The sequence below is a fragment of the Sus scrofa genome, chromosome 6, assembly GCF_054392235.1.
Source record: "Sus scrofa isolate SSC_HxYL_T2T_F1_AM1 chromosome 6, Sscrofa_HxYL_maternal_Yorkshire_Landrace_v2.0, whole genome shotgun sequence".
In the NCBI taxonomy this organism is placed as follows: domain Eukaryota; kingdom Metazoa; phylum Chordata; class Mammalia; order Artiodactyla; family Suidae; genus Sus; species Sus scrofa.
Window position 1 is genome coordinate 93,072,498 of NC_139388.1, and position 249,700 is coordinate 93,322,197.

General features: G+C 48.8%; 16 protein-coding genes across 52 annotated transcripts; 10 read left to right on the plus strand and 6 right to left on the minus strand.

The window, feature by feature from the left end:
• Positions 1–4,237: 4,237 nt before the first annotated feature.
• On the plus strand, positions 4,238–49,516 carry KPNA6 (karyopherin subunit alpha 6). 2 transcript variants are annotated; one of them, XM_021095806.2, is made up of 14 exons: positions 4,238–4,309; positions 29,304–29,437; positions 30,570–30,662; positions 31,336–31,435; positions 32,478–32,572; positions 33,589–33,720; positions 34,955–35,043; positions 35,913–36,012; positions 36,579–36,742; positions 36,923–37,001; positions 38,740–38,865; positions 39,202–39,329; positions 41,251–41,429; positions 44,313–49,516. In XM_021095806.2, the coding sequence occupies exons 1-14, from the start codon at positions 4,306–4,308 to the stop codon at positions 44,498–44,500; spliced, it is 1,611 nt and encodes a 536-aa protein (XP_020951465.1). In that variant the 5' UTR covers positions 4,238–4,305; the 3' UTR covers positions 44,501–49,516. The 2 variants fall into 2 exon arrangements, with proteins under 2 accessions (XP_020951465.1, XP_013854562.2); XM_013999108.3 differs by lacking the exon at positions 4,238–4,309 and adding an exon at positions 15,003–15,163.
• Positions 49,517–53,326: 3,810 nt separating this feature from the next.
• Positions 53,327–68,592, plus strand: TXLNA (taxilin alpha). Of its 2 annotated transcripts, none has more exons than XM_003127774.7 (11): positions 53,327–53,437; positions 53,974–54,183; positions 55,011–55,340; positions 57,716–57,807; positions 58,462–58,632; positions 60,285–60,479; positions 62,401–62,520; positions 62,733–62,807; positions 63,562–63,654; positions 64,227–64,322; positions 65,241–68,592. In XM_003127774.7, exons 2-11 carry the CDS (start codon positions 54,006–54,008, stop codon positions 65,565–65,567), a joined length of 1,677 nt encoding a protein of 558 aa, XP_003127822.4. In that variant the 5' UTR covers positions 53,327–53,437; positions 53,974–54,005; the 3' UTR covers positions 65,568–68,592. The 2 variants fall into 2 exon arrangements, with proteins under 2 accessions (XP_003127822.4, XP_005665236.3); XM_005665179.4 differs by having other exon boundaries at positions 53,385–53,735.
• A 2,546-nt stretch (positions 68,593–71,138) lies between these two features.
• Positions 71,139–89,131, minus strand: TMEM234 (transmembrane protein 234). 8 transcript variants are annotated; one of them, XR_014807430.1, is made up of 6 exons: positions 89,099–89,131; positions 88,666–88,817; positions 87,525–87,591; positions 86,665–86,757; positions 86,242–86,390; positions 71,139–75,221 (listed from the first exon to the last, which is right to left on the minus strand). XR_014807430.1 is itself a non-coding variant. In XM_084963737.1 (5 exons), exons 1-5 carry the CDS (start codon positions 89,112–89,114, stop codon positions 80,212–80,214), a joined length of 372 nt encoding a protein of 123 aa, XP_084819863.1. In that variant the 5' UTR covers positions 89,115–89,131; the 3' UTR covers positions 79,841–80,211. The 8 variants fall into 8 exon arrangements, 3 of the variants coding, with proteins under 3 accessions (XP_084819863.1, XP_003482061.3, XP_084819862.1); XR_014807429.1 differs by lacking the exon at positions 71,139–75,221 and adding an exon at positions 76,073–77,489; XR_014807426.1 differs by lacking the exon at positions 71,139–75,221 and adding an exon at positions 76,073–80,255 and having other exon boundaries at positions 88,963–89,131.
• CCDC28B (coiled-coil domain containing 28B) lies at positions 71,437–76,061 on the plus strand. Of its 4 annotated transcripts, XM_021095807.2 has the most exons (6): positions 71,437–71,502; positions 72,758–72,945; positions 74,117–74,283; positions 74,401–74,594; positions 74,801–74,823; positions 75,866–76,061. In XM_021095807.2, exons 2-6 carry the CDS (start codon positions 72,782–72,784, stop codon positions 75,918–75,920), a joined length of 603 nt encoding a protein of 200 aa, XP_020951466.1. In that variant the 5' UTR covers positions 71,437–71,502; positions 72,758–72,781; the 3' UTR covers positions 75,921–76,061. The 4 variants fall into 4 exon arrangements, with proteins under 4 accessions (XP_020951466.1, XP_020951467.1, XP_084819858.1 ...); XM_021095808.2 differs by lacking the exon at positions 74,801–74,823 and having other exon boundaries at positions 74,837–76,061; XM_084963732.1 differs by lacking the exon at positions 72,758–72,945.
• On the plus strand, positions 76,357–79,036 carry IQCC (IQ motif containing C). 3 transcript variants are annotated; one of them, XM_003127756.5, is made up of 5 exons: positions 76,357–76,411; positions 76,795–76,938; positions 77,165–77,429; positions 77,661–77,779; positions 77,899–79,036. In XM_003127756.5, exons 1-5 carry the CDS (start codon positions 76,370–76,372, stop codon positions 78,736–78,738), a joined length of 1,410 nt encoding a protein of 469 aa, XP_003127804.2. In that variant the 5' UTR covers positions 76,357–76,369; the 3' UTR covers positions 78,739–79,036. The 3 variants fall into 3 exon arrangements, with proteins under 3 accessions (XP_003127804.2, XP_084819822.1, XP_005665235.2); XM_084963696.1 differs by having other exon boundaries at positions 77,335–77,429; XM_005665178.4 differs by having other exon boundaries at positions 76,357–76,396.
• On the plus strand, positions 79,534–85,107 carry DCDC2B (doublecortin domain containing 2B). 7 transcript variants are annotated; one of them, XR_014807416.1, is made up of 10 exons: positions 79,534–79,799; positions 81,409–81,460; positions 81,887–81,963; positions 82,206–82,308; positions 82,649–82,795; positions 82,898–82,937; positions 83,729–83,918; positions 84,101–84,159; positions 84,342–84,445; positions 84,714–85,107. XR_014807416.1 is itself a non-coding variant. In XM_084963698.1 (10 exons), the coding sequence occupies exons 1-10, from the start codon at positions 79,534–79,536 to the stop codon at positions 84,985–84,987; spliced, it is 1,341 nt and encodes a 446-aa protein (XP_084819824.1). In that variant the 3' UTR covers positions 84,988–85,107. The 7 variants fall into 7 exon arrangements, 5 of the variants coding, with proteins under 5 accessions (XP_084819824.1, XP_013854567.2, XP_084819825.1 ...); XM_084963698.1 differs by having other exon boundaries at positions 82,206–82,337; XR_014807415.1 differs by lacking the exon at positions 84,101–84,159.
• A 46-nt stretch (positions 89,132–89,177) lies between the features above and the next one.
• Positions 89,178–98,373, plus strand: EIF3I (eukaryotic translation initiation factor 3 subunit I). Of its 3 annotated transcripts, NM_001244624.1 has the most exons (11): positions 89,178–89,236; positions 89,330–89,422; positions 90,697–90,784; positions 91,076–91,141; positions 92,300–92,449; positions 92,537–92,664; positions 95,997–96,107; positions 96,222–96,311; positions 96,640–96,713; positions 97,986–98,078; positions 98,218–98,373. In NM_001244624.1, the coding sequence occupies exons 1-11, from the start codon at positions 89,234–89,236 to the stop codon at positions 98,297–98,299; spliced, it is 978 nt and encodes a 325-aa protein (NP_001231553.1). In that variant the 5' UTR covers positions 89,178–89,233; the 3' UTR covers positions 98,300–98,373. The 3 variants fall into 3 exon arrangements, with proteins under 3 accessions (NP_001231553.1, XP_084814428.1, XP_084814429.1); XM_084958302.1 differs by lacking the exons at positions 90,697–90,784; positions 91,076–91,141 and having other exon boundaries at positions 89,188–89,236; XM_084958303.1 differs by lacking the exons at positions 90,697–90,784; positions 91,076–91,141 and having other exon boundaries at positions 89,188–89,231.
• Positions 98,374–98,445: 72 nt separating this feature from the next.
• LOC106510645 (myotubularin-related protein 9-like) lies at positions 98,446–105,769 on the minus strand. 2 transcript variants are annotated; one of them, XM_021095803.2, is made up of 10 exons: positions 105,496–105,769; positions 105,207–105,315; positions 104,862–104,987; positions 104,573–104,746; positions 103,855–104,081; positions 102,323–102,484; positions 102,009–102,150; positions 101,707–101,927; positions 98,836–98,987; positions 98,446–98,759 (listed from the first exon to the last, which is right to left on the minus strand). In XM_021095803.2, exons 1-10 carry the CDS (start codon positions 105,678–105,680, stop codon positions 98,626–98,628), a joined length of 1,632 nt encoding a protein of 543 aa, XP_020951462.2. In that variant the 5' UTR covers positions 105,681–105,769; the 3' UTR covers positions 98,446–98,625. The 2 variants fall into 2 exon arrangements, 1 of the variants encoding a protein (XP_020951462.2); XR_014807396.1 differs by lacking the exon at positions 101,707–101,927.
• A 3,406-nt stretch (positions 105,770–109,175) lies between these two features.
• FAM167B (family with sequence similarity 167 member B) lies at positions 109,176–110,652 on the plus strand. 4 transcript variants are annotated; one of them, XM_005665176.4, is made up of 3 exons: positions 109,176–109,561; positions 109,742–109,862; positions 110,165–110,652. In XM_005665176.4, the coding sequence occupies exons 1-3, from the start codon at positions 109,301–109,303 to the stop codon at positions 110,209–110,211; spliced, it is 429 nt and encodes a 142-aa protein (XP_005665233.3). In that variant the 5' UTR covers positions 109,176–109,300; the 3' UTR covers positions 110,212–110,652. The 4 variants fall into 4 exon arrangements, with proteins under 4 accessions (XP_005665233.3, XP_003127810.3, XP_084819860.1 ...); XM_003127762.5 differs by lacking the exon at positions 109,742–109,862; XM_084963734.1 differs by lacking the exon at positions 109,742–109,862 and having other exon boundaries at positions 110,121–110,257.
• Positions 110,653–113,580: 2,928 nt separating this feature from the next.
• Positions 113,581–139,529, plus strand: LCK (LCK proto-oncogene, Src family tyrosine kinase). 3 transcript variants are annotated; one of them, XM_021093253.2, is made up of 14 exons: positions 113,581–113,690; positions 115,591–115,704; positions 130,642–130,751; positions 131,050–131,131; positions 131,321–131,411; positions 131,652–131,750; positions 131,906–132,009; positions 132,166–132,315; positions 132,610–132,762; positions 132,907–133,086; positions 135,471–135,547; positions 135,639–135,792; positions 135,876–136,007; positions 138,879–139,529. In XM_021093253.2, exons 3-14 carry the CDS (start codon positions 130,647–130,649, stop codon positions 139,079–139,081), a joined length of 1,530 nt encoding a protein of 509 aa, XP_020948912.1. In that variant the 5' UTR covers positions 113,581–113,690; positions 115,591–115,704; positions 130,642–130,646; the 3' UTR covers positions 139,082–139,529.
• Positions 139,530–143,232: 3,703 nt separating this feature from the next.
• On the plus strand, positions 143,233–178,840 carry HDAC1 (histone deacetylase 1). 4 transcript variants are annotated; one of them, XM_084963695.1, is made up of 14 exons: positions 143,233–143,380; positions 153,308–153,420; positions 161,855–161,972; positions 168,594–168,668; positions 171,882–172,400; positions 172,480–172,621; positions 173,677–174,038; positions 175,366–175,474; positions 175,556–175,696; positions 176,738–176,846; positions 176,945–177,075; positions 177,319–177,471; positions 177,938–177,986; positions 178,246–178,840. In XM_084963695.1, exons 7-14 carry the CDS (start codon positions 173,886–173,888, stop codon positions 178,271–178,273), a joined length of 873 nt encoding a protein of 290 aa, XP_084819821.1. In that variant the 5' UTR covers positions 143,233–143,380; positions 153,308–153,420; positions 161,855–161,972; positions 168,594–168,668; positions 171,882–172,400; positions 172,480–172,621; positions 173,677–173,885; the 3' UTR covers positions 178,274–178,840. The 4 variants fall into 4 exon arrangements, with proteins under 4 accessions (XP_084819821.1, XP_084819819.1, XP_084819820.1 ...); XM_084963693.1 differs by having other exon boundaries at positions 173,677–173,769; XM_084963694.1 differs by having other exon boundaries at positions 171,882–172,020.
• Positions 178,841–179,031: 191 nt separating this feature from the next.
• MARCKSL1 (MARCKS like 1) lies at positions 179,032–181,390 on the minus strand. 2 transcript variants are annotated; one of them, XM_003356281.5, is made up of 3 exons: positions 181,103–181,390; positions 180,675–180,704; positions 179,032–180,307 (listed from the first exon to the last, which is right to left on the minus strand). In XM_003356281.5, the coding sequence occupies exons 1-3, from the start codon at positions 181,187–181,189 to the stop codon at positions 179,795–179,797; spliced, it is 630 nt and encodes a 209-aa protein (XP_003356329.3). In that variant the 5' UTR covers positions 181,190–181,390; the 3' UTR covers positions 179,032–179,794. The 2 variants fall into 2 exon arrangements, with proteins under 2 accessions (XP_003356329.3, XP_084819857.1); XM_084963731.1 differs by lacking the exon at positions 180,675–180,704.
• An 11,673-nt stretch (positions 181,391–193,063) lies between these two features.
• On the minus strand, positions 193,064–194,549 carry LOC146402656 (uncharacterized). The gene is made up of 3 exons (XM_084963741.1): positions 194,192–194,549; positions 193,710–193,964; positions 193,064–193,430 (listed from the first exon to the last, which is right to left on the minus strand). The coding sequence occupies exons 1-3, from the start codon at positions 194,239–194,241 to the stop codon at positions 193,352–193,354; spliced, it is 384 nt and encodes a 127-aa protein (XP_084819867.1). The 5' UTR covers positions 194,242–194,549; the 3' UTR covers positions 193,064–193,351.
• A 7,704-nt stretch (positions 194,550–202,253) lies between these two features.
• Positions 202,254–207,042, minus strand: FAM229A (family with sequence similarity 229 member A). The gene is made up of 4 exons (XM_084963740.1): positions 204,998–207,042; positions 202,927–204,564; positions 202,699–202,845; positions 202,254–202,519 (listed from the first exon to the last, which is right to left on the minus strand). Exons 2-4 carry the CDS (start codon positions 203,061–203,063, stop codon positions 202,417–202,419), a joined length of 387 nt encoding a protein of 128 aa, XP_084819866.1. The 5' UTR covers positions 203,064–204,564; positions 204,998–207,042; the 3' UTR covers positions 202,254–202,416.
• Positions 203,643–205,179, plus strand: TSSK3 (testis specific serine kinase 3). Its single transcript, NM_001287419.1, is given in 2 exon segments — positions 203,643–203,787; positions 204,518–205,179. Coding segments are annotated over 2 exon segments (807 nt in total).
• BSDC1 (BSD domain containing 1) lies at positions 205,771–232,710 on the minus strand. 5 transcript variants are annotated; one of them, XR_014807405.1, is made up of 11 exons: positions 232,492–232,710; positions 232,125–232,185; positions 227,223–227,339; positions 223,881–224,048; positions 221,096–221,150; positions 219,080–219,195; positions 218,602–218,670; positions 218,355–218,433; positions 216,566–217,045; positions 208,228–209,399; positions 205,771–208,095 (listed from the first exon to the last, which is right to left on the minus strand). XR_014807405.1 is itself a non-coding variant. In XM_005665183.4 (11 exons), exons 3-11 carry the CDS (start codon positions 227,316–227,318, stop codon positions 207,283–207,285), a joined length of 1,200 nt encoding a protein of 399 aa, XP_005665240.1. In that variant the 5' UTR covers positions 227,319–227,339; positions 232,125–232,185; positions 232,492–232,710; the 3' UTR covers positions 205,771–207,282. The 5 variants fall into 5 exon arrangements, 2 of the variants coding, with proteins under 2 accessions (XP_005665240.1, XP_003356332.1); XR_014807404.1 differs by lacking the exon at positions 232,492–232,710 and adding an exon at positions 232,448–232,485; XM_005665183.4 differs by having other exon boundaries at positions 205,771–207,315; positions 209,296–209,399.
• Positions 232,711–249,700: the final 16,990 nt, after the last annotated feature.

Consider the following 249,700-nt stretch of genomic DNA (forward strand, 5'->3'; position numbering starts at 1 on the left):
CAACGCTGGATCCTTAACCCACTGAGCAAGGCCACAAATTGAACCTGTGTCCTCATGGATACTAGTCAGATTCATTTCTGCTGAACCACTGCCAGAACTCCTACAGGCCTTGTCTTAATCCAGTTTTTTTAAATGTACAATGATAATCCCCATTTTTAATTTTATTTAAAAAATTTTTATTTTGGAGTATAGCTGATTTACAATATTGTGCTAGTTTCAGATGTGTAGCAAAGTGACTCAGTTATACATACACATATATCCATTCTTTTTCAGATTCTTTTCCCATATAGGTTGTTACAGAATACTGAGTTCTCTGTGCTATATAGTAGGCCCTTGTTGATTATGTTTTATATATAGTAGTATGTATGTATGTTAATCCCTAACTCTTTTTTTTTTTTTTTGTCTTTTTTGTCTTTTTTGCTATTTCTTGGGCCGCTCCCGCGGCATGTGGAGGTTCCCAGGCTAGGGGTCGAATCGGAGCTGTAGCCACCGGCCTACTCCAGAGCCACAGCAACTCGGGATCCGAGCCATGTCTGCGACCTACACCACAGCTCACGGCAATGCCGGATCGTTAACCCACTGAGCAAGGTCAGGGACCGAACCCGCAACCTCATGGTTCCTAGTCGGATTCATTAACCACTGAGCCACGATGGGAACTCCTATTTTTAGTTTTTTAAGGAAACCACATACTATTCTCCATAGTGGTTGCACCAACCTACATTCCCACCAACAGTGTAGGAGGTTCCCTTTTCTCCACACCCTCTCCAGCATTTATTATTTGTAGACTTTTGATGGCCTTGATCCAGTTTTTATTACAACTCTAGGAGGTAGGTACTGCTACTCCTATTAAGTGAAAAAAATGAGGCCAGGGAGCTATAGTGACTTGCCTAAGGTAACACAGCTGAGAAGTGGTAGAGCAAAAAACTCTTGGAAAGGGTTACAATCCTAGCAGAATATTTTTTGTTTTTTAGATTTTTTTTTTTTTTTTTTTTTTTTTTTTTTTGTCTTTTTAGGGCTGCACCCGCTGCATATGGAAGTTCCCAGGCTAGGGACTGAATCGGAGCTGTAGCTGCTGGCCTACACCACAGTCACAGCAACTTGGGATCCAAGCCGCATCTGTGACCTACACCACAGCTCATGGCAATTCAGGATCCTTAACCCACTGAGCAAGGCCAGGAATCAAATCCGAGTCCGTTTCCTTACCATCGAGCCACGATGGGAACTCTTTCTTTCTTTTTTTTAATCCTAGCAGAATGTGGCATTCCCGTCGAGGCTTAGCAGTTAATGAACCCGACTAGCAGCCATGAGGATGCAGGTTTGATCCCTGGCCTCGCTCAGTGGGTTAAGGATCCGGCGTTGCCATGAGCTGTGGTGTAGGTGGGCAGCTACAGATCCAATTGGACCCCTAGCCTGGGAACCTCTATATGCAGTGGGTGCAGCCCTAAAAAGACAAAAAGACAACAACAACAAAAATCCTATCAGAATGTGATGTCCGGATTCCCAGCATGCAGTCACTGAGACTCTACTCTGTGCCAGATGCCATGGTAGACAGTGAAGATGCCAAGACAGAAACAAGTCACTACACTGGGATGGGTGTAACAGTTCGAAGGTAATGCTCTCTGGACTTCTTGGAGGAGGGGATAGTCTGAGGTGTGGACAATAGGTAAAGCCTCTTCAAGTAGAGAAAAGGGCAAGTGCAATAGCACAGAGATTTGGAAGATTCTGGTGTGTTGAGGAGGGGTGAGCAGATTATGATTCCTAGAACAGGACAGATAAGGGAAATGGGGTGGAGGTGGGTTGGAGCTGGAAAGGTCTGTAGGGGATGGATTAGGGAGGACAAATGGCTCTAGGCTAGGGAGAGTGTGTGGGCAAGGCCAAGGGCTAGAATGGAAACAAAGGTGCTTAGAAAACCACCTGGCTCCCCTGGAGCATGGGATGGAGGGCTCTGGGGCAGGCAGGGGAGGAGACAGACAGTCATAGCTACTCATCCCTTCTGCCCATGTTCCCTGAGCCTTTGTTTGGCCCAAGTTATTCAGATGTTCCCATGGAGGTGTATAGGAGACACTGCTGTACATACTTTTAGTGCCTGTGTTGAGGCAGGCATTGTGCCTGGCACTGGGACAGAGACAAAGATAAGGAGGATATTGTTCCTTCCACAGACAAGCAAGAGAGAGAAACCTGGGAGCAACTTAGGGGTTGTTGCCAAGTGCTGAGAACAACGTGTGTTCTCACGTTGGACAGATACTCCTACTCTGGAAAGACAGGATTTTTCAAGGAGGTAAGAGTTGTGTTGGGTCTTGAAAGTGCATAGTTCACCTCGTGGTCATTGCATTTCAAGCAGAGGGAAGAACTTATGCAAAGGCACAAAACAAGACAGGAGCATATTTGGGGGAAAGTGATGTGATAAGGTCTCTACTTTTTTTTGTTGTTTTGTTTTGTTTTTTGGTCTTTTTAGAGCCACACCCATGGCACATGGAGGTTCGCTGGCTAGGGGTCGAATCAGAGCTACAGCCATAGATCCAAGCCGCATCTGTGACCTACATCACAGCTCATGGTAACACCAGATCCTTAACCCACTGAGCAAGGCCAGGGGTCGAACCTGTATCCTCATGGATACTAGTCAGATCGTTTCCACTGAGCCACAAGGGGAACTTGTAAGGTCTCTACTTTTAAAAAGATAGTAGGTGCAAGTGGGAGAACCTGGAGGCAGGAGACCAGTGAGGAGGCAGGTAAAATAGGCCAGCAGAGAATTAAGAATTCTGACCTTGAGCAGTGGCAGTAGGAAGAGAAAGATAACCCTTCCGTTCCAGATTGAGTCCTAGAGTCGGCTTTTTTTTTTTTTTTTTTGGCCGCACCTGCAGCATATGTAAGTTCCCAATCCAGGGATCGAACCCCAGCCGCAGCTGCAACCTATGCCACAGCTGTGACAACACCAAGTCCTTAACCCACTGTGCCAGGCTGGGATCAAACCCATGCTGCCACAGAGACAATGCCAGATCCATAACCCATTGCACCACAGCAGGAAATCCTAGATTTGCCTTTTTGAGTTGTCTCCCTCAATGTGCCAGGTATATAACTAGAGATGGCAATTTGTTGGGACAGGACCTAGGCTTCCAAAAGATAGCTCCCTCTGGGGACAGGTGACTGGGAGACATAGCTTTCCTGTGTGGAAAGGAGAGGACTGTCATGCTATTATGCAAAAAGGCAGACCTAATGTATACCAGCCATAAATTCCATAATTCAAAAGACACATGAACACTCAGAGCCTCAATTTCCTCACCTCTTAAGAGGGAGGGGAATTCCCATTGTGGCTCAGCTGATTAAGAACCTGACTAGTATACATGAGGACAAGGGTTTGATCCCTGGCCCCACTCAGTGGGTTAAGCATCCAGTGTTGCCATGAGCTGTGGTGTAGGTTGCAGACACTGCTCAAATCTGACATTGCTGTGGTTGTGGCGGAGGCCGACAGCTGCAGCTCCGATTCAACCCCTAGCCTGAGAACTTCCATGTGCCGCAGGTGCAGGTGCAGCCCCAAAAACAAACAACAACAAATAAAGAGGGAGATCATACTCCTTGTTTTGTGTAACTCACAGGTCTGTTCACTCCTTTGTTTATTCACTCAACAATTACTTATGGTGCACTACCATGTACCACATACTATGCTAGGTGCTGAATCGCAATGATGAACAATGCAGGATCGACCTCTGCTCTCAGAGAACTTGCATTGAAGATAAATTAAACAGCTATGTCAACTATAAAGCATGGCATGGGTCTCATTATTTTTCTACTTCTTATCTCCCAATAAGATTGTAACTGGGTTTGCTCTAGACTTCTTTAATTCCTTATCTCTATATCCTTGAGCAAGTCACTTCCCCTTTCCAGATGATTCTTTTTTCATACCCAGCTCAGAATCTAGGCGTGGTTTTTTAACTAGGAAAGGTAGGAATATCTTTCTGGAAGAAAAAGTTTCTAGGGGAGGTAAACCTCACTACAAAGAGGAAACAGAACCAGAAAAAAACTGAGAAACCCTAAGCACGCTTAACTCGCTTTAGTAGATATCCCTCCCAGCTTCCCTCCACCCACCCCTTTCATCATAGTCCATCCCTATTCTCCGCCTTTAGTAGCTGCTGTCTCTTTAAATGCGCTCCACTGCGTAAACTAGGCGGTGGAGCTGAAAGCGCGATTCTTCCCGGGATCGAGTGTTAAGTTGTTTGTCCGTTTCGGGCTGCCGTCCTGCAGATCCGCCATATTGTCTACTGAAGCTGCTGCCGCTGCCGCCGCCAAGTAGGAGCGAGCGGAGCCGCGATGGGTGAGTAAGGAAACCAAGCAACTGGGGACTCGGGCTGAGGCGGTCTCGGGGCTTGGGGTCTGGCGAGAGCCTGTCTCTAGTCTGCAGAGGATGTCTTAGTCTTTCCAAATAGGTTTGAGGGAGAGAAGCCAGGCCGGGAGCGCTGCTCAGGCCAGTTTGGGGCCGGGTTAGGGCCCATGCGGGGATCAGTCTTTGGGGGGCTGGTTCCAGGAACACCTTGCTACTCCTGGAGCCCCCACGTGGTGGCTCTGGGCTGGATTCCCCTTGTTCCCGGGGGCTGGAAGGGGGCCGACCCTCCGGCCTGCTCTGAGCCAGGGGCTGGGGGCCGGGCTCCTGGTGGCAGGCCCGGGCGGCGTTAAGGGGGCCCTCTCCAGGCGTGTGTCTGACCGACGCGCCTCCTAATTAGATTCACTGGTTCCCCTGAACTCAGGCAAATCCTGCCTACGTCGCAGAGGGAGTCCTAGGGCTAAGGGACGCCTGCCGAGCCGGCTGCAGGCCCTTAACCAGGGGCAGCCTTGCCGAATGCAGCCTGGGCCGCCGAAGGCCGGGAAAACTTCCAGAGCCGAGGCGGAAATGGGGTGGTTCGGTTGGGTTCAGAGTGACAGCCTTCATAGTGGTAGAATACCACTGCCAACACCTCGTAGCCATATATAGGTCGGAGACCTTAGGTCTCTGGGCCCGGCACTGCTTAGGAGAAAAGGAGCGACCTGTTGCTCTTCCTAAGGGGACTCCAGCTAGCAAGGCCTGTGCCCAGAATGCGGTGGCGAAGTCTTTGGACGTAGGAACAGAACCATCAGGGGTACTTCCTCTCCAGCAATAAAAACTATTAAATTTGCTAAGCTCTTCCTGTGTGCAGGCATTGTTCTGATTGCTTTACATGTCACGTTTTATATAATATGTACAACCTATTGAGATAGATATTGCTGTTATCCTCGTTTTACAGATAAGGAAACTGAGGCTTAGAGAGGTAAAGTAACTCAACCAAGGTCACACAGTCAGCGGCTTAAACCGGGGTGATCACTAGCCCTAGCTAGTTTATAGCTGCTGTTCTTTATGGCCTGGCCCCCTAGTGGTTGGGCTAGAAAAGGGAGAAAGAAAGCTTTTAATCCTAGGCAAAGTTGTAAAGGTGTTTTGTTTTTCTGCTAGTGGACTCACTTTTTAATCAGAAAGAAACTGAAAAACTCCAAAGTGAAATTGCTAACCCTAACTATCGTGTGTGTTGAGAGTGGGGGAGCTAAATGAGATTCTGGGATTGAGTTTTGTAAGATCTGCCATCCTGAGGAAACATGAATTATTCCCTTGAACTGCAAAGCAATAACTTTAGAATCAGATCTGGTGTTATAATCCTACCTGCTATGCCCTCCCTAGCTCTCATCCAGTCACTTAAATGTCAAATACATATGGAAAACATCTAGCACAATCCACAGTAAATGTTATTTTCCTTCCTTTCTGAGACTTCCTTTCCTTGTCTCTAGGAAGAGGGAAGGGAATCCAGGTGTTTGAAAACTAAATAAGATACGTCAGTATTTGGAGACTAGGAAGGGCTCTATAAATATCAGTAGTTCTTTTGTGGCAGTGAGTTAAGTATGTGGGTTGTCACTGCAGCAACTTGGGTCACTGCTGTGGCACAGGTTCAATCCCTGGCCTGGGAACTTCTGCATGCCACGCGCATGGCCAAAAAAAGATTGATAGGCTTGTCTTTGTAACTGTAACTTTATGTATCAATGAAAAATTTCAGGGGATTTTATGTCATAGATTTTGTATTGGCCTTCAATTTTAGGAACACTGCTGCATCAAAGGTGAGGAACTAATATATAGTTTAATAAGCCCCTTAATTTTTACAGATTGGGAAACTACCTCAGAGAATATAACACAGGCAGTAAAACAGCAATGCCAGAACTGAGATTCTTAGCCATTTTGCTATTCATAAACCTCTAAGACTTAAGGTGTGATTAAAGCTAGTCTTTTTCCTGGTAGACTTTTTTTTTTTTTTTTTTTTTTTTGCCTTTTCTAGGGTCTCTCCCACGGCATATGGAGGTTCGCAAGCTAGGGGTCCAATCAGAGCTGTAGCTGCCAACCTACGCCACAGCCACAGCAACGCCAGATCCAAGCCGAATCTGCAACCTACACCATAGCTCTCAACAACCCCGATCCCTAACCCGCTGAGCGAGGCCAGGGATCGAACCTGCAACCTCATGGTTCCTACTTGGATTCGTTAACCACTGCGCCATGACGAGAACTCCTTCCGATAGACTTTGAGAGTTCTTTAGTAGAGCAACAAAACCCGACCAAGGTCCTGAAGGGGACTTTTAGGCAGCCCTTTTCTCTGCAACTACATTTCAGGCACCTCCCCCGACCCCACCTTGCTCCTTGTCTTTCTGAACACCAGGTTATTGGTATTTTTGTTTCATGGGGGTTTTTTGTGTTGCGTGGGTTGGTGTGGGTTTTTTTGGTGGGGGGTGTGGAGGTGCATCTATGGCATATGGAAGTTCCTGGGGCAGGGATTGAACCCGAACCACAGTAGTGACCCGAGCCACTGCGGGGACAACTCCAGATCCTTAACCCCCTGTGCCACAAGGAAAATCAGTGGGTTGGTTTTTTTGCTTTTTACTCTGGCCCCTGTACTGCAGGGGAGAAATGTATCCTTACATTTAATCCTAACATCAAATCCGAGGTAGTTTGGTTATCCCCATTTCCAAATGAGTAAATAGGCTTTGAGAAGATTAGGTGATTAGTCCAAGGCTGGTGATCTAGGCCCTAGTGCCAGGGACACTGACATGGCCTGTGCCACACCTCCATTAGTCTAGAACCTGCTGTATTTCACTGCTTCTCAGGTGTGCTCTCCTTGATATGTGACTTATATCCTATACTATTTCTCCTGTGCCAAAAATTCGCTAGCCTTAACAGACCTTTGTGGTGATTTCACTGCTATTGGGAGCCCTGTGGGGGTGACGCTTGCAGCCCTGGAAAGTTACTTTTTCTAACCCTCCCTAGCAGAGACACAGCCTCTCAAGACTTAAGTCTTCTTTACTGACACTGGTTGTTTTATCACTGGTTGTTTTATCATTATTCCTGCCGTCCTACTAACCAGGAATCTGGCAGCACCTTCCCATCCCCAGGGGGTATGTCTTTGATATATATAAACTCTAAACCAATCATTGTAATTCTCTCTCCCTAGGCAGTGATTGATTTAGGCATGGGCATGTGATGCAAATTTGGCTAATTAGATGTGAAGGAAAGCCTGGAGGACTTTTAGAAAAGCCTTCCTTATTTAAAAGAGATTTGCTAGATTTTATTTTTTTGCCAGTTTATATTTTAACCCAGATATCACCAAAGTGTGAGAGATTCAGAAAAAGGGAGGGGGGGATGGAAAAGCTAGAATAATAACCATCATGTAATAGAACTTACTATGTGCTAGGCACTGAGTACTGTAATACTAATTCATTGAATTCTCAGATTCTTACGTTCTAATTGAGAAAACTGAAGCAAAGAGAGGTTCAGTAACTTGGGCAAGGTCAGAGCTAGTAGTAAATAGAGGAATCACTTAATTCTAGAGGAAGAATTTATGAATAAGCAGGCAAGTCTAAGAGGGAGGGTAAAGAAGATGAAAAGAATCTGATCTCTTCATGATGTTTTCGAAACTGTCTTATCACTGGGTTCAGCTAGGATACTGAAGGCTGCTTCTAGTTTGCTTTGGGCTGCAAGTAACAAAACCTTTCTGATAACCCTTGCAGTTTAGGAAGTAACTTAGCCCATCTCTTGTTTTAGTTTCCCTCCAGCCTTGCCCACCCTCCCCACAATCATAATAGCAACTTACAGAGAAGGTACTAAACTAAGTATCCCATGAGCAACAAACTCTCTCTTCCTGACATGCCTTTCCTGCATTTTTGATAATGGTAGGACCTACTAGGGCATAAAGTAGAAATCTTACCCATCCTTGATTCCTTACTCTTTTCTTCCCTTCTGTATTGGCTGCTGTCGGATACTGTGTATTTCAGTTACTGATGCCTTCCCTAAGTTGTTTTGTGTAGTTTTTCTCACAGCATCGTCCCACAAAGACTATTAATTCTGTGGTCTTTACCCTTGTTGAGTCTCAGGCTCCTCAGTGTGAAAGTATGATGATGTTGTTAGTAAAAGCGTCAGTGCAAATGTCAAAAATATTGTAAATTTTAAAGGTGTTATTTCAGGAGCCCTCTGAATCTCTTCTCTAGCCTCCTGTCTTATGACCAATTCTGCTGCAGCAGTGTTGCCAAAACACCCATCTGACTTTGTCAATCTACTCCTTAGTTTAGGAACCTTCATAGACTCCTTGTTGTCTACAGGATAAAAATCTTAATCTAAGGAGGTGGTAGTCAAGGCCTTCCTCTTGACTTTACCAGTCTTATTCCATTTAATATTTATCCACATATCCTGCATCCTGCTCAGACTACCTCCTTCGTATGTACTTCAGCTTTCTTGGTAGAGAAAGACACAAGCAGTCCCTTCTCTGAGACCTAACTTTCCTATGGAAATCTTGCCTCTTTTACAAGATTTAGTTTAAGTGCTACTTCCTTAAGGAACCTTCCCCAAATATGTACTTTATGCCTTCAGAACTATCCTTCTGAATTCTGTAGCACTTTGTTCTTGCCTTTTGTATTGCCTTTTTCATATTTTATCCTGTGTTATAGTTATTTCATTCTATAATGTAATTTTGACCAGTTGCTTAGTCTCCAGAGCCTTAGTTTCCTCATCTCTTAAAACAGGGATAATGGGAGTTCCCAGTGTGGTGCAGTGGGTTAAGAATCTGACTGCAGTGGTTTGGGTCACTGCAGAGGTGTGGGTTCGATCCCTGGCCCAGTGGTTGAGTTAAAGGATCTGGTGTTGCTGCAGCTGCAGTTCAGATTCAATCCCTGGCCCAGCAACTTCTGTATGGTTTGGGTGTGGCCATAAAAAACAAAAACAGGGATAGTAGTGTCTGCCTCATAGGAGTGTTAACGGTGATTAAACGAGCTAATGCTTATAAAGCATGGTGTTTGGCACACAGTGAGTGCTCAATAAGTGATAACTAATTGCTGTTTGTCACCTAGTATGCAAAGTACTGAGTAGAGTGTCAGGCCCTGTGCTAAATATAAAAAGTTAATCAATTCGTCTTTTAGGGGAAGGCAGAAACATACTTTTAGGGCATAGGCAGGCAAGTTATTTGTTAATTTCAGAAAAATGTTTATTGAATGCCTACTGTGTGCTAGCTACTGTTCTAGGCCCAGGAAATACAGTGCTGAACAAAACAGACAAAAATATATCTTTCGCTATCTTTCAAATGAAATCCCAGAGCTTAAATTCTAATTGGTGGTTGAGTAAAGTCAACCAAATGGAGACTGGTAGGCCAACTAGAGAGTCCCATGCAATCTGAGGAGCTCCAGCCTGTTGTAGCCATGGGGGAATGTGGGTCTAGTGTTGACTTATTGCATAATTTCCCATCTCTTTCCACAATCCTGCTCTCCTTTGAGGTTGGAAATCTGGGTTTCCATATGATTTCTTAGGGATTTTTTTTTTTTTTTTTTTTAGGACCACATGTGTGGCATATGGAAGTTCCCAGCCTAGGAGTCAGTCAGAGCTGCAACTGCCCGCCTATGCCACAGCCACAGCAACCGGGGATCTGAGCCATGTCTGTGACCTGCACCATGGCTCATGGCAATGCCAGATCCTAACCCACTGAACAAGGCCAGGGATTGAACCCACACACAAACTCATGTATAATTTAAAATCTGGCTGATTTAGACGTGAGTAGCTGGTCATTATGTTATTTTGCTTTTCTTCTTTGGCTACACCCACAGCGTATGGAAGTTCCTAGGCCAGGGATCAGATCCGAGCCAGAGCTGCAACCTGAGCCACAGCTGCAGCAACACTGGATCCTTAGCCCACTGCACCAGCGCAGGGATTGAACCAGCACCTCCACAGAGATAAGCTGGATCATTAACCTTTGTGTAGTTTGCCATAGTGGGCACTCCTATTTTGTTTTATTGTGGTGTGGCAGGTGATATTCTGATTCTTAGAAGCTTTTACTTTCAGAGATCTCAGCACTTTAGCTTCTTTGTTCCTCTTGTTTGCATTAATTATCTTCCATTCAGTGTCTTGATAGGAGTTTAAGGTATTTATTTTGTGAATGTTAATTTAATTAAAAGTAGATAACTTGTAAATCCACTTAACTAGGCACACAAACTACAGAATGATGCAGTATGGGTTTTTAATTTTATTTTTTATCGGAATATAGTTAATTTACAGTGTCCGTGATGCAGTTTGTTAGCTGTAAATGAACTAATATCTTCACACCTGCTTGGTATAACTCCCAGTCTTCCTTCAGGAAAGCTTGGCCATCTGACCAACAGATAAAAGTTGCCAGTATCAGTAGGCTAACATGGAGTTCCATTTGTGGCACAGCAGAAACAAGTCCGGCTGTATCTGTGAGGATGTGGGTTTGACTCCTGGCCTCACTCAGGGATCCGGCATTGCTGTGAACTGTGGTGTAGGTTGCAGATGCGTTGCAGACACGGCTCAGATTCTGAGTTGCTGTGGCTGTGGTGTAGGCCGGCAGCTGTAACTGCAATTTGACCCATAGCCTGGGAACTTCCATATGCTGCTGGTGTGGCCCTAAAAAGAAAAAAAAAAAAAAAAAAAAAGGGCCAATATATAACAAAGCCTTACAAATATATATATTAGTAAAAAAAATATATGTATGTTTTTCTTCCTACGTCCCAGTTGATTTTCAGTATCATACTTTGGAGACCATTATACAATGATAAATATTTTGAGTGGAGCAGGCACAGTGCTATAGATGCATATAGTAAGAGGGCCCACCCCAGCCTAGGGGAATCAGGGAAATCCTTTAAGCTCCCTTTAATGAGACCTGATCTGTGGGTAAGAGTTGTCAGTGGCAGGGTGGGAATGATTGGATATTTCACAAGCTAAAAATTAGTAGGCTAGATGGATTGATAGCATGGAGGGAATGATATTTGGACCTTATCCTGATGACAGTGAGGTGCCACTGAAAGGTTTTAATCTCAGAAGTGATGTGATCACATTTATTTATTTATGTTACTTGACTGCTTTGCGGAGAATGAATTAGACTGCAATAAGATTCCAACCAGGAGTTTCTTGAAGTAGTTGGTTCTTAAGTAGGGTGGTAGTCCTAGCAAGTGTTGATGGCAATCGAGGTGGCAACAGTTGAGAATAAGTTAGGAATTTGAATTAGGGCTTGGTTATTGATTTTCATCTGGAGGCTGAAAGAGGGGGATTAAGCATGATTCTTAGGCCTCTTCCTTTGAGCAGCAGGCTGGATAGTGCTGCTGCTGAGTTGAGTTTCAATTTGAATTATTTTGTGGTATCTCTGTGACCTCCAAGGGAAGGTGTCCAAAAATGGATTGGATATAGAAGTCTGGAGCTCAGGCATGGGATCTGGGAATGGAGATAGAGGATTGATCATCTAGTTATCTCTGTAGATGGTAACTTAAAACCATGGAATGACCAATAGAGAGTACCTGTGAAAAATGTGTATCATGGGAAGTGGGCTGAAAAGAGAGCCTCAAGGTACATCAGCTTTAATGTGCAGAAAGAAGGGAATCAGCAGCCATAATTAAAAGAACATGGGGCAATTGATATCTCAGACCACTGGCAGAGAAGGACATGGCTGTCAGGATTGAGTGCTGTCAAGAGGACCAGCAAAATAAGGACTGAAAAGGTCCTGTAAATTTAGCATCATGCACTTGATCAATATCTTTTACCAAAACAGTTTTGAATGGAAGGAATTGTAGTGTGCTACAACATAAAAGAGGAGGGGGTTCCCATTATGGCTCAGTGGGTCACAAACCTGACTAGTATCCATGAGGATGCGGGTTTGATCCCTGGCCTCGCTCAGTGGGTTAAGGATCTGGTGTTGCTGTGAGTTATGATGTAGGTTGAAGATGCAGCTTAGGTCTGGCGGGTTGCAGATGTGGTGTAGGCAGGCAGCTACATCTCTGATTGGACCCCTTGCTTGGGAACTAACATATACTGCAGGTGTGGCCCTTAAAAAAAAGGCAAAAAAAAAACTTAAAAAAAAAAAAAGAAATGAGAGAGGAGAGGCAATCTGTTTCAAGAAGTTTGGAATAAAGAGAAAGAACAGGTTAATGAGGCCCTTAGAAAGTCTACACAAGAAGTTCCTGTTGTGGTTCAGCAGGTTAAGAATCCAACCAGTATCCATGAGGATGCAGGTTCAATCCCTGGCCTTACTCAGTCAGTTAAGAGGTCTGGTGTTGCCATGAGCTGCAGTGTCACAGACGTGGCTGGGGTCTAGTATTGCTAAGGCTGTGGTGTATGCCAGCAGCTGCAGCTCCGATTCGACCTCTAGCCCAGGAACTTCCATATGCTGCAAGTGCAGCCATTTAAAAACAAAAAAATTAAAGCAAGAGATGATGAAGATCTGATTTAGGGTAATGGCAGTAGGAATGGAGAAAAAGAGCCCAGAAATAATTAGGAAATAAAGCCAGCCATTCTTAGTGATTGGATGTGGGCATGAGGGGAAAGGACTTGTCAAGGGTGACTCTTAGGCTTCTGACTTGAAAAGCTGAGAAGATAATATTACAGTTCCCTGATCCCTTATATCAGTTTAACCTCAGCCTTTCCATTCATTGTCACCATCCTAAGAAGCCCCCCCCCCCTTTTTTTTCCGTCAGCGCCTGTAGCATGTGAAAGTTCCTGGGCCAGGGATCAAACCTGCACCATAGCAGCAACCCAAGCTGCTACAGTGACAAGGTCGGATCCTTACAAAGAACTCCTAATTTAACGTTTAACCAAAAAATCTTTTTAGTCATTCTTAACCTTGCATCGAATAAAAAGCAAGCTTTATGCTTACTCTTTCTATGTATGAAGTACGGATATACCTATATAAATAGAGAGTATGTCTGCATATTAAAATCTCATGGGAGGGATGCATTAGGGAAAAAAATGTCTAAAAAGTCTTTGGAGTTCTCTTGTGGTGCAGTGGCTTAAGGCTCTGGCATTGTCATTGTAGCAGCTTGGTTTGCCACTGTGACTTGGGTTTGATCCCTGGCCCAGGAACTTCAACATATTTCAGGTGTGGCTAAAAAAAATAAAAAAGCTTCTTAAGAGTTCCCAAGTGCAGCCAAAAAAAAAGAAAGAAAAATTAAAAAGTTATTTATATTTAATTAAGGATTTTTTGTTTTGTTTTGTTTTTGCTTTTTAGGGCTGCACCTGTGGCATATGGAGGTTCCCAGGCTAGGGGTCTAATCAGAGCTATAGCTGCTGGCCTGCACCACAGCCATACCAATGCCAGATCCGAGCTGCTTCTGAGACCTACACCATAGCTCACGGCAACGCTGGATCCTTAACCCAGTGAGCAAGGCCAGGGATCGAACCTGCAACCTCATGGTTTCTAGTCAGATTTGTTTTCACTGTGCCATGATGGGAACTCCTTAACTAAGTTTTTTTTCTTTTATTTTTTTCGCGTTTTTTTCTTTTTGGCCAAGGCATGCAGAAATTCCTGGGCCAGGGATGGGACCCACGCTACAGCAACAGCCAGAGTTGCAGCAGTGACAATTCCGGATCCTTAACCCACAGTACCACAAGGGAACTCCACATTTACCTAAGTTGTTTTTTTTTTTGTTTTTTGTCTTTTTAGCCATGAAGGGAACTCCAGGTTGAATTTTTTTTTTTTTTTTTTGTCTTTTTTTGTCTTTTTTTGTCTTTTTACCATTTCTTGGGCCGCTCCCGCGGCATATGGAGACTCCCAGGCTAGAGGTCTAATCAGAGGTGTAGCCGCCGGCCTACACTACAGCCACAGCAACTCAGGATCTGAGCCGCGCGTCTGCAACCTACACCACAGCTCACAGCAATGCCAGATCCTTAACCCACTGAGCAAGGCCAGGGATCGCACCCAAAACCTCATGGTTCCTAGTCAGATTCGTTAACCGCTGTGCCACAACAGGAACTCCAAGTTGAACTTTTGAAAAAGATTTCCAAACCTTACACCTGACTTAAATGGTGTTTATTTTAGCTCACCCTATTCCCCTCAACTTTGTTGTTTCTTTTGGTCTCTTTTAGGGCTGCACCTGCAATATATGGAAGTTCCCATGCCAGGGGTCGAATTGGAGCTGTAGCTGCTGGCCTGTGCCACAGCCACAACTCAGAATCCGAGCTGCATCTGTGACCTACGCCACAGCTCATAGCAACACCGGATACTTAACCCACTGAGTGAGGCCAGGAATTGAACCTGCATCCTTCCTCATGGATACTAGTTGGATTTGTTACTGCTGAACAACAACAGGAATTCTTGGAAAGCATTCTGAACTGAACTTGAGAAGACTGCTTTACATCTAGCAGTGAGGGCACAGATGTGTGATTTTCTTAGCAGAGGCATTATCTATGCCTGCCTTGTGGAAATAAGTAACTTGGAGTTCCTGTCCTGGCTCAGCAGAAACAAATCTATTATCTATGAGGACGCAGGTTAGATCTCTGGCCTCACTCAGTGGGTTAAGGATCCAGCGTTGCTGTGAGCTGTGGTGTAGGTCACAGGCGGGGCTTGGATCTGGCATTGCTGTGGTGTAGGCCAGCTGCTACAGTTCCAGTTCGACCCCTAGCCTGGGAACCTCCATATGCCATGGGTGCGGCCCTAAAAAGCATTTAAAAAAAAAAAAATTTTTTTTAAACGTTGTGCTTAACAGGACACTATCATGGGAGTTCCCTGGTGGCTGAGCAGGTTAAGGATCCTGTGTTGTTACTGCTGTGATGCAGGGTCAGTCCCTAACCCTGGAACTTTTGCATACCTTGGTGCAGCCAAAAAAAAAACAAAAACAAAACACCTTCATGGATGGTGAGCATTATGTAAGTACTCACTTATATTGCTTTATTTTGGATGACAGGTGACGTATCAAAATGCAACTCAGTTTTTTCGGTGTATTTGTTTTTGCTTTTTAGGACCACACCCGAGGTATAGGGAAGTTCCCAGGCCAGGGGTCTAATTGGAGCTGCATCTGCCAGCCTACACCCAGCCACAGCAACTCAGGATCCAAGCCAGGTCTGTGACCTACACCACAGGTCACAGCAATGCTGGATCCTTGATCCACTGAGCAGGGGATTCTTTGGGTCCTGCTTATCCATATTTATCTTTCTATACAAATTGGTATATTCTTTTTCTAGATTTTTAGTTTTTATATTTTGTTGAATTTATTGTAAACCACTTCAGATCTTTTGGAAAATGACATTTAAAATGATGGATAGAACATCTGAGAGTATGTATATGGGAGTTCATTTCCATTGTGGCTCAGCGGTAATGAATCCAACTAGGATCCATGAGAATGCAGGTTTGATCCCTGGCCTTGCTCATTGGATTAAGGATCTGGCATTGCTGTGGCTGTGGTATAGGCCGGCAGCTGTAGCTCTGATTTGACGCCTAGCCTGGGAACTTCCATATCCTTTGGGTGCCCTGAAAGCCAAAAAAAAAAGGAGGATGAGAGAATGGCGGTGATGGTGGTCAGAGGAGGTCAGTCGAGTCAGAGAAATGGGCAATTACAAAATGCAAGGGAGGGATTAGTCCACATGAAACCCACCTGGGTTTGCTATGGTGCTTATTGAATATAGTCTCCTACCCCTCCCACAGAGCCTGGGAGACAGGGACCCTATTTTCATGTGTTGGCCAAACAATAAATTTATTTGGCGGCCTTGAAATTTTCTCCAGCAGGAACTTTAAAGGGCACAAGGGTCATCTAGCGATGTGACCTTGAGCTATTAGAAACTATGTTAAGGATTTTATTCAAATCTTTACAGGCCAAGGTTGAAGCCTAGTTGAAAAAGGGCTCAGAAGAGCCTGGATAGAGTTTAAGGAGGGAATTTGAGGGAGTTCCTCATGGCTCAGTGGGTTAAGGAGCCGGCATTGTCACTCCTGTGGCTCTGCTTACAGCTGTGGTACAGGTTCAGTCCCTGGCCCAGGAGCTTCAGCATGCCATTAGCAAGGCCAAAAAAAAGAAGGGAATCTTTGGCACAGGTAAAAATAAGTTTACCAACCTGTTTTTGGGGAAGAGATTGACTCTAAGACTAGTTGAATGGTAATGGTATTAACTATGAACTGGGGAAGTTAGGAGAAGAAACTGGTTTGAGGAGAGAAAGTGAGGTGGAGGTTGCCAGTAGGCATTTGGAAGTACACTTAACAGGCAGAGGTTGTGACAATAGATATTTGGTGCTTGGTGTAAAGGTGATGGTTGAAGCTAAGGAGATCACATGGGAATGAGACAGCTTCTGCTGAGAGGAGGACCAAAGGTAAATTTTTTTTTTTTTTTTTTTTTTTTGCTTTTTAGGGCCGTACCCACAGCATATGGAAGTTCCCAGGCTAGGGGTCCAGCCAGAGCTATAAGCTGACAGCCTATGCCACAGCAACAGCAACTCGGGATATGAGCTGTGTCTTCGAACTAAAACACAGCTCACGGCAACGAGGGATCCTTAACCCACTGAATGAGGCCAGGGATTGAACCTGCATCCCCATGGATCCTAGTTGGGTTTGTTAACCGCTGAGCCACAATGGGAACTCCCTAAAGGTAGATTTTTGCTACACATTGACATTGAGAGATTGGCATTAGAAGAGGAACACAGTATGAAATGGAGAAGGAGTGGTTGGAAAGTTAAGAAAACTGGGAGGGTGGTGCTGTCAGAATCATAGGTTTCAAGAAGGCAAAGGTGATCATCAGTGACAAATTAGATAGTCAGATAGAATGAATACTGACAAGGTCACTGGGTTTAGCTGTCTAAAATGTTTTTTTCTGAGCTGTCTGTGCCCTGCAGCCTTTTTCTTTTTCTTTTTTTTTTTTAATTTGCTTTTATTAATGTCTGTGTGTCCTGCAGTCTTAGAGCAGGGCTTTTGGCCGCACCCGCAGCATATGGAAATTCCCAGGCCAGGGATCAAACCCACGCTGCAGCAGCAACCCAGGGTGATAGAGTGATGACGCTGAATCCTTAACCTGCTGTGCCATAAGAGAACCTCTCAGCAGAGCATTTTTATTCACTTTTCATACCAATACTGGAGGAAACCTGTGGTTTCTGGGTTTCTAGGAAGAAATCTTTCTAAAATTTGCTTTTGGAAATTCTACTCCACTCCAGGCACAAGAAAGATTCCTTTGCTGTACACTTCTCCCCTTACACTTACTAGCAAATACTTGTTACGCAACTGTTATAGCTAGGTCTTGTGTCTGGGACAATGTAGAGGTTCAGTAAGCATTGAATAGATACAGATTGAATTGAACAGATACAGATTGTAAGCAATGTAATGAAGGAACTAAAACAGGTGTTCTGATGGAAATAGAGCCACTTACTTTGGGTTAGGATGACAGGGGATGGACCTAGCAGTTCTAAGAGCTAGGAAGGAGCATTGTGGGCATAAAGAAAACAGGAAATGTTAAGACTGTATCCAAAAACAGCTTGATAGTTTCCAAATACTGAGAGAGCCATTGTGACTGGTGCATATGATGACTGAGGGGGAAAAGTCAGATGACATGAGATGAAGATATAGGCAGCACCTTAAATTGTGAAGAAGATTTTACTTCTACATGGCATCACTGGTGTGCTCTGGTCTTATTGTGTGGTGATACATTTGGGGTGAGGAAGAGGTTGCGTTTGTAGTCAGGCAAGAGATGACAGTGACTTGGATTGGGTAAGAGAGATGTAAATTCATTCAGGATACATTCAGGATTTGTCAGTAGATTAGATCAAAGAGGCGAGAGACGGGATAGCTTTTTTTAACCTAGGATTGGGATTAAGTAACTTGTAAATGCTGTTGCTGAATGGGGTTAGAAATCAAGTTAGTTTTGGATAGCAAAGTGAAGATTTCTATAGGAGGTTGAATATATGAGTCTGTGGTTTCCGGAAAAGGACTGGGCTGGAGACATAAACTTGGGAGGTATGGGAATGGATGAAATGACTTAAAAGAGTGAAGATAGGAACCAGTATGTAGATGTATGAAGGGAGGAGACATCAAGAAAGACAGAAGATCAGGTGAGGTTGATTGAGAGTGGTGCCAAGAAAACTGAGAGGAGGGATTAGTAATTACTATTGCGGAGTTAAGAAGGGGACAGAAATTTCTATCTTAGATATGGCAATGTGGAGGTTGTCAGTGATCTTGATAAAAGCAGTTTCTCTGGGGTAGAAGGAAAGGAAGTCAGGTTTGAAGAGTTAGAAGGGCGAACAGAGCACACAGATTGAACAGTATTGGCAATGCCTATTTTTTAAAGTTGGTTATTTCATTGTGTTATTATATCTTATACATAAAATATGTAATATTCAGGAAAAATGTCACATAAAATTTAAGTGAAGGGTATGTAGGTGACTTTCAAGAAAAGAGATGATTACCATCAAATTTAGTATCATCTGGGCAACCTGCCATTAGATGCCTCCTGATGTGATGTAGTATGAAGCACCAAACATCACCTATATGTATCCTTGCCAAAAATTTTTTAAAAAATTATTATAGTTGATTTACTGTGTTCTGTCAATTTCTGCTGTATAGCAAAGTGACCTGGTCATACATAGATAAATATGTGAGATACATATATACACACACACATAGATAGATAGATAGATAGATAGATAGATAGATAGATAGATAGACACACACATATATATCTTAACTTGAGTCTGTTCTAGCCTCTAGACTTAACATCTATTTTACAGGAAACACAGGACATAGGGGTATAAACTTAATGACGCAAACCAAAATGTGGAGCATTCATTAAGACTACTCTCTTCACTGGGAATTCCCTTGTGGCACAGTGGGTTAAGGATCTGGCATTGGCAGTGCAGAAGCTTAGGTCGCTGCTGTGGCATGGGTTCAATCCCTGGCCAAAACTAGTCTCTTCAGAAAGTCAGTATCACAAGTGAATAAAAGGGGGTTGGTGGAGGAGGAGGACAGGGACTTGGTAGATAAAAAGTGAAGAAATGTTGGAAATTTTAAATTTTTTAATATTGCAATTTAATTTTTTTTTTTTTTTTTGTCTTTCGTCTTTTATCTTTTGTCTTTTTAGGGCCACACCCTTGACGTATGGAGGTTCCCAGGCGAGGGGTCCAATCGGAGCTGTTGCTGTTGGCCTACTCCAGAGCCACAGCTGCACAGGATCTGAGCTGCATCTGCGACCTACACCACAGCTTATGGCAACGCCAGATCCTTAACCCACTGAGCAAGGGCAGGGATCGAACCCGCAACCTCATGGTTCTTAGATTCGTTTCCACTGTGCCACGACAGGAACTCCAAATTTTTTTTTTTAAGGGCCACACCCACAGCGTATGGAAGTTCCCAGGCTAGGGGTCCGATCAGAGCTGTAGTTGCTGGCCACAGCCACAGCAACACCAGATCCGAGATGCATCTGTGACTTACACCATAGCTGATGGCAACACCAAATCCTTAACCCACTGAGTGAGGCTAGGGATTAAACCTGCATCCTCATGGACACTAGTCGGGTTCGTTCTTGCTGAACCACAATGGGAACTCCAACAAAATTTTATTCTCTCAAAGTTCTGGAGGCTGGAAGTACAAGATCAAGATGTTTGTTCTGGCTCATTGGGTTACAAACCCGACTAGACTCCATGAAGATACGGGTTCAATCCTTGGCCTCACTCAGTGGGTTGAGGATCCGACGTTGCCATGAGCTGTGGTATAGGTCGAAGATGTGACTCAGATCCTGCATTGCTGTGGCTGTGGCGTAGGCCATCTCTGGTTGGACCTCTCCTGGGAACTTCCATATGCTGTGGGTGCGGCCCTAAAAAGCAGGAAAAAAGAGATTTGCAGTGTTGGCTTCTTCTAAGACCTCTCCTTAACATCCACATGGTGTTTTCCCTCTGTGTACATCTGTATCTTAATCTTCTCTTATGAGGGCCCTTGTCATATAGTAGTCATGTTGGATTAGGGCCTTACCTCAGTATCCTCATTTAATCATTTTTTTAAAGACTCTTATCTCCAAACACAATCACATTATGATGTACTGGGGTTTAAGACTTCAACATATGAATTGGTGGGGAAAAAGAACAATTTAGGCCATAACAGGATCTATACTTATTTCATGTTATTATTGCTAGTCCTTGGTTCTAAGAGCTTAGAAAATATATGGGAACATTCAGAGTTCCCGTTGTGGCGCAGTGGTTAATGAATCCAACTAAGAACCATGAGGTTGCAGGTTCGGTCTCTGACCTTGCTCAGCAGGTTAAGGATCTGGCGTTGCTGTGAGCTGTGGTGTAGGTTGCAGATGCTACTCGGATCCTGCGTTGCTGTATCTCTGGTGTAGGCTGGCGGCTACAGCTCCGATTCAACTCCTGGCCCGGGAACCTCCATATGCCTCGGGAGCAGCCCAAGAAATGGCAAAAAGACAAAAAAAAAAAAAAAAATGGGAACATTAATACTTATTTTCTAGAAATCAGGCACAGGAGCTCCCTAGTGACTCAGGAGTTAAGAGTCTGGCTTTGTTACTGCTGTGGCTCTGGTTACAGCTGTGGCATGGGTTTGATCTCTGGCCCCAAAACTTCCACATGCCAAGGGTGCAGCCAAAAAAAAGAAAAAGAAATGAGAGATACAACTTCAGGGACCTATTACTCACTTTGAGAGAGTTCCTTGATGAAGAAAACTCAAGAGTCTACCTGAGACAGTCAGTTGCTAGAAAAGGTATATTTATATTGTGGATTTCTTCATCCAGTCTCAGCAAGTAAGGGAGTGCTTGATGAAAGAGCCCCTATGCCTGCTGGTCCCCAAATGAGAGTCCAGCATTTCCTTTGGTTGCTGATTCCAGATAGGCTTCTGCAGATATTCCTCCTTCCAATCTAACCTCCCCTTCTTGGCTTCTCCAGTGATGTCATAAGCAAATATTTGTGATAGTTTCTTGTCACCATGGTGACGAAAGAAGCACAGTCTGATTCTCCTTCCAGCTTCACTGTCAGCTCTGCTGGAAGGAAGGGACAGCCCTCTGGGGGAGCCCAGGTTCAGAGTCATGAAAAACCATGTGTCAGGTAGAGGGGCTCAGCAGTCCGCAGGGCTGCCTTTTGGAGTTTGTCATGTGCCTCTTACATCTCCAGGCACAGGGATAATCAGGGACGCTAAGGGGAGGCCACTGCAGTCCCTAGAACTTTTTTTAACAGTGAATCGACTTGGGCTTTGCCAAGTGCATGTGGCCTGGAAGCTTGCACATTCTTTGCCCCTGCCACTGCTGTTGGTTTGCCTGCCTGCTTCCCAGAAAGGACAGAGGCGCCTTCTCTAAAGTTTCCTTTCCTTAGTACCTCTAGCTCCAGAATTCAACTCGTTCTTCAACTTCCGTTTTTATTTCTCTTTCAGAATCTCTTAATAGACTACTTCCCCCACCTCACATTTATATACTTTATTGTTCCATTTGTACTCCCAGGGTGATCTCCTGCTTGAACCAGCCTTACCTTTGGGAAATTTCTTTTTAAACTCATCACAGTCACCCCAAACCATTCCAGAAAAGGAGCAGTGATAGTGTTGTCCCTTTCTGTGTGCCTATAAAACTTATTTTTCCTCCTTTTGGTAATACTTTTGGTAACTCGGATTAGAAATTTAGAAGGTGGGAAATGCCTATAAAGGGAGAAACAAGTTGGTAAATCATCCTCTACTCAAACTTCGACATAATCAACTTCACTTTTATCAGTCTTTTAAATACTGAGATTGTCTTAAAAATGTAAATATTGGATAAGGTATGATCAAGTCACCACAGCCACAGGAGAAAACAACAGTGAGGTTTGGAAGGAAGAAGTTTATTATACTCACAGGTCTGGGGGTGGGGTGAGTCACAGGTCACCACATCCCACACAGGGTCACAGAGGAAAATGCCAGGGTGGTCAGGAGGCAGAAGGGGCAGGAGCAAGCAAGAGGTTTAGGCCAGAGCCTTTTTGGGGTTTCAGAGGGAAAGAGAAGGCAAGGCAGAATATACAGTTTAGGATTGGCTAATTTGAATATTTCTGGAAGGCTTGGGGTTATGGGAATACCTTCTGGTTGTCTGCTACCTTGGGGACCTTGGGATGATGTAGCAGAGGAATATTGCCTCCTGGGTATACAGGCAAGATAAAGGAGATAAGCCTCTGGATTGGATTGGTTCCTTTGCAAAGGCATGCTCTTAGGCAAATTGTTAGCTTTAGGAATTAGCTAGCTGTGGGAGTGGCAGTCTCTCCCTGAGTCTGTAAGGCCCTCAAGTGCCAGAACACAGAAAATAAAGTATGGTTAATATAATTGGTCCTATGATGAATGAATGCAGATAGACTAATACGAAATCTTTTTTTAAAAGATATAGTTAGGGAGTTCCCGTCGTGGCGCAGTGGTTAACGAATCCGACTAGGAACCATGAGGTTGCGGGTTCGATCCCTGCCCTTGCTCAGTGAGTTAATGATCCGGCGTTGCCGTGAGCTGTGGTGTAGGTTGCAGACACGGCTCTGATCCCGCGTTGCTGTGGCTCTGGTTGCTGTGGCTCTGGCGCAGGCTGGCAGCTACAGCTCTGATTAGAGCTGGGAACCTCCCATATACCGCAGGAGCGGCCCAAGAAATGGCAAAAAAAAAAAAAAAATATATATATATATATATATATATATATATATATATATATAGTGGAGTTCCCACTGTGGCACAGTGGGTTAAGAATCCGACTGCAGAGGCTCAGGTCACCCTGAAGGTGTAGGTTTGATCCCTGGCCTGAAGAGTTCCCAATTGTGGCTCAGCAGGTTAAGAACCTGACACATTGTCCTTGAGAATGCAGGTTTAATCCCTGGCCTTGCTCAGTGGGTTAAGGATCCAGCATTGCCATAAGCTGCTGCATAGGTCACAGATGCAGCTCAGATCCATTGTGGCTGTGGTATAGGCTTGCAACTCCAGCTCCAGTTCGACCCCTAGCCCAGGAACTTCCATATGCCCCAGGCACAGCCCTAAAAAAAAAAAAAAAAAAAAAAAAAAAAGGAAAAAATAAACTGACTTTAAAAAAAGGCTAATTTTATATAGCATCTTTTCATGTGCCTGTTGGCCATTTGTGTATTATCCTAGAGAAATGTCTATTCAAGTCCTTTGCCCTTTTTTTTTTTTTTTTTTTTCTTTTCTGTCTTTTAGGGCCACACCTGAGGCATTTGAAGGTTCCCAGGCTAGGGGTCTGGTTGGAACTGAAGCCACCAGCCTACGCCAGAGCCATAGCAACTCGGGATCCGAGCCACGTCTGTAACCTACACCACAGCTCACGGCAACACTGGATCCTTAACCCACTGAGTGAGGCCAGGGATTGAATCCTAATCCTCATGGATGCTAGTCGGGTTTGCTAATTGCTGAGCCATGACAGGATTTCCTCCTTTGCCTTTTTTTTTTGTTTGTTTGTTTTTTTGGTTTTTTTTTTGTCTTTTTGCCATTTCTTGGGCCGCTCCCGTGACATATGGACCCCGTTCCCAGGCTAGGGGTCGAATTGGAGCTGTAGCTGCCTGCCTACACCAGAGCCACAGCAACGCGGGATCAGAGCCAGGTCTGTAACCTACACCACAGCTCACGGCAACGCTGGATCGTTAACCCACTGAACAAGGGCAGGGATCGAACCCGCAACCTCAAGGTTCTTAGTCGGATTCGTTAACCACTGTGCCACGACGGGAACTCCTCCTTTGACCTTTTTTTTTTTTTTTTTTTTTGGTCTTTTTGCCATTTCTTGGGCCACTCCCGTGGCATATGGAGGTTCCCAGGCGAGGGGTCCAATTGGAGCTGTAGCCACCGGCCTACGCCAGAGCCACAGCAACTCCTTTGCCTATTTTTAAATTTGATTGTTTGTCTTTTTGTTGTTAACTTATAGAAATTCTATATATATTTTGGATATTAAACCTTTCTCAGGTGATTTGGAAATAATTTCTCCTGAAAGTTGTCTTTTTACTTTCTTATGTCTCTCTTTTTTTTTTTTTCTTGCTTCTGCTTTTGATGTTAAAGCCAAGAATCCACTGCAAAATCCAAGATGATAAAAATTTACCCCTATGTTTTATTCTTAGAGTTTTATGGTCTTAGCTTGTGTATTTAGGTCGCTGATGCATTTTCATTTTTTTAATTTATTTATTTTTCTTATTTTGCTGGTGCATTTTTAATTTTTTTTTCCTTTTTGCAGCTGCACCAACAGCATATAGAAATTCCTGGACCAGGGGTCAAATTGGAGCCACATCTGCAACCTACACCACAGCTTTCGGCAACACCAGATTCTTAACCCACTGAGCGAGGCCAGGGGTTGAACCTGCATTCTCAGGGAGACAGCTCCAAGTTCTTAACCTGCTGAGTTTTTTTTGTTTTGTTTTTGTTTTTGTTGTCTTTTTAGGGCTGAAACTGTGACAAATGGAAGTTCTCAGGCTAGGGGTCATATCAGAACTTTGGCCTCCAGCCTATCACAGCCACAGCAATGCGAGATCTGAGCCACATTAAGGTGTTTTTTGTTTATGTTGTTGTTTTGGTTTTTTTGTTTTTGCTTTTTAGGCCTGTGCCCTGTTCCCAGGCTGGGGGTCGAATTGGAGCTGCAGCTGCCGGCATACACCACAGCCACAGCAACTCAGTATCCAAGCCTCGTCTGTGACCTACACCACAGCTCATTGAATCCTTAACCCACTGAGCAAGGCCAGGGATCGAACACATATCCTCGTGGATCCTAGTCGGGTTTGTTAATCGCTGAGCCATGAAGAGAACTCCTAAGTTTTTTATATGATAGCAGCTTGGGGTCTGACTTCATTTTTTGGATGTGAAAATTTAGTTGTCTTAGCACCTTTTGTTGAAGAGACCATTCTTATTACATTGAATGGACTTGACACCCTTGTCGAAAATCAATTGGCTGACTGCCATGAATGTGTGAGTTTTTCTGGACTCTCGATTCTGTTCCATTGAGCAATGTATTTATCCTTATGCCAATACCACACTTTTTCTTTCTTTCTTTTTTTTTTGTTTCTGCTTTTTTAGGGCCACACCTGTGGCATATGGAGGTTCCCAGGCCAGGGTTTGTATTGGAGCTGTAGCTGCTGACCTACACCTGAGCCACAGCAATGCCAGATTCGAGCCGAGTCTGCAATCTGTACCACAGCTTACAGCGACATCATCCTTAACCCCCTGAGTGAGGCTAGGGATCGAACCGGAAACCTCATGGTTCCTAGTCAGATTCATTTCCACTGAGCCACAATGGGAACTCTGCCAATACCACACTTTTGATTATTGTATCTTTGCAGTAAGTTATGGAATCAGGAGGTGTGAGTTCTCCAACTTTATTATTTTAAGTGACATGTAGATTCCCAGGTTAGGGGTCAAATCAGAGCTACAGCTCCTGGCCTACACCACAACCACAGCAACATAATCCATTAACTTTTAACTTATTTGTGGTTTGGGGTAGACAGTAAGTCTTAACAGACATCATATAGTTGAATCTTTTTTTTTTTTTTTTCATCCTCTGCCAGTCCCTGCCTTTTGACTGGAGAGTTTAGTCCATTTAAGTGTAATGTAATTGCTGATAAGAAAGGACTTCTGCCATTTTGCTCCTTTTTCCTTTTTTTTCTTAATAATAGCTTTATTGACATAGAATTCACACTCTACACAATTCAGCCACTTAAAGGGTACATATATTTTCAGTTGATATTCTCATTTTGTTCAACATTTTCCTGATTTCCTTAGTTGTTTGTCCATATTTTTCATTGGCTCATTGAATGTATTAAGGATAGTTGTTTGAAAGTCTTTTTCTTAGTTTGTCTAGTGTCTAGGCTTCCTAAGGGAAAGTTTCTGTCCATTTATTTTGTGCCGTTGAATGGGCTGTATTTTCCTATTTCTTTGTATACCTTGTAATTCTTTTTTTTAAACTAAAAACTGTAGGGGTTCCCACTGTTAGTGCAACAGTATTGGTGGTGTCCCTGCAGTGCCGGGACACAGGTTCAACCCCTAGCCTGGCACAGTGGATTAAAAGATCTGGATTAACACAACTGCAGTGTATGTTGCACCTGTGGCTCAGATATGATCCCTGGCTCAGGAACTCCATATGCCATGGGGTGGCCAAAAAAGGGAACAACAACAACAAAAAAGAATCCAACTGCAGCAGTTTGGGTTGTTGCAGAGGTGTGGGTTCAATCCCCAGTCCAGTAGAGTGGGTTGGTTAAAGGATCCAAGGTTGCCACTCTTTAGCACAGGTCGCAACTATGGCTTGGATTCAATCCCTGGCCTAGGAATTCCATATGTCATGGGCTCAGCCAAACAAAACAAAACAACTGGACTTTTTTTTTTTTTTTTGGTCTTTTTAAGGCCACACATGTGGCATATGGAGTTTCCCAGGCTGGGGGTCAAATCAGAGCTGTAACCACTGGCCTACACTACAGCCACAGCAACCCCAGTTCGTGCCACTTCTGCAACCTACACTGCATCTCACGGCAATGCCAGATCCTTAACGCACTGAGCGAGGCCAGGGATCAAACCCTGCATCCTCATGGATACTAGTCAGGTTCGTTTTCCCCTGAGCCATGACAGGAACTCCCCAACTGGACTTTTGACTGTAATGTTTTAACACTGGAAATCAGTTTGTTTACATTTGCCTTTTGAAGGGGTGCTGTGCCTATGACGTGCAGAAGTTCCCTGGGCCAGGGACTAAACCCACACCACAGCAGTGACGATGCTCGATCCTTAACCAGTTCAGCCACCAGGGAACTCCTATTATATATTCTTGGGTCTTTTTTCTCTCTTTGCTTGCTTTCTTTTGAACTGTTTTTTATAATTCCCCTATTATCTTTGTGGGATTTAAGGGAGTTTTACCTACTTTTTACCATCTCTAATATTCTTCCTTTTGTGAATTTCTGAACTTCCATCAGGTATAATTTTCCTCCTACTTGAAGAACTTTAGAAGTCTATTTCACTTTCATTTTTGAAAGTATTTTCAGGAGTTCCCGTCATGGCTCAGTGGTTAATGAATCTGACTAGGAACCATGAGGTTTCGGGTTCCATCCCTGGCCTCGTTCAGTGGGTTGGGGATCCAGCATTGCCGTGAGCTGTGGTGTGGGTTTCATACGCGGCTCAGATCCCATGTTGCTGTGGTTTTGGCGTAGGCGGGCAGCTACAGCTCTGATTCGACCCCTAGCCTGGGAACCTCCATATGCCTCAGGAGAGGCCCTAGAAAAGGCAGAAAGACCAAAAAAAAAAAAAGAAGAAGAATGGGCTTCATTAGCCCATTAAAAAAAAAAAAAGAAAGTATTTTCAGAGTTCCTCTCGTGGCTTAGTGTGGGTTTGATATCTGGCCTCACTCAGTGTGTTAATGATCCATTGTTGCCACAAACTGTGGCATAGGTCACAGCTGTGGCTCAGATCTGGCTTGGCTGTGGCTGTGGTGTAGGCCAGCAGCTGCAGCTCTGATTCGACCCCTAGACTGGGACTTCCATGTTTCATGGGTGCAATGTAAAAAGAAAAGGAAAAAAAAAAGCAGTGGAGGAAAAAAAGTATTTTCACTGGGTATAGAATTCTAGTTTGAGGAGTTCTCATTGTGGCTCAGCAGAAACTTGTGGCTCAGCAGAAACGAATCCAGCTGGTAACCATGAGGTTGTGGATTTGATCCCTGGCCTTGTTCAGTGTGTTAAGGATCCAGCAGCATTGCTGTAAGCTATGGTGTAGGTTGCAGACTCAGTTCAAACCTAGCGTTGATGTGGCTGTGGTGTAGGCCAACTGCTGTAGCTGTGATTTGACCCCTAGCCTAGGAACCTCTGTATGCTGAGGGTGCGGCCTTAAAAAGCAAAAAAAAAAAAAAAAATTCTAGTTCGATAGCTTTTTTTTCTTTCAGTTGCTTCATTATCTTCTGACCTGTATAGATAGGTTCAAGAAGTCATGTCATATCTTTATAATGAATCTTTCTGGCTGATTATCACTAATTTTCATGAATTTGACTCATGCGCTTTAGTGTGATTTTCTTTGTTTTTAAACATGTTTAAGGTTTATTTTGGTTTCTTGGGTTTATAAGGTCAAATTTGGGAAATTTTTCAGTCTTCGATTCTTTTTTTTTTTTTTGGTATTTCTTTGGACCGCTCCCGCGGCATATGGAGGTTTCCAGGCTAGAGGTCAAATCGGAGCTGTAGGGCCAGCCTACGCCAGAGCCACAGCAACGTGGGATCCGAGCCACGTCTGCAACCTACACCACAGCTCACGGCAACGCCGGATCATTAACCCACTGAGCAAGGGCAGGGACCGAACCCACAACCTCACGGTTCCTAGTCGGATTTGTTAACCACTGCGACACGACGGGAACTCCCAGTCTTCGATTCTTAATGTTTTCTGTCCCTCTCCCTAATTTTTCCCCTGAAGTCTTACTTATGTTTTTAAGCTTTTAGTAGCTTTTTCCTGTTCTAAGTAGTACTTCACAGGTATATTAAGCTGTTTAATCCTTCTAACAACTCTAGGAAGTAGAAACTATTATATTCCTGTTTTAAAGATGAGATCCTGAGGCATAGAGGGTAAAGCAACTTGTTGAAATTTGCACAGCTAACAAGTAGAAGAGCCAGAATTTGAAACCAACCTCAAGGGCTGTATCTTTTAATACTTTACGTATATCAATTGCTGTACTAGCACTTATTTAATAAGCTTATTATGATTAAAGGAGACAGTGTGTATTGGTGTGGGGATGGTACTAGAGAAGTCAGGTGCACTTACTGTGATTATTAGGCCTCCTTGGAAAGCTATGTGTCCTCTGAGTAGGGGAGGGTGGGTAGGAGAGAAGGAAATGTTAGCCTCCTAAAAAGGCTTTGCCGGGAGTTCCCATTGTGGCTGAGCAGATTAAGGACCTGACATTGTTTTTGTGAGGGTGTGGGTTTGATCCCTGGCCTCACTCCGTGGGTTAAAGGTCTGGCATTGCTGTGGCTGTGGTATAGGCCGGCCTCTGCAGCTCCAGTTTGACCCCCAACCCTGGGAACTTCCATTTGTTGCAAGTGCAGCCGTTTAAAAAAAAAAAAAAAAGCCTTTGCCACTGTGTTTGTATCTTCCCTTCTTTAGAGACCATGGCGAGCCCAGGAAAAGACAATTATCGAATGAAGAGCTATAAGAACAATGCCCTAAACCCTGAGGAAATGAGGCGAAGAAGAGAGGAAGAGGGCATTCAACTCCGGAAGCAGAAACGGGAGCAACAAGTGGGTTAACCTGAGTATTTTCCAATATGCCTTCAGGGAAGCGGTCCAGCAGCCCTGGTTGGCCTCCACTTTGCACTCTATCTCCTTGGGAAAGTGGCTTAGCTTTGTGGGCCTCCCATCCAGTTTCATGTTGAAAGTTTTGAGAAAGAACTGCCCCTTATTCCTTTTCCATAATTTAGAACAACTTGGACATCATTTATGTCTTCAAAATAACACTCTAGTGCTAACCCCTTGTTGCCTTCTTTTTTTTAATTAAAGTATAGTTGATTTGCAAAATTATGCTAATTTCTGCCGTACAGCAAAGTGGCTTGATTATTCTTTTTTTAAAAAATACTCCTTGTTTTTTAAAAAATAATTCCTTTCCGTTATGGTTTATCCCAGGAAACTGGATATAGTTCCCTGTGCTACACATTAGGACCCCATTGCTTATCCAATCTAAATGTAATAGTTTACATCTACTGCAATCCATCCCTCTCCCTCTCACCTCCCCCTTGGCAACCACAAGTCTGTTCTCTCTGTCCGTGAGTCTGGTTCTTTTTTGTAGATAGGTTCATTTGTGCCATATTTTAGATTCCACATATAAGTGATATCATATGGTGTTTATCTTTCTCTTCCTGACTTATTTCACTTAGTATGAGAATCTCTAGTTGCAGACTTCTCTTTTTTTACCCAATAGTCAATATTAAGTCTGGCCTTCGAGGCACAGCCCCAAGCCTGGCCCTTTAAGAAGTTTGTCAGCCATTCTGGACTGTGCTGTTGCTATCTCTAGAGTCCATTCTTTTAAGTCTCCCTAGAACTGAGACTGTATTAATGCCTCATCATCTATGTTCTGCCACACCAAATTGGTTCCTTCTCAGGTCTAGATGCTAACCTTCAAAGCCTTTATACTCATCGCCTTTTATACAAAAGTCACAGAAATTGTAAAAGATTTTTTTGCTGATAGAAATGTCCTCCAAAAATGTGAACAATTAGATACAACATAGAAAGTAAAGCCCTTGAATAGCTTTCCATATCAGTATATTAAGCTTGGCATTTTCTCATAAATAGCATTTCCTTGACAGTTACGGCATAATTTAACATTGTCTTAGTTTCGGTGAGTAGGCTTACCACCATCTCTTCTCTCTGCTTTTAGCTTTTTAAACGGAGAAATGTGGAGCTGATTAATGAAGAAGCTGCCATGTTCGATAGTCTCCTCATGGACTCCTATGTGAGCTCTACCACGGGGGTAAGACCCTTGCATGTGCTTCAGGCAGACTTGGAAAATACTTGCTTCTACAGAACAGAAATTGGGCAGTTCTCATCATCTCGTAGCTTTACCAACAACCATGCACGTTTGTCTTTATTCCATGCATCCATTTGTAGCTGGTCAGCTTAAGGAGTCAACGAGCATTCATCTCTGATGGAAGCACCAGAGGAAACATTTAAGGGAAGCCATCGCTTGCCTCAGAGGTTGAGAATCGCTTCCAGATGTCCCAGTTTGGAACAGCTGTGGCTTACACAGACACCTTCTGAGCCTGCTGTTAGGCCTTCCTTTTGCCCTCAAGTCTTTGGAAAGCAGGATGCCAAGCAGAATTGTGGCTCACATCTGGCTCTAGTGTTGGTTTGCAAAGTCTTGAACCTGGGAGTTCCCATCGTGGTGCAGTGGAAACAAATCTGACTAGGAACCGTGAAGTTGTGGGTTCGATCCCTGACCTCACTCAGTGGGTTAAGCATCCAGTGTTGCCGTGAGCTGTGGTGTAGGTCGCAGATGCAGCTCGGATCTGGCTTTTCTGTGGCTAGGGCCAGCAGCCACAGCTCCAATTAGACCCCTAGTCTGGGAACCTCTATATGCCATGAGTGTGGCCCTGAAAAAGCCAAAAAAAAAAAAAAAAGTCTCGAACCTGTTTTTTATGTTCTAGGAGAGTGTGATCACAAGAGAGATGGTGGAGATGTTGTTTTCTGATGATTCTGACCTGCAGTTAGCAACCACACAGAAATTCCGGAAACTGCTCTCCAAAGGTACAGAGCCTAGGCCTCCCTAAAGAGGCCCTACATGAGTTAGCCTCTTGTTTCTTCTCATTTACCTCAGCTTTTCCACTTCATTCATTCTGCTTTAGCCCTACTGGTTTTGGGGTCCTTGGGTCCTTGGACAAGCCAGGCACATTCTTAACCTTTGCATTGGCTATTCCCTCCACCTCATAGCCTTTATGTTCAGATATCTATGTGACAGCTGCTTCTTTTCTGTAATCAGATCCTATCTCATGGCAAAGCCTACCCCTGTCACCCTTCTAAAATTGTAACTCCCTACCCCTGCAGCCATTTTTTGTTTGTTTGTTTGTTTGTTTGTTTGTGTTTTTTTTGGCCATGGCATGCAGAATTTCCTGGGCCAGGAATCCAACCTGTGCCACAGCAACAGCCTAAGCCATACCAGTAACAATACTGGATCCTTAACTGCTGTAGGGATTCCTCTCCTACAGCATTTTTTAATTTCCTTACCCTGCCCTATCTATTCCTTTTTTTTTTTTTTTTTTTCTTTACTTTCTCTAATATAACAGAATGTCTCTCCTCACTAGGATACAGGTTCTATGAGAGTGGAGACTTGGTTTTGTTCACTATTGTATCCTTAGTACCTAGAACTGTGTCTGGCACATAGTTCTTAGTGAGAATTTGACATATGATGGGAAAAATACTCCTTGACTTTTCTTCCTCCCAAAAAAGGACTGCCGGTCTAAGAAGGGACGTGTTTAGACTAGAGTTGCTCCTTCCCTTGTCTTCTCTTCCTTAATTCCTTATTTGCTTAGGTTAGTAAGATTACTTACTCGCTTAGGTTTAGGAAGCCAAAGTTGAGCATACCTAGATTAGGATTGACTTTAGCATCCTAGATGTTTTATACAGTTCAAAAATGACCAGCTGTTGTTAACACTGCCTCACCAAAAGGGAACCTGGGAATGTTTATAATAATGGTAGTCAGAGAATCTAGGAAGGATGGGGGACCGACCCCAGTGAATGCATCAGCCAAAGCCTATCCTGACTTTCTCTCCTTCCTTTGTCCCTTTTCCAGAGCCTAGTCCTCCAATAGATGAAGTTATCAATACTCCAGGAGTGGTGGATCGGTTTGTGGAGTTTCTGAAGAGGAATGAGAATTGTACATTACAGGTGAGGCCTGAGGTGGAGAGGTACTGGATGAAAGCCCTTTTGCCAAGAAATTGCAGCGAGATGTTTCTATAGACATGTCTCCTGGGATATAGTCAAGCTATTGAGGAAATATTTATGAGATGCTGTTACCTCAGAGGCCTTGGCCTCAAATAAGAGAGCCACAGGCTGTTCCCTAAGACAATCTCAAAGCAAAGATACCAGACTATGAGACTGATTATTCAGAGGTTATATTATAAATTATAAATATATAATGCAAATTAGAGGTTCTGAGAGTTCCATTTGTGGCTCAGGGGGTTAAGAACCCAACATGGCATCCTGAAGGATGTGGGTTCATTTCCTGGCCTTGATCAGTTGGTTAAGGATCTGGCGTTGCTGCAAGCCATGGCATAGATTGCAGATGCGGCTTGGATCCACTGTGCCTGTGGCATAATCTGGCAGGTGCGGCTTGGATTCAACCCCAGGGAACTTCCATATGCCACAGGTGTGGCAGTAAAAAGAAAAAAAAAGGGATTAGTCCACTTCTAATCCTGAGATGAACTATTTAGCTTCTCTGGGTCTCTCTTCTCAGAAATGGGTAATGTGTCAGTCAATTGAAACTTGTTAGAAACTTCGCTGAAAGGGACTTTGAGAGACCCCTCTCACTCTTATCCTGGTCTCAGAAATAAAAAAAACAAAGCTCAGAAAATAAAGGTGACTTACCACATGGGTTACTGCTGTGGCACGGGTTCAGTCCCTCGCCCTGGGAATGGCCAAAAAAAGTGACTTGCCAAAGGACTCATGGGTGCTGTGGTAGTGCAGGACTGGACCTGGGACCATGGCAGCCCAATTCCATCTTCCCGCTGTGTTGCATCACTGCCAGTACCTCTTCCTGTTATTTAAAGGGGGTTTGGGAAGGGATGGTGTTTTGATCCTTTTTTTTAAGTCAGGGGCAGAAGGCTTACTATTCTGAGCCAGCTGGTAGGCATGGCTGCTCTGTCTGGAATGACAATCAATCATAGCTTTTATCTCGATTTCAGTTTGAAGCTGCCTGGGCTTTAACGAACATTGCCTCTGGAACCTCTCAGCAGACCAAAATTGTCATTGAAGCAGGGGCTGTGCCCATTTTTATAGAGCTGCTTAACTCAGACTTTGAGGATGTACAGGAACAGGTAATGCCCAAATTCTCGATGGTACTTGTCATTTAATTAAAAAAATCCATTTTGTTTTTATCCCCATTTCCTGGCTAAGAGCTCCCCCAAACCTTGGGATTTTCTCAGTGATAGAAGTTAACCCTAAGGAGCCCCTTTGGAACACACCTGTGACCATGCTAATGTAGTGACTTGGGGTGGGGTGGGGAGGGGGGGATTGCTCAACCCCACCCCACCTCCACTCTTTCCCACCCTTCCAGCTCAGCCTCCCCAGAGAGGTTAGAAGGGGTGGAGAGTGGGCTATTAAAAGTTTTGAATAGACTAGAAGTCTTCATAGGCTTCTGAGCTGGTGAACATATCAATGTGCTGTGAAGGTGACATGTGTGGAGAGGGCATGGAGATTTTGTACAGCCCCTACTCCTCACTCCATACCCGTAGGCATCTCTTCCATTTAGCTCGTCCTGAGTTGTAGCCATTATAATAAACGGTAGACTTAAATAAAGTCTTTTCCTGAGTTCTGTGAATCCTTCTGGTGGATTATTGAACCTAAGGAGGAGATTGTGGAACTCCTGAATTTGTAGCCAGTTGCTAAGAAGTGCAGGTGGCGCCTGGAAATTGCAACTAGGATCTAAAGTGAGGGCAGTCTTGTGAGCCCTTAACCTGTGGGTTCTGCACTATCTCCGAGTTAGTGTCAGAATTTAACCATTGACACAGTTGGTATCAGAATTGGTTGTTAGTATGGAAAAAACTTTGCACATTTGGCATCAGAGGTGGTGTTGGGGAAGAAAAGATACCACAGTACCCCTTTCTCAGCACCTACAGATCATAAAAACCCAACTTCCAGTTCTTCTGCTGGGATTTTACGGGTTGGATAGAACTGGAACGTGGTACTGGGGTATTTTACTCTATTACTACATAGATGATCAGTCCTGTGAGGCTGCAAGAATGCAATTTTCCCATCATTTTATCCTTTTCTGGGAGGTGGGCATAAAGGGGGTCTTGGTTTGGCTTTCCTGGCAGCAGTACACTGTGAGTTTCTCTGCCACACTGAATGGCAACTCTTGGAGGAAAAGTCCCCAAGAGCTCAGTAAGGATATCAACAAGGAGGGTGCCTGTGCTTATTTACAGTGTTTTTCAGGCCTTGAGAGGGTATTTGCCCTGGTTACTGGTGGGTGTTACTCTGTAGTTCTGAGTATAAAGTACTCACAGAAGCCGCTAGGCTCGGCAGGTGACAGTTCTATCATCCCTTTTTTAGGCAGTCTGGGCACTGGGAAACATAGCTGGAGATAGCTCCGTTTGCCGAGATTACGTCCTGGGCTGTTCCATCCTTAATCCTTTGTTAACGTGAGTACTTGTTATCTTTTGCACCTGGGACATCTATCAGGCAGCCATGTGGCGCAGCTTACCGAAAGATGATGAGTAAATACAAAAATGCAAAAAGTGCATTCTTATTGCCAGAGTAAAAGATAAGTATGTTTTGAGAGTAAGAAGATTGTGCCACTGGTCTGTGCCAGAGAGGATCTTGTGTGTCCTCACTTCTTAGCACTTATAGGATCTCATGACAGTCATACCTGTCTCATTGTTGAGCCAGAGGAAAGAGGCAGGACTAGCCTATCTGGAAAAATCTAACCTCTACAGGATGCATTGACTTGCTATGGGTTTCTGTGTAGGTACATTGGAGAGCTCTGTTGTAACCACAGGTCTAAGACCCCATGTAAGGTCACCTGGATGCTCCCGCCCCTTTCTCCCATACTCTTAACCTAGAGCCTACATCCGGAACAAAACAGGGGTGAGCTGTTCTTCGGGAATCCCAGTCTCATAGGCTACTACTTATGGGCCTGTCGCAGAAAATCACTCCATACCGTGTGGCTAGAATCCTCACTAAACCTTCAACTTTGATTTCAAAAGAAAGCAATACTCTTGTTTAGAGCTAGCTTGTGGCCGCAGTTAGGGGCACAGTATGTCCTCTTAAACGCTTAGGATGCTTACTCAGGGTCCTGCTCTAACCAGCCATAGCTGGTCCTGATCCTCTGTGAAGATGCAGCTCGGCCTCTTGGGCCAGGCAGACTCACTTAACTTAACTCTATGGGTAGGAAGAAACAGTGAGGCTGCCAGTCTTAAGGGTCTGATTGGATTTGCTCCTGGGGTTCATGGGCAACAGCTCTATGCCAAGGGCATCATTGCTCAGGATCTGGCTTTACTGTTTCCTTCAGACTCCTTACCAAGTCCACACGACTGACAATGACACGGAATGCAGTCTGGGCCCTGTCAAATCTTTGCCGCGGGAAGAACCCACCCCCAGAATTTGCAAAGGTAAGAGAGCGTCTTACCAGTTCCTGAGTAATAGCAGATTCCTTTATGGGGAGGAATTTTGATATGAGGGTTTTCAGGTTTCGGAGGAACCCCTTAGAGTCTTATTCCGTGGGAAACTGAAAGAGGCAATAGTCAGGGAAGAAGGTGATCTCATGTGCCTGGATGGTGAAGTGAAAACTTGGGCCTGAAATTCCCTCTGTGGCACAGTGGAAACAAATCCAACTAGGAACCATGAGGTTGCGGCTTTGATCCCTGGCCTTGCTCAGTGGGTTAAGGATCCAGCATTGCCTTGAGCTGTGGTAGGTTGCAGACGCAGCTCAGATCTGGCGTGGCTGTGGCGTAGGCCAGCACCTGTAGATCCGATCGGACCCCGAGTCTGGGAATCTTCATATGCCGCAGGTGTGGCCAAAAAAAAAAGAAAGAAAGAAAATGTGGGCCTGATGGTTAATGTAATAATCTCTAGGTCTTAGAATTGCTTAGTAGTGGAGGGCTTGGCAACGTTAGGCTTAGGGGCAGAGCTCATATAACCCTGTCCGCCTAAGGCCCTCTCACTGTGCTTCCAACAGGTTTCCCCCTGTTTGCCTGTGCTGTCTCGCCTACTCTTCAGCAGCGACTCGGACTTGCTAGCAGATGCTTGCTGGGCCCTTTCTTATCTGTCTGATGGCCCCAACGAGAAGATCCAGGCAGTCATAGACTCTGGAGTCTGCCGAAGATTGGTAGAACTTCTGATGTGAGTGAGCTCAGTTAGAAAGGGTTCAGATTCCCTAAGCCTCTCCAAGCTCAGAACTGCAGTCAGTAGTCTGCTGCCCTGTCCAAAGGTCCGGAGCCATCACTGCTGCCGGCCTTGGTGGTCAGCAGAGCTGAATGCCACGTCCTGGCCTGCTGCTGATCAGATCGCCCTTCTCTGTAGGCACAACGATAACAAAGTGGCTTCTCCTGCCCTGAGAGCTGTGGGTAACATCGTCACCGGGGATGACATCCAGACCCAGGTAAGGAGGAGAGCTGTCTATGAACAAAATCCTTCTCTGCCACAAACTTTGGTCCTCATGGGAGGGAACATGAGCTAGGAAAGAAAGCATGGGCCTGAGTGAAAATTCCAACTCTGCCACTTTCTCTGTGGTTGTGCCTTCTTCTGTGAATTGGAAGCAAGTCATCATTCACTGAGGGCTTGAATGAAAGAACCTGACTTCCCTGGGACATTGTAAAGTAATTAACAGATTTTGAGGTATGGTACCTTTAAGATACTAAAAGCTATGGAACCTGCCCCTGCGTCCTAGACCTGTAGGATCCCCTGGATACTACCTCATGCTAGTCTTGTGTTACACACACCTCCATTGAGGGCATAGCATACAGCTTGTGTTCAAAGGCTAGAGATCTGAGGATTCTTTGGGTTTTGAGTAGTTTGCATGATTCTGTGGGATTCATTTTCTGGGTCATTGTTATATGTGTGTATGCACCTGTATGTGCAAACATTCATAACATAAAATACACTGTTTTTACCATTTTTATTATTTTATTTATTTATTTATTTATTTTTGCCTTTTTTCCATTTCTAGGCTGCTCCCTCGGCATTTGGAGGGTCCCAGGCTAGGGGTCGAATCGGAGCTGTAGCCACCGGCCGACACCAGAGCCACAGCAACGCCAGATCTGAGCCTCGTCTGCAACCTACACCACAGCTCATGGCAACGCCGGATCCTTAACCCACTGAGCAAGGGCAGGGATCGAACCTGCAACCACATGGTTCCTAGTCGGATTCGTTAACCACTGCACCACGATGGGAACTCCTGTTTTTACCATTTTTAAATATATAGTTCAGTGGCATTAAAATACATTCACATTGTTATTCAACTATCACCACCATCCATTTCTACAACTTTTGCATCATTCCAGGCTGAAATTCTGTGCCTTTTTTTTTTTTTTTAAAGGGCCACACCCACAGCATATGGAAGTTTCCAGGCTAGGGTTTGAATCAGAGTTGCAGCTGCCAGCCTACACCACAGCCACAGCAACATCAGATCCAAGCTGCATTTGTGACCTACACCACAGCTCATGGCAATGCCAAATCGTTAACCCACTGAGTGAGGCCAGGGATCAAACCGGCATCCTCATGGATCCTAGTGTGAATAATGCTGCATTGACTATTGGCATACAGGTGTCTGTTTGAATCCCTGCTTTCAGTTCTTTTGGGTTCACACCAGAAATGGAATTACTGGATCATATGGTATTTTATGTTTTAAGATTTTGAGGAACCACCATACTGTTTTGCACAATGGCTACACCATTTTACATTCCCATTAGTGATGTACCGTGTTCCAGTTTCTCCACATCCTTACCAACACTTCTATTACCTGGGATTTTTCGAGAATAACCATCCTCATAAGCATGAAGTTACAGCTCACAGGGGTTTTGAGTTACATTTCCCCTAACAATTTGATGCTTGGCATCTTTCTTTGTGCCTGTTGGTCATTGGTATTTTCTCTGGAGAAATGTCTGTTCCAGTCTTTTGCTCATTTTAAATTGAATTCAGTGTTTTGTTTTGTTTTTTACCTACATATTCTGGATATTAATCCTTTTCAGATAATATGATTTGCATATATTTTCTTCCATTCTGTGTTTTGTATATTCACCCTGTTAATGGTATCTTCTGGTGCACAAAGGTTTTTACTTTTAATTAAGTCCATTTTATCTAATTTTTTTTGTTGTTGCCTGTGCTTTTGGGTGTTCTAGGTCATTCTTAACTGTTCAGCCCTCCCTTGCCTCCTCCATTTGCTGAGCAGCTCCAAGGAGTCAATCCGAAAGGAAGCTTGCTGGACCATTTCAAATATCACTGCTGGCAACAGGGCTCAGATACAGGTAGAACATGCAGGAGGGAAGTTGGGGGGCTGCTGGTAGAAAGGCCTGGGAACATGAAATATTGTGGGATATTTCCCTCCAGAAGAACGAATTTGTTTCTTTTTAGAAATTGGGATTTGTTTCTTTTTAGAAATTGGGGTCAGTGCATGCCATTGGTCAAAGAGTCTGTTCACATTCCTCTGTAGTCTCTTACCCGTATGAGAAGAACAAAGGAGAACTTTGAGGAAGGTTAAGATTTCTAAATCTTAGCTAATGTGTGATCTGGGTTTGCTTTATTCTTCTTGAAGTGACTTTCTCCCACTGTGCCCCACCCTCCACCCCCCAATTCTCTCTCAGGCTGTCATAGATGCAAATATCTTTCCCGTGTTGATTGAAATCCTTCAAAAAGCAGAGTTCCGTACAAGGAAAGAGGCAGCCTGGGCCATCACCAATGCCACATCAGGAGGAACCCCTGAGCAAATCAGGTATCCTATTCCTTTGCCATTGTCTTTTTTTTTTTTTTTTTTTTTTTTTGTCTTTTGTCTTTTTGTTGTTGTTGTTGTTGCTATTTCTTGGGCCGCTCCCGCGGCATATGGAGGTTCCCAGGCTAGGGGTTGAATCAGAGCTGTAGCCACCGGCCTACGCCAGAGCCACAGCAACGCGGGATCCGAGCCTTGTCTGCAACCTACACCACAGCTCAGGGCAACGCCGGATCGTTAACCCACTGAGCAAGGGCAGGGACCGAACCCGCAACCTCATGGTTCCTAGTCGGATTCGTTAACCACTGCGCCACGACGGGAACTCCATGCCATTGTCTTGATATGCATACTCTGCCTCTTGGCTCATGGTTTACATATAACCTCTAAACTGCCTTTTCTGGGACAGGTCTGCCCCCACTCAGTAGGGTTTAACTGGTAAGCTCCTAGAGTGCGGCACTGGAATCTGAAATAGATTCCTGTAAACCATGTACCTCTTTTCCATCCTGGAAAATAGAAACTTATGATGCAGAGTTCCCACTGTGGCTCAGCAGGCTAATGATCCAGTGTTGCTGCAGCCGTGGCTCAGATTATATGCCACAGCTGTGGCTATAAAAAAAAATAGAAGAGTTCCGGTCGTGGCACAGCAGAAACGAATCCAACTAGGAACCGTGAGGTCGCAGAATCGATTCCTGGCCTCGCTCAGTGGGTTCAGGGACCAGCGTTGCTGTGAGCTGTGGCGTAGGCTGGCAGCTGTAGCTCCGATTGGACCCCTAGCCTAGGAACATCCATATGCCATGGGTGTGGCCCTAAAAGGACAAAAGACACACACACACACATAAATAGAAACTTATGACACAGACATCCATCTCTTCTCTGCCTCTATCCTCCAGATAATTTAAATATATGTAATTCTCAATTATCCATATAAATGAGGGAGGTCCATGTTACAGTTCATTCAGAGCATCTTCTTTGAAAAATCATCTTTTGGGAGTGATACTTGGGAGAACAAATACAAAGCCATTTTGTGTGCGAATGCTCTGATTTTGACTTCCATTATCCGCTTGAGGAGCAATGGTGGGAATGGGAAATGCATTGCCTTCAGCTTGTAGTTCTGGAAGAGGAGTATATTCAGTATACGTAAAATCTCAGAAGTAAAGGGATAGCCATTGAGTTAAGTTTTGGAGGGGTTGTAGATGGCCTTTTGGTCAGGAAAAAGCATGAGTAAAGGTACAAAAATCAGAAACCTGGAAACCTTTACATGTTTGACTGGAATGTCGTACTTTTGGAAGTGAATAAAGGGAGGCAGAGTTAGAAAAGGCCATTAGGAGCCAAATTGTTCTGTCATAAAAATTTATTTTTTATTTTATTTTATTTTTTTTTGTCTTTTGTCTTTTGTCTTTTTAGGGCCGTACCTGTGGCATATGGAGGATCCCAGGCTAGGGATCAAATGGGAGCTGTGCTGCTGGCCTATGCCAGAGCCACAATAACGTGGGATCTGAGCCACGTCTGTGACCTATACCACAGCTCATGGTAATGCCAGATCCTTAATACACTGAGCGGGGCTGGGGATCAAACCCACGTCCTCATGGAAACTAGTCAGGTTCGTTAACCACTGAGCCACAACAGGAACTCCTGACTGAAAATTTTGAGGCAAGTGATGTGTTCAGAGTAGGTAATGTTGCAACAAGGAGACTAGGAGGCAGAATTAATGGCAGGTTTCTTTCTACATGGAAATAAACTAGGCCAGTAGCATTGGGAGAGTGAAGAGATTGAGATAAAGAGTGGATGGTTCTGAAGGCTCAGTTGGAATGGGTTGCGGAAAGTATTGATGTGCATGAGGAGACCCAGAGGCCCCATAGCATAGCACCTGCCTGGCACCTCCCTGGCCCTGTATTAATTTAGAATTTGCCTGGTCCCTGCCCCCCAGGTACCTGGTCTCCCTGGGCTGCATCAAACCCCTGTGTGACTTGCTGACTGTAATGGACTCAAAAATTGTACAAGTAGCCCTCAATGGCCTGGAGAACATCCTTCGGCTTGGAGAGCAAGAGGGCAAGCGCAGTGGCTCAGGGGTCAATCCCTACTGCGGCCTCATCGAGGAAGCCTATGGTATGTGCCCTCTCCCCAACCTCACCTCTGCCTCTAGCTCAGAACCTGGGGACTCTAAGCCTCTGACATATACATTCACGAGGGAGGGTGTGTGGGGTGGGAGGGCGTCAGCACTGAATGCGAGGTTTTAGCCCACCAGTTCTGTTTTCCTCTGAGGAGTAGGAGACCGGTTCTCTTGCTGATAGGCTCTGCCCCGTAAGTAGATTATGGTACAGATGGAAAAATAAAGCTCCAGAATTGATAATAGTATCAGGAGCTGGATAGAAGACATGTTTTCAACTGAGTTTCTAGCAAGTTCTTTTTTTTCCTTTTTTTTTTCCATTATGGTTTATTATATAATGGTTCCCTATGCTATACAGTGGGACTTCTTTGTTTAGCTATTTTGTATACAGTAGTTTGTATCTGATAATCCCAAACTCCTCTAATTATCCCTCCCTCACTTTCTCCTTTAATAACCATAAATTTGTTCTCATGTCTGTGACTCTGTTTCTATTTTGTGAATGACTTCATTTGTATCTATCTTTTAGATCCCACATATGATCTTTTGTCTTTTTCTGTCTTCACTTAGTGTAATAATCTCTAGGTTCATCCATGTTGCTGCAAATGGCATTATTTCATTCTTTTTTATGGCTGAGTATATTCTATTTTATGTATGTACCACATCTTCTTTATCCATTCATCTATTGATGAACGTTTAGGTTGCTTCCATGTCTTGGCTATTGTAAATAATGCTGCTGTGAACATTGGGGTGCATATTTCTTTTGGGTTGTTTTTTTTTTTCAGATATATGCCCAGGAGCAGGATTGCTGGATTGTATGCTAGCTCTGTTTTTTTGTTTTGTTTTGTTTTGTTTTTTTTTAGAGCCGCACCTGCAGCATATGGAAGTTCACAGGCTAGGAGTCAAATCAGCCACAAGCCTATGTGCCACAGCAACGTGGGATCCAAGCCACGGCTGCAACCTACTCCACAGCTCATGGATACAGTGGATCCTTAACCCACTGACCAAGGTCAGGGATTGAACCTGCATCCTCAAGGATACTAGTTAAGTTTGTTACCACTGAGCTACAATGGGAACTCCCATGCTAGTTTTATATTTAGTTGTGTTTTTGTTTTTCTCTTTCTTAGCCACACCTTCAGCACATGGAAGTTCCCAGGCCAGAGATTGAATCTGAGCCACAGCTGCGACCTACACCACAGTTGCACCAATGCCAGATCCTTAACCCACTGTGTCATTGCAGGAACTCCTATTTTTAGTTTTTTGTTGTTTTGTTTTGTTTTGGTGTTTTTGCCTTTTTTAGGGCTGCTCCCACGGCATATGGAGGTTCCCAGGCTAGGGGTCTAATCGGAGCTGTAGCCACTGGCCTACACCAGAGCCACAGCAACACGGGATCCGAGCCCCATCTGCAACCTACACCACAGCTCATGGAAACGCCAGATCCTTAACCCACTGAGCAAGGCCAGGGATCGAACCTGCAACCTCATGGTTCCTAGTCAGATTCATTAACCACTGTGCCAGGATGGGAACTCCCTCCCATTTTTAGTTTTTTTAGGGAACCTCCATGCAGTTCTCCATAGTGGCTGCACCAGCTTACATTCCCAGCAGCAGTGATGGAGCATTCCCTTTTTGCCACATGTTCTCCAGCATTTATTTGTAGACTTTTTGATGATGGCCATCTTCACTGGTGTGAGGTGATACCTCATTGTGGTTTTGATTTACATTTCTGTAGTACTTAGCTATTTTGAGTGTCTTTTCATGTGGCTGTTGGCCATCTATATGTCTTAGAGAAATGTCTAGGTCTTTTGCCCATTTTTTTTTTTTTTCTTTTATGGCAGCACCTGCGGGATATGGAAGTTTCCGGGCCAGGAGTTAAATCCGAGCCACAGCTGCATGCCTGTGCTACAGCCACAGTAACACTGGATCCAAGCTGCATCTGCAACCTGTGCTGCAGCTTGCAGCAACACCAGATCCTTAACCCCCTAAACAAGGTCAGGGATCAAACCCATACCCTCATAGAGACTACACTGGGTTCTTAACCCACTGGCCCACAATGGGAATTCCTTCTGCCCATTATTTGAGTTGTTTGGTTTTTTGCTATTGAGCTATATGAGCTGTTTGTATATTTTGGAAACTAAATATTTGTTGGTCACATTGTCTGGGAATATTTTCTCCTGTTCTGCAGGTTGTCTTTTTGTTTTATGGTTTCCTTAGTAAGTTCTGTTAAGAGTACTGGACTGACTCATCACTCCATCTCCAAGAAATTCTGAATGATTAAGGATTTGCCCAGGTTAAAAGCAGAATTAGGACTAAAATCTCTGATAATATGACTGACATTTTTTGGGGAGTTCCCATTGTGATGCAGCAGAAACGAATCTGACTAGGAACCATGAGGTTGCAGGTTCGATCCCTGGCCTTGCTCAGTGGGTTAAGGATCCGGCGTTGCCGTGAGCTGTGGAATGGGTCACAGACTCGGCTCAGATCCCGTGTTGCTGTGGCTCTGGTGTAGGCCAGCGGCTACAGCTCTGATTAGACCCCTGGCCTGGGAATCTCCATATGCCGTGGGAGCGGCCCTAGAAAAGGCAAAAAGACAAAAAAAAAAAAAAAAATATATATATATATATATATATATATGTATGTATGTATGTATGTATGTATGTATGTATGTATGTATAACTGACATTTTGGTCTTTTTCCTTTGGGGTTATGTAGTTTTGGGAAAAGATGTTGGCTGTCCTCTTCCTGGTCAAAGAGAGGTCTGATCATATTACATGTGTTTATAAACACTAACACTAAACCTCAGGGAAGGGAAAATAGATTCAGTGTTTTCATGGACCCATAGAAAAGCGCTCAAAGTGTACTCTTGTGCCTCCTTCTTGTCACCATAGGCTTGGATAAAATTGAGTTTCTCCAGAGCCATGAGAACCAGGAGATCTATCAGAAGGCCTTCGACCTCATTGAGCACTACTTTGGTGTAGAAGATGATGATAGCAGCCTGGCTCCCCAAGTGGATGAAACGCAACAGCAGTTCATCTTCCAGCAGCCTGAGGCCCCCATGGAGGGCTTCCAGCTATAATGTCTGCCTCCGGGGAGGGGAGGGCGTGGGAAGCACCACCAACCAGCGGAAAAGCAGCCCTCTGGTGGGCGGGAGACCAGCCCCCCCACCATCAGCCACCACACACCTCTGCTGCCCTGGAAACTGTGCTCTTGACCCGCTCCGCCCCCTTCCCTGGAGGGAGCACCCTCTGGACAGACAGAACCATCTGAGGCTCACATTTGGGTTTTGTGACAAGAAGGGGACGTGTTGGGTTTTTCTTCCTTACACTATATTTTGACTGCACATACTTCTTTAACCCAGGAGCCCAAGGGTAGACAAAGGAGGACTGAGGTAATCAATTTTGCACCTTTTTTTATTTTTATTTTTTGTCTTTAGTGGTAACTTCCTTCCCTTTTATCTTTCTTCATCCTTCCCAGTCCTCTGCCCTGATCTGTATAACTCTTATCTTGGGTACTTGAGCAGATGGAATATTCCAGAGGTGGGGGGTGGGGGGGAAGGGGAGAAATCCAAAACAAAGTGTTCTTGCTCTGACAGAATATTAATCTTGTATGCTTGGATTGAGTTATTTAATTTTTTTCTTTTGCACATTTTTCTTGTATTAAGATTGCTCTTTCCAAGAGCCATGAGCTCCTGGTTTTAGGAATCCCAGCTGCCGGCATTGTCTGGGACTAGAGGCTGAGGAGAGGGTAACCATGAGACAAAGGTCCCTCCCTCCATCTAACTAACCCCTTGCCCAGACCTCTTTAGTTTGGGAGCTCCCCTTCACCCTCCTGGGGCCTATACACCAGGGAGTGAGGGGGGAGGAGCACAGGCCTTCAGACGGGGCTTCCCATGTGTCGCTACTGATCCCATATTTCCTACCCACCTTCCACTGGTGCGACCCAACTTCATTTGTTTACTTGAAAATTCCCCTCAGAGTTGAAATGAACCTCTGAGGTAGCTGTATCTTTTTCTTGTAAGCACGCGACAGGGGGCTGTGGTCCTTCTTTCTCCTGAGGAGAAAGTCCTTGCTCTGGTGACCCTTAAGTTGCAGCGGAGATTGGAGTGAGAGTGTCATGTATGGGGATAGCCAGGGGATCCCTGCCTTTGGCCTTTCTTCTTCTTCTTCCTCTTCCATAGCTGGATCATGTATATTTTACTTCCAAAGGAGAGAATGTCAAAAAGTTCTGTATTTTTTTATATTCTGTATATTAGGTAGGTCGGTCTTCATTGGTCTTAAGAGGAAGAACTGTCTCTGTAATTTCTGTGAGTAGGATACTGTGAGGAAGACCAGAAAGAGTTGCGGAAGCTCTTTCGTTCAGGAAGCCTGACCTGGGTCCTTCTATCTGCTTAGTTTCTAGGCCACCACCTGGGACCAACCCTTAGCTCTGGAACCTTCATATAGCAGGTCAGCCTGGTCTGGTTGTGCCGGCACCTGCAGGGAGCAGGGGTGGCCCTGGGGCCTGGTGAAGTCTACCACCACCCTGACCCTCACTGCTGAGCATCCTGTGTACGTCAGGAAACCAGAAAGCAGTCTGCCTCTTAGGCTCAGCCTCACAGGCCCTTGTCCACATAAATTATTGCAGATGGCTGCCTGTCATATTATCGGAGAATTGTAGGGACTTTTGTGAGAGTGACTGATAGCTTCCCTGATTGGGATCCTCATACACAGTTTGGGTTTTGCCCTTCCTGTGACAGTTAAAATCCTGACGCCTTTTCTTTTCCCTTCAAGTAGAGCTGCTGCAGTGCCTCAGTGGCTTCAGTGGATCACACGGGATAGTAAAGCCCAGTTCTTAGGAGTCGGGTGGAGGTAGTTGCTGGCTGAGGGTAGAGAAATGGTGGAGCTGAAGACACAATCTGCTCTGCCCCTGCTTCACCCCTAGGTTGGTCAGAGGTGCCCCGTTCCAAGCTCTGTTTTCCCTTCCCTAGAAACAGTGCCATTCTGGCTGCCATTCCTACCTACCTGCCGTGCTCAGGTGAAATCCATGCCACTCTGCTTACAGATAAAAAGTTCAGATGCTTTTGGTCTGGAATCTGCCCTCTCCTTCTTGTGTGAAAATCCAACTCCAGAAGCATTTTCTGAGAAAGGTGGTTGGGGCTAGTGGTTACCACTGAAAAATCATACCAGTGCTGTGCCACCTAAGTGAGTCAGATGTTACTCTTCATCTTGGGCACGATGAATACCAAATTCTACTCTCCCCAGGTAGGCAAGGGGCAGGACCCTTTTCACTTGGCCTGCTGACTCCATTGCAGAACTATTTCCTACAGTGCAAAAGAAACCACCCCCCCCCCATCACCACCACATACACCTGCCCCTCACCCTTGTCCATATGGCATTGCGTTTTATAAGATGTACGGTGTACATTTCTTGCATTGGTTAAGTCCCTGCTGTTGGAGCCAAATTCTTATTGCGAGACATACACATCCTGCCTTCCCTAACAGTTCTTCCAAAATCTGCTTTTGCTTCAGATGTGTACGAATTTTTGTGTTTTTAGACAGCTCTTTCTGATCTGGCTACTGCTTGAAGCCTGTTTTCTACAAGGACTCCAAAGGCTGAAGTGTCCCAGGGCACAGCATGAGGACAAATTTCTCATCAGATAAACGGCCTTTAGGATCTTTCCTTTGTTAGTGTCTTCCTCAAACCATGTTTCCCATTATCTTCCTCTGGTCCCCTTTCGGTCAATAAGTGAAGTTCTTCCAGGCCACAGAGGCAATAACATCACCTTCTATGTCTCCTCTCCTCCTCTGGCCATCTTGGGAAACAAAATATTATTTCTTCCTAGCCCAGGCTTGACAGCCACTCTTCATGGGCAGCTCCCATCTGGACTCCAGACTCTGGCCACAGTGAGGTCAGAGGCTTTAAGAGAGATTTCTGAATGGATATTATAGGGAGTGTGGGTTTCCCTCACCTGCTATAGAGTATAGCCTGAGAAGACATGTGTTTGGAATCTTAATATTTTGTAGCATGGCTATGTCCATTTTAAGATCTCTGGTGGGTTGGAGATATTTAGGTGTGGATTAAGAGGACGAGGAGCATTTTTCTTAGTAAAGTGTTCAAATACTGTTTTGAACATTTCCAGCTATTGCTTATTGCCAGTCCTTCTGAGCGTTCCACTCCCAAACCATCTTCTCTAGTATTAACAGGATCTTTAGTCTTAGAAGCCTGCTGTCAGTTCTGAGCTTTCCCCAGTGACTGACTGGCCTTGGTGTTGGCTGCAACCTTCTGACAGAACCACATAGGCTCTACCCTCCACTGGCCAGTCTGGTTACTTAGGGTAATGGGTACAAATGACCCTTCCAAGGAACTGGTTTGATGACTTCAGGTTTCAGATACCTGTTGTGTTCCCCCTTACCTAGAACCCAAAAATCCACTCCTGTTCACTTTCCCTGGAAGCCTCTTTCCAAGAGCCCATTTTTTGGAGCTAAACTGCACAGATTATAGCTGCTACCATACTTAGTCAAGGAAGAGTGAAAGAAGGCTCTCAGGCACCAACTTTCAATTTTTCTCAAACCAAACCAGTTTAAAATGAAAACTGGCAGAATGAACTGGATTTCCATTTTCTCATGTCTGCCTGCCTTCCCCTTACACACTCTACAGTCACCCGTTTCTAGCAAAAGTAGAAGGGAAGGAGATGGAACACCTAGCCATACTTCCCTCCTCCTCCCACATGCCCATCTTCAAAGGCCTCAGCTCATTGTTCAGGCCACGTCCCTTCTCCCCAAGACTCACTCAGCTTGGTATCTACCATCCTGGATATTCCTCAGATCATCCTGTGGGCTCGGGTTCTGGATTCTTAAATGAAGGCAGGGAGCAAGATTCTCCAGGTCTCTGCAGCCACTATAAGGACCCATAAGGAGAAGAGGCTGGCTGGGGGCCTCCCTGGCAGGCTGGCGAAGGATGGTGCAAGGCTTAGTGCACTGAACCATAGGAAAGACTCACAAGCATAGCAACATCGTCCAGGTAGGACTATCCTACAAACAAGTGCGTGTGAGACTAAGAAATTGCTAAGAGTAGGTTTCTTCACAGCTGTTTTAGCATTGTGTATTTTAGACCAATCTTGTCCAGTATTTTTTGTGTCTTTTGTATTTTTTTGTTAAGCCAACAAGCTGAGAACTTGGCCCTCTGGGAATCCATGTAGGTAGGCAATAGCTAGCTGCTCTTTGGCCAAGGCCTTCATAAATGATTCAGTCATCCCATTGTCTGTTCCCTAGCCCCTCCCCTGGATGAAGACCATGGTAAGGGAAGAATTTGAGGTTGATACCACCCAACCAATTAAGTCTAAAGTAAATCTGTTAAGTTTTTCCCTGAGAGAGCATTCTTGCATCAGACTTGGCTGTTTGCAGAATCAAATCTGGTTATGAGTTAGAAGAGGTGCCATTAAATTGAGGGCCCAGAACACCCCTGAAGAGAAAGGTTTGTGTAGTGTGTCATAAAGATCTTCAGGGGGTTTGGGCCCACCTCTCTACTTCGGGCCAGCCTAGCTGTTTTTGTCCACATTAGCACATACCTGGGTCCCTCTGCTAAACTCCAACCCTTTCCCTTATGTAGGCCAGATGTTCAGCTTCTGGGTTTGTGAAGAGTAAAGTCTGCCATGCCAAGAACCCTCAGGCCCTGAGTTGAGTCTTGGCTCTTTTAGCCAGCTTTTGTGGGCATTGCCTTTGATTGAACCACTAAAGACGAAAGGGGGTATGAGGACCCAGCTACTCAAGACAGATGCCCCTGAAAAACAGCTTGGTTTCCCAGCTCCAGATCCAAGGAAAGTGAATCAAACCTTTTTCCTCACTGGTTTTTCTTTTCAAATTGATTTGCTTTTAAGAACTACAAACTCTGGCTATTATTTTCCATATTCTCAGGGCCCCTGGGTAGACAAGACAGAGCTTGATGATTTCAGAGCAGACATAAGCCAAGAAACCATGGCGCTGAGTGTGCTGAGTCCAGACAGACAAATGATATTTATATACACATCCAAATTTGAAGAGAAAATGTATTTCTTTAGGTTTCAAACACTGTAATAGATACAAAGCAAAAATAAAAACCTGTTGCAAAGTTCTAAATTGTGTTCTTTGGAATGATCCTAGACTGGATTTTTTGGAAATGAGCGAAAAGAGGGTGTTTAAACTTGTGGCCCAACAGTGGAATTGAGAATTGCAACAGCCTGATTCTGCTATAAAGAAATTTTTAAAATCAACTCTATTGAAATATGGACATACAGTAGATGGCAACATATTTAAAAAAATTTGTTAAGTGTTGACACGCATCCACAAGACCACCACAATCAAGATAGTGAAGAAACCTATCTATCACCTCTAGAAGTTTCCACATGCCCCTTAGGAATCCCCTCTTCCTGCCTAACTCCCAACAACCACCAATCGGGAGTTCTGTCACTATGGTTCAGTTTGCATTTTCTAGAGTTTCTCTAAAGGATTTTCACATTTCTTCGCCACTCCCTTTGAGCCCAAAGTAGTTCACAAACTGCTCACGTTGGTTTAGATCAATTCCTAAAGCAGCAGCTGCAAGCCAGCAGCCAAAAAGTGTATACAATCCGAAAGGAAGGTTTTGGTTGGCTTATAGAGTATGTTTTAAATTTTAATTTGTGGCCAATATTGAAAAATAACAGTAATAAAGATGTATCTTTAAAAATATCTGGAACTCCTGAGCCTGAGTTTCTGCTTGAAAACAATGGGCAAGAGCTCTATTTAACCAGTCACCACCACTCCCAGTGGGCTCCCTGACTCACTGGCAGGTGCTAATACTGTTGCCATTTTCTTTTATGGCAAAGGAGAAAGTAACTTTCTAAATCTTCTTTCCTTGCCTGCCTGCTGTGCTCATTACTCAGCTGTAGGCCACTGTTGACCCTTCTTGGTACACATGCCACCCACTGCTCACCCCGTGCATACCTTGTCCTGGTATGTTCTTTATCTCTGCCTAGAACACCCTCTTCCTATAGAAATCCATCAAGGCCTGATTCATAGTTAATCTCCTTAAGCCATTAACCATATGCTTTTCTGAAAGTAATCAGGGCCTCAGTTTTGAGAGACTTGGATCTCAAACCTTTCAGAGCTTGAGTTCCATTATATGATTATACCAACATTACCTTTCACCGTAACCTGGTAAATGCTGCCTATGGGATAGGGAAGAGTACTGCCCAGAAGTCTCCTCAACCAGGGGAAACATTTACCATCTTAAGAGCCCTAAAACAATGCCCAGTTTGCACAATTTAAAACATTCTTGGAGGTCCTGCTGTGGTGCAGTGGGGGTTGGCAGCATTCCAGGAGTTCTGGGACATGGGTTCAGTCCCCGCCCAGCACAGCGGGTTAAGGATCCAGTGTTGCGACAGCTGTGGCTCAGATTTGATTCCTGGCCTGGGAGCTCCCTATGCTGCCGGGCAGCCAAAAAAAATTTTTTTTAAATAAAATATTCTCTGCCTTCTCTACCCCCAGACTGATGCTGGGCTTTAGGACTAGAGAATTTAGCCAAGAGTTATTGCAATTTTCAGGGACTTGTAAGCAATAATTTCAACACCTCATCGCTAGTGATGTAACAGAACTCTCTCCACACCTAGGGAGCTAGGATGAACTGCAGAGCACTGCAAAGGCTCTTTGAAGTGGGTGGGCCCCAAAAGGTTTTGTTTTACTCAGAAGGGCATTTTGGAAGGTGGTGCTGACTGGGAAAAAAAAAAAAAAAAAGCACAACCTAAACGTTGAGAGTTGTTTTATTTGGCAGACAAAACTGAGTACTTAAGTCCAGGATGCAGCTTCTGAGAGACTGTTCTGAAGACGTAAGGGAGAAGCCAGGATCTATAATAGTTTTTTTCAACAAACAGCAGGTAAATTACTGTTAATTAAAGAAAACCTGAGGAGTTCCCATTATGGCTCAGAGGAAATGAATCTGACTAGCATCCATGAGGATGCAGGTTCGATCCCTGGCCCCAGTCAGTGGGTTAAGGATCCGGTGTTGCCGTGAGCTGTGGTGTAGGTTACAGACATGGCTCAGACCTGGCATTGCTGTAGCTGTGGTGTAGGCCAGCCAGCTACAGCTCCAATTCAGCCTCTAGCCTGGGAACCTCCGTTTGCCGAGGGTGTGGCACTAAAAGACAAAAAGAAAAAGAAAAGAAACGAAAACCTGATACTTCAAGTTAAGGAATTTAGCAGTTTTCTGTGTATGGGAAGATGCAAGAGTCTGGGCTTATTTCCTTTGATATGCAACTCAGCTAACTGGGGCCACTATCAGGTGCTTTTCCATCCTGAGTCTCCTCAGGGTGCTCTATGGGCTTGGGCGGGAGGGTGACTGCAGCACAGACTGCTAGATGGCAGGCAATTTGTTTCTACCCTGAGTTCCCCCAGGGCTCACCTTTGGGCAGCTGTAATGTGATGGCTTGATGGCTGCAACATCCTTTGTTTACTGATATGGCAGGTAACATTTTTTTCATCGACAATGGTATGGCACCTGCAAAAACCTGGGAAATCCTGGAAACAGTAAAAGTATAGCTGGAACAAAAAAGGCAGAGGGGGACGAAACATTGTAAATCAACTACGCTTTAATAATTTTTTTTAAAAGGCCAAGGGGATGAGGAGGATTGACAGGAAATAAAAGCAAAACCATTTAGGCATTAAATTTCAAGCACAGGAGTTCCTGTTGTGGCTCAGAGGTAAAGAATCCAACTAGCATCCATGAGGACACAGGTTCGATCCCTGGCCTCACTCAGTGGGTTAAGAATCTGGCATTGCCATGAGTTGCAGCGTAGGTCACAGATGTGGCTCGGGTCTGGCGTTGCTATGGCTGTGGTGCAGGCTGGCAGCCACTGCTCTGATTAGACCCCTAGCCTGGGAACTTCCATATGCCGCAGGTGCAGCCCTTAAAAAAAAAAAAAAAAAAAAAAATCCAAGCACATAGGTTGCTGTGTTTTATTCTGTTGTCTACAGACAAATGGAAAAAGAATTGTGATTTCACATTTTGAGAAAAGCTTGGCTATTTTTCCCCTTTAGCACCAGTGCAACTGGGACTTGGTAGGAGTGGGCCAAAGAAAAGGCTCAGGAATCTGCTGAAACCAAACTTCCCCTTACAGGGCCTCAGCACCTTCCAAAGAGGGACTCAAGGTGGAAATGGGGATGGGAAATTAAGTATTTACTTTTCCAAGTTACCTTGACTCACCCTCAAGGAAAGCGCATCATGGTGATTATTTCTTCCTGAGTAAGAAGCAGGGTAGTCCAGTAGTTGAGATGGGTGCCAGACTTCCTGGCTTTGAAACTGCTCTAATCAGTCAATAGCTATGTGACCTTGGACAATCACCTAACAGGTGTAAATTGAGAGTAACAAATACTACAGTATTTATCTGGAGTAGTTACTGGGAAAGCTAGCATTCAAAGAACTACTGTTATTAAAATTTTCTATAGGAATACGGAAATCGAGGCTCTGGGAATGAAAAGAATGTCCGGTCACATAACAAATTAGTGATGAAATTAGGACTGGAAGGAATACAGATCTGATGTCCAGCACCGTATTTTATCCCTCGTCCTCAGAGTTCCTAGATAGTCACAGATATCCTCAGCAGGAGGGAAGGACGGGGTTGAGGTGTGCGGGGAAAAAGCAGCCAGGCGCAAGGCTCTGGGAGCTGAATCATAACTTCTGCGTGATGGAAAGGAGGTTGACGTGAGTACCAGTGCAGAATGACTGGCTGCTTTCGGACCTCCTGGGTCTGGGCTCCAAGAACGAAAGCCCTGTTGCAGCTTGGGAGTCGGGATCAGCCCGGTGCATGGAGGGACATGTAGTCCTTTCTGTCCCTCCACCCCCCCACTCCGCCTTCCCAACTCACCCGCCTCAGAGGCCGCCTTCGCTTCAACTTTCCCAGCAAGCCCCGCGAGAGCGCGGGCTATTGATTGGCCGCGGCGCGAGCAGGCGGCTCTGCCGGCAGCAGTTACCCAGGGTTTCCGGTGAGAGGCCAGAGCAGGAGAAGCCGTCGGGACGTCGGCGGTGGGGTGCGTATTGCGTCGGTTAGGGGTACAAGGCAAGCAGAGGGCCCGGGGCCCGACGCCTTCGGACGGTTCAGGGAATTACGCCGATTCCGCACGAGGACTCGGGCTGGAGTGCAGGGGCCGAGGCCTGTGCGCATGCGCGGGCGGAGCGCGCGGCTGGAGGGCGCGCGGGGCGTGGGTGGCTGCGCGCGCGCGCGGGGGGGTGGGCACACGTGGGGCCTGGGGGGCGGGGAGGAACCGGGAATCCAGCGTCCCGCCACGTCAGTCCCTGGGCCTGAGCCTGTCCGGCGCACGGGCTGTGGTGAGAGGGCTGGGTTGTGCCGGGGAAGTAGCTTCGGGGAAAAAGGAGGCCTCCTCTCCCCTGCTGTTGGGCACACCAGACTTCCCTGACCGACCAGAGATAGGGAGCCCCACTGGCTCCCATCCGAGGAAGGCCGGTCGGTTTAAGAAGCTTTGCGGGTCCGGTGTGGAGATATCAGATCCAGGCTGCGAAGAATTGTTTAAAGTCTGGAAAATAGCAAGTGTATTTGTTTCTATAGGTTCTGCTCATAACCTAACGTTGCAAACAACAATGAAGAACCAAGACAAAAAGAATGGGGCTGCCAAGCAATCTGGCCACACTTCCAACCCCAAAAACACCCCGGGGCAACCGGAAGCAGGACCAGAGGGAGGCCAGGGGCGGCCCAGCCAGTCTGCTCCCACGACAGAAGCTGAAGGTTCCACCAGCCAGGCTCCAGGGAAGGCTGAGGGTGTGTGCCAGCTCTGCTTTTCCAATGGGCAGGGGGAGGAGTTTATGGTGCGTCAGTCTAGCTTCTGGGGTTAGAAGCCAAGGCCACTGTTTATCCAGAAGGGAGGAAATGTAGAATGAGGGGAGGACACCACTGAGTCCTTGAGTGCCCACTCTGCGCTGGGGAGTTGATAGAGCCTCCCACCCTAAGCACAGGGACAGAACTCTCCTGAGAGAAGCTTCTGACAGGATTAAGTCAGGTTGGCAGTCAAATGAGGCACCCAACCAGCAAATCAAAAACACCACTTTCAGCAGTGGGTAACTGCTATTCCTATTTGAGGCATTTCTGGAACTTTTTTTTTTTTTTCTTTTTTTTCTGTTTCTTAGGGCCCCACCCTAGGCATATGGAGGTGCCCAGGCTCAAGTCGAATTGGAGCTACAGCTGCCAGCCTGCACCACAGTCACAGCAACACAGGATCCCTCACCTACTAAGTGAGGCCAAGGGTCGAACCTGAGTCTTCATGAATACTAGTCAGATTCGTTTCTGCTGCACCACAACGGGAACTCTTGGAACTTTTTTAATAGCAAGAAGTGACATTTGCAGGTGGACTAGACCTTGAGTTCCTGCTACATGATGCCACCTCTGTGTTGGGTGGTCTCCTTACTTGATTTCTCTTATAACAAGCATGGTTGGGCAGAGGTGAGAAATAGTTTTATCAGTAATAAAACTGAGGTTTAAAGAAGTTAGGTAACATTTAACCCAAACTAGTAAGTTTGGGCCTGAAAAAATCCCAGCCAGTGGCATAATGGTCTTATTTCTGACTCTGCCCCTCATCCCTCCTGCTGCAGGAGCACAAGCCAAAACTGGGGCCCTCCGTGATGTCTCAGAGGAGTTGAGCCGCCAATTGGAAGACATCCTCAGTACATACTGTATAGACAACAATCAGGGGGGCCCAGGCGAAGATGGGGCACAGGGTGAGCCTGGTGAACCTGAAGATGCAGAGAAGTCCCGGACCTATGCCTCAAGGAATGGGGAGCCTGAGCCAGAGACCCCAGTAGTCAATGGTGAGAAGGAGCCCTCCAAGGGGGAGCCGGGCGCAGACGAGATCCGGGCAAGTGACGAGGTCGTAGACCGAGACCACCGAAGGCCCCAGGAAAAGAAGAAAGCCAAAGGTCTAGGTGAGCAGAGGGCAGCTGCTTATGAGGCTGGTGAGGGGAGGGAGTTTGAATCTGACATTCCTGGGTTAGCCTGCTGTGCCAGGATTTGGAGGAAACACTACTTCCAGAGCAGCTACTTACTTTTTGTTTTTGTTTTTTCTAATGTTTTTTTCATTCAGCGGGTTTATTACATTTATACCTGTACAACCATCATCACAACCTGATTTGAGAACATTTTCAACCTACATAGTTTAATGAGAGCAGGGGCTGCAGGACCATAGCATAGAGACGTGCAGGTTCACTGCACAAGGGCTTCTAGCCTGGGAGCAAGCGGGAACCGAAGTCTAACCTGCTCTCTTTGAGAAGATGGAAAGAAGGAGGCCTGAGTGGTCAGTCCTCTGTCAGCCAGCACCACTTCTAACTTGCTGTGTGACCTTGGGCGAGACCTTTCTCCTCTCTGGTCCTTGGTTTTCACTTCTCTACACAATAAGAGAATTGGATTAGATGAGGTTGAAAACTCAAATAAAGCCAAGCTAGCCAGAGGCACCCATGAGGACCAAGAGAATGCCTGCTTTATTCAAAGGCTTGACTGCCACCTGGCCCCAGGTGAGACGATAGCATGGAAAACTACAGGCTAACTGTAGCTGGCATTTGTTTTTTGTTTTCTGTTTGGTTTTTTTTTTTTTTTTTTTTTTGTCTTTTGTCTTTTTGTTGTTGTTGTTGCTGCTATTTCTTGGGCCGCTCCCACGGCATATGGAGATTCCCAGGCTAGGGGTCGAATCGGAGCTGTAGCCACCGGCCTACGCCAGAGCCACAGCAACGGGGGATCCGAGCCGCGTCTGCAACCTACACCACAGCTCACGGCAACGCCGGATCGTTAACCCACTGAGCAAGGGCAGGGACCGAACCCGCAACCTCATGGTTCCTAGTCGGATTCGTTAACCACTGCGCCACGACGGTAACTCCTGGCATTTGTTTTTTAAGCCAGAAATCTAGGGTTATTATGTGACATCTCTAGATTTTTTACAGTTGGCAACTAATACACTAGAAGCCAAACATAACCCATCTGTGGGTTGTATTTGGCCTGTGTGCTAGTGATTTTCAGTCTGTGCATTGATTTCAGAGCCTCCCAAGGTTGACACTTCAGGAGCCTAGTGCTGTGCTATCTACGCTGATCCTCTTTTTTTTTTTTTTTGGCTTTTTTGCTATTTCTTGGGCCGCTCCCACGGCATATGGAGGTTCCCATGCTAGGGGTTGAATCGGAGCTGTAGCCACCGGCCTACGCCAGAGCCACAGCAACGCGGGATCCGAGCCGCGTCTGCAACCTACACCACAGCTCACGGCAACGCCGGATCATTAACCCACTGAGCAAGGGCAGGGACCGAACCCGCAACCTCATGGTTCCTACTCGGATTTGTTAACCACTGCGCCACCACAGGAACTCCTGATCCTCTCTTTGACTCAGGCACAGCCTAAAGGGGAGTGACTTGGGTGCAGGTAGAGGGTTAGTGTGTGTTAAAGAATCAAAGCTAGGGAATTCCCATCTTGGCTCAGTGGTAACAAACCCAACTAGTAACCATGAGGACTTGGGTTCAATCCCTGTCCTCCCTCAGTGGGTTAAAGGATCCCGCATTGCCGTGAGCTGTGGTGTAGATTGCACATTCAGGCTCAGGACCTGTTGTTGCTGTGGCTGTGGTATAGGCCGGCGGCTACAAGTCCGATTCAGCCACTAGCCTGGGAACTTCCATGTGCTACAGGTATGGCCCTAAAAAAGCCAAGGAAAGAATCAAAGTTAGGAGACATTATACCCACATCTTGGTCCCTACTACCACAAGTCCCGACCCCCTACTTGTCATCCTAATTTAAAGAATATTTTTTTGGTTATTTTCATCATGGAATCAAGTATTGGAAGGTGTAGTCATTTTATTTTACTTATTTATTGGGGGAAGCTCACTATTGGCTACCCCTGTGGACGAGAGTTCAGTGTTCTCAAGGAGAACTATTCCTTTTTGCGTCCTTTTTCAGAAGGGTCTTTCTTGCATTGAAGCAGTGGTGCTGAATTCACAGGTGGGACGTCTTTCTTTCACCTGTAGGTAGAGCAGTTTTCCTGCTTCCACTCCTGGTTCTCTCCACAGAGGTTTCACAGGCAGTCATTCATGTACCAAGTATTAGTTGAGCGCGTCCTCTGGGTTGGGCACTAGGGGCAGTACTGAGGCAGAACTGAGTTGATCCCGGCCCTCACAGAACACACAGACCAGCAGGGAAGGCAGCCAGGTCAGCCAAGAGAAACATAAAGCATGATAGGGAAGAGCTACCCCGAGGCCGAAGAGTGGGCCCAGGCCCGAAGGGGACCCCCAGAAAAGGGGGTACATGCCTTTGCTTGCTGCGCTTTGCAGGAAAGGAGATCACGTTACTGATGCAGACCTTGAACACGCTGAGTACCCCAGAGGAGAAGCTCGCGGCTCTGTGCAAGAAGTATGCTGAACTGGTCAGTTCTCCCCCTAGTCTGCACACCCTCCCTGCCTCGGGAGGCCAGCAGACAATGAGAACAGGGTTAATGACTGAGTCATGCTGTTTTTCCTATACAGTGCTGAATGGGCTGGTGGGAGCAGGGCTGAGCTGGGAGAGGACAGGGTCTGAGGAGGAGTTGAAGGACTGCGAGGCCAGGGAGCCAGAAGGATTATTTGTCAGTAATGAAAAGGCCAGCTTAATACTAGGAATCATATTGAGGAGAGAAATGGTGAACCAGCAGTGAAGTCTTGGAGCAATGAGACAGCCAGAGGGGTCTGTTAAGGGCACAAGGAGGGGTGGCAGGGCTCATCTGAGGGCACAGATGTCCTGAGAGTTGGGGGGACTGTTATTGTCTGAGTCTTGCAAATTCTGTTTCTGAGGTCAGAGCTGGGAGAGAAACTGGTACCTGCTGGCTGTGCGCTTCTGCTCATCCTGAGTGTCCGTTTCCAGATTCTTGAGCTGGGGCCCTTGGGGTTACTGGGGGAGTGTGTGAAGCACCCGCATGGTGTCATCTGAGCTGTGGTGACAGGAGTCAGGTCAGCTCAGGAGACCTTGGGTCCCCACGGGGAGAGCCCCAAAGGGCTCTTACCTGCCTGCCCTGCCCCCACCCCATCCCCATCCCTGTCCCCAGCTGGAGGAGCACCGGAACTCCCAGAAGCAGATGAAGCTCCTGCAGAAGAAGCAGAGCCAGCTGGTGCAGGAGAAGGACCACCTGCGTGGCGAGCACAGCAAGGCTGTCCTGGCCCGCAGCAAGCTGGAGAGCCTGTGCCGCGAGCTGCAGCGCCACAACCGCTCCCTCAAGGTGGGTGGCCACTCCCTCGACCTCACTTGTCTTTGGTGGGCTGTCCACTTAAAAGGCAGCCCAGGCTTGGAGTTCCCATTGTGGCTCAGTGGTTTAAGAACCCGACTAGTATCTATGAGGATGCAGGTTCGATCCCTGGCCTCACGAAGTGGGTCAAGGATCCAGCATTGCTGCAAGCTGTGAAGTAGATTGCAGATGCGGCTGCAATCCCACATGGCTGTGGCTGTGGCGTAGGCTGGCAACTGCAGCTCTGATGCGACCCCTATGCTGCAGGTGTGGCCCTAAAAAGAAGAAACGCTGAGGAAAAAAAAAAAAAGAAGGTAGCCCAGCCTTTCAGCATAGACAGATTTCCCTGAAAATGCTGTACGTTAGTTAGAGCTACTTGTAATCACTTGACACGCACTGGTATTAGGTGAGGTAAAGGCCAGGTGCTTAGGAGACCCAGGTGCAGGCTTCAGATTTTCCCCATCCCATAGCAGTCCCCAGGGGAGCAGCTCTTCTCCCAGAGGGTGGTCAGTCAGGAGTGCCTGGGCCTTTCTCCTTGTTCTGCTTCCCCTAGGGTGGGGTCTGTCTGCTTAAGGCCTGGTCACTGACCTCCAGATCATTTGTATATGCATATCTTTCATATTTCTCTACATGTGTTGTTTCAAAGCCTATTCCATTTTCTCACTTTATGCAATGCCTTACCTTGCCCAATCAGTTTATATAAGGCTGTCATTCTTTTTAACACTGTCATTGAATGGATGTACTGGATTTCATCAGTGCCCTAGTTAAGGTATTTTGGGTTGTTCCCAGTTCTTCACTATTACATATATAGAGCTACCCTGAAAATTCTTGCTGTATGTGTCCTTGGCTAATTTTATAGAGTTTATCCATAGGATAAATCTCAGAAGTGAAATGTCTGAGTCAAAGAGTATGCAAATTTTATTAGATTTTACCAGATTGCCTTCCTACCAGCGGTCGGAGCGCCTAATTCTGCACAACCCTGACAACGCTGGGTATTACTGGATTTTAACTACTGGGATGGGGTGATCAGAGATGAAAGAACTTTAAACTGAGAGTAATAAGCCTTCCAAACCTATTCTGAGGCCTGGAAGAGTTATCTTCAGGAGATTCCAGTCCTGTAGAAAGGCACTTACAGGAGTTCCCGTCGTGGCGCAGTGGTGAACGAACCCGACTAGGAACCATGAGGTTGTGGGTTTGATCCCTGCCCTTGCTCAGTGGGTTAACGATCCGGCGTTGCCCTGAGCTGTGGTGTAGGTTGCAGACGCGGTTCGGATCCAGCGTTGCTGTGGCTCTGGCGTAGGCTGGTGGCTACAGCTCCGGTTCAACCCCTAGCCTGGGAACCTCCATATGCTGAGAAAGCGGCCCAAGAAAATGGCAAAAAGACCAAAAAAAAAAAAAAAAAGAAAGAAAGAAAGGCACTTACACATAAGCCTGCACTTCTCTAGGAAGTCCCTCGCTCGATGTCACCTGATCTACAGCGAGGTCCTTTAGGAGTCCCCTTTGCATGACATCTTGGAGCCTGGCTACTCCTCACTTGGACAGCAGGGGGGGCGCTGGGAGAGACCATCCCTGGACTGGCGGGGGAGCCTCCTGAGGCCGGCTGGGGAGCAGTGGATGATGGAGCTGTGGCTGACTTCTCCGCCCAGGAAGAAGGTGTGCAGCGGGCCCGAGAGGAGGAGGAGAAACGCAAGGAGGTGACCTCGCACTTCCAGGTGACACTGAATGACATCCAGCTGCAGATGGAACAGCACAATGAGCGCAACTCCAAGCTGCGCCAGGAGAATGTGGAGCTGGCAGAGAGGCTCAAGAAGCTGATTGAGCAGTATGAGCTGCGGGAGGAGGTGAGGGGTCCCCAGGGAACTGGGATCTGGGCGGGTGCTGGACGCCGGGCAGCACCTTCCAGGTTTCATCCCATTCACAGTCCACCCTCCTCTGTCCTCGGAGGGGGTGATGTTGTACATTTTCATGGGGATGGGGATCCAAGGCAAGGAGAAGAGACTTCCCTGGAGCCACAACCACCGGTCTTGACCCAAATGGCGGGGCCAGTATCTTTAGGCATTAGAACTGCTCACATTTTAGACTGGAGTTAAACGTTCACAGACTGTATGTTACATAGCGCCCCCAGCAGGCCCTTGTGGCAGCACCCCCGAGTCAGACACATGGAGATTTATGCAGTTAAACCTCTGAGGCAGCTCCCCTTGGATTATTGGTTAGCCTGACAATGACTGGGGTCAGCCGTATCTGCCTGCTTTTGATGATTTCAATTTTCAGACTTTTTTAGAATTTGGAATCACAAGGTGAGAGCTGGAACTATCATGAGTGATGGACCCTCGGGGCTGTGTGCTCTTTATTATTTGGTGTTCTGCTGCCCTTGCTACGTGAAAGGGCAGGATATACAGTGCCTTGGCTGGTGTTGGGTGCTGCCCCAGGCTCTCAGATCCTTCCCTCTGAGTCCCCAGACACCATTCACTTGGCTGTCCTGGGCTTCTGTTTCTTTGTCATGAAAAGAGAGACTGGCAGCTACCTTATGGGGCTGGACCAGACCCCTTCCTAGGCCCTGGAATGTGGTGGTGGGTGGGTGGGCAAGCCCCTACCCTCTTGGGTTCACAGTCCACACATGCAGTGACCATGTGTGTGCAGGGCCTGGAGGGGCCTCCCCAACCCACCTCTTCTTTTCCTGTGCTTCATCCTTTGGGAACAAGACTGGTTTGAGGCGTTGATCTGAGAAACATGGAAGCTTCCTGAGTTAGGCACCTAACTTGGAAAAGTTGAGGGCCCTCTCCCTCTCCTCTCTCACTGGTACTACCTGTGGAGCTGGTGGTGCATCCCATCCCCAGTCAGATTCAGGCATTCCCACCCTACCCCCCTGAGCCTCCGGACTTTCAGGTGACTCAAATCCATCCTGTCCCAAGCTAGACCTCGAAGCCACTTCCTCTTCCCACATCCAGAAAATACAGCCAATGCTCCACCTCCCTCTTTTCAGTTGCTTTGACCTTTGAAGTAGCACTTGAGTCCACACCTTCTCTGCATCACTGCTCCCCCCGCCCTAGTCCCAGTTCCCAAGGCTCCTCCAGCTGTCAGGACAGCCATTCTCTGGGATGCACACATCTAGTCTACAGATACAGCAAATTTCTGCCAGCTGAGCTGGTAGAGGTGTCATTTGTGCCCTTTCCATTTACAAAAGTGAGGGTTGTCGGGAGTTCCCATTGTGGCTCAGCGGTTTAAGAACCCAACTAGTATCCATGAGGAATGCAGATTCAATCCCTGGCCTCATTCAGCGGGTCAAGGATCCGGCATTGCACAAGTCGCAGATGTGGCTTTGATCCCAGCATTGCTATGGCTGTGGCGTAGGCTGGCACCTGCAGCTCCAATTCGACCCCTAGCCTGAGAACTTCATATGCTGCAGGTGTGGCCCTAAAAAGCAAAAACGGGAAAAAAAAAAAAAAAAATGAGGGTTGTCAGTCCAGTAAAGTAATCTTTCTTAGGGCTAGAGGTTTGGGTGTATTAGTTACTTGACTTTCTGGAGTTGATCTCATGCTTAAACCCCTGTGCTTACCCGAGACTGACTGAGGCAGAGAAATAAGGTGAGATTGGGAAGAACTTCCAGAGACTTGTGTCCCGTGTTCCTATGGGACACATGGGAGTCCAGCATGTCAGACTCAGGTGGGGGGCTGGGCATTGTGCCCTGGTCTCTGCAGATGGGGCCTCCCTGAAAAAGGGAGCTCCCAACAGGCAGACCCCTCCCACCATGCTTTCCTGCAGCATATCGACAAAGTCTTCAAACACAAGGACCTACAGCAACAACTGGTGGACGCCAAGCTCCAGCAGGCCCAGGAGATGCTGAAGGAGGCAGAGGAGAGGCACCAGCGGGAGAAGGATTTTGTGAGGCTTGGACCCCGGGGGTGGGGGGCCTGGGTTCTAGCTTATCTCATAGTTAGGTTTGTACAGGAGAAGTTGCTGCCTGGTGAGACCAAGGCACTGCTCCCTCAGACCAGTCTGTGAGCAGGAAGCCTCAGTGGGTTATGGCATGTGTGGCTGAAAAAACAAGCCCTTAGGAGCTTCTGATGGGATCTGGGGTCCTTTCTCGGAAATAGCTCCTCAAAGAGGCTGTGGAGTCCCAGAGGATGTGCGAACTGATGAAACAACAGGAGACCCACCTGAAGCAGCAGGTGAGCCTGTGTAGCCCACCCCTACATGGTGTGCCTCTGTGATCCCCACGCTGAGCCCCACCTGGGGGGAGGGAAATGGAACCCTCATTCTAGGACCACCTTGACTCCTGTGTGCCCTTGCTGAGCTTTGTTCTCTCTGGACCTGCCCAGCACCTGTGTGGTGGTGACCAGGTGGCTAGGTGAGCTTGCAGGACTCTGTCCTAGTCAGAAATGTTATGCTGCATTTGAGGAGGCAGGCTCAGAATGGGTGATTTTATTTATATAAATTAGGAGTTCCCTTCGTGGCTCAGTGATTAATGAATCCGACTCAGAACCATGAGTTTGCGGGTTCGATCCCTGGCCTCACTCAGTGGATTAAGGATCCAGCATTTCTCAGACGTGGCTCAGATCCCGCGTTGCTGTGGCTCTGGTGAAGGCCGGCAGCTACAGCTCCGATTAGACCCTTAGCCTGGGAACCTCCTTATGCCATGGGTGCAGCCCTAGAAAATACCCAAAAAAAAAATTATATAAATTAGACTTCTTTCCCAAAGAAAAGTTGGAAAACGTAAAGGCATAAAACAAGTCACCCCAAATCCTACTTTTTAGGCTTAGCATTTTAGATTATATCTTTCCAAATATATAGTTTTTGTTTTAAAGGAAACCGGTATCTCATTAGAATTGTTGGGGCGTGAGGTCAAGGATGGGTCTGAGTGTGTTGACCAGAAGTGCCCTCCAGAGAAGCCCTGTCTTACTTGTGCGTTTCTTTCTCACCCAGCTTGCCCTATACACCGAGAAGTTTGAAGAGTTCCAGAACACTCTTTCCAAAAGCAGTGAGGTGTTCACCACATTCAAACAGGAGATGGAAAAGGTAACTGTATTCCAGATTGGGTGTGGCTGCAGGAGCACAAGTGGCTTCATTCAGAATTAAACATTGGGCGGGGGTTCCTTGTGGCACAGGGGGTTAAGGATCCGTTGTTGTCACTCCAGCAGCTCCAGTGCCTGCTGTGGTGCAGATGATTCCCCAGCCTGGGATCTTCCACATGCCCCAAGTTTGCCCCCCACCCCCCGCAAAAAAAAAAAACACTGCGCCTGCCTTCAGAAAGCCCCCATCCCCGCGGTGCTTCACGGCAAACTGTTTACAGTGGGGGTGTGGTTGCTACCATGAGGAGGGTGTAAGTGGGCTGTGAGGAGGCTCACAGCCTTTCCACCCTGTTAGGGACAGACACATGGCTGGTACGTGTGCCCTTTAGGTTGTCCTGGAGAGGAGGCGGTCTTGTCATTGCCTGTATTGGTGGTGGGCACTTGAGACCTCCTAGGGTGGCACAGAAGGCACTGACCACGCCCTGTAGGACCTCATGCCCTTGGGTCTGTTCCCCACCTTGGAGATGCACAGACAGCCGAGTCCCCTGACCATTTCATTCTGTATGTTCCATAACCCAGATGACTAAGAAGATCAAGAAGCTGGAGAAAGAAACCACCATGTACCGGTCCCGGTGGGAGAGCAGCAACAAGGCCCTGCTTGAGATGGCAGAGGAGGTGGGCTGAGTGCGACCTGCCTCTGGGGCTGGGGTGTATGTCCTGTACATTCTACCGAGAAGTGAGGCAGCTGGCACCACGTGGAGCTAGGACCCATGTGCACGTCTGTCCAAGTCCAAAAGCACCATTGGCTGTCTCTCCAGGGGAGGTGGTGAGCTTAGCAGTAGGTCTGTAGTGGGAGGGGATGGAAGAAAGGAGCAGAAAACAAGGGGCAGTGATTGTGGAGCCTGTGTGCAGAGCCACCCAGATCATTTAATTGTGTGGCTTGAGATGTAGGAAAAGAAAGTAACTGATTGCTGGGCCCTGCTGAGTGTTTAGATGTGCTGGTTCATAGAGCTCTCTTGAGAACTGTTAGTGGTCCATTTTAACAGATACAGAGATAGGCTCAAAAGCCAAGTACTTTGTCAAGGCCATCAGGTGGATAAATGCAGGACTCCGTCACCTCCAAGCTTTGCCCGTTCTCAACACCACACTGCGCCTGACCGACAGTCAGAGTCTCAGCGTAAACCTGGAAAGGGGCCGGTTTTTGACTCTGTTCTGTCCCCAGCATTGTTTTTTGTTTGTTTGTTTTCGTCTTTTGTCCTTATAGGGCCGCACTCGCGGCATATGGAGGTTCCCAGGCTAGAGGTCTAATTGGAGCTATTGCTGCCAGCCTATGCCAGAGCCACAGCAACGCAGGATCCGAGCCATGTCTACAACCTATACCACAGCTCACAGCAATGCCGGATCCTTAACCCACTGAGCGAGGCCAGGGATCGAACCCGCAACCTCATCGTTCCTAGTCGGATTTGTTTCCACTGAGCCACAACGGGAACTCCTGTCCCCAGCATTGTTAGTGTGTGAATGTTTTCTGCCACATGGCAGTGTTGTGTGGGAGGTTGATGGCATGGCACTGAAGGCTCCCCTTTCTCTCCCTAGAAAACACTGCGGGACAAAGAGCTGGAGGGGCTGCAGGTAAAAATCCAGCGGCTGGAGAAGCTGTGCCGGGCGCTGCAGTCAGAGCGCAATGACCTGAACAAGAGGGTGCAGGACCTGAGTGCTGGAGGCCAGGGCCCCCTCACTGATGGGGGCTCTGAGCAAAGGCAAGAGGCTGCCAATGCCTCCAAGGAACAGGGTGGTGAGGGGCCCAGGGTCCTAGCACCTAGCTCCCCAAGGGCCACCGAAGCACCTTGCTGCCCTGGAGCATCAAGCATGGAAGCATCAGGCCAAATGGGGCCCCAGGAGCCCGCCCCCGCCACCGCCTAGGGAGCCTGCACAGGGAAGGGAGCGAGCAGCCCAGCCAGGCCTGGCCCATGCAAGGCTCCCACCGCTGAGACCCAGGGTGCTCTGACCTGGCTGGCATCAGACTCTGCAGTTTGGGATTTTATGGGTCAGTTTTGCATACGTATGGCATATGTGCAAGGCCTCATACATTTATATCTGTAAGTGTAAACTGGGCTTGCACTGGAGGTGGGGATGTGTACAGATGAAGTCAGTGGCTCTTCCGTGAGCTGAAGAGTCTTAGAGCTGTCATCTGTGGCTGCTGTCACAGTGAGCTGGCAGGACAAGTGACTTGAGCATTTCCCTGCCCTATTTGAGACTCAGCCCCTTCCTCCCTGCCTTTCAGGACTCGTGACAGATGAAATGCCCAGGCCCTGACTGTCTTTCTCCTGTTAGCGGGACTTGGGCAGCTCGGGCTCTCCTAGCCCCCCTGGGAGGAGCTCCCTTGCTTCTCTTGACCCGGAAGAGGGGTCACCGGGCAGAGCGTTGACAGGGTACTCAGCTGGCAATGGAACTGCTTTCCTGCCTAGGACAAGGGACCTGGAGAATGTTCTGTGCAGGATGATGTGCTGGTAGGGAGCTCCTCAGGCACCGCTTCCCCTGCCCCCTGGTCTTTCTAGGACCAGGCCAATGATGCTTCGCAGTAGCCTTATCATTCACAGGTGCCTCTCTAGCCTGCACAAATGATTGATGAGAGATCACCCAAAGGATTCTGAAGGTTTTGGGGTTTGGTTTTGTTTCCTTGTTTTTGTTTTTTGTTTTCTTTGTTTTTTGTTTTGCACATGACAGTGTTTGTAACGGAATTTTCTGAGGAAGAAGGGGTGCTGTAGCAGTGGTGCCGGGGTTCCTGGCCTCCAGCACCCTACCACCTCACCACCCCACCTGGCACTTTGCTGTGTTTTGGTGCTGAGGTTTCCTGCTTAATGAAGTCAGGTTGTTTATAGTAACAGAAAGGAAAAGGCTTCTGATGGCTTCACCACAAGCTTACCTATGGTTTCCGTCCTGGGAGGGTCACTGCTGATGCTATCACACTATCTCCATGTAGCAGTGGCTGGGCCCCAGGTCCATCTGTCCCCTTGGCTTTTTGAGTCTGTTTCTGCTTCCTTTACCCCCACCCGCAGAGTGCAGTCTTTGAGATTTGCCCTGAGTCCGTTGCCCAAGTAATAAGCGCTGGCATCCCACTTCTTCCTGTGTGGGAGCCCCCAGCTCTCTTCTACAGGTAATGATGAGAATGAGACTCAATCATTGCCTAAGCCTCAGAAATCCACCAAGTGGCTGCAGGTATTTGGGTCTTCTTCTCTCCCCCTCCCCTACCCCTCATACTTGCTAGTCTATCCTCTGAGAGTTCTGCTGGTTGCAAACTTGCTAGTCTTTGTACAGAACACATTTCAGAACAGCAGAATGAGTCTCCGGTCAGGAAGCAGGGCTCTGCTGGGTTTGGGCTACTGTAAGCTCATCTCCACTGGGCCTCAGTTTCCATGTAGCTGAGGGAGCCACAGACCCAGATGGATCAGATGGTTGAGTTTTTGCTTCTCGCTATGTTTCCTTGAAGTTAATTCTTTCTTACAGGTCCTTTCATCTTCCACAAACAGCCCACTCTTTCTGCCCTTAATTTAAATCCCTCAGATAATTAGGTTCATGAAGAGTGTGACATACTCCTGAATTATGTTAGGACTTAGACCAGAGATGGCAAATGAATGGCACATCATTTCCTCTCTTCCCCCATGGTAGGTACCACTGATTTGCTTCAGAGTATTTCTTGCTCAATCCCTGGTATATCCTCATTTCTCAAGATCCCCCCAGCAGCCCGTGTCAGTGTTGACATCCCTATTTGCCAGCCCTGGCTGAGATCCTACTCTGCTGAGGAACAGAAGAACTGCCCGCCCCATTCAGGGTTTGCTGGGCCAAGGAAGCACAGGGAAGAGGCAGAAGTTCCTGCCTGCGCCCTTCAGGGAGAGCAGGAAGGCCTGCAGTGGCCCACATGATTGCCCGCCTCACTTCAGCTACCTCGTAAAGCCCATGGTTTTGGCGGGGAGGGGCTGTTGGAGCCCAGCGTGAGGGTGGGGAATCAGCCGCACGGCGCAGCAGCCCTCTGAAAGCAAGCCTAGCTGCTGTGGAGCTGCAGTGAGCGAGGTAGAAGCTCTGCTCTCAGCTCCAGCCTTATGCCTGTAGGCATCCAAGCCAGACTGTAGGTGGGGGTCCCATCCTTCCTCTCCATTGACCAAATCTTATCAATCACTACAGCTGCTCTGCTTGCTCTGCTTTCCAAAGTCAGCCCAGGTTCCTGGGTGCTGCCCACACCAGCCAGGATCCTGGGCCAGATGAAAGGGAGGTGGCCTGTCCATGAATGAAGGCCAGTTCCTTCCTCACTGGGCAGGTCTTAGGCACGTGACCTCAGTTTTAGGACCAAGAGCTGTGTTGGTTTCTTAGGTTGCTAGCTTTTCCTCCAGGGGACCACTGCAGGTGAGGCTCTGCTGACAGCAGTTTGTATTCAGGGTCTTGTCCAGCTGAGCATAGCGCTTCATGCACACCAGATTCTGAGAGGTGTCAGCAGCACTTTTTAATATTTGTTTTCCATGAGGTTTTTGGACCATGGGCTGAGCTCAGGCACTTTCTGTAAGAGAATGTTACGTCTGTAAAGATGGTTATTTTTCCTCCTCCACCCCCATCGTGGTGGCCCTGCAGAGGGCTGACCAAAAGGCCAGTGGAGCTGCCCTGGTGTCCATGGGGGAGGGCCGAGGCCTGCTGAGTTGGTTCTCCAGCCGCTGCTCTAGCCCTCCCACCTTGCACAGCGCAGAGGAGCTCACCCCGGGGACAGCCAGGCACCTGCCTGGGGGAGGGGTGCTGCCTTCTGTCCCTGTAACTGCTTCCCTTATGGCCCAGCCTGGCCGTCCAGATTTGTTTGAAGCTGTGCTGACAGCATTTTTGTCTCCTTTTGGTATTCACAACAGCCAGGGACTTGATTTTGATGTATTTTAAAACCACATTAAATAAAGAGTCTGTTGCCTTACTTTCTTTTTTGAACTTCGTGGTCATTTGGTGTTTCTGAATCCATCCTGCCATCTCCAGTTTGTCCAGAGCTACAGAGTTTGGCTCTTCTCTGAAACCTTGTACCTTCCAGAGTGTCCTGCCTTCTATCCGTCACTGGAGTCTCGGGACACTAGCAAATTCACGGGCTACCCGAGCAGAGCCCTTGACAGAGTTGGCATGATGCCCACTATATATAGAGAGAGAGAGAGAGAGAGTCTATTGCCTTACATTTTGTATATATGGTATCTTTCAATCAGAAACTGTCCCTGCTGGAGTTCTCTTGTGGTGTAACGGGTTAAGGATCTGGCTTTGTCACTATAGCCACTCAGGTCGCTGCTGTGGCTCAGGGAAAAGGTAAGGTTGGTGTGCTGTGGGAGCATAGAGGAAGTCCTGTTCCTTTCAGCAGGGGGAGAGAGTTGGATCCTGGAAGGGCCTTAGGACCCAAAAGGCAAGTGGATTTTGGCATCTCTTAGTAAGGAAGTGGTTCACCTAGCAATGCAGGTGCACAGGAGGGTGGCAGGAGGAGAAGAGGCAGGGGCCAGATCCCCTCCAGCCTGTGTGCCAGGTTAAGGAATTTGGGCCAGATCTGGGGGCAGGGGAAACCACTGAAGGTGGTTAAATAGGTCCATGAGGAAAGCAAAAGGCAAGACCGGAGACGGGAGTTCCACCTGGCACAGCAGGTTAAGGATCCAGCATTGCCATAGCTGCAGCTTGGATTCCAGTGGAGGCCCAAATTAAGATGAGCAGACATGGAGTTCCCATTGTGGCGCAGTGGAAATGAATCTGACTAGAACCATGAGGTGGTGGCTTTGATCCCTAGCCTTGCTCAGTGCGTTAAGGATCTGGTGTTGCCGTCAGCTGGGTGTAGGTCGCAGATGCGGTTGGGATTCTGCATTGCTGTGGCTGTGGTGTAGGCTGGCAGCTGTAGCTCTGATTGGATCCCTAGCCTGGGAACCTCCATATGCCACTGGTGTGGCCCTGAAAAGCAAAAAAAAAAAAAGTTGAGTAGCCACTGTCATTACTGCTATTGGGGGCTGTCTGCCACGGGCAGCATCCCTTTGGTACTGGCCCACCCAAGGGAAGGAAGCTCCAGGTTCCTCTGATCTGCATTCCGTGATAAGACCACAAGCTGCATGCAGTTCTTAAGAGGTCTGGTTTCTCACTCCTAGCAAGGCTAGGTGTAGAAGTTGGGACTCATAAGAGTTACATCCTACTGGGCGCCTCAACCAGCACCCTGTTCACCACTCCCTGCCTGGGCTGGTCCCACACAAAAGATCATACAATGAACCAATGAACACCCAAAAAATAGCAGAAACAACTGATGTGCCCTTCCTTCCAAGCCTCCACAGATGGGTCCACACTGGCTGTGACAGTCCCCACAAAGCCTCTGCCCCTTCCAGCCAGGGTCCTAATGTGCTGATGTTTTGCCGTGCTGGCCACATTGGTTCCAGTTAAAGATTCTTTGGAGGAGGTCTGGCAAGACTGCCGTAATTCTTGGAGCTCCAGAGTAAAGCAGCTCTGAGAATAACCGCCCTAGAGGTGCTCTTGGCTCCGGGCTACTTTCCTGGAGGAGCCTTTTTGCCACTCCCTAGCAGCTCTGTGCAGACCCCTCCCTCTGACCCCTGTTGTTGAAGAAGTCTCCCCTTCTGGAGCAGTCCAGGTGTTGGAAGCACCTGGGAAATCGCCCTGCTCAGGTGCCTTTGGAAATAGTGCCTACCCCTCCGGAACTCTGAGACCCAGGCCCAGAGAAGCTGCTCCTGCCCAGTGGGAGGGGAAGGTAGGACAGTGACTGTGTGCTGGCCCTGGTGCAGTTAATTCAAGACTGCAGGGCAGCCTGGCCAAGGATAAGCCTGTCTCCTGTTGCATCAGAGGCTTCTCTAGGGACCCGAGCTGGCAGCCTTTGCCAGGTCTTTTCATAGCTGCCCCATTGATCTGCCCCCTGGGGCAGCACCAGCAGCGCTGGGTCAGCCTCCATCAGGCACTCAGGTTTCCCTCCTGGGGGCGGGAGTCAAGCGCAAGGTAAGTGCAATGGTCTCTCTCTGACCTGATGTTCCCCACATGTCCCCTAGGCCTGGGGGTGCAGGTTTGGAATGGTTGAATACAGCCCCCACTGGCCACCAGTGAAGAGTGTCCGAATGTTGTCAGAGGAGTGGTACTGGAGTTCCCGTCATGGTGCAGTAGAAAAGAATCCAACTAGGAACCATGAGGTTGTGGGTTCGATCCCTGGCCTCACTCAGTGGGTTAAGGACCGAGAGCTGTGGTGTAGGTCGCAGACGAGGCTCGGATCCGGAGTGGCTGTGGCTGTGGCTATGGCTGTGGTGTAGGCCAGCAGCTGTAGCTCTGATTCAACCCCTAGCCTTGGAACCTCCATATGCCCATATGCCTCCTGTGCGGCCCTAAAAAGCCGGAAAAAAAAGGAGTGGTACTGCCCTCAAAAGACTTTTCTTTTTTCACTAAAATGGGACGATGGTATCTTCCTTCAGGGCTGTTATGAGGATTAAATGTATATAAAAATGCCTTAGGTGCTTTCTTCTTTTTTTTTTTTTGGTCCACTTCTGCTAAAGCTGTCACCATTTTTTAAGGGACTTCTAGCTTCTCTCCAAAACTGACAGTTTAATAAATGTCTCTCCAGAGCTAACAGGAAGATAGCCATCACACAACCAACCCAGTCACCTTAGTTCAGATGGGGAGGTAAAGTGAGGACAGCTTCAGAAATGTGGGGATGTTCCTCCCATCTTGCTCCAGCCCACTCTAAAAAAAGGCCACTTTCTCTTTAAATGCAAATTACCTCCTGCAAGCTCAGCTTCCACCCTTTCCGTTCCCTAGTTGGAGAGTGCTGAGGGCGGAGGGAACCCACACTGAAGCATCACTCCAGACCCCAAACCTCCAGGTCAGTTGCCCCCTTCGAGGGTGGGTGTGGAGGCAGAATGACGTTCGGATCCTGGCTCCTTAGCTGAGCGATCTATTTGCCACTCGGCTTTGGAGACTGATGATGGGGAATACATCCCAGGTCGCCCCTAGCCGTTCCTGGGAAGCGGGAGCTCGCGCTGCAGTTCTTGCGCAGAGTCCCTAAATGGACTAAGCTGCTACTGGGCCAGGCATTTGCCGCTCTCCAGTCTCCCCTCCACCACACCCCCTCAGTGCCAGCCAGCCTCGTACCATAATTTAAATGCTTATTCCTCCAGCGCCACTGCCATCCCAGAGTGCGGACGGAATGGGGCTTGGTGGTGCAAGCTAGGAGCGAGCAGCTTGGGGAAACCTGTAAAGCGCCCCCAGACCTGCGTGCAGGGGGACTTCTGCGGACCTGATGCTGAGGGGCGGGGCAGGACCGGAGGCCAAGTGGTGCCAGCCTCGGGCGCAATCTTTGTCAGAGGCCTAGGCTTGCCTGCTGCTCTTCCTGACCACCCAGCCCACTCTGGCTGCAGCTGAAGCCAAGCAGGAACTTCCTGACTGGGGAGGGCTAAGCGGCTGGAAGTCTGTCCCGTGGAACTTCTGGGAGTCTCTGGTGTTTGCGGTTGGGGGTAGGGTGGAAGAGGAGGGAGGCCAGTATCTAAGTGGGGGAACCCACACTGACCCCTGCCTGCATGCCAGGCTTCTGCCATTGCTGCCCATCCTCTCGGGGATACTTCTTGATGCCAAGGTCGTCCCAGGCTATCCCATCCACATCTTGGTCACCTCCCATGCTGACAGGGTTTGTCAGAGTCTGTCTAGGCAGTTGATAAGTTCTACTTACCTATTTAGTGGAATTAAGACACCCCTAATACTAAACTGGGCTCCTTCCAGCTCATATCCACCCAGTGTCCCCTGAATTTCCTCTGCCAGCCCCACCCCCTCAACTACAAGGACTGGAAATCCAGGAGCAGCTGCAGCAGGAGAACAGTGCCTGGTCCAGCCCAGTCCAACCTAGGCAGGGCCTAGGTTTTCAGGCTAAGGCTATAACGTAGGGAAGGACCTGGAGTGGGCCACAGAAGGTCCTTCAGATACCTATTTGTGACCCCAGCAGTAGGTGCTGCACCCAGACTTGCCCATACTGGACAGATGAGGGAACAGAAAGCCCCAGGGGAGTCCTCTGCAGCTCTCAGGGATTTCTGGGTGGAGGAACGGCTTTGCCATTCACTGTCTCCGTGGGACTGCCTCCCTACCAGGGCCTGAGGCCTAGCCAGCATCCAATGGAGGACAAAAAGAAGAAAAGGAGCCCCAAGCCCTGCCTGACCCAGCCAGCCCAGGCCCCAGGCACCCTACGCAGGGTCCCAGTGCCCACCAGCCACAGCGGCTCCTTGGCCCTGGGGCTCCCTCATCTGCCATCCCCCAAGCAGCGGGCCAAGTTCAAGAGGTGGGTACGGAAGGGAAGCAGGGCAAGGAGGGAGGCACCCGAACTCAGGGTTGAGTCCTGTAGGGAGGAAGGTAAAGGAGGCTTTAGCCTATCATTCTAAGCAATAATCCATAGTTCTAGGCAATAATCCATGCCTTCCCTGGGGCTCCCCCCACACACACACACACCACTCACCCCCAGCCCCTGAGAACTTAGACCCAGTCCCTACTCTCAAGTGTGTTGGGAAAAGGCCAAGGGGTCCCTGAGACCACAGGGTGATGATGCATCTTGGAGCAGGGAATGAGCTTCCATGCCAGGAAGTGAGTCAGAGAAGGGACTGAAAAGGGAGAATGTTGAGAGCCTTGCCTGGCAGAAGTCTGGGAGAAAAATATTGCTTGGAAGGTTCTGGGAACTACAGGTGGTTTGGTGGTCTTGGAGTGTCATGGGACAGGAAGTGGTGAGAGGAGGCTTGAGTGTACAATTTGAATTCTCTACTTAATTTTTTTAAATGATTGAAATGTGCCTCCTACCCTATAAAGTGTCCGTGTTTGTTTCCTACTAAACACGTGTTCTTTCTCCAATTACTGTTTCCCTTGGCTTTGTACTCCACTTGCCTGAGAGGCACCACCTGCCTGAGAGTCATGTTTGAAGGCAGCCACAGTGGGGTATAGCTGAAGCTCAGGGCTAGGACAGGACTAGTAGGAAATGCAGTTGGAGGGGGTGGGGCAGGCTGGAAAGGGCGTTCCATGTTATCCTGTGGGCAATGGAAAATTCAAAAAAATGGTTTTTACATAGAAGAAGGGCAGAAAGATATTTTGGGAGCTCTGATGGAAGTAAGGGAGTCACTGCCCCGAGTTCACTGAGGACCAATGAGGACAAGTGATTCCCCCAGGGTCACAGGATGAATGAGTGAGGGGCTCAGACAGGAACCCCGAAGCCCCGTTGCAGACGTAGCTCTGGCTGTATCATTGGCAGAAAAAGACTTCTTTTGACCTCTTACCCTCCCCCCCTTCACCTACTCCCTTCCCTTTGCCATTCCTGGTGCCCAGGACAGGGCCAGAAGAACGAACATCCATTTATGTTGGTGAGTGGATAGCAGGATGGATTAGTGCATAGACAGATGGCACAAAAAAAGACCTGGGGATTCCTGGCTGCCCTCACCCTGTGACCATGGCCATGCCCACTTACCCAGGGTAGGCAAGGAGAAATGCCGCCCGGTGCTGGCCGGAGGTGGGGGCGGCTCTGCAGGCACCCCCCTGCAGCATTCATTCCTGACGGAGGTGACCGACGTCTATGAGATGGAGGGAGGGCTGCTGAACTTGCTCAATGACTTCCATTCAGGCCGGTTGCAGGCCTTCGGTGAGTCCTGGGGGCGGGGCTTAGAGGGCACGTGGGTGGGGCTGGAGGGCCGGACTCGGGGGCGGGGCTGGGGCCCGGGTCCCTAGCTTGCTCCCAGAGCTGACAGGTGCTGTCTAGGAAAGGAATGCTCCTTTGAGCAGTTGGAGCACGTGCGGGAGATGCAGGAGAAGCTGGCCCGGCTGCACTTCAGCCTGGACGTGTGTGGGGAGGAAGAGGAAGAGGAGGAAGAAGAGGACGGGGTCGCTGAGGGGCTGCCAGAGGAGCAGAAGAAGACCATGGCTGACCGCAACTTGGACCAGCTGCTCAGCAATGTGGGTCAGGGCTGGGTGCTTCCGTTCCTGGGGACACTAGGCGTTGTGGGGGCGCGCGGGGCGGGGGACATGCTTCTAAGACCATTCCTGGTCCCTGGGTGAAAAGCTGGAGGTGCATGGAACCGAAAGCTCTGGGCCTCTAAACCCATACCAGAAACCCCAGACCAGAAAGCTCCTGACAGAAACCTTTCTCTCTCTGTTTTCAGCTGGAAGATCTTAGTAATTCTATGTATCCTTTCTAGGGGACTTGACTGTGTATATGCAGTGCATGCCTCAGAGAGAAAATCAGCTTCTGCCTCCCCACCACCCTCCAGGAATATTCACATGTAATCAACATCCTTATCCCTTTAGTCATAATGAGTCAGAATTAGCCACAAACTGCCCCTACCCAGGTAGAGAAATGCATCAAGAATTCCCTAAATATTAGAGAAAGACAGTTGTGGGGTTTGCCTGCTTGTCAGTGTTTGCAAGTAACTTAGCTGATACCATTCCATGGCGAATCTTGTCTGATATCTTCCTACTCTTCAGCATTTTTACTTACATTATTTCTGCATCTCATCCTACTCAGAAGTAGTGGCAGTCCATGCACCCGCATGATCTAAACCAAAAGCGAAGGGGGAAAGCCACCTAGGAAGAAGGGCAGATGAGGAGTCAAGCCCAGACCACGAACCACCCCAGAGTCCCTGGCCCCTACCCCTTTGCACAGTTGGGGGAAACTAAGCCTGCGAAGGTTGGGAAAATAGGGTTGGAAGGACTGGGGTTCAAAGCATCACAATCCTGGACTTCCCACTGTAGCACAGTGGGTTAAGAATCTGTCTTGGGAGTTACCGTGGTGGCTCAGCAGAAACGAACCCGACTAGTATCCATGAAGAAACAGGTTCTATCCCTGGCCCGGTTCAGTGGGTTAAGGATCTGGTGTTGCCATGAGCTGTGATGCAGGTCACAGACTCGGTTTGGATCCCGCGTTGCTGTGGTTGTGGCATAGGCCAGCAGCTGTATCTCCTATTTGACCCCTTTACTGGGAACTTCCATATGCTGCACCTGTGGCTCTGGAAAAAAAAAAAAAAAAAAAAAAAAAGGAAAACCTGCCGCCTTGGCAGAGGCCCTGATTCAACCTCTGCGCCTGCGCAGTGGGTTAAGGATCCCAGGGTAGCAGCTGGGGCTTGGATTCGATCCCTGGCCCAGGAGCTTCCATATGCTCTGGGTATCAAAACAAAAAACACAAAACAAAAATAAACAAAAAAAGGCATCACCATCCTTGACTGGCACAGACAGAAGCTGCACCTGGCCGAGAACACCGAGCCTGAGGAGCCATCAGCTGTGTAGTCGTCGGACCCAGGCCCAGACTGCCCCTTCTCATTCCTTTAAAACTGTGACTTTTTATGAGCTCGACTGGATGTTCCGCGGGCCCCCTCCAGGTGCTATGGGGGAGGGGGAACTGGATGGAATTAAACCGGAAAGAAGCAAGCGGCTCCTTGTTCTCCTTCCTCTCATTGCGCCTTTACTCGGCAGGGGCGGCTAGGCCTCACCTCCCGCGGGGAGGCCCCTACGCAACACCCTTCCGATCTAGAAGATCCTGCTGGGGGATTGGGCGGGATTACACTTCCCTGTGCAGTTCTGGAAGTGGGAGTTTGGGACCGCAGCAGGACCACTCCCAACCCAAGGGAGCGCAGGAAGGTTGCCGTGGAGACGGCGGGGCGGGGTCTGCGGGCCCAGCCCGCGGCGCGGACGGGTGACGCACTGCGCAGGCGCCGGGCGGGTCAGTTGGCGCCCGGATGGAGCGAGAGCGGTTGGTTCGGAAGGTGACAACGCTGCAGGTGCTGGGCGGGTCGGGGTACTTAGGATTATCTCCCCCATGGGCTCTCAGACGAGATGAACCTGTCACGTTTAGTAACCTACCCGCATGCCCACCTCTGAAACTATTAACCCACCCCGATGGCCTGAAGGAATGCTGGGACCCAAGGACCCTCACGCGCCCCCCACTCCCCCCACACGCTTCTGCGGGAATCGGGGGAAGGGCCATCAGTGGAAGAGTTTGTTCGAGTCTAGCGCACTCCTTCGAACCCCCGGAGCTGCAGAGCACAGCGTCACCTCTCCTTACTTTCCCCGAGGGCCTGGATGATCCCTCGGGAAATATCCCCCAAGACGCCCCCATGTTGCAGTGATAAGGGTTTTTCTTTCCCCACGTTCTCCACACCAGGCCTGCGTCCGGGGCTTCTTGGTCCGACGCCAGTTCCAGAGTCTTCGAGCTGAGTATGAGGCTGTTGTACAAGAGATCGAGGGTGATCTGGGCACACTTCAGTGGACCAGGGGCTGGATTCCCAGACCTCAATTTCTCCCAAAGGTAATACATACCCTGGAGGCAGAAGGAAGGGGAAGGAGGGACCTGGGCAGAGGATTCAAGGGAATGGCAGAATCTACCCTTCCGGCTAAGCTTTTCTCAATGGGGAAGGCAGCAGACACACCTCACAGCCCAGTCCTCAGTCCTCACCAATTTGCATGTTAAATCATGGTATCCTGGTACTTGGAGGATTTGGCCTTGGGACTCTCATACTTCTCTGATTTCTCAGAAGGCAAAATCCCATCAGACCTGGAAAGCTGGAGAAAGAGTACCAGATCCAGAGCAGGAACTGTGGAGCCGCTTCCCCTGTAAAGAGCCTGAGAAAGAGGCCATCTGGGAGGGGATGATACTGAAGAAGTCTGGAGAGAGCTCAGCAAACTCAGGCAGTTTTCCCTGCAGAGATGAAAGCCCATGGCCTCAGAATGAGCAGAGCACGAAGACCAGGAAACTGAGTCAAGGGGAGACCAGAGACATGTCAAAGATGGAGAATCCAGGTACCGCTCTGCCTAGATCAGGGCAACCCCCTGACCCTCTCTGGACTTCAGCGTTGCCATCTGAAAAGTGAAAAGCTTGTGTAGATAAGCTGCGTTCCTTTCTGTCTTCCCTCTGCCCTGTTGGGAGCAACTCATGGGTAGGCAAGGGGAGGATGCCAGGGTCTAATGCTAGGCCAGTGCCCAGTGTCTGCTTCTCAAACCTTTCTCCCTTCATTCTTTCCTCCTTCACAGAAGCTGCAGGTCCAGGACTGTCCCACAGCCAGACTGAGCTCCAGGAGCTCCAGTATCAGCGCAGCCACTTGGCCATGGAGCTGCTGTGGTTACAGCAGGCCATCAATAGCCGTAAGGAGGTAGGCACTAACTTGAAGGCCTTTCTGCACATTTAGGGCCAAGGGTGGGGTTGGGGAAAAGCCTCTTGCCAGACCCAAGCAGGCCTGCCTGATACAGTGTCTGTTCTCCTCCTCAACAGTACCTGATTCTCAAACAAACACTGAACTCTTCAGAGGTGAACCAGACCAGAGACAAGCCCTGCATGTGCCCAGACCATGGGGGTCAGGGCTGTGAGAAAGGAGAGTCACAACCAGTCCCACCACTGGAAGATCAGTCCTCTAGAGCCAGGCCCACTGGAGAGCCAGACCATGTGGATGACTCCTGCTGGAGACTCAAATCACAGCCCCACAGATCCCCAGAAAGACTGGCCACTACAGACAGAACCACTGCTGGGGCCAAGTACAGGGACTCAGGCTATAGGCGGACGGGACCACAGCTGCCCATACTATCAGATAACCAGGCCGTAGGGAAGAGGTTCAACAAAGAGCCAGACGCTGGGGAACAGATCTTTGGAGGGACCTGCCTGCAACTAACAGAACTTCTAGAGAACCAGACCCCCAAAGGCCTCAAACCTAGGGGCTACTGTTCTGGAAAAGCCAGGACACAGCTGCCCACACTCTGCGAGGACCCATACATTGAAGGCAAGTCTCCCAGAGGGCCAGACCAAAAAAAGCCTGATGGCCAAAAAACTAGACCACGAGAGTTGGGCCTCTCAGAGGACCACGTCATCTGGGATGGGTCTTTGGCAGAGCATGGTGGCCTGGATCTCTGGAAGAATAAACCACCCAAGAGCCAGACCTCCAGTGATAAAAGCTCCAGAGATAGGACCTCCAATGAATCTAGTCATGAAGGGTGGAAAACCCAGAAGACTGTACCGTGGAAATCAAGGCCACCTGAGAAACTGTCTTCCACAGGGTCAGACCACACAGCAGAGGACCACTGGAGGGGCAGGCCGTGGAAAACAGGACCACCAGGATAGACCCTACAGAACCAGGGAGGACCAGGTTCCAAAGGGGGATGCTGTAAAAGGGCAACGAGGGAGACAGGACCTCATCCTAACTCCCTGGTACCAGCTCTGCCTCCTGCCCCTGGCCATTGGGAGGTAATGAGGCAAAGAGAAGCTAGAGCACAGGGCTGGCACCCGCGGGGGGAATGGAAGGAGGAGGATGCTCTTATCCTCAGCCTGTGGCTCAATCCAAATTTGGGGACAGGGAGGTACCTGGGGTGAGTGAAGTTGGCAGGCCTGATGGAGAATAAAGGTTTTCCTTAGCTTCTGAGCCTGGTTGCATTCATTTCTGCCTCTGGTTAAGAGACTCTGGGCCCTCTTGTTTGCTTCCTGCTGACATGAGGCATCTTCCCCAGAGCTGGCTGGGAGCCACAGCCCAGGAGTAGACTAGCTATCTTTGGGGAACAGCCTCCAAAGCTAATCTTCCTTTAAGCTTAGCCCTCCGGGCTACAGAGTGGCAGGGAGGCTCTGAGAATCCTTCCCACCTCCCAGTATGGGACATGGGTGTTTCAGTGTGATCTCTGCCACTGCCTCTCTCACTGCGCCCCTGGCTCTTCCTTCGTATACAGTCATCACATCTGTCCAACTCTTGTGAGGCCCTGCCAAGAGCTGAATGCATGAGACCCTGACTGCAGACACACGCTCCTGTGGAGGCTCTCCCTGCCTTTCTGGGTGAGAGGGCAGGACTCCACCTCTGATGAGCGCTGCTCCCAGCCCTGCCTTAGTTGCCTGGCAACAGCTCGGCGTCTCTAGCCAAGGAGACACACTATGGCTGGTGGCAGGTCAGCAGCCAAGAGGGTAGTGGTGTACCGGAACAGGGACCCCTTCTCCCCAGGCCACCAGCTAGTGGTGACTCAACGCCGCTTCCCCACCCTGGAGAGCCTCTTCTGTGAGGTGACAACAGCTGTGCAGGCCCCACTAGCTGTGCGGGCTCTCTACACGCCTTTTCATGGCCACCCTGTCACCAACCTGGCAGACCTGCAGAACGGAGGGCATTATGTGGCTGCTGGTTTTGAACAATTCCGCAAACTCTCGTGAGTGGGCTGGGAGTGGTCAAAGAGGCTGGGGAGGGAGGTAACAGCAATAGCAACAGCGTGTATTCAGTACGTAATTGTGTGCCTTGGGAGTTCCCGTCGTGGCGCAATGGTTAACGAATCCGACTAGGAACCATGAGATTGAGGGTTCGATCCCTGGCCTTGCTCAGTGGGTTGAGGATCTGGCGTTGCAGTGAGCTGTGGTGTAGGTTGCAGACACAACTCGGATCCCTCGTTGCTGTGGCAATGGTTAACGAATCCGACTAGGAACCATGAGGTTGAGGGTTCGATCCCTGGCCTTGCTCAGTGGGTTGAGGATCTGGCGTTGCAGTGAGCTGTGGTGTAGGTTGCAGACACAACTCGGATCCCTCGTTGCTGTGGCTGTGGTGTAGGCTGGCGGCTACAGCTCCAATTAGACCCCTAACCTGGGAATCTCCCTATGCTGCGGGAGTAGCCCTAGAAAAGGCAAAAAGACGAAATTAATTAATTAATTAAAAAGAAAACAAAAAACAACTGTCTTGTGGAGTATGGCAACCCCATGAAGGGGTGGTCTTATCCCCGTTCTTTGCAAGGGGAAATCAAGATAGTGAAATAACCTGCCTGAGAGTATACAAGTAACAAAAGTGGACCCATGGTTCAAGTCAGAGTGACACTGATGTTCATGCCGGTGGGAAGAGGAACACTCCCACTGGTTGAGCCCCTTTTTCCAAAGGCTCTTCTTAACTGGATCCTCTGCCCCCATCACCAGCACCACCAAATACTCTAATCCATCCAGCACTTCCTCCTTGCTGCATTTAGACACCAACTACTCTCCATTTAGGCTGGGATCACCCTTTACAGGGTGGGTCTGTGCTTTCCAAGATGGGAGAACAATCTGAACAACTGAGCTTCCAACTCAGATCTGGCTTCCAGGGTCTTCCTCGGCTTTCAGCTGACATTGCTCACTGTAATGGAAGGAGCATGGAGTTGGGAGCTAGACAGACTTAGAATCTGGGCTCTGTCATTTCTGTGTCACTTAGGTGAGTCACTGAAGTTACTCTCAGTCTCACATAAAATGAGATAAAACCACCTACACCTCATGAATGTGGAAATTTGAGACAGTAGGATCTCAGCCTTTAATGTTGTGGTTTGTTGTCTAAGATCCCAGTCTGGATGTTCAGCCTGATACAGGGCCTAAGGCAGGTTCAAATGTCAGCATCTGGAGTTCCCGTCTGACTCAGCGGAAACAAATCCAACTAGGAACCATGAGGTTGCGGGTTTAATCCCTGGCCTTGCCCAGTGAGTTAAGGATCTGGCATTGCCATGAGATGTGGCATAGATCGCAGACACGGCTCGGATCTGGGCTGTGGCTGTGGCGTAGGCCCATTGCTGTAGCTCCGATTTGACCCCTAGCCTGGAAACCTCCATATGCCACAGGTGCAGCCCTAAAAAGACAAATAAATAAATAAATAAAACAAGTGTCAGCATCTGTTTCTGGATTGCTGACTGAGACTATTCTACTTGGAAGGGAGACCTGGTAAGCTGGACCCCAGCCCTGCACTCTGGTAGCTGCTTGGTTGTTGCGATCCCAGGCTCTCCGAGATGACCTGTGATCTGTCTGTCCTTTCAGCTATTTATCCCCCGGGAGGAAGGATCCAGGTGGGACGAGCAGCAGACTACCAGTGAGTCCTGGGGCAGGCTGTCCCCTGCCCAGTCCTCCCGCCCCTCCAGGGATTGCCCCCAGTTTGGTCTGGGAAGTCAGGGGGCCTGGAAGCCGCAGGATCTGCCACTCTGCACACCTCCTCTGGAGCCAGCTGCTGCCTTCTCGGGATGCAGCACTGCAAGACACTATGCCGTGCTCCTTTCCCAACATTTTACTTTATCTCCAGGCTGTGGTCCTCAAAGGAGAGAGGAAGCTTAAAACAGAGGAGCGGGAGAGGGTTAAGACTAAGACTTAGGGGAAGTAGAAGCACCCTGTGGTGAAAGGTGTGACCACACCTTCTTGCCCCCTCTTCTACCCCAGGCAGGTTCCTTTCTTTCACCCCACCCACCTTGGAAGGACCTATCCCTACCCCAAGACCTCAGCTCTCTCCTGACTTGGATTTCAGGGTCCTCCCGTGACTCACGAGCCGTGTGATGGGGCCCTTGGCCGGCAGCTACCTGCAGGTTCCCCCTGCTATATTCAGTGAGTGCCCTGCTGGGGAGCAGAGCATAGATTTTTGTTTCAGCGAGACCAAGCAAATGTGGGTGGATTTGTCCCAGGAGCCTCTGGTGACTGGTGGGGCTATAACAAGTCCAACACGCTTGCTGGGTGAAAATGGACCAGGGCACTGATTCTTGGGTCATCTTCTGGCCCCAGTGCCACCCTGTGCTCACACCGAAGGAGTTCTAGGGGCCCTTCCCCTTACCAGGCTGCTTTTATCTCAGTGTGTTCAGGAATGGAGACCTGTTAAGTCCCCCGTGTAGCCTGAAGCTGTCCCAGATGGCCAGCGAGGACTGGGAAGCAGTGTTGAAGCTCCTGACCGAGAAGGTGAAATTACAGAGCGGGGCTGTGTGCAAGTGAGTCTGGGGAGCAGGGAGACCCTCAAGTCCCCAAAGGGAACCTCCCTATTGGTTTTGACTGTCCTTGAGGATGAAAAGGCCCAAGGAAGGCATGTTTCCCCAAATGAGACTTCTTTCTCTGCCACAGGGAAGCCCCCCACCCCCCCAGCTGTCGGAGCCAGGGCAGAGCCCGGGTGAGCAGCCCAGGTGCCCAGAGGGCCAGTGGCCAAAGGGTACCTTGGAATAGCTGTACCCACCCCTCACAGTCTGCTGACTATGAAAGATGCATCTTGTTCACTGGCCCTTGTCTGCTTACCTCTCTCTCCCAGACTCTGCACCCTGGAGGGGCTCCCACTGTCAGCACCGGAGGCTCTGGTGAGTGGCCATTACTACGTGGCGGTCGGAGAGGATGAATTCAAGGCCCTCCCGTATCTGGAGCTGCTGGTACCTAGCCCCTCACTGCCCAGGGACCGCTGGTATGTATATTGAGGTGGAGGGGGAGCAGGTTAGAGCAGAGGAAGCCCCCCGATTCCATGTCCTGCTCTGCCTACCATAAGCCTTCTCGTTTGTCATTGCAGGCATCCCCCAGACCCAAAGTCCAGGGCCCACAAGCAGAGGGTAGGTGACACAGGGGGCTATGGGGGTGGGAAAGAAAGGGGAGACTAGCTGAGACTTCCTCCAGCTTAGGCTCTGACCTTATGTATCCTCTCAATAATCTCCTGAAACAGATTATTATTCCCATTTTCCAGAGGAGAGGCTGAAGTTCAGAGAACTGAAGTGGTTTGTTCAGGGTAACACAGTTATTGACAGGGGCCAGACCAGAACCTGGCCTGAAGCCAGCTCATCTGGGCTCTATGAAGATCTTTAAGACTCTGACTTGCTGGACCTAATGCCTTCTATTTTTTTTTTTTGGGAGGGGGGCCATATAGAAGTTCCCAGGCTAGGGGTCAAATCAGTGCTGCAGCTGCTGGCCTACACCACAGCCACAGCAATGCCAGATCCAAGCCATGTCTGTGACCTACACTGCTGCTCGTGGCAACGCTGGATCCTTAACCCACTGACGAGAGCCAGGGATCGAACCTGCTGCCTCATGGATACTAGTCGGGTTCATTACTGCTGAGCCATAACGGGAACTCTTGGACCTAACGCCTTCTCTCCAGGTTGGATGCCAGGACAGAGAACCAGGATATCTGGCATAGCAGGGTCCAAGGATGCTTATCAGCTTCCCATCTTAACCCAGGCCTGAGCCCTGGGTAGATAGGGGGACATGGCCTGATTTCACTGGGCATCTAGAATACCAGGCACCATCTGCTATGTCCCTGGATAAGGCAGCCTGGTGGCAGAGCGAGCACGGAGGGAGGACACAGGCTATGCAAATGGACAGCATCTCCTCTCCCATGCTCCCACAGGCACCAGCAGCGTTCAAACCCAGCCCAGGAACAGAGAAGGGAAGAACAACCAGCACCGCTGGCCACACAACACAGGTGACCCAGTCCTCTCCAAAGGCAGCCAGACAAGTTAAGCCATGTGCTTTCCATGCCAGACCCCAGCAGGCTATTCAGCCAAGAAGCAGGCTCCCTACTCTCTCATTTCCATCAGGTGAGGAGACTCCAGAATCTAAGAGCTTCTCAGCCAACCCCTGACAATGACACAGGATGGTCCGTGCAATTGTGGGGGGAGGTCCTTAGGGACAGAATGCCCAGGTTCAAAGCTGGTCCCAACCTCAGCACAATTGTTCCCTGCTCCCCCATGTGCATAGCCAATCCCTTGTCTCTTCACAGGGACTAGCCTTAGGAAGAGCAAGCAGCACATGGAAACTCAAAGCAATGACATTTCAGGGGTAGGATTTGGAACAGATGGGGATGGGGGCCAAAGGCCTGCCTGTGAACTAACCTGCCACCCTCCGAGGCCACGAGGAATGTGGAGCTAGGCTGGGGGAGGGGAGGGGGCTGGCAGAGAAGGTCAAGGGAAAGAATGCTGAGGGCTCCTCAGCCTGAGCTCGACTTGTTGCCTCCTGCATAGGAGTCAAGGGAGTGTACAGGGCTCCCCACCCGAGGAAGGAGACAGCAGGGGCCCAGGAAGTGGCAGATGATGAAAACACCCAGACAGAGGAGCCCCTGGATCAGGTGGGCTGGGGCTGGAGGCCGCGTGTTGGGACAGGGGTTCCGAGCTGGAAACCCGCAGCCCTGGGTCCCAGAAACAGTTCTCCCTCGTGACTGTGAGCAGATCTCCTCCCTGAGCTGGACTTCCCACCTTGTTAAGTGAGAGGGCAGGTCTTAATTTCTAGTCTCTTCCTTTCCTGGGGTCGGGAAACTCCAGGCTGAGGCTGAGGGCTGGAGAGGGGACACAGGGTGGCTAATGGCTCCATTCTGTATGGCCTCCTGCCTCCTCCAGAGGGCAGCACAGACAGTGGAAGAGGCCCTGTTCCCAGCAAACCAGCCTGGGGTGGGGGCAGCTATCCCAGCCTCAGCTCCTGCTCTGCCATCCTGAGAGCCAGCAGCTCCAGCCAGGAACTAGGGACCTCCACGCTGCAGCCAACTTTCATCCTCCATCGCCAGCAGCCTGTTCTCGAGGAACCAGCGCCTCCCTGGGCTCACAGGGTACGCTGCAGCCTCTCGGTCCCGCTCCTGCTCCTAAACCCATAGCCCAGTCTTCCTTTCCTCTCTGAGCAGAGCAGCCCCAGCCACAGAGGCCATTTCCTTATGAGGGTCTTTGGCCAACTGAGCTTGGGGGAGAGACCACAACCTTGGAGCAGGTCTGTCACAATAAAAGAATACTTACTATCCTCCACCTGTTTCCTGCAGATTTATTACAGACAACTGCTGGCCAGCATTGCGCCACATGCTGGAGTCAGGCAGTGTGGGGACTCACAGTTGTTTATCTGTTTGAGGGGGACAGCAGTTGAGGATTTCCACCTGCCTCATGGGAGGGACAGGCAAGACTAAGAGCCAGCTCCCCTTGCCCTACATCTGCTGTCCTTTTTGTTGTTGTTTTAGGCACACAGAAGTGCCAGGCTAAGGGTCGAGTCGGAGCTGCAGCTGCTGACCAATGTCACAGCCAAAGCAATGTGGGATCGGAGCCAAGTCTGTGACCTACACCACAGCTCATGGCAACACCGATCCTTAACCCACTGAGTGAGGCCAGGGATTAAACCTGAACCCTCATGGATGCTAGTCAGGTTTGTTTCCCCTGAGCCGCAAAGGGAAGTCCTACATCTGCCTCCTACATTCTGCCGTTCTTGTGCACCTCCCCCTCAGTTCCTCCTTAGCCAGCCAAGGCTGAGCCTGGAGGCCTCCTGTTGGCATTTCTGGCTCAAAGAGTATAGCTGGCGCTCTCCTTGCAGCTGGGATTCTGCAGTCCACCAAGCATGCTGCTGGGACACTCCAGATCAGGCCATAGTAACAGTGTCAGATCTGGGGACCTGACATGACAGCAAGAGTGCTGCTGGGGCAAAAAGGTTGCTGAAGGTGATTGTGAAGTTTCTTGCGCTGAATCCCAGCAGTTGAACGGCACTTGAAAGTTACAAAACCCTCTCACTCTTGTTCTCTCTCTTTTTTTTCTTTTTTCTTTTTAGGGCCACACCTGCAGCATATGGAGGTTCCCAGGCTAGGGGTCAGTCGACTCGAAGCTACAGCTGCCAGCCTACACCAGAGCAACAGCAAGGCCAGATCCAAGCCACATCTGCAACCTACACCACAGCTCGCGGCAACGCTGGACCCTTAACCCACTGAGCGAGGCCAGGGATCAAACCCGCAACCTCATGGTTCCTAGTCAGATTCGTTTCTGCTGCACCAAGACAGAAACTCGTCTTGTTCTCTTATTATGATCCATGAGGTAGCTATTATCCCAAGAGATGAAGTTGAGGCTGGGATGGGGTGGGGGGAGGGGAGGGGAGGGCTAAGTCCGCATGCTCATGCTCTACCTCCTGGCCCAGGGGCTCCCTGGACAGCAGAGCTGGAGGATGGCCTTGGCCCACTCAAAGCGTAGACGGTTGCCCCTGAGTCTTGTTCACTGAGCTTGTGATGCAGAGAGTAATTCCTGCCACGGTGAGCACCATGCCTGTGAATGCTCCTGGGATAATGGGCAGAAATTGAGGGGTTCTGAGAATAGCCACGCCAGCAGGAGTTGGTTCAGGTCTGAGGGAAGGGCTCAGAAAGGGTCTGTCCCCAGACTATCCAGGGGAAGGAAACTCTGATGGCCAAAGGAAACAAGAGAGCTGCAGAGGAAAGGGGTACAATGGGGGATGATCCTCTCCTTACCCGAACATGGGAGATGGAAAAAAATTACCCAGGGGTGTCAAAGCCCTTGTAGTGGCTTCCTGAACTTGCAGTGGCCTCTGACTTACGTTTTCCACCAATATCTTCTCCAAGGGCCTTCCCAACAATCAGTGTAAAGACGATGGCCAGAGAGTTACTGATGGGTACCGCGAGGGTCAGATCTGGGTGATGAGAATGAAAAGAATCTCTGAGATGCAAAAAAAAAAAAAAGTCTTTCTAGGTACAAAACACTTTTATTACATCATCAAGATAGTCTTTTCAAAAGGGTATCTTGGAGTTCCCTGCTGGCTGACTGAGTTAAGGACCCAGCATTGTCACTGCTGTGACTCAAGTCACTACTGTAGTGTGGGTTCATTCCCTGCCCCAGGAACTTCTCTATGCTATGGGCGTATCAAAATAAAATTAAAATAAAGATTCCCCAACCCACTGAGAGAGGCCAGGAATAGAACCCACATCCTCATGCATACTACTCGGATTCCTTTCTGCTGTGCAACAACAGGAAACTAAATAAAATAAAATAAAATAAAATAGGTATCTCATGACTCCATTTTCCAGATGAAGTCACAGCAAAACTCAGGATTCAAACTCAGGTCTTCTGACTCCATGCTCCCTCAGAAGCCACAAGTACAGCATATGGGAATTCACAGGCTAGGAGTCGAATCAGAGCTACAGCTGCCGGCCACAGCCACAGCCACTTGGGATCCGAGCCACATCTGTGACCTACACCACAGCTCACAGAAATGCCAGATCCTTAACCCACTGAGCGAGGCCAGGGATCGAACCCACGTCCTCATGGATGCTAGTCGGGTTTGTTAACTGCTGAGCCATGATGGAGGCTCCAACAAGGTATTTTAGATATTCTCCCCACAGTGATTCTCCTGAGTAGCCTCCACCACTACCGCATAGCAGTTTTAAGCCAAAGACCCACCTGTTGATGCCAAGGTGAGGTAGTAGAGAAGGGAGCCACACTGGTTGAGGAAAAAGGGCATCAGGTACTGGAAACAAAAGAAAACTGCAGTCAGTGTGATTAACTTAGCTGCTTTCTTTGAACTTGGAGATACAGTTTTCCTTGGATGGAGAGGTGGCTATAAGAGCCTGGGGACTAAACCCTCTGAAAAGGACCCTTCCAGGGTGGAGGGAAAGTCACTGAGTTCCACGCCTTTGCCCTGAATGCCCTCCCTCTCAGCCCTGCTGGTTCCTATCCTCCCCATTCTGCAAGTCTCTGGGTGCCAATGTCCCTACCTCCACAAAGCCTTCCCCCAGTCTCCTACCTCCAGCCTCCGTCCTCTGAACTAATGCACTTTATCTGTACCTCACCTAAAGCCCTTAGCCTAAGAGGCAGTTGTGTCTATGTCTTGTCTTTCCCATTAGCTTAGACAGGGAGCTTTGGGGTCAGAAATAGTTCTCTATATCCTTCCTTATCCTCCTTCCACAAGGCCAATTTGAACCCTAAGCCCTCCCCCAAGAAAGGTCTGTTGGAGGGATCACCATAATAAAATACTAAAAATATTTAGGAGTTCCTGTTGTGGTGCAGTGGAAACAAATCTGACTAGTAACCATGAGGCTGTGGGTTAAATCTCTGGTCTTGCTCAGTGGGTTAAGGATCCAGCGTTGCCATGAGCTGTGGTGTAGGTCTCAGACATGGCTTGGATCTGGCATTGCTGTGGCTGTGGTGTAGGCCAGCAGCTGCAGCTCTGATTAGACCCCTAGCCTGGGAACCTCCATATGCCATGGGTGCAGCACCCCCCCCCCAAAAAAAGCAAAAAATAAAATACTAATAATACAGCTCAAAGAATCACAGATTTGAGCCCTAATTAGTTACTAGGCCCAATGCTCAGAGCTTTAATGTGCCTGACCTCACTCAGTCCTCACAACTGCCCAGTAAGATTGTTACCATTATTACTCCCATTTTACAGATGATGAAACTGAGGCTCAAGGCCCACAAAGGACTCATCCAAGAGCTTCTAGCAAATAAGTGGTGGGATGCAGATTCTGACCCAGACGTGTCTGACTCCAGAGAACAAATTTTTATGGGCTACCCCCAAGAGAGGGGTCATTCACAGACGCACCTCAGTATTCAAGAAGAGGGTCTTCATTTCCTGCAGCAACTGCTGGACCCAGGTCCTCTCATGAACCTGCTGCAGGCGGGAGGAGGCCCGCTTCAGCAGCGGCTGTGTGCCACCCCACAGAGCGGCCACCAGCACCAGCGCCAGCACTTGCCCTGGATGGAGATGCGAGTGACACCCTCTCCCCCCGCAGGCCCACCACACAGGTCCAACCCTCCTTCAGCCACCCAGCCCCAGCTCCCGCCCTCAAATCCCTTCTTCCTCTTGGAGGCTCCGGGGCGTCTGGCCACTAGGACAGACCCCGGGAAGCCGGGGAGATGGATCCAGGATCCCAGGTTCGGGGTTGCATCAGGGGTCGGGTTAGATGGTGGAAATGGAGAAGGAGATGAGCTCCGGATGAGGGTCTGAAAGCCGAGTGAAGGGCGGGGCCGCCTACCCAGGGTCGCCGCCATGGCAACGCCGCCCCTCTGCACTTCCGGGAAAGAAAGGGCGGAGACCCGTAATCCGGAAGTGGCGTCAAACCCTCTTCCGCTTCTACTCACGTTGCCGCCTTCCCAGCGTTTTCGCCGGTATGGTGAGTTCTCTTTAGTTGGAGGTGTTTCCGTGGGGGTCCTGGCTGGGGCATGGGCCTCTTTTGGGCACTGACACTCTCGTCCTGTCCCCACAGAAGCCGATCCTGCTGCAGGGCCATGAGCGGTCCATTACGCAGATTAAGTACAACCGCGAGGGAGACCTCCTCTTCACGGTGGCCAAGGACCCTGTGAGCGTCCGCCGGAGGGCGGGCCGGCGGGACATACATACAGAGGGAGCCTGGGAGGGGGCGAGTTGCTTCTGCTGGGTCGAAGGGTAGACTAGCCAGTTTTGCCGCGAGGTAGAAATCAAAGAGCGCCCCGTTCTGAGAAGTAGAGAGAGACCATCCCGTGGTTAGGTGAGAGAGAAGTGAGGAAAAACTCAGTTGTTGGTAGGAGGAAGGAGTAGCCGGGGAGAAGAAAAGCAAATACCATTGTGGAAGGGGGACGGGGAAGAAGGTCAGCTCTCGGGGGGGTGGGGGTGAGGGGAAACCATTCTGGGAAAGAAAGCTATTCTACAAAAATAGGGGAACAGACCACCTGTAGAAAGGGAAAGTTGATCCTTGGGCAGCTAGAGACACAGTGGCCTTAGTGAAGATGTCCCTGGTGTCATTTCAGTCAGCTCTTTTGGGCCCTACCCTGTCAGTGACTGCAAACAGCCCCTCACATTACTGCCTGTTGAGGCACCTCCACATGGAGGAGGTTAACTCTAGTGACTAAACTGGAGGCTCTGAAATCAAAAAGACCTGGTTTGAATCCTGCATTCAGTAGCAGTGTGACTGAGCAGCGTGACTGCATTCACCATGCAGTGTGTCCTTTTTCACAAAATGTAGGTGGCAATAGTACCTCTCTCATGGGGTTATCTTTAGGATTAAAGGGGATTATTCAGGTAAGGAGTTTAGCACAGTACCTGGTGTGTGTGAGTACCTAATTAATGTTACTCATGTTATAAATTGCTTAGACATTATTTTGTTAGAGCTGCAGAGCTATGCTTTGAAGAAGGCATTATTGTCATGGCCACTTTACAGATGGGAAAACCGAAGATCATAGGGGAGAGGCACTCATTTTGAGATAATACTGTGAGAGAATAGCAGAGCAGGGACTGGAACCCAGGCTTTCTTACTACCACCTGCTCCCATTGGGACAGAGCACCAAAGTTGCTGCTTTTTAGGCTGGCACTCAACTTGACCTTTTATTCTTCTGAGGGTTTAGGAATCTGGGGAAGGACTGGCTGGGATAGTGGCAAATGGAGACTTTTTGCAAGCCTTCAGACTCCCCAGCGGGAAGGAGGAGAATCTAGGAGTTGGTCTTTTTTTAACAGCCACCTGCTCTTTCCCAAGAGACGAGCAGGAGAGGGCAGAATCTGGCTGGGCTGGAGCCTGCTGGGGGCCCCTGGAGGAAAATAGGAGGCCATTGCTCTGCTGGGACACCTGTCAGGCTGTCACATTGTCATTGATTCCTCCAGATTGTCAATGTATGGTACTCTGTGAATGGTGAGAGGCTGGGCACCTACATGGGCCACACCGGTGCTGTGTGGTGTGTGGACGCTGACTGTATCCTTGTCTGTGCTCTGAGTCCATGCTCCCAGCGTCAGCCAGCAGCAGAGAGGCAGCTGACTTGGAGTTGGGAGTTTGAGATGCTCTTGTGGGTTTAGAGAATGATACCTACCTCCTACTTTTTGGTCCGTTCATCGGTTGGGAGAACATTTAGGACAAGTTTCCATTTTGGATGAGGAGGTTATGATGTTCTGAGATCAGAGAAGAAGGGGGCTGTCTGGGAGGTTGGCCTTCCAGGAGGACAAGGGTTCAGGTGAGCTCCGTCGTGCTTCTTAACACCCTCTTCAGGGGACACCAAGCATGTCCTCACCGGCTCAGCTGACAACAGCTGTCGTCTCTGGGACTGTGAAACAGGTAAGCCTGGATCCTTTTTCAGCAGTGAGGACCTACGATACACTGGTTTAGGTGACCAGGTTCTGGAGAAGTAGAGGTAAATCCAGAGATGGTTCCTAGTCTGGGGAAAAAGAGACAGATAAGAAAAGAGGCCCTGCAGTAAGACACAGACCATGTGAGAGAAAGCAAGGAGCACTGCAGAAGGCCAGAGGGGGTCAACTGACGGCCTGGAATGGGGATGGGAGCCGCCTGGGACTGTTTCCCATGGTAAATGTCATATGAGCCAGGGCTTGAAGGATGAGAAAGAGGTCATTGCTTTGGCCCATGCAGGACTGAACGCACGGCAAGGGTCATGTCCAAGTCATCTCATCAGGCAAGAATTTCTGCTACTTGGGAGATGTAAATGACAGCAGTGGAGATGAGGCAGGCTTGGGCCAGACCAGGCCTTGAATGCCAACTCAGGAGCAGGGCTTTGTTCTGTAGGACTCCGCATGCTGTGAGGTCCCTGAGCAGGGAAGAGCATGTTTGACAAACCCAGGTGGCAATGGGGAGCATTGGAGGAACAGACAGGAGACAGGGGAGCCTATTAAGCCGCTCGGTTTAGTAACTCTTTTCTGTGGACACGGAGAGAGCTAGAGCAGGTCTTTGCTGGGGAGGAGCACGTCCAGAGGCAGAGACATATAATGCAGTCCACTCTGAGTGCCACCGTGGCAGGGTGTCTGAGGGGGGACTATGGAGAAACTTAAAAGACTTGAGCCAGGAGTTCCCTTCGTGGCTTAGTGGTTAATGAATCTGACTAGCATCCATGAGGACCCAGGTTTGATCCCTGGCCTTGCTCAGTGGGTTAAGGATCTGGCGTTGCCGTGAGCTGTGGTGTAGGTCACAGACACAGCTCAGATCCCATGTTGCTGTGGCTGTGGTATAGGCCGGCAGCTGTAGCTCCAATTCAACCCCTAGCCTGGGAACCTCCATGTGCTGCGGGTGAGGCTCTAAGATAGCAAAAAAAAAAAAAAAAAAAAAAAAAAGACTTGAGCCAAAGCACAGCAGTGAGGAAGCAGGTAGGGTGGGGACAGGAGTCACCAGCACAGGAGAAACAGCTCGATGTGACGATAGGCAAGTGTAAGGTCCTCCCCTCAGTGGCAGAGGGCAAGGGGTAGCCCAGGCTCTGCTTATCCACAGGGAAACAGTTGGCCCTCCTCAAGACCAACTCAGCAGTCCGGACCTGTGGCTTTGACTTTGGGGGCAACATCATCATGTTCTCCACGGACAAGCAGATGGGCTACCAGTGCTTCGTGAGCTTCTTTGATCTCCGGGACCCGAGCCAGATTGGTGAGCCGGCGCTGGGGCTAAGGACTAGGGTTGGGGTGAAGGATGTGGCTCCAGAGCCCAGGGCCTGACAGCTGCTGCCCCACACAGACAGCAACGAGCCTTACATGAAGATCCCCTGCAATGACTCCAAGATCACCAGTGCTGTTTGGGGACCCTTGGGAGAGTGCATCATTGCGGGCCATGAGGGTGGAGAGCTCAACCAGTATAGCGCCAAGGTAAGAGACTGGGTGGGACCTAAGCCCATCGGAATGATTCTCTCTCTCTCTCTTTGTTTTTTTTTAATGGTTGCACTTGCAGCATAAGGAAGTTCCCAGGCTAGAGGTCACATCAGAGCTGCAGCTGTAGGCCTCCTCCACAGCCACAGCCACAGCAACGCCAGATCCTTAACCCACTGAGTGAGGCCTGGGATTGAACCTGCATCCTCATGGACACTATATTTGGTTTTTAACCTGCTGAGCCACAGCAGAAACTCCCAGAATGATTATCTATGGGAGTCCTCTTGCAGCATGGCAGGTTGGGGAGCTGGCTTTGTCACTGCAGTAGCTTATAAGCCCAGTGGGTAGATTGAGGGCTGGATTCATACACAGATGTCACCACTTTCCAAGTATGTAATCTTGGGCAAATTACATAACTTGCCTGTTCATCTGTAAGATGTTTCAAGATTGAATGATAGCAGGTGTTCAAAAAAACCTGTCACCAAGTACTCAGGATATATTCATAATGATCACAGCTAAGTATTTTCCTGCCACTATTGAGTGCTAGGCCCTATGCTAGGCTCTGAGGACAAAGAAGTAAATCAGGGGAGTTGCCATTGTGGTGCAGTGGAAATGAATCTGACTACTATCCACAAGGGTACAGGTTCAATCCCATGCCTCACTCAGTGGTTGGGGATCCGATGTTGCCGTGAGCTGTGGTGTAGGAAGCAGATGCAGCTCAGCTCTGTGGCTGTGGTGTAGGCCAGTAGCTACAGCTCTGATTTGACCCCTAGCCTGGGAACCTCCATATGCCACAGGTACAGCCCTAAAAAGCAAAAAAAAAAAAAAAAAAAAAAAAAAGAAGAAGAAGAAGCACAAATAGCTCACACAAGTCAGATTGTGAGTTGTGCCACCATAGAGGTCTCAGCCAAGTACAGAAAGTGTCCTCTGTCACAGAAGAGGTGGCATGTACATTAGACCATGAAGATAAATAAATAGAGCTTCAAGCTGGAAGCGAGGGACGTGTCAGGAGATAAGGAGTTGTGATTTTTCCCTTCAGCAGTTGAGAATCTTCAAATTGTTGTGAATGATCAGGTTTTCTCTTTAGAAAGTTCTTACAGGCTATAGTTTGGAGAATAGACATGAACTAGGCAGTCGCCACAGGAATGTGGAGTACCTGACAGTCACGAGACATTCTAGGCGACTGATGAGATGGGGAGTTAGGGAAAGGGTAAAGGCCAGGCTGGCTCACATTTCTGATATGAGTGCCTGGGATTCTGGGGAATGCTGCAATATAAGAATGTAAAGATTAGTCAGTCACTCAATAAGCTCTGACTCTGGTCCACTAAGGTACCAGGCCTACCTGCAGGAAGGGAAAAGGAACCAAGATCAGACATAATACTTGTCTTTTTTTTCTTTTTTTCTTTCTTTCTTTTTTTCTTTTTAGGGCTGCACCCACGGCATACGGAGGTTCCCAGGCTAGGGGTCAAATTGGAGCTGTAGCCGCTGGCCTACACCACAGCCACAGCAATGCGGGATTCGAGCTGCATCTGCTTCCTACACCACAGCTCACAGCAACCCTGGATCCCCAACCCACTGAGCAAGGCCAAGGATTGAACCCGAATCCTTATGGATCCTAGTCAGGTTCGTTACTGCTGAGCCACAATGGGAACTCCAACCCTGGGGGGGGGGGGGGTTAATAATCTTGTTTTCTAGATAGAGAAATTGAGGCACAGATCATTACTTTTTTTTTTTTTTTTTTCCTTTTTATGGCTGTACCTGTGGCATGTGGAAGTTCCCTGGCTAGGGATCAAAGTGGAGCTGCAGCTGTAGGCCTGTGCCACAGCCATAGCAATGCTGGATCTGAGCCACATCTGTGACCTATACCATAGCTTGTGGCAACGTCAGATCCTTAACCCACTGAGTGAGGCCAGGGATCAAACCCACATCTTCACAGACACTATGTCAGGTTCCTAACCTGCTAAGCCACTGTGGGAGCTCTGAGAAGTACTTTTAAAGGCAAACTCCAAAACTCTTTGTACTATACAGTCTATCGGGTGGTTTAGTGGGAAGGAAAATCGGGAGATGAAATGGCCCTTTGAGAAGACCTAAAAAAAAAAAAAAAAAAAACCTGCTGGCCCAGTGCATGGATTTGTCTCTGAGGTGGCATGGATTTGATCCCTGGCCCAGGTTTAGGCATTGCAGGTCCAGTGCAGTGGGTTAAGGATCTGGCATGGGTGGTAGCTGCAGCTCAGATTGGATTCCTGGCCCGGGAGCTTCCATATGCTGCAGGCGAGGCTGAAAAAGAAGAAAAGAATGCCGTGGTTCTCGTGAACTGTGACCAAGACCCTGTAGTAAGGCCGCCTCTGCCTCTTACTGGTTCCGTGATCTCCAGCATGTCAAACCACCTCTCTAAACTGTAATTTTTTCCTTTAAAATTTCCATTAAATGGAGTTCCTGTCGTGGCACAGTGGTTAACGAATCCAACTAGGAACCATGAGGTTGCGGGTTTGATCCTTGCCCTTGCTCAGTGGGTTAATGATCCCGTGTTGCCGTGAGCTGTGGTGTAGGTCGCAGACATGGCTTGGATCCTGCATTGCTGTGGCGCTGGCGTAGGCTGGCGGCTACAGCTCCGATTAGACCCCTAGCCTGGGAACTTCCCATATGCTGTAGAAGTGGCCCAAGAAATAGCAAAAAGACCAAAAAAAAAAAAAAAAAATCTGACTAGGAACCATGAGGTTGAGGGTTCGATCCCTGCCCTTGCTCAGTGGGTTAATGATCCGGCGTTGCCGTGAGCTGTGGTGTGGGATGCAGACGCGGCTTGGATCCCATGTTGCTGTGGCTGTGGGGTAGGCTGGTGGCTATAGTTCCGATTAGATCCCTAGTCTGGGAACCTCCACATACTGCGGGAGTGGCCCTAGAAAAGGCAAAAAGACCAAAAAAAAAATTCTGTTAAAATAACCCCTTCATAGGATTGTTGAGAGGCTTAGCAGAAATAGAAATAGGTGGTGTTAAGGGCTTAACACAGTACTTGGCAAATAGTAGCCATTCAATACATACTTGTTGGAAGAAGAATTAAGTGAAAACCCGCTGTGCTGGTCCATGACGGTTAATTAATAGGTCCACAGATTGGGCACTAAGTGTGTGTTTTCCTAGATGGACTAGCCGTGTTCATGAAACCTGTACACTTGGGTCAGGTTAGGATGTAGGCTTGGACTTGGGAGTAAATGTTGATTCGGGGAAACTGAGGTCCAACCCAGACCTCCCCGCCCCCAGCACGGAGCCCTGGCTGAGGCTTGGTGGCGGCGCCGGGGCTTTGGCTGGTCAGAGCCTCACTGTTCCTGCTTCCGCAGTCTGGAGAGGTGTTGGTGAATGTTAAGGAGCACTCGCGGCAGATCAATGACATCCAGTTATCCCGGGACATGACCATGTTTGTCACTGCATCCAAGGACAACACAGCCAAGGTAAGCCTGGGCAAGGGGTCCGGTGGGGCTGCCCCCTCCTGCATGGCTCTCCACTTGCCCGACGTCCCCCAGGAAGGCTCCGCTCACAGATTTCTCCCCGCCTTCTCTCTCTAGCTCTTTGACTCCACAACCCTGGAACACCAGAAGACTTTCCGCACAGAACGTCCCGTCAACTCGGCTGCCCTCTCTCCCAACTATGACCACGTAAGGGGACCCCACGCCCACCCCTGCGTGCTGCTGCCTCAGGATGTTTCCAGGATCTAGGTGTTTGTCTACCAATTAGGAAAGGAACTCTGGAGTGAAATAGTGTCAGGCAGAGAAGAGATTCCCCGAGCAACAACAAGGCTGAATGATTGGGAAGGCCCAGGAGACAGGGCAGGAGATGGCTGAAGGCTCTTTTTGTTCCTTATCCTAAATATCTATCTTCCCAGTCTGATGTGAGAGACATTAAAGGCTTATGAGATGAGAGGGGAAAACAGAAAATGGACTTGCCTGCCCTTCGGGCCTCTCTAGAGTGTCTCCTTCCCTTCAGGTGGTGCTGGGCGGTGGTCAGGAAGCCATGGATGTAACCACTACCTCCACCAGGATTGGCAAGTTCGAGGCCAGGTAAAGGGGGAAGGAGCTCTGCCAAACTGAAATGTCCTGAGGTGTCTTTCATGATAGACACAAACCATATAACTGAGAAGATGTCCCTCAATTCATTGGCTGCCAGGAAGAGAAGCCCCCCTGTGACAAGTGTGTAGCATAGCAGTTAAGCCCATGCACTCTCAGGCTTGCTCTTAAGCCCTGCACATCGTTGTCATTCTCTGTGCCCAGTTACCCTTGACTGTATAAAGGGGACAATGATAATATACTTACCTCATAAAACTGTGCAGACACAGCTCGGATCCTGCATTGCTGTAGCTCTGTCGTAGGCCAGCGGCTACAGCTTCAATTAGACCCCTAGCCTGGGAACCTCCATATGCTGAGGGAGCAGCCCTAGAAAAAAGGTCAAAAAAGCCCACCGTGCACATTAAATAAATGACTCGATAGTTGTTAAGCGCTTAGAGCACTGCCTAGCACATAGCAAGGAAGACGTCTGGGTCCAGTCTTCCTCCAACTTTGTCTTATTTTGTTCACATTCGTGTTTCCCTTTTTTGGCTGCAACCATTGCATGTGGAAGTTCTGGGCCAGGGATCAAATCCGTGCCACAGCAGCGACAACACTGGATCCTTAACCTGCTGAGCTACAGGGGCTCATCATTTCTCTGTATCCTAGTTTCCCACTTTATAGTTTGTGTTTGGGGAGTGGTACATCCAACATGGGTTTTGTTTTATTTGTTACGTTTTTTCTTTTTTGGCACTCCATAGGGAGTTCCCAGGCTAGGGATCAGATCTGAGCCATAGCTGTAACCTATGCCTCAGCTGTGGCAATGCTGGATCCTTTAACCCACTATGTGGTGCGGGGACAGGGATGGAACCTGTGTCCTGGTGCTGCAGAGATGCCACCAGTCCCACTGTGCCACAGCAGGGACTCCCCTCTGACATGCTTTTTTTTTTTTTTTTCTTTTTTTATCTTTTTAGGGCTGTACCTGAGGCATATGGAGGTTCCCAAGCCAGGGGTCCAGTCATAGCTACAGCTGCAGGCCTACGCCCCAGCCACAGCAACTCAGGATCTGAGCCTCGTCTGCGACCTACACCACAGCTCATGGCAATGCCGGATCCTTAACCCACTGAGCAAGGCCAGGAATTGAACCCACAACCTCATGGTTCCTAGTTGGATTTGTTTCCACTGTGCCATGATGGGAACCCCCTCCCCACCCCCCATCCCCTGCCGCCCTGATGTGTTTTGAAAGGACATGAAGAATGATTGTCTCTTCCCAACACCGCCCCCCTCCAGGTTCTTCCACTTGGCCTTTGAAGAAGAATTCGGAAGAGTCAAGGGTCACTTCGGACCTATCAACAGCGTTGCCTTCCATCCTGATGGCAAAAGGTAGAACCCGGTGCAGTGAAGGGCGCTGGGCTCAGCTCTGGTCTGCCCACCTCTGCCCCTTTCCCATGCCCCAGCCACCACTCCCAGGCCAGCCTCCCGCAGGGCAGGCATCTGACTGGGTCCCGGCTGTCTCTTTCAGCTACAGCAGCGGTGGGGAAGACGGTTATGTCCGCATCCACTACTTCGACCCGCAGTACTTTGAATTTGAGTTTGAGGCTTAAGAAGCTGGATCTCCGTCTGGGGTAGGGTCACAGAAGGTTTTGGACTCTGAGAAATAAATTAGTTTGGAAATAAATGGTTTCTTGTTGGATATTTTACAGGGCCTATTTCATCACTTTCCTTTCTCAGTGACACCCCCGCAAGCTGATACCAGTCACGGATGCCTTTATTATTTTGATCTCCTCCCTACACTTGGGACAGTTCAAACCTGGCACTTCAGTATTATGGGCCAGGCTGGGTTGCAGGGACCCTCTTCCAAGGTCCAAAGGTGCTGAGGGGCCTGGAGAAGGTTCAGGAACATCTCAACCATTATCCAAGGAATGAGCGCTTAGGGTTGGGGCTCAGAGGCTGAAACTGTTGGCTGAGAGCCTTCTGCCTTCTCCTGATCTGTCACTATTTGCCACACCTTCTCCCATGCTACCTCTGAAGGCTCAGGCGGACGGGTCCAGCGAAGAAACAGGCCTGAGGAGGAGGAGGACAGGTAAGGAAGCTGAGCAGAGGGGAGAACTCCCCAGGGGAGGAGGAGGGGTGGGGTCACCTTGCCACAGTCGCAGGCTCTGGGGCTCCACAGATGGCCAGATGGCGGAGGGGTTGGGGACGTATAGCGGGTTCCGGAGTTTCCGTTGCTCTTTTGGCTGATTGAGCCCAGACCACAAGGAGTGCGTTCGAGTTCTCACTTCACACAGGCATCTGGAGGGAGGGAGAGAGAGTGCTTCCAGCCTCAGCTATGTCCTCTGGGATTCTGGGGCCCTGGTTAGCAGGGTGACAGCTCCCCCAGGGCAGTGAAAACCTCTCCTGCAGATGTTACTGCCAGTCAGATCCTCAACTGGGCACTACGATCAAATAGGAATGAGACAAAAATTCTAGTTCTTAAGGAATTCTGCTTAGCTTTGCCTGAAAGATCAGGGAAGCCTCATTAAGAATGTGCCATGTGGCAAATGAACCTTCTCACAGAAAAGAAAATCATGGACTTGGAGAATAGTCTCATGGTTGCCAAGGGGGGGTGAGAGGAAGCAGGATGGATCGGGAACTCGGGGTTAATAGATGCAGACTATTGCCTTTGAAATGGAGAAGCAATGAGATGCTGCTGCGTAGCCCAGAGAACTATGTCTAGTCACTTATGATGGAGTATGATAATGTGAGAAAAAAGAATATACATGTATGTGTAATGGTCACCTTGCTGCACAGTAAAAAATTGACAGAACACTGTAAACCAGCTATAATGAAAAAAATTAAAATCATTATATAAAGAAAAAAAAAAAAAAGGAGTTCCCGTCGTAGCGCAGTGGTTGATGAATCCGACAAGGAACCATGAGGTTGCGAGTTCGATCCCTGGCCTTGCTCAGTGGGTTAATGATCCAGCGTTGCCGTGAGCTGTGGTGTAGGTCGCAGACGCGGCTCGGATCCTGCATTTCTATGGCTCTGGCATAGGCCGGTAGCTGCGGCTCCAATTGGACCCCTAGCCTGGGAACCTCCATATGTCGCAGGAAGCGGCCCTAGGAAAGGCAAAAAGACCAAAAAAAAAAAAAAAAAAAAAAAAAAAAGAATGTGCCATTTGGAGTTCCTATTGTGGCTCAGCGGTAACGAATCCAACTGCTATCCATGAGGATACGGGTTCGATCCCTGGCCTTGCTCAGTGGGTTAAGGATCTGGCATTGTTGTGAGCTGTGGAGTAGGTTGCAGACGTGGCTCAGATCCCACATTGCTGTGGCTGTGGTGTAGGCTGGAGCTGTAGCTCCCATTGGACCCCTAGCCTGGGAACTTCTATATGCTGCAAGTGCGTCCCTAAAAGCAATAAGAAGAATGGGCCATTTGAGCTGGGTCTATCAGCAGAAGTTCACCAGCTGTGCAAAAACATGGGAGGACCTGGGAGGGAGTGAACTGCATGAACAAAAACAAGAAAGGGGGAGAAGAGTTCCTGTTGTGGCTCAGTAGTAATGAACCCAGCTAGTATCCATGAGGATACAGGTTCGATCCCTGGCCTCGCTCAGTGGGGATTAGGATCTGATGTGGCGATGAGCTGCAGTGTAGGTCGAAGATGCGGCTTGGCTCTGGCGTGGCTGTGGCTGTGCCCAGCTGCTGTAGCTCTGATTTGACCCCTAGCCTGGGAACTTCCACATGCTGCGTGTATGGCCCCAACAAGCAAAAAAAGTGAGAAAGGGTTTAATGTAACCATTAATAGGACCACATTCAGTCCAATGTGATCACTGAACTGATGAATTTTATTTAATTTATTTATTTATTTATTTTAAGGATAAAGGTAAGAACGGTGAGGAAGCTGTCCCAATGGTCCACATGGAAAGGAAACTAGATTAGGTAGTAGGAGGGGCTTTTTTTTTTTTTTTCTTTTTCTTTTTAGGGCCACGCTTGCAGCATATGAAAGTTCCCAGGCTAGGGGTTGAATTGGAGCTGTAGCTGCTGTCTTAAGCCACAGCCACAGCAACACCAAATCCGAGCCTTGCCTGTGACCTACACCACGGCTCACAGCAACACCGGATCCTTAACCCACTGAACAAGGACAGGAATCGAACCTGCATCCTCATGGATGCTAGTCAGATTTGTTTCCACTGAGCCATGACAGAAACTCCCTAAGCTAAAAAATTCTTAAGGGAAAAAAGCTCATGAGGAAGAATGGGGGAGAGGGAGGTAAAAAAACAACAGCTTCTAACCTGAATGATAAGCGGAGTTAGTGAAAACAACATGGCGGGGAGGAACCCTGGGGGCAACCAAAGATAATTAAGCATGATTTCCACCTTCTTAAGAGTGAACCCTCCTCTCATCCCAGTCTGATGAGTCAAAGATGGCTAATGGGAGCTCATTGGGAGCACATAAAAGTCAACCAAATAATAAAAACAACTACCACTTGTGTGCCCACTGTGTGGCGGGCACTGTGCTAAACACTTTCACTTGACAAATCTTCACATACACACATAGCTCACCCCTCAATAATGGTGACTATTATCACCCTTTCCTTGCTCTTGGTGAAACAGGCTCCAGGGTTGTTTTTGATCACCTAGCAGGTGAGTGGTGGAGCCAGAATTTGAGCCCAAACAAGTAGACTCAGCTTTCAACCTCTAAGCTATTGCTTCACTAGAATCAAGTCTGCAGTGTGGGAGAGAGCCCCAGAAATGGTTTCCACAGCAACTTTCCCCTTGAGTCCGTGTTTCTGAGCTAGGAGTGGGCTGCTTCGTGGCTATAGACAGAGTGGTTAGGTCTGAAGGACTGGCCTTGGACCCATCCATTTCTAGCTTTGCAGAAGTGAAGGGGAAGTATGAGGTCTGGAGGTAGGAGAGAAGGGGACATTCAGTTTTTCTAAAAGAGGAAGGAAAGGGAATGGTGTCCTTCTAAGGAAGTAGGATGCCGAAGCGGCAGGTGCCCGCCCCATCCTGTGTCTGCCCCCTTAGCTCACCTCTCCTTTTCGCTGTTGCAGAGGAAGGTGCCGAAAGGCGAGGCATAGGCGTGATCAAACAGCGCCAACAGCATCCCCTCCCCAAACTCCAGCGACAGCGGGAACTGGCGGCCCAGCTGCCACACGCAATCCAGGAAGAGGAGAAAAGTGGGTGCCTCGTGCTTGGGGCGGGCGTGGGAGAAGGCCGAGTGGGCACAGCGCAGCTGGAAGGGGTGGCCGGCCTGGGGAGGGGGCAGAGCGATGGGCACAAGAAAGCAGGGATTCTGGAGGGAGGGATAGGGCTGGGCTGGGCCACTACTTACCTGGATCCACTCCCGCTCTATCAGTTCCTGGAATCCAGCCATGGTCCGGCTCAAGGGGTCTAGGATGATTTGGGCGAGTGAAGTCACGAGCAGGGTGCTGTCTGTGCCTTCAGCCCCGTGCACCAGGATGCAGGCCCCTTCCCTGTGGGCCCAGGGCTTGTCAAAAGTTGGCCAGTCCTTCCCTGCCTGGGGTGGCCAGGCCAGGAATAGAATGAGCCCATTTGAAGGGTGCATTTGCATAATGAGACATGGTTTTTGTGCCTTGGTGTTATGCCCACCCTGCCCTGTTCTGTTTTGTAGGGTAGGGGCCTTACCGTTCCATGCTGTGGGCTGCTAGGCAGGCGGTGCTCAGTGTCTCCTTCACATGTGACAGCCACCGGCAACCCTCTAGTCGACTAAGCCAGCGATCCATGCTCTGCTCCAGGTCCCCACAGGCCTCCACCAAGCGCACGAAGCTCTCCTGTAGGGGCCGCCCCCTGTACGAGTGGGAGTCTACTTATCCCTCCTCCAGCCCTAGCTCCAGTGAGCACAGCCTGGGAACAAGTGCTCCAGACCCAGGATGGACAGATAGAGCCCTCCGAGGAGCCCATATGACAAGAGCGACACAGGGCCCTTTGGGGAGCCCATCTAATTGGATCGAAATGATTCCCCAATCTTGAGGCTTCCCCAGTCTGGTGGAGGAGACCCTTTGGGGAGACCTAGTCTACTGGGGGGGCAAGAACAATACCTGGGGAGGGGTCACCTAGCCCTCTGAAGAAACAGAGGATGCCCTGGGAAACCCCCAATTTGATGAAGGTGTCACAGTACCCTTGAAGTACCCCAGTCTGACACAGTCCCCCCGGACAAGACAACACGATGCTCTTGGGATTCTGGTATCTGCTCCTACTTCCCAGGAACCGTTCTGCTCTAGATCACCAGTAACCTCCTGCCAGAAAATCTAATTGAGACTTTGTCAGCCTTGTTTGAAAGCCTTCAGTGGCTCCCCTCTGCCTTTAGGGTAAAATCTAAGCTCAAAATCATGGTGTACAAGACCTTTGCTCTGGGCCCTGTCACCCCTTCAGCCTCTCCACCTCCATCTGTCCCTCTCTGCTTCCTCCTCACACTCCACACTCCTATCACACTGAGGTGCACACAGTTCCAAAACCAGGACAGATGACTGGGCTCCCTGCCCCACACACCTGCAGCACCTTCCACCTGGAGTGTCCCCCCCACCCCCACCCGGGGCTCACCCCTCCTCCCTGGTCTCAGCTAAAGCATCCTGTTCTCAGGGAAACTTTCTCTGGATGACCTAAGAGACAGGTGCCTTCTCTGTGCTGCTACATATCACACTGAATTCCAGCTGCCTGTTTACTGCTGATCTTCCAGCCACATCTGGGCTGGCCACCATCTCAGCCTCTGTGCCGGGTCAATGTGGGTTGAATAAATGAATAAACAGAGTTTTGTATTCTGGATAAGGAAGCAGTCCACTCTCCTCAAAGCACAAAAACTGCCTCAGGATCTCCTCGTGGTGCTACCAGCACCTGGAGACAGAGGGAACAGATGACAGCTGTGTGGGCAGAGCCTTCAGGGCAGGGCTGGGACCAGTGCAGAGGGGTGTGTGTTTGTGTGGTGAGGTTGTTCCTGGAAAAACCAGGGAAAGAGTTTTAAAGAGGTACTTTTTTCTAGGCAGAGTTGCTGTGCCTACAGAGGCATGGGCTCCGTCAGTGGGATGCCCACTTGGCAGGATGGTTTCCAGGAGAGACCTAACAGTCAGACCTCAAGGTTTCTGGAATACACCCGTCCCCCAACCACATCCATGAAAAGTCCTGCAGGAGAGAGCTTAGGAGAGGGTGGGAAGGCTCCTTACCTCTCCAGGGGCCGGTGCAGCCGTTTCCAGCCGGGGTAGGCAGCCTTGGACTCCGTGCCGCCACCAGTCATGCGCGCCTGTTTGGCAGCCTGGGTCAAGCGAGTGTCCACGATGAAACCCTGGGCCCCAGGGCGAGCCCCCGCCAGCACAGCTCGCAGCAGCTCCTCATCCTCAGCACAACGCCGCTTCTGAGGCCCAGTCAGGGGCTGGCTGGAACGTAGCACCGCCTGCGAACAAGGAACAAGGACTCGGCTCCGGAAGCCTTACCCACCTAGCCCTGGTTCAGGGACTTTGCTCATAGGGTCCCTAGGCCAGGGCTACATACACACTGGAGCAGGGCTAGAGCCGGAAGGGGCGCAGAAGGCCCATGGGCGTCGGACCCAGGTCTGGGTGGCTTGTGGCGGGAGTGGGTAGGGACCTGATGGGTAGACCGTGGGTGGGTCATGGGTTGACAAAGGAGGGACGAGGCTCCAGGGGGCCCAAACCAGCCGAAGTCTGGGCGGGACATAGGCGAGGCTCCGAAAACCGGAGAGAGGGGCGGGGTCCGCGTCGGTGAAAGCAGGATTGAGCCGAGGGGGGCAGAGCCAGAATAGAGCCGGAGCCCCGCAACAGCCGCCAGGCAACAGCCGGGCAACGAACTGGCCAGACCAGTGCAGAGAAGACCCAAGGAGGAAGAAGAGGCTCCTAGCGGCGGGGTCTGGGGAGGGGCGGGGCTCACAGTTCCGCTGGGAGCGTGGTAGTAGCTGAGAACCGGGAAGCGGCCTCCCTGGCGGAAGCGGGCGCTGCGCGCCAGGGCATCGTTGTTCACCGCTCGAGGCACGATCACAGCGCGGGGGTAACTGGGGCACAAACTGAAGTCCTCGTTCGCCTCGCTCAGCCGCCAAGCGTTGGTCTGTGGCACAAGAAGGAGCAAAGATCAGGTCTAGGGCTCCCAGTGAGTGCCCCGTCCCTGCTCCCCTTCCAGGGCCGGCTCTTCCACATTCCCAGGCCCCCACGACCGCGCCCACCTCGCGAGCTACTCTCTTGTAGTAGCTTTCGGGCGGGTGGAAGTGCCAGGCGTCGCCCAATCTCAAGCTCTTGGGACGGTAGAAGAATGGAAAGGAGGTGATGACTGATTCCAGGGAGGACAGCGCCTGGGAAGGAAGTCAAGGCATCTGGGAAAGGTTGGAATCCAGCCCTCCGCTCCGCAGCTCTCGCCTCTCCATCTACTCCAGAACCCTCTGCATCTCTTTGCCATTAGCTTTGCTCCAGAATAACACTGGATGCTGGGTCCCCTTGAGCGATAACCCCCGCTGACTCCCCTCGTTAAGGGATAGGATAGCTTAAGGGCCTCTGGTGCACCCTTGGCGGACCTCGATGGAGCGGGCGATGTCCAGCGTCGCCTCCACGCCCTCTATTTCTAGCTGCAACACTCGCAGGTCCTTACAGCGCAGCGTGATGGTGCCGGAGTCACCCTCGACCCTAGAGATGTACGGGTTTAGGCTTAATGTCCCCCGCCCCCGACCAGGGGAGGAGAAGGGAGTTTCGTAGGGTCGCACGTTATGCAGGGGCGCACCAGCTCCAACCGCGCTTGCCCTTCCCCCTCTCCCTGCGGAGCCGCGCGCTCCCCAACTACCCGGACGTCGCCGCCACGTCTCTCACCGCTTCTCGATGGAGTCGACACTACGCAACAGCAGCAGCCACAGATCTGGAGTCGCCTGGGCCCCTGGCGACAGCAGCAGGTGGTGGCCGGTGACGCAGAGCGTGCCGCGCAGCGGGGGCGCCTCCGAGCCCCGCAGGAGCTCGGCTTGGGCTTGGCCCGTACGTATCAGCTCCGAGAACTCCATTCCTCCAGCGGTGGGCCTGGGGCCCGACAGGAGGACAGACTCTAGGAGCGTCAGGCGGGTGAGCGCGGACTCCGAAAGGGACAGGAACTGGCTGGGCAGCTGGCGACGCCGGCAGGACAGCTGTTAAGGAGGCCCCTTGGAGGAAAAGATCACACAGCGTCACAGGACCCCCCCCCCCCATTGCCAACACTTCTTAGTGAGACCCTGGGGCTAGTAGAAACTGTTAAGGAAACCTCAATTTCATCATCTGTGAAATGGGGAGAATAACCTTGGTAAAGCCCTTTACCTCCTGCCTGAGTTGCCGGAGGACCTCATTTTTGTGTGTTGCTGTTGTTTTTAATTCTGGGGAGCTGGCACTCCCACTGATTTCAAAAAATAAAGGAAAAGACCGTCTTTCTCCTGTACCCTGGTGGAAGGGGTAGAAAGGGTAGATGTGAAACGGGGAACTGTCTGCATCCTCCCCTACGGCGGAGGCAGGGTGGGGGGAAAATCCCCTGGTCCACCTTAAACACAAGCAGCTGTGTCGCTGGCGCCCCTCCCCCACCACAGCTGGAAGTCCCTGCCTGAGGGCGCCCTCTATGGGGGCCACTTCTGGTACAGAAGCCCCATCCCGCGTCTCTCCATCCTTCCACCAAACATGAATGGACTCTGCACCGAGCTGGGCCTTACATTGGGTGTTGAGACGCAAGGATGGCCGAGGGAAGTTCCGTTCACAGAGTTTTCAGCCTGGGAAAAGACGCACTTAAGCTGGAAGACCCATCCATCCAAGTGTTCTTATATTTCTTTAACACTGATGCCTACACCGTGTTAAAGGCTGATTACCAAGAAGAATGTCTCCCTGCCTTTAACGAGCCTTCTGGTCCACCAGGTTTCAGGCTTTTGTGTGTGTGCAAGACCCTTCTTTCAAATAATGAAGTCATCGGTGGACCCTCCCCCCATCATATAAACATAAAGTTGGAACCACTCTGTGAAAGGAATCAGACATAAAAGAGTACGAATTGTAAAATTCCAGACCAGCTGAAATCAGCTGGGATGGGAATTCCTCAGAAATGCAAATTATCAGGCCCTACCTGACATACACTGAATCTGAAGCTCTGGGAATGGGGCCCAGCAATCTGCTTAAACAAGCTTTCCAGGCAATTCTGATCCATGCTAAAGTGTGAGAACACTGGAAAGTATACAAAAAGGCAAAGCGAATCTATGCTGTCAGAAATTAGGGTAGTATCACTGAAACCAAGTCCCCCTAAAAGTAAGTTCTCTCTCTCTCTTTTTTTTTTTTGCATTTCTTTTTTTTTTTTAAGATTTTTATTTTTTCGGAGTTCCCGTTGTGGCTCAGTGGTTAACAACGACTAGGAACCATGAGGTTGTGGGTTCGATCCCTGGCCGCGCTCAGTGGGTTAAGGATCCAGTATTGCCATGAGCTGTGGTGTAGATCACAGACCCGGCTTGGATCTGGCGTTGCTGTGGCTGTGGCTACAGCTCCAATTAGACCCCTAGCCTGGGACCCTCCATATGCCGCGGGTGCGGCCCTAAAAAAGACAAAAAAACAAACAAAATAAAATAAAAATTAAAAAAAAATAAAAGCAAGTTCTCTTACTGAGTTTATGATTCTCTCTATCCAAACTTTAATCCCCTTTTTGTCCCCTTTGACCATAATCTTGTGCTAACTGAATAATCAACCAGAGTGAGGTGACTAAAATTGCTGTTGTCAGTAACATCACTAATGTACTAAAATTGCTATTCTAGATATCGTCATTAACAGACAAACTCCAGTTGTTTCTCCAGGGCAAGATGAGGTAACAGCTCATCAGCCCGAAGCCATGGACTCCCTAGCCAGATAATCTTAAACCAGAGACATCCTGACGCCTGAAACTACAATTAAGAAACGTCACATGAGTTCCTGTCGTGGCGCAGTGGTTAACGAATCCGACTAGGAACCATGAGGTTGCGGGTTCGATCCCTGCCCTTGCTCAGTGGGTTAATGATCTGGCGTTGCCGTGAGCTGTGGTGCAGGTTGCAGAAGCGGCTCAGATCCCGAGTTGCTGTGGCTCTGGCATAGGCCAGTGGCTACAGCTCCAATTTGACCCCTAGCCTGGGAAACTCCATATGCCGCGGGAGCGGCCCAAGAAATGACAAAAAGACAAAAAAAAAAAAAAAAAAAAAAAAAAAGAGAAACGTCACAGAGAAGTTCCCATTGTGGCTCAGCAATAACAAACCCAACTAGTACGAGGACACAGGTTCCATCCCTGGCCTTACTCGGTGGGTTCAGGATTTGGCATTGCTGCAAGCTCTGGTGTCGATCAAAGATGCAGCTCACATCTGGCATTGCTGTGGCTGTGGCGTAGGCCAGCAGCTGCAGCTCTGATTCGACCCCTAGCCTGGGAACTTCCATGTGCTGCAGGTGCGGCCCCAAAAAGACAAAAAAAAAAAAAAAAAAAAAAAAAAAAAGAAAAGAAAAGAAAAAAGGAAATGAAGAAATGTCACAGAAACAGAAACGTCACAAGATGATGATTAATCCAAGCCTCTTTGTTCTTCCCCTTAAAAAAACAAAAACAAAAATCTAACCCTCAAAGACCAAGTTCGAGTGGATCTGGGGCTTTTTTCCTACTCCTTTGTTGCCCCCACCCCCGAAGTGAACCCTTACTTTGTTGCAAAGTCAGATCTTGGCTTTTTGCATTTGGGGCACATGAGCAAGCCCTATGTTTGGTTACATTGCCCTTAGAAGAGTTGCGATAGGGCAGGAGCACAAAGGAGACTTCCTGGATGCTGGTAATATTCCTTCGCTCCATCTGGGTACTGCTTATATAAGTGTAATCAGTTTGGAAGAACTCATCAAGCCACATACTTCTGACATGGAAGTTTCTCTCTTTGTGTGTTACATTGCAACACAAAGTTTTAAAAAGGGAACTTCTCTGGTTGAAGCCCTGGGAGGGGCAGGGAGAAGAAGGTCCAGGAGCCCAATGCTGCATTTAGCCCCACACATCATCCTTGAGGAATTTCCAAGGGAACATGAAGTTCTTTAGAATAGAGCTTGAAATAATTGGTCTGTCTCAATAGAGGGTCAGTGACTTGTCCAAGGTCCCACAGAGCCTATACCAGAACCCAGATCTCTGACTCTCGAGCCAGGGATCTAGACACGATTCCCTTGCTGAAGGGCCAGTGACATGAGTGGACACAGGGCACAGCTTATCAGTCTCCTATCCCCTCCCCATTCCCTTAACCTTGGTCTTGGGAAGAGGTCCAAGACTGGTGTGGATGATGCTTTTCTTATCCTGGAGCAACTTCCTTTCTGGGAACTGGGTGTCTCCTTCTGGACAAAGACAATAAATTTTATCCAAGGGGCCAGAGGAGCAGGGCTCCCTCAGCCCCCACCCGGATGGGCATCACGTGGCTTCTGGGTTAGCAGTCCAGGAAAATCCCAGCCCTTTCACACGCAGCTTCCCACACCCATCTCCTTACGCACTCTGATATATTCAAGCCTCCCTGACCCACCTTGAACATTCACCATCCCACACTCCCTGGCACATCTCTTTCACCATCAGCTTCTGTCACCTCTTCCTGGGCAATATCCCCAGGCTTTCCCTAATCCCAGAACTGCAGCCTGTCATTCACTCCCAACCATGTCCCTGGGGCCACTGAAATTCCAGGCAGTAGGGGAAGAAGATGAGGAGGATGAGGAAGAAGAGAGCCTGGACTCTGTAAAGGCGCTGACGGCCAAGTTGCAGCTGCAGACACGGCGGCCTTCATATCTGGAGTGGTCGGCCCGGGTCCAGAGCCAGGCCTGGCGCAAGGCCCAAGCTAGACCCGGACCGGAGGGACCTGGGGCCATCTGTGGCTTTGACTCAATGGAATCTGCCCTTGAGTGGCTCCGACAGGAACTGGTGAGTCTGGTGGGGTGGGCAACCTTATAGAGGGCCTTGGGGGTAGTCTTCCTTAGGGCCCAAGACCCTGGGTGTGGGGAGGGGATGAGAATGGACCCTGTCTCTGGCAACCGCCCACTTTTGTGGCTTGCTGAAGATGGAGTCCATCCAATCTACTGACCTTGTGTTCCTGTGGCTTAGAGGACAGAGCCCTGCCTTTGCGGGCCACCACTTAAACGGGGGAAGGCATGGCCTCCCATACTCTGGGAATTGCTGTACCCAAAGATACAAAGGAGAACTGACCACGCTATAGACAGAGGAGGTGAGTGTTAAATAGGTGGCTCTTAACCCAATATTGGCAAGTACAAAAATGTCCAGCCTCCAAATTCGAGATTCTACTTAGTTGATCTAGGATTGGCCCCTGGGCACCTGTATTTGTGTAATAAAGTTTCCTTAGCTTGGTTTTAGAGCACCATCTGAGAATCAAGATCTCAAGCTGATCATGATGAATCAAGCTGAGGTGTGAGGGGTGGGTGGGGAGGACACAGTCAATGCACTGACCCAGGATGTTGACGAGAAGGGAAGAATGGCGGTCAGCGAGCTTACGCCCCCTCTCGGCTGCAGCGGGAGATGCAGACACAGGACCGCCAGCTGGCAGGGCAGCTGCTTAGACTGCGGGCGCAGCTGCACCGGCTGAAGGTTGACCAAGCCTGTCACCTGCACCAAGAGTTGCTGAACGAGGCCGAGCTGGAGCTGGAGCTGGAGCCTGGGGCCGGCCTGGCCCTGGCCCCGCCTCTGCGGCACCTGGGCCTCACGCGCATGAACATCAGCGCCCGGCGCTTCACCCTCTGCTGAGGGCCACCTGCGTGACCCCTGGGCCACCTGCTACCTCATCCCCTGCCCACCTGGGAAAAGAAAGGGAGGGGTGTCCCAGAGGAGCCAGCACCTGGAAAGGGCGAGGGGAGAGATGGGGAGAGTCACTCAGTTCTCTGGGAGCATAAAGCCCCAGCATCCTGTTGCTCCTGCTGCTGCGCATGGGGGTGGGGTGGGAGGAAGGGGAGGAGCTCACAGACAGCCCTGCCCCAGGCTCCTCAATAAACCTCTGCTTCCCATCAAGGTCTCTGCAGTCATTTATTCAGGCCCAAGGTCACTGTATGTCCCCTCTTCCTGGGACCAGGAATTTTACTGCAGGAAAGAAGGCCGGCCTTGGGGGTAAAGATGGACTATTTTAATGGGTCCCCATCTCTCCCCCAGCTCCACCTCTATCGCTCCGTCTTATCAAGATCAGAACTGGGAAGAAATTAAAATTCTAAATCATCCCATGGAGGTGTTCCTGTCATGGCTCAGTGGTTAATGAATCTGACTAGGAAACAGGGATTGCAGGTTCAATCCCTGGCCTCGCTCACTGGGTTAAAGATCCTGTGTTGCCGTGAGCTGTGGTGTAGGTCACAGACTGGGATGGAACCCTGTGTGGCTGTGGTGTAGGCAGGCAGCTACAGCTCAGATTAGACCCCTAGCCTGAGAACCTTCAAATGCCACAGGTGCGGCCCTAGAAAAGACCAAAAAAAAAAAAAAAAAAAATCACCCCATGGAAGATGACTTAGGTAGATGGGCAGCTGAAAAGCAGCAGGACCTGGTAGCTGTCAGTGCCAGCTCCACCACTGATTCCTTTTCTTTTCTCTTCTTTCTTCTTTTTTTTTTTTTTTTTTTGTCTTTTTGCTATTTCTTGGGCCGCTCCCGCGGCATGTGGAGGTTCCCAGGCTAGGGCTCGAATCGGAGCTGTAGCTGCCAGCCTATGCCAGAGCCACAGCAACGCAGGATCCGAGCCATGTCTGCGACCTACACCACAGCTCACGGCAACGCCAGGTCGTTAACCCACGGAGCAAGGGCAGGGATCAAACCCACAACCTCATGGTTCCTAGTCGGATTCGTTAACCACTGCGCCACGACGGGAACTCCCTTTTCTTTTCTTTTTTGATCTTGCCTGGGACATGTGGATGTTCTTCGGTCAGGTATGGAACCTGTGCCACAGCAGGGACCAGAGCTCCTGCAGTGACAATACCAGGTCCTTAACCTGCTCTGCCACAAGGGAACTCCCACCATTGATTGCTGTTAGATCTTGAGAAGGTCCCTTAACACTTGCATCAGTTTCTTTCTTTATCTCTAAAATGGAAATGCTGGAGTTCCCTTGCGGCACAGTGGATTGAGGATCCCGAGTTGTCAATGCAGCAGCTCAAGTCACTGCTGTGGTACAGTTTCTAATTGCTGCAGGTGCAGCCAAAAAAAAATTGGAAGTGGGAGTTCCCTTCATGGTTCAGGGGTTAACGAACCCGACTAGTATCCATGAGGACGTGGGTTCAATCCCTGGCCTCGCTTAGTGGGTTAAGGATCTGGCGTTGCCGTGAGCTGTGGTATAGGTTGCAGATTTGGTTGGGATCTGGTGTTGCCGTGAGCTGTGGAGTAGGCCGGCAGCTATAGCTCCGATTTGACCCCTAGCTTGGGAACCTCCATATGCTGAGGGTGCCGCCCTAAAAAGACAAAAAAAAAAAAAAAAAAAAAGTGGAAGTGCTAATTCTCACTTCACATGGAGTTGGACATGTCTTAAGTGAGATAAAGCACAGTAAGCGCTCAAGAAACATGCACTTTGTCGTGTGCCTTGCTGCTCTCCTCAGTGCTGTGTTTGCTGTTGTGCGGAGGCCCAGCGATGGCCTGAGGTGCTCAGGTTCATGGCAAGGGGAGCTGGGGCCCCCTAAGTGTTTTTTTGTTGTGTTTTTTGTTTTTTTTTTTTAACTTTGTATTTCTCAGCTTTTGTTTCTGTATTACCCCCTTTGTCTGACTTTCCAACTCAGACTTCCTCTTCCCCCCACCCATTTCCTGTCTCCCCCTTCTCTCCGCAGCTGAGGTGCATAAGCATCAGCTTCCACCTCACAAACCCCAACAATGTTTTGTGGGCTCCCCTCCCCCAACCCCTCCCTCAGTGCAGCTTCAGGCCGAGGTAACACATGTATACCTTCCTCCCCCTTGGTAGGGTGCAGGCCCAGCTCTTGAGCCTGATAGAAGCCACTTAGCGTTCCTTCTAACACTGGTGACCAGGCCCTCGGCCACCCTGAGCCGGGCCCCAGGAGAAAGGAAGGTTGTTGGCCTGCTTGCTGCTTGTGCCACGCTCCCTGCCTCCTGCCTGTGACAAAACGATGCCCATCTGCTGCCTGCACCTGTGTGCCTGGGAAGGCATGTTTGTTCGGTCTGCCTCCTGTGGCAGGAGGTGGTGTCAGGCCCTGTGCCTCTGACACAGGCTGTGGCCGTGCCTCTATCTGGGTTAGACGGGTCCCCCTACTCTCCAGTCCTAGTTAGGGGGTGTCGCCCTGCCCTCTTCCCACAACAGAGGCTGTTACTGTGCCCCCTTTAAGACACGGGGTTGTCCTGCCTGCTTCCTTCAGCAACCCGTTGTCCAGCGTTCTTCTGTAAGAGGGGCGTTACCCTGCCCTCTGTATAGGATAGAGCTGTTGTCCTGTGCCCTGAGATGGCATGGCTATTGTTCTGCTGCTGAAACTAGCGGCAGTGTTCACCTGGTGTCTCTTTGCCTCTAACACGGATGTCTGCTCTCCAGTGATCTTGCAGGGATAGTTCCTCCCCTCTGACTCTGAAGCGATGTTACTTTTGCCCTTGAACTGTAACGAAAGGGTCACTCGGCTCTCAGACTGTGACAGCAGTGCGATTTGCCTTTCACTGAAAGCTGAGTGGGTGTCTGCTCGCCTCCTGCTCACTGGGGTTTAAAGGCTTCCCTTGAATCTCTCGTCCAGGTGCACCCTTCGGGGGCAGGAGAGATGTTCCATTAAATAGGCTTCCTCACCTCCAGGTGACACCCCGGGGATGCGTAGGACCTGGACTGGAGATGTGTAGGACCCCCAAGGGCTGAGGGGCGGGGGGCTATGGGAGCAGGAAGCTTGGGGTGCTGGAGGCTTGTGGTTGGGTTGCTGGGGCCCGGTTGGCTGCAGAGCCCTCAGGAGGAGGCAGGAAGTCAGGGTGGGACGTGGGCGCGAGGAGACAGGCGGTAGCTACAACGCCGAGGGGAGCTGAAGCTGCGTCTGGGCAGCCAGGCTAGGCCAGGAAGACCATGTGAATGGGGCCAGAGGGCTCCTGGGCTGGGCAGGTAAGGAGTCCTGGGGAAAATGGTCTAGGGGCGGGAGGGGGGCAGGGGGGCGGGGTGGGGGGCGCTGCAGCTGGGCCTGAGGCCAGGCTCCCCTGATATGGAGCAGCCCTTCAGTTTGGGGGACAGAAAATCCTGGCTGGAGGTCATGTGGGAGGCAGGCGGAGCAGCTGGACCCCCTCTTTCCTGTGTAGTTGTTGCCTCTTGCCTGTGTCACACTGCTTACCATCAATGCCCCCTCACTGGGAGCATTTTTCTTGGGGATCTATCACATAGAATGTCAGGTATCAAAAAGGCCTTCGGGAATCCCTAAATCCAGGAGTTGCCGACGTGGCCCAGCAGAAATGAATCCAACTAGGAACCATGAGGTTGTGGGTTTGATCCCTGGCCTTGCTCAGTGGGTTAAGGATCTGGTGTTGCCATGAGCTGTGGTGTAGTTCAAAGACACGGCTTGGATCTCATGTCGCTGTGGCTGTGGCGTAGGCCCATGGCTACAGCTCCGATTCGAGCCCTAGCCTGGAAACCTCCCTATGCCGTGGGTGTGGCCCTAAAAAGCAAAAAAAAAAAAGAAATCCCTAAATCCAATCCCTCCTTCCATGTTGGATCAGAACCCGAGGCCCAGATTGGGCAATGTATTCCATCCCCAAAGTCCATCAGCGAGGCAGCAGCAGAGCCTGGTCCCCGGAGAGGTGATGACCCACCCATGGGTGTGACTCCCTACCCATGGGCAGGGTGATGATGAGGCTTGAGTCAGGGGCCCCAAGAATCCTTCTGATGGCTGGGGCAGACCCCGGTGACAAGAATCTCCTGAGAGAGAGAGAGAGTGAGTGTCACCCAGGGCATCCGTCTGGACACATGAGAAGTGATTTTAGCCTCAGTGACCAGCCTGTGTTGAGAGAGGGAGGAGTCTTCCGTTGGGAGCGGTTGGACTTGTGAGGGGATATTTATCATCTGGGATGGGGCCTCCAGGCTGCAAGTGTCTGACCTGACTCTGGGAAGTTGGGGGGGCGGTGGTGAGAGGAAGGGCTATTTTTATCCTGGACAGGAGTGCAGTTGGCCCTGGGCAAGGAACGTCTGAACTTCCATCTGGAAAGTCGCCATTCCCGGCCCTGCAGAGTATCCGCAGGATGCCCTCCCTCTTCCCTGCGCTCCCTCCCACTCCCACCCCCCACCCCACTCACTGCCTGCGGAGGACCAATGGGTCCTCTGATTCCTGCTTCGAACCCCAGGAAGATGGAGGCCCAGGGAGGCAGAGTCAGCTCCCTGCCCACCCCCTCACTTTCTAGCTCTCGGCCTGCAGTTTCTTGGGTAAATCCCCACCTGAGCCAGATTTTCCAGGTTTCCCCTGCCTCACCCTCCACCTTTGGAGCTTCTCTTGACGCATAGTTTCCAATGAGAGTCGGCTTATCACAGCCTTACTTTTGTCCCCAACTCCAAGGCCTGCAGCCTCTTGTGGGGGCTGGGAAGCACGCTGGCTGTCCCTACACTCAGCCAGACCCCGGACCCACACAAAGAGCTACCCCATCCCCAGCCTGTGCTGATAGATGACTCAGGGTCCTTTGCCCTTGGGGCTCAGGAACAGAGGTTCTTCTCTTTCTTTCTTCCTTCCTTTCTTCCTTTCTTCCTTCCTTCCTGCCTTCCTGCCTTTCTGCCTTTCTTCCTTCCTTTCTTTCTTTCTTTCTTTCTTTCTTTCTTTCTTTCTTTCTTTCTTTCTTTCTTTCTTTCTCTCTCTCTCTCTCTCTTCCTTTCTTTCTTTCTTTTTCTTTCTTTCTTTCTAAGGGCCTCACCCACTGCATGTGGAGGTTTGCAGGCTAGGGGTTTTATCGGAGCTACAGCTGCCAGCCTACACCACAGCTCACAGCCACACCAGATCCGAGCTGTGTCTGTGACTTTTACATTGCAGCTCATGGCAACGCCGGATCCTTAACCCACTGAGCAAGGCCAGAGACCGAACCTGGGTCCTCGTGGATACTAGTCAAGTTCTTAAGCTGCGGAACCACATCGGGGACACCCAGAGGTTCGTCTCAAAGGGAAAAAGGGCCAAGCGATGGGGCAAAGGAACAGGCAGAGGGTTCAGGGGACGGGAGAAGGCTTCCCTTAGGCAATCCAGAAGGTTTCTTGGAAGGGTCAAGGCACTTCTGAGGACAAAGGCTCATTTTACAGAGAACCTAGGACATGAAGTCAAGATTGCTGTCTCTGGTTTCTGTTCCTTGGAATCCCCTGAGGGCAGAGACCTCAGCGCAAGACCAAAAGCAAGAGAGCCAATGGTTTGGTATAAAGCAAAGGACCTCTGGTTCAGAGTCAGGCCGACCCAGGCACAATTCCGGTTCCTCCATTTCCTTGAATGGCTTCACTTCTCTGAACTGCAATTTACTTATTGGTAAAGAGGCAATAATACATCCCTTGGGAGTCCCCATCATGGCTCAGCGGTAACGAACCCGACTAGTGTCCATGAGGATGTGGGTTTGATCCCTGGTCTCACCCAGTAGGTTAAGAATCTCAAGTTGCTGTGAACTGTGGTGTCGGTTGCAGGCTTGGCTCACATCTGGCGTGGCTCTGCCTGAGGTGGAGGCCAGCAGGTGTAGCTCTGATTGACCCTTAGCCTGGGAACCTCCATATGCCTTGGGTGTGGCCCTAAAAAGACAAAAAGGAAAAAGAAAAAAAAATCCCTCTCTTCCAGAAAGCTTGTAGGGGATCAAAGGGAAAATAATGGCTGTGATGTCCCCTGGGTACTACGTGATATACGTAGTAGGTGCTTAACAGAGGTTAGGCACCCCCCCTTCTTCTCCAAATTGGGCATCAAAAGTTGAGGGGGTGCTATCTGCACCCAGAATTACTCCTACTCAGCACCTTGGCAAGGCCAGTGTTCCGCCCATTCCCGCATACTTGTGGTGTGGCTTTGCAAATGAGCTTATTTCCTGTGTGTAGTGGGTGTGAGAATTCTAGGCTGGGTCACAGAATCTACCTTAGCGGAGGGTCCCACACACAGCCCCTCACAGACCCTCACACACACCCTTCCTCTCTAACCCAAACACCATTCACGTCATCATCGCGAGATGTGTGTGTGTGTTCAGAGGCAGAGGCAGGGACTGTGCATACATCACACACTGGATCCTGCACGTCCATCCACACACCCACAAGCTGATGGCTTCCAGGCCAAGCTCAATTCAGTGAAAGCAGTGCAGAGGGGAGCTGCATATGCGGGTGGGATGGGGGCAGGTGGGGCCAAGATACCATCCAGCGATATGGCTTCTAACAACCAATTTCCAAGTTGGTTTTAAAGTATCTGAAGCTGCATTTCCAATGCTTGTTCTAAAGAACCCTAGTTCCATGAGGCACCTGGAAAGAAAAGAGTTCTATGGAATTCCTGTCATGGCTCCGTGGTTAACGAAACAGACTAATATCCATGAGGATGCAGGTTCAATCCCTGGCCTTGCTTAGTGGGTTAAGGATCCAGCATTGCTGTGAGCTGTGGCGTAGGCTGGCGGCTACAGCTCCAATCTGATCCCTAGCCTGGGAACCTCCATATGCCACGGGTGTGCCCCAAAAAGACAAAAAAATAAAATTAAATTAAAAAATAGGAAACAGTTCTAGGGCCAAATCAACATGGTCTCAGTTACAAAGTGTCCCGTATGAACTTCACAGTCAAGGTTAACTTGTCGAAGCTCTGAAAGTCTCCCCAGAGAAGGCGCCTGTTTGATTTTGTCTGACCCAGTGTTTCCCAGACTTCCGTGACGGCAGAACCTTAACTTCCCACATACCATATTCCACGCCTACGCCTCTTGACACAAGGAGAGGAGTGGAAGGGCAAGCTGTACACTTGATCTTTTTCAGATGATTGTGTCTCTTACCGTTTTTGCATTAGTGGTGGTTTTGTTGGTTTTTTTGTTTTACAATTAAAAAATAGCACATGGCTATTTTTAAAAATTCAGGAGTACCCTAGTGGCCTAATAGTTAAGGATTCAGTGTTGTCAGTGCTGTGGCTCAGATTCAAGTTGGATCCCAGGCCCAGGAACTTCCGCATGCTGCGTGTGTAGAAAAAAAATAATTCAGGAATTCCTGTTGTGGCTCAATGGTAACGAATCTGACTAGTATTCATGAGGATGCGGGTTTGATACCTGACCCTGCTCAATGGGTTAAGGAGCCAGCATTGCCGTGAGCTGCAGGGTAGGTCAAAAATTTGGCTCAAATCCTGTGTTGCCATAGCTGTGGTATAGGCTGGCAGCTGCAGCTCCAATTCAATCTCTAGCCTGGGAACATCCATATACTGTAGGTAAAAAGCAAAAAAAAAAAAAGAATTCAAACAGTACAGAGGCATACAAAGAAATACAAGAGGAGTTCCCTTGTGGTGCAGTGGGTTAGGGATCTAGCATTGTCATCACTGCAGCAGCTTGTGTCATTACTATAGAGAGGATTCAGTCCCCAGCCTGGGAACTTCTACGCGTCTTGGGAGCGGCCAAAAGAAAAGAAATATAATGAGTTCCCATTGTGGCTCCGAGGAAATGAACCTGAATAGCATCCATGAAGATGTAGGTTCGATCCATTGCCTTGCTCAGTGGGTTCATCCGGCGTTGCCTTGAGCTGTGGCATAGGTTGCAGACACAGCTGGGATCCCACATTGCTGTGGCGTAGGCTAGCAGCTGCAGCTCCAATTGGACCCCTAGCCTGGGAACCTCCATATGCCATGAGTTCGGCCCTAAAAAAGACAAACAAACAAACAAAAAAAAAAAAAAAGAGAGAGAGAGAGAAATATAAGAAATGCAGCTCCCTCTAACCTCACTTCTGGGCTATGTTCACTGTAGACAAATTTGGCATGCATCCTTCTGTATTTTCCTATGTGTAGCCGCTGAAAAGAACCTAATCTCTGGAGGCAGATAGACCGAGTCGCCGCTCCACCCCTTATTTGTTTGTTATGAGGCCTCAGACAAATTGCTTTACCTCACTGGGGCCTCGGTTTTTGCATCTGTAAGATGGAGATAATAATAGCACTTCATAGGATTATTACGAGAATTACATGAAATCATGCAAATAAAGGCTTAGCATTAAAAAATGAAAAAAAAAAAAAAAAACAAGGCTTAGCAAAGAGCCTGGCTTAAAAGAATCTCCTACATATCCACATTTAAAAGCAAATAGGCTTATACTCTGTATTCTGTACTGTATGTAATTTGCTTGCCATGTTATATCTAAGACGTCTTCCCATGTCAATACAGGGAGATATACCGCATCTTTTCAACGGTTTTAGCTAAGTATCGTTAACTTGGTTAATGGGTAATGGTGGTGATTTTGAGTTGCTGCTTCCTGGCAAGTATTGCTGTTTTGTGCTGTCAGTGTTTTTGAGAGTCACAGACAGTGATCAGAGAGCTGAAGACAGACTGTAAAAACCTTCCGTGAAAGTGGAGTGACCAGAGTTCCCATTGTGGCCCAGTGGTTGCCGGATCCAACTAGTATCCATGAGAATGCGGGTTTGATCTCCGGCCTTGCTCAGTGGGTTAAGGATCCGGCATTGCCATGAGCTGTAGTGTAAATCACAGACTCAGCTCGGATCCTGAGTTGCTGTGACTGTGGTGTAGGCTGGCAGCTGTAGCTCTGATTCGACCCCTAGCCTGGGAACCTCCATATGCTGTGGGTGTGGCCCTAAAAAGACAAAAGACCAAAGAAGAAAAAAAGAGAAAATGGAGTGACCTGCCAGAGGGGCACCCACCTCTGTCACAGAGAGCAAGGCCAAGTGGGCAGGAGGGAACTTCTCTGTCTGCTCACCTCTGTGTCCAGCTGTAGATCAGAGCCTGGCACATAAGACATAGCCATTAAATTTTTATTGTTGGGCTGGCCAAGTAAGAAAATTGTGCCTCCTCTAACTCACCCACAGAGGTCTAAGCCCAGAGTTCCATCTTGCACGGTGGCATTTCCCCAAATGTGACCTGTGCATCCTGGACATGGGTGAGCGATCTTAAGGGGTAATGAATGAACATTTACAAACGTGAATTTAGGTATCACAGTGTGGTTCATTTTAATATATACTAATTTCTATTTATGGCTGGTGATACTGGTTTTCCATTTATGGTAGTGAAGTTTCCATTTGAGGTAAACATATTAAAGGTGAAAAAGTGGTCCGTGGAAGTGCCAAAAATCAGAAAGGAAAATGAAAATGTTTAAGGCTGGGTAATGAAAGGCCCATGCTGGCTTCAACAAATTATTGTTCTTATTTACTTTGTCTTTACTATGTACAAAGCATCATGCTAAGTATTTTATTATATGGGATTACCTATATATCATATACTATGTTCACAACAGCCCTAGATGCAGGTCTTTTCTTTACTCTTTTTTCTTTTTTCTTTTCTTTTCTTTCTTTTTTTTTTTTTTTATCTTTTTGCCTTTTCTAGGGCCTCTCCCGCGGCACATGGAGGTTCCCAGGCTAGGGGTCTAATCAGAGCTATGGCCACCGGCCTAAACCAGAGCCACAGCAACGTGGGATCTGAGCCACGTCTGCGACCCACATCACAGCTCATGGCAACGCTGGATCGTTAACCCACTGAGCAAGGGCAGGGATCGAACCCACAACCTCATGGTTCCTAGTCAGATTCATTAACCACTGTGCCATGATGGAAACTTCTCTTTTTTCTTTTTCTTTTTCTTTTTTTTTTTTTGCCACACCTGTGGCATGTGGGCCAGGGATCAGACCTGAGCCATGGCAGTGACAATACTGGATCCTTAACCACTAGATGTCTAGGGAACTCATGAATCTTTCTTCCTTTCTCTCTTTCTCTCTTTCTCTCTCTCTCTCTCTCTTTCTCTCTTTCTCTCTTTCTTTCTTTCTTTCTTTCTTTCTTTCTTTCTTTCTTTCTTTCTTTCTTTCTTTCTTTCTTTCTTTCTTTCTTCTTTCCTTCCTTCCTTCCTTCCTTCCTTCCCTCCTTCCTTCCTTTGCTTTTGGCTGCGGCATGCAGCAGCTTGATGTGACCAGGGATCGAACCTGGGCTCACCACTAGGCCACCAGGAATTCCCCTCCCATTTTGAAGATAAAGGAGATGAGGGAGGTTCAGAGAGATGTAGTAACCTGCCCAAAAGCCCTTTACCAGTGAGTTATGAGACCTTGGGAATGAACTTGGGTCATTATGACATGGACATGGTGAGCTGATCCTCCCTGACCAGCGGACTCTCAGAAATTTTAATAAAGCGGTGTAGTTTGCTAAACTGTAAATAAGCCTTCATCCTGATAAAAAAAAAAACAAAAACAAAAAAAAACCGTGATGCAAAATACATACAGAGGTACGTGAGGAAGGGGACTCGGTAAAAGGGATTTCTAGGGACCTGCAAGTTAATAGTTGGAGAGCCTCTTCCCAAAATACCAGCCTTAGAATACTCTACGGCCCTTGTTTACGGCAGTGATTAACTAGCAGAATCAGTTCTACCTTCAAGCCACCCCAGTTTGTGAAAATAAGCCATTTGTGCACAAGAGACAGCTTATCTTTTTCTTTCTCTGTTTTTGTGAACTCTGTGAACTCACAGAGTTCATTCGAAAGTGGTATTATGTCAAAGAGGAACACGTGAAAATCAGGAAACTCGGGACACATCCTTGCTTTACCCACTGGAAATTATTTACTCTGTTTGTCAACCCTCATTCTCGAGCACCACGATGAGGGGTCCATGTGGGCATCCGTACCCAAGGCTCTTTATTAAACGTCTTCAACTTTGACAATAACCAAATCTTGGCCAAAGAGAAAGACCAAGAAAATGTTTCAATTTATTCCTGACAGATTTTGCCACAAGGTGGCCCAGAGGACAACAGTGCCCTGTGGTGGAAGAGCCTGCCAGCTCTCTCTCTGTTTTTTCAATGGTTGCACTCGCTGCATGTGGCAGTTCCTGGGTCCGAGATGGAACTGGAGCTGTGACTGTGACTTGCATCACAGCTGCGGCAATGCTAGATCCTGAACATGGATCCACAACTGCTGGGCTGCAAAGGAGCTCTGAATCTGTTGCATTTTTTTGTTTTTGTTTTTGTTTTTGTTTTTTTTGTTTGTTTGTTTCTGCCTGCTCTTGACATAAAATGTTAGCCCAAGAAACTCAGGCAAGAATCTGCCACACACTTTCACACTTTGGACAGAATGTTGAATAAGTGAATAGGATTACAATTTAGGAGAGAAAAAGTTTTGCTTTTTTTTTTTTTTTTTTTGGCCTCAGTGCGCAGTAGCTTTATGTGTGATCTCAGTCCCCAGAACTGGGATTGAACCTAGGCAGTTGTGAAAGCCCTGAGTCCTAATCACTAGACCACCAGGGAATTCCCTTGCCTTTTTTTTTTTTAAGGAAACAAAACATGCTAGGTAAGATATCTACGGAGCCAGGCAAGATAATGTCTATGAAGGTTATAAAAGTGACCAAGTAGGCATGAATCAGGGCTCATTGTGCTATGATTCTTAAACAATCGGAACATCTAGTCCAGGAGCTTCATGCAGCCTGGGATTTTTTTTTTTTAAATCAGTTCTACACAATGTGAGCAGAGCCACTGTGCTGTGCACTGTGGTAAGGGACAAGACGGGATGGGACCGGAGTTCCTGTCGTGGTGCAGCAGCAAAGAATCTGACTAGGAACCATGAGGTTGGAGGTTCGATCCCTGGCCTCACTCAGTGGGTTAAGGATCTGGCACTGCCGTGAGCTGTGGTGTAGGTCGCAGATGTGGCTTGGATCTGGCATGGCTGTGGCTGTGGCTGTGGCCGGCAGCTGTAGCTCTGATTTGACCCCTAGCCTAGGAAACTTCATATGCCTTAGGTGTGGCCCTAAAAAGCAAAAAAAAAAAAAGAAGAAGAAGAAGGTGCGGGACCTGAAATCTAGCCCTTACTCCACTCTCCAATTCTGAACCCCAGGGAGAGGTGGCCCTTTATGACTGGCACAAAGTACTCTGTGGACTAGACCATGGATAAATCTTGAGTTTGAGAACATTACAGACCCTCGTCAGAGGAGGTCTAAAATCTACCTAATTCCTCCTACTGACTTTGAATTCTTGATTTGGGAGAAGAGAATATCCCTTTTCATTCACCCTAGAATCTGCCCTTGCTGTTGGTCCTGAGAGCCCTGGGGATTAGAGCTCTGGATCTGTTACTTTCTCTCTTTCTCTCTCTCTTTCTCTCTCTCTTTCTCTCTCTCCTTTCTTTCTTTCTTTCTTTTTTTCTTTTTTTTTTTTGTCTTTTGTTGTTGTTGTTGTTGCTATTTCTTGGGCCGCTCCCGCGGCATATGGAGTTTCCCAGGCTAGGGGTCGAATCGGAGCTGTAGCCACCGGCCTACGCCAGAGCCACAGCAACGCGGGATCCGAGCCGCGTCTGCAACCTACACCACAGCTCACGGCCACGCCGGATCGTTAACCCACTGAGCAAGGGCAGGGACCGAACCCGCAACCTCATGGTTCCTAGTCGGATTCGTTAACCACTGCGCCACGATGGGAACTCCTCTTTCTTTCTTTCTTTCTTTCCCTCTCTTTCTCCCCCTTTCTCTTTCTTTCTCTTTCTCTCCCTTTCTTCCTTTCTCTTTCTCTCTTTATTTCTCTTTCTTTCCTTCTTCCTTACAATGAGAAATTTATATCAAGCTTTACCTTTGATCTTCTTTTTGCTGACCTCATTTATTAACCTGGTTTAATCATTTTGGCTACCCAGCAATCTTCGTCAAATTAAGACCAGGATGGGATCCACATTTTATATAAATAAATACATGCATATACGACTTCACACTTATATAGGAACACAAACAAGCTATACATACCCCCATTCTGTCACACATCCATCTGCACACGCTGACTCCTGCATACCCACGGGTATGTACACATAAGCACGAGGCTCACTGATTCCCATGCCTCGATATGCACAGAATCGTATTCACCAGCCAAGTACAAGTATACTCAAAAATAAGCATTCTAGGTAGAGGGAGAATTGTCTTAGAGAGAAAGGCCTTTGTTAATAGCACAACAGTCACGTTTCTGATGGCGAGGGGATCCCACTCAGGCAGACCTCCCTCTCTGCTTCATTTTCTCCATGACTTTTCAGGATTCCCTACCCCCTTTAGACTTTCCAAGACGTGGAGAACAGAGGAAAGTACCTTGATAAAGGAGGTAGGGGACTGATTTGAGTTCCACCTCTGCCAAGAGCCCTCATGTGCTGTTGGAAAAATCACTTAACTTCTCTGACCTGCCACCTTCTCCACCTTTAAAATGAGGCTGGTAAATTACATTGGTGCTTCTAAACGCTTCCCTTCAAGGACGCCTCTGCCCCGTCCCCATTGTGCTTTCCCCCTTTCCCCATGGATCTCCTGATTTTGAAGTTTGTGCTTACTAAACTCCCTCATTTAGGTAGTAATTTTCTTGTTTTCTAGTTCCCGTTTGAATCAAAGGTTGAACTAATTATGCTTTGAGGGAATAATAAAACAATTTGTCAAACTAAGAAACAAATCATAGTACAATTTCCCTTCAGATTTTATTTTTTGGCCATGCCTGCAGCATGTGAAAGCTTCCGGGCCAGGGGCTGAACCCAAGTCCTCATGGATACTAGTCCGATTTGTTTCCACTGAGCCACAACAGGAACTCCCACAACACCAGGTTCTTAACCCACCGTGCTACAATAGAACTCCTCCCTTCAGATTTTTTTTTTTAAGTTTTTTTTTTTCTTTTTTAGAGCCTCACCCATGGCACATGGAGGCTCCCAGGCTAGGGGTCTAATCAGAGCTGTAGCCACTGGCCTACACCACAGCCACAGCAATGCCAGATATGAGCTGCATCTGCAACCTACACTACAGCTCACGGGAACACCAGGTCCTTAACCCACTGAGCGAGGCCAGGGATCAAACCTGTGTCCTCATGGATACTAGTCAGATTTGTTAAGTGCTCAGCCACGAGGGGAACTCCTCTTTTTCTTTTTTAAATTTAATTTTATTGTTATTATTTTGGGTTTTTTTAGGGCCACATCCACGGCATATGGAAGTTCTCAGGCTAGGGGTCTAAGGGGAGCTCCAGCTGCTGGCCTATGCCTCAGCTATAGCAACACGGGAACCCAGCTGCATCTGTGACCTATACCACAGCTCATGGAAATGCTGGATCCCCAACCCACTGAGCAAGGCCAGGGATCGAACCCATATCCTCATGGATACTAGGTGGGTTTGTCTTTCTCTTTCTGACAGGAACCTTGTCTTTCTCTTTCTGACTTAACTCACTTACTATGATAATCTCTAGGTTCATCCATGCTGCTGCAAATGATACTATTTCATTCCTTTTTATGGCTGAGTAGTATTCCATTGTATATATTTATACCACATATTTATCCATTCATCTGTCTTTGGACATTTAGGTTGCTTCCACATCCTGGCTATTGTAAACAATGCTGCTATGGGAGCTCCTGTCGTGGTGAAGCAGAAATGAATCTGTCTAGGAATCATGAGGTTGTGGGTTCAATCCCTGGCCTGGCTCACTGGGTTAAGGATCTGGTGTTGCCATGAGCTGTGGTGTAGGTGGCAGATGCAGCTCGGATTCGATGTTGCTATGGCTGTGGTGTAGGCTGGCAGCCTGTAGCTTTGACTAGACCCCTAGCCTGGGAACCTCCATATGCCATGAGTGTGGCCCTAAAGAAAGAAAAAAAAATTCTACTATGCACATTGGAGTGCGAGTGTATGTTTTTTTGTTTTGTTTTGCTTTTGTCTTTTCTAGGGCCGCTCCTGTGGCATATGGAGGTTCCCAGGCTAGGGGTCTAATTGGAGCTGTAGCTGCAGGCTTACGCCACAGCCACAGCAACTAAGGATCTGAGCCGTGTCTGCAATCTACACCACAGCTCGTGGCAACGCCAGATCCTTAACCCACTGAGCAAGGCCAGGGATCGAACCCTCAACCTCATGGTTCCTAGTCAGATTCGTTAACCACTGCGCCACGACGGGAACTCCATGCGAGTGTATGTTTTAAGAATAAAAGTTTTCTCTGGATATGTGCCTAAGAGCAGGATTGCTAGATCATGTAGTAACTCTATTTTTAGTTTTTTTTTTTCTTAATGTGACGAATAATTTAAAATTCAAGATATTGTATAAGCAGAGTTACCTTTGTGGTGCAGCAGAAACTGATCCGACTAGTATCCATGAGGGATTTGGATAGTACTGAGGATAGTATCCTGTCCTCAATCAGTAGGTTGGGGATCTGGCATTGCCATGAGCTGTGGTATATGTCGCTGACACAATTCAAATCCCATGTTACCGTGGCTGAGGCAGGGGCCAGCAGCTGTAGCTCCTATTCAACCCCTAGCCGGGGAATTTCCATATGCTGCGGGTGGGGCCCTGAAAAAAAAAAAAAAGAAAGATATTGTATAAACAATCCATTTCATGGTGGAGCAAGGACTTCAATTTATCCTTCTGTGAGTAATTCAGAAATGATATTTTATTTAATTAATTTGTTTGTTTTGGCCTGGCATGCCTAAGTTCTCAGGCCTGGGATTGAACCCCAAGCCACAGCAGTGACAATGCCAAATCCTTAACCACTAGGCCACCAGGGAACTTCCTATTTTCAGGGGTTTTTTTGTTTGTTTGTTTTTTGGCCACCCCGTGACACATGGAGTTCCCCGGCCAGGGTTCAGATCCAAGCCACAGTCACAACCTAAGCAGAAGCTGCTGCAACACAGGACCCTTAACCCACAGCGCTGGGCTGGGATGGAACCTGCATCCCAGCACTCCCAGAATGCCTCCTATCCCCTTGAGGCATAGTGGGAACTCCTATTTTTAGTTGTTTTTTTTTTTAAGGAACCTCCGTATTCTTCTCCTTTGTTGCTTACATTCCCACCAACATTGTAGGAGGGTTCCTTTTTCTCCACACCCTCTCCAGCAATTGTTATTTGTAGACTTTTTTTCTTTATTTTTGTCATTCAGGGCTGCACCTGTGACATATGGGATTTCTCAGGCTAGGGGTCGAATTGGAACTACAGCTGCTGGCCACAGCCACAGCAATGCCAGATCTGAGCCACATCTGAATTGCAGTTCACGGCAATGCTGGATCATTAACCCACTAATTGAGGCCAGGGATCGAACTCTTGTTCTTATGGATAATAGTCAAGCTAGTTAGCGCTGAGCCAGAATGGAAACTCCATGTAGACTTTTTAATGATGGCCATTCTGACCGGTGTGAAGTCATACCTCACTGTAGTTTCCATCTGCACTTCTCTAATAATTAGCGAAGCTAAGCATATTTTCATGTGCCTATTGGCCATCTGTACATCTTCTTTGGAGAAATGCCTGTTTAAGTTTTTTGCTCACTTTTTGATTTTTTTTTGTTATTATTGATTGTTGAGTTTACAAGCCGTTTGTATATTCTGGAAATTAAGTCTTTGTTGGTTGCATCACTTGCAAATATTTTCCCCTTGTCCATAGGTCTTTTCATTTTGTTTATGATTTCCTTTGCTGTGAAAAAAACCCTTAAATTTGATTAGGTTTGATTTATTTACTTTTGCCTCCTTGAGATTTTTGAAATATCAAAAACCCTGCAAGCCTTCAATAGTATCCTGGGGCCTCATCAGAGTGTGTAGCTCCCAGGGGCTGGGAGCCACTCACCAAAATAATCTCTGGCATTGTCAGGTCCTGGGGTCTTCTGATTGCTGCCAGGCTCTATACTCCAAAACTCATGCTTTTGTAGAGGGCAAGACCTGTTACCTGCAGGGCTCTAGGAGAACAAAATAAGCCGCAGAAGAAACACTAGGCTCAGATACCAGCAGCATTACAGAGTTCCTTTCAAGTTAATTTAACACAGCTTTACTTTTTCTCACTCCTGGCCCCAGTCTTTAGGGATGTCAGGTCCTTACTTTTAGGCCCAGATTCATCCAGGAGATGGATCCTGCCTGCATGCTCTCCTGGCCCCTGGTCCAAAGCCTGGCGACTCCTTTCCCCTGCCCACGTGACTCTAGCCTTAACCAGATACCAGCTTCCAGCCCTGAGACCTTCAGCCTAGATTCCTTCTGCCCCATCTACCAGTCTCTCCTCATTGCTGCACCCCAGTTCATCCCCTTTTCTCAACCCCAAACTTTTCTCATCTTTTTCTTAGCCTTTTTCAAAGCCTCCAAGAATGTCAAGTCTGGAAGGGGCCTTACCACATTGACACTTCGTCTGATGTTGGTGCCCTCTGTGTAATACAACCAACCTGTGGTTTTCCAAGGTCTGTTTGAATATCGCAAACAACAGGATGCACAGGACCTTATTAAACAGCTCAGCTCATGTTAGCTTGGTGCCAGGTTATAATCAGTCCTTTGCTGAAGGCTTTTGCTGCTAATCAGTTCCTGGCCATTATAACATTAGCAGTCAAAAATTTCAAAAGCCATTTGTAGCCACAGATGAATGGACTCTGACTGAGCAGGAGTTCTCAAATGTCTCCCCATAACTGTCCAGGACACCTAACAATAAGAGGAAGAGTATATATACCATTCTCCTTAAAAGGCTCTTGAGGGAGTCCCCACTGTGTCTCAGTGGAAGGAAAATCTGACTAGTATCCATGAGGATGCAGCTTCAATCCCTGGCCTCCATCAGTGGGTTAAGGATCCGATGTTGCTGTGGACTGTGGCGTAGGTCACCGGTGCAGCTTGGATGTGGCATTGCTGTGGCTGTGACATAGGCCAATGACTTCAGCTCCGACTGGACCCCTAAGAGTAGGAACCTTCATACGCCGTGGGTGAGGCCCTAAAAAGACAAAACAAACCAAAAAACCAAGACCTTAAAGCAGAGAAGATTATTTAGTCCCATTCTTTCATCTTCCAAAACAGGGGTTGGCAGGGGAGAATGGGCACTGGTGGAAGTCTTCCTAAACTCTAAACTAAGCCAACACTTGTCTGAGCTTATGAGAAAGGAATGACAATCCCCACTTGACAGAAAAAGCAAAGTGTGGCTGGGGAAGACTGAGTTTAGCAAAGTGACACAATAAGTATCAGAATAGCAATTTGAACATAGGTCTCTCTGACTCCAGGGCCTCTCTGTAAATTTGTGTGTGTGTGTGTGTGTGTGTATTTTGTCTTTTTTAGGGCTGCACCTGTGGCATGTGGAGGTTCCCAGGCTAGGGGTCCAATCAGAGCTGTAGCTGCTGGCCTACACCTGGCCACAGCAACACGGGATCTGAGCTGCGTCTGTGACCTACACCACAGCTCAGGCAGCGTGAGCTGCCACAAACAAGTTGTGTGAGTTTTAACAGCTCTTTCCGGGCCTGGGTTTGCTCATCTAAAATCAGAGGTTAGGAAGGTCCCCTGTGGGGTAGTGGGTTAGGGATCTGGGTTGCCACGGCTGTGGTATAATTTGCAAATGGAGCGTGGTTTAGATCCCTGGCCCGGGGACCGTCCACAGGCTGCAGGTGTGGCCAAAAATAAATAAATAAATAATAAATAAAATCAGAGGTTAGACTGGGTGGTTTCTAAGATTGTCAATGGGAAAATCTGTGCATGAGCCTTTCATATACCAGGCAACACCTTATTAACAAGAATAGTTCTGGGAGCTGGGCGTTTCAGGCAGAGAAAAACAGAGTCCCTGCCCATGATGAATCTCCATCTCAAGGGGGTAGGAGAGGCAAGGGACTGATGTATAGATTAGTGCATTCATGGCACTCAGTGTCTAAGTTGATGATTGTGGTCTGAGTGGAACATTGTAAGGGCAAAGAGCACTGGGGAGGCGTCACGGAGTAGGTGACATTTGAGCTGAGCCTTGAGGTTCAGTTGAAGTTCAATAGATGGACAAAAGTATTCTAAGGCAATCAAGCCCCATATGCAAAGCCACATTGTAAGAAAAGAGTGAGAGGTTTTTGGGAAGAGGAGCTCAAAATGCAGGCTGTGGGAGTTCCTGTCATGGCTCAGTGGTTAACGAATCTGACTAGGAACCATGAGGTTGAGGGTTCGATCCCTGGCCTCGCTCAGTGGGTTAAGGATCCAGCGTTGCCATGAGCTGTGGTGTAGGTCGCAGACACGGCTCGGATCCCCCATTGCTGTGGCTCTGGCGAAGGCCAGCGGCTACAGCTCCAATTAGACCCCTAGCCTGGGAACTTCCATGTGCCATGGGAGCGGCCCTAGAAAAGACAAAAAAAAAAAAAAAAAAAAAAAGCAAGCTGTGTTAATGTGTGGGTGGAGGTGCCTGGGTCTGTGTGGAATAGACTGAAGAGGTGGATTTGATCTTGATATTAAAGGGTCCTGAATGCATGGCAAATTAAACTTTATCTGAGGATTAGTGTTTTCAAGCAGTTCTGAGGAAACTCCCTGGGGAAGGAGGTGCTGCAGGGACTCCTAGGGGCTTCAGAGTGAGGCCCCCTCTGCTTCATGCAGAACAGCTCCCCTTTCACCTGCTTTATCTATGAGGTTCTGCTTGATTTCATCTGACAAAAAGTTTCCACTGCTAGAGCAAGCCAATATATATAAAAGGTATGGCCAATAGGGTCGCTGAAGGGTTTTCCGCTGGGGAGAAGCAGAAAGAAGCCTCTAAGGAGACTGTGTTGGGTGGTTTGGGGAAGCAGAGGCCTGATGGCTGATATTTGGAAGAATGGGTCTCATTCAACTTTCTAGGCTGGAGAGGGGAGTAACTAGGAGGTGGGGTGCACACATGCCTCTAACAGAGGAGGATTAAAATTCAGGTCTCCTCTAGGGCTTTGGGTGGTGTGTGTCATCTCTATAACACAGGCCCCCAACTTGGGGGATGGGCAGAGAGAGCAGGAGGCGGGAGAGGCAGGAAGTGGGCAACTAGACTAACAAAGGTGCCTGTGGCGGTTTGCCCAGCCCAGGTGGGAGGGTGGGGCCTAGGCCTTAGCAGGGGGCCATGTGTGACTTCACTGGGAGCTAGGACCCCACTTCAGCTCTTTTCTGTGGCTGCTGAATGGGTGCTGGGGGGCTGACAATCTCAGGTACTCGTGGAAGTTCCCAAGGCTAGGCCCAAGCATGTCTGTTGTAGGGGGAGTAGATATTGGGGGAGCCCTTTCAGCCCCCTCTCCATTCCCCCAGGGACCATGGGCTGTAGCTGCAGCTCAAACCCTGAAGATGACTGGATGGAAAACATCGACGTATGTGAGAACTGCCATTACCCCATAGTCCCACTGGATGGCAAGGCCACGGTAAGAGGCAAGACAGGGGACTTGGTGAGGGAGGTGGGTGGAGTGTACAACACAGAAAAAAGACACGGACCACCACTACACACTCTTGAAATAATAGCGAGCCCTCTCCCCTGCAATACGGAAAGGAAAAGAAGCCCAGAGAGAGGAAGGGACTCTTCTAAGGTCACACAGCAAGTGGTTGGCAAATTCAGTGATAAGATCCAGCTGAGCTGAAGTGAAGGCGAGATGGGCAGTGGGAAGGGGAGCCAGGGTCTGACCTTTATCTCCTGCTTACTGAATCTGCTCTCCCACCCCACAGCTGCCCATGCGGAATGGCTCTGAAGTTCGGGATCCACTGGTCACCTATGAGGGCTCCAACCCCCCAGCCTCTCCACTGCAAGGTGACCTCAAACAGCAGGGCCTGGAAGATTAGGCCGTGGATGCTTGGCTGTGGGCCTCCCTTTTCTTCCCACCTGCCCTCCACCTGTCCTCCCTCCTTCTCCCTAGTTTTGTCTGCTGCCTTGTACTCCTAAACTCATGCTTCCAGCCTGTTTCAGGCTGGTTCTCCCTGACGCCTCCTCTCTTTACAGACAACCTGGTGATCGCCCTGCACAGCTATGAGCCTTCTCACGATGGAGACCTGGGCTTCGAGAAGGGTGAACAGCTACGTATATTAGAGCAGTGAGTACCCCCTTCACCCCACCCAATCCTTGCCCTGTGGTAGTATGACGGAGCTGGGATCCCTGCTACTGCAGCCCTCCTGTCCCCTCTGATCTGGCCTGCAGTGGGTGGGCGCCCGTGGGGCAAAATGGGAGGCTGAGATGGAGGGTGGGGTGGCGTGGCCAAACTGGGGGCTCCGCGGGAGGGTTTCCAGCCAAGTCCAAGGCAGAGCAGATGATGCTAACGGCTGCTGTTGCGCAGGAACGGCGAGTGGTGGAAAGCACAGTCCCTGACCACGGGCCTGGAAGGTTTCATCCCTTTCAACTTCGTGGCCAAAGCAAACAGCCTTGAGCCGGAACCGTGAGTGGGGGACTCGTCGTCGTGGGGATGGTTGGGAATAGATCCAGGGTCCTCGGAGCAAAGGAGAGGTGCTAGAGGTGGTGGTGAATGCCTGAGGGTGATGGAGGAAGGACGGACCAACAGACGAAAGAAGCCTTCGCTTCTCCCTTGCACAGCTGGTTCTTCAAGAATCTGAGCCGCAAGGATGCGGAGAGGCAGCTTTTGGCGCCAGGGAACACGCACGGCTCCTTCCTGATCCGGGAGAGCGAGAGCACAGCGGGTGAGCTGCTGGGTGGGCGGGGCCGCGGGCTGGGGCGGCGAGCGGAGGTCCAGGGGTGAGGGGCCCGCGGGGCATGGGGGGGGGGCGTTGACCGAGGTGCGATTCTCCGGAGGCCACCCCCCCACCTTGCGTTCCTTCATCCTTTCTTTGCTTCAGGATCCTTTTCATTGTCCGTCCGGGACTTCGACCAGAACCAAGGAGAAGTGGTGAAACATTACAAGATCCGTAACCTGGACAAAGGCGGCTTCTACATCTCTCCCCGCATCACTTTTCCTGGCTTGCACGAACTGGTCCATCATTACACGAGTGAGCCCGGCAGGATGCCCTCAGACGTGTCTGAGGCTCCTTCACCTGAGCCCTATCCGCCTGCCTCCCCCAAGTCCCTCTCAGGGGTACCCTCCATCCATCTCAGTATGCGCCTTCCTTCCCCGCAGTGGGTGAGGTGCCGCACCCTGTGGCCCCCAGGGTCAGGTGACAGCCCCACACCTCCCCTGCCAGTCCACTTCCCCAGGTGGGAACGGGGAGGGGGGGCTCGGGAGGAGGGAGGCCCCCCCATGTTGACAGCCCTCCCCCTCCTCCCCCCACGCCTTCTTCTCATAGATTCTTCGGACGGGTTGTGCACGCGATTGAACCGGCCCTGCCAGACCCAGAAGCCCCAGAAGCCTTGGTGGGAGGACGAGTGGGAAGTTCCCAGGGAGACGCTGAAGCTGGTGGAGCGGCTGGGGGCTGGCCAGTTCGGGGAGGTGTGGATGGGTGAGTGAGGCCCTCCAGGACTGCGGGGGAAGCAGGGAGGGGAGGCGACCATTGAAGTCGCCAGAGTCCCATGGCAGTGCCCTGTTTCCTGGTAGCTGCCTGGCTCCGGGTGCCAGTGACTTCCCCAACCCCTCCCCGCCCCAGGGTACTACAACGGGCACACGAAGGTGGCAGTAAAGAGCCTGAAGCAGGGCAGCATGTCCCCCGATGCCTTCCTGGCCGAGGCCAACCTCATGAAGCAGCTGCAACACCAGCGACTGGTCCGGCTCTATGCGGTGGTCACCCAGGAGCCCATCTACATCATCACGGAATACATGGAGAATGGTGGGCTCTGCCGCTGCGCTTGGCCGCGGGAGTGGGGGGTGGGGGGATGGGGGTGCTGCTTTCTTCTTTGGCCCTGAGTGAGGGTGGGGGAGATATGCCTGGCTCAGCACTGAGGTTTTCTAGAGGAATTTTTATGAGCCCCTAAAGACTCACCTCCAGGGGCGACTAGAGGGTGCGTGGAGAAGAGGGTGTTTTGTTCCAAGATCGTCTGGGAGCCCAGCTGGATGTGGCAGGCTCTGGAGGAGCATTCACCCCCCAACTTCCCTGACTGCAGTCTCTTTTGCCTTCTTCAAAGCTGCACTTTGATCTAAGGATGCTTGATCTCAGGAGATGAGTAGATCCCAAGCCCCATTTCTTTCTCTTTGGTCCCTGAGCCTTGGGAAGGCAGATCTGATCCAAAGCCCTCTTTTTCAGTTCTGGGTGAGCACCTACCACCCCCCACCCCCATTCCCGCCTTGGTCACTGTTGGACAGACTGAGAGCCTTGGGAAGGTAAATAGGAATTTCTAGGCTCAGCTTTAGGCCAACACTTCTGATGCTCAGTACCCCCAAGAATAACAGCAGAAATCTATGTGGGCTCACCCGGAAATAAGAGTAGTCATTAAGGGCTCTAGAGTCTGACTGCCTGGATTGGAATCCTAGTTTCAGGATTGTGTGGCCCAGGCTGATCACTTCGCTTCTCTCTGCCATGGTTTCCTCAACTGTAAAATGGTGATAACAAAAATTAGTAACTTTCTTATAGGGTCTTTGTGGGGATGAAAATTTGTTTTGTTTTTTGCCGCACTTGCAGCATGTGGAAGTTCCCAGGCCAGGGATCAAACTTGTGCCACAGCCGTGGCCCAAGCTGCTGCAGTGACAATGCCACATCCTTAACCCACTGCGCCACAAGAGAACTCCCATATAGATCAGTTAGAACAGAGCCTGCCATATCGTAACTGCTAAGTTTGTTGTTATCTGACTCTCATTCTTTTTTTAAAATTTTATTGACATATAGTTGATTTACGATGTGATAATTTCTGCTGTACAACAAAGTGATTCAGTTATACATATAAGGCTCTGATTCTTTGGGAGTGTAAGATCTTGCCCTCCTTCAGGAAGGGAAAATGGGTGTTCATTGGGTAATAGAGTCTGGAAATGGCAAATGGGTTTTTATCATGTAGGCCACCTTTAATTGGTAGTTGCATGGAGTTCCGTGTTGAGAAGGATTCTGAGGTCCATTGGAAGTGAGTTCTGAGAATGATTAGTAACGCCTGCCATGGACACAATGGAGGAATGGCAGTATATGTCTACATATTTGCTGCCTCTTTAGCAAATAATTCAGGACCGATAGTGGGGACATTCAGGTTGTTATCATCATCACACAGGGTTTTCTTCTTCTTTTTGCTTGTTAGGGCTGCACCTGTGGCATATGGAAGTTCCCAGGTTAGGGGTTGAATTGGAGCTACATTGGCAGCCTAGGCCACAGCAACACTGAATCTGAGCCACATCTGTGATGAGCTACACTGCAGCTTATAGTAATACCAGATCCTTAACCCACTGAGCAAGATGAGGGGTCAAACGTACGTCCTGAATACTATTCAGGTTCTTAACCTGCTGAGCAACAACAGGAGTCCACACAGGGTTTTAATCTCTTGAGAAGCACCAACAGTCACTCGCTTTGTTCCAGCCACTCCCATCCCTGATCTTCTGGTCACCCTCTGCTACCAGAGAGATGGTCCCTCAGGCCCCCAGGACACCTCTTTCTATACTTCATTGAACATATTCAGCACACATTTATTGTTGCTTACTTTGGGCTGGAACATTGATGGACAAAGCAAGGTTCCTGATATCAGGGAAAAGTTTTACTTACGCATAATGGGAAAACAGACTTTGTGCCTTGGGAGAGTTCTAGCATGCCACAGGGAAGGTAAATGAGGATGCAATTTATTATGCCTGGTAGGATCTAGAAAGTCTTTCTGGAGGAACAGGCTAGCTGAGCCATGAACAAAAAGTAGAATTTTTAGTAGATGGGACAAAGAGGCTTTGGGTGCCCAGTGGTCTCTGCGGAAAATCTCAAATTTGTCTAGAGTGAGTGGAGTGAAAAAGGCAGGAGTGGAGGGAAGAGAAAAAACTACAAATGTGGACCAGGCAGGGCTTTGGATGCCTGGCTGAGGAGTTTGGGCTTCATGCCATTAGTGACAAGAAGCTTACAGACCCCTCTAAGCATGTGGCATCCTAGACCATAGGAAAAGACCTTCACACACTCTGAACACATACTCCTCACTTTCAGCTCTTATGCTTCCTTTTCCCACATCAGACACTATTCTAGACCCCCAGTTAGGGGAAGAGGGTCTGGGAGCTTTCCCTGCTGTGGCACCTGGGTCAGCAACTCTTACTTGCCCACAGGGAGCCTGGTGGATTTCCTCAAGACCTCCACAGGCATCAAGCTGACCATCAACAAACTCTTGGACATGGCAGCCCAAGTAAGGAGACGGCAGAGGGGCTGGGCCTGGGCACAGGGCAGTGGGATAAGGCTATCTGGCCCAGAACTACTGATCTGTACCTGGCCTGCAGATTGCAGAGGGCATGGCATTCATTGAAGATCGGAATTACATCCACCGTGACTTGAGGGCTGCCAATATCCTGGTGTCTGATACCCTGAGCTGCAAGATTGCAGACTTTGGCCTAGCGCGCCTCATTGAGGACAACGAGTACACAGCCAGGGAGGGTAGGTGTGGGGTATGAGGGAAGACTGGGGGGTACAGAGTCTGGCCAAACAGACCCAGGTAACCTCCGTCTGCCTCCCTCCAGGGGCCAAGTTCCCCATTAAGTGGACAGCACCAGAAGCCATCAACTACGGGACATTCACCATCAAGTCTGATGTGTGGTCTTTCGGGATCCTGCTGACAGAGATTGTCACTCACGGTCGCATCCCGTACCCAGGTCAGGGTCAGGGGTGGGAACGGAAAGGGTGATGGGCAGCAAATCCATCTTTCTATTCCATTCTTCCCAGGCTCAAAATCTGAAATTTTCTAGCTGCTTCTCCTCTATCCTCTCAGAGGTGATACCCCTGCCTCCCTAATCAGATGCTGCATCTCCCAGGCCTGGTTTCCATCTCTGTCTCTCTGGACCTCTCTTCCTTCCATGACCCCAGCTCCTTTCTTTAGTTTTGACACAGGCAGCCTCATATGTACAAGAGGCAAGAGACCTGCTTTTTATTACCAGATCTGCCACTGATGCTTTCTGTTTGGCTTTGATCAGCTCTTTCCTTCTTTCTCTAGCTGTCTAATGTGTGTGTGAGGTTAGAACGGTACCTGACCTATACTAAGTTCTCGAGTGTGTTAGTTTTTATTTTTTATTTTTTGGTCTTTTGTGTTTTTAGGGTCACACCCATCGCATATGGAGGTTCCCAGGCTAGGGGTTGAATTGGAGCTGCAGCCACTGGCCTACGCCACAGCCACAGCAACATCAGTTTCAAGCCGAGTCTGCGACCTACACCACAGCTCATGGCAACACCGTATCCTTAACCCACTAACTGAGGCCATGGATCAAACCTGCACCCTCATGGTTACTACTGCAGTTCATTAACCACTGAGCCACGACAGGAACTCCAAGAGTGTTAGGTTTTATTAATTACTTTGGGCAAGTGACAGGTAACTTCATCTCTCTGAGCCTCAGTTTCATGATATTAGAAAAGACTCTTTGTGAAAGAGCTTGATTCATAGTAGGTGCTCAGTAAACACTGACTTTTCTTTCCTCTGGGGCCTACCTTGTAGAGTGAAAGAGACATGTAAACAAATAATTCCCACCCTCCCCCCACCCATCTCCTGGAGAAAGTCCTTTACCCCTGAATTCAGCCAAGACAGGATTGAACATTTTTTGGAAGGAACTTGCCAGGAAACTCTGGGGGAAAGGAAATAGAACACAAAGACAGCGTAGGGAGGTCATGGAGCACAGCGGCCGAACTTGGAGAAGTTTCCCGCATCCCCAGAGCCATGTACACAAAACTTTGCTCCTAGGATGGTAAAGACACCTTAGAATCAGGTGAGAATACGCAGGCCTTTTCTGCCCTGGATCTGCCCCATCACAGAGTCCAGGGGTAGCTTTGGGGCTAGAAATATACTCTAGTCAGAGTTCCCTTGGGGTGCAACTGGGTTAAGGATCCATTGTTGTCACTGCAGCAGCTCGGGTTGTTGCTGTGGCACAGGTTCAATCCCTGGCCTGGGAACTTACACATGTTGCAGGAGCAGAAAAAAGAAAGAAAGAAACACACTCTAGTCATCCTGCCAAGGGCTCACACTGCTCCCTTAGAGAATTTTCCTGTTAGAAGAAAAAAGGCAGTGAAAGCATGATGATAAATGGCAACTGACACGTGGCTTCAGGGTCAGGGAGACTAGGGGGAGTAATGCAGACCTGGCTGAACTTGCATCTGCTCCAGCAGATGGTTGCTATTAAGACACAGGGGCCCCTAAAACAGAACTTTGTTGTTTCAAGAGAAGCCAAAACTTAGAGTTTTAGGAAATCTTGTCCATGTTAAAGTATTGGTGATGATTCAAATTGTTTAAAAACACAATAGGAACCAAGCCAAAGTAGTTCCTTGGGCTATGTTTAGGCTGGGTTTAGCCAATAGGTTTGTACCTTTGACTCCAGCCACGGGTGCTTTCCCCCGGTTTATGTCCTTCAGTGTCCTGATTTTGAAAAGTGAGGGATGCATAGCTAGAGGCCCTCCAGGGGCACGGCCTGGGGAAGGGAGGTCTCTATTGACTCGGATCCAGTTGGAAGTTTTTTGTTTTTGTTTTTGTTGTGTTTTTTTGCTTTTTAGGGCCACACTAGCAGCATATGGAGGTTCCCAGGCTAGGGGTTTAATTGGAGCTATAGCTGCCAGCCTGTGCCACAGCCACAGCAACGTCAGGATCCCAGCTGCATCTGCAACCTACACCACAGCTCACGGCAACGCCGGATACTTAACCCGCTGAGCAAGGCCAGGGAATTGAACCCACAACTTCACGGTTCCTAGTTGGATTCGTTTCTGCTGAGCCATGACAGGAACTCCCAGGTGGAAGTTCTGCACGAGTACAACTTCTGTTTTGCTAGGACCCTCTAGGGGTTGGGCTCTGGGGACTGCCTGTCGCAGTCTCTTCTCAGGAGGCTGAAGGGAAGACCAGAGGCCACACGGGCACTTTAGAAATAGGGAACTGTATTCATGCTGTGACCATGCAGTTCTTCAGAGCAGCTTCTCTTGGAGTCCACATGCAAGGACCCTACCAGTGGGGCCAGGACCCGCACAAACGGAGGGAAGTCACCCCAAGATGATTTCATCTGGGTCACAGAAGGGCCTGGTGAATCTTCTCTGACACTTGCAGGGTCTATCTTGCTGGGGTCTGGGGTCCATCTGGCTTCCTGATGTAGCATTTCATGTGTCTGTTCCCAAAGTCAGAGAAACCTCCCCATCCCTGTCCTGACTGTGAGCCCCCATCTACCCCGGGGCCCTGACCACTGCATCCTTCCCCACCTAATATTTATCACAGGTACTCTTTATGCAGCATTTCATCTCCAGGCACCAGCCTCAGGGCTATATATGCACTCTCACTCAATCCTCATAATGACTATGAGGTGGGAACTACTATTAGCCCCTTTTCCAGATGAGAAAATGGAGGCTCAAAGAGGAACGGTGGCTCACCCAAGGTCTCAGGGCCACACACGTGTGTTATGGGTGCTCACAACATACCCCTTGTCAAATGTTTTGACCATCACACCTGCCCGTGGGTTTCCAAAGCCTGGAGCCGTGATGTCAGTTCTCCCATCCACCTCTAGGAATGACCAATACTGAGGTGATTCAGAACCTGGAGCGAGGCTACCGCATGGTACGACCTGACAACTGCCCAGAGGAGTTGTACCACCTCATGATGCTGTGCTGGAAGGAGCGCCCGGAGGAACGGCCCACTTTTGACTACCTGCGCAGCGTGCTGGAGGACTTCTTCACGGCCACGGAGGGCCAGTACCAGCCCCAGCCCTGAGGGGTCCAGCCGGCTGGGGCTTGGAGCCCGCCCCCCATCTAGCCAACCCAGCTGGGGGAGATGCAGTTCTTGGGTCTCACCCATATGGGGCTTTGCACATACGGACTGTGCCTGTGAATTCCACTCAGCATGACACATATACGTCTTGTGTCCTGTACACGGGTTCTGCAGTTGGCTGAGCACATGTGTCTTGTACATGTGTGGCCTGTGCATATATGTCTTGGACACTTGTCCAAGTTGTCCCTTTCTGCCCCCTCCCCCTTCTGAGACTACCAAAGAGAGGAGAGAGGCCTGTGATGACCACCAGCTTCTTCCCACCCCTTTTCCTTTCTCTTGGTCATCAAGAAGCTCCTTGAGGACCAGGACGTTATCTAATACCTCTGTGTGCTCCTCTTTGGTGCCTGGCACACATCAGGAGCTTGTCAATAAATGTCTATTTGTTGATGAAGATTGTACATCTTTCTGCTCCTCACTCCCATCTCCTCTTCCTTGGGAGGGGGGAGGAGGTGTTCAGAGGATGGAAACTGAGACACCCTGAATCAGGGTAAAAGATAGGATGAGGGGATATCTGAACTTTTTCCAGCCCTGCTGATGTTGGGGGCCTTATACTTTGCTGTGCGGGTTTTTTGAACCCTTTGAACCCTCCACCCCAAGGGATTATGGGCAACCCCTATGCAGAACCTTCTAGAGAGTAGATGTGTCCCAAGATACTCCCCTCTCCCATTATATAAGGGCCTCAGCATTTTTAACAGCTGTTGATTCAAGGGCTATATTTGACCTCAGCTATGTTCAGATTCAGCCTGAAGGTGTTTTTAGACATTGAGTTAATTCACTCACTTAACAAATATTTATTGAATCTCTATTGTGTGCCAGGCACAAATCTGAGCTCACAGGCTATGCAGTAGATAAGTAAAATCTCTTGTGGAGCTTACGTTCTGTAAGGGAAGATCGACAATAAACCTCATGAAGAAGTAAATGATATGACATGCTACAAGGTGACAGTGCTAAAGGGAAAAGGTAAGGAGACTTAGGGATGTCATGTTTGGGGAATTCCTGTCCTGGCTCAGTGGAAATGAATCCAACTAGGAACCATGAGGTTTCTGGTTCGATCCCTGGCCTTGCGCAGTGGTTTAAGGATCTGGCACTGCCATGAGGTGTGGTGTAGGTCACAGACACAGCTCGGATCTGGCTGTGGCTATGGTGTAGGCCGGCAGCTACAGCTCTGATTAGACCTCTAGCCTGGGAACTTCCATATGCTGTGGGTGCAGCCATAAAAAGCCAAAAAAAAAAAAAAAAAAAAAAAAAAGAAGGAACGTCACGTTTGGGGGAGGTTTGTAGTTTCAAAGACACTTGTCTGGGAAGGGTTCATTGAGAAGGTGATTTTTTGAGCAAAGGTTTGGAGAAGGTGAGGGAATGAGTCACATGATCTGGGTAAGGAGCAGCTAGGGAGAGGGAACAGCCTGAGGCTGAAAGCTTGCCTGGGAAGCTCTGAGTGGTAACGGTGACCTGAGGGAGCGGGATGAAACCCAAGAGGCCTGGGGCCTTGTGGCCTTTTCAGGAGTCATTTTGAGGAGGCTTTGCCGGGATTTGTGCTGAGCCAAGACATGATCTGACTTACATTTTAAAGGGATGGCTCTTACTGCTGTCTTGAAAATAGATGGAGTTAGCAGTCAGTTTATAAAAATTGGGGGAGTCTTACATAAAACTCCAGATTTCCACCTTCTCTTGAAAAAACAGGAAGATTTGGCTCCTTTGGGCTTACCTGTCCTTTTGGAGGCACACCATATGGCTTCCAGACAATGAAACTGAGTGACGGAGCTCCTGTTGTGGCACAGAAGTAACAACCCTGACTAGTATCCATGAGGATGCATGTTCTCTCCCTGGCCTTGCTCAGTAGGTTAAGGATCCGGTGTTCCTGTGAGCTGTGGTCTTGGTCACAGATGCAGCTCTGATCCTGCATTGCTGTAGCTATGGTGTAGGCTGCAGCTCCGATTCATCTCCTAGAGGGGGAACTTCCATATGCCTTGGGTTCGGCCCTAAAAAGACAAAAAAAGAAAAAAAAGAAACTGAGTGTTAGTGGCTATTTATCATCATGATTGTGCTGTTGTTCTTGTAACAAAGAGGAAGACGAAATGGTTTTCTGCACCCATATTTCCATTAAAAAGTGAGAAAATGAAAGATTCCTGAAGATGGCAGTGTGCTTGAAGAAAGATGGGGGAAGGACATACTTCCTTATGAAAGTGAAAAAGAATTCAATTTTAAACATAAGCAAAGTGCCTGAATCAAACTAATATTAATAATATAAATATAATTTAAACCCACTCATTTATACCACCTGCCTGACCTCTGTAGGCATCTTGAAGTGTGTGATTCCTGTTTTGCATTTTATAAAATGCTGCCACACCCATGACCTCATCTAATCCCCGCCCACTTCCTCCTTTGGACACTGCTGCAGCGGCAGAGTAGGTGAATTTTTTTTTTTCCTTCCAGGGCCTCACCCGCACAAATGGAGGTTCTCAGGCCAGGGGTCCAATCGGAGCTACAGCTTATGGCCATGTCACAGCCATAGCAATGCCAGATCTGAGCCACGACTGCAACCTACACCACAGCTCATAGCAATGCCAGATCCCCAACCCACTTGGGCAAGGCCAGGGATCAAACCCGCAACCTCACTGTTCCTAGTTGGATTCATTTCCACTGCACCATGACGGGAACTCCAGAGTAGGTGAATTTTGTATTCTCACACTCTCCATTTTACTAAGAGGGAAATGGAGGCCCAGAAACTTTCCTAGTTAGGAAAGAGAAATACAGAACTGGAAAGAGGGTTTATTTCCTGGTCCTTTGCTGCTTGTATAGGAGAATTGCCCTGTTAGCTTTATAATTAATGGCCTAAATGCAATTCCCAAGTAAGGAACACAAGTACCCAAACAGTCTTTAAACTGTAAAGAGGCATAAAAATATATCATATTGACTATAGGACCATGAGTACCCTCCCCTCTTGAACTGGAGACATTTTACAATGACACTTTTTGTTGTCACAGCTCGGGGAGGAGTGCTACTGGCATCTAATGAGTAGAAGCCAAGGATGCACCCAACAGTGCACAGAATTACCTGACAACAAAGAATTATCCATGAGGAACTCTGCTCCAGTATAAGGGGACCATTGGTTTCCTCCAAGTTTATTTATTTATTTATTTTATTTTTTGTCTTTTTAGGGCCACACCAGCAGCATATGGAGGTTCCCAGGCTAGGGGTCTAATCGGAGCTGTAGCCACTGGCCTATGCCAGAGCCACAGCAATGCCAGATCTGAGCCGTGTCTGCGACCTACACCACAGCTCACCACAACACTGGATCCCTGACCTGCTGAGCGGGTCCAGGGATCAAACCCGCAACCTCATGGATTCGTCAGATTCGTTTCCACTGTACCACGATGGGAACTCCTAATTTCCTCCAAGTTTAAAGGCACTCCTTAGTCATTCTAGGTGACAGCACCAGAAAGGTAGGCTTTAGAGTGAGAATGGCTGGGTTCTGCCACTCTGGTCCATGGTAGGCATAACAAAAAAATTAACAAGAACAACAAAAACCTACAGTTGAAAATTGAATGTGACTACTAACTGTGTGACTCTGAGGAGGTCATGAAGTTCTTAACTTCATTACCCTTATCTGTAAAATGGGGATTAAAAAGCCCCCCTCTAAAGCCATCATGAGGCATAAGAGAGACACTGAGATAATGTCGGTAAAGCCATGGCAAAGCCCTTGGCCTACAGCAGTTTCCTGTTCTTTGTCAATTTATTTCTCCTCCTCCAAACTTAGCTGAGTGACCTTACGCAAGTCACTTCCCACCGTAGGCCTCCATTGATTCTCTGTCAAATGCCAAAGTTGGCCTCTGACCTCCGAGTGAGCTCCCAACGCCAATGGGACAGCGAAGTTTGCAGCTCGGCTTTCTTCCCCCGGGACAAGTGGTACAGTCCCGGGGCAGCCCCACCCCCCTGTCGCGGACCTTGGTACAGGCCCAGGGGGCCCTCGGAGGCCTTGCCGGGCTGCCCTTGCCCCCCGCCGAGTTCCGGGCCGTCCCGGCGCCGCTGATTGGCTGGAGCGGTGCCCGGGCTGCGCGGCTATAGGTGAGCCCGGGCGGGGACGGGCGGAGCGCACTGAAGGCCCGCCCCCTGCCCGCTGGTCGGACGCTGAGCGGAGCCGCCGGCGGGAGGGCGGACGGACCGACTGACGGGAGGGACAGGAGGCGAGCAAGATGGCGCAGACTCAGGGCACCAAGAGGAAAGTCTGTTACTACTACGACGGTGAGTACAGTCCTCGCGCCGGGGGCGGGGGCGGGGCAGGACCGGGCCAGGCGGGATCCAGGAGAAGGAGCCGAGAAGATCCGAGGGGAGGTGGCTGAGGCGTTAGGGAAAGGCTGAGGGAGGAGGCACAGAGAAGGAGGCTGAGGCTGAGAGTAGGTCGAGGCTGAGGGCGGAGGCTGAAAAAAGGTCGAGGCTGAGGGAGGAGGCTAAGAGGAAAGGGGGTGGAGCCTGAGGGGGGAGGCCGAGGGGACGGAGGTCGGGGCTGAGGGAGGGGGTCGAGGCCGAGAGGGTCTCCTGGGGAAGCGTGAGGTCACCTTGGTGGGGAATCCTGAGGTCTGATGTGGAGTTTGAGGAGGCCTCCTAGAGGGGAGGCTATGTCCGAGGTGGGAGGCAGAATCTGATGGAGGAGGCTGCAGGGTTACATGCTCTTGCTGAGAATCCGAAGGTCTCGCACAGTCTCTTTCCTTCCTCATCTGTTCTGGTGAGAGGCTTGCAGGGCTCACCACCTAGAGGTCCCCAACTCCTCTCCCCCTGTCTCCCAGCGGGGCCTGCAGTTGCTACTGGAAACTGGGACCCCTGGGGTTGGGAAGGGATGGATGCAACCTGTTAAAACAGGCTTTTTTTGTTGAACAGAAATCTTTTGAGCAGCAGCTTCCTCTGTTCTAGATAGCGGTTCGGGGGCTGGGGCCATGGGATGATCAAAGCACTTGCCATCTTCCTCTTAGTCTGGAGAAGCAGATAGACAATGACAGACACTTGCTCTCCACTATCAGGATGGGAGGAAGGACAGCTCCAAGTGTTCTAGGAGCACAGAGAAGAAGCACCCACCTTGCCCGAGGAGTCAGGGAAGGAGGTGTCATCTCAGTTAGGACCTGAAGAACAGGAGTTTTTAGCCAGGCTCAGGAAGGGCAGAGATGATAGCAAATTGAGAAGTAAGAGAGAGGACAGCACCTTTGAAAAACAGCAGGTATAGGTACAGTATGGCAGAAACACAGATTTGGGGGCACAGTGTTAGAAGGTAGGGAGCAGGGGTAAGAAAAAAGGTTGCAAGTGATGAGGCTGGAGAAAGTAATGGGGGTCAGATCTTGAAGGGCTGGGCGCACTACCCTAAGGAAGTTGGACTTTATTCTTAGGGCACTTGTGAGTCATTGAAGTTGTATGTAGGTTAGTGACATCATTAAATTTATACTTTAGAACTATCACTCTGAGACAGAAATTCATGAATGGAGAAGTGAGGAAGAGGAAAGCAAGGATCCTAAATTTCTGGTTTTGGACAATTTGATGCTGGAAGGCCCCATCAGTTGATAACTTGGGGTTTTGGTTTTTGTTTTTCTTTTTTGTTTTTCTTTTTTTTTCTTTTTGGTCTGTGCCTGCTGCATATGAAAGTTCCTGTGCTAGGGATCAAACCCACACCACAGCAGCAACCCAAGCCACTGCAGTGACAGTCCTCAATCCTTAACCCCCTATGCCACAAGAGAACTCCTGGGTTTTGTTTTTTAAAGAAATATTTGTTGAGCTGTCTGGGGGATATCCAAGTAGAAGTGTCCAGCAGGCAGTTGACCATTCACGTCTGCAGCTTAGGAGACAAATGAGAAGATAGAGATTTTTGGTGATTGTCAGCATACATACATACACACAGGTGATAATTTTAGTTGTAGAGGAGGATGCAGTCACCCTCATATCCCATTCAAGAAGTTCTACAGGGTGAAAAGAGAAGGTTCAGGGTGGGATTCTAAAATGGACTGAGAAAAACTCTGTATTCCCTCATCATAGCACTTGTCACTGTGTACTGGAATTGCTCATTTACGTGTTCATAACTTCTTATAGTAAGCTCCTTAGGGAAAGGGAATATGTCTACCTTTGTGTGCTCAGCCCTCAAAACAGTGCCTAGCTCATAGTAGCTTCTCAATAAATACTTGTTAATGAAATAAATAAAGATATAGAGATAATGACCAGAGTTAGGTAAGTGAACCAGAAAGTGTTGGGTTACAATAGGCAGAAGAAGGAGGGAGTGGCCAAGTGTTGGCAGGAGCTGTTTCCTGTGTAGGGTTTGGAACTGAAACTAAATTGCAGTATATTGAATAATGAATGGACTGGTGAAGAGGAGGCATCAGGTTGAACTTTAAAATTATTTTATTTTTTTCTTTTTATGGCCACATCCTTGGCATATGGCAGCTCCTAGGCCAGGGATTGAATTTGAGCTGCAGCTGTGACCTATGCCAAAGCTGCAGCAATGCTATCCAGGCCAAGAATCAAACCTGCCACCTTTGCAGCAACCTGAGGCACTACAGTTGGAGTCTTAACCTGCTGTGCCACCGCAGGAACTCCAGGTTGAACTTTTTAACTTATTTTTGATTTATTTCTTTATACTTTATTTATTTTATTTTTAATTTTTTTTACTGTTATTTCCCCAATATAATTTTTTTCCTACTGTACAGCATGGGGGCCCAGTTACACATACACGTATACATTGTTTTTTTCTCACATTATCCTGCTCCATCATAAGTGACTAGACATAGTTCCCAGTGCTACACAGCAGGATCTCATTGCTAATCCATTCCAAAAGCAATAGTTTGCATCTACTAACCCCAAGCTCCTAATCCATCCTATTCCCTCCCCCTCCCCCTTGGCAACCACAGGTCTATTCTCCAAGTCCATGATTTTCTTTTCTTTGGAAAGGTTCATTTGTGTGTATATTAGATTACACATATAAGTGATATCATATGGTATTTGTCTTTCTCTTTCTGACTTACTTCACTCAGTATGGTAGTCTCTCATTCCATCCATGTTGCTGCAAATGGCATTATTTTGTTCTTTTTTTATGGCTGAGTAATATTCCATTGTGTATATATACCACATCTTCTTAATCCAATAATCCGTTGGTGGACATTTAGGTTGTTTCCATGTCTTGGCTATTGTGAATAGTGCTGCAATGCACATACGGATGCATGTGTCTTTTTCAAGGAAAGTTTTGTCCGGATATATGCCCAAGAGTGGGATTGCTGGGTCATATGGCTTTCTAAGGTACCTCTATACTGTTCTCCATAGTGGTTGTGCCAGTTTACACTCCCACCAACAGGGCAGGAGGGTTCCCTTTTCTCCACACCCCCTCCAGCATTTGTTGTTTGTGGACTTATTAATGATGGCCATTCTGACTGGTGTGAGGTATATCTCGTAGTAGTTTTGATTTGCATTTCTCTAATAATCAGTGATATTGAGCATTTTTTCATGTGCTTGTTGCAGGTTGAGCTTTTTTAAAAGGCAGCTGTTGGGGCAGAGAGAGAGAGTTGTTGGTAAGAGGGAGATAGAATGGCTAAGAGTTGAGTATATGCAAATTCGTATGGAAAATAGACAGGGAGAGAGATTGAAGATATTGGGGAGAGGAGTTCCCATAGTGGCTCATTGGAAACGAATCTGACTAGCATCCATAAGGGTGCAGGTTTGATCCCTGGCCTCACTCAGTGGGTTAAGGATCTAGTGTTGCTGTGGCTGTGGTGTAGGCCAGCGGCTACAGCTCAGATTCGACCTCTAGCCTGGGAACCTCTGTATATACCTTGGGTGCAGCCCTAGAAAGACGAAAAAAAAAAAAAAAAAAAAAAGATGTTCGGGAGAGGGGCTAGTAATGATGGAGTTTCCTAAGAAGACCAGGGAATGGAAACCAGAGCACAGATAGGGACACTAGCTTTCCAAGCTGAAGTTCCTTTTGGGATGAGAGGGTAAGTAGCAAGGAAGAGTTTAAAGATAGGGAGGAGAAGATAGGGAGAAAGTGGAGGGAATTTTCGAGATGAGGTGAGGGAATATTTTTTTCTGAGAGTTGGAGAGGGCATTGGTAGAGTAGCAATCTTGAAGAGACAGCTGTTCAGAAAGAGGGAGCCAGGAAAATAATTCCAAAGGATTGCCCGTTTGAGACTGGAGTCTGTGACTTTGTAGCCATATCAGTTTGCACAGTTTGTGATCTCCATACTTTTAAGTTTAAAAAGAGAAAAAGTATAAAGACCTTAGTCTTTAGAGAAAGGAGATTTCTTACTTTTTGGGAAACTACTTGTGAATTTTGCAGTGAGGTCACTAGTTTGGGACTCAGATTTGGCTCCGCCATTCAGAAGCTTCGAAGTATTAGGCAAGTCACTTTACCTTTCCAGGCCTCAGGCCACTCTCCTATAAACTAAAAAAACTATGAGAACAGTGCAGAAAGCTCTTTAAATGTTTTTTTAAAAGTTTAAAAGAGCGTGGATAGTTTCAGGACCCCACCACAGATATCAAAAGGATGTTCGAGTTCCTTACATAAAATGGCATAGCACAGTAGGCCTCCCTTATCCTGGTTAGTGGATGGGGAGAGCCATCGGTATCTAAAAGGATAATTTCTTTTTCTTTCTTTCCCTTTTTTTTTTTTTTTGTCTTTTTGGAGCAGCACCTGCTGCATATGGAGGTTCCCAGCCTAGGGTTCCAATCAGAGCTACAGCTGCCAGCCTATGCCACAGCCACAGCAATGTGGGATCTGAACCAGGTCTGCCATCTACACCACAGCTCATGGCAACGCCGGATCCTTAACCCAGTGAGCGAGGCCAGGGGTCGAACCCGCAACCTCATGGTTCCTAGTCAGATTTGTTTCTGATGTGCCATGACAGGAACTCCAAGGATGATTTTTAAAGTCTCAGCAACCCAATTAAAAATTGTTAAGGAAAGCCTGATGTCTTTGGGCCTCACCCTCAGGCCCTCCCTTAGCTTTCTAGATAGGTTATCTTCATTCCCCAAGTCTTCAGCCTTGCCTGGATTCTGGGTTGATAGGCAGGGGAGTTGCTGGGGATCAAGGCCCATGCCAGAGACATGGGTAAGGAGGAATCCATTTGTATAGCATAGTAATGACCATGTGACTCCTTACTGGCCACAAATTGAGTCTGCATCTGGAAAGTCATAGCCGTGCCTTGAGAACCTGTTGTACCCGTCCCCATGGCTGATAAGGTTCTCTGAGGAGCCCTGGGAACAGTCTGCTGCCTTCCCTGCTATTGCATTTCAAAGTCTGTGTATATATGGGACAAGGTTTCCTATTGGATGCCACTACATGCTGTCCTCTGGCTTATGGTTCTGGCTGAGAGTAAAGGCCTCACAAAGACTAAGAGGAGAGGATGAAAGGCCAGAGTTCCCTGGGGGCTCAGTGGGTTAAGGATCTGACATTGTCACTGCTGTGGCTCTGGTTAATGTTGTCTTGTGGGTTTGATCCCTGGCCTGGGACATGCCTTGGGTGTGGCCAAAAAAAAAAACCCAAAAGACAAAAATAAATAAATAAAATTGTTATAAAAAATAAGGCTTATTTAAAAAGAGAGACTTTCCTCTGTGGTGCAGAGGGATTGGCAGTATCTCTCAGTGCCGCAGGACACTGAAGGTTCAATCTCTGGCTTGGCACAGTGGGTTAAAGAATCTGGCATTGCCACAGCTGCAGCATAGATTGCAACTGGGGCTCAGATCTGATCCCTGGCCCGGGAACTCCATATGCTGCAGAGTGGCCAAAAAAAGAAAAAGAGAGAATGCAATAAAGAACAAGGTCCTACTGTGTAGCACAGAGAACTGTATTCATGCCGTGTGATAGGAGTTCCTGTGGTGGCTTAGCAGGTTAAGGACTTGACACAGTGTCTGTGAGGATGAGGGTTTGATCCCTGGCATTGCTCAGTGGGTTAAGGATCCAGTGTTCCTGCGGCATAGGTCACAAGATGGGGCTCAGATCTGGCATTGCTGTGGCTGTGGTGTAGGCCAGCTGCAGCTTCAATTTGATCCCTAGCCTGGGAACTTCCATATGCCACAGGTGTGGCGCTAAAAAGAAAAAAAAAAAGTCTTATGATAGACCGTAATGGAAGAGAATATTTTGTTTATTTATTTATTATTTTTTTGTCTTTTGTCTTTTCAGGGCCACACCCTCGGCATATGGAGGTTCCCAGGCTAGGAGTCTAATCGGAGCTGTTGCTGCTGGCCTACACCACAGCCACAGCAACGCCAGATCTGAGCTGCGTCTGTGACTTACACCACAGCTCATGGCAATGCCGGATCCTTAACCCACTGAGCGAGGCCAGGGATCAAACCCACAAACTCACGGCTCCTAGTGGGATTTGTTTCTGCTGTGCCATGACGGAACTCCAGAAAAGAATATTTTAAAAAGGGAGTTCCCGTCGTGGCACAGTGGTTAACGAATCCGACTAGGAACCATGAGGTTGCGGGTTCGGTCCCTGCCCTTGCTCAGTGGGTTAACGATCCGGCGTTGCCGTGAGCTGTGGTGTAGGTTGCAGACGCGGCTCGGATCCCGCGTTGCTGTGCCTCTGGCGTGGGCCGGTGGCTACAGCTCCGATTCAGCCCCTAGCCTGGGAACCTCCATATGCCGCGGGAGCGGCCCAAGAAATAGCAACAACAAAAGAGAGACAAAAGACAAAAAAAAAAAAAAAAAAGAATATTTTAAAAAAAAGAATATAGGAGTTCCCGTCCTCAGCGGTTAACGAATCTGACTAGTATCCGTTAGGAGGCAGGTTCCATCCCTGGCTTTGCTTAGTGGGTTAAGGATCTGGCATTGCCATGGTGCAGGTCACAGATGTGACTCCTAGTGTAGGCCAGCAGCGATAGCTCTGATTTGACCCCTAGCCTGGGAACCTCCATATGCCGCGGGTGTGACCTTAAAAAAAAAAAAAAAAAAAAAAAAGAATATGTATGTATGTATAACTAAATCAGTTTTCTGTAGAGCAGAAGTTAACACAACATTGTAAATCCACTATACTTCAACTAAAAAAATATGTTTTGGGGAAAAAATAAATTAAAAAAAAGAGAAAAGGGTGAGATCCTAAATATCCAGTTCTTTAGAAGTTTCCCATTATCCCAGGCCACATCTATGCCAAAGAAAATTGGAGTGTAGCTTGGATGTTAGTGGCATTCCCCACAGTACATTACTCCCTGGAATGAAGCCTGATTCTAGCACTTCCAAATCACAGTGCTTAAGAGGTTAAGACCTTTCTTTTTACTGGTGTTGAAAGATCTGTCTCATCCCAATGGACTTCCAAGGAGAGATCTTTGGAAGAGATCTTGTGTGCAAGATCGCACGGTTTTGAAATACTGTTCTAGAAACTTTCTACCAGGTAGACTTACAGAGCCCTCTGGATTAGGTGCAAACCAAAGTAGATACCTGGGAAACCTGTTTTGTTTTTTTGTTTTTTGTTTTTTTTTTGGCTGCATGTGCAGCATATGGAAATTCTCTGGCCAGGAATCAAATCAGGGCCAAGAATTGAATCTGAGCCGCAGCTGCAACCTTTGCCACAGCCGCAGCAATGCTGAATCCTTAACCCACTGTGCTGGGCCACTGCACCTTGGCAGTGACCCAAGCTGCTACAGAGACAATGCTGGATCCTTAACTTGCTGCGCCATAGTGGGAACTCCCTGATGTAGCTTTTAGCATACTGGATTTGGAGTTAGAAGGATGACTCCCAGATGACTCATTAGCGGTGTGGTCTTAAGCAAACGTATTAAGTTCTCTGAGTCTCTCTTCAATTCTTTGAGTCTTTATTGAGCCTCTATGATATATAGGGCATATTTGTCCTTGCCTTCAAGGAGCACTGGTCTTGTGGATACAAAATAGATATGTAAATAATTCAGATAAAAAACAAAATTAAGTACTTTATGCAGAATTTTGAGGAAAAGATCATTTATTCTGATTAGGAATGTGTTTAGCACTTGAGCTGGGCTTTGTAGTGTGAGGATCATCAGAAAAGGAAGGACAGGAGTTCCCATCGTGGTGCAGTGGTTAACGAATCCGACTAGGAACCATGAGGTTGCGGGTTCTATCCCTGCCCTTGCTCAGTGGGTTAATGATCCGGCGTTGCCGTGAGCTGTGGTGTAGGTTGCAGACACGGCTCAGATCCCACGTTGCTGTGGCTCTGGCGTAGGCTGGCAGCTACAGCTCCATTCAGACCCCTAGCCTGGGAACCTCCATATGCCGTGGGAGCGGCCCAAGAAATGGCAAAAAGACCAAAAAAAAAAAAAAGAAAAGAAAAGGAAGGACAGCAGTTCCCCTCATGGCGCAGCGGAAGCGAATCCAACTAGTAACCATGAGGTTTTGGGTTCGATCCCTGGCCTTGCTCAGTGGGTTAAGGATCCGACATTGCTGTGAGCTGTGGTGTAGGTTGCAGATGCAGCTTGGATCCTGCGTTGCAGTGGCTGTGGCGTAGGCTGGCAGTAGCAGCTCCAATTAGACCCCTAGCCTGGGAACCTCCATATGCTGAGGGTGCGGCCCTAAAAAGACAAAAAAAAAAAAAAAAAAAAAAAAGAAGAAGAAGAAGAAGAAGAGGACAGGAGTTCCCATTGTGGCTCCGTGGGTTAAGAACCCAGACTAGTATCCATGAGGGTGCACATTCAATCCCTGGCCTTACCCAGTGGGTTAAGGATCCGGTGTTCCTTATAGATATTCAACCCCTATGCCTTTTATTTTAGGATGCAGCCCTAAAAAAGGAGAGGGGGGAGGACATTCCAGGTCAAAGGAATATCTGAACAAAGGATACTTTGGTGTGAAGGTGAATGCTGATAATAGTCTAGTGTGTTTACAGCAGAGATTGGCAAACTTTCTGTGAAGGGCCAGATGGTAAATATTTTAGGCTTTGTGTGCCATAATGGTAGGTCTCTGTGGTAACTGTTCAACTACTCAACCCTGCCATAATGACTCTGAAAGCAGTAATAGACAATATATAAACCAATGGGCATGGTTGTGTTCCAGTAATATCTTATTTACAAAAAACAGGCAGCTGGTTGTATTTGGCCCAGGGGCCATGATTTGCTTGCTCAGGTCTAGAGCAGAATGAGTGTATGTGTGTATTGGGGCAGGGTGGTGGTAGTAGGAAGTAGATTAAGGAAAAGTAGATTAAGAATGTCCTTGACTAGTTCTTTGGTGGCTCAATGCGTTAAGGATCCAGCATTGTCACTGCTGTGGCTCTGGTACTGTTGTGGCACAGGTTCAATCCCTGGCCTGGGGAATTTCTGCATGTAAATAACTGGTGACAATGTGGCAGATAGTTTTGAATTGAAGGCAGGGGATCAATTAGAAGGTTATTGCTACAGATGAAGCAGGAGATGATGAGCACAGTCTTCTTATCTATGAATGGAATAATATTCCCTGTCCTAACTATTTTATAGGGTTATTGTGAGAATCCAGTAAGAAAATGAATGGGAATGTGCTTTGACTCCATAAAGTGTCATGAGGTGAACTGTGACTTATTCTGCATAGTGATGGTTATTTTTTTTTTCTTTTCTTTCTTTCTTTCTTTCTTTTTTTTTTTTTCAGTCTTTTTTTAAGGGCTGCACCTGCAGCATATGGAAGTTCCCAGGCTAGGAGTCTAATCTGAGCTGTAGCCGCCAGCCTATACCACAAGCCACAGCAACACCAGATCCGAGCTGCCTGTGACCTACACCACAGCTCATGGCAACACTGGATCCTTAACCCACTGAGTGAGGCCAGGAATTTGAACGTGCATCCTCATGAACATGAGTCAGGTTCTTAACCCACTGAGCCACAATGGGAATTCCTTTTTTTTTTTTTTTTTTGTCTTTTTAGTGATGGTTATTTTTCTGTTGTGGGAGTGAATTCCTTGGAGATATGGTGAGGTGAGTTACCTCACTGGCTGCTCTTCCTTTTGGAATGACCCCCTCATGCTATCTAGTGCCTGTGGATTCCAGGGGGAAAAATTGGGCTACACTGACATCCTTAGCCTTAGGTGCCGATCTCACCAGGGTCGCTTGCTTTTTGGTGTGTTTTTTTGTTTGTTTTTTGGAGTTATTCTTCCTTGAGGTGGGGGAGAATCTTGTAGCCTAGAATGAACCAGAAAGACAGTTTGTTCTAAAAATTCATGGATTCTTCTGGGAGTGTATTTCTAATTGTGTCACTAAAACTGCCACTCTTTTATTCTTCAGGGGATGTTGGAAATTACTATTATGGACAAGGCCACCCAATGAAGCCTCACCGAATCCGCATGACTCACAATTTGCTCCTTAACTATGGTCTCTACCGGAAAATGGAAATCTATGTAAGTTACTGGGAGCTTCACTCCTCCCTAACTTTATCAGCTGTGGTTCCCCATATGTCATTACTTATCTCATTTTTTCAATGACTCATACATCAGACCTGCTGAGTGACTGTTACGTGGCAGACACTGTAAATGATAGAGATTCTCTATTTTTAAGGAGCTCACTCTAGTGCTGGAGACCAACATGTACACAAATAAATTGTACTACAATTTAGTGTGTAAGTGCAACAATTTTAAAAAGTATAGGATGCCGAGATAATGAAGGTTGAAGGAGGAAGGGAACCTTGGAATGTTTCCTAGAGGTGATATCTGAGCAGTATTTTATTTTATATATTGTATCTTTCTTCTTTGTTGTCAACCCCATGGCATATGGAGTTCCTGGCCAGGGATTAGCTGCAATTGAGACCTATGCTGAGCTGTGGCAATGCTGGATCCTTTAACCCACTGTGCTAGGCTGGGGTGGTGCTCCAGAGACATCACTGAACCTGTTGCGCCACAGCAGGAACTCCTGAGCAGTGTTTTAATAATTGAATGGGGAGTTCCCTTGTGGTGCAGCATGTTAAGGATCTAGCATTGTCACTGCAATGGTTCAAGTGGCTGCTGTGGTGTGAGTTTGATCCTTGGCGTGGGAACTTCCATATGACTTGGGTACAGCCAAAAAAAAAAATCACACTTGTTTTGAAGAGGATTAAAAATACTTTCTTGGAGTTCACATTGTGGTCTAGTGGGTTAAGGATCCAGCATTGCCACAACTAAAGTGTAAGTCGCAGGTGCAGCTTGGATCTGGCATGGCTGTGACCATGGTATAGACTAGCACCTGCAGCTCTGATTCGACCCCTAGCCTGGGAACTTCCATGTGCTATAGGTTCAGCCCTAAAAAGACAAAACAAAACAAAAAACCTTCCAGAGTTTCCGTCATGGCTTAGCGGAAATGAATCTGACTAGTATCTAAGAGGACACAGGTTCCATACCTGGCCTTGCTCAGTGGGTTAAGGATCCAGCATTGCCATGAGCTGTGGTGTAGGTCGCAGATGAGGCTCGGATCTGGCATTGCTGTGGCTGTGGCATAGGCTCAGCAGCTACAGCTCCGATTCCACCCCTAGCCTGGGAACCTCCATGTGCCATGGATACCTCCCTAAAAAGACCAAAAAAAAAAAAAAAAAAAAAAAAAAGTTAACCCAAGTTTCTTTGTATGTTTTAAATGTGTACAAACAAAAGCACGTGAGTCTATCTGTGGACCAGATTTAGTCCAAAGGTTCCCAGTTCGAACATCTCCTAGAGGCTAAGAAGAACAGTGAAGTTATTTCTTTTTTTTTTTTTTTTTTTTTTTTTTTTGCTTTTTAGGGACGCACTTGCAGCACATGGAGGTTCCCAAGCTAAGGGTCGAATTGGAGCTGTAGCAGCTGCCTATACCACAGCCACAGCAACGCAAGATCTGAGCTGCCTCTTCGACCTATGCCACAGATCACAGCAATGCTGTATCCTTAACCCACTGGGCGAGGCCAGGGATCCAACCCGAAGCCTCCTGGTTCCTAGTTGAATTCATTTCCATTGTGCCATGACGGGAACTCCCAAATGAAGTATTTTAAATAAGAGATAGGGAGTTCTCGTCATGGCTCAGTGAAAACGAATCCGACTAGCATCCATGGGATGCAGGTTCGATCCCTGGCCTCGCCCAGTGGGTTTAGGATCTTGCGTTGCCTTCGGCTGTGATGTGGGTTGCAGATGTGGCTCGGATTCTGTGTTACAGGCTGGCGGCTACAGCTCTGATTCAACCCCTAGCCTGGGAACCTCCGTATGCCATGGGTGTGGCCCTAAAAAGACAAAAAAAAAAAAAATAAATTACCCAGTCATCTCTTAGTCATATTCAAGAGTTACCTCAAGTATCATTTCTTTTTTTTTTCCTTTCAGGAGGTTTTTATTAAGTACTTGTCATACCCTAGGGTTTGTATTAACCTCCATGAGTGATGCTGAGGTACTACAAAATGAATTCTGTCTTTTTTTTTTTTTTTGCTTTTTGGGGCGGCACCCGCAGCGTATGAGGTTGCGGGTTCAATCAAATTTGTTTACTGGTTACTTATCAGATTCGTTTCTGCTGTGCCACAATGGGAACTCCAAAATGATTTTTTTTCCTTTGCTTTTTAGGGCTGCATCCACGGTATATGGAAGTTAGGAGTTGAATCGGAGCTACAGCTGCTGGCCTGTGCCACAGCCACATCAACGTACGATCCCAGCCACATCTGCAACCTACACCACAGCTCACAGCAATGCCAGATCCCTGACCTACTAAGCGAGGTCAGGAATGAACCTGATGGATACTAGTCTGATTTGTTTCCGCTTAGCCATGATGGGAACTACCTAGATTCTATCTTTAAATAAGAGGAAACATTAACTAACATTTATTAAAGATTGCTAGTTACCAAGTCAGGGCTACTAATTATTTCCTTAATCCTTACAGCAGCCCTAATTTGGATCATTGTCCACTATCCCCACCTAACCCTCTATTTTTTGTTATTATTATTATTATTATTATTTTTGTCTTTTTGCCTTTTCTAGGGCCGCTCCCGCAGCATATGGAGATTCCCAGGCTAGGGGTCTAATTGGAGCTGTAGCCACCGGCCTATGCCAGAGCCACAGCAACTATTTTTTGTTAAAGAGGAAAACCCTTCCTAGAAGTTTCTTAACAAATTTCCTCTTAAATATCATTGGGTCATTTGCCATCCTTAGACCATTCACCAACAATTGGCTTAGACTAATCACATTTGATGCTTGGGGCTGGGTGCATTAACACCCAGCCAAATTGCGATCTGTTACCAAGAAAGAGGGGAGAGAATGGCTTTTTGGAAGCAACCAACAGTGACTGTCATAGGAGATAATTAGTACTTTATTGGATATACTTCTCTGTGTGGTTTTCTAACCAAAACCCCAGTATAATCTCTTTCTGAAATCTTTAGACCTTGTTTTCTCTCCTGTAATTTTTTTTTTCCTTCTCTGGCTCTACCTATTTATGTATTTATTTATTTATTGGCTGCACCTCTACAGCACGTGGAGGTTCCCATGCCGAGGATCCACCCTGTGCCACAGCAGTGACAATACTGGATCCTTAACCCACTGTGCCACCAGGAAATTTCTGTACTACCTCTTTATTGAGTACAGATCTTTAGTTCTCTTCCCTAAACATTGTTTCTCTGCACATCCCTTTCATCGTCTTTTCTCCAGGCTATGATCCTAACATCCATTTCTTAAATCACATATAGCCAATTATTTTTAGTGTCTCTTCTAAAATTGGTAACTTTTTGAGAGTCAGTTCTTTTTTTTTTTTTTTTGTCTTTTTGCCATTTCTTGGGCCGCTGCTGCGGCATATGGAGATTCCCAGGCTAGGGGTCTAATTGGAGCTGTAGCCACTGGCCTGCTCCAGGGCCATAGCAACGTGGGACCCGAGCAGCATCTGCAACCTACACCACAGCTTACGGCAACACAGGATCCTTAACCCACTGAGCAAGGCCAGGGATCGAACCTGTAACCTCATGGTTTCTAGTTGGATTTGTTAACCACTGCACCGTGACGGGAACTCCTGAGAGTCAGTTCTGAAAGAAGCTGCCTAGACTTCTCATAGAAGTTTCTCCGCCTGGAGTTCCCTAATGGCCTTAGCAGTTAAGGATTTGGCATTGTCTCGGCTGTAGCTCAGGTTCTATCCCTGGCCCGGGAACTTCTGAGTTCCTCAGGCCTGGCCCAAAAAAAAAAAGTTTCTGTGAAGGGGATGTGTGTTGAAGTCTTTTTCACACGGCTTTGTTCTCTTTAGTTCTCCTCCAATTTTGTTTCTACACAACTAATTAGTCTCTCCCAGAATCTAAATCCTCACTCTTCATCCAGGCACCTTCCTATTTACATAATTAAGAATCCTGCTTTGCTTCCTTGCTTTGGATGCTAATTTTGAATATTCCCAGCCTTCTTATTCATCGCCTTCTGTTCTTTTTTTTTTAATGTTTTTATAAAATATTGAGTAGTTATGAGAGAGAATTTTTATAAAATATGTGTAGGGTATAAAGAATCCCATTATTACTAATATCACCTAGTTTAAGAAAAGAAATGTTGGGAGAGTTCCCGTCATGGCGCAGTGACTGACTAGGAACCATGGGGTTGTGGGTTTGATTCCTGGCCTTGCTCAACAGGTTAAGGATGCAGCATTGCCGTGAGTTGTGGTGTAAGTCAAAGATGCAGCTTGGATCCTGTGTTGCTGTGGCTGTGGTATAGGCCGGCAGGTGTAGCTCCGATTGGACCCCTAGCCTGGGAACCTCCGTATGCTGTGGGTGTGGCCCTAAAAAAAAAGAAAAGAAATGTTGGAGTTCCTGTTGTAGTTCAGTGAGTTAAGAACCTGACTAGTATCCATGAGGATGCAGGTTTGATCCCTGGCCTTGCTTAGTGGGTTAAGGATCTGATGTTTCTGTGAGCTGCAGTTGTAGATTCAACGCCTAGCCTGGGAACTTCTATATGGCGCAAAATGAGGCCCTAAAAAAAATAAAATAAAATAAATTTAAAAAGAGGGAGTTCCCATCGTGGCACAGTGGAAATCAATTGGACTATGAACCATGAGGTTGCAGGTTCAATCCCTGGCCTTGCTCAGTGGGTTAAGGATCCAGTGTTGCCATGAGCTGTGGTGTATGTTGCCAGTGTGGCTTGGATCTGCATGGCTGTGGCCTAGGCTGGCAGCTGTAGCTCCCATTTGACCCCTAGCCTGGGAACCTCCATATGCCACAGATGTGGCCCTAAAAAGCAAAAAAAGAAAAGAAAAGAAAAAAATATAGTGGCCTGAGGATGGAAGTAGACAATTTTTTTTTCTTTTTGTCTTCTTAGGGCCATACCTGTGGCATATGGAGGTTCCCAGGCTAGGGGTCTAATTGGAGCTGTACCCTCCGGCCTACACTACAGCTACAGCAACACGGGACCCTTAAGCCACTGAGCCAGGCCAGGGATTGAACCTGCATCCTCATGGATGCTAGTTGGCTTCGTTAACTGCTGAGCCACAATGGGAACTCCAGAAGTAGACAGATTTGACAGATGTATTGCCAGTTGTTTCAAGAGAAGCTGAATGTAATTGATGAAGAAGGAGGATTCAAGGGTGATACTCTGGCTTCTGTACTGAGCAAATGAGTGGATGGTGGGGAGAATAGGAAACCTTGGCAAGAAGAGCATAGGAGCAATAAGGTGGTGGATACAGTCAAGATTATGGAAGTAAAATGAACGGGATTGGCAATGGATTGAAATGAAGGCAAGAAAGGACAAGATGACACTTAGGTTTTCAGCCAGAGTGGATGTTGGTATCTTTTTTTTTTTTTTTTTTTTGGCTTTTTAGGGCTGCACCTGTGGCAATGGAGGTCCCCAGGCTAGGTGTCAAATTGGAGCTGTAGCTGCCAGCCTATGCCCCAGCCACAGCAACACCAGATCCTTAACCTGTTGAGCAAGGCCAGGGGTTGAACCCGCATCCTCTTGGATACTAGTCAGATTCGTTACTGCTAAGCTTGTGAGAACTCCTGGATGTTGGTATCCTTAACAAAAATAGCCTAAGAGAAGTTCTGGAAGTTAAGTTAAATTTGAACACCTCTAGGTTCTCAACAAGTTGTTATGTCCAGTTGAATTTGAAGCACTTCTGGGATTCATGAGGGGAGCTGGCTGGGAAGCTGTTGGAATTGTGAATCTGAGGCTCAGGACAGAGATCAGGGTGGAGTGAGAGTCTGGGAGTCACCTATCTAGATGCTTTGACAATATTGCCAAGAGTGTAGAGGATTTAGTGTAGTAAAAACAACTTCATATTTGGAGCCAGTTCTTGCTTTTTTCACTATGAGTGTTTTTTTATATATAGTATCTATCTTTCAGTATTAATATTCCTCATTGTAAGTGAGGACTAAATGAGAGTAAGTACCTAGAGTCAACCTCTGGGTTCCCGTTCCAGCTTACTAGCTGTGTAACCTTGGACAAATTAAGTTTCACTCCTCTCTGCTGCAGTTTCTGCAAAGTGAAGATACTAACAGTATGAACTTTAAAGGGTTGTAAGAATCAGTGACAGGCATAGAGTAAACAATTAATATTAGCTATACTGAAAATGCTTTATAAAGTATAAAAGTATTGGTAGTTAGAAGAGATTTATCTTTGAAGGAGACCCACTTTTAAGGGATGAGAGGAAAAGAATTGTTTTACTTTTTGCTTTTTAGGGCCACACCCCAGGCATATGGAAGTTCCCAGGCTATGGGTCGAATCAGACCTGTAGCAGCCAGCCTATACTGCACCCACAGCAGTGTGGGATCAGAGCTACATCTGAAACCTACAGCACAGCTCATGGCAATGCCATGTCCTTAACCCACTGAGCAAGGCTGGGAATCCAACCCACATCCTCATGGATACTAGTCAGGTTCGTAACCTGATGAGCCACAACAGGAACTCCGAGAGGAGGATAATTTTTTTAAAGAGGAAAGGTTGAATCAGAATGTTGGGATAACCACGGGAGATCCTGTCGTGGCGTAGTGGAAACGAATCTGACTAGCATCTGTGAGGACTCAGGTTCGATCCCTGGCCTCAATCAGTGGGTTAAGGATCTGGCGTTGCCATGAGTTGTGGCGTAGGTCACAGATGCGGCTCAGATCCTGTGTTGCTATGGCTGTGGCATAGGCCAGCAGCTGCAGCTCCGATTTGTCCCCTAGCCTAGGAACCTCCATATGCCATGGGTGCGGCCCTAAAAAGCAAAGAAAGAAAAAGGAATTGTTGGTATGATGATGATTTATAAAGGATTTCCCATTTATTTCAGTTATTACTAGTCATCCTTTCTTCCTTGTTAGAGCCATTTGGGTTATAATTATGTACTGTTATATTTCATATTAAAAAGTAATCATTTATAAGGCCCTTTCCAATTTATAAAGAGATTTTACAGTCTCATTCAATTCTCACAACTTCCCTGTGAGGAAAATATTGCTACCACTATTTAGTAAATGAGAAAATTGAGGCTCAAGAGATAGACTTGCTACCACAATTAAAAACTTAAAACAGGGGAGTTCCTGTCATGGCACAGTGGAAACAAATCTGACTAGGAACCATGAGGTTGTGGGTTTGATCCCTGGCCTCACTCAGTGGGTTAAGGACCCAGCATTGCCGTGAGCTCTGGTGTCGGTTGCAGAGTTGGCTTGGATCTAGCGTTGCTGTGGCTGTGGTGTAGGCCAGCGGCTACAGCTCCAATTAGACCCCTAGCCTGGGAACCTCCATATGCCGCAGGTTTGGCCCTAAAAAAAAGGACAAAAAGACAAAACAAACAAACAAACAAAACCCTTACAACAGGGAGTTCCTGTTGTGGCGCAGCAGAAATGAATATGACTATAGAGATCATGAGGTTGGGGGTTCGATCCCTGGGCTCAATCAGTGGGTTAAGGATCCAGTGTTGCCATGAGCTGTGGTATAGGTTGCAGACGCAGCTCACATCTGGTGTGGCTGTGGCTGTGGCTGTGGTTGTAGCCAGCAGCTGTAATTTTGATTCAGTCCCAGCCTGGGAATCTCCACATGCCTCGAATAAAGCAAAACAAAAAGCAAAACAAAACAAAACAAAACAAAAAAAGCAAAACAAAAAAAACAAATACAAAACCTCAAAACAGGAGTTCCTGTCCTGGCTCAGTGGAAATGAATCTGACCAATATCCATGAGGACGCAGTTTCCATCCCTGGTCTCACTCAGTGGGTTAAGGATCTGGCATTGCCATGAGCTGTGGTGTAGGTTGAAGATGTGGCTCTGGCGTAGGCCAGTGGGAGACCCCTAGCCTGGGAACTTCCATATGCTGTGGGTGCAGCCCTATAAAGACCAAAAAAAAACCCACCTAAAACAACCTTTTTCTTTCTTTCTTCCTTTTTTTTTTTTTGTGGGGGCTGAACCCGTGCTGCTGTTGCAACCTGTGCCACAACTGTGGCAACACCAGATCCTTAACCTGCTCTACCACGAGGGAACTTCCTTGAAACAGTTTTTTATTTTCATTTATTGATTTTTTTGTTTTGTTTTGTTTTTGCTTTCTCGGACTGCATGCAAGGCATATGGAGGTTCCCAGGCTAGGGTACAAATTGGAACTACAGCTGCTGGCCTATGCCAGAGGCACAGCAATGCGGGATCTGAGCCAAGTCTGGGACCTACACCACAGCTCATGGCAACGCTGGATCCTTAACCCACTGAGTGAGTCCGGGGATCAAACCTGCAACCTCATGGTTCCTAGTCAGATTCGTTTCTGCTGTGCCACGAGGGGAACTCCTCCTTTGATAATCTCACTTGTTTAACCAGATTGTAAATTTCTTGAGGCCTGAATCTAACTAGCAGTTTCTTTTTACCAGGTGCAGGCAGGGTAGCTCAACGCTGAGTGAAGGTGGCAGCGGTCAAGAATAACATGCTTTTTTCCCCCTGTGTGCTCTAGCGCCCTCACAAGGCCAATGCTGAGGAGATGACCAAGTACCACAGTGATGACTACATTAAATTCCTGCGCTCCATCCGCCCAGATAACATGTCTGAGTACAGCAAGCAAATGCAGAGATGTAAGTCCGTTCCGTTCCCTCCCTGCTCTCAAGCCTGCAGGTGGATTTCCTTTTCAGTCAGAGAGGCTTACCTGACCTTCCCTTGTACCCCCCATTTAGCTGGTACCTGATTTCCACGGCTTCCTAAGGGTGCCAGAGCGCTTCTTTTTTCTCACGTCTGGTTTTCTTTGTTTTCTGATTATAAGGAAGAGATTGAACTTTGTCCATTTAGGGTCACTAACACTGTCCCCCCAAAACTGTAATTATTGTAATGGAGAAAGCACCCACTTGGGAGGTAAACACAGGCGATGTAGGTCCCAGCTCTGACTTCCCCTCAGATTTTTCTTTTGTAAAATGGGCTGGAGGTCATTCCATTCAATTGCTCTCACTTTGTTAGTATTAGGACAGACTCTAGATGATATAATCTTTGATTCTGCCCCTGCCCCCTGGGCCTTGAAACTCAGAGCAGGTCTCATCACAGAAGCCTAACTCAGTTTAGAGCAATTATGGGGATTATTTTAGCTGTAGGGGTAGAATATGTTCAAATTTGGGAAGAGGAGTTCCTGTCCTGGCTTAGTGGCAACAAATCTGACTAGAATCCGTGAGGACTTGGGTTTGATCCCTGGCCTCACTCAGTAGGGTAAGGCTCCAGCATTGCCCTGAGCTGTGGTGTAGGTCATAGACACGACTCCAATCTGGCATTGCTGTGGCTGTGGTGTAGGCCAGCAACTGCAGTTCCAATTCGCCCCCCAGCCTGGGAACCTCCATATGCCTCAGGTCCGGCCCTAAAAAGACAAAAATAAAATAAATAAATAAAACAGTGTAACAATATTATCCAGAGGTGGTTTTGATTAGTTTATGATAACTTATTCCAAATATCAGCAACTTGGTGGCACTTGTTTTGTTGCTATTGGCCACAAGGTAGTCTGATTCCCAAGGCAGAAAGTTATTTGTTTACAATAAGTATGCAGTGGTAATGACTACAGAACCATAGAAATCTTTTTTGAAGCATTAAGTTTCTTTGCTCCCTACAACTCCAGGAGCTGCTGTCCCATCTAAGTGAGATATTTACTCCCTGAATTGGCAGGGTCTTATTTCCTTCTAGGGTGAGAAATTCCTTTGCTTTAGGGACTTTAGGCCCTAAACTTATATAGGCTAGTGATCAGGCTCCACTCTTAGCAGAGAGGGCTCTCATTAGAGAAGCAGCTTGATACTGAAGCAAGAGAATGAGATTTGGTGTCTTGATTTGAATCCTGCACTACCACTTAGATTTGTGTTCCTGATTAAGCCCCTTAGCCTCTCTGAGCCTTGTCTTTCCTGCTGTGGCACAGCAGGATTGGCGATGTCTCGGGAATGCTGGGACGCAGGTTTGATCCCCTCCTGGCACAATGGGTTAAGGATCCGGCGTTGCCACAGCTATAGCATAGGTCGCAACTATGGCTCAGATCTGATCCCTGGCCTGGGAACTCTGTACACCTCAGGGTGGCTAAAAAAGAAAAAAAAAAAGTCAAGGGAGTTCTTTTATGACTCAGTGAGTTAAGGATCCAGTGTTGTCCCTGCTGTGGTATGGGTTCCATCCTTGGCCTGGAAACTTCCACATCCCACAGGGGTGGCTCAAAAATAAATAAAAATAAAAGGAAGACAGGAGTGCCTATTGCATAATGGAGGTTGAGGGGATACGTAAGATAATATATTTAAAACACCAACTGTCAGTGAATAGTAGCTTTTGCTCTTATGACTTACTGCTTTTGTTATTTTCAGTCTGTCAAGGCAGACGACATATTAGGCCCTCAGGAGTGCACAGGTTGGCTCTGGCTCCTGGTTTGCTCTAGTTTTCCTCAAACCAGCATTCTAAAGTTATGCATTAAAAAATAGGTCTGAGTTTTTTTTCTCATTGAAGGTGGGGGTAGGAGGGATGAGGCTCTCTAAGGACTTCAAGGCACTTTCCTGACTTGATTCAGAGAGATAGCACTTAGTGCAGTGCTTTATGATTGCAGGTGTCTGTGGAGACAATAACAGGGATTAAGAGCTGACCTCATTTTCAATATTTATCAATACCTAACCTAGGAAGTTGTAAGACCAAATAAGTCAGGTTTCCTTGCTCTTGGCTAGAATGTAATTTTTTTTTTTTTTTTTTTCTTTTTTGGCCACTCTGAGGCATATGAAGTTCCTAGGCCAGGGAATCAGATCTGAGCCACATTTGTGACCTGTGCCATAGCTGTGGCAACGCGGATCCTTTAACCACTTTAGGCCAAGAATCAGACTGCAGAGTTGCTGGCAATCCAGTTACACCACAGTGGGAAATTTTATTTATTTATTTATTTTGTCTTTTTGCCATTTCTAGGGCCGCTCCCGCGGCATATGGAGGTTCCCAGGCTAGGGGTCAAATTGGAACTGTAGCCGCCGGGCTATGCCAGAGCCACAGCAACACGGAATCAGAGCCAGGTCTGCAACCTACACCACAGCTCACGGCGACACCAGATCCTTAACCCACTGAGTGAGGCCAGGGATTAAACCCGCAAGCTCATGGTTCTTAGTCGGATTCGTTAACCACTGAGCCTCGATGGGAACTCCAACACAGTGGGAACTTTTAGAATGAAATGCTTTGTGGTCACTTTGAGACTTTTGAGAATCTTTATCAGAAGTTCTGGCCTAATATTTAATAATTAAAAATGGGAGGAGTTCCCATTGTGGCTCAGCGGGTTATAAACCTGACTAGTATCCATGAGGATACAGATTTGATCCCTGGCCTCACTCAGTGGATTAGGATCTGGTGTTGTCGTGAGCTGTGGTGTAGGTCACAGATGTGGCTTGGATCCCGAGTTGCTATGGTATAGACTGGCACCTTCGGCTCCAATTTGACTCCTAGCCTAGGAACTTCCATATGCTGCAAGTGCAGCCCTAAAAAGAAAAAAAAAAAAAATGGAATTCCTGGTGTGGTGCTGTGGGTTAAGAATCCAACTACAGTGGCTTGGGCTGATACGGAGGCAGGGGTTCAGTTCCCCTGCCTGGCACAGTGGATTTAAGGATCTGGCATTGCCGCTGCTTGGATTCAATCCCTGGCCTGGGAGCTTCCATATGCGGTGAGTACAGCCATAAAAAAAGGAAAAAAAATCAATGGAAAGGGAACATGAAGGATATTCTCTTGTGGTGCAGCAGTTAAGGATTCATTGTTGCTGCAGCTGTGGTGCAGGTTCCATTCCTGGGCCGGGAATGGGTGTGGTGCAAAAAAAGAGGGAACATGAATAAATGCAGCAATTTTTTTTGGCAGATAGTCTGTCAGAACATGAGGTTCATGGTAGAAGCATGATAAAAGGGGTTTATGCTGTTACAATTTATTTATTTTTTTATTTAATTTGCCTTTTTAGGGCCACACCCGAGACATATGGAAGTTCCCAGGCTAGGAGTTGAATCAGAGCTGTAGCTGCCGGCCTACACCACAGCCACAGCAATGTGGGATCTGAGCCATGTCTGTGACCTATACCACAGCTCATGGAAACACCAGATTCTTAACCCACTGAACAAGGCCAGGGATTGAACCCACATCCTCATGGTTCCTAGTTGGGTTCATTAACTGCTGAGCCACGAAGGGAAGTCCTATGCTGGTACAATTTGGAGACATTCTCATCCATGTTAATTTTTTGTTTATTTTTTCTTTTTGGCTGCTCTAGCGGCATACGGAAGTTCCCGGGCCAGGGATCGAACTCCCACCACAGTAGCAACCTGAGCCACAGTGACAAAACTGGAAACTTAATGTGCTGCACCACATGGGAACTTGCTAGAATGGAATATTTTGGTATATGTTTCATATAAATGTGTAAAGCACATTAAAACATATAAAAATAATGTAATGAATATCCATGTCCCCACAACCAGGCTAAGAAAGAAAACATTTACCAGTGTAGTTGAAGCCCTCCTGGGCACCTTTCCTTGAATACATGCCCTTTCTCTTTGCTTCCCTCTCTACCCCGTTACCACCACCACCAAGGTATAAGCATGATCCTGAAATCAGTGTTGAATCCCATGCATCTCTTTCTGCAGCGTGCTTCTTACTGCCTTCTCAGCCTATGTCTGCTCCCCCATCTCTCACCCAGTATTGCTTCCCTTCATTGTAAAGCCAGCCTAAGAATGAGAAAAGTACATATAATGGGAAGAAGGAAAACTCTTTGAAAAGTCCTGCAGGTGAGGGTTTGCTCTCCTATTTTACCCCCTTTCCATCTGTAATCACATGGCTCCATTGAGCTGGGAATATTGGGCTGGCCATTTGAGCCACGTGTTAGTTTGGGGCCGAGGGAAGATACTTTTGCTCGTTTTAAAAATACCACTTTTCAGAGTTCCCATTCTGGCGCAGCAGAAACAAATCCGACTAGTATCCATGAGGATGCAGATTTGATCCGTGGCCTTTTTCAGTGGGTCAGGGATCTGGCATTGCCGTGAACTGTGGTGTATGTTGCAGATGCGGCTTGGATCTGGCGTTGCTGTGGCTGTGCCGTAGGCCAGCAGCTGTAGTTCCGATTCGACCCCTAGCCTGTGAACTTCCATATTCGGAGGGTGCAGCCCTAAAAGGCAAAAAAAAAAAAAATTTCTCCCATTGCGGGCCATCCTAAATAGGAATATAAACAAAGCTTTGGGAACCCACTGAAGGAGAAAGCAGTCAGAGAGGGAAATCAGTTGCCAATGGATAAATAAATAGCCTGGCCTCAGGGACCAAAGTTCTTATTGACACAGCCTCCCAGTGTTTGCCTGGAAAGTGAGGGAGAGAGCCACCCACTGCTCACCTCCTTATGCGTGTCACACTTCCTCGTAGTACTGTTCTTGGCAGTGCAGCAGGTCAGAGCACCCTGCAAGTTTAGGGCAGTTTAGGACAGTGCCAGAGTTGGTAACTCTTGTGGTTAGGGCAAACCTTGAGCTTCAGCCATCACACACACACACACACACAAATGGCTGCATACATGGCATGTGGAAGTTTCTGGGACAGGATTTGAATCTGAGCCACAGCTGTGGCAATGCTGGATCCTTTAACCCACTGTACCACAGAGGGAACTCCCAGCTGTATCTTAAGAGGTCACCACAGTCCAGGCTGAGCTCCTGCCCTCCTCATCCTAGGGCCCATCCTCCTTGCTCTACTCTGAGAACCCCTGTTGATCATAGCGAGGGCAGTGGGAAGGTTGGGACAAGAGAACAAGGATCTAGCCAACCTCTGCCTTTAACTTCTATGTATCATTGATGTTTCAGCAGTTTCCTTTTCTGTGAGAGGAGTCTTGGAGCCATAAGGTTCCTCTCTAGCTCTGAGGCTACAACCTTCAGGTGTGCTTCCCTTCCTGTGTTTTTCATTCTATTTGCATTGTTATTTGCATATGTTTCCACATTATGTGTTAGTACTTTTACCCCTTCAGGCCTGAAATAACCTTCCTCCAGTTGTCACTAGGTGTAGTAGAAAGAGCACTGGACTGTGGGAGTCAAGACACCTGAACTCTGGTTCTGCCACTGCCTGGTTATGTAACCTTGGGCAAGTCACTTAACTTTTCCGCATCTGTTTGTTCCTCTGCACGGTGGGGTTGATATTTGTCTTGTCCAGTTTTTATGGGTTGTTAGGAGGGTCAAATGAGATTGGGTGTGTGAAATTACTGGGGAAAAGGCCAGAATATATTTTCCTAGGCTTTTAGGACAGATCGACAGATCGACCAATCCTTAAATACCACCTCTGCCATTTACTGGCAGTTCCCCTCTTTGAGCCTGTTTCCCCATTTATAAAATAGGACCAAATCCTGCTTCAGAAGGTTGTGTCAGGAGTTCCCATCGTGGCTCAGTGGAAATGAATTCGACTAGGAACTATGAGGTTGCAGGTTCGATCCCTGGCCTCGCTCAATGGGTTAAAGATCTGGCATTGCTGTGAGCCGTAGTGTTGGTCACAGACGCGGTTGGGATCCTGCATTGCTGTGGCTGTGGTGTAGGCCGGTGGCTGCAGCTCCAATTGGACCCCTAGCCTGGGAACCTCCATATGCTGCAGGTGTAGCCCTAAAACGCAAAAAAAAAAAAAAAAAAGGCACTGACCATAGTGTCCAGCACTTTGTTAAGCATCCAGTGGATGATAGTATAGATCTCTGTTCTTCACTTTCTTGTTCCTTATTTCCAGCCGGAGTGAGGTCCAGGAACAAACCCAGGCTGGAATAAGAGGCTAAATTTTTCTCCCTCTGGAATGAACCTACATTTTTCTGAGTCCTTACTTGCTAAATGCTTCCCCTTATAAGATTTTTATCAGGCTTCTCAACAGTTGCGTGAGGTGTAGATGTCATTATGACTTCTTATAGATAATGAACTAAAGCTCAAGAAAGTTAAATGACATAGTTCTCTTGTGGCTCAGTGGATTAAGGATCCAGCATTGTCACTGTTGTGGCTCTGGTTACAGCTGTGGTGCAGGTTTGATCCTGGGCCTGGGAACTTCTGCATGCCACAGGCACAGCTGGGTGGGGAGAATGTTAAATGACTGAACCTAGTCACACAGCCAGGAAGTAGTAGAGCCTGGACTAGGACCCAGGCCTTCTGAATCCAGATTCTGTGTTTTTTCCATCAGGTCATAAACATATAAACAAAAATTAAAGGAAATTGTGGAACACTAACCTTTTGCTTATGTTTTTCAAGTCAACGTTGGTGAGGACTGTCCGGTGTTTGATGGCCTGTTTGAGTTCTGTCAGCTGTCTGCTGGTGGCTCTGTGGGTAAGGAACATACATCCCTCCTCAAGGGCTGGGCTGGGTTGTACTCGTGAGGCTTGTCTTTGAAGCTGCTTTCCCAGTGAGGGTGGACTGTGAACATGTTAAAAGATCCTCTGGGTTTTTACTTTAGGTCTTTAAAATGTCCTTCTGGTTCAGTCCCAGCCCAGGTTTAATCTGACATGGTACAGACAGGTGTCCTTGACTGTCCTCTCCTACCAAGACATCCTATATATAGGAACTCCCTGCAGACCTCAGGAGGTTGTCGAGATGCTGTACATAAAAGTAATTTGTGAACTGCAAAGTGCTGTAAAAATGGGAAGTGTCATCATCTGTGTCTTACAAAAGAGCATGGTAATTACCTTTAGAGGTCGGATATACTCCCCACATATCTCCCACTTCCATTTGTAACTTCTAGATTGCCTCCAGGATTGCTCTGCCCTTTCTTTTCTTTCTTTCTTTTTCTTTTTCTTTTTTTTTTTTTTATCTTTTTGCCTTTTCTAAGGCCGCTCCCATGGCATATGGAGGTTCCCAGGCTAGGGGTCCAGTCGGAGCTGTAGCCACCAGCCTACGCCAGAGCCACAGCAACTCAGGATCCGAGCCTCGTCTGCAACCCACACCACAGCTCACGGCAATGCCGGATCGTTAACCCACTGAGCAAGACCAGGGATCGAACCCTCAACCTCATCGTTCTTTGTCGGATTCGTTAACCACTGCGCCACGACAGGAACTCCTTTTTTTTTTTTTTTTTTTAATGACTTTTATTTTTTCTATTATAGTTGGTTTACAGTGTTCTGTCAGTTTTCTACCGTACAACAGAGCAACCCAGTCGTACATAGTATATACATTCTTTTCCTCACATTATCCTCCATCATGTTCCGTGATAAGTGACTAGATATGGTTCCAGTGCCATACAGCAGGATCTCATTGCTGCCCTTTCTTCACAGATATTTATTTTTCTATCATCATTGCCTTCTCTCCTCTTCTCTTCCTGCCACTTCCCAATATAATCTCAGAAAATAACGAAGTACGCAGGGGAAAAAAAATTTGCCTACAGTCACACTGTCTATGGATTGGCTCTCATTACCATTTTGCTATTTGTACATCTATTCTTTTTTGTGTGTGCCTAAATCTGGACATAACATACGTCTATATTTTACCAAAAAAAAATGTGACATTGTATGTGTATAGTTTTGTGCCTACATTTTTTACTTAGTAGATCTTTAAAATTTCTCTATCTGTAATAACGTATAGCATGATTTCTAGTGGCTACATGATTATTCTATGTTATGGACCAACTTCAGTTGACATAATCAGTCCATTCAGGTTGCTGTATGTTTTACTGCTGTTAAACTCCCACAAATGCACCTGCATACATGGTGTGTATTTCTGTCACTTCTTCTTGGACCTATTTGAATTTTAAGCCTCAGCTACCTTTGGTGTCTTCAAAGTTTTTGGACCACGAACCATAGTAAGAAATATAATTATGGGAGTTCCCTTTGTTGCATAGGAGAAACGAATCCAACTAGTATCCATGAGGATGCGGGTTCGATCCCTGCCCTTGTTCAGTGGGTCAGGGCTCTGGTGTTGCCGTGAGCTGTGGTGTAGGTCGAAGATATGGCTGGGATCCCACATTGCTGTGGCTGTGGTGCAGGCCGGCACCTGTAGCTCCGATTCAGTCTCTAGCCTGGGAGCCTCCTTATGCCACAGGTGCGGCCCTAAAAAGCAAGAAAAAGAAGAAGAAAAAGAGATACAATTATACTTGTTATCCAGGTTACGAATTCATGTGTGCACACACACCCTCTCTCACTCTGAAGCCAGTTTCACAAAAGTGGTTACCTTTACTATTATTCTGATAATTTTATTCTAGTCTCTCTCATTTAAAAATATATATACTCCTTAGGAGTTCCCGTCGTGGCACAGTGGTTAATGAATCCGACTAGGAACCATGAGGTTGCAGGTTCGACCCCTTGCCTTGCTCAGTGGGTTAAGGATCCGGCATTGCCGTGAGCTGTGATGTGGGTGGTAGATGCGGCTTGGATCCCGCGTTGCTGTGGCTGTGGTGTAGGCCAGTGGCTACAGCTCCGATTAGACCCCAGCCTGGGAACCTCCATATGCCACTGGAGCAGCCCTAGAAAAGGCAAAAAGACAAAAAAAAAAATTATATATATATATATATATATATACACACACACTCCTCTCGCCCTCTTACATCTTGCTGTCTGAGATGGCCTAGACTCTCTGTGAAGTGTGTTTCTCCCAGCGCCGCTCTCTCTTGAGATGGCCTACACTTTGTCTCTAAATAAATCTACTTCTTACCTATCAAAAAATAAAAACATAAGAAAAATATATATTAATCACGACCCACTAAACCAATTTTAAGGCCTACTAGTAAGTTTGTGGTAGCTTCATTTTGTACCACCTTCATTTTGGAAAACAGTTTTTTAAGGAGATCGTGCTGTGATGCAGTAGATAAGAATCTAGATTCCGAAGTTTCCGTCATGGCTTAGCAGTAACAAACTCGATAGTTTCCATGAGGACGTGGGTTAGATCCCTGGCCTCGCTCAGTGGGTTAAGGGTCTGGTGTTGCCATGAGCTGCAGTATAGGTCGAAGACTCAGCTTGGATCCCATGTTTCTGTGGCTGTGGTGTAGGCCAGCAGCTGTAGCTCTGATTCAGCCACTAGCCTGGGAACTTTTGTATGCCATAGGTGTGGCCCTTGAAAGACCAAAAAAAAAAAAAAAAACTGAAAAAAGAATCCGTCTTTGGCCTAGGAACTTCCGTATGTCATGGTTAAGGCCGAAAAAGAAAACAAGCAAACAGAATAGTTTGTTTTTGTTTGTTTTAATTTTTTATGGCCACTTCCACGGCATATGGAAATTCCTGGGCTAGGAAACTTCGTCCTGGCAGCTGTAGTAATGCAGGATTCTTTAACCCACTGCGCCAGGCTGGGGATTGAATCCACGCCTCTGCAGTGACCTGAGCCACTATAGTCACATTTAACCCACTGTGCCTCAGTAGGAACTTCAAAACCAGTTTTTTGAGTAGCCAGTATCATGTTTATTCCCTGTTGGAATAGGGCAGGGGGAGAGGACTGGCTGGTGAATTGTACAGTGTAGCTGAAGAGGCAGGTCTTCCTCTTACTGGGCTCTCTTGGCTTCTGGGGGGAAGGGGGAGATTGGCTTGGTAACAGTCTTGTGATCTTTCTTCCCACGCCCAGCAAGTGCTGTGAAACTTAATAAGCAGCAGACGGACATCGCTGTGAACTGGGCTGGGGGCCTACACCATGCAAAGAAGTCCGAGGCATCTGGCTTCTGTTACGTCAATGATATCGTCTTGGCCATCCTGGAACTGCTAAAGTATGCCTGCCTGGCCTTGTCTCTTGGAGGAGCACCTTAGGCCAGGTTCCCACTTCCCTCTCCCCTGGGCTTGCCTCCCTAGTTTGCTTTTCCTAGCGGTGTGCTGGCTAGGATGTGTTCGGTGAGTGTCTCTGGCCATCTTCTTCTTGACGGGGTCTTGATTTGATCTGAGCCCACGGCAAGATAGGGGCAGGCGCTGCTCAGATCCTGCCTCCAGAGTGTCCCTGTGTGGCCGGAGTTGACCCTGGCTGTAGAGTAGGAAGATTGGACTTGGTCGCCTTGGTCAGGCCTCTGGAGACACCCTGCCGCTCTTCCACCTTCCTTCAGCCAGTTTCTACGTCTCTGGTGCTTAGAGATACCTGAGGGAGGCAGCCAGCCCGGTAAGCTGGGACCTGGCGCCCTTGGCGCGTCCCACTCCCAAGGAGCCCCCAGACCCCCCTGACCCCCTTCTGATCCTAGGTATCACCAGAGGGTGCTGTATATTGACATTGATATTCACCACGGCGATGGCGTGGAAGAGGCCTTCTATACCACAGACCGAGTCATGACTGTGTCCTTTCATAAATATGGAGAGTACTTCCCAGGAACTGGGGACCTACGGGTGAGAACTCCCTTTAGGGGCCAACCAGCTCACCCTCAGCTGCCAGCTCTAAGTCTCCTATCTCATGTCACCAAAAACCACTTCCTGCCTCTTCTGCCGTTCAGAACATCACAACCTAGCTTGGGACACCTGCTATGATCTCTTTCCCTTTCTTATTCTGGAGGAAAGGAATGATGGTACATGAAGCTTTGGGAGGGATGGGGGTCTCCTGACTCATTGCACTTCCTCCTGGCCCCAGCCGGGTTGCATTACACTATTCACATATCCAGAAAGCTTGAATTCCAGGCTAAGAAACCTCAGGTTCTATCCAATGAGCTAGGAATTGGGACCTTTATGGACCATCTCAGGGGTTCTTAACATTCCCTTTGATCATCTGACTGAAAGCTCTGTACTGTCTCCCTGGGAAAGTACATGAAATTTTACATCTGATGGCAGATAGTTTATAGCACCTCCCCTTAGTGAAACCTATCCATGGACCTCTGGATAAGAATCCTTCAAAGCTGATTCATTTAACTGTTCTGCTTCTATTAGCATGAATACAATGAAACCAGCCACTTTGCAATACCAGTAGCCCTTGGGTGAAAAAGTGGCACTAATTCAGTTGTTTGCAATGGCAGGCCTTTGAATAATTGAGCATTTACAGTTTTGAAGAATTCTTCCCTTTCTGCTTTCCTTCTCGAGAGAATGGGAGGTAGAGGAGTGAGCATGCAAGCTCCCTGGCAAGGGAAGGGTTGTTGTGGGATGAGTGTTATTTTTTGTGGTCCAGCCCCCAGCCACCTTTAATCCAGTCCAAAGGGAGAGGTCTTGTGCTGTGGGGTAGGATATTCAAATCTCTGGCCCCATAAATGGCCTCAGTGGTGTGTCCAGAGATGTGAGCTAGACTTGCCCTTGAGGGGAATGGTACTGACCTGCTCTGTCCCTGGCCCACCTCATGGGCCCAGCGTCTCTCTCTTAGAACCACTGCCTCCTTCCTTAGCCTTCCAGCCCCCATCCTTGAACTTCCTTCTAGCTTCATCTTTGAGTTTTACTTTAACTTTACTGTCCCTCTTGATTAGGATATTGGGGCTGGCAAAGGCAAGTATTATGCTGTTAACTACCCGCTCCGAGATGGGATTGATGACGAGTCCTATGAGGCCATTTTCAAGCCGGTAAGTGGCTTACCCAACCACCCTGGGCTATAGATGGGACTGATCTAAGGGAGGGGTAGCAACCCCCTAACATACTTCAGAAATCTCTCCCTGCTGAGAGGCTGGTTGGAAGTGAGATGTGTTTCAGCCCTTGTCTGCATGCTGCACGGCCAGTCAGGGGAACGGAATTCATCCAAATAGTTATCGATGCCGTCTCTGGAGCAGGCTCTCTGTTGGATCCAGGAATATTTAAGACAAGATCTATGCCCATGAAGACCTCACAGTCTATGGTATGGGAGGCAGGCACATCCCCAGAAGCATGTAGTCAGTGCTGTTTTTGAGGGATGAACAGAGGAGTGAGAGAGAAACTGCTTCCTGAGCTGAGGAAAGGGTATTCACAGGGGTGGTGATGTTTGAGTGGACATTGAGAAATGAGTTGCCCAGGTGAAGGAGGGTGGGGCCTGGAGGGGAAGGGTGGCATTCAGCAGAGGGAAGCACACCAGCAGCAGCACAGTGGTGCCAGTATGTAGTATGTGGGCCAGCATGACGTGGGGGATGAATGCTGAAGTATGTGGTAGGAAATATTTGTTGGGGTATTTCAAAGGGAAAGGGAACCTTGAATGCCTTGCTGAGTAGTTAAATCGTCACCTATAAGCAACAAGGAACCAACCATTACTAGAGTTGTAACCTAATAAGGTAGTCATTTAGCAAATACCAAGTGCCTACTATGTGCCTTGTAGTAAGAGCGACAAAAAAGCCTGAATTCTCTCTGAGGAAGTCTGTGTCCTCAGTTACATTAGAATCTAGTGTTGGAGTTCCCGTCCTGGTTCAGTGGTTAATGAATCTGACCAGGAAGCATGAGGTTGTGGGTTCGATCCCTGGCCTTGCTCAGTGGGTTAAGGATCTGGCATTGCCTTGAGCTGTGGTGTAGGTCGCAGACGCGGCTCAGATCTGGCATTGCTGTGGCTGTGGTGTAGGTTGGCAGCTACAGCTCCGATTGGATCCCTAGCCTGCGAACCTCCATATGCTGTGGGAGAGGCCCTAGAAAAGGCAAAAAGACCAAAAAGAAAAGAATCTAGTGTGAGCGGAGTTCCCTTGTGGCACAGCAGGTTAAGGATCCTGTGTTGTCACTGTAGCAGCTTGGGCTGCTGCTGTGGTATGGGTTTGATCTCAGGAAGTTTCACATGCCATGGGCGTGGTCCCCCCAAAAAAAGTGTGAGAATGAGATGTAAAAAGTAATAGACTCCTCACAGTATCAGGCTCAAAGTCTGTAGGACCAAAAGCATAGAGCACATGCAACTAAAGGTCAGAAAGGCTTCTTGGAACAAGTGATACTGGAGCTTAGAGCAGCAAAAGGGAAAGATTTGGGGGTTGATAAGGAGGCCATTTTCGGCTCAGTATTGTTAGAGCTGGAAGGCTCTTAGAGATCCGTTCAAATTGGAGGGCTGAACACAGTGGGAAATGAGAAACCCAGGCTGGTCCTCCCTTCTCTCTACCACCCAGCATGAGGAGGAGTGGGTGATGAGTAACAGAAGATAGTGCTGCACCCCCACTTTTCAGTCTGAACTTCGAATAGCTTTTCTTGAGGCTCAGCGTGACCAGGATGTGTCCTTTCAGGTCATGTCCAAAGTAATGGAGATGTTCCAGCCTAGTGCGGTCGTCTTACAGTGTGGCTCTGACTCCCTGTCTGGGGATCGGTTAGGTTGCTTCAATTTGACCATCAAAGGTGAGACCAGGTAGCATAGGGACGGATGGGCAGGGTCCTGCTGGGTGCTCCTGTAACTTGGCACCCCTTCTCCCACTAAAGGGCACGCCAAGTGTGTGGAGTTTGTGAAGAGCTTCAACCTACCTATGTTGATGCTGGGAGGAGGTGGCTACACCATTCGTAATGTCGCCCGGTGCTGGACATATGAAACAGCTGTGGCCCTGGACACGGAGATCCCTAATGGTAATAGCTCCAGGGCCAGATTGGGCTGGGAGTGCTGGAGCGTGTGTGTCCTGAAGTTCACAGCCCCATTCTCATTGGCCATACAACCTCTCCTCTTCTGACTTGATTCTCCTGCTGTCCTCTTGTGATTTCCAGACCATAGCTGTCAATTTTTCTGGGTCTTGACCCTATGCTTTCTCCCCTTTGCTTCTGGTCTGGACAGAATTACCAGCAGTTGTATATGCTTTTGGAATTAATACTCTATAGGGTAACTGGGATAGTTAAGTGAAGGAGTGATCACAATGAGTTATTGCCTAAATTTTTCTTTTTTTCTTTTTAGGGCCACACTCCTGACATATTGAAGTTCCCAGGTTAGGGGGTGAATCAGAGCTTCAGCTGCCGGCCTACACCACAGCCACAGCAATGCAGGATCTGAGTTGCATCTGTGACCTATACCACAGCTCCACAGCTCGCGGCAGTGCCAGATCCTTAACACACACACACACATACACACACTCTCTCTCTCTGCAGGATCTGAGCTGCATCTGTGACCTATACCACAGCTCGCGGCAGTGCCACATCCTTAACACACACACACACACACACACACACACACACACACACCACTCCCCCTCCAGTGCCACATCCTTAACACACACACACACACACACACACACACACACACACACACACACACACACACACACACACACACACACACACACACACACCACTCCCCCTCCAGTGGACACTGGAGAGTCGCTTTTAAAAAACTGAAATCCTGGAGTTAAGGATCTGGCATTGCTGTAGCTGTGGTATAGGTTACAGGTGTGGCTTGGATTCAGTCCCTGGGTTGGAAACTTCCATATGCCAAGGGGTTGTAGCCAAAAAAGAAAAAAAAAATTAAAAATTGAAATCCTATAGGTACCCAAGTCTCACCCTATCTTGGAGGCACGCTTCTTTGATAGTTGGGCTGACAGGTCCAGATAAACCTATAGATGCTTTTCTCAGGGTCCCATGGTCACCAGATCTCTTGACTCTCTCACCCCCTGCCCCAATTAGAGCTTCCGTACAACGACTACTTTGAATACTTCGGACCAGATTTCAAACTTCACATCAGTCCTTCCAATATGACTAACCAGAACACTAATGAGTACCTGGAAAAGATCAAGTGAGTATATCCCCCCACCCCAACACCCCTCGTTTAACATTCGAGGCTCTGATTGGTCCCTGATCAGAGCCCAGCCACCTCTCTACCATTGGCCATAGACAGCGACTGTTTGAGAACCTGAGAATGCTGCCCCATGCACCTGGGGTCCAAATGCAGGCCATTCCTGAGGATGCCATTCCAGAGGAGAGTGGCGATGAGGATGAAGAAGACCCTGACAAGCGCATCTCAAGTAAGACCCAGGGGCCCCCACCCTACCACTCTGTAGGCAATTCTGTCTTCCCTGCATTGTTCCTGGCTCCACATTCTCCACAAGCTACCACCTGTTGAGAAACTCGAGGTCCTGTGCTTATAATTTAAGGAGTCTAGCTTCCTTTCCCTTTTGATGTCTTTTGGGGGAACATGCAGGAAAGCACTGGGCAGACCATGAGATAAAGAATTTTCTCTCTCACCCATATTTCCCATTACCTCCCAGTCTGTTCCTCGGACAAACGAATTGCCTGTGAGGAAGAGTTCTCTGACTCTGATGAGGAGGGAGAAGGTGGTCGCAAGAACTCTTCCAACTTCAAAAAAGCCAAGAGAGTCAAAACAGAAGATGAGAAAGAGAAGGACCCAGAAGAGAAGAAAGGTGGGTTAGGGTTGGGCCAGGACTTGGGTCTTGAGCCCCAGGCCCTCGAGGAGGAATTTATGTAGGACACTGGGAGGAGGGCGCTGACTTGGGTCCTGCCAGCTCCTGTAGGCCTCTTCTCCGAAAGGATGAAACTCAATTCGTCTTCACTGGCTGATTGAGCCCTCCCAGGCCCCAGAGCCAGGGACATGCCTGGGCTCCCGGTGGTCAGGAGCGTGGCTCTCAGATACCACCCCACTTTCCCAGGGGGCTGCCTCCACCCACAGGGTTCAGGCTCTAGCAGGCTGGGAAACCGGTTTGACCTGTTTGTTCTCTACAGGGCTCGCCTGGAGGGCTGGGATGGGCTTTTCTCTTTTGTATGTCCAGCCAGCTGTAGTGTTGGGGAAAGGGTTTCAGGGTAAGTGGAGATCCCATGGGTCTTTCCAAAGGGGCTGCCCTTGGCCATCCCTGCTCTCTTATATTCTAGAAGTCACAGAAGAGGAGAAAACCAAGGAGGAGAAGCAAGAAGCCAAAGGGTAAGGAAGGAGCTGTCTTATCTCCCTGGCATTGGAGCACCAGCCCCTTTGTCCCACCACCAGGGACAGCTGGTCCAGCTTACAAAGGCTTCTTTCAGGGACCAGTCTGTGTTTCTCTGCAGTTCTAGGCAGAGCTAGGAAGCCCCAGCCCTCAGCAGTCACCTGGGCAGCCCGGGCGCTATGGAAATCATTGTACCCATACTTGGCCTCAAGGCCTCTAGGGTGGGTTATCTCATTCCAGTCTCTGCTCTCTCCACAGGGTCAAGGAGGAGGTCAAGTTGGCCTGAACAGACCTCTCCAATTCTGGCTTCTTGCCAAGTTCCCCGTCTTTATCCCACAACCCCTCAGATTTTATATTTTCTATTTCTGTGTATTTATATAAAAATATATTAAATATAAATATCCCCAGGGACTAGACAGGAACCAGGCTCCTGAGCCTAGGGCACACGTGTTAGGTTTCTAATAGCTGCCTCACCATCCATCCCTCTCCACCTCTTAATTTCAAACCATAACAGGTGGAAGGGATATACCTAAGCAGCCATAGGACAAAATCTTGACGTGACTAATAACTTTGAAAGGGTGCCCTCGTCGAGTATTTTAGAAGGGTTGACTGGGTCTTCAGGGATTCCTTGTTTTTTCAGGCTCCTTAAGGTAACATCAGCCATTTTTAGATTGGTTCTGTTCTCATACCTTTCCACTGCCCCCCAGTGAGCCAAGAAACTCACACTGCCTGCCCTCTCTTCCTCCCCCAATTCTGCAGGTGAAGATTGGTAGTCTAGGTTCCTTTTTGAGATACTATTTCCATTTTTGTGCGAATCTTTGTAATAAAATGGTACATTTCTATACCCTCCTGAGCCTGTCTCCTAGTGGTATCCCTGGGTTCATTTCACTTCCACTTCCCTGCCCTTAAGTGTACACGAGGATCTGGGCAACCCCTCAACAACCTAAAAACCCCACAGACTTACCTGTCTTAACCCTCCTCAAGGCTTGAGGTTAACCAGTCTTCTTACCCTACCCCAGAAGACCACTCATTAAAAAGCACCACTAAAGGGACGACATTTATTCCTTTTCCAAATGTTACAATAAAACCAGGTGGAAGAGAATGGTTTTAGCAGTTAGAAAAGAAAAAAAAAAAAGTACAAATCTGGGGTTTGGCCATTAAAAGTTATTTACAACAATGGGAGGGGGAAAAAAAAAAGACAACAAGAAGTTGTTTCACATTACAGACCTCCCCCCACCCCAAAGCTTAATACTTGCTTACCAAGTCAAAAAAGAGACAGTTGATTCACAAGCTGGAGGTTCGAACTTGAGTAAGACATTTATAAAAACCTAGACAGGGGCTCTGTCCTCCCCAGCCCAGGTGCCACTAGGCACAGCACGAGAGACTAGAAACTCAACAGGGGAAGGCTGGACACTCAGGATTTGGGAGTGTAGGCACCCCCAGATCTGGCTCAGGGATTTGGGGAATAAACAAAACCTACTTGGAAAAGAATTGGGGGAGAAAACCAGCAACTGCCTTCTGCATGGGTGGGGACAGGGAAGGAGGGAGGGCCAGGGGCAGGAGCATTTCACATCACTAACCTAACTGGGGAGACTGCAAGGGACCACCTTCAGCTGGCCTTAGGAGGAAGACCAGATGGATGATGGGAGAATCCACAGGAGGGAGAGGAGAGGGAACGTGGCTAGGGGGCAACAGCCCCTTCCTTTCTGGGCACAGGAAGGCAGCCAGGGCACCAGGTCCAGGCAGTGACCTCACAAGGACAGCACAGTTTTTGCAGCTTAGAGGTCACCCACCTGCCCCCACCCAGCTACTCATTCTGCTCGCTGGCTGGTGTAGGGCCACTCTCCGGCCCCAAGGGAGTGGATGGCTCTGTGGCCTGGGGCCCTGCCTCTTCTTCTGTGTCTCCGCCCTTGGAGGCAGCACCAGCCTCTGCCCCTTTGGCCTGGGGCTCCTGGCTCTCAGGGGTGGCAACAGCCTTCCCTTCCTGGGCAGTGCCTTCCTCGCTGCAGGCACCGATCTCCCCCTGCTCTTGCTCTTCCTCTGTGGGCGAGGAGGCAGACGAATCGCCCCCACCCTCCTTCCGATTTCTCTTGAAGGACAGGCCACTCAATTTGAAAGGCTTCTTGAAAGAGAATTTCTTCTTCTTCTTGGGGGTCTCCTTGGGGGGGGCCTCCCCCTTGGCCTCAGCCCCCTGGCCAGGGGGTGCTGGCTCGATGGCATCGCCAGTGGCCCCGGCTGCCTCCTCTGTTTCGTTCACGGGGGGCGACTCCCCTTCACCTTTGGGGGATAAGTCTCCATTGCTTTTCACGTGGCCGTTCTCCTGCAAGGCAGAGGAGACAGCAGTGAGGGCCGGGGCTCTGACTCCCCTCCCCCAGCCCGCCCCTGACCTCTCGCAGACAACGGGGTCCCGACTCACTGCGCCGCACCCCCGGAGCCGGCATCCCGTCAAGCCTCCCCCTCCTGCCCCGCACCGGCGCGGCCGGCAGGAGGCGCTGGGGTCCCGGGCGCCCCCTCCCCCGGGGCGCGCTCTCTATTCGGCGCTAGAACCGCCCGCGGCCGCGGATCCCGGGCGGGCGAGGGAGCCGAGCGGCCGACACTGGGCGGGAAGCCGCCCCGGGGCGCTGTTCGCCGCACCTGGACCGCCTGTTTTCCCTGCCTCTTGCTTTGTGTAAACGGCCCCCACCCACCTCAGGCTCTCCCCACGCCGCGGCTCCTCCCTAAAAAAAAAAAAAAAAAAAAGACCGTGGGCTATTGAGGTCGGGTCTGCGGGGGGAGTGCCCTCCCCTCCTGGCGCCCGCCCCGCGGTCCCCGGGTGCCCCCTTGGCGCGGCCCAGCAGCGCCTTTGTTCCCCGTGCGGCCCTCGGGGCGGCCGGGGGGCAGCGCCGGGGGCCGGGGCCGCGAACAAAGAAGGCGGCGGGGCCCGGCCGGCGCCCCCTCCCCGCCCCTCCCCTCGCTTCGCCCGCGGGGGCTGCGGCGCCGAGAACAAAGGGACCGGGCGGGGGAGGGGGCGCCGCGTGTCCCGGGCCGGACAAAGCGCGCGGCCCCGGCCCGGGGCCCTAGAGGGGGCGAGGTGTGAGAGGAGGGGGCCGGGTCGGGCCGGGCCGAACGCACCCACCTGTCCGTTAACCTTAGCGGGGGAAGCGCCTGCTGCCTCCTCGGTGGTCACGTCGCCCCGGGGAGCCTTGGAGCTCTGGCTGCCCATGGTGGGGGTTCTGCTGGGGGGCGCCCGGAGCCACCCCGGGCTCGCGCCGCAGGGGATAGTTCGGTCGGGTGGGCCTGGCCGGCGGAGGGGTGGGGCTCACGCCTGAGGGGGAGGGGTGTCGGGGGGAAACCGACTGCACCCCCGCTCCGTGCCCGACCCGCTGGCTGCGCCCGCCGCCTCTCTGCTCCGCGCCAGAATGCCGCCCGCCGCCCGCCGAGCCGCCCATATATACGCGCCCGGAGCTCGGGGCGGGGCCGGACATTTAAATGAGCGCCCAATCGAGGGGCGGAGGCGGGCTCAGGTCGCTGGCCCCACTTGCGCAGTGGGAGACGCTGGCGGTCTGGGCCCCCCCAGCCCACACGGCTGCCGGGGCAGGTGGGGTCCAGGGTGGGAAGGAGAGGGGGGGCGCCTCCGCGAGCCGCGCGGAGAAGGGCTCCTAGAGGAAAGAGGAGAAGGCAGTCATCCTCTCCTCTCACCGCCCACCTCTCAGGGTGGACACCCCAGCTTCTGGAGTGGCCCCTATAGCCTTGGTTGGGCACTGGCAGCCCAGTCAGTGTCCTCGTAGAACTCTGCGAAAGACTCACATGCCCAGACTCGTTAGCCGGCTGGTCCCGAGTTATGCTCCAGAGAATGTGATCGTGGAAGCCGCAGGGCCAGGGCTGGGTCCTGCACCCCCTCAGGCCGGGAGACCAGTACGAGGTCCCGCCCAGGTTCCTGCCTGCCGGCCCCGGGCAGCCTGGAAAGTCTGACCCGCTGCAGGGTCGCTCTGATCAGACTGGTGAGGGCTGTCCCTCATTCCTTTTCTCAGTCCTCTGGTGGCCAGTCACACCGAACCCCCACAGACAAGCTCACCCTTGGCCCTTCCTGCCCTCAGCCTGGATCTATGTCAAAGTCCTGTCTGGGGTGGTCTTGTGACCTTGAGGGGCATCTCCATCCCGGTTGGAAAGCTGAGGAGCCTGAGGCTCACAGATGAGGACATAACCTGTCTGACTCTGACACTCTCCCTTGTCATGGGCTCCCCTGCATCAGAGACCCTCCCCAAGCTGGCAGAAGAAGCCCAGGAAGGGATTCAACAAACCTTAAATCATGCCAGTTCCTGAGGCCTTGAATGGCCCCTTGAGGACAGCCTCCAAGCTACCAGGCCAGCCTTCGGCCCTGCCTGAGTGACAGAGCCAGGAGTCAGGGGCCAGGTAGAGGTGGCTGGAGACGCTCCAGCTGGAATCTCCTGCCACTCCCCCAGAGCAGACCAGGGGGAACCCCAGAGTCCTGGCTGGCTGGGATGTGTGTGTGTCCGTCCCCAAGAGGAAGGGGATGGGGGCTGAAGGAAGCAAAGTTGCAAAGGCAGAGCTCAGCACGTCCCTCCTTCACTCCCTCCTTCCTACAAATAAGGCCTCCTGGGAGGGCTGAGGTTATGAGGTGTGGAGACACCTCAGGGCCTAAGAAATCAGGAACGCCCACAGGTCCGACCACAGAGGAGGTGGCTTCTACATTCAGCACTCACTCTTGTAGCCTCCATCCCTGCCCCCACTCCAAGGCTACACTTGGCTTCATTAGTGCCCCCCCCCCCCCATTTTACAGACTAGGACAGAGGTTCAGAAAGGGAAACTGACATGCCCAAGGGCACACAGCAGATACCTGTAGCTGCGGGTAACAGAGTTTGGAGAGACCTACAAAAAGGGGCTGGGAACTATAAGGAAAGCCTTGGAAGAATTCTCTGTTGAGACCTGGGGCTGCCTGGTCAGAATGGGAGGCAAGAAGAGTTAGCTTTGGGGACAGGAAAGGGCACCATGGCCCACTGCAGCTCACTGACAGGACAGTGACTTCTCCACCCACTGCCACTAAGGGATGGACATCGTGACCTGCCTCTCTGTCTCAGCCACAATAGGGAACCCACAATGCTGCCAGGCACTGCCCGCACCAGCTGGCAGGGCTTGGATGGAGGGTGTGTGTCCTGGAGGGGCTGGAGTCAGAGGTTAAGAGCAGGTCCCAAGGCTCCCTATTTCCAGGAGCTGCCCCGTGGGATGACAGGCAAATCACAGAGACGGTCCCGGGAGGAGAGCATCAGGGCTAAAGGACCCTGAGTCCCCAGAGCCTCAAGGGAGTCTGGTGCACAGGGGAGCCTCTGCACCCCCCACCAGACATCAGAGGAGGCTGGGGAGGGGGCACCTGGGAGCTGAATCCCTCAGCAAATCTAAGTCCTAGCTGAATCTGGCTTCTGGAGGAGGGAAGAGGCTTCGGATGCTGCAGGGGCGAGTGGGGGGTGGTACAGCAGCCCCCACGGCCTCCTTGGTCCACACTGCAGCTCCTTCCTCCCCAGCTGCTGCCAGACCAGACAATGCGCCCATTGTTCTGTATCTCCAGGGGCCTGTGTGCAACTGTGTGTGTCTGTTTCTTTCTGTGTGTGACTGTGTATTGCTCTGTATCTGTCTGTGTGAGAGAGAGACTTTGTGACTGGGTTTGTGTGTGTGTGTGAGACCAGGTGTATACTTTTGTGGTTGTGCGAGTCTGCATCTGTATTTAGGATGAGAGAGCGAGAGAGGCCTGGTGACTCTTGGTGACTCTCTGAGACTTTCTGGGCGTGGGCCTGTCTGTCCTTGAGACTGCGTTGCTGACTGTGTCGGGCTGTGACTGGGGGTGTAACTATGAGTGTGTATGGACAAGAGAGCGGCTACTTTTTGTGTGAGTGTCCCTGTGGGTGGCTGTCTGTGCCTCAGCAGGTCAGGTCTGGTGGTCAGGACCTTTGAGATGGGAGGTTTTGCCAGGACGGAGTGGCAGGGGAGACAGAAGTGGGGCAGCCAGGGGGGCTCTGGGATGGACAGGGGCAAGGAAGCTGCAGAGACTAGAAACCCCATGGTTTTGCACATCCCCTGTCTGTCTCAGTTCTCTGGCGAAGGCTCGGCCCGTCCTGGCCTGAGGTTCCCTGAGCCCCCAGGAGAGCAAGGGTGGGGCCAAAGGAGGGAGGAGGGCAGAAGAGAATATTGCCCCATAAAGAAGGTTGTGGGAGGAGTTCCCGTTGTGACTCAGTGGTTAACGAACCCCGACTAGTATCCATAAGGACGCAGGTTCGATCCCTGGCCTTGCTCAGTGGGTTAAGGATCCAGCCTTGCCATGAGCTGTGGTGTAGGTCACAGACACGGCTCGGATCCTGCGTTGCTGTGGCTGTGGTGTAGGCCGGCAGCTATAGCTGTGATTCAGCCCCTAGCCTGGGAACCTCCATGTGTGGCCCTAAAAAAAAAAGACTAAACATTAAAAAAAAAAAAAAAAAAAAGGTTGTGGGGGGGGCACTTTGAGGCCCCCTTGTTGGGGGTCAGATTAGATGCCTGGTGAGGTGTGGGTGGGCAGTTTCCTGTCAGAGATGGAGGCTGGGCCTTTCTAGGGAGGGACCAGCATAAGCGACGGCCCGGCCCGGAGAGGGGAAGTGGTCCCAGTGGAGGCCTCAGGAATGGTGACTTGGCACAGCCCAGTTCCCACCCCCAGGGAGCATCGGCTGGGCCCAGAGACCTCAGTTCTAGTGCCAGGTCTGCCTCCTCCTCCTCCTCTGGAATTGTAAGCCCGTCTCCTTTCTCCTCTCGGGCCTCGGTTTACTCATCTGAACAGTGACGGCTCGGCCTCTGTGATTCATACTCACTGAGACTGGAGTTCCTCCTTCTGCTTCTATGTGGCAGAGTGTCAGCTGTGAGTCACGCCCGGCCCCTGCCCTTAGGGGTTTCCCATCCAGGGATGCCTTAAGGGGAGAAGAAAGAGCCAGAGCAGGGTTAGATGAGGGGCCTGTGGGTGGGCCAGGGGATGGAGGAAGAGCCTGGAGCAGCACAAAAGGGAACAGCAGATGGTCTGTGTGAGTGAGGGTGGGGATGGAGCAGAGATGAGGTTTAAGGGACAGGATCCTGGGCTTCGGGACTGGCTGGGCGCTGGGATGGGGTGGGAAGTGGGAGGGATGATGTTGTCCACATGTGTGTTTTGGGTGACACCTGGCACAATGGATCCATCACTGAGACAGGGCATCAGAGGAAAAACAAACTTGGGAGGGAGTTGCCACACCTAGCCTTGTTGAGTTTGAGGTACGCAGGGAACATTCAGGGGGACATCAGGAGGCAGCCGGAAGTCTATGTGCTCTAGCACATAGAAATGTGATCATGCTTCCTGAGCCAAACGCCAGGGTCTGGCTAGTGACCTCAAAGGGATAACAGACAGAAGGTTCTAAGTCAGAACCGACCCTAGGAAATCTGGATGTCTGAGTGGCTGCTGGTGAGAGGGTATCTGGAGCCAAGCTGTGCATGAGGTCACCCAGGAAGTCCTGGGACAATGTGAGCTATGCCATTGGTGAGGCAGGCAGCAGAAGAGGCGGCCCCCAGGAAGGGGACCAAGGGGGCGGGGAAGGGGAGGAAAACCCCTAGAGGTCAGAATGATGGCCAACCTTGACCCATGGGGAGAGTTTTAAAAAGGTAGAAATGACCAGAAAGAGCCGCCAGCATCGATTGCATGCCTATTGTCGGGCAAGCCCAGTGCCAACCGCTTTCCATACTTACCTCATGACCTGGTGGGATGTGTCCCATCATTGTTCCCCTTTACAGAGAAGGACCCTGAAGCCCAGCGAGGCGGAAGGTTTCCATGAGCAGAGGAGGAGGAGGTCAGGACTAAGAGAAAGTGGTTTTTCAGGAACTCTGAGGGGTATGGCTGTGCGAGGTTCAGCTGGAGGCATCTACAAAGGGTCCTGATGCTTCCGGTTTGGGAGGGGGCAGTTAGGGATGTCAGCAGGGAGAGGGCAAGGCAGCTGGGGGACTTGACACCCCAATACTCTTGGCACGCTGGGTTCTGGCGTGGTTGTCAGCAGGACCCAGGTCTGTAGCTTCCCTGCCAATCCTGGGCCTTCAACCTAGGTCTGGATTCTGGGGCACCTTAAGGGCCCTCCCCTGGCACCCACCGTCTAACCAGTGACTGCGTCAGAGAGACAAGAGATTCTGAAAGTTCCTTTTTCAAGATGTTAAGATTTTCTTTTATTTTCTTTTCTGACCACCGTGTGGAATATCGTTCCCTGGTCAGGGATCAGATCCAAGCCATACCGTAGCTGCGGCACTGTTGGATCTTTTAACCCCACTGTGCTGGGCTGGGGTTTGAACCTAAATCTGACACTGCAGAGATGCCACCAATTCCATTGCACCACAGAGGACACTCCTGCCCAGAGCTTTCGTTTCTCCATTTTCCTCCCTCTTCCCCTGGTTCCCCCTGCCCCCACCCCACGCCGTGTGTGTGTGTGTGTGTGTGTGTGTGTGTGTGTGTGTGTGTGTGTGTGTGTGTCTGTGTGTCTGTGTGTCTGTGTGTCTGTGTGTGTGTGTTGGGGGTGGCTGCACAAAGGACCCAGCCACAAATAGGGGTGTCTCTCTGGGGCTCAATTTTTCCAATAGCTAAGAGGTGTGTAATCCCAGCTCGCCTGCCTGCCTCCCCCAGGCTCAGTGAGGTCACCAGAAACTCAACCCAGTTACTCTGTCCCCAGCCTCTCCCTTCCCTCCTCCCCTCCCCTCTTCCCAACTTTCAGTTTCTTTTCAGTTCCTGGGAGCCTTTGAGGCGGAGATGGCCAAACCAGTGGAATGTGGATTACTAACAACTTTCCAGCCAAAATCCCCCATTTTGGGGGAAGCCCCTTTAAAAGGGAAACTGAAACACTCTTTTTGTCCAGTTGCCAGTCCCACCTCTTCCTCTCCACACTGTTCTTGCCCCATCACCTGTTCCCCCCAAATGATTTGGATCCAAACTGCTGCAACCTTCGGGCTTTGTGACCTGGACAAGTCCCTTCCTCTTGCTGAGCATCACAACACCTGCTGTAAAACCAGGACATCGGGTACCACTTCCGGTTGTGGCAAGGATTCAGTGAGGGAATGTTGTGTTGAGGCAACTGTAGGGGTGAAGAGTTGGCTTTGTCACTTCCCAGCTGTGTGGCTCTAGGCCCTCTCTTCTGAGCCTCAGTCTCCTCATCTGTAAAATAGGAATGATGATAGCGCCCACTTTTAGGGTTATTGCGAGATAAACAGGCTGGTATCATGATGCAAAGCCCTGAGAAGCAAACACCTGAGGCCCAGAGCACATGGGAACATTCGACTACGTTCCTAGGTGTGATTACATGAAATGCTGGGCAAAGGCCTGATGCAGACTTGAGCCCCTTCTTTTCCATTCTCTTCCCTTCCTGCCTGAGGGAGAGGAGGTGGGAGTCTAGGACCATCCTGGAATAACCCTGCATCCCTTCCAGCAACTGTCTTCTGGGGCAGGTGGTGGAGGGACTGTCCTAAGGATGCTAAAGTGTTCAGAGGGAAATTTATTTGGCTCAGTCAGTTCCTTTTTTTTGTTTGTTTTTTGTTTTTGACTTCTTAGGGCTGCATCCGCGGCATATGGAGGTTCCCAGGCTAGGGATCAAATCGGAGCTGTAGACGCTGGCCTATGACACAGCCACAGCACCAGCAACATCAGATCTGAGCCGTCTGCCACCGACACCACAGCTCAAGGCAACACCGGATCCTTAACCCACTGAGCAAGGCCAGGGATCGAACCTATGTCCTTGTGAATGCTAGTCAGATTCGTTTCAGCTCAGCCATGATAGGAACACCTCAGTCAGTTCCTTAAATGGTAAAGGAATCTGTCCCTCCCCAGAACTCTGAAGACTCTCTTCTTCTCACACCCCAAAAGTGGCCCCCAGGAACCTCCTTTTAGTGACTTTTCCCAGAAAAGACATACTCCGGACCCCCCTCCAACACACACCTCATCTGTCCATCCCCTCCCAGCCCCTCCTCACATTCTCCTGCTCTCCTATCTGTCTGCAGAGGGAGCCCTACCACCTGTGGGGAACGGTGGCAAGGCTCCAGGTTGTGTCCCAGAGATCAGGCTCCCAGCCTCGCTTCCTTCCTCTTTGTCCTTGGCCTGCTGATCTTTGCCTCTCCTGGCCCTTTAGTTTCTCAGAGTGCTAAGTTTCTCGCACCTCAGGGCCTTTGAATAGGCTCTTCCCTCTGCCTAGAATGCCTCTCTCCACTTTTCACTTGCTGATTTTCTACTCTTCTGTTCAGACTTAGATCCACCCACTCCCAGGGACTTTCCAGATTCCCCAGGGGGAAGGGATGGGTCTCCCACCACCCACTCCTCACTTCTGGGCTCGAGGTTCCCACTATTCAGTTGCCCAAACCAGGAACCTGGGCTGTATCACCAGGCCGGCTCCCTCAGCTCATCACCTCCACAACCAACCCTTCTCACCTGGACCTGGGCTACTTCATCAGCCTTCTTGCTTGACTCTCTACACAAGTCCAGCCCCTCCAGCCATTCTCTTCTGCCTCAAGGTCACTTTCCAAATGAGGGGGGGCTCCATAAATATCTGTTGGCTGATAAGGTCAATGAGTGAAGGAATGAATGAAAGAATGAATGAAATATAGAGTCAAGCAGGTCCCCCTTGGCTTTCAGCTTTTCCCTGACTCCCTACTGCCCTCAGGACAACGTCTGTGCCTTACATTCCAAGTTCTCACAATCTGACCCCATAGGGAACTCTGGGCTTCCCCCTAAGCCAGGCCCTGCTCTCTTTCCTGCCTTCACGAACAGCAACGTAGCAGCTGGTTGGTTGAAATCATGCAGGCAATTATTATGGTTGAAATCATGCAGGCAAGAGATGACGGGGGCCTGCACTGACGGGAGAGGGGCGAGTCAGCCAATAGTGATGTTTCCTGAGGTAGGGACTGTCCTCTGTGCTGGGGATTGTGACTGTGGCCTTGGAGCTTAAGTCTGCAATGCCTATTTCATTCAGTCCCTGTGGCGACATCAGGTTGGCAGTTCACAGATCTCTGAGCCCAAACTTCAGAGGAGAGCTTGGAGGTCTCCCCAACTTGAAGCCAGGGAGCTGGATGGGATCCACAGAGAGGGGCAGCTCAAGGGGACAGCGCTGGGGGCTGGCCAACATTTAGACTCTGGATGGGGAGCCAGCAGGGGGGTTCAGCTGATGGGCAGAGAAAGCAGGAAAGCCAGGGGTGGGGGCATCCTGAGGGCTGAGGGAGGAGATGGTTTCCAGAAGGAATGTTGGAGCTGCCATGTCAAATGTGCTGAAGGTGGAGGAAGATGGGAACGAGGTGTGGGGGGCCTTCAGGGGCAAAAGCGACAGGTATTAGCAAAGGACTAAGGATGTTGGGAGTGAGGGGGAATGGTGCCTGAGGGTCCGGCTTGGGAAATGGGTGGAAGGGGCGCCAAGTCATCCAACAGGAGGCCTAGAGGAGCAGCGGGGCCACATGGAAATGGAAATAGAGAGGTCGGCTTGGACAGGCTGAGTTGAGGTGCCTTTGGAATGTCATTAGGATGTGCAATGAAATCTGTGCTGGAGAGAAAAAGAGAAGATCCCTGTGTGTATGTGTGTGTGTGTGTGTGTGTCTGTCTGTCTGTCTGTCTCTGTCTCCTCTGTACGTCTGCATGTGTTATCTATTTGAGAATCTATATGCTAAACATCATGACATCTCTGTCTCCAGTCCAGATCTCCCCAGAACTCTGGCTGTCCTTGGAAATCACCCTGGATGTCCCACAGGGATGTGCAAGACACAGAAAAACAGGCCCAGGGCACAGATTAGAAAGGACAGAGTTGAAAGCAAGACGACCAGTTGATCAGACTGGTCTGGACAACGGCAAAGGTGGCCTGAACTAGGCAGGGGCAGAGGAGGAGAAAAAGGACAGAGACATTCAGGGGGTTCACAGCACCAGAGATGGGGTCAAGGTTCCATGTGGAGGGAGAAGGGCTAGAGGAGGGAGGGGGGGTGATTCTAGGGGTCTGCTGGGACGGCTGCCCTGCAGTTACCAGTTTCTGTGATTAGGGCCCCCCCAGAGGGCAGAGGATGGGTCATAAGTGGATCTTTCGGGGTGGAGAGGGGGCTGCTGTTGACCACTGCCGGGGTGAGTCAGGGTAGCCGCCTGAAGACTCCTTCCTCTACTTCAGCTCCCTCTGCCGGACCTTGGCAGGGAGGCTTTGCGGGCTGGTGTCGGGGGGGTGGCCACTCCCAGCCTCAGTCCCTGTTAGGACCTGCAAGAGTGTTGCAGGGGAGCAGGGACAGGCTCCTAGTTGAGGGCTGGAGACCACTGGTTGCCCACCAGAGTGGACTCTGAGACCCTGGGAGGGCTCTTGGCCTAGAGATGCCATGATGGGACCATGTGCCTCTCTTCCTTTAAACCTGTCCGTGGCTCCCTACTTCCTCTTAGAGAAATCCAAGCCCTTGTTCTGGCCATCACTGTCTTTGAAGCCCCAGGCCCAGGCAGCCTCATCTTAGGCAGAGCCTACCTGGCCGCCAGCCTCATGGTGCTATCAGCAGGACGACCATACCCTTTCAGCCTGCACATCACCCAACCTTCCTCCACGCTGCCAGTTCCGCCTGGCTTGCTACTCTCCCTGTGTGTCTACCCAGGGGGCCTGCCCATCTGTCAAGATTCAGCTCAACAGAGTTCCTGTCCGTGGCACAGTGGAAATGAATGTGACTAGAAACCGTGAGGTTGTGGGTTCGATCCCTGGCCTCACTCAGCAGGTTATGGATCCGGTGTTGCCCTGAGCTGTGGTGTAGGTCAGACACGGCTCGAATCTGGTATTGCTGTGGCTGTGGTGTAGGCCGGCAGCTATAACTCCAATTAGACCTCTAGCCTGGGAACCTCCACATGTTGCAGGCGTGGCCCTAAAAAGCAAAAAAAAAAAAAAAAAAAAAAAAGATTCAGCTCAAAGAATACCTCTAGGAGTTTCCTTGTGGCACAGTGGATTAAGGATCTGGCATTGTCACTGCAGTGGCTCAGGTTGCTGCTGTGGCATGGGTTTGATGCCCAAGAACTTCTACATGCCATGGGCATGGCCAAATAGAATGTTAAAAAACAAGAAAGAAAAACACCTCCAAAAGGCTTTCTTGAACTTGCAGGGGACTCATGTGCCCCAAACTAGTGTCAGCCTCCTATGGCACTTTACTGAGCTGGTGTATATCTCTGCCTTTCTGTTTCGATGGCACAAAGTCACAGACTGGCTCATCCAGTCTACCCATGCGGGTCACGGGAGCAGTGGGTTAGCCTCAGTGTATGTAAATGGGGAGAATAGAGATCACCCCACCCCCCAAAAGCAGGGAAAGTGAGAGAGAGGTGAATGCTGCTTTATGTGGGCAGTGAAGGACGGAAACACGGAGACCTCAGGACAGAGGGCGAAGGTAGACAATCTTCACCCACAGAGAGGGGACACAGGACTGTGCAGTGCTCCCAGGCCATCTTCCTGCTCATCCTCACCTGGCACAAGTTGGCCTTGGGATCATCAAATCCCTGTCTCCCCAAATCCCTGGAAAACAAACATCCATGACACTCCGCTGGAACCCGGGGCACAAGGTGTGTAGCTGAGCACACCAGACTGGGATGGCGGGCAGCTTGGCCGAAAACTTGCTGGGAGTCCTTGGGCAAGTCATTTAATGGCTCTGAGTCATTTAAGCCTCAGTCTGCTTCTCTGAGGATAATGGAAATAAGAATGGTACCCACCTCATAGGGTTATGATGAGGCATACAAAGTTTTAACATAAAAACTGGCCGAAAGTAGATGTAGAATAAGGATTAGTTGCTGTGATTATAACTATTTTATCTAGAGACCTGGTCCCAGTTCTGCCATGTTTTCCTTTCTGGACCTGCTTGAGTCTCAGTCTACAAAATGGGACCTTGAAGGATTAAATGAAGCAATGAATGTGGCAGAGGCTTCTAAGATGAGTGATCCTCTCTGCCCCTTGAGGTTCACCTCTCTGGGATGCAGAGGGGTTGTCACCTCCCCTCTGCCAGGTTTTACTGGACTCTCTGTCCAGGCAGGATCTGCTGCCGTAGGGCCAGCCCATCTCCTCCCCTCTGCCCTCGAGGCAGAATAAGAGGAAAGGGCTGCGGTTGCCCCAGCAGGGACTGTGGTTACACAGGACGAAGGACTTCCTTCCGAGCTGCAGGATGCTATCCTGGGAAAGAGCCAGAGATCGTGGGATTGAGGCTGCTGAGGGGAGGGGTCGCTGCCAGGGAGATGTCCAGACCAGGCTGGTTAGGCTAGAGTGGGCCAGTGGAGTGAATCAGTTCTGCAGTGACCTCACTTCCAGAAACCCTGGAGGAGCCTTGTTTAAACCTGCCCTGCGGCTCTTAAGATCACAAAGACAACAGACAGGAACAGAGACACAGCTGAAGGGATACTACCCTAGGACAGACAGCCAGAGGCAAAGGGCCACCCAGGAGACAGAGACATATATGCATGCTGTTCCCTCCCCCCAGAACATTCTTCCCAGGGTCTGGGGTAGCTGACCTCTCAACCTTCAAGCCTTGAGTGAGAGTTACCTTCTCAGGCAGGACCTCCTGGCCAACCCATGCATTCATACAATCCTTAGTGAGCTCCAATTATGAGTCAGGGCACTATTCTACATCTATGATCAAGTCCCTGCCCACTCCATATAAAGTAGTAACTGGGCTCTTTCTTCCCAAACATAGCACACTGTTCATCTTGGACTTCTTTATTGTCTTCTCAACTTCATGGAAAAAGCTCCATGAAGACAGGGACTTCAACTATCCCTTTTACATGTGAACTCAGTGACTCAGTATGAACCTGGCACAGTCCACTAAAATAGGCCCTTGGTAAGTATCTGTTGAATAAATAAATGGACAAAGAGATCAGAGATAGACACAGAGAAACAAACCATACTTGGAGGTGATGAAGACATTCAGAGATGCCCCCAAATGCGAAGCACACACAGGACAGTGTCCTTCAAGCAGACCCTTTCCCCAAAGTCATTCAGCTTGGTCACCAGGCCTGGGACTGCTGCTCAAAGCCATGACCTATGCTGATTCGCATACTCCCGTGCCAGGCACACAGTTGGCATTATGTTTGAGAAGCTTTCTTTGGAAATCTATTTTACTTCTTTAAGCATCTTTTGATGAACAGAAACTTTAATATAGTCTAATCTGTCAATCCTTAAAAAGAAAAAAGTTTGTGGTGGTTTGAGAAAGGCAGGGATGAATAACCCGTCCGAGACCCAGGCCCGGTCCTCTCGCTACTCAGGCCCTCGAGCCTGGCTAGCAGGTGCTCAGGCCTCACTCTGCACCTGCCACTTTCACGAGGCCCCGCCTCTAGACCCGCCCCTCCGAGGTCGCGCCCTCTTCTGTCTCCGCTCCTCACCGGCTCTCACGGGCGCAGAGGAACTAGATGTCTCTTCCTCTTGCCCAGATACTGGTAGTTAATATTCTGCCACCGGTGCTTCCACCTGGAGGGAGGGAAAATGGGGCAGAGAGGATAAGGAAAACTCTCCCCGCTTCCTCTGGATGTACGCCTAGCCCGCCCCTTCCTTCCGGGCTTAATCGCCTCAGGCTCCGCCCTCCCCAGTTCCGTCCGCTCCTCCTGCTCTCCCAGCCACCGTCCAGCCCAGCCTATCCTACTCCTAACTGACCGGGCTCTGGGGATCCGCCCTTTCCCACAGACCCCGCCCCCTACCGTAGGCCCCGCCCTTCACTTCCAGGGCCTCCGCCCCAACCCGGCTGCTCACGTGAGGCGCGGGCGAACGCCGTAGCAGCTGGGCCAGCGCGCCGAGGGTATATCCGCCAGCCCGGTGGCCCCTGGCAGTAGCAGCATATTGCGAGCGGGCCAGCGCCAGGTGGCGCCCGGTGGGCGCCGGCGCTGCGGGCTCAGCCAGTAATCGCCCAGGCTGCTGCAGGTGGCGACAGGCGGCAAGGCCGGGCCCCGGCAGCCCCAGAAACACAACTCCTGGTCCAGGCGGTACGGGAGAGTGGCCCGGGGGCGCCTGCGGCGGAGACGGAGCAGCGGTCACCCCAGGAGGCACCACGCGCGGGGAGAAGGCGGCCGCCTCGGATCAGACGCGGCGGCGGGGCGAGGGCTGGGGTCACTCCCGGCCTGTTTGGAGCCCCACCCCCGCCCCGATGTCTTCCCAGAGAGCTGGGCTCCTCCTCCCTGGGGCTGCCAGACCAGGGCCCTTCATCCCGCCGGCGCCCTCTCCAGGGCCCCCCTCACCGGTACAGAAGAAAATTCACCACGAAGTGGGCCGTCTCGGTGAAGAGCATGGTGTCCAGTCGGCCTGGCTGGGCGTCGGCCTCTTTAATACCTGTCCTGGCGTGGAGGGGGAAGCCTGAAAGCCCATAGTCCCCCCGGGCCCCGCTGTTTTTAGCAGGAGGCGTCAGCTGGCAGAGGGGCGTGGGGCAGCGCCAGCCCCTCTGACCGGGTCTTGTCGCTGGTTTGTCTTCACCAGCAGCTTCAGTGGGAGAGAGCCGGTCACCTGTGCTCCAGGATCCTCTGAAACACTCCTCCCTCAGAATTAAGGACAGAAAGGCAAGGACAGGCAGACGCAGCAAGAGGGGGCCCGGGCAGGAAAGTCAGCTGCCATTTGGATAAAATCTTCCTTATTCCACCCAGGGGTCTCCAGCTTCTGCTCACACACCCCTGATGGTAGAAAGAAACCACACCTGAGAGTTCCCTTGTGGCGAAGTAGGTTAAGGATCCCATCTTGTTACTGCAGCACCCCCCCACCCCCCCACCCCCGCCAAGAAACCACACATCAAAAGGTATTGCTGCTCCCAGGCTTAGGAGGCCCCCACCTCTGGCTCCAACGGCCTTTATAAAAGCCTTTCCCTTGCTCTGGGGCGCTATTAAATGTCGCAGTTGGAATTCTCTTGGGCCAGCTCTAATTCAGGAGTTCTTATCTGGTGGCTAGGAATGAGTTTGTGGGCACTTCAGAATGCCTTCAACTGTCGGCAAAGTCCAAACACACATATTTCTGGAAGGAATCTAGAAAAGGGTTTCTGAATCCTGTTTCTCCCCCTCGCCCCCAACCCTAACATTAAAAGACCTACTCCACTTTTTTTTTTTTTTTTGCAGAAAGGGAAACAGGTTGAGAGAGGGAGAGAAAAGCCAATCATTAAACCCCAGGCTTCCTACTACTTGGCCTGCCCTACAAAGGGTGGGACAACTTCTCTGTGCCCTTGTCCTGCTTAGAGGATGGGGTTCAGGGCTCAGAGCCCAGGCTGGACCCTGCTCCTCCACCCCCTAGGGATCCTGAGGAACGTGCTGGCCCTGCTCCCTTTCCCGCACTGCCAGTTTGGGCTATTTCCTACCCCACCACCACCCCAGTGACTCATACCGGCTGCTGGGGTGAGTGGGCAGCTGTTCTGAGCCCCCAGAGCCCTATACAGGCCCTGACTTGGACCCCCCAGTAGGGTGGCCATATTTGGGGCTTTGACCTCCTGTTTTCCATCCTTGGGGATTTTCCCTCCTCTCATCCCTTCCTCCTTTCCCTGTCTCCAACCTCTCCCTCCCCGATGGCTCCTTCCCAGCAGCAAACAAACAGTCTTTCCTGTCTTTGAAAAAGAAAAGAGCCCTCCTTTGAGCCCAGATCCTTCTCCAGCTCCCCTGCACAGCCAACATTCTTGAGAGTTGTGTACACATGCTCTTTCTACTTCCTCACGCCACCCCTGCCGTCTGGCTTCCTCCCCCGTCACCCCACAAGAATAGCTCACCAAGGTCACCACTCTCCTCCTTGTGGCAAAACTCAAGGGATGCTCCTGAGTCTTTATCTGACTTGACCCCTCCACTGACTTTGACACAAACACTCCTGCCTACTTGGAATACGTTTATGCCCTTGTTTTTCTGGACACAGTGCTCTCTGGATTTTTTTGCTATCTTACTGGTTGTTGCCACAAGGCAAATTTCTCATCCTTGACTCATTGCCTAATCATGGGTGTTCTTGGGCCTTCTACAGTCTGTCCCAGGGGAGCTTGTTAGTTTCCATGCCTTTGGTGTCCACCTGTGTCAGAGACGTCTCTCAGCCCAGACCTCTCTAACCAGCCCCACACCCGTCTCCTGGACCCCTCCCCCTGGATGTCCACCTCACCGCAAACATGCCCCACACCTGCCCTTCCTGCCATGGTTCCCAGCTTGGTTGTTGCAGGAACTGGAAATCTGGGCTTGGTTGTAGGCTCTTCCCTCTCTCTTTTCATATTCAAGCAGCTATGAAATCCTTTCCTCTCCAGGATATGTCTAAAATCCAATTGCTGAGTTCCCTTCGTGACTTGGTGGTTAACAACCCGACTGGGATCCACGAGGATGTGGGTTTGATCCCTGGCCTCGCTCAGTGGGTTAGGGATCTGACATTGCCTTGAGCTGTGGCATAGGTCAATAGCTGTAGTTCTGATTAGACCCCTAGCTTGGGAACTTCCATATGCTGCAGGTGCGGCCCTAAAAAGCAAAAAATAAAATAAAATAAAATAAAATAAATAAAATAAATCCAATTGTGTCCTGCTGTATAGCACAGAGAACTATAGCTAGTCACTTGTGATGGAACACGGTGGAGGAAATGTGAGAAAAAGAAGGTATACACATATATGCATACATACATACATAGATATACATACATAGATATATGGCTGGATCGCTTTCCTGTACAGCAGAAATTGACAGAACAGTGTAAACAAACTATAATAGAAAAAAATTAAAATCTTTTTTTCTGGCTTTTTGTCTTTTTTAGGGCTGCACCCACAGCATATGGAGGTTCCCAGGCTAGGGGTCCAATTGGAGCGGTAGCCGCTGGCCTACACCACAAGCCACAGCAAGGCCAGATCCGAGCCACATCTTCGATCTACACCACAGCTCATGGCGTAGATCCGTAACACCGGATCCTTAACCTACTGAGCAAGGCTAGGGGGATCACATCTGCAACCTCATCGTTCCTAGTCGGATTCGTTTCCACTGCGCCGTGAAGGGAACTCCGAAGAAAATTAAAATCTGAAAAAAAAAAAGTCCAATTGCTTTTCTCCATCTCTACTGCTAACACCTTGTCCAAGCCCCATGGCCTTTCACCTGGGAGGTGGCAGCAGCCTCCCGAGTTATCCTCCGGCAGCTGCTCTCCATCTCTTACGTGGTCTGTTCTTCCGCCCAGCCAGGATTGTCTTTTCCAATACGTGAATACGTCCCTCTTCCCAGTTGTCTTCAGCACCATGTTCGCACATGGCACATACCAGTCCCAGGGCTGCAGATATTTCCCACCTCCATGTCCCTATGTGTGTAACTTCTTCTCATCTCAGTTTCAGCGTCAGTTCCTTAGGGAAGCCATTCCAGACACCCAGCTGGCTCTGCCATTCCTTTTCCTCACAGCCCTGCAGCCTCTCTGTGGACTGATCAAGTGGTGGTTCACTAGCTAGTCCCATCTGCAGACAGTCTATAAACTCCTGAGCCCTTGCTTTCTAGGCCCCGGTGATGTCAGGATGAATATGACACAGCCCCTGCCCTCAGTGAGTCCAGAGTGTGGTGGGGTAGATGGGCATTCAGGAGGAATCAAGGAAGAGAACCTGCATCTTCCCGGACACTATGTCAGGTTCTTAACCTGCTGAACCACAACAGGAACTCCAAAGGAGACTTCTTTCAGGTGTGACAGTCTGTGGAGGCCTGAGGGGGAAAGGGGATTGGAGGAGGCTCTTCCAGGCAGAAGGAACAGTGTGCTGAAAGGTGGGAAGAAGGTTTTGTGAAGAACTCAGGCGTGGCCATGTGGCTGGACAAATGTTATAAAGAAACTATTGATGAGATTTGAATAGGAGAACAGCATGGCTGCATGTGATCTTTATAAAATAATTCTGGGAGTTCCTGGGCGCTCAGTGGGTTAATGATCTGGGGTTGTCACTGCTGCGGTTCAAGCTGCTGCTGTGGCACAGGTTCGGTCCTTGGGCTTGGAACTTCTGCATGCTTTAGGCATGGCCGAAAAAATAAAATTCTGAACTAGAGGAATTAAGCAGGGAAGGAAGCACAAGACTGATTGGGGGTTGCTGGAGTAATCCAGATGAATATTAATGGGGGCCTGATTTAGGGCAGTGTCAGTGGACTCAGAGCAGAATAGACGGTGGTCACCTGGACTGGGGGTGGGGGAAGAGAGAGGGAATGAGAATGATACCAGTGTCCTTACCCCAAGGGCAGGTGGAGAGAGGCCAGTGGGCACTGGAGGGGATCCACACCCCTGTGGGGTCCAACCCACTGATCTACCTGCCGTCAGGTTGCTCAATGTCCTCCCATGGGCTTCATCCATCCTTTTTCCCAGAGGAACAGATGGAGTCCCAAGAAGCAGATGGCTGCTAAGAAGGTGTAGGGGCAGGCAGAGGGGAGGAGAAAGGGGAAGTTGGGTCAGGGACCAGATATGATGGGGCTTCAGGGTAAGTGGCATCAGCGGTTTCCTCAGTCTGGAAATTCCACTGTCTCTGGCTTCAGCCTGAGCCCCCCCCAAACTCTTAGATGCTCCAACTCAAGGCCCAATCCTTAAGTGTCCTGGGGGCTTTCTAGGGGCTGTGAGTCTGTATCTGAAGAGCCACAATGCCCTGACCAGTCCCCAGGACTCTAGAGAGTCACTAACATCACTGGGTACTTCCCACAGGCTGGCCCAGTGCCCATTACCTGCATGATCCCCTGCGATCTTCACATTAACCCTCGGAGACGTAGTATCCCCCATTGTACATACTAGACTTCTAGGGTTAAGAGACTTGCTCAAATTCAAACAGCTAAGATGATGCAGAAAGAGGATTTGAACCAAGGTTTGACTGACATCAGAGTCTGTGCTTTTAACTCCTGTGCTATATTAAGCCTGTCGACCCCTTGGTTGATTGGCTCAGAAAAGGAAGGAGGCTTTGTGGGGGATTTGCTTGTGGTTGGGGTGGCTGCCCCCCTCTCATATCAGGCGATGGGAAAGGGTAGCGCTGACGTCGGTTGTTGCCATGGTGATACAGCAACCCTTTCCCTGCCATCTCCATGGTAACCTGGGGGGTCCATCTGTACTTCGCCCCCTCCTTCTAAAAGAGGGTGCCCTAGGGAGGGGCTGGCTAATAAGATGTCTGAGAGTGAAGTCCGGGAAGCCAGCGATTCGAGTACCCTCCTTTCCCCAGGCTCCTCCCTATTCCTCAGGCTCAGAGAATGAGTCTGGGATGTGGGGGTCCTGCTTTGGGGTTCTGGGGACAGCTTTATCTTCCAGGGTGAGGGAGGCAGCTCTGCCTATCCCATCTGGGGATTCCCCTGGAAATGCCCGCCCCCCCTCCCCCTCCCCCACCAAGTTCCTCAGCTCCTGAGCAGAACTGCTAGGTACTTGACAGAGGGAGGCAAGAGAGATTCCCTAAACCTTTCCAAGGCTGGGCATCACACTGACCCTTGGCACATGGCTGGCTGGCTCTCTGCTGCCCCTTGAAGCCAAAGGTAGGAGCAGTAGCAGCTTCTATTTGTCAGTGGTAGCCGTACCCAAGATTCCTGCCTGGTGCTGCATGTGCACAAAGCTGCTGAAACCTTCCACTAGGTGTCATTAGCCCCCTTTTACAGATTTGGAAATAGGAACTCAGAGAGTCTAAGTAACTAGCCCAAGGTTGCAGAGCTAACAAGTGGTAATCAATCTAGATCAGTAACTTCTACAGGGGGAAAGAGGAAGACACAACAGAGGAACATACTGGAAAGGGAAGAGAAAAATAGAGGGAAGTGACCCAGGTTGGATCCTGTCATGCACCGTCACCCACAGAACAAAGTTCAAATTCAAGGTCTCCTGGATCCAGCTTCTCTTCTGCTGTTAATTCATCCCTGGGTCCCTTGAATTCTGGGCTCTGCAAGGGCAAGTGCTCTGTCAGATAAAGGCCTGTATTCTCAGCACCTGCTATGGCCCAGATAGGTGTTTGTGAGGGTTTTTTTTTTTTTTTTTTGTCTTTTTTGTCTTTCTGCTTTTTTCTTGGGCTGCTCCCATGGCATATGGATGTTCCCAGGCTAGGGGTCAAATCGGAGCTGTAGCCACCGGCCTAACACCAGAGCCACAGCAATGCGGGATCCAAGCTGAATCTGCAACCTACACCACAGCTCACAGCAACGCCAGATCCTTAACCAACTGAGCAAGGCCATGGTTCGAACCCGCAAGCTCATGGTTCCTAGTTGGATTCATTAACCACTGTGCCACGATGGGAACTCCGTTTGCAGATTTTTTGATAATGGTCATTCTAGCTGGTGTAAGGTGGTACCTCACAACGGTTTTGATTTGCATTTCTCTAATAATGACTGATGTTGAGCATCTTTTCATGTGTTTTTTGGCCATCTATATGTCTTTGGAGAATTGCTATCTTCTGCCTATTTTTTGATGGTGTTGTTTGGTTTTTTCGGTATTGAGCTGCAGAAATTATTTATAAATTTTGGAGATTAATCTCTTGTCAGTCGATTCATTTGCAAATATTTTCTCCCATTCTGTGGGTTTTCTTTTCGTTTTGCTTAGGGTTCTTGGGAGACAGGAGACTGAACCTGACTTTTGGGTTACATGTATTTTTTTCCAATATTAAAATAATACGGGTTCATTAAAGCAAAATTGGAAAGTGGGAAATACTCATTCAGCTTTCAGACAGCCTTCCTGTCATGGGACCCTCCTAGGGATGGATTCTGCAGCATCAAGTCTGAGGATGATGAGACAAGCACTAGCATCACTTATCAGCTGGGGGACTCCAGGCAAGTCACTTAAAGCTCAGTCCCTCACCTGTAGAATAGGAATAAGAAATCAAAGTTTGGTTTTTTTTTGTGTTTTTTTGTTTGTTTGTTTGTTTTTTCTTTTGGTCTTTTTTGTCTTTTCTAGGGCCGCACCTGCAGCATATGGAGGTTTCCAGGCTAGGGGTTGAATCAGAGCTGTGGCTGCCTGCCTACACCAGAGCCACAGAAACTCAGGATCCGAGAGGCGTCTGCGACCTACACCACAGTTCATGGCAACGCTGGATCCTTAACCCACTGAGAGAGACCAGGGATGGAACCCACAACCTCATGGTTCCTAGTAGGATTCGTTAACCACTGCGCCACGACGGGAACTCCAGAGATTTTTTTTGTTTTTGTTAATTTTTTTATGGCTGCACCCACAACATATGGAAATTCCGGAGCCAGGGATGGAACCCAGCGCTCCCCAATGACCTAAGCTGCTGGCTGCAGTCGTTTTCTTTCTTTTTTTTTTTTTTTTTTTTTTGTCTTTTGTCTTTTGTTGTTGTTGTTGCTATTTCTTGGGCCACTCCCGAGGCATATGGAGGTTCCCAGGCTAGGGGTTGAATCGGGGCTGTAGCCACCGGCCTACGCCAGAGCCACAGCAATGCGGGATCGGAGCCGTGTCTGCAACCTACACCACAGCTCACAGCAACGCCGGATCATTAACGCACTGAGCAAGGCCAGGGACCGAACCCACAACCTCATGGTTCCTAGTCGGATTCGTTAACCACTGCGCTACGACGGGAACTCCTGCAGTCGTTTTCTTAATTGCCTGCACCACAGCAGGAATTCCAAAATCAAAGTTTTTGTCTTTTTTAGGGCCACACCCGCTGCATAGGGCTCCAATTGGACCCCATAGGCTAGGGGTCCAATTGGAGCTGTAGCCACTGGCCTACGCCAGAGTCACAGCAACGCGGAGTCCGAGCCGCGTTTGGGATCTACACCACAGTTCACGGACAACAGCGGATCCTTAACACGTTGAGCAAGGCCAGGGATCTAGTCGGGTCCGCTAACCGCTGAGCCACTACAGGAACTCCAAAAATTGAAGTTTTTAAAATGACTTCTTCCCCAGTCTCTTCCGTTCCCACCAGCCCTAGGATAAATGATGGGGCACCCCTAACCTCTCCAACAAAGCCAGAGTTGCTCAGGGTCACAAAACAGTCGGTAGCAAAACAAAACTCCATCTTTAGTTCTTGGGAGAACTAAATGGGTCTGGTGTGAGTGGCCATTCTCTTTATTCTAAGTTGTCTGTCTACCCCTTCCAGTCCCAAGCTTCTCTAGGCCCCCGGAGCCCAGCACAGTTATGCTAATTTTACTGGAGAACCAAGGAGAGTGTTGGGGAGGACGCGAGGCAGAGAGGCTAGAGCACAAAGGCCGCGCCATAAGGGGTCATGAATAGCAAGGAACGGTTTTGGCGCCCAGCAAGCAGAAGGCGGACCGGGAAAGGCGGGCCCCTGGGGTTGGGTCCAAGGGGGTAGACAGCAGAAGGTAAGGTGCTATTGGATGAGGCTGAGCAGCCGGCGCGCCTGGTCCGACGGGATAGACAGACACGGCCAGCCCGGAGTGAAAAGAACAGTTTATGCTGTGCTTTATTAAAATGTGCATCATTCTTTTATTTAAAAATGTGCATCACTGTCTCGTGCTCGGCGCGCGCGACCTCAGCGTGGTGGCCCGCGGCGGGCCTTGTCCCCGCCCGGCTCCCGCCGAGCCGTCGTGCGCAGGCGCACTCAGGTGGCGCGGGCCCGGGGGCTCCCGCCCATGGCCAGGTAGACGTCGATGGGCACGTGCAGCAGCGTCAGGCAGTGGCAACCGGGGCAGCGTCGAAGCGGCCTAGGGAAAAGCGGGGTGTGACAGGGGCCGCTGAGGCGGAGGCCCGCCTATCCTGTTGGGATGGCGTCTAGGAGTGCACTTGGGGTCCCCGAGGTTCGGGCGTGGATGTGGTACCTTATATGGGGCGGGGTCGGTCTAGGGACGGAAGGTGGGGCGGCAAGGAGGGGCGCCGGCCTTACCTGACCGGGTTGTGCTCCGTAGCTACAGGCTCCGGGCTGTCCTGGGACTCAGGGGCGGCGGCAAGGCCGGGGGAGTCTCCAGCCTCAATGGGGAATCTTCGACCCTGAGGGGGCTCCTGGGCACTCATGTCCAGGCCCCGGGGCGCTCTGCGCGGGGAGTAGCGGTCAGGCCGCTACCGGGCAGCTGGGCTCCCCCACCCGGCGCCCGCCCCTTGGGCTGTTGCTCACCTGCCGGAGGCCGAGACCGGTCCCAGGCCGGAAGCAGCTGCCCGAGCCCTGGCCACGGGAGGACGCTCCGGTCCAGGCGGATCCGGGCAGGTGTCTGCTGCGCGTCCGTTCCCGGGCGTCGAAGGGGAAGGCTGCATTGTGACCCGGGCCGAGGCGCGGTGACCTCATAGAACCCGTTCCTCCGGCCAGGGAACCTCACGCTGCCCGGGCACTTAGCGGGGTGGCGAGCCAAGAGCTGGAGGGCTCATGCCATGGGTCGCACAGACCCCGAGCTGCCCTATGGGGGCACAGGAGGCGGCGTCCGCCGAAAGGAGCCTGGCATCCTGGGCTGCGCGCAGACCCCTGGAGCGCCCCCCACAGGCGGGGCCGCGAGCGACTCACTGCCTGGCGCGGGGTCGGGGCGCAGCAGTGACTGAACCCGGACAGGGTTTGGTGGTGGTGGTGGTGAGGGCAGATAGGAGCATTGCTCATTTTGGCCAAGAGTCACACATCATTTACATCACAATTAGGCCAGAGTTTTAAAATGTCTGGCCCTCTCCCTCCCCACCACCTGCGGCTGCTGTCTCCAGACGGAGAATGCTTTAGCCCTGGGGGCGGCTGCGGATGAAGTCCTTGGGGGGAAAAGGAGCGGGCCAAGGGCGATGGTGGAGTAGAGCTGCCTCGCAGAGGCAGCATGAGCTGAGAGGGTAATAGGAAGGAAGGAGGTGTTAGACAGCATGGAGGACTTTCTGCTCTCCAATGGGTACCAGCTGGGCAAGACCATTGGGGAAGGGACCTACTCAAAAGTCAAGGAAGCAGTTTCCAAAAAACACCAAAGAAAAGTGGCAATTAAAATTATAGACAAGATGGGAGGGCCAGAAGGTGAGCTGGGGGCCCTTTGGAGGAAGGGAGGGCTGGCTGAAGTGGGTGGGCGCTTCCTCCAGTCAGAAGGACCATTTCCTCCTTCTCTTTGATCTGAAACCAAGGAAAGCAAGGGAGTGTGGCTCTGGGGTAGGTCAGTGGGGAACAGAGGAATGCTGGGTGTCAAGGACAATCACACCCTCCAAAGTCCAAGATTAAATCTGCAGGAGGTAGAAGGATCCTCAGAAACAGAATCCAAGCCCACCAGGGCTTTCCTATTCCAGGACGGGAAGAGACTGGAAGGCTGTGGCCAGGACTAGCAGAGGGCAGGAGTGGGGCCAAGGAAGGTAGAGACTGGGAAAAGACAGGGCTTATGGAAAGAACTGTGACTCAGGAGTCAGAGGTGAGAGGAGCTGGCTCACCACGCTGTGGGCAATCAGGCCTCACAAAAGATTCAACAGCTTTGTCTAAAAAGTCTCCAAAGCATTTTGATATCCACGGTCTCACAGGCTGCTCACAACGGTCCCTGAGGCTGACAGGGAACAGTTCCTCTGAATAATATATTAGCTACAAAAACAACAGGGGTGAACATTCTTTGCAGTGTCCAAATAGCTGGATGTTAAAGGCTGTGCAAGGGAACCAAGGCACAAGACCCAGACATGGTGGGCCAGAGCTGGAAGGCAGGAGTCAGGAGAGGAGTTCTAGGCCCTTCTGGACTTGACACTCCTTCTCTTTTCCCTTGTGTCCTTAGAGTTTATCCAGAGATTCCTGCCTCGGGAGCTCCAGATTGTCCGTACCCTGGACCACAAGAACATCATTCAAGTGTATGAGATGCTGGAGTCTGCTGACGGGAAAATCTACCTGGTAATGGAGCTGGCTGAAGGAGGGGATGTCTTTGACTGCGTGCTGAATGGAGGGCCACTGCCTGAAAGCCGGGCCAGGGCCCTCTTCCGTCAGATGGTCGAGGCCATCCGCTACTGCCATGGCTGTGGTGTGGCCCACCGGGACCTCAAATGCGAGAACGCCTTGTTGCAGGGTTTCAACCTGAAGCTGACAGACTTTGGCTTCGCCAAGGTGTTGCCCAAGTCATGCCGGGAGCTGAGCCAGACCTTCTGCGGCAGCACAGCCTATGCCGCCCCCGAGGTACTGCAGGGTATTCCCCACGATAGCAAGAAAGGGGACATCTGGAGCATGGGCGTGGTCCTGTACGTCATGCTCTGTGCCAGCCTACCTTTTGATGACACAGACATCCCCAAGATGCTGTGGCAGCAGCAGAAAGGGGTGTCCTTCCCCACTCATCTGGGCATCTCAGCCGAATGCCAGGACTTGCTGAAGCGGCTCCTGGAACCAGACATGACCCTCCGGCCTTCAATTGAAGAAGTTAGTTGGCATCCATGGCTAGCAAGCACTTGATAAAAGCAATGGCAAGTCCTCCCCAATAAAGCAGGGGGAGAAAGCAAACCCAAAAACCCGCTTCTAAAATGTTGATATATATTTTACACTTTAAGTTTACTTATCCTAAATCTTACCTATACCCTCCCCAGCCTTACTTCTCTTTCCCTTTAAAGATCTTCATGGAACGAGAGGGCCTCATTCAGACTTCCCTTTTATTACGGCTGACAAGTGATTTTCATACCGGTGTTTAACTAAAGTTAATTAAAAACAGTCCCCAGAATCATACACGTACAGGGGGAGGACAGGAGAAAAATGACCAAGAGCAACTGAAAAAACTGTTGTTGCAACTTCCTTTCCAAATAAAAGCAGAAGCGTTGGGAATGCAGAACAGCCTCTTGACTCCTTGTCTTGGTGAGAGGCCTGCTGGGGGCTTGGCCCTTCCTCATCCCAAAGGCCGAGCCGAGTCTGGGATGAGGACAAGGGACTTCCTCAGGACCCAGGCTACCTCCCACCACAACCCTCCCCCAGGCTCTAAGTAGGAAGCCACCCTGCTCTGGCTCTAGAGCAGTTGCTGTGGGGACAAGAACAGACCCCCAGACACTTTCCAGCTTCTGTTGAATCTCTTTAATGCTGTTAACGGCAAATCTGGAAAAGGTTCAGGAAAAAGTTCTTTTTTCTTTCTTTTTTAATTACAAAACTAACAGCTGTTAGAATCTTTTTTTTTCCTTTTTTCTTTTCCCAGCTAGAAAATACTCTGGGGAGATGCATTATAATTTAAAATATATAATATTGCACAAACAACCAAAAGGTTAATTAAACTAAAGAAATAATTACAAAGAGAAAACCCCATCCCATCAAAAAAAAAAAAGATTAAGCATTCTCTCCATCCCACCCCCTCACGGAAGGTCTGAAGTGGAAGTGACCACCACTCTCTTGGCGTCCCTGACCACGATCCCTTTAAATCATTGGTGAACACACCAGATTATGTACAAGAATCACCAGAGCAGCATCATGAAGCACCAGGGGCTCCAGGGATTCCTGCAGCCCCTCATTCCCCCAAGAGAGGCGCAGCTTTACCAGTGTGGAGGGTGAGAGCCACAAAGACTGGATCTGCCTTCAGGAAGAAGAGCTTTTGCAGAAGCCTGATGAGAGTCTCAAGAAGTTCACCCCCAACATATCCCTTCAGGAAACCGAAGGGTTGCGGCGGAGAAGCTGGGCTTACCAGAGTTGTAAGTACTCGGCTTTGATCACTGCTCTGTACCGCTGGTAGCTGGCTTGTGTCCTAAGCTACAGGGGAGTCGAGGTGGGTAGCTGGTTGGACAAGGTATCCTGCCAGTCAACGCATGGAAGGGCCTGAAGTGGCCCCCTCCCTTCTTGGGGAGGGGAAGAGGAGCAAGAGCAGACTCTTGCAGGTGGCACAGCTGGGCTAAGGACTCGGGTGCATCTGACATGAAGAAGCCTTGGGAAAGGCATTGGGGACATACCAACCTGGACTGGGTGAAAGGAGGGAGGCGGGAACTCAAAATTTGGTCTCTAGATTCTGAACCACAAGGAACCTTTCCAGGAATGGAAAATGCCTGGGAGGGAGATTCCTAAGAGAGGCAAATGTCCCAGAAGCGAATGCCTCTTACCCGCTGGGATAGGAACTGAAATGTGTTCGCATCCCTGTCTAGCCAAAGGCAGGTGGCACGGCCTTCCCTGCCTGCTTGTAGGTGAGAGTGTGTTGTCTCGGCGTCCTCCAAGAGATTGGTGGTTTAGCCTCTGTCTACACAGGTAGATGGGCTAGGGCTATCCCTTGGGACTTCCTAGCAAGCGTACCCAGGAACAGAGGGCATTCAGCAGAAAAATGTAAGCTCTTCCGGTGGGGGTAGGTCTCCTCCCCCTCGGGTCATCCTAGGGTTAGCACAAGTCAGAGTTCCTGATTTGGATTTATCGAGCCCCTTCCCAGATGTGCGGAGAGGCCTAAAGGGCCAACAAGGAGCAACCCAGAATTTCCCCAGAGCTCTGGCTGATAGAGGCCATTTAGGGGACAGTCTTAGTCAGTGTCTTCCAGGGCCAGGCTGAGACGTGCGAGGGAGGTGGGAGGTGCTGTGGCGGGGGAGCTGCGTGCTCTGGCTCCCCTCATTCCCAGTCCTCCCACTCTACGTCTTCCAGCTGCAAAGGGAGGGGATAATGGAGAGCACAAACACGTATTTACTCCTCTGAGTCAAGCCCAGACCCAGGCTCCCCAGCTGCCTCCATTTCAGGAAAGCCCTCCCACAACCCCCACCCCTGGGCCATATGCAGCCTCCTATAAATGCGAACTACTAGCCTTAAGGAATGTCTGGGGAGCAGAGCTGCCCTCTGCCTAGGGGGTGAGTCGGCTGCTCTGATTGCTCCAGACTCAAAGGAAAGCTTCTACCAATCAACACTGGACACTACAAGGGGATACCCTGCCTATAAGAACTAAGTCAGTCAACCCCTTAAGGAAAATTTGTCTCCTGCAGAGCAGCTAAGAACACGAGTCTGAGAGGCAGGAAACTTGAGAGTGGCACTGTGATTAGAAGCAAGCATGGCACTGGACTACAGGGGCTCACAGGGTCTCTACCTGGGGCTCTAGCTCCCTAATCCCCAGCTGAAGTCTCTGTAGGCAACTCTTCTGGCTTGTTGGCAGCAATCCCTGGTATGATGGGTTATAGAGTGATTCTGTTCTGCATTATCATATGTCAAGTTTTAAAGAGAGCTGCAAGAGTTCCCGTCGTGGCGCAGTGGTTAACGAATCCGACTAGGAACCATGAGGTTGCAGGTTCGGTCCCTGCCCTTGCTCAGTGGGTTAACGATCTGGCGTTGCTGTGAGCTGTGGTGTAGGTTGCAGATGTGGCTCGGATCCCGTGTTGCTGTGGCTCTGGCGTAGGCTGGTAGCTACAGCTCCGATTGGACCCCTAGCCTGGGAACCTCCATATGCCGTGGGAGCGGCCCAAGAAATAGAAAAAGACAAAAAAAAAAATAATAATAATAAAATAAAATAAAGAGAGCTGCAAAGGAGTTCCTGCAGTGGCACAATGGGATTAGCAGGATCTTGGGAACATGGGACACAGGTTCTATTCCTGGCCCAGCACAGTGGGTTAAGGATCTGGCGTTGCTGCAGCTGCAGCTTAGGTTACAACTGCAGCTCAGTTCTGATCCCTGGCCCAGAAATTCCATATGCCGCAGGGCAGCCAAAATAGAAAAAAAAAACCAAAAACCAAAAAAGGGCTTCGAAGACAGCAAAGACATGAAGGCCCTGTGGCATGAGAGGGCACAAGACCTTCTCTATCCTGAGTATAGTGAGGTCACAGGTGTAAAATACTCTTGCATAGTCACTACCTGCCCCCAGGCCTCAGTCTCCCAACATGAAAAATAAGGCCCTTCCCATCTCTCTAATCTGTTCGCCTCTTTAGAGCAGGTTCTTGAGCTACATGATGGAAGGAACCATGTGGTTCTTGTGTGACAGTGGATATAAAATGACTTGAATCACATGTGTGGACTGGAGCCTCAATCCTGTCCCTTATTAGCTGTGAGAGCTTCATCCCCAGGCTCTGATTCAAAACGACCCATTCTTGATCCTGAGAAGTGGTTTAGAATAATAGGCCTTTGAGCTTATAACTGGATTGGCTTTTGTGGTGGTTTCAGGAACATGGACCAGTGCTCCCATGTTTCCCAGGGACTATGCCTCAAGTGTGCACATGCATCATCTATCACAGTGTATGAGATTACAGTGATCAATGCCAGGCCACAGAGGCTCAGGTTCAGTGATCACACTGTCAAATTGTCTCCAAGGCCAGGAGTTTGCTCAAGTTCCCCCCATCTGGCCACCATGAATCAAAAGATCTGGGGCAGGATGGCAAATCATTTTTTAGTAGCTCCCCAGGTAATTCTGACAGGAGCTAATGTCAAGTACTCTCCCAGCCATCCACCCTGGAATCGAGGGGAGGCAGAGCCTGCTGATCACAACTGTTCTGGGCCTGAGTGGGAGGCCTGAGCTCCTTTCCCGAAAGCCTGCCACCTAGCTAGGAGCAAAGACCCATCCTGAGGGGACACCTGGGCTTGGTGGGGCGAGTCCTGAGACCTGGGATCATTGGGCTTGCCTCCCTGTGGCCAATCAGGCCCACTCACCTCCCCAGAGGCGTCCACTTTGGAAAGTGCCATCTGCACTTCTTCCTCAGTCATGTCCAAGTCAAAGTCCTTCTCCCAGTCCTCGCTGATGTCTGTGCTTGAGCCTAGAACGATGACCCAGAGTGTGAAAGACAGGCAGGGGTATGTGAAGAGGTTGTGGCTGGGGCTGACAGCACCCTTTACAAGGGCCTGAGAAATACACCTCAAAGGTCCTTAACATTCTCCCTTCCCTGGCTCAGTGATCCCACTTTTAGGAATCTATTCTAAGGAAGAATCTTGGATTTGGTAAAAAAACATAACCATAAGAATATTCACTGTTTTGCTGTTACAGTAATGAAAACTTCGAAAACCACCTGAAAGTCCACTGCTAGGAAATTACAAAAATAAATGGTGCAGTCATAAGATGAAACATTATGTGGCGTTTAAAGTTTAGGCTATAGAACGTTTATATACATGGCAAAACAGTTACCCAATAGTGGAGAAGCACTTTGACCCAGAAGCTCCCTGGGGGCCATGGAAATCTTCTGGAAGAAATAAACAATGAACCTCTTCCTTCTCAGTCACACCATTCTACCTACACTGATCCTGCTACTCCTGAAACATACCAGGCACATTCCTACCTGGGGCCTTTGCAAAGATTGTTCCCTGTACCTGGAGCTCTTCCCCAGATATCCACAGGCTAACCTGTTTGCTTCCTTCACACCTTTGCTCAAATCTCACCATCTCAGTGTGGCCTACCCTGACTGTCCAACATTCAACGGCAACCGTGCCCCCCTCACTCTGCTCTGGTGGTTCTCTCTTCCATTATATCACTTTCCAGTGTATTACATAATCAGATTTACTATGCTTATTGTCTAGTAATAGAGGAGGCAGAATGAAAGCTCCCCGAGGACAGGACTCTTTTGTTCTCTTATGCATTCCAAGTGACTAGAACAAATAGTTTGTACTCAATAAATATTCATGGACCCTTTCTCTAAATCAGGGGTTGGCAAACTATGGCCTGTGGACCCAGTCCAGCCTACCATCTGTTTTTTGAAAATAAAATTTTGAAACACGCCATGGCCATTTGTTTACATATTGTCTATGACTGCTTTCATGCTGAAACAACAGTGTTGAGGAGGTGGGACAGAAACTGTATATCCCCAACGCCTAAAATATTTTGACCTGGCTCTGTATGGAAAACATTTACTCCTTCCTGCGCTAGATGATTCTGATGCTGCTGAAGTTTGCCAACCACTGCTCCAAACATTCATATTTGGGTATGGCTTCTTACAGGCAATATAAAAAAATGTACATGTAGAAGTTTTTACTAAGAAGACAACTACAAAGATAGTTCCTATATACGTAGTATGATTCCATTTAAAAAATATGCTCATAGATACATGCACACAAATAGGAAGGATGAGCAAAATATTCACAAGAATATGAATAGTTCTCTCTAGGTGATGAGGTCATGGGGTAAAAATTTTTCTTTTTTTCCCCCTAAAATGAACACATATTACTTTGTAATCTTTTTTCTTTCTTTCTTTTTTTTTTTTTTTTAAAGCACCTTTAAAAAGAGTAAGCTCTGGAGTTCCCATTGTGGCTCAGAGGTAACAAATCTAACTAGTATCCATGAGGTCTTACCCCTGCCCTCACTCAGTGGGTTAAAGTATCCCATGTTGTTGTGGCTGTGGCATAGGCTGGCAGGTGCAGCTCTGATTCGACCCTGTAGCCTGAGAATCTCTTCCCCCCCCGAAAAAAAAGAGTAAGCTCTGATCTCCCAATGGCACCATCTGTAAATATTTTGTTTCATCTTTTCCAGGTTGTTCCTCACCAGGGTCCCAGGCTCTGAGACACACACCCCCTCGCGCCCTCCACCCCCAACCCTGACGCTCCTTGTAAGTAGCCTTGCACTGTTCCCTTAGCCACCCAGCTAACCATAAGCAGAGACAAGCAGACCCGGGTGGAATCCCAATTCCCACTGGAGGAGCTATTAGAATGCAGATTCCTGCCCTCCCATCCCCTTATTCAGATTTAGCTCGTGTAGGTGGTGGCCCAGATTTCTGTATTATAAATGGGTACCCGGATAATTCTGTGTAGACCTCGGCCTGCAGTTTGAGATACAACATTGTTAAAATTAGTATCAGGAGTTCCCACTGTGGCTCAGTGGAAGAGATACCGACTAGTATCGATGAGCATGTGGGTTCGATCCCTGGCCTTGTTCAGTGGGTTCTGGCATTGCTGTGAGCTGCAGCTCAGATATGTCGTTACTGGCAGCCATAGCTATGATTCCACCCCTAGCCTGGGAACTTCCATATGCTGCATCTGTGGCTTAAAAAAAAAAAAAAAAAAAAAAAATTTGCAGTATCATGTAAAGTACCTATAACATATATACATAGTGGATATTTAACAAATGGAGCCATGAAAGGCATGGTCTTAAGAGTTAAGTAATTTTGTACATGGTCCTATAGTCAGGGGCAAGTCTGCAACGAAGACCCAGTTCTTCTGACTTAGCATCTAAGGCTCCCTGTACTTTTGGGACACTCTGGTGGCTTGCTCATGGCTGTCAGTGCAGACTTCCTGTGTGTTAGGAGCTGGATCCTGGCTGATTTCTCCCTTCAGAGCTGTGGTCATGGCCATGGCAGCTTTCCTTAACCTCAGGCTGCCCTCTAGGGATTTGAAACTCTCTTCTTCAAGCTTAAATGCTAGCACAGACCCTCTGGGATAAAAAAGTATCAGCTAACATCTTTGGAGCACTTCACATCCACTCTCTGGGATAGGTATTAACAGTCCCATTTCATAGATGAGGAAATCAAGGCTTTGAGTGGCAGAGAGATGAATCTGGGCTTTCTCTGCCACCTGCCTCCTCCCACCACCCTGTCCTGTCACACAATGAGAGTATTAAAATCTCCATTACATGGAGTTCCCGTCGTGGCGCAGTGGTTAATGAATCCGACTAGGAACCATGAGGTTGCAGGTTCGGTCCCTGCCCTTGCTCAGTGGGTTAACGATCCGGCGTTGCCGTGAGCTGTGGTGTAGGTTGCAGACGCGGCTCGGATCCCGCGTTGCTGTGGCTCTGGTGTAGGCCGGTGGCTACAGCTCCGATTCAACCCCTAGCCTGGGAACCTCCATGTGCTGCGGGTGAGGCTCTAAGATAGCAAAAAAAAAAAAAAAAAAAAAAAAAAAAAAGACTTGAGCCAAAGTACAGCAGTGAGGAAGCGGGTAGGGTGGGGACAAGAAATAGCAACAACAACAACAACAACAACAACAAAAAAAAATCTCCATTACACTGTGCATGTGCAGAGAACTGATCTATGAGAAAATTTAAGACTTCATGATGGAGTTTTACTGTTTCGTAAGAAAGGAGAGGGAGTTCCCATCGTGGCTCAGTGGTTAACGAGTCCAACCAGGAACCATGAGGTTGCGGGTTCGATTCCTGGCCTCGCTTAGTGGGTTAAGGATCCGGCGTTGCCATGAGCTGTGGTGTAGGTCGCAGATGCAGCTCAGACCCTGGGTTGCTATGGCTGTGCTGTAGGCCGGCAGCTACAGCTCTGATTAGGCCCCTAGCCTGGGAATTTCCACATGCCGCAGCTGCGGCCCTAGAAAAGACAAAAAATAAATAAATAAATAAATAAAAAATAAGTAAGAAAGGAGAGTTTTCAGGTGATTACTAACCTCACAGTGCCGTCACTTATAGCTTATTTTATTCCATTTAATTGGATCTCTGCTCCTCCAGGGAAGAAATGGAGGCAAAAGCCATTCCCAAGTCAGCAGTGGTGAAGTGGGGTTTTAAGCCCAGGGCTCCTTCCAGTCCACAGGCCATAGGGCCTACTCTAATCTCCTGTGCTTGCTCCCTGCTGAGGGAACCTGAGCTGGCTAAGTCTAGTCTCCTCAATCAAATGGATCTCGGCACAAAATGCAGGTGGGAAGCAGCTCTGCAATGACAGGCATCACCATGGGACCTCAGGGGTCCCTGTGGCTGGCCACCCCCAAAGGGAAAAGGAGTCACACTGTCTCCAAGTCTCCCTTTACTCTGTCCCTAATGTCCCACCCTAATCCAAGATCCCAGCTTCCCCCCACTGAGCGACTGCAATTACTTCTGGTGAGTCTTCTGCATTGAATCCCCAAGCCCCCCGTTTGCAAATCCCCAAGTGCGTCAGAGGCAGTATGGCGCACGAGCTTACACTGAATCTTCCCCACAGTCTCATTTCTTCCAGTTTCTACCCACCACTCATTTTTTCTGATCATGCTTTCCAGTAGGCCAATTCCATGTGGAACCTATAATTCTTTAACCGTTTATTCCAGCCCTTACTCAGATTCCATGATCATTCTGATCACTTCCTGTATACACCTAGACTCTTGTCTTTTTTTCTCCCCGGCTAAACTTGAACCTTGATTAAGTCCAACTTCCCATCTGTTCTGTGCCTGCACTTGAGCAACTGAATGTGGCTGGAGAGAAGTACAGTAGGGCTGATTGGTCTCTCTTAAAATTCTTGAATGGACCCTTTGTACCAGGCACCCAGCAACCCCACATCACCTGTTGGGTCTAGCACCTACTCTTCACTCTCCTAAAAGCTACTTCATGCTTTTATAAATACTTATTAGGTGAGTTCTTGATCTCAGTTTTCTACCAGTTAAAAAAAAAATGGAGAAAATCTCACAGATCTCATAGGGCTTTTGTGAGAACTGAGTGATATGCCTATCAAGTGCTTAGGCAGAGCTGTACAGACACACAGAAAGTGCTCAGAGAACAGTACCTCTTATTATCATCTTTATCATCCCTCCCAAAGCATGGCTCTACCCAAATTTCTTCTCTCACTGAAGACCTATCATGAATCAATTACCTCCAACATACAGAGGAGAAAATGGAGGCTTAGAAAAGATCAGTACCTTTTCTAAAGTCACACGGCTTCTGAGCAAGGTTGGGAGATGAAGCCAGAACTGTCTAAACTCCAGAGCCTGAACCTTTAGCCTCTACATGTAAAGCTTTTAGTATAGGTTGGGCATATAATATGAGCAGCGTGCCCTGCTGCTTTGTGGCACCAAGTCCACCTTTCTGAATTCAGTTCAAGAGTTTTTTTCTTTGTCTTTTTAGGGCCGCACCTGAGGCATATGGAAGTTCCAGGCAAGGGGTCAAATCAGAGCTGTAGCCGCTGGCCTCCACCACAGCCAGAGCAACACCAAATGTTAGCCATGTCTGTAACCTACACCACAGCTCACAGCAACACTGGATCCTTAACCCACTGGGCGAGGCCAGGGATCAAACCTGCATCTTCATGGATACTAGTTGGATTTGTTACTGCTAAGCCATGACAGGAACTCCCAATTCAAGATTTTAAGTTTTTTTTTTTTTTTTTCTTTTCCTCTAGCCACACGTGCAGCATGTGGAAGTTCCCAGGCCAAGGATCAAACTCGTGCTGCAGCTGCGACCTATGCCGCAGCTGTGGCAATGCTGGATCCTTAACTCCTGCAAGGGAACGTCCAAGATTTTAAGTTCTCAAGTTCTATTTCTGAGCCAACTCCCATCTCTCTTCGTGTTCCTCCCTTTCCTGGGAACAATACAGAAAAGTGGGCTTTGGTCACCCTCTTCAATGTGCCCCATGCCCTCTGCCATCTGGATTGTATAGGGCCCTCAGCCTGGACTACCACTCCTCCGCACCTGCCCCAAACTCTCCAACTCTCCTACACAACTCCTGTCTCCTCGGTGAAACACCTGCTGATTCCCAGAGGTTCTTCTTTCTCTGCACTCCTCCGGTACCAAGCCTGTCCCATACTGCTTTGGGCTTCATCATAAAGACTGCAGCTCTAGCCCCTCCCTCCTTAGTGTCTCATAAAGAGTAGGTAGCAGCTCAATGGATGACCTCACTGAATCAGAGTCAGAAGGCAAGCACTGCATTGGAAACTGGAAATGCAGCAGTTTCCACAAGGGAGCAGGGTAGGGTGTGAGGGGGCCCATTTCCCATCCAGTGCAGCAAGCCAGCCCCTCACAGCCAGCAGGTCAGTGCTCACTTGATGAGCTTGGTGGCCAACTGGTGCTGAGTGTTGGCAAAGACAGGATGCCTGTGTGTGAGGAGCAAGGGGAGGTCTCACTGACAAGAGGCTATCCCTGGAGAGGTATCTTGGATATGGCAAAAAAGCTGATACTAGAGCCATCACTGTCCTTTAGTTGCAGGAGTTAGAGAGAGGATCCCCCTTGACATAAAGTCAAGGGTCTCCAGTCTAAAATTTCATTATGCGGATAAGAAACTAAAGCTCTATTATGTGAGCTGGGTCACTCCAAGTTCACAAATGTTCATTTTATTCTTCTTTAAACTGTACATGTAAGTTGTTTATATCTTTTATAATAATAATTAATGAAGCACTAGGGAAGCTAAATGACTTTCCTAACACCATCCAGGGAAAAGATCCCCGACAGCAATCAATGTCTCAGGAAGTCCTGCCCTGAAGTTGAACTGTCCAAAAGGACAGAAACGGGCACAGTGTGGTAGTAAAGGGCACGGGTTTCGGATCAGACAGACCTGGGTCTGAATCTGGGGTTGCTACTTCCCAGCAGTGTGACGTCCAACAAGTTACCTAACATGTCTGAGGCTCACTTTCTTTTTTTTTTTTTTTTTGTCTTTTTTGTGCTATTTCTTGGGCTGCTCCCTCGGCATATGGAGGTTCCCAGGCTAGGGGTCCAATCAGAGCTGTAGCTACCGGCCTACGCCAGAGCCACAGCAACGCAGGATCCGAGCCACGTCTGCAATCTACACCGCAGCTCACGGCAACGCCGGATCGTTAACCCACTGAGCAAGGGCAGGGATCGAACCCGCAACCTCATGGTTCCTAGTCGGATTCGTTAACCACTGCGCCACGACAGGGACTCCGACGCTCACTTTCTTCATTAGCAAAATAAGGACAGGAATATGGGGTTGTGAGATGTAAATCTGAAATTAACGAGCTCCCTTGGTAACTGAGAAATTCCATTAAAAGCATGTAATGCTGCATTTAACGCTATGTCCTTAGCACAGGATCTGACATAAACCTTACTGTGATGAATCTGAGACCTCAACAATTAATTTTAAGAAGCATCCTAATTGCAGAGAAGAAATGCATTTTAGAATCGATGGAATACAGTGAAAATACTCCACCTAGAGTAGCTGTTGTCACTGCCATCATCATTATCACAAGTGAAGGTGATCTGCTCCTAGGATCCTCTCAAGTGACAAGGAGACAAATCTGCCTTGTGAGGTGACAACTCTCACCTGCCCTGCCCCAACACGCTCCCTGGGCTTTAGCCTTTACTTACCTTTTTTTCCATTGTTGGAAGGTGTAGACTTCCCACTGTCCGAGTTCAGCTCAAATACCCGTAAGTCTGTGAGTACCTCCTCTCTCAGAGTCTCTACTCTGGCTGGAGGTCTGGGCTCTGGGCCACTTGGGCGGCCAGCAGGGGTGTTGGGCTTGGACTGAGCAAGGGGCGGGGGTCCAGTCTCACCCACATCCACAGCCAGGCCCTGTTCCTCCAAAGATGCCTCTAGAAGCTTTTGGGACAGGTCCTTGGGCATCACGGCTGCCTCAGATGCAGGGGCAGGTTTGGCAATCTGTGTCACGAGGGAGATGCTCTCACTGCTCTCCGATGGAGTCACCTCTGTTGGAGGCTCAGTGGGGGTCACCAGATTCTCTTCACAGGGGCTCTGAGGGCCAGGTCCTCCTTCAAGGGATGTGGAAGTTCTGGCCACAGGAACCTTTACCTCTTTTGGAGATGTGGGCGAACTTCCCACAAGCTCCTCTGTGAAGAGAGAAAGGAAGGGAAAGAAAGTGATGTTCCCTGGTCAGCCCCAAGATGACCTTGATGCTCTCTGAAGAGAGACTGCAGATTCCTGCCAAGGTTTGCTCTGATCAAGACTAATGGTGTATGGAGTTCCCGTTGTGGCTCAGCGGTAATGAACTCGACTAGTAACCATAAGGATGCAAGTTCGATCCCTGGCCTTGCTCAGTGGGTTAAGGATGCAGTATTGCCATGAACTGCAATACTGGTTGCAGATGCGGCTCAGAACTGGTGCTGCTGTGGCTGTGGTGCAGGCTAGCAGCTATAGCTCTGATTCAACCCCTAGCCTGGGAACTCCCATGTGCCACAGGTGCGGCCCTAAGAACAACCCCCCCCCCCCAAAAAAGACTAACAGGTGCATTTCCTCATGTCATGGTTTCTCCACAAATACTCTGTTGGTCAAAGGGCTAGCACATGCTTCCTGGGCACTCAGCTTTCAGCACTGCAGCCCAATTATAGCTTAGAAAGCCAAAACTAGACAGTTAGTCAATTTGAGGTTCAGGTTGAGCTCACCTACAACCCACGTGCATGATCTTGGGCAAGCCATTTAGCTCTAACCTACCTGCCTCATTTGCAAAAGAGGGATAATGAAGTTGTGGGAAGGATTGTACATGTAAAGCTTTTAGTATAGGTTGGGCATATACTATAAGCACTTAGTAACTGTGTTAACATGATTATCGTGCAGGTGGTTCCAACACACTGTCCTAAGCTGAGCTACCAGGCAGAGGATGCTCAGCTCTATCCCTAAGCCAGCAGTCTCCAAGTCTGGCTAGGCATTAACAGTACCAACTGAGCTTGTTAAAAACACAAGTTCCCTTGTGGCTCAGCAGGTTAAGGATCTGGCATGGTCATTGCTGTGGCTCTGTTTACAGCTGTGGTGCAGGTTTGATCCCTGGTCTAGGAACTTCTGCATGCTGCAGGTGCGGCCCCAATTTTTTTTTATAAGTTTGGCCACATCTCCATAGCGTCTTATGCAGAAGTGGGGCAAGGGAATCTGGAATTTCAATAAGCATCCCAGATGACTCTGAAGTAGCTAGCCCATGGACTGACAGGGAACTCTGCTACAACTGACACGTGATTACTGTACCTAAACCTGGGCTCCACCACCCCAGGTAAACATCCCCTTGTTCGTTCAGCCCATCCTTGGCATGTGCCAACACTGCACTCATTCCTTCCTCTTCCCTGGGTTGTCACCTCCCTCCAGGCTTCAGAGAGAATGGTCCAGACAGCCCCCCAAAGGCAGGACTTGGTACTTGTCAGTTCCTCTTACCTTCTTCCTCTTCCCAGTCAGGCTCTTCAGAGATGTTCTGTTCTGCCCGCTGCTTCAGGGCATCCCTCCGGGCCTGCTCCTGAATGTGGGGGAGAAGATGGCTAGAAAGAGTCAGGGAACCCTCTTCCCAGACCCTGGTCCTGATCCCAGCACTCTTAGTACCCTCTGTCCCCTTCTTCCCTCAACAAAATCAAGCCTACCTCCCCCATGGCTGAGTGGAGTACCTCCCCCTGTTGGGCCAGCATACCTGTTCCAGTTGATAGACTTTATAGAAATACCGATGCCAGAATTCTGAGTGGGAAACAGCCGCGGGCACCTGCAGGGAGAGGACGGCGGAGGTGAGACTTTGGGAGTGGTTGTGTAGGGTCTATGTCCCCAGCTTATGGGCCAGCTCCCAGCCACTCTGGATTACAGAAGGGCTAAGTAGCGGAGTAGGGCGCTTCTACCCCCAAACCCACCTTCCTGGCCCAGCATGGCCAAGGAGGGAGAAAAGAATTCTAATCAGGTTTTGGTAGCCCTTCCATTTCTTACCATGATTGCCAGAAACATGGCGAATTAGTTTCCCTCATGTGGATTCTTGGCTCAGGACCTCGCTGGTTGGGCTCCACAGAGCCTCCCACTGCTATCTAGGCTAGAGGACTCCACAAATGACTCTGCACATGTCCCTCCCACCTCCCCCCACCTCAAGCCAGGAGCTGGCTGAGGTCCTGCTGGTGGGCCCTCACCATCTTGGTGTAGAGGGCCCTGATGGAAGGGCTGCCCACAAGGAGCTCTGAGATCTCCCCCTTCTTCTCCTCCAAGCAGAACTGGGAAAGCCAGGCGTCAAACAATTCCGGGGGCCCTGCAGAGGAACAGACGCTGACGGTCAGTTCCATGGGTCTGGTAAGAACACTGGGCCTAGAGAAACCACACCTAGGTCTGGACATGGACAATGAGGAAAGCTTAAGGTTTTTCCAGAGCCAAATGGCCCAAGAATGGGGGTCAGGCAGGGTGACCGGTGGGTGGACCTGATATCTGGGCGTGGCCCCCGAGTAATCAGAGAGGGGCTGCAGTCTCCATGCTCTCCCTTGCCTGCCTGCTTTTTCGCCCACTGCACTTGGCTACTGACTCGCCTTCTCTCTGAAACAGCGGTTCTCAGGTTGCCAGCAACTCCATGTTGCTGGGATCTAATGGTGGCTTCTCTGTCCTCTTTATGCGACATCCCAGTTTCTGACCCTGGGCGCCACTCCCTTCCTCTTGAAGCCCTCTTCGCTCCTGGCTTCTCACTCTTTTGTCAATTTCCTCCCACTTCTCTAGTTCCCTCTGAGTCTTCAGTGGGCTCTTCTTTTTCCTTTCCTTATCTCTTCTCAGTCTCCATTTTCTCCCAAGATAACTTCCACTCAACCATGAGTTTCAACCTCCTCCTGCTGACAATTCCTCAGTCTGTCTTTGCAGCCCAGGCTACTCTTCTGGGCTCCAGATGCAGAGGTCTGGCTGCCTGGATACATCCAGCAGCAGATGCTGCAAACACAATGTATGCTTATCTTCTTCCCTCCCCCACCTTCCCACCTAGCTATCCACTGGAGGAGGGGGAGGGAGAGGAGGGGGCCCTCCCAGACCCCTCCCTCATCCAGTCACTGTGGATTCCACTTCCTCATTGTCTTCTATGCTCACCTTCCTCTTCATCCCACCTGCCACTTTCCTGGTTCTGGCTCTACCTTGATGTAGGATTCCTACCAAGCCTCCTAACTGGTCTTCCCATCTTTTGTCTCTCCCTCTCTATTTCATCCTACACAACCATGCCCAAAGGCTCTTTTACACGGTGTAAAATCTGATCACCTCAGGCCTCAGACCTCAAAACCCTTCAATAGTTCTCTATAGGAGGGCTTTTCAGGCTACAGTCCAAAGATGGGCTTAAAGGGTTAAAGAATTCCCACATTGCATATAAAAATCTGTTAAGAAACGGTTTATTACTGCCCACAGATTTTTAAAGGCCTTGTGATTTAACAAAACGTTAAGAACCCTATCTTGAGCACTTTAGGACAAAATTCCAGCTGCCTAGCCTGGTGCCTTCCAGTCTGGTGCCTCTGGTGGTGCTGCTGCCCTCATGCCCTCACATGCACCCTTTATCTGACCTTCCCCAAGGCCTAGATTTTCTGGATCTTCAAATGTCCTGGTGCCATGCTTGAACACCCTCCATCTACTTCTGGAAGTACAACCAGTTTACCTCTAATTCATCACTAAAACCTCAATTCAGGTGTTACACCCTAGGTTTCCCGGGCTGGGCTGGGTACCATCCTCTGGGTTCCCACTGCCTCTATCTTTCTCCAGAAGCAGTCACTCCATCTCTACTATCTTTGCTTTAGCCCTCTCCTAACAGCATGTTCCTGGAGGTCTGGAGAGGGTTGAGGGTTTGGCCCACTTCTGGTCTCCAGTTCTCAGCCTAAGGCTTGCTGCACAGCAAGGGCTTAGCAAACAGGCCAAAGGAAAGGCAGGCAGACAGCAGGGCTGGGAGGTAGCCTGAGCTGAGGATGGGGGTGAGAGGAGCAAAGCCTCTGTAGAAGGGGATGAAGCAATCGGGGTTCAGGGGGGAAGGCGGGACCATCAACCCATCCCACTAGATGTAAGGTTCAAACTACCCCCACTCTGGCCCCTCTACACAGGGGGTGCCCGGCCACTGCTGCCAGAGACAAAGAGGGCATGCAATCCAGACCCCTTGGTCACCTGCCCAGCAAGCCTGCCCCTCACTGCTACCCCCTCACCATCTGGTTCATTGCAGTAGGTTGCTGGGTCTGACTGCAGACTATATAGACGAGCCTATAAGAAAGAAAGAAAAGAACAAAAATTCTGAAGTGCGAGGGATAGAAAGCAACTCCTTTCTGCCAATCAATGACAACTCAGCTTCTCCCCACTGGGGACTTGGCAATTAACACTGTGGGCTACAGAGTAGAGTCTAAGACTGGAGCTCCTAGAAAAATGGTCTTTCACCCATATTTCACCCATGGGAACTAAGGAAATAAAGTGTAAGCAGGCTATAAAATTATAGTATACAATGGTTCTAAATTATGTAAGAGATGAAAAATGTTAGTGAAAATGTATTACTAAAGTCCAAATTTACTGGAAAATTTTGAAATAATGCAACTCCCTCAAATTAAAACAATTCATCAAGAATTTCTTAATATTGGGGCGTTCCCATTGTGGTACAGAGTAAACAAATCTGACTAGTATCGGTGAGGGTGTGGGTTCAATCCCTGGCCTTGCTCAGTGGGTTGGGGATCTGGTGTTGCCATAAGCTGTGGTATAGACAGCAGGCTCGGCTTGGATCCTGTGTTGCTATAGCTGTGGCTGGCAGCTGTGGCTCTGATTTAACCCCTAGCCTGGGAACTTCCATATGCCTCTAGTGCGGCCCTTAAAAAAAAAAAAGAAAAGAAAAAAAGAATTTCTTAATTATGGAGTTCCCCCATGGTTCAGTGGTTGAACCCAACTAGTATCCATGAGAACACTTTTTTTTTTTTTTCTTAGTCTTTTTGCCATTTCTTGAGCTGCTCCCATGGCACATGGAGGTTCCCAGGATAGGGGTCAAATCGGAACTGCAGCTGCTGGCTTACACCACAGCCACAGCAATGCGGGATCCAAGCCGCGTCTGCGACCCACACCACAGCTCATGGCAACGCCGGATCCTTAACCCACTGAGCAAGGCCAGGGATTGAACCTGCAAACTCATGGTTCCTAGTTGGACTCGTTAACCACTGGCCACGATGGGAACTCCGAGAACATGGTTTGATCCATGGCCTCACTCAGTGGGTTAAGAATCCAGTGTTGCCATGAGCTGTGGTGTAGGTTGCACAGGTGGCTTGCATCTGGTGTTGCTGTGGCTGTGGTGTAGACCGGCAGCCACAGCTCCAATTCAACCCCTAGCCAGGGAATTTCCATATGCTGCGGGTGCAGCCCTAAAAAGACAAAAAAAAAAAAAAAATTTTCTTAATTTCATAGCCAGTCTACCAAATGAACTATAAGCTGTGTTCCCATTAGGGACACAGGAGTTGCAAACTTCAGCTATAAACAGAAAGTCCTCCCCTTCCTTAACACTAGGGAAATGACTGAATTATGCTATATACACTTAAGAATTTAAAGACATTGGAGTTCCCTGGCAGCCTAGCAGTTAAGGTTTGGTGTTGTCACTGCTGTGGCTCCAGCTTGACCCCTGGCCCAGGAATTTCTGCACGTTTCCAAAAAAGGAAAAAAAAAAAAGAATTTAAAGATATTAAAAATGATGGTGATTGGGAAGTCTGCTAATAGTTAATTATAATTTTTTTTTGTCTTTTTTTTTTTGTTTTGTTTTGTTTTGTTTTTTGTCTTTTGTTGTTGTTGTTGTTGCTATTTCTTGGGCCGCTCCCGCGGCATATGGAGGTTCCCAGGCTAGGGGTCCAATCGGAGCTGTAGCCACCGGCCTACGCCAGAGCAACAGCAACACGGGATCCGAGCTGCGTCTGCAACCTACACCACAGCTCACGGCAACGCCGGATCGTTAACCCACTGAGCAAGGGCAGGGACCGAACCCGCAACCTCATGGTACCTAGTCGGATTCGTTAACCACTGCGCCACGACGGGAACTCCTTTTTTTGTCTTTTTAGGGCCGCATCCACAGCATATGAAAGTTCCCACACTAGGGCTATAGCAACATCCTGAGCCACAATGGCAACTCCAACTGCAAATTTTTGTTTGTTTGTTTTTTAGGGCCACACACATTGCATATGAAGGTTCCCAGGCTAGGGGTTGAACTGGAGCTATAGCTGCTGGCCAACACTGCAGCTGTAGCAATGCCAGATCTGAGCTGCATCTTCGACCTACACCAGAGCTCATGGCAATGCCGGATCCTTAACCCGCTGAGCAGGGCTAGGAATGGAACCCACAACCTCATGGTTTCCTGGTTGATTTGTTTCCGTTGTACCACAACAGGAACTCCTCTAATTGTAAATTTTTTAAAAGTGGGTTACAAAATTGCATGTACAGGAGTTCCCTGTGGTGTAGCAGGCTAAAGATCTGGTGTCGTCACTGCAGTGGCTCAGGCTGCTGCTGTGGCACAGATGCAGGTTTGATCCCAGGCCTGGGAACTTCCATATGCCTCAGGTATGGCCAAAAACAAACAAAAAACAAAACCAAAATTGCATGTACAAAGTGCTTTTTTTGTTAAAAAGGAAAAACTCAAACTATCTTTACCACTGTTTGTGAGTAAAAAGAAATGGAAGGTTAGGAGGTCCCCTAGCCTGGGAACTTCCACATGCCGCAGGTATGGCCCTAAAAATCAAAAAAAAAAAGAAAAAGGAAAAGGAAAAAAGGAAAAGAAGGTTATACACACCAATGAAAAATCAGTGGTTCGCTTTGAGTGATGGGATTATGGGTTTAGACATAACTATCTTGCTTGTCTGTATTCTCCAGTTTAACTATACACATATACTTCTTTTTTATGAACATTATTGCTTTTGTGAGCTCAGGTTGGAAGCCTGGTGTCATTGGGCAACCGCAGGAAAAGCCACCGGTGAATACCTTGGTGCCATCATAGGGCTCAGCTGTGCCAGATGGTGTGCCCATCAGGGTGATGACATCGCAGTCAATGGTTTTGTCTGGTGAGGGAGCAAAAGTGTCGGAGATCACTCCTAGGAAGTCAGACAGCCCTTTCTTCATTTTCTCTGTTGCTCCCGAGGAGCCTTCGGTCTGCAGAGAGAAGGCAACAGAGGAAGCAAGTGGCCCAGGAGTAGGATGCAGTTCGGGGAATGCGGTACGGAGGTTGAAGTGTCAGGGGCCAAGGTGTACTGGGGGTGGGGGGGGCAGAGAAATGCTCATGACTTTTCACCCCTCCTCTGGTGATGGAGAAGGAGAAAGAAACAGTCAGGGTCCCCATCCCTCAGATGGGGGTGCAGAACAGCACCTCAGTAGGCCTGTGCATGTCAGCACAGAGCTCCTTTACTGTCTATTTCATCAAAATTTCAAGGCCAATCAGGCTGATGAAAAATTGATAGGAGAGGAGTTCTCCTGCAGTACAGTGGGTTAAGGATCTGGTGTTGGCACTGCAGTAGCTTGGGTCACTGCTGTGGGGCAGGTTCAGTCTCTGGCCTGACAACTTCCACATGCTCTGGGCGAGGTCAAAGAAAAAAAAAAAAATTGACCGGAGAGGATCCATGCAAGGACATTCAGTAGGGAAGACTTATGGGGTAGAGTGATGAGAAAGGTACTAGCTTTGGGGGTCAATCTTGGATTTGAATCCCAGTTCTATTACCTGTTGGTTATGAGACCTAAATCCTCTTGGAGCCTGCTTCCTTATTTATAAAATGCAGATGAATATACTTCCTCGGGGGGGGGTTACTATGGCGATTAAGAGATAAGGCATATACATTGCCTGCCATATAGCAAACACTTAACAAATAGCAGTACTGTAATACTACAATTTCATCATCATCGTTGTTCAGGAAGTAGAGTAATGTATACGAAAGGCTGAGGAAATATGGGCAGGATAAGAACAGACCTCCCAGAAGGGGCAAGTGGGGCACCAATCTTGAGCCACACTGGTCAGAACACCCTTGAGCAAGCAAGGGTGGGTGCTGAGAGACAGGGCCAGGCTCTGCAAACCTTATAGAAAAGTGAGGCCTTCCCCTTGTGGCTCAGTGGATTAAGAACCCGACTAGTATCCATGAGGATGAGGGTTCAATCCCTGGCCTTGTTAAGTGGGTTAATGATCTGGTGTTGCTGTGGCTGTAGTGTAGGTGGGCAGCTGCAGCTCCAATTTGATCCCTAGCCTGGCAACTTTCATATGCCGCAGGTGGGCCCCCCCCCAAAAAAAAAGGAAAAGAAAAAGACAAAGAAATATTTACTCCTGATTAGGCTCCCCAGGCATTTTAAACCTAGAGCCTATCAATAAGTATGTGTTGGCCCAGTATATAATCATATTTTTTTTGTTGTCTTTGTGTCTTTTTAGGACAGCACCCACAGCATATGGAGGTTCCCAGGCTAGGAGTCAAATCGGAGTTGTAGCCACTGGCCTATGCCAGAGCCACAACAACGTGGGATCTAAGCCATGTCTGTGACCTACACCACAGCTCAAGGCAACGTCAGATCCTTAACCCACTGAGCAAGGCCAGCGATTGAACCTGCAACCTCACGGTTCCTAGTTGGATTTGTTTCCACTTCGCCACGACGGGAACTCTTTTTTTTGTTGTTGTTGAATGAAAAAAGAAATAAATAAATGAAAGAAACAAGTGGTGCCTCTGCTACTGGCTAGACCTACAGGAGTTCAGCTGGATTACTGCTTGTCATTCATGATTACCAGTAGCTGTGCTTAGCAGGCTGACAGTATTTTACAAGATTCGACAAAAGAAGCTTGGCTAAAAAACTCCCTAACATGTTTTTCAGAACATGGCCTTGGAAAAAAAAAAAAGAGTTAGGAGTTCCCGTCACGGTGCAGTGGAAACAATTCTGACTTGGAACTGTGAAGTTTCGGATTTGATCCTTGGCCTCGTTCAGTGGGTTAAGGATCCGGCATTGCTGTGAGCTGTGGTGTAGGTCAAAGACAATGCTCAGATCTGGCACTGCTGTGGCTATGGCCAGCAGCTATAGTTCTGATTTGACCCCTGGCCTGGGAACCTCCATGTGCCAACGGTGCAGCCCTAAAAAGCAAAATACAAACAAACAAACAAACAAACAAACCCCCCCCCAAACAAACAAAAAAGCCCAAAATGGCCTTGAATCACAAGGCAATTGATTCAGCTGGTGATCAAAGAAAGTGAAATCTGGAGTTCCTGTCGTGGTGCAGTGGTTAATGAATCTGACTAGGAACCATGAGGTTGCGGGTTCGATCCCTGGCCTTGCTCAGTGGGTTAAGGATCTGGCGTTGCCATGAGCTGTGGTGTAGGTTGCAGATGTGGCTCGGATCCTGCGTTGCTGTGGCTGTGGCGTAGGCTGGTGGCTACAGCTCCGATTTGACCCCTAGCCTGGGAACCTCCATATGCTGTGGGAGCGGCTCTAGAAAAGACGAAAAAAAAAAAAAAAAAGAAAGTGGAATCTGTTCTACTCCTAAAGGAGAAACTGTACTAGAAAGCCAGCATACTATTCTTCATCAGAACTTGAGGTTTGCAGGTCTATCTCTGACCATATACAATTCTTGCTTTTTACACTGACTTTTAGAATCTAAAGAGAATCCCACTATACATCATTAGGGCCAGTAAGAATACAAGTTGGCAAAACCTTTCTGGAGGGTAGTTTTGAGCAGATATTAAAAGGTGTAAAAACTGCACTCACCCTATATCCCTTCCAATACTTTATTACAAAGAAAATATTAATGGCAAGGTTTAGCAATCAGAATGTTCACTATACCTCTGTTTACAATACTGAAAAAAACTGAAATAGGAAACTAGAAATTGGTTAAATCCACACAACAGAACACGTTGTCATTTATGATGCTGTAGAACGAGGTATGCAATGATTAAGTAAAGAAGTATAAAACACCGTATTCAGTGGATTCCAGTTTCGAAAAAGAAAGTGTACATAAGGGGTACACTCCTCAAATATTAACAGTAGCTAATCTCTGGGAGACAGAATTACAGGTGTCTCTAGGCCTTTCTTTTTCTTGTATTTATCTGTATTTTTCTGAACAGTCTACAATGAATGGCTTTGCTGAGAGGAAACACTTGCTGAAACAATACAGAAGTGAGAAAACTCATTATTACTTAACCTATGTAGCTTGTTTGCCACATTTATGACAGACACAATTTTCAAAATGGGAGCCTACAGGGAAAAACAATCACCTAATGGGGGAAAGACTGGGAGCCCTAACCTGGGTCCCATGTAGGTCAGGCTACGGGGGATAGCTGCTTGGAATGTGCAGGGGGTACTTACGGCCAGCTTCTCCTTGACCACGCTGGCAGTGGCTGCAATGGTGCAGGCCGTGTCATGCTGCACCACCTGGGTGAACTCGGTCAGGTCCCGCTTCATGAACTCCAAGGCTTCAGAGGACTAAGGGAAGACAGAGACGGATGACAGCGCTAGCGGGCTTCACCACCCTTTTTGTTCCTGTTCCCCATGCTTCGGTACCAAAGAGACACATGGAAAACTCAAGGGACACAGGAAGCCTGGGCTCAGAAACAAAGCTCACTTGTCCCAATTCCACAAGCTGGGATTACCCAACGGCAGAGAGCACTGAACTTCCTGCTGCCCTGAGGACAGGGACTGAGCTCAGCCTAGACACTTCGAGTCCTCGGGTTTCTCCTAGACTAGATGAGTCGTTGTGTTGAGCACATGTCTTGAGGAAGGGGGCATGTGTAGCCGGAAAACAGAACAGACTTTGAAGTGTCACTTTGCTATGCTGTACGTCATGACCTTTGTCTCCAATTTCAAACAACATGAAGAGAACGTGTGTGATTTTTTTAATCAAAGGGAAAGTGTCCCTTTTTACTTCTTTTGTTACAGGGAAATTCAGTTGAAATATAAGGCAACAGGTGAAAGCATTTGTGTGAAAGGTTGCACAAACATGTTGCATTAGTAACAGCAATAGTTTAGAAAGCTTTTATGAGCAATTTTGGGCAACACCAGTAAAAAGGTGTGATTTTTTACATTCAACAAAGGGGAGTGTTAAGAGAAATACTGGATTGGATTCTCTCCTAGGCCTTCTTGGTCCCACCATTCCAAGGTTACACAGAGCTCATCTGCACAGACCTGATACCTGCTGCTGCCTCTCACTCTGCACTCAGCCCCAGGGTGAGACAGCAGGCACTCAGCTGCTGAGTCTCCCCTGGTCTTGCTCCATCCTCACACCCACTCTAAAACACCTTCCTGGACTATCTCTGTGCTCACCCCTGCAAGCCCTTTCATCTTTCTCAGGGATAATCACCTGCATTTTTTAAAGCATGCCTTTGAGTGTTCTGGTGATTTCTCTTTTGGGGAAGGGCCTGCCTAGTTTTTATCAGCCTGGGAAGTCTCTGTTCCTTGTTTTTTGGTCTTTTTAAGGCCACACCTATGGCATATGGAAGTTTCTAGGCTAGGGGTTGCATCAGAGCTGTGGCTGCAGGCCTGTGCCACAGCAACACCAGGCCGAGCCACAACTGCGAACCACACCATAATTCATGCTGGATCCTTAACCCACCGATGGAGGCCAGGGATTGAATCCACATCCTCATGGATACTAGTTGCATTTGTTACTGCTGAGCCACAAGAGGAACTCCAGCCGGGGAAGTCTCTGAATGGGCGAGTCTCACCAATCAGCCAGAGGCTTCTCTTGTGGTGCAAATGCCTCCATTTCAGACTCAGGACTCCATAAGTGGAGTGGAAGAGTCTTCTGTTAATTCCCTCTCCATCTATACTGTCGCCACTTGAGTCTAGGCCAACCTGCCTTTCATCCAGACCCCTTTCCCAGGCTGCATCAGATACTTCACTACCTTCTCCTTGTGACCCTAGCAGGTGCTTTCTAAGTCAGTGCAGCCCACTGCCCCTGCTCTACATTCTTCAGTGGTTACACAGCATCCTATGGTAAGTATAAAATCTTTACCTTCACTTACAAAGCCCATCTAATCTCACCCACAGCATACGCTCATCCCTTCCCACTGGGCCCCTCAATGAGCTCCAGTTGGCCTTCCTTAAGTTTTCCAAAAGTTCTAATATCTTCCCTACCCCAGGGTGTCTGAACACATCATCCCCCCTCCTTGACCCATGGTTCTAACTCTTCAAAACAAGTGAACAAACACAATGAATGGGAAGTCCCATGTGGCAAGTGGGTTATGGATCTGGCACTGTCACTGCAGTGGCCCTGCCCCCACCAAAGAACGAAGTCTCTCACCTGGCTAACTCCTATTCCTCCTTCAGAGCTAGGTTTACATGTCACTTCCCTGGGGAAAGCTTCCCTGATGCCACCTCAGACTAGGCTGGCTCTGCTGCTCAGGGGCACCTGCTTGTTCTCTTTTTGATTACTTGATGAATGGTTTCTCCATCACTGCACTGTGAGCTCTGAAGGGACAAATAAGAACAGACACGGTGCCAGCCCTCAAGAAGTAACGGTCCTGATGTGCGAGAGCAAAACAGTGACCAGTGTACTGTGGAGAGTGTGGAAGAGTTGGTGAAGGGAAACCTGGACTGAGCCCTCAAGAATGAGCAGGAGTCAGCTAAGGAAGCTGGGCTAAGGAAGGGGCCTGTGGTTTCCTGAGGCCTACAAGCATTTTAGAAAATAAAGGGCAAAGCCGAAGTGGTGAGCGATAAAGCTGGAGAGGGCGACCCATGGAGGGCCTGGTCAGCCCTGCTGCTGATGGGGAACCACCAAAAGTTTGAAGGAGGTGGGACATGACGACATTCACACTTCTGCTAGGTCACTCTAGAGATGGGCATGGGTGATAGGTCCAAGAGTGACAAGATCAGAAATGGAGGAAGACCAGTCAGGAGGCTGTTGTAATAGTCTAGGAAAGAAAATACACGAATATGAATAAGGACAGTGATGGAAAGGATGAGAGGATGGGACTGGTTCAAGATACATTAGGCAAAAAAGATGTACTGGTAATTAAATAGGTGTGTTGACTCAGGAAAACAAAGAGTCAGGAAGAGCTACTGGCTCCTAAACAGGTGACAGGGTGGTTGCAGTGCTGTCAGATGAGGGAGAAAATGCTGAAGGGGGAGCAGATTTGGAGAGAAGATGGTGACAATGACTTCGGTGTGTACTGTCTATGGTGACAGTGGGATATCTGGGATAATTGTCCAGCAGGAGCTATTCTTAAATACTAAAGCTCAGAGAAGAGGACTAGGAGTCACTGTAATAAGAAAATAGAGGAGCTCGCTCAGGAAGTGTATTGGGTGAACAGAGCAACTGGCTGAGGACAAGGCCCCTCAAACACCACCTTTAAGGGGCAGGCAGAGGAGGAACTCATGAAACAGGAAAGGAAAGCCTGGATAACCATGTGGAGAATTGAGAAAGAATCGTGTCACAAAAGTCAAGGGAGTAGAGTTTCAGGAAAGAGGGAGTGATCACTAGTGTCTAATGCAGCAGAAAGGTCCAGGAAGATAAGGGCTGAAAAACATCCAGTGAATCTGGCAAGTGGGAGGTGAAGCCTAGTGTTTATATAGATAAGTCTGTGTAGTGGCTTCTGGGTGGGGAAGGAGTGAAGAGAGATCCTGCTGTTGACTTCCAATTTTAAAAAGTAGGAGGATAGGTTGTCTCTTGGAAGTGGCTGAACAGGGGACTTGAGGGGAGAGTTAGATTTGGGCAAAGTTTCTCAAGGCACGGGAGAAGCAAAGATGAGACTGAAAAAACTTGCTGGGGCAGGGGTTTGGGGGTGAGGGGCCCAGATGAGTTTGGGGAACCTGTGGTAGGGCCAAAGAGCAACGTGACTTTCCTACCACTGTCTGTGGGCAAGCACACACACACACTCCAGGAGGAAGTAAGGAGCAGAGGAAGGCAGATTACAGTACCATCTCAGAGCTGTATTTTCTAGGGCAATATATGCTATGGGGTACAAAAGAATTAGGGATGCTGGGAATTGAGTGGTACAGATGGAGCCAGAATAGGAAGGGGAGCAAGGCAGGTAAGCACTGAAAGACCAAGAATGAAATGGAAGGAAAAATGGACGGGTGGTATTTGAGAGGTTTCCTCATCACTCTCGGTACTTAATAAAAATAGCTAAGGCTTATACAGTACTTACTATGTGCTAGGTATTGTTCTCTGTGCTTTACCTTTACATATTTAATTTCCAGAACAATCCTATCAGGTATTACCAGACTCTCATTTTACAGATGAGAAACTGAGGCTTGAGAGGTTAAATCACTTGCCCAGGTTGATAGAGAAGTAGAAAATTAAATCTTTTCTTTCCAAATGGGGAACTGTCAAAGGCAGAAACAACACCGACTCCCCTAAATTCAAATAAGAAAACAAAGATAGAAGGCTAGTTAACTACTAATTTTTGTGAGTCATGATAAGACCAACCTTGAGAGTCACACACAAGAGGCCCTCATACCACATTTGCTAAATGAATGTCAGACTCCTTCCAGCAGATTGCTCAACAAGAAGCAAGCTACTTTGGGGTCTCTTCCATTACGCCTCAGATTGAAATTCTCTGAGTCTTCATCAACAACATAAACACCTCAAGGCATTCTTAGATTTGCTGGGCTGTAGGAGGGAAGCCTCCTGGAGTCAGCCTTGAAGCAGGACTCACCCCAGTTGCTTGAGGTAAATAGTAATTAACTTTTTCCAGAATTCAGTTGGGTTGGTTTTGACAAACTAGCATGGAATGAAACAGGAATGCACAGGGCACTGTCCACTGGCAAAGCCAAGTCTCACTCATCCCACAGGGATTGCTGTCTCCCCACTGGACTGAGTTTTGGGAGACCCAGGACTGCATCTGTTTGGCTAACATCGGTATCCTCAGGACCTGTCAGAAAGTGCTGGGTGTGGCATAGACTCTTAATATTTGAATGAATATAAGAGTAAGCTTCTATTTCTAGAATCCTTTTTCTTCAAGGTCTAGATCAAATGTTCTCTCTTCTACGAAGCTGTGTACTTTCCAAGCAAAAATAAATCGTTCCTTCCCATGGGTTTCCACGACACGGTCGCTCCCAGCCTCTAAGACTGTCTTTATTTCACGGTAGTTAGACACTGGTCTGAGTCGGGTTGTGTTCTCCCTTAGACCAACAGGAGCTAAAAGTAGGGCCTCAGTCGGTTTCATCCCAGAGGCTTGGCGGCCACACAGGTCAGGCGGGGTGGCTCGGACCAGGTTGCAGTGAGGCGGCGCGGGGCCCTACCCTAGAAAGGGCGCTGGCCCGGCTTACCTTCTCCTTGACTGCCTGGTAGCTCTGCTGCAGCCAGCTCCGCCACCATCCCACGTCCTCCCTGTGGAAGACAGACACATCTGGCGGCCCCGCGGTGCGACTTTCGCCCGCGCAAAAATCGGGTCTCAGCTTCCCCCTCAGATGTGGCCCGCGGACCGAGGCTTCGAAAGCCGCTTCCCCACCCCCTCACTCTGCGACTCCCCGCCTTTTCAGCTCCGTCCACGCCCACGCTGGCCTCCAGCTCCCCGCGGGGACCCTGGCCCAGCACCCCAACCCTGGGAGAATTCAGGGCCCAACGCCCGAGAACTAGATGACGGGCTCACCCTTCCGCCATCTTGCCCGCATGACATCATCACTATTTACTGACCTTTGACTTCCGACACGGCACCGCCCCCTCAAGCGCCGCCCCGGAGAGCGGGGCCCAATCCTCAGGCCGACACCGCCCTCAGCCCAATCTCCGCCCCGCTCCTTCACTAGGCTCCGCCTCTTTAAGCTGCCTCTAGTCTCCGTCCAGAGTTCGGACTTAAACTCCGCTCGGTCCAATCCTCACCCATTTTCGTCTTCAGGCCCCCTCCCCCTCACTGTTAGCCCCACCCCACCAACCTAGAACCTTTATCGATATCAGCGGACATGCGATACGGTGGCCGCTTTGGACCAAGATCAGCCCTCTGGCTGTGGGCTTAGAGAGCTGGGAGTAGAGGAAGAAAGGGAGCGAGCCTGGCCGCTGCTCGAATGTCCGTAGGTCCTAAGCTCAAGGCTAGGACCGCCCCCCTTTATGAAACCAGCAGCGTAGCAGCTGCCTGGGGCTCTTTGGGCTAATTCAGCAACCGCAGTTTGCGGAGCTCTGGGCCAGGGCTTGGAGGTGTTTGGAGGAAAATTCAGAAGTGACTTCGATGCAGCCTCGGGAGACGGTCTCAGGATATTGGGGAGACACACATTTAGTTACCTCAGTTCTTGGCGACTTAACTCAGAATAGCGTGAGCTGGATGGGATCTGGAGAAATCCGGAGACAGTCTGGAGGAAGGGGATTGAGTGTGTAGTGGGGTGTGTGTGTGTGTGTGTGTGTGAGCTGGAGACACTTTCCAGAGCAGGCTTCCACTGCCCATGCTGCCTCATTTGCTTGCCTGCACCTGCATCCTCATACTTTGTACTGGATCCCATTACCTCTTGTCTGAAGGCGTAGCTTTAGTAATTATTTTCCCCCATTGCGTTCTCTTTCCCCTCTTTACCGGATTATTTGTGTCATCATGTATACTTTTATTATCCCCATCGTAAGCAAACAAAAACTTGACCCTCATCATTTCCCTGTTCCCCTTTGCAACAAACTCCTCCATTCTCTCTTTTTTCTTTTTTCACTCGTACTTGCCGCATATGGATGTTCTTGGGCCAGGGATCAAATCCAAGCCACTGCTGCGACCTATGCCACAGCTGCGGCAGTGTGGATCCTTAACCCAGTGCACCCGGCATTGAACCTGAATCTCCAAAGCCACCGCAGCTGCTGCAGTCAGGACCTTAACCCACTGAGCCACAGTGGGAACGCCTCCATTCTCTCTTGAGCTCACTTCAGTGAGGTTTCTACCTCTCCACTGTACTTTAAATCACTTTTGCTAGGGTGCCAAGGGCAATGACCAATTTTCAGCTCTTTATAGTATCTTATTTAATGCAACTGATCTCTTTCCTTTTATGTTCATTTTCTTCACGTGGCTTCCAGGACATCATGACCTCCTGACTTTCCTTCTACCTCACAGGCATCTCCTCAAGGTTCTTCGCTGTTTTCTTTTCTTTCCTTTTTTTTTTTTTTTTTTTTGTTTTTTTTGTTTTTTGGTCTTTTTGCCTTTTCTATGGCTGCACCCGCGACATATGGAGGTTCCCAGGCTAGAGTCGAATCAGAGCTGTAGCCACCGCCCTACGCCAGAGCCACAGCAATGCAGGATCCGAGCTGCGTCTGTGACCCACCACAGCTCACCGGCAACGCCAGATCCTTAACGCACTGAGTGGCCAGGGATCATACCCGAAACCTCCCGGTTCCTAGTTGGATTTGTTAACCACTGAGCCACGATGGGAACGCCTCCTTTCTTTAAGACTCACACCCACAGCATATGGAAGTTTCCAGGCTAGGGGTTGAATTGGAACTACAGTGCTGGCCACAGCAACACCAGATCTGAGCCACTTCTGCAACCTACACCACAGCTCATGGCAATGCTGGATCCTTAACCCACTGAGTGAGGCCAGGGAGCAAACCTGCATCCTCATGGATCTGCTGCACCACTACCGGAACTCCTATTTTCTCATCCATTTCTTGTTGCTAGAATATCCTTAAGGCTCAGTCCTTGACCCTCTCCTTTTCAATGTCTGCAGTCATTCCTCAGGTAATGTTATCAAGTCTCATGACTTTAAATGCCACTGGTGTCTCTCCAGTTTTCTCTCTAACTCACACATCTCTGAAACCTAGATCACTATCTCTTTTTGGATGTATAATGGACCTATTAAACTTAACATGTCCCCAAACTCCTGTTGTATCCATTTAACTTCCTGCACACTTCCCCAAAGCTATAAATGACAACTTTATCCCTCCAGTTGCTCAAACCAAAAAGCCTCGAGACTTTAATTCCTTACTTCTTTCGTATTCCAAAGCTAATTCCTCAGCACATCTAGTTGGCACAACATAAAAAACAAACAACAGACTCCAGATGTTTCTCACCACCTTCACTGTTACTATGCAGGTCCAGGCCATCATCATCTCTCACTTGGATAACTCGTATCTCTGTGTCCACTTTTGCTTTCCATTAGTCTAGTCTTAATTCATCCTAAAAGTAATCTTTTTTTAAAAAAAACACAGGATAGTGGGAATATAAAATCATGCAGCTGCTATGGAAAACAATATGGTGACTTGTCAAAAAATTAAACATACAGAATTCCCACTGTGGCACAGAAGTAATGAACATGACTAGTATTCATGAAGATGTGGGTTCGATCTCTTCCTCGCTCAGTGGGTTAAGGATCTGGCATTGCTGGGAGCTGTGGTGTAGGCTGGTAGTTGCAGCTTTGATTCCACCCCTAGCCTTTAGAAATTCTTCGGGTGCGGTTCTAAAAAGACACACACACACACACACACACAATTAAACATACAACTACCATGTTATCCAACAATTCCACTTCTAGGCATATAACACAAAAAATTGAAAGCGGGAAGGCAAACAGATATTTGTACACCCATGTTCATAGCTGCATTGTTCACGATAGCCAAGAAGTGGAAGCAACCCAAGTGTCCATCGACAGATGAATGGATAAACAAAATGTGGTATATATACATACATTGCAACATTATTTGGCCTTAAAAAGGAAGGAAATTCTAACACATGCTGCAACATGGAAGCACCATGAAGCCATTACACCAAGGGAAGTAAGCCAGTCACGAAAGGACAAATACAGTAATATTTCACTTATATGAGATGCCTAGAATAGTCATATTCGTAGAAGCAGAAAATAGAATGGTGGTAACCAGGGGCTGCTGGAAGATGTAAATGAGGAGTTATTGTTTAATGGATTCAGAGTTTGAGTTTGGGAAGGTGAAAAAGTTTTGGAGATGGATGGTGGTTATGGTTGCTTGGCAATGTAGATGTACTTAATGTCTCTGAACTGTGCACTTAAAAATAGTTAGCTGGGAGCTCCTGTTGTGGCTCAGTGGTAACAAACCCGACTAGTATCCATAAGGATGTAGGTTTGATCCCTGGCTTTGCTCAGTGTGCTAAGGATCAAGCTTTGTGGTGAGCTGTAGCTTAAATTCTGAGTTGCTATGGTTGTGGTGTAGGCTGGCAGCTGCAGCTCGGATTCGACCCTAAGCCCAGAACTTCTAAATGCTGCAGGTGTGGCCCTAAAAAAGCAAACAAACAAACAAAAAAACAAACAAACAAAAAACAGTCAACTATAGGGCGTTCCCTAGTGGTCTAGTGGTTAGGACTCAGTACTTTAACTGCTATGGGCTGGGTTCAAACCCTGGTCTGGGGACTGAGATACCACGTAAGGCCATGGCCAAAAACAAAACAAAACGAAACAAAAAGTTAACAGTAATAAAATATAGTTCAAAAGAATATGTATGTATGTGTGTATGTATAATTGAATCACTTTGCTGTATGGCAGAAATTAGCACAACATGGTACCTCAACTATACTTCAATAAAATAAATAAATTTAATTTAATTTAATTTTTTTGCTTTTTAGGGCCGCATCTGCGGCACATGGAAATTCCCAGGTGTCAAATTGGAGCTACAGGTGCCAACGTATACCATAGCCACAGCAACTCAGGATCCGAGCCGTGTCTGCGACCTACACCACAGCTCACGGGCAATGCTGGATCCTTAACCCACTGAGCAAGGCCAGGGACCCAACCTTCATCCTCATGAATACTAGTTGGATTCATTTCCTCTGTGTCACAGTGGGAATCCCCAATACATTTTTAAAAATAGTTTAAAAAATAGTTAAAATGGTATATTTTATGTTATGTGTATTTTACCACAATAAAATATGTGTAAATTAGATCACAATCCTCCTCTGCTCAAAATTCTCCAATGTCTTCTTATTTCACTCAGAGGAAAAGCCACTAAAGTCTCACAATTTCTTTTAAGGCCCTACGTAGTTGATCTGACCCTGACCTGCTAGGCCTCTTAGTCCCTCTACTTCAACTATATTACCCCTCTGATGTTCCTTGAAAATTCCCGGCACTGTCCTGATTCAGGGCCTTTGAACTTGCTATTCCCTCTGATTAGAATTCTCTTACCCCAGATATCCATTTGCTTCAGATCTTTGCCTCCTTCAAATCTTGACTCAAATATCATCATCTTACTCTGACTACATTATTTAAAATTGCAACTTGCAAACCCAGCATTCCCACTCCTCTCCCCTGTTTGGTTTTCTTCTCCACACTACTTTCCACCCTCTGACATACTACACTTTTTACTCTTAAAAACAATTGTCTGGGGAGTTCCCTTTGTGGTGCAGTGGCAACGATTCTGATTAGTATCCTTGAGGATGCAGGTTTGATCCCTGGCCTCGCTCAGTGGGTCGGGGATATGGCATTGCTATGAGCTGTGGTGTGGATTGCAGACATGGCTTGGATCCCGCGTTGCTATGGTTGTGATGTAGGTCAGCAACTGTAGCTCTGATTCGACCCCTGGCCTGGGAACTTCCATATGCCACAGGTGTGGCCCTAAAAAAGCCAAAAAAAAAAAAGGTCTGAAGTTCCCACTGTGGCTCAGCAGTGACGAATCTGACTAGAATCCGTGATGACATAGCTTTGATCCCTGAACTGGATCAGTGGGTTAAGGATCCAGCATTGCCATGAGCTGTGGTGTAGACTGGCAGCTGCAGCTCCGATTCATCCACCCCTAGCCTGGGAACTTCCAAATGCCTTGGGTGCAGCCCCAAAAAGCAATAAATAAATAAATAAATAAATAAATAAATAAATAAATAAATAAATAAAATGTAAGGAGAGTAAGGACAAAGACAAGACTAATTGGGAGCAAGCTGGAGTGGCTAAAATGAGAAGGGAAAAGAGAAGATGGAGGTTAGGCTATAAAAGTTATTAACATCCAGATTTCTGAGAGCCTTGGATGCACGGCTGAAAATTTAAACCTGATACATGGACTGAGGAGAGTCCCTAGAGTTTTTTGAATAAGGAAATGACTCATGCTGTGAAGGTAATTCACATAAGGACCATGTGCTAATGGTGCCATTTATTAATCAGGTGAGCATTTTACCTGAGTGTACTTTGTGGGAACTATTTCTGCTTGCTACTTTGTAGTGGAAGAAGCTGAGATTCAGAGAGATGGAGTGGTTTTTCCAGGGTCACCCAGATAGGAAATGGCAGAACTCTGATTTGAACTCAAGGCTGTCTGACGAAATCAAGTTTCTGCATATGGCATATGACTTCACTTCATCCAGTCTCATGTCCTGTATCCCCTCCCAGCCCAGAGGCTGCAGGGGGGCCAGGGCTGTGTGCAGTGCTCTCTACCCACCTGATCGCATTGCTTCACCCCCAGAACTAGCACACTGTTTGCCCATGCGGTCCTCAGTGTGTGCGGACGGAGTGGCCTCTTGTGGGATCTCTTTGGTCTTCCCTATCTGGTCATCCACATACCTTGATCCTTGCCTCCCTTCAAAGACATCAGGCAGATCTGGGTTCAAATCCCAGCTCAGCCACTTCCCAGCAATTGTGGCCTTTGGCAAGTAACTTCTCCTGGCTTTAGTGTCTTCATCATTAAAATGGGGATACCATTCTTGGTTGTTGTGAGAATTAAGTAAAAGAAGTTAAACACCTAACACATCATATGCCAGAGTCCTTATTGTAGTCATTATTATTATCTTAGCCCCTTAACCCTGACCTAGGCACTGGTAGAGGATTCATAAGCATCTGTTGGATTAAATGTTGAAAGAACACTGGATTGGGAGTCAGCAGAGGTAGATTTTAATCCTGGGTTATGGGCATTGGTCATTTTTTTTTCTCTCTGGAACTGTTTTTTCACCATCCTCTAATGACCTCTAAGTTCTCTTATAGCTCTTGGTGAAGTATGGATACTTTTTTTTTTTTTTTTTTTAGGGCCGAACCTGAGGCATATGGAAGTTCCCAGGCTAGGGGTCGAATTGGAGCTGCCCCTGCCGGCCTACACCACAGCTACAGCAATGTGGGTTCTGAGCCATGTCTGTGACCTACAGTTACTAAGTGAGGCCAGGGATTGAACCTGCAACCTCATGGATACTAGTCGGATTTGTTTCCAGTGCACCACAACAGGAAGTTCTCTTGGTGAAGTATGAATGTGTGATTTCACCCTGTATCTGACCCTCAGACCCTCCTTTGACCCACATCCCCTCTTCTGTGTTGCTGGATCCCTCTTGGTCAGCAATTCTTGTCCCAGGATCCTCCCAGTTTTGGCTCCCAGGATGCCCTAACATCCAGATGCCACCAGATGGTGCTGTGGACTCATTCAAGTGAAGCTGGCTGCCTGTCTCCTGTAGTGGGGATAGAAATGGTTCTAGGATACCCTTCTGGCTCCTCTGAAGAGTCTGGGCTTCCTCAATGGAAGGCAACCAGACCTGGGATGATCTAGGAGGTGAAGTTTCCAAAACCCACCCTGATTCTGCTGTGGAAATTCCAGCATAGAGTTGGTGGCAGGACCAGCTACATAAATTGTGGTTATTTTCATTTGAAATGAAAATGCCTAAATAGCTAGTGGAGGCAGTATAGGACATGCCTAAAAGCCAGCAGAATGGTTCTAGTTCAGCTTTCTAGAGTTTACTATTAAAATTTTGGGAATTTTATAAACTAGTTTTTGAACACAACCATTATAAAAATGTAAATGAGGAGTTCCTGTTGTGGCTCAACTTTTAATGAACCTACCTAGTATCCATGAGGACGCGGGTTTGATTCCTGGCCTTGCTCAGTGGGTTAAGGATCCAGTGTTGCAGTGAGCTGTGGTGTAGGTTGAAGACACATCTCAGATCCTGCCTGTGGCTGTGGTGTAGGCCAGCAACTGTAGCTCTGATTGGACCCCTAGCCTAGGAACCTTTTTTTTTTTTTTTTTTTTTTTTTTTTTTGGTCTTTTTGCTATTTCTTGGTCTTGGGCTGCTCCCGTGGCATATGGAGATTCCCAGGCTAGGGGTCGAATCGGAGCTGTAGCCACCAGCCTACACCAGAGCCACCGCAACGTGGGATCCGAGTCGCGTCTGCAACCTACACCACAGCTCACGGCAACGCCGGATCGTTAACCCACTGAGCAAGGGCAGGGACCGAACCCGCAACCTCATGGTTCCTAGTCGGATTCGTTAACCACTGCGCCACGACGGGAACTCCTAGCCTGGGAACTTCTATATGCTTCTATACGTCTGGCCCTAAAAAGAAAGACAACATATCTTTGTGACCAAGTCCCTGTGAGACAGAATACTAACTCACGTAGTCAGTGTAGGAGCAAGGGTTTTGATGCATTCTTTGATATGGCTATTGATTAACATTTGTGGCTTAAGGGCTCCAGGGAGTAACATTCCCACAGGCCTTGTTTGCTATAGGGAGGGTACCTACGCCCAGATGGACATTAATCTCTAACCCCCTGTGACTCAGTCTATGGGAAGAGAAGGGCAAAGAAACCATGAGACTTATGGGACATTTCCACCCCTAAGACCCCTATTGGACAAGGACTGATATAGGTAACTGGGCAAGGCCCATGGGAGAAAACCACATCTTTCTGGACCACACGTTGGTACCCCCCATCTTTAAGGGATTAAAACCCCCTCTAGGTCAATAATAAGGGGGACTCTTCTTTTCCCTCCCAGCTGTCCTAGGAGCTATTTGCTTTCCTGTAATAAAGACTTTGCTTGCTTGCTGCTTGTGTGTTCTCAAAGTTCATTCTTTGGCTCTGTGAACAAGAACCCGGATTCTGGTAACATCTTCCCATCATCACCTGTATTAAATGCCTCTCTGCTTAAAATATGCAGGGTGGACTCTTGTTTTCCTAACTGGACACTGATTCACACATTTCCATAAGCCCACACTCTTACGCAGCACAGAGGCATTTTCGATGCTCAGGAATAAGTGTGGTCAGTCTCTGAGCACAGGTTCTATGAACAAAGCATGAGAAAGACTCAGCATACGGTCTTATGGTGTTTTTGTTGGATTTTTCCATAAAGGTCCTTAACTTTCTTTTTTCTTAGTGGTCTGGGCACTTGTAAATTGATTTGGGTCTGTGGATTGGATGAAAGATCAAAATGGTCTATTACGTCAATATAGGCCTTGTTCACTGGGCATTGAAGTTTCTGCTGCTTATTGGTAGCCCTTCTCACATTGTATTTGATAGGTAACTGCTACCACCTGGGCTCTACCACTCCAGAATCTGCCCATCCTCCTTGAGATGAGAGTCTATTTCAATTGTAGACCCATCCACTGCCATTCCTGGCTTAGAGAGGACGGATGGTCAGAAAAATGCTTTTTAATGATTTTTGGCACTTCCCTCATCAACTGTTCTTCAGCTTTGGCAAAGAAGGTGAATTCTGGGCCTTTTCATGGAATGTATTATTGTCTTGGTCAGCAAGATGCATATAGAAATTTACTAAATCCTCACACCTCCTGAGATCTTTGGATTTCTTCCTCTGGCTTATGCCAAGATTTTTCTACTGTCATATCAATTAATGATGGGTCAGTATCATATTCATGTTTGCATAAACCAACTCTTCAAAAAGCTGGAATAACAGCTGCCAGCTGTTAAAGGGAGCATATTGAATGCAGACTCTCCAGTAAGTATACTCAGATCAATACCTTCATTTTAACTTGAAATTATATTCAGGCTTTCCTTAAGTACCCTCCAAATCCACCTCCATAAATAGCCTCCTGCTTTTTCATTATATAAAATAGCAAATTCCTGCAATTTTTTTTCTTTGGCAGACTTCCTCTTCCCTATTTTTGGTCTGCTTTTCATCCTACAGGACATGTTAGGTTTGGACTTTGGTTCTGGCCAGGGAGTAAGAAGGGACTTAAGTTTTCTCCAGCAATGAGGGTTTAGTCTTGTCAGTTAAGGGAGGATCAAAATCTTCAGGCATGAAAGGAAAAAGCCCTTTTTTGTGGCTCAGTAGACAACCGTTTACACTCTTGCTGAGAAATTGAGTCCAATCTCAAAACTTGGATTAAATGTATTAGAAGAATCTTTCGGAGTTCCCATTGTGGCGCAGTGGTTAACGAATCCGACTAGGAACATGGCCTTGCTCAGTGGGTTAATGATCCGGCGTTGCCGTGAGCTGTGGTGTAGGTCGCAGATGTGGCTCGGATCCTGCGTTGCTGTGGCTGTGGTGTAGGCCGGCGGCTACAGCTCCGATTCAACCCCTAGCCTGGGAACCTCCATATGCCGTGGGTGCGGCCCAAGAAATGGCAAAAAGACAAATGAAAAAAAGAAGAATCTCTCTCTTTTTTTTTTGCCACACTCACGGCATATGGAATTTTGCATATTTGATCCCGGGGATCGAAGCTGAGCTGCAGCTGTGACCTGCACCACAGCTGCAGCAATGCCATACCCTTAACCCATTCCACTGGGCTGGGGATTTAACTCATGCTTCACAGCTACCTGAGCTGCTGCAGAGACAATGCTGGATCTGTAACCTGCACCACAGCAGGAACTCCCAGAAGAACCTCCCTCTTTTTTTTTTTTTTTTTTCTTTTGTCTTTATAGGGCCACACCTGTGGCATATGAAAGTTCCCAGGCTAGGGGTCAAATCTCAGCTACAGCTGCCAGCCTGCACTACAGCCACGGCAACACAGAATCCAAGACACATCTGCAACCTACACCACAGCTCATGGCAACTCTTGATCCTTAACCCACTGAACAAATCCATATCCTCATGGATACTAGTCAGGTTCGTTACTGCTAAGTCATGACAGCAAGTCCCCAGAAGAACCTCTCTTAATTGACCTACACTTATCTGACTTATTTGATTAGCTGATATTCTCCACAACCACTTTATTTATTTATTTATTTATTTTTGTCTTTTTAGGGCTGAACCCACGGCATATGGAGGTTCCCAGGCTAGGGGTCCAATCAGAGCTGCAGCCACAGATCCGAGCCCCATCTGCGACCTACACCACAGCTCATGGCAATGCCAGATCCTTAACCCAGTGAGCAAGGCCAGAGATCGAACCTGCGTCCTCATGGATGCTAGTTGTGTTCTCTAGTGGCTGAGACATGAAGGGAACTCCCTTCCAAGATCACTTTTTTTCTCCAAGCTTTTAAACAAAATTGAAATAAAATTCATGTAACATATAATATACAGTTCATTTAAAAGTATGCAATTCAGTGGCATTTAGTGTATTCGCCATGTGGTACAACTACCACCTCTCTCTAGTTTCAAATTTTTCATCACCCCAGAGAAACACCTCATATTCTTGTTTTCCTCTTCCCCCATCCCCTGGGAACTACTAATCTGATTTCTGTCTCTAGGGTTTGCCTATATATCATATAAAAGGAATCAAACAAAATATGACCTTTTGTGTCTGGCTTCTTTCACTTGGTATGTTTTTGAGGTTTGTGCAACTTGTAGCATATATCAGTGATTTGTTCTTTCTTATGCCTGAATAATAGTCCACTGTATGTATATAGACATTTTGCTTATCTCATAAATGCCCCCTGTAATAGGTCACACACATCCCAAATCCTGGGGCACCAGTAATGTGGCTGCCAGTGAGAGACTGAATATCATCTGAGTTTTTGCTCACTGCCAAAGCTGCCTGAATGCTAACTTGAAGAGGTTTTTAGATTTTGTTTATTTGTTTCTTTTATGGCCATACCTGTGGCATATGGAATTTCCTGGGTCAGGGATTGAATCTGTTCTGCAGCTGCAATGCTGGCTCCTTTAACCCACTGCACCTGGCCAGGGATCAAACCCTTGCCTCTGCAACAACCTGAGCCACTGCAGCCAGATTCTTAACCCACTGTGCCACAGTGGGAACCCTGGAGAGTTTCCATTGGTGGCCTTTTCCTGACATCAGAACATACTCCGTGACTTGCCAGGGTAGCTACTGTTTGTTATATTGCAATGGTTCCAACCCCCTCTGCTCTGGAGAGAAATATAGTCTTAGTGAAGGGGTATAGCCTTTTCCCATCTTCCCCAAACAGAAATCAAATACAGCTAATGGATACAATCCTGTAGTCGAGTATGTCCATCAGGGGTTCCTTGGTCTCAAACATGCAGGCATGATTGGCACTCTTTATTCAGTCTGGGAGATTATACATTGTCCTGCCATTTTGTTTGTTTGTTTGTTTTTGCTTTTGAGGGCTGCACCGCGGCATATGGAGGTTCCCAGGCTAGGGGTCTAATTGGATCTGTAACCACTGGCGTACATCACAGTACAGCAATGCAGGATCCAAGCTTGTCTGCGAATTACACCACAGCTCATGGCAATGCCAGATCCTTAACCCACTGAGCAAGGCCAGGGATCAAACCTGCAACCTCCTGGATTCTAGTCAGATTTGTTTCGGTTGAGCCACAACCGGAATTCCCTATATTGTCCTGTTCAATGACTTCATTGTACCCAAACTCTGGAGGTCTATTGGTCCCTGTGCTTCTCTGTCCACAATCCAAGTTGGGAAAATGAACACCCTGAAAGTTCATCATCCATAGAGAAAACAAGCAATTGGAAGGGACTTGGGGGAGAAGCCTGCTGGGTGTCATCATAAAACACCATGTTTACATTCTCTCTCTCTCTCTCTCTCTCTCTCTTTTTTTTTTTTTTTGGTCTTTTTAGGGCCGCACCTGGGCATATATGTAGGTTCCCAGGCTAGGGGTCAAATAGGAGCTGTAGCTGCTGGCCTATACCACAGCCACAGTAATGCAGGATCCGAGCCGCGTCTATGACACACACCACAGCTCATGGCAACACCAGATCCCTAACCCACTGAGCGAGGCCAGGGATCGAACCTCTGTCCTCAAGGATACCAGCTGGGTTCGTTAACCACTGAGCCACAACAAGATCTCTGAAATCTCATTTTCACAGCCTATGGATTAGGCCACTTAAGGTAGGGAAAACGTTTTTTTTTTTTTTCTTTCTTTTTTTCTAGCCAATTGATAATTCTTTTTTTAAATCATTTATTTATATACATATTTTTTCCTACTGTACAGCATGGTGACACAGTTACACTTACATGTATACATTCCTCTTTTCACATTATGTGTTTCATCATAAGTGACTGGACAGAGTTCTCAGGGCTACCCAGCAGGATCCCATTGCTAATCCATCCCGAAGGCAACATTCTGCATCTATTTACCCCAAGTTCCCAATCCCTCCCACTGCCTCCCCTTCCCCCCAATTGATAATTCTTAACCAGGCCTCACGTGAGGAGTACTCACAGATCAGAAAAGGAGGCACCATACATTTCTCTACTACTGTGTTTCCTTGCAAAACATTGACATGTACTAAAAAAAAAAAAAAACACACACAATGGGAGTTCCCATCATGGCTCAGTGGTTAACGAATTTGACTAGGAACCACAAGGTTGAGGGTTTGATCCCTGACCTTGCTCAGTGGGTTAAGGATCCGGCATTGCTATGAGCTGTGGTGTAGGTACGTAGGCTGGTGGCTGTAGCTCTGATTAGACCCCTAGCCTGGGAACCTCCATATGCCGCGGGAGTGGCCCCAGAAAAGGCAAAAAGAGAGAGAAAAAAAAAAGGAGTACCCTACTTGGCACTCGTCTAGGTAAAGCACAAAGTCTGTGACTCTGTGCATGTATCAGAGGAAGGATTGTTGTGGTTCTGTGAGGACCGAACCTGGGCCAACACCTACAGTTTCTGCAATGTCTGATCCTGGGTCAAGCACTTGCCCCATTAAGTACTTGCAGCCAGATGGCATCATGACACCATCCCTCCACCCAGTTGTAACAAGTGCTTCCTCAAAGCACCATCAAGCCAGATTATGTCCTGATGTTAGGGGTAGGGGATTTGTTTTTTTCCTTTTCTGTACAGTAAAAATCACCTTGTGAATATTCACAATTTGTCCCAAACTACTAGAGGTTTTCATGAATGTATTCTTTGTAACATTCCAGAAAGGTCAACTTCTTGACAGAAGCAGACTCCTGACATCGAACAGTCCTCAGTCACTTAGTAGCTGCCAGAAAGGGGGGGAGGTTATACCTCACTACGTCAGTCTGTTCTGGTGTGGTAAAACCAATAACAACCAGCAGCTCAAAATATCCTATTATAGTTTTAATGAAAATGATTAAAGGACAGGCAAAGGAAATAAATGGTGCCTGTGGTATCAGTTTCTCATGTTCCTTCGGCAAGAATTGATTGTCCTATAGGAAAATGTCACTTGAGAGTTTTTTTGCGTTTTATTTTTTTTAGGGCCACACCCTCGGCATATGGAGCTTCCCAGGTTAGGGGTCTAATTGGAGCTACAGCTGCTAGCCTATGCCACAGCCAAAGCAATGCCAGATCTGAGCTGCTTCTGTGACCTACACCACAGCTCACGGTAACGCTGGATCCTGAACCCGCTGAGCAAGGCCAGAGATCAAACCTGCAACCTCATGGTTCCAAGTCAGATTCATTTCCACTGCGCCATGATGGGAAGTCCTCACTTGAGAGTTTTTAATTCTCTCTTTTGCTTTAGAGCTCCTAGGTTTTAGATTCAGTATCATGGTACTGTGCCATCCGTGGTGTTGGGTGTGCTGGATTGGAACCAAGCATCCTTCCTTCCTTCCTTTTTTTTTCTCCTTATGCAGCTTTACATTCAGCATAAGGAGAATCAGAGCTGCAGCTGCCAGCCTACACCACAGCCACAGCAACGTGGGATCCCAGCAGCATCTTCGACCTATACCACAGCTCATGGCAATGCCGGATTCCTTAAACCACTGAGCGAGGCCAGGGGTCAAACTTGCATCCTCATGGACATTGTGTTGTGTTCTTAACCCGCTGAACCACAACAGGAACTCCTACCGAGCATCCTTTCTTATCTTCCTCTTATGTTCTCATGCTGCAGAAACTGGAAAATTAAAATGCCATGGCCAAGTTTGGAAGGCAGAAGAGAGGTGGGGGCCACCTTCCCACTACTTAATGTTTAGGGTGAGCATGCAGTGGAGGTGTGAGGAGTTTCTGAAGGTGGGTCCCAGGGTCCCAGTCGCTAGCCTCATGGGTGTTGAGAGGCTGTTTTGGAAGCAGCGATGGTGATGGTGACTTTCAGATCCATGGATTGCAGCTGCAGAGGCATATTTTTAAACTCAGCAGGTACAGTGGTGGCTTCCTGACTTCTTCCTGATTGAGCAAAGGCTGAAGCTACCCTGGTGGGGCAGTTTGGAGTCATTCCTGCAGGGTCTGCTTCTCTAGCCTTCTCAAGAATTTGTTACCTGATTCCCTGTATGAACCCTTTTCTGTTTAAACTAGTCACCTTCCTATACCTGAACCTTGAATAATATACTGAGGTTCAGGACATTTAATACAGAAGGTTTTGTTGGTCTGGAAATAGTACTTTCCACAATAGGCCATATCAAATCCAGGGATCATAAGAATTTCTCCTATAGGGGTTCCCATCTCAGCTCAGCAGTAATGAACCTGACTAGGATCCACGAAGATGCAGGTTTGATCCCTGGCCTCGCTCAGTGGGTTAAGGATCCGGCGTTGCCTTGAGCTGTGGTATAGGTCTCAGATGCAGCTCGGACCTGATGTTGCTGTGGCTGTGGTGTAGGCCTACAGATACAGCTCCAGTTTGACCCCTAGCCTGGGAACTCCCATATGCTGTGGGTGAGGCCCTAAAAAGACATAAATAAATAAATAAACAAATAAATAAATAAATAAATGTACATTAAAAAAATATGTCTCCTATACCTCATGGTCAGAGGTATCTTCTTTAAGGCTGCCCTAAAAAGCCCCTTTATTTTTATTTTTTTATTGAAGTTTTTTTTTTTGTTTGTTTGTTTGTCTTTTTGCCTCCCTTCTGATGACTTCTCCACTGCCATGAGGCTCAGATGTTCTTGAGACCTGAGCTGGTCACTGGGAACTGGGTGGCAAGGAGAGCCACCCTGAAAGAAAATGTATAATTGCTGCTGTCCTTCTCTGTGTGTTTGGTTTTATAAGAGACAGGTAAACTGCTTTTCTCTGCTGGATTATATAATGGTGTCTGGCTGACATTTCAACTCTTTATTTTTTTTATTTTTTAAAAAAATTTTATCTATTTATTTACTTTTAGGGCCCACCCACATCATATGAAAGTTCCCAGGCTAGGGGTCAAATCAGAGCTGTAGTCGCCAGCCAACTCCACAGCCATAGCAACGCCAGATCCTTAACCCCCCGAGCAGGGCCAGGGATGGAACCGGCTTCCTCATGGATATTAGTTGGTTTTGTTACCTGCTGAGCCACAACGGGAACTCCCATCACTCCTTAATTATCTTTATCTAGATCATCCAAGTTATCTTTAGCGTGAACTGCAGTTTAATCATTGCCGAGCTCTAAAATATATTCTAAACCAGCCCTCTTCATCTCTACCACTTCTACCCTAAGCCCAGCTCTCTGCATCTTTTACTGGAACCACTACTATCAGATCGTATCTCTACCCTGCCTAAGATCCTTCAAAGCTATCTCATCACACTTAAAAACAATAAAAAATCCAAACCCCTCAACTTGACCTACCAATCCCTATGTGATCTGGCCTCTGCTCCCCTATCTTCACATTTTCTGTCACCTGGACTGGCTATATAATTTTGGAGCCCAGTTCGAAATGAAAATATAGGGCTCCCATGTTAAAAAATTATTAAGAATTGCAAGAGGGCAATTAAGCTAGTGCACATTAAATCAAGATGGGGACTTTCTGAGAGTATGGCTTCATGGGATGGCACAGGTTGCGTGTTTGTTAAGCTCATCTGTCTGTCATCCACCCCCCTTCCCCGGGGGTTATCCTCTTATTTCTGTTTTAGAGCCTTTGTACTAATTCTTCCTCTGCCTGGAATACTCTTTTGTTTAATCTTAGCATGGCTCATTCCTCCTAATTAGGGTCTCAGCTGAAATACCTTCAACCAAAGAGGCCATTTCTGTCCCTTAACCTAACCTAGCCACCGAATCATTCTTTGTTGTTTCACTACCCTGTTTTTTTGCCATGTACTTCATCTATTTCCTTTTTTTTTTTTTGGCCAAACCCATGGCATGTGATTGAACATGAGCCACAACAGTGACAGTGTTGTATCCTTAACCCACTAGACTACCAGGGAACTCTCTTATTTCCTGTTTAAAGTTTTATTGGCCATCTCTCCCTATTATGGAGTGAATTGTGTCCCCTATCACTCCCCCAATTCCTATGTTGAAATTCTAACCCCAGTACTTCAGAATATAACCTTATTTGGAATGTATATATGTGTGACTGTGTCACTTGCTGTACAGTAGAAATTGAAAGAACACTGTAAACCAACTATAATGAAAAAAAATTTAAAAATCATTTAAAAAAAAAAGAATATGACCTTATTTGGAAATAGTTGTTGCAGATGTAATTGATCAAGATGAGGGCATACTGGAGTAGAGTGAACCCCTAATCCAATATGACTGGTGTCCTTATAAAAAGGGGAAATCTAAACACAGAAATGTGTACAGGGAGGACTCCATGTGACCATGAAGATGGTCCTCTATAAGCCAGAGAGGCCTGCAACAGACCTCCTTCCTTCAAAAGGAACTAACCCTGACTACACCTGATTTTGCACTTTCAGCCTCCAGAATAGTGAGACAATAAATTTCTGTTTTTTTTTTAAGCAGTTTGCGGTACTTTGTTAAGAGCAGCCCTAGCAAACAAATACATCCCCCTCCCCATTAGAACTAAGGTCTCTGAGAGTGGTAACCTGGTTTGTCTCTTACACAGCCTTCTCAGAACGTGATTGTACTATTACTTAAGAACATGTAGGTAATGCTATTTAATAATTTCACTTGTAAATACAAATCTGAAAGCCTTTCAAGGGAAGAGAGTGTTGCAGGTGTTCAAGAAAAACCTGTTGAGTAGGTGAAATCATTTTATTCATTTCCAGAATTTTTGCGGAGAGCGCTGGCAGTTGTAAAAAGTGTGCGGACTGACAGGTTATAGAT

What these genes read in the sequence shown, in the direction of transcription:
- KPNA6 (XM_021095806.2), top strand. An exon ending in AGCAGAAACGGGAGCAACAA is followed by an intron (nt 29,438 to 30,569) that starts GTGGGTTAACCT and finishes CTCTGCTTTTAG; the next exon opens with CTTTTTAAACGGAGAAATGT. An exon ending in GGAACCCCTGAGCAAATCAG is followed by an intron (nt 39,330 to 41,250) that starts GTATCCTATTCC and finishes CCTGCCCCCCAG; the next exon opens with GTACCTGGTCTCCCTGGGCT.
- TXLNA (XM_005665179.4), top strand. Translation starts at nt 53,570, where the DNA reads ATGCGCGGGCGGAGCGCGCGGCTGGAGGGCGCGCGGGGCGTGGGTGGC. An exon ending in TCAAACAGGAGATGGAAAAG is followed by an intron (nt 63,655 to 64,226) that starts GTAACTGTATTC and finishes TCCATAACCCAG; the next exon opens with ATGACTAAGAAGATCAAGAA. An exon ending in TGCTTGAGATGGCAGAGGAG is followed by an intron (nt 64,323 to 65,240) that starts GTGGGCTGAGTG and finishes TTCTCTCCCTAG; the next exon opens with AAAACACTGCGGGACAAAGA.
- CCDC28B (XM_021095807.2), top strand. Translation starts at nt 72,782, where the DNA reads ATGGAGGACAAAAAGAAGAAAAGGAGCCCCAAGCCCTGCCTGACCCAG. An exon ending in CAGCGGGCCAAGTTCAAGAG is followed by an intron (nt 72,946 to 74,116) that starts GTGGGTACGGAA and finishes CCACTTACCCAG; the next exon opens with GGTAGGCAAGGAGAAATGCC. An exon ending in GAAGATCTTAGTAATTCTAT is followed by an intron (nt 74,824 to 75,865) that starts GTATCCTTTCTA and finishes TGACTGGCACAG; the next exon opens with ACAGAAGCTGCACCTGGCCG.
- IQCC (XM_003127756.5), top strand. Translation starts at nt 76,370, where the DNA reads ATGGAGCGAGAGCGGTTGGTTCGGAAGGTGACAACGCTGCAG. An exon ending in GGAAGGTGACAACGCTGCAG is followed by an intron (nt 76,412 to 76,794) that starts GTGCTGGGCGGG and finishes TCTCCACACCAG; the next exon opens with GCCTGCGTCCGGGGCTTCTT. An exon ending in GACCTCAATTTCTCCCAAAG is followed by an intron (nt 76,939 to 77,164) that starts GTAATACATACC and finishes CTGATTTCTCAG; the next exon opens with AAGGCAAAATCCCATCAGAC.
- DCDC2B (XM_084963698.1), top strand. Translation starts at nt 79,534, where the DNA reads ATGGCTGGTGGCAGGTCAGCAGCCAAGAGGGTAGTGGTGTACCGGAAC. An exon ending in TCACTGCCCAGGGACCGCTG is followed by an intron (nt 82,796 to 82,897) that starts GTATGTATATTG and finishes TTGTCATTGCAG; the next exon opens with GCATCCCCCAGACCCAAAGT. An exon ending in AAAGCAATGACATTTCAGGG is followed by an intron (nt 84,160 to 84,341) that starts GTAGGATTTGGA and finishes CCTCCTGCATAG; the next exon opens with GAGTCAAGGGAGTGTACAGG.
- TMEM234 (XM_084963736.1), bottom strand. Translation starts at nt 89,011, where the DNA reads ATGCAACCCCGAACCTGGGATCCTGGATCCATCTCCCCGGCTTCCCGG. An exon ending in CCCTCTTCTTGAATACTGAG is followed by an intron (nt 87,592 to 88,665) that starts GTGCGTCTGTGA and finishes TTTTGTTTCCAG; the next exon opens with TACCTGATGCCCTTTTTCCT. An exon ending in AGAAGATATTGGTGGAAAAC is followed by an intron (nt 86,391 to 86,664) that starts GTAAGTCAGAGG and finishes CCATTATCCCAG; the next exon opens with GAGCATTCACAGGCATGGTG.
- EIF3I (NM_001244624.1), top strand. An exon ending in CCGGGACCCGAGCCAGATTG is followed by an intron (nt 92,450 to 92,536) that starts GTGAGCCGGCGC and finishes TGCCCCACACAG; the next exon opens with ACAGCAACGAGCCTTACATG. An exon ending in ATTGGCAAGTTCGAGGCCAG is followed by an intron (nt 96,714 to 97,985) that starts GTAAAGGGGGAA and finishes GCCCCCCTCCAG; the next exon opens with GTTCTTCCACTTGGCCTTTG.
- LOC106510645 (XM_021095803.2), bottom strand. Translation starts at nt 105,680, where the DNA reads ATGGAGTTCTCGGAGCTGATACGTACGGGCCAAGCCCAAGCCGAGCTC. An exon ending in CTGCACCGGCCCCTGGAGAG is followed by an intron (nt 102,485 to 103,854) that starts GTAAGGAGCCTT and finishes CCACTCGTACAG; the next exon opens with GGGGCGGCCCCTACAGGAGA. An exon ending in GCAGCCCACAGCATGGAACG is followed by an intron (nt 102,151 to 102,322) that starts GTAAGGCCCCTA and finishes CTGGGCCCACAG; the next exon opens with GGAAGGGGCCTGCATCCTGG.
- FAM167B (XM_003127762.5), top strand. Translation starts at nt 109,301, where the DNA reads ATGTCCCTGGGGCCACTGAAATTCCAGGCAGTAGGGGAAGAAGATGAG. An exon ending in AGTGGCTCCGACAGGAACTG is followed by an intron (nt 109,562 to 110,164) that starts GTGAGTCTGGTG and finishes TCTCGGCTGCAG; the next exon opens with CGGGAGATGCAGACACAGGA.
- LCK (XM_021093253.2), top strand. Translation starts at nt 130,647, where the DNA reads ATGGGCTGTAGCTGCAGCTCAAACCCTGAAGATGACTGGATGGAAAAC. An exon ending in GTTCGGGGAGGTGTGGATGG is followed by an intron (nt 132,763 to 132,906) that starts GTGAGTGAGGCC and finishes TCCCCGCCCCAG; the next exon opens with GGTACTACAACGGGCACACG. An exon ending in TCTTGGACATGGCAGCCCAA is followed by an intron (nt 135,548 to 135,638) that starts GTAAGGAGACGG and finishes CCTGGCCTGCAG; the next exon opens with ATTGCAGAGGGCATGGCATT.
- HDAC1 (XM_013999116.3), top strand. Translation starts at nt 143,332, where the DNA reads ATGGCGCAGACTCAGGGCACCAAGAGGAAAGTCTGTTACTACTACGAC. An exon ending in ACCGGAAAATGGAAATCTAT is followed by an intron (nt 153,421 to 161,854) that starts GTAAGTTACTGG and finishes TGTGTGCTCTAG; the next exon opens with CGCCCTCACAAGGCCAATGC. An exon ending in GTCTGCTGGTGGCTCTGTGG is followed by an intron (nt 168,669 to 171,881) that starts GTAAGGAACATA and finishes TCCCACGCCCAG; the next exon opens with CAAGTGCTGTGAAACTTAAT.
- MARCKSL1 (XM_003356281.5), bottom strand. Translation starts at nt 181,189, where the DNA reads ATGGGCAGCCAGAGCTCCAAGGCTCCCCGGGGCGACGTGACCACCGAG. An exon ending in CCGCTAAGGTTAACGGACAG is followed by an intron (nt 180,705 to 181,102) that starts GTGGGTGCGTTC and finishes TTTTTTTTTTAG; the next exon opens with GGAGGAGCCGCGGCGTGGGG. An exon ending in CGGCGTGGGGAGAGCCTGAG is followed by an intron (nt 180,308 to 180,674) that starts GTGGGTGGGGGC and finishes TCTGCCTTGCAG; the next exon opens with GAGAACGGCCACGTGAAAAG.
- LOC146402656 (XM_084963741.1), bottom strand. Translation starts at nt 194,241, where the DNA reads ATGCTCTTCACCGAGACGGCCCACTTCGTGGTGAATTTTCTTCTGTAC. An exon ending in GTGAATTTTCTTCTGTACCG is followed by an intron (nt 193,965 to 194,191) that starts GTGAGGGGGGCC and finishes TCTCCGCCGCAG; the next exon opens with GCGCCCCCGGGCCACTCTCC. An exon ending in GGCGTTCGCCCGCGCCTCAC is followed by an intron (nt 193,431 to 193,709) that starts GTGAGCAGCCGG and finishes CCCTCCCTCCAG; the next exon opens with GTGGAAGCACCGGTGGCAGA.
- FAM229A (XM_084963740.1), bottom strand. Translation starts at nt 203,063, where the DNA reads ATGCAGCCTTCCCCTTCGACGCCCGGGAACGGACGCGCAGCAGACACC. An exon ending in CCGGTCTCGGCCTCCGGCAG is followed by an intron (nt 202,846 to 202,926) that starts GTGAGCAACAGC and finishes CTCCCCGCGCAG; the next exon opens with AGCGCCCCGGGGCCTGGACA. An exon ending in ACGGAGCACAACCCGGTCAG is followed by an intron (nt 202,520 to 202,698) that starts GTAAGGCCGGCG and finishes GCTTTTCCCTAG; the next exon opens with GCCGCTTCGACGCTGCCCCG.
- BSDC1 (XM_003356284.5), bottom strand. An exon ending in TGGTCAAGGAGAAGCTGGCC is followed by an intron (nt 224,049 to 227,222) that starts GTAAGTACCCCC and finishes TTCTCTCTGCAG; the next exon opens with ACCGAAGGCTCCTCGGGAGC. An exon ending in AAGTCTATCAACTGGAACAG is followed by an intron (nt 218,434 to 218,601) that starts GTATGCTGGCCC and finishes CCCCACATTCAG; the next exon opens with GAGCAGGCCCGGAGGGATGC.